Raw genomic sequence first — 288,358 nt, 5'->3', positions numbered from 1 at the left:
AATCACTAATGAGAATAGTTTCTACCTCATATGAGCTAAAGAAATGACTGAATGAGACAGTGAATGTAGCATCTTAAGCAGAGTGCCCAACCCATATTAAATTTACAGTAATAGTTATTGATATTTTATTCTTATATTTTATATTGTTATTCTCAAAGAGAACCTTTGAAAGTTTCACATTATCCCAAGATATCAAATGTTCATTTTGATAAAGTACATAGCATTTGCAGATTACTCAGAAGAAATGGAAAGGTAATTTTTCTGTGATAAATAAGCTTAGCATAAGGTGCTTATGAGCTGAAAATGTTTAATAAAGAGGTAATAGGCAAAAATCACCAAATCAGTTGTTACCTGGGGAAATAAAAAATTAAAGGAATTGGGCTTCCCTGGTGGTGCAGTGGTTGAGAGTCCGCCTGCCAATGCAGGGGACATGGGTTCGTGCCCCGGTCCGGGAAGATCCCACATGCCGCGGAGCGGCTGGGCCCGTGAGCCATGGCCGCTGAGCCTGCGCGTCCGGAGCCTGTGCTCCGCAATGGGAGAGGCCACAACAGTGAGAGGCCCATGTACCACAAAAAAAAAAAAAAAAAAAAAAAAAAAAAATTAAAGGAATATCTTTAATTACATCTGTAAGCTTCTAAATTCCAAAGGTTTCTGGGGTCTAGCCTTCTTTGCATCCCTTAAAAATTAATTAATTAAAAATTAATACATTCCAAACAGTGATGGTTTGATCATTTTCCTCTGCTTTCATGAAATTTTCTACTCTGCTCTAATGCATGGAACATTTTTACTTTAAAATTTGGCATCACCCAGCTTCAGGGGAGGCCTAAGGAGGTTTCTAGAAAAATAAAGACCAAAATACTTATCCTTCAGATTTAGATCATGCTTCAGTTAGCTTTCACTGCACAATCAACCACCCCCAAAATCAGAGGCTTAGAAACATCAACATTTATCTAACTCATGATCCTCCTAGGCGGTTCTTTTAGCCTGGGCTGGGGTAGGTTCAGTGAATCTGAGCTATATGATTGCCACATTATACTCAAGTGAATGATCTGTTACCCTGCCTCACCTCTCACAATGCCTGAGGGATATAAATTGAAAGCTGGTAGATGTTTTTTGAGTTAATAAATTAATGAGTTAATGAATTAATGGATGAATAAGTAAAGTTATCTGCACTTGGCTCTTCTTGGACACTGTGTGGTATAGGGCTCTCTCTTGGAGAATGCAAAGAATTTATTTTCCCCAGCAACTTCCCAATGTTCTTTATCTCCCAGGTTGATCCAGTAAATTCTGTCTCCCACTTCGACACACCTAGACCTGCCCTCCCTGAGTGCTGTGCCAAGTAAATCACAAACTTCTCTCAATCATGACTTCTCCCAAGTATTCCCTTCCTTCTTTCCCTTTAAAATTCCCATTCTTTCAATGCCGTGAGAAAAAGTCTTCCCTGCTTGATGGGAGGAACCACTAGGTCACATTGCAAGGAAATGGATACTAAGAGGATACTGTGGCCATTTCTGTAATCCACCACAGGTCACAATTTATGGATTCCAAAGTGCACCATGCCATCCCAGATCACCAGGTAGCATAGAAATGTTGCTGTGTGAAGGAGAGCAGGCATCTCTTTCTGATACTCTTCTTTCTATTTAAAAAAATAATAATAAAGCTCTCCTGGATGTCAGCAATTCTCAACCTAAAATAGATGCCTCAGCCCCAGTCAAACAGCCTTTAAGCTCTTTAAAAGGCATTCATCACAGACTGGAGAAGTGACAGACACACTCCGGAAAGGAAATCTCAAGACCAAAAGAGTTATCTGTCACTTCTGACAGAGCATGGCATGATGCTGGGAGGGAGAGCATACGTTGAAGAGGATGACCCTATGGAGAAGTCTGTTCCAGGTCACCTCCCACTACTCTATGGGGGAAGCAGGGTGGCAAACCTGTGGCCTTGCAGAGAATGTGAGAAATTGGAGACCCTGTTCTTTGAAGGTCTGCTTTAAATGAGCTCAGTTTCTTAGAGTAAATAATGGGCTGGGCATGATTGATGGTGAGGTTGGTCCTTTATTTAACTGACTGGAACTGGAAATAATGCTTTGTCACCCTCCCAGAACCTGAAAGTAGGTAGACCATCAGCAGCTACCTATACTAGGAAGGTTTTAATAGAAGGAATCAAGTGACCAAGCTCAAATGATCTGTACTTTTCAGCTTCTGAGAGGCATTCTCAGAAGTATGTCACACATACGCTTCTATATTCAGTCATAAAGGTCCATACTATCAACTTTTGCAGACTGTTAGCTCTGCTCCCTTCTCTGCATCCTCATTGCTAGCCCACTGCCTTACTTCATGCCCTCATAGCTGCTGTTCACACTTCTGAGCTTCCTGCCTCCAGACCTCTTTCCTATCAATTCAGCACTCTTTCTAAATTGTAGTTCTGACCATGTCACTGTCACCCTGTTTTCGGGTCCCACATAGCTCTCAGGATCAAGTTCAGATATTTTGGCTATGCCTTCCCCAGTTTCTCTCTACCCCCCCTCCACACACACCTCTCTTCCTTCCACCCACCCTTCACCACACATTTTCAAAACAGTCATTTGAAACTACTTGTGATTCCTTAAAATACAACAGGCTGCTTCAGGCGTCCGAGTCTTTGCACATATTGTTCCCTCTTCCAGGAAAACACTCTCTCTGCCCCCACGTCATCTAAGACTAACTCATTCTTCTAAATTCAGCTCAGGCATCACCTCTTCCAAGAAATCTTTCTCGAGATTCCTAATCCGATATAGATACTCCTCCTCTGTGCTCCTTTCATAGGCTTGCTACCTCTGTCACGGCTTTAACACCTTATACTGAAATGGATGTTCTGTTGGCCTGTCTCTGCCACCATTCTGGGTGATTTTGCCTTATTCAAGTTTCCTGGGGTGGAGCACAAAGTGAAAGTTAGCTAAATGTTTTTTGAATGAATGAGTGAAGTCACTAGCACTTGGATCTTTTAGACACTGTATGTATGGTCTACGGATCTCTCTTGGAGAACTGCAAGGTAATTAATTTACTGTTTCCAGATTCTCCACCACCAATGCACTATCTTTCAAATTTATCCAGTATAATCCTGCTCCCAGTTAGGCACATGTTCAAACTCACCCTTGATGCTAAATCATGTAATTACTCCCAAATTATTCTTTCCTTTCTTTCCTTTAAAACTTTCATTCTTTCAGTGTCCCGAAATAAAGAAAGAAAATTGACAGGTAATATCATTAACAATATTTACAATGAGGTGGGAAAAGCTGAAAATAATAACACTTACAATTATATAGCATTTTATAGTTTATGAAATTTTCACATTCATTGCCTTTATCTTTATTATTTTTATTTAACATCTTCATTGGAGTATAATTGCTTTACAATGTTGTGTTAGTTTCTGCTGTATAACAAAGTGAATCAGCTATATGAATACATATATCCCCATATACACTCCCTCTTGCGTCTCCCTCCCACCCCTCTAGGTGGTCACAAAGCACTGAACTGATCTCCCTGTGCCATGCAGCTGCTTCCCACTGTCTATTTTACATTTGGTAGTGTGTTTATGTCACTGTTACTCTCTCACTTCGTCCAAACTTATCCTTCCCCCTCCCCATGTCCTCAAGTCCATTCTCTACGTCTGTGACTTTATTCCTGTCCTGCCCCTAGGTTCTTCACAACCAGTTTTTTTATTGCATATATATGTGTTAGCGTACGGCATTTGTTTTTCTCTTTCTGATTTACTTCACTCTGTATGACAGACTCTACATCCACCCACCTCACTACAAATAACTCAGTTTTGTTTCTTTGTATGGCTGAGTAATATTCCATTGTATATATGTGCCACATTTTCTTTATCCATTCATCTGTCGATGGACACTTAGGTTGCTTCCATGTCCTGACTATTGTAAATAGTGCTGCAGTGAACATTGTGGTACATGACTCTTTTTGAATTATGGTTTTCTCAGGGTATATGCCCAGTAGTGGGATTGCTGGGTGATACAGAAGTTCTGTTTTTAGTTTTTTAGTTTGGTTTTTTTTTTTTTTTTTTTTTTTTTGTGGTACACAGGCTCTCACTGCCGTGACCTCTCCCGTTGCGGAGCACAGTCTCTGGATGCGCAGGCTCAGCGGCCATGGCTCACGGGCCCAGCCGCTCTGCGGCATGTGGGATCCTCCTGGACCGGGGCACGAACCCGTGTCCCCTGCATTGGCAGGTGGACTCTCAACCTGCGCCACCAGGGAAGCCCTGTTTTTAGTTTTTTAAGGAACCTCCATACAGTACTCCAAAATGGCCATATCAGTTTACATTCCCACCAACAGTGCAAGAGGTTTCCCTTTTCTCCACACCCTCTCCAGCATTTATTGTTTGTAGATTTTTTGGTGATGGCCATTCTGACGGGTGTGAGGTGATACCTCACTGCAGTTTTGATTTGCATTTCTCTAATGATTAGTGATGTTGAGCATCCTTTCATGTGTTTGTTGGCAATCTGTATATCTTTGGAGAAATATGTATTTCTATCTTCTGCCCATTTTTTGGATTGGGTTGGTTTTATTTTCATATTGAGCTGCATGAGCTACTTGTAAATTTTGCATATTAATCCTTTGTCTGTTGCTTTGTTTGCAAATATTTTCTCCAATTCTGAGGGTTGTCTTTTCATCTTGTTTATGGTTTCCTTTGCTGTGCAAAAGCTTCTAAGTTTCATTAGGTCCCATTTGTTTATTTTTGTGTTTTTATATCCATTTCTCTAGGAGGTGGGTCAGAAAGGATCTTGCTTTGATTTATGTCATAGAGTGCTCTGCCTATGTTTTCTTCTAAAAGTTTTATAGTGTCCAGCCTTACAATTAGGTCTCTAATCAGTGTTGAGTTTACTTTTGTGTACGCTGTTAGGAAGTGTTCTAATTTCATTCTTTTATATGTAGCTGCCCAATTTTCGAAGCACCACTTATTGAGGAGGCTGTCTTTTCTCCATTGTATCTTCTTGCCTCCTTTATCAAAGATAAGGTGACCATATGTGCGTGGGTGATCTCTGGGCTTTCTATCCTCTTCCACTAATGCATATTTCTGTTTTTGTGTCAGTAATGTACTGTCTTGATTACTGTAGCTTTGTAGTATGGTCTGAAGTCAGGGAGCCTGATTCCTCCAGCTCCATTTTTCGTTCTCAAGATTGCTTTGGCTATTCGGGGTCTTTTGTGTTTCCATACAAATTGTGCAATGTTTTGTTCCAGTTCTGTGAAAAATGCCATTGGTAGTTTGATAGGGGTTGCATTGAATCTGTAGATTGTTTTGGGTAGTATAGTCATTTTCACAATGTTGATTCTTCCAATCCAAGAACATGGTATATCTCTCCATCTGTTTCTATCATCTTTAATTTATTTCAGCAGTGTTTAATAGTTTTCTGTATACAGGTCTTTTGTCTCCTTAGGTAGGTTTATTCCTAGGTATTTTATTCTTTTTGCTGCAGTGGTAAGTGGGAGTGTTTCCTTAATTTCTCTTTCAGATTTTTCATCATTATTGTATAGGAATGCAAGAGATTTCTGTGCATTAATTTTGTATCCTGCTATTTTACCAGATTCATTGATTAGCTCTAGTAGTTTTCTGATAGCATCTTTAGGATTCCTTATGTATAGTATCATGTCATCTGCAAACAGTGACAGTTTTATTTCTTCCTTTCAGATTTGGATTTCTTTTATTATGTTTTCTTCTCTGAGTGCTATGGCTAAAACTCCAAACTATGCTGAATAATAAGTGGTAAGAGTGGGCAACCTTGTCTTGTTCCTGATCTTAGTGGAAGTGGTTTCAGTTTTTCACCACTGAGAATGATGTTGGCTCTGGGTTTGTCATATATGCCCTTTATTATGTTGAGGTAAGTTTCCTCTGTGCCTACTTTCTGGAGGGTTTTTATCATAAATGGGTATTGAATTTTGTCAAAGCTTTTTCTGCATCTATTGAGAGGATCATATGGTTTTCATCCTTCAATTTGTTAATATGGTGTATCACATTGATTTGCATATATTGAAGAATCCTTGCATTCCTGGGATAAACCCCACTTGATGATGGTTTATGATCCTTTTGATGTGCTGTTGAATTCTGTATGCTAGTTTTTTGTTGAGGATTTTTGCATCTATGTTCATCAGTGATATTGGCCTGTAGTTTTCTGGGGTTTTTGGACATCTTTCTGGTTTTGGTACCAGGGTGATGGTGGCCCCTTAGAATGAGTTTGGGAGTGTTCCTCCCTCTCCTATATTTTGGAAGAGTTTGAGGATAGCTGTTGGCTCTTCACTGTTTGATAGAACTTGCCTGTGAAGCCATCCGGTCCTGGGCTTTTGTTTGTTGGAAGATTTTTTTTTTTTTTAACATCTTTATTTGAGTATAACTGTTTTACAATAGTGTGTTAGTTTCTCCTTTACAACAAAGTGAATCCGTTATACATATACATATGTTCCCATAACTCTTCCCTCTTGTGTTACCCTCCCTCCCACCCTCCCTATCCCACCCCTCTAGGTGGTCACAAAGCACAGAGGTGAACTCCCTGTGCTATGCTGCAGCTTCCCACTAGCTATCTAATTTACATTTGGTAGTGTGTATATGTCCTTGCCACTCTCTCACATCGTCACAGCTTACCCTTCCCCCTCCCCATATCCTCAAGTCCATGCTCTAATAGGTCTGTGTTTTATTCCCATTCTACTACTAATCTCTTCATGACTTTTTTTTTTTTTAGATTCCATATATATGTGTTAGCATACGGTATTTGTTTTTATCCTTCTGACTTACTTCACTCTGTATGACAGATTCCAGGTCTATCCACCTCATTACAAATAACTCAGTTTCATTTCTTTTTATGGCTGAGTAATATTCCATTGTATATATGTGCCATATCTTCTTTATCCATTCATCTGTTGATGGACACTTAGGTTGCTTCCATGTCCTGGCTATCGTAAATAGAGCTGCAATGAACATTTTGGTACATGAGTCTTTCTGAATTATGGTTTTCTCAGGGTATATGCCCAGTAGTGGGATTGCTGGGTCGTATGGTAGTTCTATTTGTAGTTTTTTAAGGAACCTCCATACTGTGCTCCATAGTGGCTGTATCAACTTACATTCCCACCAGCAGTGCAAGAGGGTTCCCTTTTCTCCACACCCTCTCCAGCATTTATTGTCTAGAGTTTTTAATGATGGCCAATCTGACCGGTGTGAGATGATATCTCATTGTAGTTTTGATTTGCATTTCTCTAATGATTAATGATGTTGAGCATTCTTTCATGTGTTTGTTGGCAATCTGTATATCTTCTTTGGAGAAATGTCTATTTAGTTCTTCTGCCCATTTTTGGATTGGGTTGTTTGTTTTTTTGTTATTGAGCTGCATGGGTTGCTTATAAATTTTGGATATTAATCCTTTGTCAGTTGCTTCATTTGCAAATATTTTCTCCCATTCTGAGGGTTGTCTTTTGGTCTTGTTTATGGTATCCTTTACTGTGAAAAAGCTTTTAAGTTTCATTAGATCCCATTTGTTTATTTTTGTTTTTAATTCCATTTCTCTAGGAGATGGGTCAGAAAGGATCTTGCTGTGATGTATGTCATAGAGTGTTCTGCCTATGTTTTCCTCTAAGAGTTTGATAGTGTCTGGCCTTACATTTAGGCCTTTAACCCATTTTGAGTTTATTTTTGTGTATGGTGTTAGGGAGTGTTCTAATTTCATACTTCTACAGGTAGCTGTCCAGTTTTCCCAGCACCACTTATTGAAGAGGCTGTCTTTTCTCCACTGTGTTTCCTTCCCTCCTTTATCAAAGATAAGGTGACCATATGTGTGTGGGTTTATCTCTGGGCTTTCTATCCTGTTCCATTGATCTATATTTCTGTTTTTGTGCCAGTACCATACTGTCTTGATTACTGTGGCCTTGTAGTATAGTCAGAAGTCAGGGAGCCTGATTCCTCCAGCTCCATTTTTCGTTCTCAAGATTGCTTTGGCTATTCGGGGTCTTTTGTGTTTCCATACAAATTGTAAAATTCTTTGTTCTAGTTCTGTAAAAAATGCCAGTGGTAATTTGATAGGGATTGCATTGAATCTGTAGATTGCTTTGGGTAATAGAGTCATTTTCACAATGTTGATTCTTCCAATCCAAGAACATGGTATATTTCCCCACCTATTTGTATCATCTTTAATTTCTTTCAGCAGTGTCTTATAGTTTTCTGCATACAAGTCTTTTGTCTCCTTAGGTAGGTTTATTCCTAGATATTTTATTCTTTTTGTTGCAATGGTAAATGGGAGTGTTTTCTTAATTTCATTCTCAGATTTTTCATCATTAGTGCATAAGAATGCCAGAGATTTCTGTGCATTAATTTTGTATCCTGCTACTTTACCAAATTCATTGATTAGTTCTAGTAGTTTTCTGGTAGCATCCTTAGGATTCTCTATGTATAGTATCATGTCATCTGCAAACAGTGACTGCTTTACTTCTTCTCCTATTTGGATTCCTTTTATTTCTTTATTTTCTCTGATTGCTGTGGCTAGAACTTCCAAAACTATGTTGAATAAGAGTGGTGAGAGTGGGCAACCTTGTCTTGTTCCTGATCTTAGTGGAAATGGTTTCAGTTTTTCACCATTGAGAACAATGCTGGCTGTGGGTTTGTCATATATTGCCTTTATTATATTGAGGAAAGTTCCCTCTATGCCTACTATCTGCAGGGTTTTTATCATAAATGGGTGTTGAATTTTGTCAAAAGCTTTCTCTGCATCTATTGAGATGATCATATGGTTTTTCTCCTTCAGTTTGTTGATATGGTGTATCACGTTGATTGATTTGCGTATATTGAAGAATCCTTGCATTCCTGGAATAAACCCCACTTGTTCATGGTGTATGATCCTTTTAATGTGCTGTTGGATTCTGTTTGCTAGTATTTTGTTGAGGATTTTTGCATCTATGTTCATCAGTGATATTGGCCTGTAGTTTTCTTTCTTTGTGACGTCTTTGTCTGGTTTTGGTATCAGCGTGATGGTGGCCCCATAGAATGAGTTTGGGAGTGTTCCTCCCTCTGCTATCTTTTGGAAGAGTTTGAGAAGGATAGGTGTTAGCTCTTCTCTAAATGTTTGATAGAATTCGCCTGTGAAGCCATCTGGTCCTGGGTTTTTGTTTGTTGGAAGATTTTTAATCACAGTTTCAATTTCAGTGCTTGTGATTGGTCTGTTCATATTTTCTCTTTCTTCCTGGTTCAGTCTCGGCAGGTTGTGCATTTCTAAGAATTTGTCCATTTCTTCCAGGTTGTCCGTTTTATTGGCATAGAGTTGCTTGTAGTAATCTCTAATAATCTTTTGTATTTCTGCAGAGTCAGTTGTTACATCTCCTTTTTCATTTCTAATTCTATTGATTTGAGTCTTCTCCCTTTTATTCTTGATGAGTCTGGCTAATGGTTTATCAATTTTATTTATCTTCTCAAAGAACGAGCTTTTACTTTTATTGATCTTTGCTATTGTTTCCTTCATTTCTTTTTCATTTATTTCTGATCTGATCTTTATGGTTTCTTTCCTTCTGCTAAATTTGGGGGTTTTCTTGTTCTTCTTTCTCTAATTGCATTAGGTGCAAAGTTAAGTTGTTTATTCGAGGTGCTTCCTGTTTCTTAAGGTTTGATTGTATTGCTATAAACTTCCCTCTTAGAACTGCTTTTACTGTATCCCATAGGTTTTGGGTCGTCGTGTCTCCATTGTCATTTGTTTCTAAGTACTTTTTGATTTCCTCTTTGATTTCTTCAGTGATCACTTCGTTATTAAGTGGTGTATTGTTTAGCCTCCATGTTTGTATTTTTTACAGATCTTTTCCTGTAGTTGATATCTAGTCTCATAGCGTTGTGGTCAGAAAAGATACTTGATACGAGTTCAATTTTCTTAAATTTGCCAAGGCTAGATTTGTGACCCAAGATATGATCTATCCTGGAGAATGTTCCATGGGCACTTGAGAAAAATGTGTATTCTGTTGTTTTTGGATGGAATGTCCTATAAATATCAAGTAAATCCATCTTGTATAATGTATCATTTAAAGCTTGTGTTTCCTTATTTATTTTCATTTTGGATGATCTGTCCATTGGTGACAGTGGGGTGTTAAAGTCCCCTACTAGGATTGTGTTACTGTCAATTTCCCCTTTTATGGCTGTTAGTATTTGCCTTATGTATTGAGGTGCGCCTATGTTGGGTGCAGAAATACTTACAATTGTTATATCTTCTTCATGGATTGATCCCTTGATCGTTATGTAGTGTCCTTCTTTGTCTCTTGTAATAGTTTTTATTTTAAAGTCTATTTTGTCTGATATAAGAATTTCTACTCCAGCTTTCTTCTGATTTCCATTTGCATGGAATATCTTTTTCCATCCCCTCACTTTCAGCCTGTAAGTGTCCCTAGGTCTGAAGTGGGTCTCTTGTAGACAGCATATATATGGGTCCTGTTTTTGTATCCATTCAGCCAGTCTGTGTCTTTTGGTGGGAGCATTTAATCCATTTACATTTAAGGTAATTATTGATATGTGCATTCCTATTACCATTTATTAATTGTTTCGGGTTGTTCTTGTAGGTCTTTTCCTTCTCTTATGTTTCTTGCTTAGAGAAGTTCCTTTAGGATTTGTTGTAAAGCTGGTTTGGTGGTGCTGAACTCTCTCAGCTTTTGCTTGTCTGTAAAGGTTTTAATTTCTCCATCAAATCTGAATGAGATCCTTGCTGGGTAGAGTAATCTTCGTTGTAGGTTCTTTTCCTTCATCACTTTAAATATGTCCTGCCACTCCCTTCTGGCTTGTAGAGTTTCTGCTGAAAGATCAGATGTTAGCCTTATGGGGATTCCCTTGTGTGTTATTTGTTGTTTTTCCCTTGCTGCTTTTAATATGTTTTCTTTGTATTTAATTTTTGACAGTTTGATTATTATGTGTCTCGGCCTGTTTATCCTTGGGTTTATCCTGTATGGGACTCTCTGTGCTTCCTGGACTTGATTGACTATTTCCTTTCCTATATTAGGGAAGTTTTCAACTATAATCTCTTCAAGTATTTTCTCAGTCCCTTTCTTTTTCTCTTCTTCTTCTGGGACCCCTATGATTCGAATGTTGGTGCGTTTAATGTTGTCCCAGAGATCTCTGAGACTGTCCTCAGTTCTTTTCATTCTTTTTTCTTTCTTCTGCTCTGCAGTAGTTATTTCCACTATTTTATCTTCCAGGTCACTTATCCGTCCTTCTGCCTCCGTTATTCTGCTATTGATCCCATCTAGAGTATTTTTCATTTCATTTATTGTGTTGCTCATTGTTACTTGCTTTCTCTTTATTTCTTTTAGGTCCTTGTTAACTGTTTCTTGCCATTTGTCTATTCTATTTCCAAGATTTTGAATCATCTTCACCATCATTATTCTGAATTCTCTTTCAGGTAGACTGGCTATTACCTCTTCATTTGTTAGGTCTGGTGTGTTTTTATCTTGTTCCTTCATCTGCTGTGTGTTTTTCTGTCTTCTCATTTTGCTTATCTTACTGTGTTTGGGGTCTCCCTTTTGCAGGCTGCAGGTTCGTAGTTCTATCTATTTTTGGTGGCTGTCCCCAGTGGCTGAGGTTGGTTCAGTGGGTTGAGCAGGTTTCCTGGTTGGGGGGACCAGTGCCCCTGTTCTGGTGGATGAGGCTGGATCCTGTCTCCCTGGTGGGCAGGTCCAGGTCTGGTGGCGTGTATGGGGATGTCGGTAGCCTTACTGTGATTCTAGGCAGCCTCTCTGCTAATGGATGGGTCTGTAGACCTGTCTCGCTCTTTGTTGGGTATAGGGTGTCCAGCCCTGTAGGTTGCTGGTCCTTGAGTGAAGCTGGGTCTTGGTGTTGAGATGGAGATCTCTGGGAGATTTTCGCCATTTGATATTACGTGGAGCTGAGAGGTCTCTTGTGGACCAGTGTCCTGAGGTTAGTTCTCCCACCTCAGTGACAGAGCCTTGACACCTGGTTGGAGTGCCAGGAGCCTTTAATCCACACGGCTGCTGGTCTTGGAGGGTCTCCTGGTGAGGCAGGGGGCAGCTTTTTTCTTTCCTCAGTGCTTCGTCTAGTTTCACTTGCTCATAGGGTGCCTCGTGCAGAGGCTTTGCCTCCAGCGCTTCAAGCAAGAGATCCTCTTGCGAAGCGGCTGCAACCGACACTCTACTTTAGGTTATTTCTAGTTGGCCAGAGACTTTTCTGGGGTCCAATTATTTGACCTCTCTGTGGTTCAGTCTCCTCATCCCTGGGCTCTGGCCGTCTCACCTAAAGGCTGTGGAAGCTCCACCCGCCTGGCTGTGCTGGACCATCAGCGCTCAGCCGCAAGGCTCATTTGGTTACCCCAGGAAATGAGCTGCGCCAACGGAGGGAGGCTGGCCATCACGCCACCCTGCTCCCAGTGCTGACTCCTGTCTCTGTTGGAAGATTTTTAATCACAGTTTCAATTTCAGTGCTTGTGATTGGTCTGTTTATATTTTCTATTTCTTCCTGGCTCAGTCTCGGAAGGTTGAGCTTTTCTATGAATTTGTCCATTTCTTCCAGGTTGTCCATTTTTTTGGCATATAGTTGCTTGTAGTAATCTCATGATACTTTGTATTTCTGCAGTGTCAGTGGTTACTTCTTTTTCATTTCTAATTCCATTGATTTGATTTTTCTCCCTTTTTTTCCTGGTGAGTCTGGCTAATGGTTTATCAATTTTGTTTATCTTCTCAAAGAACCAGCGTTTAGTTTTATTGATCATTGCTATTGTTTACCTCATTTCTTTTTCATTTATTTCTTATATGATTTTTATGATTCCTTTCCTTCTGCTAACTTTGGGGGGTTTTTTGTTCTTCTTTCTCTAATTGTTTAAGGTGTAAGTTTAGGTTGTTTGTTTGAGATTTTTCTTCTCTTTGAGGTAGGATTGTATTGGCTATAAACTTCCCTCTTAGAACTGCTTTTGCTGCATCCCATAGGTTTTGGGTTGTCGTGTTTTCACTGTCATTTGTTTCTAGGTATTTTTTGATTTCCTCTTTGATTTCTTCAGTGATCTCTTGATTATTTAGTAGTGTATTGTTTAGCCTCCATGTGTTTGTATTTTTTACAGTTTTTTTCCTGCAATTCATATCTAGTCTCATAACGTTGTGGTTGGAAAAGATATGTGATATGATTTCAATTTTCTTAAATTTACCAAAGCTTGATTTGTGATCAAGATATGATCTATCTTGGAGAATGTTCCATGAGCACTTGAGAAGAAAGTGTATTCTGTTGTTTTTGAATGGAATGTCCTATAAATATCAGTTAAGTCCATCTTGCCTAATGTGTCATTTAAAGTTCGTGTTCCCTTATTTATTTTCATTTTGGATGATCTGTCCATTGGTGAAAGTGGGGTGTTAAAATTCCCTACTATTATTGTGTTACTGTTGATTTCCCATTTTATGGCTGTTAACATTTGCCTTACATATTGAGGTGCTCCTACGTTGGGTGCAGAAATACTTACAATTGTTATATCTTCTTCTTGGATTGATCCTTTGACCATTATGTAGTGTCCTTCTTTGTCTCTTGTAATAGTCTTTATTTTAAAGGCTGTTTTATCTGTTATGAGAATTGCTACTCCAGCTTTCTTTTGATTTCCATTTGCATGGAATATCTTTTTCCATCCCCTCACTGTCAGTCTGTATGTGTCTATAAATCTGAAGTGGGTCTCTTGCAGACAGCATGTATACAGGTCTTGTTTTTGTATCCATTCAAACAGCCAGTGTGTTTTGCTTGGAGCATTAATCCATTCACATTGAAGGTAATTATTGATAAGTATGTTCCTATGGCCATTTTCTTAATTGTTTTTGGTTTGTTTTTGTAGGTCTTTTCCTTCTCTTGTGTTTCCTGCCTACGGAAGATCCTTTAGCATTTGCTGTACAGCTGGTTTGGTGGTGCTGAATTCTCTTATCTTTTGCTTTTTTGTAAAGGTCTTAATTTCTCCCTCGAATCTGAATGAGATCCTTGCTGGGTAGAGTAATCTTGCTTGTAGGTTTTTCCCTTTTATCACCTTTAATATGTCCTGCCACTCCCTTCTGGCTTGCAGAGTTTTTGCTGAAAAATCAGCTGTTAACCTTATGGGGATTCCCTTGTATATTATTTGTTGCTTTTTCCTTGCTGCTTTAATATTTTTTCTTCATATTTAATTTTTTATAGTTGTATTAATATGTGCCTTGACATATCCTTCGATTTATCCTGTATGGGACTCTCTGTGCTTCCTGGACTTGACTATTTCCTTTCCCAGGTTAGGGAAGTTTTCAACTATAATCTCTTCAAATATTTTCTCAGTCCCTTTCTTTTTCTCCTCTTCTTTTGGGACCCCTATAATTCAAATGGTGGTGTTTAATATGTCCCAGAGATCTTTGAGACTGTCCTCAATTCTTTTCTTTCTTTTTCTTTATTCTGCTCTGTGGTAGTTATTTCCACTGTTTTATCTTCCAGGTCACTTATCCCTTCTTCCGCCTCAGTTATTCTGCTATTGATTCCTTCTAGAGAATTTTTAATTTCATTTATTGTGCTGTTCATCATTGTTTGTTTGCTCTTCAGTTCTTCTAGTTTATTCTTAAACGTTTCTTGTATTTTCTCCATTCCATTTCCAAGATTTTGGATCATCTTTACTATCATTACTCTGACTTCTTTTTCAGGTAGACTGCCTATTTCCTCTTCATTTGTTTGGCCTGGTGGGGTTTTTACCTTGCTCCTTCATCTGCTGCATATTTCTCTGTCTTCTTATTTTGCTTAACTTACTGTGTTTGGGGTCTCCTTTTCGCAGGCTGCAGGTTCGTAGTTCCTGTTGTTTTTGGTGTCTGCCCCCAGTGGGTATGGTTGGTTCAGTGGGTTGTGTAGGCTTCCTGGTGGAGGGGACTGGTGCCTGTGTTCTGGTGGGTGGGGCTGGATGTTGTATTTCTGGTGGGCAGGGCTGCATCCGGCAGTGTGTTTGGGGTGTCTGTGAACTTGGTATGATTTTAGACAGCCTCTCTACTAATGGATGAGGTTGTGTTTCTGAGTTGCCAGTTATTTGGCATGGAACATGCAGCACTGGAGCTTGCTGGCCATTGGGTGTAGCTGGGTCTTAGCCTTGAGATGGATCTCTGGGTGAGCTCTTGCTGGTTGATATTATGTGGGGACAGGAGGTGTCTGGTGGTCCAATGTCCTCTACTTGGCTCTCCCACCTCAGAGGCTCAGGCTTGACACCAGGCCAGAGCACCAAGACCCTGTCAGCCACATGGTTCACATGAAAAGGGAGAAAAAAAGGAAGAAAAATAAATAAATAAATTTTTAAAAAGTTTTAATTAAATTATTAAAATAAAAATAAAGCATTAAAATTAAAAAGTAATAATTTTGAAAAGACGAGAGCATCCATAGTGTTAAACAAATCCACTAATGATAACAGCACTAAAAACTATACTAAGATTAAACATAAAAATCAGAAACAAATCACTTGCAGACAGCACACCCCAAGTCTGCAGTTGTTCCCAAGTCTACTGCCTTAATTTTTTTTTTTTTTTTTTTAACATCTTTATTTGAGTATAACTGTTTTACAATAGTGGGTTAGTTTCTCCTTTACAACAAAGTGAATCAGTTATACATATACCTATGTTCCCATAACTCTTCCCTCTTTTGTCACCCTCCCTCCCACCCTCCCTATCCCACCCCTCTAGGTGGTCACTAAGTACAGAGGTGAACTCCCTGTGCTATGCTGTAGCTTCCCACTAGCTATCTAATTTACATTTGGTAGTGTGTATATGTCCCTGCCACTCTCTCACATCGTCACAGCTTACCCTTCCCCCTCCCCATATCCTAAAGTCCATGCTCTAGTAGGTCTGTGTTTTATTCCCTCCTACCACTAATCTCTTCATGACATTTTTTTTTAGATTCCATATATATGTGTTAGCATACGGTATTTGTTTTTATCCTTCTGACTTACTTCACTCTGTATGACAGATTCCAGGTCTATCCACCTCATTACAAATAACTCAGTTTCATTTCTTTTTATGGCTGAGTAATATTCCATTGTATATATGTGCCACATCTTCCTTATCCATTCATCTGTTGATGGACACTTAGGTTGCTTCCATGTCCTGGCTATCGTAAATAGAGCTGCAATAAACATTTTGGTACATGACTCTTTTTGAATTATGGTTTTCTCAGGGTATATGCCCAGTAGTGGGATTGCTGGGTCATATGGTAGTTCTATTTGTAGTTTTTTAAGGAACCTCCATACTGTTCTCCATAGTGGCTGTATCATTTTACATTCCCACCAGCAGTGCAAGAGTGTTCCCTTTTCTCCACACCCTCTCCAGCATTTATTGTTTCTAGAGTTTTTGATGATGGCCAATCTGGCCAGTGTGAGATGATATCTCATTGTAGTTTTGATTTGCATTTCTCTAATGATTAATGATGTTGAGCATTCTTTCATGTGTTTGTTGGCTATCTGTATATCTTCTTTGGAGAAATGTCTATTTAGTTCTTCTGCCCATTTTTGGATTGGGCTGTTTGTTTTTTTGTTATTGAGCTGCATGAGTTGCTTATAAATTTTGGATATTAATCCTTTGTCAGTTGCTTCATTTGCAAATATTTTCTCCCATTCTGAGGGTTGTCTTTTGGTCTTGTTTATGGTATCCTTTGCTGTGCAGAAGCTTTTAAGTTTCATTTGATCCCATTTGTTTAATTTTGATTTTATTTCCATTTCTCTAGGAGATGGGTCAAAAAGGATCTTGCTGTGATTGATGTCATAGAGTGTTCTGCCTATGTTTTCCTCTAAGAGTTTGATAGTGTCTGGCCTTACATTTAGGTCTTTAACCCATTTTGAGTTTATTTTTGTGTATGGTGTTAGGGAGTGTTCTAATTTCATACTTCTACAGGTAGCTGTCCAGTTTTCCCAACACCACTCATTGAAGAGGCTGTCTTTTCTCCAATGTATATTCTTGCCTCCTTTATCAAAGATAAGGTGACCATATGTGTGTGGGTTTATCTCTGGGCTTTCTATCCTGTTCCATTGATCTATATTTCTGTTTTTGTGCCAGTACCATACTGTCTTGATTACTGTGGCCTTGTAGTATAGTCTGAAGTCAGGGAGCCTGATTCCTCCAGCTCCATTTTTCGTTCTCAAGATTGCTTTGGCTATTCGGGGTCTTTTGTGTTTCCATACAAATTGTGAAATTCTTTTTTCTAGTTCTGTAAAAAATGCCAGTGGCAATTTGATAGGGATTGCATTGAATCTGTAGATTGCTTTGGGTAATACAGTCATTTTCACTATGTTGATTCTTCCAATCCAAGAACATGGTATATTTCTCCACCTATTTGTATCATATTTAATTTCTTTCATCAGTGTCTTATAGTTTTCTGCATACAAGTCTTTTGTCTCCTTAGGTAGGTTTATTCCTAGATAGTTTATTCTTTTTGTTGCAATGGTAAATGGGAGTGTTTTCTTAATTTCATTCTCAGATTTTTCATCGTTAGTGTATAAGAATGGCAGAGATTTCCGTGCATTAACTTTGTATCCTGCTACTTTACCAAATTCATTGATTAGTTCTAGTAGTTTTCTGGAAGCTTCCTTAGTATTCTCTATATATAGTATCATGTCATCTGCAAACAGTGACAGCTTTACTTCTTCTTTTCCTATTTGGATTCCTTTTATTTCTTTATTTTCTCTAATTGCTGTGGCTAGAACTTCCAAAACTATGTTGAATAAGAGTGGTGAGAGTGGGCAACCTTGTCTTGTTCCTGATCTTAGTGGAAATGGTTTCAGTTTTTCACCATTGAGAACAATACTGGCTGTGGGTTTGTCATATATTGCCTTTATTATATTGAGGAAAGTTCCCTCTATGCCTACTATCTGCAGGGTTTTTATCATAAATGGGTGTTGAATTTTGTCAAAAGCTTTCTCTGCATCTATTGAGATGATCATATGGCTTTTCTCCTTCAGTTTGTTGATATGGTGTATCACGTTGATTGATTTGCGTATATTGAAGAATCCTTGCATTCCTGGAATAAACCCCACTTGTTCATGGTGTATGATCCTTTTAATGTGCTGTTGGATTCTGTTTGCTAGTATTTTGTTGAGGATTTTTGCATCTATGTTCATCAGTGTTATTGGCCTATAGTTTTCTTTCTTTGTGACGTCTTTGTCTGGTTTTGGTATCAGGGTGATGGTGGCCTCGTAGAATGAGTTTGGGAGTGTTCCTACCTCTGCTATCTTTTGGAAGAGTTTGAGAAGGATAGGTGTTAGCTCTTCTCTAAATGTTTGATAGAATTCGCCTGTGAAGCCATCTGGTCCTGGGCTTTTGTTTGTTGGAAGATTTTTAATCACAGTTTCAATTTCAGTGCTTGTGATTGGTCTGTTCATGTTTTCTATTTCTTCCTGGTTCAGTCTTGGCAGGTTGTGCATTTCTAAGAATTTGTCCATTTCTTCCAGGTTGTCCATTTTATTGCCATAGAGTTGCTTGTAGTAATCTCTAATAATCTTTTGTATTTCTGCAGAGTCAGTTGTTACATCTCCTTTTTCATTTCTAATTCTATTGATTTGAGTCTTCTCCCTTTTTTTCTTGATGAGTCTGGCTAATGGTTTATCAATTTTATTTATCTTCTCAAAGAACCAGCTTTTACTTTTATTGATCTTTGCTATTGTTTCCTTCATTTCTTTTTCATTTATTTCTGATCTGATCTTTATGATTTCTTTCCTTCTGCTAAATTTGGGGTTTTTTTGTTCTTCCTTCTCTAATTGCTTTAGGTGCAAAGTTAAGTTGTTTATTCGAGTTGCTTCCTGTTTCTTAAGGTATGATTGTATTGCTATAAACTTCCCTCTTAGAACTGCTTTTGCTGTATCCCATAGGTTTTGGGTCATCGTGTCTCCATTGTCATTTGTTTCTAAGTACTTTTTGATTTCCTCTTTGATTTCTTCAGTGATCACTTCGTTATTAAGTAGTGTATTGTTTAGCCTCCATGTGCTTGTATTTTTTACAGATCTTTTCCTGTAATTGATATCTAGTCTCATAGCGTTGTGGTCAGAAAAGATACTTGATACGATTTCAATTTTCTTAAATTTGCCAAGGCTAGATTTGTGACCCAAGATATGATCTATCCTGGAGAATGTTCCATGGGCACTTGAGAAAAATGTGTATTCTGTTGTTTTTGGATGGAATGTCCTATAAATATCAAGTAAATCCATCTTGTATAATGTATCATTTAAAGCTTGTGTTTCTTTATTTATTTTCATTTTGGATGATCTGTCCATTGGTGAAAGTGGGGTGTTAAAGTCCCCTACTATGATTGTGTTACTGTCGATTTCCCCTTTTATGGCTGTTAGTATTTGCCTTATGTATCCTGGTGCGCCTATGTTGGGTGCATAAATATTTACAATTGTTATATCTTCTTCATGGATCGATCCCTTGATCATTATATAGTGTCCTTCTTTGTCTCTTGTAATAGTTTTTATTTTAAAGTCTATTTTGTCTGATATGAGAATTGCTACTCCAGCTTTCTTCTGATTTCCATTTGCATGGAATATCTTTTTCCATCCCCTCACCTTCAGCCTGTAAGTGTCCCTAGGTCTGAAGTGGGTCTCTTGTAGACAGCATATATATGGGTCCTGTTTTTGTATCCATTCAGCCAGTCTGTGTCTTTTGGTGGGAGCATTTAATCCATTTACATTTAAGGTAATTATTGATATGTGCGTTCCTATTACCATTTACTTAATTGTTTCAGGTTGTTCTTGTAGGTCTTTTCCTTCTCTTATGTTTCTTGCTTAGAGAAGTTCCTTTAGCATTTGTTGTAAAGCTGGTTTGGTGGTGCTGTACTCTCTCAGCTTTTGCTTGTCTGTAAAGGTTTTAATTTCTCCATCAAATCTGAATGAGATCCTTGCTGGGTAGAGTAGTCTTGGTTGTAGGTTTTTTTCCTTCATCACTTTATTTTTTTTTATTTTTATTTTTTTTTTATTTTTAACATCTTTATTGGAGTATAATTGTTTTACAATAGTGTGTTAGTTTTCCCTCTACAACAAACTAAATCAGTTATACATACACACATGCTCCCACATCTCCTCCCTCTTGCATCACCCTCTCTCCCACCCTCCCTATCCCACCCCCCCCAGGCGGTCACACAGCACAGAGGTGATCTCCCTGTGCTATGCAGCAGCTTCCCACCAGCTATCTAATTTACATTTGATAGTGTATATATGTCCCTGCCACTCCCCCACTTCGTCACAGCCCACCCCTCCCCCTCCCCATATCCTCAAGTCCATGCTCGAGTAAGTCTGTGTTTTATTCCCGTCCTACCACTAACCTCTTCATGACATTTTTTTCCCTTAGAGTCCATATATATGTGTTAGCATACGGTATTTGTTTTTCTCCTTCTGACTTACTTCACTCTGTATGACAGACTCCAGGTCCATCCACCTCATTATAAATAACTCAGTTTCATTTCTTTTTATGGCTGAGTAATATTCCATTGTATATATGTGCCACATCTTCTTTATCCATTCATCTGTTGATGGACACTTAGGTTGCTTCCATGTCCTGGCTATTGTAAATAGAGCTGCAATGAACATTTTGGTACATGAGTCTTTCTGAATTATAGTTTTCTCAGGGTATATTCCCAGTAGTGGGATTGTTGGGTCGTATGGTAGTTCTATTTGTAGTTTTTTAAGGAACCTCCATACTGTTCTCCATAGCGGCTGTATCAATTTACATTCCCACCAGCAGTGCAAGAGGGTTCCCTTTTCTCCACACCCTCTCCAGCATTTATTGTTTCTAGAGTTTTTTATGATGGCCAATCTGACCGGTGTGAGATGATATCTCATTGTAGTTTTGATTTGCATTTCTCTAATGATTAATGAGGTTGAGCATTCTTTCATGTGTTTGTTAGCAATCTGTATATCTTCTTTGGAGAAATGTCTATTTAGTTCTTCTGCCCATTTTTGGATTGGGTTGTTTGTTTTTTTGTTATTGAGCTGCATGAGTTGCTTATAAATTTTGGAAATTAATCCTTTGTCAGTTGCTTCATTTGCAAATATTTTCTCCCATTCTGAGGGTTGTCTTTTGGTCTTGTTTATGGTATCCTTTGCTGTGCAAAAGCTTTTAAGTTTCATTAGGTCCCATTTGTTTATTTGTGTTTTTATTTCCATTTCTCTAGGAGATGGGTCAAAAAGGATCTTGCTGTGATTTATGTCGTATAGTGTTCTGCCTATGTTTTCCTCTAAGAGTTTGATAGTGTCTGGCCTTACATTTAGGTCTTTAACCCATTTTGAGTTTATTTTTGTGTGTGGTGTTAGGGATTGTTCTAATTTCATACTTTTACATGTAGCTGTCCAGTTTTCCCAGCACCACTTATTGAAGAGGCTGTCTTTTCTCCACTGTATATCCTTCCCTCCTTTATCAAAGATAAGGTGACCATATGTGTGTGGGTTTATCTCTGGGCTCTCTATCCTGTTCCATTGATCTATATTTCTGTTTTTGTGCCAGTACCATATTGTCTTGATTACTGTAGCCTTGTAGTAGAGTCTGAAGTCAGGGAGCCTAATTCCTCCAGCTCCATTTCTCGTTCTCAAGATTGCTTTGGCTATTCGGGGTCTTTTGTGTTTCCATACAAATTGTGAAATTTTTTGTTCTAGTTCTGTAAAAAATGCCAGTGGTAATTTGATAGGGATTGCATTGAATCGGTAGATTGCTTTGGGTAGTATAGTCATTTTCACAATGTTGATTCTTCCAATCCAAGAACATGGTATATTTCTCCACCTATTTGTATCATCTTTAATTTCTTTCATCAGTGTCTTATAGTTTTCTGCATACAAGTCTTTTGTCTCCTTAGGTAGGTTTATTCCTAGATATTTTATTCTTTTTGTTGCAATGGTAAATGGGAGCGTTTTCTTAATTTCACTCTCAGATTTTTCATCATTAGTGTATAAGAATGCCAGAGATTTCTGTGCATTAATTTTGTATCCTGCTACTTTACCAAATTCATTGATTAGCTCTAGTAGTTTTCTGGTAGCATCCTTAGGATTCTCTATGTATAGTATCATGTCATCTGCAAACAGTGACAGCTTTACTTCTTCTTTTCCTATTTGGATTCCTTTTATTTCTTTTTCTTCTCTGATTGCTGTGGCTAGAACTTCCAAAACTATGTTGAATAAGAGTGGTGAGAGTGGGCAACCTTGTCTTGTTCCTGATCTTAGTGGAAATGGTTTCAGTTTTTCACCATTGAGAACGATGCTAGCTGTGGGTTTGTCATATATGGCCTTTATTATGTTGAGGAAAGTTCCCTCTATGCCCACTTTCTGCAAGGTTTTTATCATAAATGAGTGTTGAATTTTGTCAAAAGCTTTCTCTGCATCTATTGAGATGATCATATGGTTTTTCTCCTTCAGTTTGTTGATATGGTGTATCACATTGATTGATTTGCGTATATTGAAGAATCCTTGCATTCCTGGGATAAACCCCACTTGATCATGGTGTATGATCCTTTTAATGTGCTGTTGGATTCTGTTTGCTAATATTTTGTTGAGGATTTTTGCATCTATGTTCATCAGTGATATTGGCCTGTAGTTTTCTTTCTTTGTGACGTCTTTGCCTGGTTTTGGTATCAGGGTGATGTTGGCCTCATAGAATGAGTTTGGGAGTGTTCCTCCCTCTGCTATCTGTTGGAAGAGTTTGAGAAGGATAGGTGTTAGCTCTTCTCTAAATGTTTGATAGAATTCGCCTGTGAAGCCATCTGGTCCTGGACTTTTGTTTGCTGGAAGATTTTTAATCACAGTTTCAATTTCAGTGCTTGTGATTGGTCTGTTCATATTTTCTATTTCTTCCTGGTTCAGTCTCGGCAGGTTGTGCATTTCTAAGAATTTGTCCATTTCTTCCAGGTTGTGCATTTTATTGGCATACAGTTGCTTGTAGTAATCTCTAATAATCTTTTGTATTTCTGTAGTGTCAGTTGTTATATCTCCTTTTTCATTTCTAATTCTATTGATTTGAGTCTTTTCCCTTTTATTCTTGATGAGTCTGGCTAATGGTTTATCAATTTTATTTATCTTCTCAAAGAACCAGCTTTTAGTTTTATTGATCTTTGCTATTGTTTCCTTCACTTCTTTTTCATTTATTTCTGATCTGATCTTTATGATTTCTTTCCTTCTGCTAAATTTGGGGGTTTTTTGTTCTTCTTTCTCTAATTGCTTTAAGTGCAAAGTTAGGTTGTTTATTCGAGATGTTTCCTGTTTCTTAAGGTATGATTGTATTGCTATAAACTTGCCTCTTAGAACTGCTTTTGCTGTATCCCATAGGTTTTGGGTCGTTGTGTCTCCATTGTCATTTGTTTCTAAGTATTTTTTGATTTCCTCTTTGATTTCTTCAGTGATCACTTCGTTATTAAGTAGTGTATTGTTTAGCCTCCATGTGTTTGTATTTTTTACAGATCTTTTCCTATAATTGATATTTAGTCTCATAGCGTTGTGGTCGGAAAAGATACTTGATACGATTTCAATTTTCTTAAACTTGCCAAGGCTAGATTTGTGACCCAATATATGATCAATCCTGGAGAATGTTCCATGAGCACTTGAGAAAAATGTGTATTCTGTTGTTTTGGGATGGAATGTCCTATAAATATCAATTAAGTCCATCTTGTGTAATGTATCATTTAAAGCTTGTGTTTCCTTATTTATTTTCATTTTGGATGATCTGTCCATTGGTGAAAGTGGGGTGTTAAAGTCCCCCATTATAATTGTGTTGCTGTCGATTTCCCCTTTTAAGGCTGTTAGTATTTGCCTTATGTATTGAGGTGCTCCTATGTTGGGTGCATAAATATTTACAATTGTTATATCTTCTTCATGGATCGATCCCTTGATCATTATGTAGTGTCCTTCTTTGTCTCTTGTAATAGTCTTTATTTTAAAGTCTATTTTGTCTGATATGAGAATTGCTACTCCAGCTTTCTTCTGATTTCCATTTGCATGGAATATCTTTTTCCATCCCCTTACTTTCAGTCTGTATGTGTCCCTAGGTCTGAAGTGGGTCTCTTGTAGACAGCATATATATGGGTCTTGTTTTTGTATCCATTCAGCCAGTCTGTGTCTTTTGGTGGGAGCATTTAATCCATTTACATTTAAGGTAATTATCGATATGTATGTTCCTATTACCATTTACTTGTTTCGGGTTGTTCTTGTAGGTCTTTTCCTTCTCTTGTGTTTCTTGCCTAGAGAAGTTCCTTTAGGATTTGTTGTAGAGCTGGTTTGGTGGTGCTGAACTCTCTCAGTTTTTGCTTGTCTGTAAAGGTTTTAATTTCTCCATCAAATCTGAATGAGATCCTTGCTGGGTAGAGTAATCTTGGTTGTAGGTTTTTTTCCTTCATCACTTTAAATATGTCCTGCCACTCCCTTCTGGCTTGTAGAGTTTCTGCTGAAAGATCAGATGTTAATCTTATGGGGATTCCCTTGTGTGTTATTTGTTGTTTTTCCCTTGCTGCTTTTAATATGTTTTCTTTGTATTTAATTTTTGACAGTTTGATTATTATGTGTCGTGGTGTGTTTCTCTTTGGGTTTATCCTGTATGGAACTCTCTGTGCTTCCTGGACTTGATTGACTATTTCCTTTCCTATATTAGGGAAGTTTTCAACTATAATCTCTTCAAATATTTTCTCAGTCCCTTTCTTTTTCTCTTCTTCTTCTGGGACCCCTATAATTCGAATGTTGGTGCGTTTAATGTTGTCCCAGAGGTCTCTGAGACTGTCCTCAGTTCTTTTCATTCTTTTTTCTTTCTTCTGCTCTGCAGTAGTTATTTCCACTATTTTATCTTCCAGGTCACTTATCCGTCCTTCTGCCTCAATTATTCTGCTATTGATCCCATCTAGAGTATTTTTAATTTCATTTATTGTGTTGCTCATCGTTGCTTGCTTCCTCTTTATTTCTTCTAGGTCCCTGTTAACTGTTTCTTGCAAATTGTCTATTCTATTTCCAAGATTTTGCATCATCTTCACCATCATTATTCTAAATTCTCTTTCAGGTAGATTGGCTATTACCTCTTCATCTGTTAGGTCTGGTGTGTTTTTATCTTGCTCCTTCATCTGTTGTGTGTTTTTCTGTCTTCTCATTTCGCTTATCTTACTGTGTTTGAGGTCTCCTTTTTGCACGCTGCAGGTTTGTAGTTCCTGTTGTTTTTGGTGGCTGTCCCCAGTGGCTAAGGTTGGTTCAGTGGGTTGAGTAGATTCCCTGGTTGGGGGGACTAGTGCCTCTGTTCTGGTGGATGAGGCTGGATCTTGTCCTTCTGGTGGGCAGGTCCTCGTCTGGTGGTGTGTTTGGGGATGTTGGTAACCTTATTATGATTTTAGGCAGTCTCTCTGCTAATGGATGGGGCTGTAGACCTGTCTTGCTCTTTGTTGGGGATAGGGTGTCCAGCACTGTTCTTTGCTGGTCCTTGAGTGAAGCTGGGTCTTGGTGTTGAGATGGAGGTCTCTGGGAGATTTTCGCCGTCTGATATTACGTGGAGCTCGGAGGTCTCTTGTGGACTAGTGTCTTGAGGTTGGTTCTCCCACCTTAGGGACACCGCCCTGGTGCCTGGCTGGGGCGCCAAGAACCTTTAATCCACACGGCTCAAAATAAAAGGTAGAATAAATAGAGAGGAAAGAAAAGGAAGGAAGGAGGGAGGGAGGGAAGGAAGGAAGAAAGGAAGGAAGAAATGAAGGAAGGAAGCAAGAAAGCAAGGACGGAAGGTGCAGAGGAAGAAAGGGAGGAAGGAAGAGAGGAAGGGAGGAAAGAAGGGGGAAGGAAGGAAGAAAGGAGGGAAGGAGGGAAGAAAGGAAGAAAGAAAGGGAGAAGACAGAGTAGTATAAAGTATAGTTATTAAAATAAAAAATAATTATTAAGAAGAAAAATTTCCTTTTAAAAAACAAAAAACAAAAAAAACCAAAAAAACAAACAAACAAAAAAAACACAGAAAAATGGGTCGGTCTAACCCTAGGACAAATGGTGCAAGCAAAGCTATACAGACAAAATCTCACACAGCAGCATACACATACACACCCACAAAAAGAAAAAAAGGGGGAAAATAATAGTATATCTTGCTCCCAAAGTCCACCTCCTCAACTTGGGATGATTCGTTGTCTATTCAGGTTTTCAACAGATGCAGGGCACTTCAAGTTGATTGTGGAGCTTTAATCCGCCGCTTCTGAGGCTGTTGGGAGAGATCTCCCCCTCTCCTCTCTGTTCGCACAGCTCCTGGGGTTCAGCTTTGGACTTGGTCCCGCCTCTGCGTGTAGGTTGTCCGAGGGCGACTGCCCTTCGCTCAGACAGGACGATGTTAAAGGAGCAGTTGATTCGGGGGCTCCAGCTCACTCAGGCTGGGGGGAGGGAGTGGCACGGGGGCGGGGCGAGTCCGCGGCGGCAGAGGCCGACGTGACGCTGCACAGGCCCAAGGTGCGCCGTGCGTTCTCCCGGGGAAGCTGTCCCTGGATCCCGGGACCCCGGCAGTGGCGGACTGCACGGGCTCCTGGGAGGGCCGGTGTGGAGAGTGACCTGTGCTCACACACAGGCCTCTTGGTGGTGGCAGCAGCAACCTTAGCGTCCGACACCCGTCTCTACTGTCCGTGCCGACAGCCGCGGCTCGCGCCCGTTTCTGGAGCTCCTCTACGCGGTGCTCTTAATCCCCTCACCTCACACCCGAGGAAGCAAAGAGGCAAGAAAAAGTCTCTTGTCTCTTCGGCAGCTCTGCGCCCAGTTCTAGGGCTCCTTTAAGCGGCGCACTTAATCCCCTCTCCTCGCGCCCAGGCAGCAAAGAGGGAGGAAAAGGTCTCTTGCCTCTTCGGCAGCTCCAGACTTCTCCCGAACTCCCTCCCGGCCAGCCGTGGCGCACTAGCCCCCTTCAAGCTGTCTTCACTCTGCCAACTCCAGCCCTTTCCCCGGGATCCGACTGAAGCCCGAGCCTCAGCTCCCGGCCCCGCCCGCCCTGGCGGGCGAGCAGACAAGCCTCTCGGGCTGGTGAGCGCCGGTCGGCACCGATCCTCTGCGGGAATCTCTCCGCTTTGCCCTCCGCACCCCTGTGGCTGAGCTGACCTCCGCGGCTCCGGAACTTCCCCCTCCGGCGCCCGCAGTCTCCGCCCGCGAAGGGGCCTCTAGTGTGTGGGAGTCTTTCCTCCTTCTCGGCTCCCTCCCACTGGCGTAGGTCCCGTCCCTATTCTTTTGTCCCTGTTTATTCTTTTTTCTTTTGCCCTACCCAGATATGTGGGGAGTTTCTTGCCTTTTTGGAGGTCCGAGGTCCGAGGTCCTCTGCCAGCGTTCGGTGGGTGCTCTACAGGAGAAGCTCCACGTGTAGATGTATTTCTGATGTCTCTGTGAGGAGGAAGGAGATCTCCGCGTCTTACTCTTCCGCCATCTTTAAGCCGTCTCCTCCTTCATCACTTTAAATATGTCCTGCCACTCCCTTCTGGCTTGTAGAGTTTCTGCTGAAAGATCAGATGTTAGCCTTATGGGGATTCCCTTGTGTGTTATTTGTTGTTTTTCCCTTGCTGCTTTTAATATGTTTTCTTTGTATTTAATTTTTGACAGTTTGATTATTATGTGTCTCGGCGTGTTTATCCTTGGGTTTATCCTGTATGGGACTCTCTGTGCTTCCTGGACTTGGTTGACTATTTCCTTTCCTATATTAGGGAAGTTTTCAACTATAATCTCTTCAAATATTTTCTCAGTCCCTTTCTTTTTCTCTTCTTCTTCTGGGACCCCTATGATTCGAATGTTGGTGCGTTTAATGTTGTCCCAGAGATCTCTGAGACTGTCCTCAGTTCTTTTCATTCTTTTTTCTTTCTTCTGCTCTGCAGTAGTTATTTCCACTATTTTATCTTCCAGGTCACTTATCCGTCCTTCTGCCTCCGTTATTCTGCTACTGATCCCGTCTAGAGTATTTTTCATTTCATTTATTGTGTTGCTCATCGTTACTTGCTTCCTCTTTATTTCTTCTAGGTCCTTGTTAACTGATTCTTGCAATTTGTCTATTCTATTTCCAAGATTTTGCATCATCTTCACCATCATTATTCTAAATTCTCTTTCAGGTAGATTGGCTATTACCTCTTCATCTGTTAGGTCTGGTGTGTTTTTATCTTGTTCCTTCATCTGCTGTGTGTTTTTCTGTCTTCTCATTTTGCTTATCTTACTGTGTTTGGGGTCTCCCTTTTGCAGGCTGCAGGTTCGAATTTCTATCTATTTTTGGTGGCTGTCCCCAGTGGCTGAGGTTGGTTCAGTGGGTTGAGTAGGTTTCCTGGTTGGGGGGACCAGTTCCCCTGTTCTGGTGGATGAGGCTGGATCCCGTCTCCCTGGTGGGTAGGTCCACGTCTGGGGGCGTGTATGGGGATGTCGGTAGCCTTACTGTGATTCTAGGCCGCCTCTCTGCTAATGGATGGGGCTGTAGACCTGTCTCGCTCTTTGTTGGGGATAGGTTGTCCAGCACTGTTTGTTGCTGCTCCTTGAGTGAATCTGGGTCTTGGTGTTGAGATGGAGATCTCTGGGAGATTTTCGCCATTTGATATTACGTGGAGCTGAGAGGTCTCTTGTGGACCATTGTCCTGCGGTTAGTTCTCCCACCTCAGAGACACAGCCTTGACACCTGGCTGGAGTGCCAAGAGCCTTTAATCCACACGGCTCAAAACAAAAGGGAGAAAAAAGTAGAAAGTCAAGAAAGGAAGGAAGAACGGAGGAAGGGAGGGAAGGAAGGAAGAAAGGAAGGGAGGGAGGAAGAAAGGAAGGGAGGAAGGAAGGAGGGAATAAAGAAAGGAAGGGAGGGAGGAAGAAAGGAAGGGAGGAAGGAAGGAGGGAATAAAAGGAAGGGAGGGAGGAAGAAAGGAAGGGAGGAAGGAAGGAGGGAATAAAGAAAGGAAGGGAGGGAGGAAGGAAGGAGGGAATAAAGAAAGGAAGGGAGGGAGGAAGAAAGGAAGGGAGGGAGGAAGGAAGGAGGGAATAAAGGAAGGAAGGGAGGGAGGAAGAAAGGAAGGGAGGAAGGAAGGAGGGAATAGAGAAAGGAAGGGAGGGAGGAAGAAAGGAAGGGAAGAAGGAAGGAGGGAATAAAGAAGGGAGGGAGGAATAAAGGAAGAGAGGGAGGAAGAAAGGAAGGGAGAGAGGAAGAAAGGAAAGGAGGAAGGAAGGAGGGAATAAAGGAAGGAAGGGAGGGAGGAAGAAAGGAAGGGAGGAAGGAAGGAGGGAATAAAGGAAGGAAGGGAGGGAGGAAGAAAGGAAAGGAGGAAGGAAGGAGGGAATAAAGAAAGGAAGGAAGGAAGGAGGGAATAAAGGAAGGAAGGGAGGAAGGAAGGAAGGGAGGAAGGAAGGAAGGAGGGAAATAGGAAAAGGAGGGAAGAAAGGAAGAAAGAAAGGGGAGAAGACAAAATAAAGTAGGGTAAAATACTGTTATTAAAATAACAAAATAATTATTAAGAAGAAAAATTTCTATTAAAGAAAAAAAAAAAAAAAAAAAAGTCGGTCTAACCCCAGGACAAATGGTGAAAACAAAGCTACACAGACACAATCTCACACAGCAGCACCCAAATACACACTCACAAAAAGAAAAAAGGGGAAAATAATAGTATATCTTGCTCCCAAAGTCCACTTCCTCAACCTGGGATATTTCGCTGTCTATTCAGGTTTTCCACAGATGCAGGGCACTTCAAGCTGACTGTGGAGCTTTAACCTGCTGTTTCTGAGGCTGCTGGGAGGGACCACCCCCTCTGTTCGCACAGCTCCTGGGGCTCAGCCCTGGACTTGGCCCCGCCTCTGTGCGCAGGTCGTCCGAGGGCGTGTGCCCTTCGCTCAGAGAGGGCGGGGTCAAAGGAGCAGCGTTAACGGAGCAGTTGATTCGGGGGCTCTGGCTCACTCAGGCGGTGGGTGGGGGGGCACGGATGTGGGGCGAGTCCGCGGCGGCAGAGGCCGGCGTGACGCTGCACCGGCCCGAGGCACGCCGCGCGTTTTCCCGGGGAAGCTGTCCCAGGATCCCGGGACCCCGGCGCTGGCGGGCTGCACAGGCTCCCGGGAGGGGCGGTGTGGAGAGTGACCTGCGCTCGCACACAGGCCTCTTGGTGGCTTCAGCAGCAACCGTAGCGCCCCACACCCGTCTCTGTTGTCCGCGCCGACAGCCGCAGCTCGCGCCCGTTTCTGGGGCTCCTTTATGTGGTGCCCTTAATTCCCTTTCCTCGCGCCCCAGGAAGCGAAGAGGCAAGAAAAAGTCTCTTGTCTCTTCGGCAGCTCCGCGCCCGTTTCTGGAGCTCCTTTAAGCGGTGCGCTTAAACCCCTCTCCTCGCGCAGCAGGAGGTAAAGAGGGAAGAAAAGGTCTCTTGCCTCTTCGGCAGCTCCAGACTTCTCCCGAACTCCCTCCCGGCCCGCCGTGGTGCGCTAACCCCTTCAGGCTGTTTTCGCTACTCCAGACCTTTCCCTGGGAACCGCCCGAGGCTCAGTTCCCAGCCCCGCCCGCCGCGGCGGATGAGCAGACAAGCCTCTCGGGCTGGTGAGTGCTGATCGGCACCGATCCTCCGTGCGGGAATCTCTCCGCTTTGCCCTCCGCACCCTGTTGGCTGTGGTCTCCTCCGCGGCTCTGAAGCTTCCCACTCCGCCACCCGCAGTCTCCGCCCACGAAGGGGCTTCTAGTGTGCGGGAACCTTTCCTCCCTCTCGGCTCCCTCCCACTGGTGCAGGTCCCGTCCCTATTCTTTTGTCTCTGTTTATTCTTTTTTCTTTTGCCCTAACAAGGTACGTGGGGGGGTTTCTTGCCTGAGGTCTGAGGTCTGAGGTCTTCTGCCAGCGTTCGGTGGGTGTTCTATAGGAGAAGTTCCACGTGTAGATGTATTTCTGATGTATCTGTGAGGAGGAAGAGTGATCCCCGCGTCCTACTCTTCCGCCATCTTCTCGCTCCCCCCTACTGCCTTAATTTTGGTATGATTTATTGTCTATTCAGGTATTCCACAGATGCAGAGTACATCAAGTAGATTATGGGGATTTAATCCACTGCTCCTGAGACTGTATGGAGAAACTTCCCTTTCTCTTTTTTGTTTGCACAGCTCCTGGGGTTCAGCTTTGGTTTGGGCTCCACCTTTGCATGTATGTCACCCTCAGGCATCTGTTTCCTGCCCAGACAGGATGAGGTTAATGCAGCGACTGATTAGGGAGCTCTTGCTCACTCAGGCCTGGGGGAAGGAGCGGTACAGTAGTTATAATTGGAATGCAGGGCGAGCCTGTGGCGGCAGAAGCCGCTGTGACCTTGCAACAACCTGACGCACTCCATGTGTTCTCTTGGGGAAGTTGTCTCTGTATTATGGGACCCTGGCAGTGGTGGGTTGCACAGGCTCCTGGGGTGGGGTGGTGTGGCTAGTGACCTGTGCTTGCACACAGGATTCTTGGTGGCTGCAGCAGCAGCATTAGCATTTCATGCCCATCTCTGTGGTCTGAGCTGATGGCCGCAGCTCACACCCATCACTGGAGCTCATTTAGGCAGTGTTCTGCCTTCTGTGGGCAGACAGGGAAGGAATCCCCTCTCCTCGCACACCTGAAGTAATGGTCTCTTGCCTCTGAGGCAGGTCCAGACTTTTTCCTGGACTCCCTCTCGGCTAGCTGTGATGCATTATCCCCCTTCAGCCTGTGTTCAAGCAGCCAAATCCAGTCCTCTCCCTGAGATCTGACCTCCAAAACCCGAGCCTCAGCTCCCAGCCCTGCCCTGCCCTGGTGGGTGAGCAGACAAGCATCTCAGGTTGGTGAGTGCTGATCGGCACCAATCCTCTGTGCAGGAATCTCTCCACTTTGCCCTCTGCGCCCCTGTTGCTGCACTCTCCTCCGTGACTCCGAACCTTCCCCCCCACCCACCTGCCATCTCTGCCAGTGAAGGGGCTTCCTACTGTGTGGAAACCTTTCCTCCTTCACAGCTCCCTCCCAGAGGTGCAGGATCCACCCATATCCTTTGTCTCTGTTTTTTTCTTTTTTCTTCTAACCTACCCAGGTACGTGGGGAGCTTCTTGCCTTTTGGGAAGTCTGAGGTCTTTTGCCAGCGTTCAGTAGGTGTTCTGTAGGAGTTGTTCCACATGTAGGTGTATTTTTGATGTATTTTGGGGGAGGAAGGTGATCTCCATGTCTTACTCCTCCACCATCTTGAAGGTACCCCCTCCATTGACTTTATCTTTACAAGAGTCTTTGTAAGGGGGGCCATTCAAGTACTCTCATTTCATTTTTTTAAACATCTTTATTGGAGTATAACTGTTTTACAATGGTGTGTTAGTTTCAGCTTTACAACAAAGTGAATCAGTTATACATATACCTATATTCCCATATCTCTTCCCTCTTACATCTCCCTCCCTCCAACCCTCCCTATCCCACCGCTCTAGGTGGTCACAAAGCACTGAGCTGATCTTCCTGTGCTATGCGGCTGCTTCCCACTAGCTATCTATTTTACATTTGGTAGTGTATATATGTCCATGACACTCTCGCACTTCGTAACAGCTTACCCTTCCCCCTCCCCATATCCTCAAGTCCATGCTCTAGTAGATGTGTGTTTTATTCCTGTCTTACCCCTAGTCTCTTCATGACATATTTTTTTCTTAGATTCCATATATATGTGTTAGCATACAGTATTTGTTTTTCTCCTTCTGACTTACTTCACCCTGTATGACAGACTCTAGGTCCATCCACCTTACCACAAATCACTAATTTCATTTCTTTCTATGGCTGAGTAATATTCCATTATATATATGTGCCACATCTTCTTTATCCATTCATCTGTTGATGGACACTTAGGTTGCTTCCATGTCCTGGCTATTGTAAATAGAGCTGCAATGAACATTGTGGTACATGACTCTTTTTGAATTATGGTTTTCTCAAGGTATATGCCCAGTAGTGGGATTGTGGGGTCGTATGGTAGTTCCATTTGTAGTTTTTTAAGGAACCTCCATACTGTGCTCCATAGTGGCTGTATCAATTTACATTCCCACCAGCAGCGCAAGAGTGTTCCCTTTTCTCCACACCCTCTCCAGCATTTATTGTTTCTAGATTTTTTGATGTTGGCCAATCTGACCGTTGTGAGATGATATCTCATTGTAGTTTTCATTTGCATTTCTCTAATGATTAATGATGTTGAGCATTCTTTCATATATTTGTTGGCAATCTGTATATCTTCTTTGGAGAAATGTCTATTGAGGTCTTCTCCCCATTTTTTGCTTGGGTTGTTTGTTTTTTTGTTATTGAGCTGCATGTATTGCTTATAAATTTTGGATGTTAATCCTTTGTCAGTTGCTTCATTTGCAAATATTTTCTCCCATTCTGAGGGTTGTCTTTTGGTCTTGTTTATGGTAGCCTTTGCTGTGCAAAAGCTTTTAAGTTTCATTGGGTCCCATTTCTTTATTTTTGTTTTTATTTCCATTTCTCTAGGAGGTGGGTCAAAAAGGATCTTGCTGTGATTTATGTCATAGAGTGTTCTGCCTATGTTTTCCTCTAAGAGTTTGATAGTGTCTGGCCTTACATTTAGGTCTTTAACCCATTTTGAGTTTATTTTTGTGTATGGTGTTAGGGAATGTTCTAATTTCATACTTCTACAGGTAGCTGTCCAGTTTTCCCAGCACCACTGATTGAAGAGGTTGTCTTTTCTCCACTGTACATTCCTGCCTCCTTTATCAAAGATACGGTGCCCATATGTGTGTGGGTTTAACTCTGGGCTTTCTATCCTGTTCCATTGATCTATATTTCTGTTTTTGTGCCAGTACCATACTGTATTGATTACTGTGGCCTTATAGTATAGTTTGAAGTCAGGGAGCCTGATTCCTCCAACTCCATTTTTTGTTCTCAAGATTGCTTTGGCTATTCGGGGAGGTTTATGTTTCCATACAAATTGTGAAATTCTTTGTTCTAGTTCTGTAAAAAATGCCAGTGGTAATTTGATAAGGATTGCATTGAATCTGTAGATTGCTTTGGGTAGTAGAGTCATTTTCACAATGTTGATTCTTCCAATCCAAGAACATGGTATATTTCCCCATCTATTTGTATCATCTTTAATTTCTTTCATCAGTGTCTTGTATGTATGCATACTTGTATGCAGTGTCTGCATACAAGTCTTTTGTCTCCTTAGGTAGGTTTATTCCTAGATATTTTATTCTTTTTGTTGCAATGGTAAATGGGAGTGTTTTCTTAATTTCATTCTCAGATTTTTCATCATTAGTGTATAAGAATGCCAGAGATTTCTCTGCATTGATTTTGTATCCTGCAACTTTACCAAATTCATTGATTAGCTCTAGTAGTTTTCTGGTAGCATCCTTAGTATTCTCTATGTATAGTATCATGTCATCTGCAAACAGTGACAGCTTTACTTTTTGTTTTCTGATTTGGATTCCTTTTATTTGATTTTCTTCTGTGATTGCTGTGGCTAGAACTTCCAAAACTATGTTGAATAAGAGTGGTGAGAGTGGGCAACCTTGTCTTGTTCCTGATCTTAGTGGAAATGGTTTCAGTTTGTCACCATTGAGAATGATGCTGGCTGTGGGTTTGTCATATATGTCCTTTATTATGTTGAGGAAAGTTCCCTCTATGCCTACTTTCTTCAGGGTTTTTTTTTTTTTAATTTTTTTATTTTTTTAAACATCTTTATTGGAGTATAACTGTTTTACAATAGTGTGTTAGTTTTTCTTTTACAAAAAAGTGAATCAGTTATACATATACATATGGTCCCATATCTCTTCCCTCTTGCATCACCCTCTCTCCCACCCTCCCTATCCCACCCCTCTAGGTGGTCACAAAGCACAGAGGTGATCTCCTTGTGCTGTGTGGCAGCTTCCCACTAGCTATCTAATTTACATTTGGTAGTGAATATATGTCCCTGCCACTCTCCCACTTCATCACAGCCCACCCTTCCCCCTCCCCATATCCTAAAGTCCATGCTCTAGTAGGTCTGTGTTTTATTCCCATCCTACCACTAATCTCTTCATGACATTTTTTTTTCTTAGATTCCATATATATGTGTTAGCATACGGTATTTGTTTTTCTCCTTCTGACTTACTTCACTCTGTATGATAGACTCCAGATCCATCCACCTCATTATAAATAACTCAGTTTCATTTCTTTTTATGGCTGAGTAATATTCCATTGTATATATGTGCCACATCTTCTTTATCCATTCATCTGATGATGGACACTTAGGTTGCTTCCATGTCCTGGCTATCGTAAATAGAGCTGCAATGAACATTTTGGTACATGAGTCTTTTTGAATTATGGTTTTCTCAGGGTATATGCCCAGTAGTGGGATTGCGGGGTCGTATGGTAGTTCTATTTGTAGTTTTTTAAGGAACCTCCATACTGTGCTCCATAGTGGCTATATCAACTTACATTCCCACCAGCAGTGCAAGAGGGTTCTCTTTTCTCCACACCCTCTCCAGCATTTATTGTTTCTAGAGTTTTTGATGATGGCCAATCTGACCAGTGTGAGATGATATCTCATTGTAGTTTTTTTTTTTTTTTTTTCATTGTAGTTTTGATTTGCATTTCTCTAATGATTAATGATGTTGAGCATTCTTTCATGTGTTTGTTAGCAATCTGTATATCTTCTTTGGAGAAATGTCTATTTAGTTCTTCTGCCCATTTTTGGATTGGGTTGTTTGTTTTTTTGTTATTGAGCTGCCTGAGTTGCTTATAAATTTTGGATATTAATCCTTTGTCAGTTGCTTCACTTGCAAATATTTTCTCCCATTCTGAGGGTTGTCTTTTGGTCTTGTTTATAGTATCTTTTGCTGTGCAAAAGCTTTTAAGTTTTATTAGGTCCCATTTGTTTATTTTTGTTCTTATTTCCATTTCTCTAGGAGATGGGTCAAAAAGGATCTTGCTGTGATTTATGTCGTAGAGTGTTCTGCCTATGTTTTCCTCTAAGAGTTTGATAGAGTCTGGCCTTACATTTAGGTCTTTAACCCATTTTGAGTTTATTTTTGTGTGTGGTGTTAGGGATTGTTCTAATTTCATACTCTTACATGTAGCTGTCCAGTTTTCCCAGCACCACTTATTGAAGAGGCTGTCTTTTCTCCACTGTATATCCTTCCCTCCTTTATCAAAGATAAGGTGACCATATGTGTGTGGATTTATCTCTGGGCTTTCTATCCTGTTGCATTGATCTATATTTCTGCTTTTGTGCCAGTACCATACTGTCTTGAATACTGTAGCCTTTTAGTAGAGTCTGAAATCAGGGAGCCTGATTCCTCCAGCTCCATTTTTCGTTCTCAAGATTGCTTTGGCTATTCGGGGTCTTTTGTGTTTCCATACAAATTGTGAATTTCTTTGTTCTAGTTCTGTAAAAAATGCCAGTGGTAATTTGATAGGGATAGCATTGAATCTGTAGACTGCTTTGGGTAGTAGAGTCATTTTCACAATGTTGATTCTTCCAATCCAAGAACATGGTATATTTCTCCACCTATTTGTATCATCTTTAATTTCTTTCATCAGTGTCTTATAGTTTTCTGCATACAAGTCTTTTGTCTCCTTAGGTAGGTTTATTCCTAGATAGTTTATTCTTTTTGTTGCAGTGGTAAATGGGAGTGTTTTCTTAATTTCACTCTCACATTTTTCATCAATAGTGTATAAGAATGCCAGAGATTTCTGTGCATTAATTTTGTATCCTGCTACTTTACCAAATTCATTGATTAGCTCTAGTAGTTTTCTGGTAGCATCCTTAGGATTCTCTATGTATAGTATCATGTCATCTGCAAACAGTGACAGCTTTACTTCTTCTTTTCCTATTTGGATTCCTTTTATTTCTTTATTTTCTCTGATTGCTGTGGCTAGAACTTCCAAAACTATGTTGAATAAGAGTGGTGAGAGTGGGCAACCTTGTCTTGTTCCTGATCTTAGTGGAAATGGTTTCAGTTTTTCACCTTTGAGAACGATGCTAGCTGTGGGTTTGTCATATATGGCCTTTATTATGTTGAGGAAAGTTCCCAGTATGCCTACTTTCTGCAGGGTTTTTATCATAGATGAGTGTTGAATTTTGTCAAAAGCTTTCTCTGCATCTATTGAGATGATCATATGGTTTTTCTCCTTCAGTTTATTGATATGGTGTATCACGTTGATTGATTTGCGTATATTGAAGAATCCTTGCATTCCTGGAATAAACCCCACTTGATCATGGTGTATGATCCTTTTAATGTGCTGCTGGATTCTGTTTGCTAGTATTTTGTTGAGGATTTTTGCATCTATGTTCATCAGTGATATTGGCCTATAGTTTTCTTTCTTTGTGACGTCTTTGTCTGGTTTTGGTATCAGGGTGATGGTGGCCTCATAGAATGGGTTTGGGAGTGTTCCTCCCTCTGCTATATTTTGGAAGAGTTTGAGAAGGATAGGTGTTAGCTCTTCTCTAAATGTTTGATAGAATTCGCCTGTGAAGCCATCTGGTCCTGGGCTTTTGTTTGTTGGAAGATTTTTAATCACAGTTTCAATTTCAGTGCTTGTGATTGGTCTGTTCATATTTTCTATTTCTTCCTGGTTCAGTCTTGGCAGGTTGTGCATTTCTAAGAATTTGTCCATTTCTTCCAGGTTGTCCATTTTATTGCCATACAGTTGCTTGTAGTAATCTCTAATAATCTTTTGTATTTCTGCAGTGTCAGTTGTTACTTCTCCTTTTTCATTTCTAATTCTATTGATTTGAGTCTTCTCCTTTTTATTCTTGATGAGTCTGGCTAATGGTTTATCAATTTTATTTATCTTCTCAAATAACCAGCTTTTAGTTTTATTGATCTTTGCTATTGTTTCCTTCACTTCTTTTTCATTTATTTCTGATCTGATCTTTATGATTTCTTTCCTTGTGCTAAATTTGGGGTTTTTTTTTTTTGTTCTTCTTTCTCTAATTGCTTTAAGTGCATAGTTAGGTTGTTTATTCGAGATGTTTCCTGTTTTTTAACGTATGATTGTATTGCTATAAACTTCCCCCTTAGAACTGCTTTTGCTGTATCCCATAGGTTTTGGGTCGTCGTGTCTCCATTGTCATTTGTTTCTAAGTATTTTTTGATTTCCTCTTTGATTTCTTCAGTGATCACTTCGTTATTAAGTAGTGTATTGTTTAGGCTCCATGTGTTTGTATTTTTTACAGATCTTTTCCTGTAATTGATATCTAGTCTCATAGCATTGTGGTCGGAAAAGATACTTGATACGATTTCAATTTTCTTAAATTTGCCAAGGCTAGATTTGTGACCCAATATATGATCGATCCTGGAGAATGTTCCATGAGCACTTGAGAAAAATGTGTATTCTGTTGGTTTTGGATGGAATATCCTATAAATATCAATTAAGTCCATCTTGTGTAATGTATCATTTAAAGCTTGTGTTTCCTTATTTATTTTCATTTTGGATGATCTGTCCATTGGTGAAAGTGGGGTGTTAAAGTCCCCTACAATAATTGTGTTACTGTCGATTTCCCCTTTTAAGGCTGTTAGTATTTGCCTTATGTATTGAGGTGCTCCTATGTTGGGTGCATAAATATTTACAATTGTTATATCTTCTTCTTGGATTGATCCCTTGATCATTATGTAGTGTCCTTCTTTGTCTCTTGTCATAGTCTTTATTTTAAAGTCTATTTTGTCTGATATTACAATTGCTATTCCAGCTTTCTTCTGATTTCCATTTGCATGGAATATCTTTTTCCATCCCCTTACTTTCAGTCTGTATGTGTCCCTAGGTTTGAAGTGGGTCTCTTGTAGACAGCATATATATGGGTCTTGTTTTTGTATCCATTCAGCCAGTCTGTGTCTTTTGGTGGGAGCATTTAATCCATTTACATTTAAGGTAATTATCGATATGTATGTTCCTATTACCATTTACTTAATTGTTTCGGGTTTTTCTTGTAGGTCTTTTCCTTCTCTTGTGTTTCTTGCCTAGAGAAGTTCCTTTAGGATTTGTTGTAGAGCTGGTTTGGTGGTGCTGAACTCTCTCAGCTTTTGCTTGTCTGTAAAGGTTTTAATTTCTCCATCAAATCTGAATGAGATCCTTGCTGGGTAGAGTAATCTTGGTTGTAGGTTGTTTTCCTTCATCACTTTAAATATGTCCTGCCACTCCCTTCTGGCTTGTAGAGTTTCTGCTGAAAGATTAGCTGTTAGCCTTATGGGGATTCCCTTGTGTGTTATTTGTTGTTTTTCCCTTGCTGCTTTTAATATGTTTTCTTTGTATTTAATTTTTGACAGTTTGATTATTATGTGTCTTGGCGTGTTTCTCTTTGGGTTTATCCTGTATGGGACTCTCTGTGCTTCCTGGACTTGATTGACTATTTCCTTTCCTATATTAAGGAAGTTTTCAACTATAATCTCTTCAAATATTTTCTCAGTCCCTTTCTTTTTCTCTTCTTCTTCTGGGACCCCTATAATTCGAATGTTGGTGCGTTTATTGTTGTCCCAGAGGTCTCCGAGACTGTCCTCAGTTCTTTTCATTCTTTTTCCTTTTTTCTGCTCTGCATTAGTCATTTCCACTATTTTATCTTCCAGGTCACTTATCCGTCCTTCTGCCTCAGTTATTCTGCTATTGTTCCCATCTAGAGTATTTTTCATTTCATTTATTGTGTTGCTCATCATTGCTTTCTTCCTCTTTATTTCTTCTAGGTCCTTGTTAACTGTTTCTTGCAATTTGTGTATTCTACTTCCAAGATTTTGAATCATCTTTACTATCATTATTCTGAATTATTTTTCAGGTAGACTGCCTATTTCCTCTTCATTTGTTATGTTTGTTGTCTTTTCATCTTGCTCCTTCATCTGCTGTGTGTTTTTCTGTCTTCTCATTTCGCTTATCTTACTGTGTTTGGGGTCTCCTTTTTGCACGCTGCAGGTTCGTAATTCCCGTTGTTTTTGGTGGCTGTCCCCAGTGGCTAAGTTTGGTTCAGTGGGTTGAGTAGGTTCCCTGGTTGGGGGTCTAGTGCCTCTGTTCTGGTGGATGAGGCTGGATCTTGTCTTTCTGGTGGGCAGGTCCTCGTCTGGTGGTGTGTTTGGGGATGTTGGTAGGCTTATTATGATTTTAGGCAGCCTCTCTGCTAATGGATGGGGCTGTAGACCTGTCTTGCTCTTTGTTGGGAATAGGGTGTCCAGCACTGTTCGTTGCTGGTCCTTGAGTGAAGCTGGGTCTTGGTGTTGAGATGGAGATCTCTGGGAGATTTTCACCGTCCGATATTACATGGAGCTGGGAGGTCTCTTGTGGACTAGTGTCTTGAGGTTGGTTCTCCCACCTCAGAGACACAGGCCTGGTACCTGACTGGGGCGCCAAGAGCCTTTAATCCACAACGGCTCAAAATAAAAGGGAGAAAAAATAGAAAGGAAAGAAAAGGAAGGAAGGAAGGAAAGAGGGAGGGAGGGATGGAAGGAAGAAATGAAGGAAGGAAGAAAGCAAGAAAGGAAGGAAGGTGGAGAGGAGGAAAGGGAGGAAGGAAGAGAGGAGGTGAGGAAGGAAGGGAGGAAAGAAGGGGGGAAGGAAGGAAGAAGGGAGGGAAGAAAGGAAGGAAGAAAGGAAGAAAGAAAGGGAGAAGACAGTAGAATAAAGTATAGTTATTAAAATAAAAAATAATTATTAAGAAGAAAAATTTATATTAAAAAAAACCCAGAAAAACGGGTCGGTCTAACCCTAGGACAAATGGTGAAAGCAAAGCTATACAGAGAAAATCTCACACAGCAGCACACACATACACACTCACAAAAAGAAAAAAAGGGGAAAATAATAGTATATCTTGCTCCCAAAGTCCACCTCCTCAACTTGGGATGATTAGTTGTCTATTCAGGTTTTCCACAGATGCAGGGCACTTCAAGTTAATTGTGGAGCTTTAATCCGCCACTTCTGAGGCTGCTGGGAGAGACCTCCCCCTCTCCTCTCTGTTCGCACAGCTCCTGGGGTTCAGCTTTGGACTTGGTCCCGCCTCTGCGTGTAGGTCGTCTGAGGGCCTCTGCCCTTTGCTCAGACAGGACGGGGTTAAAGGAGCAGCTGATTGGGGGGCTCCGGCTTACTCAGGCTGGGGGGAGGGAGTGGCACAGGGGCAGGGCAAGTCCGCGGCGGCAGAGGGCAGCGTGATGCTGCACAGGCCCGAGGCGCGCCGTGCGTTCTCTCGGGGAAGCTGTCCCTGGATCCCGGGACCTCGGCAGTGGTCGGCTGCACGGGCTCCCGGGAGGGCTGGTGTGGAGAGTGACCTGTGCTCACACACAGGCCTCTTGGTGGTGGCAGCAGCAACCTTAGCGTCCCACACCCTTCTCTACTGTCTGTGCCGACAGCCGCGGCTCGCGCCCATTTCTGGAGCTCCTTTACGCGGTGCTCTTAATCCCCTCTCCTCGCGCCCGAGGAAGCAAAGAGGCAAGAAAAAGTCTCTTGTCTCTTCGGCAGCTCCGCGCCCGTTTCTGGGGCTCCTTTAAGCGGCGCGCTTAATCCCCTCTCCTCGCGCCCAGGAAGCAAAGAGGGAAGAAAACGTCTCTTGCCTCTTCGGCAGCTCCGGACTTCAACAGGACTCCCTCCCGGCCAGCCTTGGCGCACTAACACCTTCAGGCTGTTTTCACTCTGCCAACTCCAGACCTTTCCCTGCGATCCGACTGAAGCCGGAGCCTCAGCTCCCGGCCCCGCCCACCCCGGCGGGGGAGCAGACAAGCCTCTCGGCCTGGTGAGTGCCGGTCGGTACAGATCCTCTGCAGGAATCTCTCCGCTTTGCCCTCCGCGCCCTGTGGCCGAGCTGTCCTCCACGGCTCCGGAGCTTCCCCCTCCACCACCCGCAGTCTCCACCCACGAAGGGGCTTCTAGTGTGGGGGAGTCTTTCCTCCTTCACGGCTCCCTCCCACTGTTGCAGGTCCCATCCCTATTCTTTGTCTCTGTTTATTCTTTTCTCTTTTGCCCTACCCAGGTACGTGGGGAGTTTCTTGCCTTTTGGGAGGTCTGCGGTCTTCTGCCAGCGTTCGGTCGGTGTTCTATAGGAAAAGTTCCACGTGTAGATGTATTTCTGATGTCTCTGTGAGGAGGAAGGTGATCTCCGCGTCTTACTCTTCCGCCATCTTTAAGCCATCCTCTCTTCAGGGTTTTTATCATAAATGGGTGTTGAATTTTGTGAAAAGCTTTCTCTGCATCTATTGAGATGATCATATGGTTTTTCTCCTTCAGTTTGTTGATATGGTGTATCACGTTGATTGATTTGCGTATGTTGAAGAATCCTTGCATTCCTGGAATAAACCCCACTTGATCATGGTGTATGATCCTTTTAATGTGCTGTTGGATTCTGTTTGCTAGTATTTTGTTGAGGATTTTTGCTTCTATGTTTATCAGTGATATTGGCCTGTAGTTTTCTTTCTTTGTGACGTCTTTGTCTGGTTTTGGTATCAGGGTGATGGTGCCTCATAGAATGAGTTTGGGAGTGTTCCTCCCTCTGCTATATTTTGGAAGAGTTTGAGAAGGATAGGTGTTAGCTCTTCTCTAAATGTTTGATAGAATTCGCCTGTGAAGCCATCTAGTTCTGGGCTTTTGTTTGTTGGAAGATTTTTAATCACAGTTTCAATTTCAGTGCTTGTGATTGGCATTCATATTTTCTATTTCTTCCTGGTTCAGGTCTCGGCAGCTGGTACATTTCTAAGAATTTGTCCATTTCTTCCAGGTTGTCCATTTTATTGGCCTACAGTTGCTTGTAGTAATCTCTAATAATCTTTTGTATTTCTGCAGTATCAGTTGTTACATCTCCTTTTTCATTTCTAATTCTATTGATTTGAGTCTTCTACCTTTTTTCTTGATGAGTCCGGCTAATGGTTTATCAATTTTATTTATCTTCTCAAAAAACCAGCTTTTAGTTTTATTGATGTGTGCTATTGTTTCCTTCATTTCTTTTTATTTCTGATCTGATCTTTATGATTTCTTTCCTTCTGCTAAATTTGGGGGGTTTTTGTTCTTCCTTCTCTAATTGCTTTAGGTGCAAAGTTAGGTTGTTTATTCGAGATGCTTCCTGTTTCTTAAGGTATGATTGTATTGCTGTAAACTTCCCTCTTAGAACTGCTTTTGCTGTATCCCATAGGTTTTGGGTTGTCGTGTCTCCACTGTCATTTGTTTCTAAGTACTTTTTGATTTCCTCTTTGATTTCTTCAGTGATCACTTCGTTATTATGTAGTGTATTGTTTAGGCTCCATGTGTTTGTATTTTTTACAGATCTTTTCCTGTAATTGATATCTAGTCTCATAGTGTTGTGGTCGGAAAAGATACTTGATACGATTTCAATTTTCTTAAATTTGCCAAGGCTAGGTTTGTGACCCAATATATGATCCTGGAGAATGTTCCATGAGCACTTGAGAAAAATGTGTATTCTGTTGTTTTTGGATGGAATGTCCTATAAATATTAATTAAGTCCATCTTGTGTACTGTATCATTTAAGGCTTGTGTTTCCTTATTTATTTTCATTTTGGATGATCTGTCCATTGGTGAAAGTGGGGTGTTAAAGTCCCCTACTATGATTGTGTTACTATCGCTTTCCCCTTTTATGGCTGTTACTGTTTGCCTTACGTATTGAGGTGCTCCTATGTTGGGTGCATAAATATTTACAATTGTTATATCTTCTTCATGGATCAATCTCTTGAGCGTTACGTAGTGTCCTTCTCTGTCTCTTGTAATAGTTTTTATTTTAAAGTCTATTTTGTCTGATATGAGAATTGCTACTCCAGCTTTCTTTTGGTTTCCATTTGCATGGAATATCTTTTCCACACCCTCACTTTCAGTCTGTATGTGTCCCTAGGTCTGATGTGGCTCTCTTGTAGACAGCATATATATGCATCTTGTTTTTGTATCCATTCAGCCAGTCTGTGTCTTTTGGTGGGAACATTTAATCCATTTACATTTAAGGTAATTATCGATATGTATGTTTCTATTAGCATTTACTTAATTTTTTCAGGTTTATACTTGTAGGTCTTTTCCTTCTCTTGTGTTTCTTGCCTAGAGAAGTTCCTTTAGCATTTCTTGTAGAGCTGGTTTGGTGGTGCTGAACTCTCTCAGCTTTTGCTTGTCTATAAAGGTTTTAATTTCTCCATCAAATCGGATGAGATCTTTGCTGGGTAGAATAATCTTGGTTGTAGGTTTTTCTCCTTCATCTCTTTAAATATGTCATACTGCTCCTTTCTGGCTTGCAGAGTTTCTGCTGAAAGATCAGATGTTAACCTTATGGGGATTCCCTTGTGTGTTATTTGTTGTTTTTTCCTTGCTGCTTTTAATATGTTTTCTTTGTATTTAATTTTTGACAGTTTGATTATTATGTGTCTTGGCGTGTTTCTCCTTGGATCTATCCTGTCTGGGACCCTGTGCTTCCTGGCCTTTATTGACTATTTCCTTTCCCATATTAGGGAATTTTTCAACTATAATCTCTTCAAATGTTTTCTCAGTCCGTTTCTTTTTCTCTTCTTCTTCTGGGACCCCTATAATTCGAATGTTGGTACATTTAATGTTGTCATAGAGGTCTCTGAGACTGTCCTCAATTCTTTTCATTCTTTTTTATTTATTTTGCTCTTTGGTAGTTATTGCCACTATTTTTTCTTCCAGGTCACTTATCCGTTCTTCTGCCTCAGTTATTCTGCTATTGATCCCATCTAGAGTATTTTTCATTTTGTTTATTGTGTTGCTCATCGTTGCTTTCTTCCTCTTTAGTTCTTCTAGGTCCTTGTTAAATGTTTCTTGCATTTTGTCTATTCTATTTCCAAGATTTTGGATCATCTTTACTATCGTTATTCTGAATTCTTTTTCAGGTAGACTACATATTTCCTTTTCATTTGTTAGTGGGTGGGTTTTTACCTTGCTCCTTCATCGGCTGTTTGTTTTTCTGTCTTTTCATTTTGCTTACTGTGTTTGGGGTCTCCTTTTTGCAGGCTGCAGGTTCGTAGTTTCTGTTGTTTTTGGTGTCTGTCCCCAGTGGCTAAGGTTGGTTCAGTGGGTTGAGTAGGTTTCCTGGTTGTGGGGACTAGTGCCTATTTTCTAGTGGATGAGGCTGGATCTTGTCTTTCTGGTCGGTAGGTCTACGTCTGGTTGCATTTTTTGGGATGTTGGTAGCCTTATTATGATTTTAGGCAGCCTCTCTGCTAATGGATGGGGCTGTAGTCCTGTCTTGCTATTTGTTGGGCATAGGGTGGCCAGCCCTGTAGGTTGCTGGTCATTGAGTGAAGCTGGGTCTTGGTGTTGAGATGGAGATCTCTGGGAGATTTTTGCCATTTGATATTACGTGGAGCTGGAAGGTCTGTTGTGGACCAATGTCCTGAATTTGGTTCTCCCACCTCAGAGACACAGCCCTGATGCCTGGCTGGGGCACCGAGAGCCTTTAATACACATGGCTCAGAATAAAAGGGAGAAAAAATAGAATGGAAAGAAAGGAAGGAAGAAAGGGAGGAAGGAAGACAGGAAGAAAGGAAGAAAGAAGATAAAATAAAGTAGGATAAAATAAAGTTATTAAAATAAAAAATAATTATTAAGAAGAAAAATTTTATTTAAAAAAACAAAAACAGTTTGGTCAGAACCCTAGGACAAGTGGTGAAAGCAAAGCTATACAGATAAAATCTCACACAGCAGCACACATATACACACCCACAAAAAGAAAAATGGTAAAATAATAATATATCTTGCTCCCAAAGTCCACCTCCTCAACTTGGGATGATCCGCTGTCTATTCAGGTATTCCACACATGCAGGGCACTTCAAGCTGACTGTGGAGATTTAATCCACTGCTTCTGAGGCTGCAGGGAGAGAACTACCCCTCTCCTCTTTTTTCGCACAGCTCCTGGGATTCAGCTTTGGACTTGGCCCCGCCTCTGTGTGTAGGTCGTCTGAGGGTGTCTGTCCTTCGCTCAGACAGGACGGGGTTAAAGGAGCAGCTGATTCGGGGGCTCTGGCTCACTCAGGCCAGGGGGAGGGAGGGGCAGGGATGCGGGGCGAGCCCGCAGCAGCAGAGGCCGGCATGTCGCTGCACCAGCCTGAAGTGCACCGCGTGTTCTCCTGGGGAAGCTATCCCTGGATCCCGGGACCCCGGCAGTGGCAGGCTGCACAGGCTCCCGGGAGGGGAGGTGTGGAGAGTGACCTGTGCTCACACAAAGGCTTCTTGGAGGAGGCATCAGCAGCCCTAGTGTCCCATGCCTGTCTCTGGTGTCCGTGCCGACAGCCATGGCTCGCACCCGTTTCTGGAGCTCCTTTACGCGGTGCGCTTAATCCCCTCTCCTCACGCACCAGGAAGCAAAGAGGGAAGAAAAAGTCTCTTGCCTCTTCGGCAGCTCCAGACTTCTCCCAGACTCCCTCCCAGCTAGCCGTGGTGCACTAACCCCTTCAGTCTGTGTTCACGCCGCCAACCCCAGTCCTCTCCCTGGGATCCGAACTCTGAAGCCCGAGCCTCAACTCCCAGCCCCCGCCCACCCCAGCAGGTGAGCAGACAAGCCTCTCAGGCTGGTGAGTGCTGGTCGGCACTGGTTTTCTGCAGGAATCTCTCCGCTTTGCCCTCCACACCCCTATTGCTGCGCTCTCCTCCGTAGCTCTGAAGCTTCCCCCCACCACCCTCAGTCTCCGTCCGCGAAGGGGCTTCTAGTGTGTGGAAATCTTTCCTCCTTCACAGCTCCCTCCCACTGGTGCAGGTCCCGTCCCTACTCTTTTGTCTCTGTTTATTCTTTTTTCTTTTGCCCTACCCAGGTACGTGGGGGTGTTTCTTGCCTTTTGGGAGGTCTGAGGTCTTCTGCCAGCGTTCAGTGGATGTTCTATAGGAGCAGTTCCACGTGTAGATATATTTCTGATGTATTTGTGGGGAGGAAGGTGATCTCCACGTCTTACTCTTCCGCCATTTTCTCTCCACCTCCTCATTTCATTTTATACCTAAGAAAATTTCAGCTCACAGTTGTTTTGTGACTTTGTCAGAACCATATAGGTAATAAGCAGTAGAACTTCAATTCATACTCTATTTTTCTATTTCATTTTTCAGAAAATATATATAGTGAGAGTCTTTAAGCAGTGTTCATGGAATAAGAGATGTCGGAAACGCTTTACAAAACCACATTAATATGTTGATTAAGCATCTTGGCTGATGCTCCGAGGTTCACGGCCTGCTCATCATAAACCCACAACTTCTCATCATGCATAGATTTCTCCCAGAGCCTGCATCCAAGTCCATGACACAGTGGTCTGCCCTACAGATATGCTGGGAGGCCACCCTAACCCTCAGGCCAGGTGTATGTGCAGTAAGAACCAGGGGGTCTAGAGTAAGTCAGTGGTAGAAAAGGATGGAAGGAGAGAAGAAACAGGAATGCGTAGCTGAAAAACTCTAAGAAAAGGAATTCCAAACCCTAATCATTAACCCTACACCAAAGGTATATGATTATAGAGATTATCACCCACATCTATCAAAAGACTGTAAGCCAAGGGGGTGTGTCCTTTCTCAGCCACCTACACCACATCCCTCCCACCATGCTTCACCACCCCTGTCAGCATCTGAGGCTGCACTCAACACCTATAATCATTTACTTATTGAGTCCATCTTCCCCCCCCCCATTTCATTCTGAAAAAGAATTTAGGTCATTTCTATGAATGATTGTCAAAACCCTGAGCTGAGATGATTCTCTAACTCTGGGGTGTCGTACCTTTATAAGCGGGTATCACCATTCCTGAAGAGAAAGATACTGGTTAACTGTAATGGATTCTGTGTGTTTGTTGTTCATCTGTTTGTTTGCTTATAACTTCTGTAGACCCTGTCAAAGATTAGGTAGTCAGGAAAGCAAACTTTGAGATGGAGTTTAGCAGGCAGAATGTTTATTAGGAGGTGCCTTTGGGATAGCAACAGTGGAAAGAAGAGAAGCAAGTTGGATGGGGAGAGGGGGAAATTGGGCTCTAATGGTGGCCTGAACAATCGCCTCAGCCTACTCTACAGGGTGGCTGTGCAGCTAAAGTGACCCATCAGATTTATTGGCCTAAAATGGCTGAGCCTTTATATCATTTCTGCTATCAGTCATTGAGTGTGGAATGCCTCAGAAAGAGCATTACCTTCAGCAAAGTGGATTTCTGCAGCTCAGGCCGTCTCTGAAGAGGCTGGCAGCTGAAGACTGCTCACAGCACTCTCTGCTACTAGTGCAGCAAGAAACTCTTTACAAGAAATCTGGAGGGTACATGTCCATGTCCACTATAGTCCACCCCATGTATCCCTTGAACCAACTTTTATATATCCTTTTGTGGAATAGCTTCTCTAGCATTTCAGTGGGCCTTTCTTCCTGTGGGAGATTTAGTATGTAAATTTAGTAGCAGATACAAGAATAGGGTGGGGTAAGAAAGATAACTAGGGCACAAAATTTAAGGGGTTAAAAAAAAGTGCCTCCTTGGGGGGAGCAAGAAGATGGTGGAAGAGTAAGACGCGGGGATCACCTTCCTTCTCACAGAGACATCAGAAATACATCTACACGTGGAACTTCTCCTATAGAACACCCACTGAACGCTGGCAGAAGACCTCAGACCTCCCAAAAGGCAAGAAACTCCCCACGTACCTGGGTAGGGCAAAAGAAAAAAGAATAAACAGAGACAAAAGAATAGGGACGGGACCTGCACCAGTGGGAGGGAGCTGTGAAGGAGGAAAGGTTCCCACACACTAGAAGCCCCTTCGCGGGTGGAGACTGCAGGTGGCGGAGGGGGAAGCTTCAGAGCCGTGGAGGAGAGCGCAGCAACAGGGTGCGGAGGGCAAAGCAGAGAGATTCCGCAGAGGATCGGTGCCGATCAGCACTCACCAGCCCGAGAGGCTTGTCGGCTCACCCGCCACGGCCGGAGGCCGGGGCTTGGAACTGAGCCTCGGGTGGATCCCAGGGAAAGGTCTGGAGTTGGCAGAGTGAAAACAGCCTGAAGGGGTTAGTGTACCACGGCTAGCTGGGAGGAAGTCCAGTTGAAGTCTGGAGCTGCCGAAGAGGCAAGGGACCTTTTCTTCCCTCTTTACCTCCTGCTGCGCGAGGAGAGGGGTTTAAGCGCGCCGCTTAAAGGAGCTCCAGAAACGGGCGTGGAGCTGCCGCAGAGACAAGAGACTTTTTCTTGCCTCTTTGCTTCCTGGGGGCGCGAGGAAAGGGAATTAAGGGCACCATATAAAGGAGCTCCAGAAACGGGCGTGAGCTGTGGCTGTCGGCACGGACAACAGAGACGGGTGTGGGACGCTAAGGTTGCTACTGCCACCACCAAGAGGCCTGTGTGCGAGCACAGGTCACTCTCCACATCGGCCCTCCCAGGAGCCTGTGCAGCCCGCCACCGCTAGGGTCCTGGGATCCAGGGACTGCTTCCCTTGGAAAATGCACGGTGTGCTTCGGGCCGGTGCAGGGTCACGCCGGCCTCTGCCGCCGCAGACTCGCCCCACATCTGTGCCCCCCACTGCCTGAGTGAGCCAGAGACCACAAATCAGCTGCTCCGTTAACGCTGCTCCTTTGACCCCGCCCTCTCTGAGTGAAGGGCAGACGCCCTCGGACGACCTGCACGCAGAGGCGGGGCCAGGTCCAGGGCTGAGCCCCAGGAGCTGTGCGAACAAAGAGAGGGGGAGGTCCCTCCCAGCAGCCTCAGAAACAGCGGGTTAAAGCTCCACAGTCAGCTTGAAGTGCCCTGAATCTGTGGAAAACCTGAATAGACAGCGAAATATCCCAGGTTGAGGAGGTGGACTTTGGGAGCAAGATACACTATTATTTTCCCCTTTTTTCTTTTTGTGAGTGTGTATGTGGGTGCTGCTGTGTGAGATTTTGTCTGTGTAGCTTTGTTTTCACCATTTGTCCTGGGGTTAGACCGACCCCCCCCTTTTTTTTTTCTTTAATAGAAATTTTTCTTCTTAATAATTATTTTTTAATTTTAATAACTGTATTTTACCCTACTTTATTTTGTCTTCTCTCCGTTCTTTCTTCCCTTCCTTTCTTTATTCCCTCTTTCCTTCCTCCCTTCCTTTCTTCCTCCCTCCCTTCCTTTCTTTATTCCCTCCTTCCTTTCTCCCTTCATTTCTTCCTCTCTCCCTTCCTTTCTTTATTCCCCCCTTCCCTCCCTTCCTCCTTCCTTCCTTCCCTTCTTGCCTTTCTATTTTTTTTCTCCCTTTTATTTTGAGCCATGTGGATTAAAGGCTCTTTGCACTCCAGCCAGGTGTCAAGGCTGTCTCTCTGAGGTGGGAGAACTAACCTCAGGACACTGGTCCACAAGAGACCTCTCAGCTCCACATAATATCAAACGGCAAAAATCTTCCAGAGATCTCCATCTCAACACCAAGGCCCAGCTTCACTCAAGGACCAGCAACCTACAGGGCTGGACACCCTATACCCAACAAAGAGCGAGACAGGTCTACAGCCCTATCCATTAGCAGAGAGGCTGCCTAGAATCATAGTAAGGCTACCAAAATCCCCATACACGCCACCAGACGTGAACCTGCCCGCCAGGGAGACGGGATCCAGCCTCATCCACCAGAACAGGGGCACTGGTCCCCATAACCAGGAAACTTGCTCAACCCACTGAACCAACCTCAGCCACTGGGGACAGCCACCAAAAATAGATAGAACTACGAACCTGCAGCCTGCAAAAGGGAGACCCCAAACACAGTAAGATAAGCAAAATGAGAAGACAGAAAAACACACAGCAGATGAAGGAACAAGATAAAAACACACCAGACCTAACAAATGAAGAGGTAATAGCCATCTACCTGAAAGAGAATTCAGAATAATGATGGTGAAGATGATTCAAAATCTTGGAAATAGAATAGGAAAATGGCAAGAAACAGTTAACAAGGACCTAGAAGAAATAAAGAGGAAGAAAGTAACGATGAGCAACACAATAAATGAAATGAAAAATACTCTAGATGGGATCAGTAGCAGAATAACTGAGGCAGAAGGAGGAATAAGTGACCTGGAAGATAAAATAGTGGAAATAACTACTGCAGAGCAGAAGAAAGAAAAAAGAATGAAAAGAACTGAGGACAGTCTCAGAGATCTCTGGGACAACATTAAACGCACCAACATTCGAATCATAGGGGTCCCAGAAGAAGAAGAGAAAAAAAAGGGGACTGAGAAAATATTTGAAGAGATTATAGTTGAAAACTTCCCTAATATAGGAAAGGAAATAGTCAATCAAGTCAAGGAAGCACAGAGAGTCCCATACAGGATAAACCCAAAGAGAAACACGCCAAGACACATAATAATCAAACTGTCAAAAATTAAATACAAAGAAAACATATTAAAAGCAGCAAGGGAAAAACAACAAATAACACACAAGGGAATCCCCATAAGGTTAACATCTCATCTTTCAGCAGAAACTCTACAAGCCAGAAGGGAGTGGCAGGACATATTTAAAGTGATGAAGGAAAACAACCTACAACCAAGATTACTCTACCCAGCAAGGATCTCATTCAGATTTGATGGAGAAATTAAAACCTTTACAGACAAGCAAAAGCTGAGAGAGTCCAGCACCACGAAACCAGCTTTACAACAAATGCTAAAGGAACTTCTCTAAGCAAGAAACATAAGAGAAGGAAAAGACCTACAAGAACAACCCGAAACAATTAATAAATGGTAATAGGAACGCACATATCAATAATTACCTTAAATGTAAATGGATTAAATGCTCCCACCAAAAGACACAGACTGGCTGAATGGATACAAAAACAGGACCCATATATATGCTGTCTACAAGAGACCCACTTCAGACCTAGGGACACTTACAGGCTGAAAGTGAGGGGATGGAAAAAGATATTCCATGCAAATGGAAATCAGAAGAAAGCTGGAGTAGCAATTCTCATATCAGACAAAATAGACTTTAAAATAAAAACTATTACAAGAGACAAAGAAGGACACTACATAATGATCAAGGGATCGATCCATGAAGAAGATATAACAATTGTAAGTATTTCTGCACCCAACATAGGCGCACCTCAATACATAAGGCAAATACTAACAGCCATAAAAGGGGAAATTGACAGTAACACAATCCTAGTAGGGGACTTTAACACCCCACTGTCACCAATGGACAGATCATCCAAAATGAAAATAAATAAGGAAACACAAGCTTTAAATGATACATTATACAAGATGGATTTACTTGATATTTATAGGACATTCCATCCAAAAACAACAGAATACACATTTTTCTCAAGTGCCCATGGAACATTCTCCAGGATAGATCATATCTTGGGTCACAAATCTAGCCTTGGCAAATTTAAGAAAATTGAACTCGTATCAAGTATCTTTTCTGACCACAACGCTATGAGACTAGATATCAACTACAGGAAAAGATCTGTAAAAAATACAAACATGGAGGCTAAACAATACACTACTTAATAACGAAGTGATCACTGAAGAAATCAAAGAGGAAATCAAAAAGTACTTAGAAACAAATGACAATGGAGACACGACGACCCAAAACCTATGGGATACAGTAAAAGCAGTTCTAAGAGGGAAGTTTACAGCAATACAATCATACCTTAAGAAACAGGAAGCATCTCAAATAAACAACCTAACTTTGCACCTAAAGCAATTAGAGAAGGAAGAACAAAAAACCCCAAAATTTAGCAGAAGGAAAGAAATCATAAAGATCAGATCAGAAATAAATGAAAAAGAAATGAAGGAAACAATAGCAAAGATCAATAAAAGTAAAAGCTCGTTCTTTGAGAAGATAAATAAAATTGATAAACCATTAGCCAGACTCATCAAGAAAAAAAGGGAGAAGACTCAAATCAATAGAATTAGAAATGAAAAAGGAGATGTAACAACTGACTCTGCAGAAATACAAAAGATTATTAGAGATTACTACAAGCAACTCTATGCCAATAAAACGGACAACCTGGAAGAAATGGACAAATTCTTAGAAATGCACAACCTGCCAAGACTGAACCAGGAAGAAAGAGAAAATATGAACAGACCAATCACAAGCACTGAAATTGAAACTGTGATTAAAAATCTTCCAACAAACAAAAGCCCAGTACCAGATGGCTTCACAGGCGAATTCTATCAAACATTTAGAGAAGAGCTAACACCTATCCTTCTCAAACTCTTCCAAAAGATAGCAGAGGGAGGAACACTCCCAAACTCATTCTATGGGGCCACCATCACGCTGATACCAAAACCAGACAAAGACGTCACAAAGAAAGAAAACTACAGGCCAATATCACTGATGAACATAGATGCAAAAATCCTCAACAAAATACTAGCAAACAGAATCCAACAGCACATTAAAAGGATCATACACCATGATCAAGTGGGGTTTATTCCAGGAATGCAAGGATTCTTCAATATATGCAAATCCATCAACGTCATACACCATATCAACAAACTGAAGGAGAAAAACCATATGATCACCTCAATAGATGCAGAGAAAGCTTTTGACAAAATTCAACACTCATCTATGATAAAAACCCTGCAGAAAGTAGGCATACAGGGAACTTTCCTCAATATAATAAAGGCCATATATGACAAACCCATAGCTAGCATCATTCTCAATGGTGAAAAAGTGAAACCATTTCCACTAAGATCAGGAACAAGACAAGATTGCCCACTCTCACCACTCTTATTCAACCTAGTTTTGGAAGTTCTAGCCACAGCAATCAGAGAAAATAAAGAAATAAAAGGAATCCAAATAGGAAAAGAAGAAGTAAAGCTGTCACTGTTTGCAGATGACATGATACTATACATAAAGAATACTAAGGATGCTACCAGAAAACTACTAGAACTAATTAATGAATTTGGTAAAGTAGCAGGATACAAAATTAATGCACAGAAATCTCTGGCATTCTTATACACTAATGATGAAAAATGTGAAAGAGAAATTAAGAAAACACTCCCATTTACCATTGCAACAAAAAGAATAAACTATCTAGGAATAAACCTACCTAAGGAGACAAAAGACTTGTATGCAGAAATCTATAAGACACTGATGAAAGAAATTAAAGATGATACAAATAGGTGGGGAAATGTACCATGTTCTTGGATTGGAAGAATCAACATTGTGAAAATGACTCTATTACCCAAAGCAATCTACAGATTCAATGCAATCCCTATCAAATTGCCACTGGCATTTTTTACAGAACTAGAACAAAGAATTTCACAATTTGTATGGAAACACAAAAGACCCCGAATAGCCAAAGCAATCTTGAGAACGAAAAATGGAGCTGGAGGAATCAGGCTCCCTGACTTCTGACTATACTACAAGGCCACAGTAATCAAGGCAGTATGGTACTGGCACAAAAACAGAAATATAGATCAATGGAACAGGATAGAAAGCCCAGAGATAAACCCACACACATATGGTCACCTTATCTTTGATAAAGGAGGGAAGGAAACACAGTGGAGAAGAGACAGCCTCTTCAATAAGTGGTGCTGGGAAAACTGGACAGCTACCTGTAGAAGTATGAAATTAGAACACTCCCTAACACCATACACAAAAATAAACTCAAAATGGGTTAAAGACCTAAATGTAAGGCCAGACACTATCAAACTCTTAGAGGAAAACATAGGCAGAACACTCTATGACATAAATCACAGCAAGATCCTTTTTGACCCATCTCCTAGAGAAATGGAAATAAAAACAAAAATAAACAAATGGGATCTAATGAAACTTAAAAGCTTTTGCACAGCAAAGGATACCATAAACAAGACCAAAAGACAACCCTCAGAATAGGAGAAAATATTTGCAAGTGAAGCAACTGACAAAGGATTAATATCCAAAATTTATAAGCAACTCAGGCAGCTCAATAACAAAAAAACAAACAACCCAATCCAAAAATGGGCAGAACTAAATAGACATTTCTCCAAAGAAGATATACAGATTGCCAACAAACACATGAAAGAATGCTCAACATCATTAATCATTAGAGAAATGCAAATCAAAACTACAATGAGATATCATCTCACACCAGTCAGATTGGCCATCATCAAAAACTCTAGAAACAATAAATGCTGGAGAGGGTGTGGAGAAAAGGGAACCCTCTTGCACTGCTGGTGGGAATGTAAAATGATACAGCCACTATGGAGAACAGTATGGAGGTTCCTTTAAAAACTACAAATAGAACTACCATATGACCCAGCAATCCCACTACTGGGCATATACCCTGAGAAAACCATAATTCAAAAAGACTCATGTACCAAAATGTTCATTGCAGCTCTATTTACGATAGCCAGGACATGGAAGCAACCTAAGTGTCCATCAACAGATGAATGGATAAGGAAGATGTGGCACATATATACAATGTCATATTACTCAGCCATAAAAAGAAATGAAACTGAGTTATTTGTAATGAGGTGGATAGACCTGGAGTCTGTCATACAGAGTGAACTAAGTCAGAAGGATAAAAACAAATACCGTATGCTAACACATATATATGGAATCTAAAAAAAAAAAAAAAGTCATGAAGAGATTAGTGTTAGGATGGGAATAAAACACAGACCTACTAGAGCATGGACTTGAGGATATGGGGAGGGGGAAGGGTAAGCTGTGACGATGTGAGAGTGGCAAGGACATATACACACTACCAAATGTAAATTAGATAGCTAGTGGGAAGCTGCCGCATAGCACAGGGAGTTCACCTCTGTGCTTTGTGACCACCTAGAGGGGTGTGATAGGGAGGGTGGGAGGGAGGGTGACACAAGAGGGAAGAGTTATGGGAACATATGTATATGTATAACTGATTCACTTTGTTGTAAAGGAGAAACTAACACACTATTGTAAAACAGTTATACTCAAATAAAGATGTTTTAAAAAAAAAGTGCCTCCTTCACTTCTTCACCCTAGGTGCCTCACTCTTTTATGTTTGGACAGTTTTATTTATTTATAATTCACACACCACAAAATTCAACCTTTTAAATAGTGCATCTCAATAGTTTTTAGTTTTGGTGTTTAGTTTTTAGTTTTTGTGTGGACATGTTTTATTTTTTCTTGGATGCATGAGTAGAATTTCTAGACCATATGGTAACTCTAAATTTAGCTTTTTGAGGAACTGTAAAACTATATTTTAAAGTGGTTGAACCATTTTACATCCCCAAAGGTAATGTACAGGATTCCAATTTTTCTACATTCTCACCAAAACTTGTTAATATCCATCTTTTTTTATTATAGCTATCTTAGTGTGTGTGTATAGTGATCTCTCACTATGGTTTTGATTTGCATTTCCTTAATGACTAATGATGTTGAGCATTATTTCATGTACTTATTGGCCATTTGTTCATCTTTGTTGGTGAAATATCTACCCAAATCCTTGGCCCATTTTAAAATTGCATTGTCTTTTTATTGTTGAATTGTAAAAGTCCTTTGTATATTCTGGAGACTAGATCCATATCAGATATATAATTTGCAAATATTTTCTCCCATTATATGGATTGTCTCTTCACTTTATTGATGATGTCCTTTAAAGCACAAAAGGGTTTTGTTGTTGTTGTTGTTATCATTTTAATGATACCCAATTTATCTATTTTTTCCTTTGTAGATTTTGTTTTGGTATCATGTCTTAGAAACCTTGCCTAATCCAAGGTCATGATTATTTACCGTATGTTTTCTTCTAAGTGTTTTGTAGTTTTAGCTTTTACATTTAGGCATCACCTCCATCTTCAGACAATTTATGTATTGAGTTAATGCTGGCCTCAATGCTGGGTTGAGATGGATACTCTCTCCACTTCTAATTTTTGGAAAGATTTTGTGAAGTTTTGGTGTTAATTCTTCTTTAAACATTTTTCAGAATTCACCAGTGAAGACACCAGGGCCTGGGGCTTTTTTTAAACTAATTTAATCTCACTACTTGTTTTACATATATTTGTATTTTTATTTCTTCTTGAGTTAGTTTCAGTAATTTTTATAGGAATTTACCCATTTAATCTAGGTTATTTAATTTAATTTATTGGCATATAATTATTTGTACTATTTTCTTATAATCCTTTTCACTTCTCTGAGATTGTAGTGTTGTCACCTATGCCATTGATTTTAGTAAATGAGCGTTCTTTTTTCACTTGGTCAGTCTGACTAAAGATTTGTCAATTTTCCCTACAAGGGCTTAATTTCCAAAATATACAGACAGGTCATACCACTCAATAACAGCAACAACAACAACAAAACCAAAATGACCCACTCAAGAAATGGGCAGAAAACCTAAATAGGCATTTCTCCAGAGAAGACATACAGATGGCCAATAGGCATGTGAAAAGATGCTCAACTTTGCCTATTATTAGAGAAATGCAAATCAGAACTACAATGCGGTATCACCTCACACTGGTCAGAATGGTCATCTTTAAAAAAATCTACAAATAAGAAATGCTGAAGAGGATGTGGAGAAGAGGGAGCCCTTCTGCACTGTTGGTAGAAATGTAAATTAGTGTAGCCACTGTGGAGTATAGTATGGAGGTTTTTTTTTTTTTAAAGTATGCATTCAGATGTAACGTACAACATGGTAACTGTAGTTAATACTGTATTGCATATTTGAAAGCTGCTAAGAGAATAGATCTTTTTTTTAACATCTTTATTGGGGTATAATTGCTTTACAATGCTGTGTTAGTTTCTGCTGTATAACAAAGTGAATCAGCTATATGTACACATATATCCCCATATGCCCTTCCTCTATTTATTTATTTATTTATTTATTCATTCATTCATTCATTCATTCACTCCTGGCTGTGTTGGGTCTTTGTTTCTGCATGTGGGCCCTCTCCAGCTGCAGCGAGCGGGCGCCACTCTTCATCGCGGTACGTGGGCCTCTCACTGTCACGGCCTCTTTGGTTGCAGAGCACAAGCTCCAGACACGCAGGCTTAGTAGTTGTGGCTCATGGGCCTAGTTGCTCCGTGGCATGTGGGATCTTCCCAGACCAGGGCTTGAACCCGTGTCCCCTGCATTGGCAGGCAGATTCTCAACCGCTGTGCCACCAGGGAAGCCCCCCGCTCCCTCTTGTGTCTCCCTCCCACCCTCCCTATCCCACCCCTCTAGGTGATCACAAAGCACCAAGCTGATCTCCCTGTGCTATGCGGCCGCTTCCCACTACCTATTTTACATCTGGTAGTGTATATATGTCAATGCCACTCTCTCACTTAGTCCCAACTTACCCTTCCCCTCCCCATGTTCTCAAGTCCATTCTAAGAGAATAGATCTTTTTTATTCATTTATTTTAAATGTTTTGGTTGCACTGCACAGCATGTGGGATCTTAGTTCCTCAACCAAGGATCGAACCCACACCCCCTGCATTGGAAGCATAGAGTCTTAACCACTGGATTGCCAGGGAAATCCCATTATGGAGGTTTCTTAAAAAATAAAAATAGAGCTACCATATGATCCAGCAGTGCCACTCCTGGGCATATATCCAGACAAAACTATAATTTGAAAAGATACATGCACCCCGGTGTTCATAGCACTATTTACAATAGCCAAGATACAGAAGCAACCTAAGTATCAATCAACAGATGAATGGATAAAGATGTGGTATATATATATACAGTGGAATACTACTCAGCCAAAAAACAGAATGAAATAATGCCATTTGCAGCAACATGGATGAACCTAGAGATTATCATACTAAGTGAAGTACATCAGACAGAAAAAGACAAATATCATATGATATCACTTATATGTAGAATCTCAAAAAATGATACAAATGAACTTATTTACAAAACAGAAAGAGACTCACAGACATAGAAAACAAACTAATGGTTACCAAAGGGGAAAGGAGGAGGAGGGATAAATTAGGAGTTTGGAATTCGGATATACACACAGCTACATATAAAATAGATAACCAACAAGAACCTACTGTATAGCACAGGGAACTATACTCAATGTCTTGTAATAACCTATAACTGAATCTAAAAAAGAAAATATATGTACAACTGAGTCACTTTGCTGTACACCTGAAACATACAACACTAAATCAGGTATATAGTTGAATAAAAATTTTTTAAAATAAAGAGAAAAAACTAAAAATAGGTTGCCATATGATCCAGCAATCCTACTTATGGGCATATATCCAGAGAAAACTCTAATTTGAAAATATACATGAACCCCAGTGTTCATAGCAGCACTATTTACAGTAGCCAAGACATGGAAGCAACCGAAGTGTCCATCACCAGATGAATGAATAAAGAAGATGTGGTATATAAACACAATGGAATATTACCCAGCCATAAAAAAGGATGAAATAATGCCATTTGCATCAACATGGATGAACCCAGAGACTATCATACTGAGTGAAGCAAGTCAGGCAGAGAAAAGCAAATATTATATGATATTGCTTATATGTGGAATGTAAAATATGATACAAATGAACTTATTTACAAAACAGAAACAGACTTAAAGACATAGAAAACAAACTTATGGGGAAGTGGTGGGGAGGGAAAAATTAGGAGTTTGGAATAGGAGATACAGACTACTGTATATAAAATAGAAAAACAAGGTCCTACTATATAGCACAGAGAATTATGTTCAATATCCTGTAATAAACCATACTGGAAAAGACTATGGAAAAGAATACATGTATATATAACTGAATTACTTTGCTCTACACTAGAAACTAACACATTGTAAATCAACTATATTTCAATTAACAGTAATTTTTAAAAAGAACATAGAATGGTACCTGCACATAGTGAGTATTATAATAATGTCAACTATTTTTATTATTGTAAAAGTAATGTAGAGATGATCAGTCATGATGGTGGAAGAGTAAGACGCAGAGATCACCTTCCTCCCCACAGATACATCAGAAATACATGTAAATGTGGAACAACTCCTACACCTACTGAACACTGGCAGAAGACCTCAGACCTCCCAAAAGGCAAGAAACTACCCATGAACCTGGGTAGGGCAAAGAAGAAAGAAAAAAAACAGACAAAAGAGTACGGATGGGATGTGCACCAGTGGGAGGGAGCTGTGAAGGAGGAAAGGTTTCTGTACACTAGGAAGCCCCTTTGTGGGCGGAGACTGTGGGTGGCAAAGGGGGGAAGCTTCAGAGCCACAGAGGAGAGCGCAGCAACAGGGGTGCAGAGGGCAAAACGGAGAGATTCCTGCACAGAGAATCGGTGCTGACCAGCACTCACCAGCCCGAGAGGCTTGTCTGCCCACCTGCTGGGGTGGGCGGGGGCTGGGAGCTGAGGCTCGGGCTTCGGAGGTCAGATCCCAGGGAGAGGACTGGGGTTGGCTGCCTGAACACAGCCTGAAGGGGGCTAGTGCACCATAGCTATCCTGGAGGGAGTCCAGGAAAGTGTCTGGAGCTGCTGAAGAGGCAAGATACTTTTTCTTGCTTCTTTGTTTCCTGGTGCGCGAGGAGAGGGGATTAAGAATGCCTCTTAAAGGAGTTCCAGAGACGGGAGTGAGCCGTGGCTATCTGCCTGGACCCCAGAGACGGGCATGAGACACTAAGGCTGCTGTTGCAGCCACCAAGAAGCCTGTGTGCAAGCACAGGTCACTCTCCACAATTCCCCTCCCAGGAGCCTGTGCAGCCTGCCACTGCCAGGGTTCCGTGATCCAGGGACAACTTTCCTGGGAGAACACATGGCATGCCTCAGGCTGGTGCAACGTTATGCTGGCCTCTGCCGCCGCAGGCTCACCCCGCATCTGTACCCCTTCATCCCCCTGGCCTGAGTGAGCCAGAGCCCCTGAATCAGCTGCTACTTTAACCGTGTCCTGTCTGAGCAAAGAACAGGCACTCTCAGGCGACCTCCATGCAGAGGCAGGGCCAAATCCAAAGATGAATGCTGGGAGCTGTGTAAACAAGAGAAACGGATTCTCTCCCAGCAGCTTCAGGATCAGCGGCTTAAATCTCCACAATCAACTGGATGTACCCTGCATTTGTGGAATGCCTGAATAGACAACGAATCATCCCAAATTGAGGACATGGACTTTGGGAGCAAGTATATATATATATATATATATATATATATATATATATATATATATATATATATATATATATATATATATATATATTTCTTTCCCTTTTTCTCTTTTGTGAGTGTGTATGTGTATGCTTCTGTGTGTGATTTTGTCTGTATAGCTTTGCTTTTACCATTTGTCCTATGGTTATGTTTTTTTTTCTTAATAATTTTTTTCTTTTAATAACTTTTATTTTATCTTCTTTCTTTCTTCCCTCCTTCCTTCCTTTCTCCCTTCTTCCCTCTATCTCTTTCTTTCTCTTTCTTCCTTCTCTCTCTCTCTTTCTCTCTTTCTTCTGTCCTTCCTTTCTTTCTTTCTTTCTTTTTCTTTCTTTCTTTTATCCTCCCTTTTATTCTGAGCCGTGTGGAGGACAGGCTCTTGGTGCTCCAGCCAGGCATCAGGGCTGTGCCACTGAGGTGGGAGAGCCAAGTTCAGGACATTGGTCCACAAGAGACCTCTCAGCTCCACGTAGTATCTAACAGCGAAAATCTTCCAGAGATCTCCATCTGAACGCCAAGACCCAGCTCCACTCAATAACCAGCAAGCTACAGTGCTGGACACCCTATGCCAAACAACAAGCAAGACAGGAACAAAACCCCATCCATTAGCACAGAGGCTGCCTAAAATCATAATAAGGCCACAGACACCCCCAAACACACCACCAGACGTGGACCTGCCCAACAGAAAAGACAAGCTCCAACCTCATCCACCAGAATGCAGGCACTAGCCCCCTCTACCAGGAAGCCTGCACAACCCATTGAACCAACCTTAGCCACTGGGGACAGACACCAAAAACAACGGGAATTATGAACCTGCAGCCTGTGCAAAGGAGACCCCAAACACAGTAAGTTAAGCAAAATGAGAAGACAGGGAAACACACAGCAGATGAAGGAGCAAGATAAAAACACACCAGACCTAACAAATGAAGAGGTAATAGCCAGTGTACCTGAAAAAGAATTCAGAATAATGATAGTAAAGATGATTCAAAATCTTGGAAATAGAATGGAGAAAATATAAGAAACGTTTAAAAATGAACTAGAAGAACTAAAGAGGAAACAAACAGTGATGAACAACACAATAAATGAAATTAAAATTTCTCTGGAAGGGATCATTAGCAGAATAACTGAAGCAGACGAACAGATAAGTGACCTGGAAGATAAAATAGTGGAAATAACTACCAAAGAGCAAAATAAATAAAAAGGAATGAAAAGAATTGAGGACAGTCTCAGAGACCTCTGTGATATCAAACACACCAACTTTCAAATTATAGGGGTCCCAGAAGAAGAAGAGAAAAAGAGAGGGACTGAGAAAATATTTGAAGAGATTATAGTTGAAAACTTCCCTAATATGGGAAAGGAAACAGTTAATTAACTCCAGGAAGCACAGAGAGTCCCATACAGGAAAATTCCAAGGAGAAACACACCAAGACAAATATTAATCAAACTATCAAAAATTAAACACAAAGAACAAATATTAAAAGCAGTAATGGAACAACAACAAATAACACATAAGGGAATCCCCATAAGGTTAACAGCTGATCTTTCAGCAGAAACTGCAAGCCAGAAGGGAGTGGTATGACATATTTAAAGTGTTAAAGGAGAAGAACCTACAGCCAAGATTACCCAGCAAGGATCTCATTCAGATTTGATGGAGAAATTAAAACCTCTAAAGACAAGCAAAATCTAAGAGAATTCAGCACCACCAAACCAGCTTTACAACAAATTCTAAAGGAACTTCTCTAGGCAGGAAACACAAGACAAGAAAAAGACCTACAATTATAAACCCAAAACAATTAAGAAAATGGGGATAGGAACATACATATCGATAATTATCTTAAATGTAAATGGATTAAATGCTCCCACCAAAAGACACAGATTGGCTGAATGGATACAAAAACATGACCTGTACATATGGTGTCTACAGGAGACCCACTTCAGACCTAGGGACACATACAGACTGAAAGTAAGGGGATGGAAAAAGATATTCCATGCAAATTGAAATCAAAACAAAGCTGGAATAGCAATTGTAATATCAGACAAAATAGACTTTAAAATAAAGACTATTACGAGAAACAAAGAGGAACACTACATAATGATCAAGGGATCCATCCAAGAAGAAGATATGACAATTGTAATTATTTATGCATCCAACATAGGAGCACCTCAATACATAAGGCAAATACTAACAGCCATAAAAGGGGAAATCGACAGTAACACAATCCTAGTAGGGGACATTAACACCCCACTTTCACCAATGGACAGATCATCCAAAATGAAAATAAATAAGGAAACACAGCTTTAAATGTTACATTAAATAAGATGGACATAATTGATATTTATAGGACATTCCATCCAAAAACAACAGAATACACCTTCTCAAGTGCTCATGGAACATTCTCCAGGATAGATCATATCTTGGGTCACAAATGAAGCCTTGGTAAATTTAACATAATTGAAATCATATCAAGTATCTTTTCTGACTACAACGCTATGAGACTAGATATCAATTACAGGAAAAAATCTGTAAGAAATACAAACACATGGAGGCTAAACAACACACTGCTTAGTAACCAAGAGATAACTGAAGAAATCAAAGAGGAAATCAAAAAATACTTAGAAACAAATGTCAATGAAAACACAATGACCCAAAACCTATGGGATGCAGCAAAAGCAGTTCTAAGAGGGAAGTTTATAGCAATAAAATCCTAACTTAAGAAACCTCTCAAATAAACAACCTAACCTTACACCTGAAGCAATTAGAGAAAGAAGAAGAAAAAAACCCCCAAATTTAGCAGAAGGAAAGAAATCATAAAGATCAGATCAGAAATAAATGAAGGAAATGATAGCAAAGATCAATAAAACTAAAAGCTGGTTCTTTGAGAAGATAAAAAAAATTGATAAACCATTAGCCAGATTCATCAAGAAGGGAGAAGACTCAAATCAATAGAATTAGAAATGAAAAAGGAGACGTAACAACAGACACTGCAGAAATACAAAAGATTATTAGAGATTACTACAAGCAACTCTATGCCAATAAAATGGACAACCTGGAAGAAATGGACAAATTCTTAGAAATGCACAATCTGCCAAGACTGAACCAGGAAGAAATGGAAAATATGAACAGACCAATCACAAGCACTGAAATTGAAACTGTGATTAAAAATCTTCCAAGAAACAGAAGTCCAGGACCAGATGGCTTCAGAGGCTAATTCTACCAGACATTTACAGAAGAGCTAACACCTATCCTTCTCAAACTCTTCCAAAATATAGCAGAGTGAGGAACACTCCCAAACTCATTCTATGAGGCCACCATCACTCTGATAACAAAACCAAAGATGTCACAATGAAAGAAAACTACAGGCCAATATCACTGACGAACATAGATGTAAAAATTCTCAACAAAATACTAGCAAACAGAATCCAACAGCACAATAAAAGGATCATACACTATGATCAAATGGGGTTTATCCCAGGATATACGCAAATCAATCAACGTGATACACCATATTAACAAATTGAAGGAGAAAAACCATATGCTCATCTCAATAGATGCAGAGAAAGCTTTTGACAAAATTCAACACCCATTTATGATAAAAACCCTGCAGAAGGTAGGCATAGAGGGAACTTTCCTCAACATAATAAAGGCCATATATGACAAACCCACAGCCAACATCATCCTCAATGGTGAAAAACTGAAAGCATTTCCACTAAGATCAGGAACAAGACAAGGTTGCCCACTCTCACCACTGTTATTCAACATAGTTTTGGAAGTTCTAGCCACAGCAATCACAGAAGAAAATGAAATAAAAGGAATCCAAATCAGAAAAGAAAAAGTAAAGCTGTCACTGTTTGCAGATGACATGATACTATACATAAAGAATCCTAAACATGCTACCAGAAATCTAGAGCTAATCAATAAATTTGGTAAAGTAGCAAGGTACAAAATTAATGCACAGATATCTCTGGCATTACTATACACTAATGATGAAAAATCTGAAAGAGAAATTAAGAAAACACTCTCATTTACCATTGCAACAAAAAGAATAAAATATCTAAGTATAAACCTACCTAGGGAAAAAAAAAGACCTGTATGCAGAAAACTGTAAGACACTGATGAAAGAAATTAAAGATGATACAAACAGATGGAGAGATATGCCATGTTCTTGGATTCGAAGAATCATCATTTTGAAAATGACTCTACTACCACAAGCAATCTATAGATTCCATGCAATCCCTATCAAATTACCACTGGTATTTTTCACAGAAGTAGAAAATTTTTTTTGACAATTTGTATGGAAACACAAAAGACCCCGAATAGCTAAAGCTATTTTCTTTCTTGAGAAAGAAAAACGGAGCTGGAGGAATCAGGCTCCCTGACTTCAGACTATACCACAAAGCTACAGTAATCAAGACAGTATGGTACTGGCACAAAAACAGAAATATAGATCAATGGAACAGGATAGAAAGCCCAGAGATAAACCCACACACATATGGTCACCTTATCTTTGATAAAGGAGGCAAGAATATACAGTGGAGAAAAGACAGCCTCTTCAATCAGTGGTGCTGGGAAAACTGGACAGCTACATGTAAAAGTATGAAATTAGAACACTCCCTAACACCATACACAAAAATAAACTAAAAATGGATTAAAGATCTAAATGTAAGGCCAGACATCATCAAACTCTTAGAGGTAAACATAGGCAGAACACTCTATAACATAAATCACAGCAAGATCCTTATTGACCCACCTCCTAGAGAAATGGAAATAAAAACAAAAATAAACAAATGGGACCTAATGAAACTTAAAAGCTTTTGCATAGCAAAGGAAACCATAAACAAGATGAAAAGACAGCCCTCAGAATGGGAGAAAATATTTGCAAATGAAGCAATGGACAAAGGATTAATCTGCAAAATTTACAAGCAACTCATGCAGCTCAACATTAAAAAAACAAACAACCCAATTGAAAAATGGGCAGAAGACCTAAATAGACAGTTCTCCAAAGAAAATATACAGATTGCCAACAGACACATGAAAGACTGTTCAACATCATTAATCATTAGAGAAATGCAAATCAAAACTACAATGAGATATCATCTCACACCAGTCAGAATGGCCATCATCAAAAAATCTAGAAACAATAAATGCTGGATAGGGTGTGGAGAAAAAGGAACCTTCTTGCACTGTTGGTGAGAATTTCAATTGATTCAGCCACTATGGAGAACAGTATCGAGCTTCCTTAGAAAACTACAAATAGAACTATCATACGACCCAGCAATCCCACTACTGGGCATACACCCTGAGAAAACCATAATTTAAAAAGAGTCATGTACCAAAATGTTCATTGCAGCTATATTTACAATAGCCAGGACTTGGAAGCAACCTAAGTGCCCATCAACAGATGAATGGGTAAAGAAGATGTGGCACATGTATACAATGGAATATTAGCCATAAAAAGAAACGAAATTGAGTTATTTGTAGTGATGTGGATGGACCTAGAGTTTGTCATACAGAGTGAAGTAAGAAAGAGAAAAACAAATACCATATGCTAACACATAGAGATGGAATCTAAGGAAAGAAAAAAAGGTCATGAAGAACCTAGGGGTAAGACGGGAGTAAAGACACAGACCTACTAGAGCCTGGATTTGAGGATATGGGGAGGGGGAAGCATAAGCTGTGACAAAGTGAGAGATTGGCATGGACATGCATACACTACCAGACGTAAAATAGATAGTTAGTGGGAAGCAGCCGCATAGCACAGGGAGATTAGCTCCGTGCTTTGTGACCACCTAGAGGGGTGAGATAGGGAGGGTCAGAGGGAGGGAGATGCAAGAGGGAAGAGATATGGAGACATATGTATATATATATCTGATTCACTTTGTTATAGAGCAGAAACTAACACACCATTGCAAGCAATTATAGTCCATAAAGATGTTTAAAAAAGGTAATATAAAAGATCTTTGGCATTACTGCATAAAAGAAGAGCTAAAAATTTAAAGATTAAAATATACTATTAATAAAAGCACAGAAATTAAAAGATATATAGGAATGTCTCTAACAAAACTTGTCCAACATTTAATGAGATAATTACTGTACAAAATGTTATTAGAAGATAATCAAGACATTAAATGTAAAGATAAACCATGCTCATGGACTGGAAGACCATTAAGAGATCAGATTTGCCCAAAATAAACAAAATTTAACTGGCTTATAAAATATTTGTCAATTTTCTGGATCTTTTCAACTTTCTTTTTTATTAATTTTTTCTATTGTTTTTCTATTCTCTATTTATTTCCACTCTATTCTTTATTATTTTTTTCCTTCTGTTTGCTTTGAATTTAGTTTGCTCTTCTTTTCCTAGCTTTTTAAGGTGGAAAGTTAGATTATTGGTTTGAGATCTTTCTTCCTTTTTGATGTAAGTATTTGTAGCTATAAATTTCTTTCTAAGCCCTGTTTTAGCTGCATGCCATAGGTTTTGGTGTGTTGTTTTCATTCATCATAAAATATTTTCTAATTTCTCAATGATTTCCTCTTTGACCCGTTGATTGTTTGTGCTGTTTAATTTCCATATATTCATGAATTTCCCCAGTTTTCTTCTGTTACTTATTTCTAACCTCATTCCATTGTAGTTGAAGAACATACTTTTTAAAATTTCAGTCTTTTAAAATTATTGAGACTTGTTTTATGGCCTCACTTATGATCTATCCTGGAGAATGTTCAGTGTGCAGGTAAGAAGAATGTGTATTATGCTGTTGTTGAATGGAGTGTCTATTGATGTCTAAGTGTTCTATTAGGTCTAGTTGGAGTATAGTGTTGTTTAAGTCTGTGTCCTTGTTAAGCTTGTGCCTAGTCCTCTACTATTAAAAATGAGGTTTTAAAGTTTCCAACTATTATAGTGGAATTGTACATTTCTCCCTTTAATTCTGTCAGTTGTTACTTCATGTATTTGGGTGCTCTTTTGTTAGGTTTATATATGTTTATAACTGTTACATCTTCATGATGGATTGTAGGTTCTTCCTTCTTAACTACATACTCATTTCCAGAGTCATGAATATACACAGTCAGCACTTTCATGACCTTGAGATAGAGTATCTCCCTAAATTTTCCACCCTAGACACCTTGCTGGCTCACTCTAGTCCTGGCTCTGGTTAGTGGAATAAACTGCAGTTGGTCTCAGAGCCACAACTGATACTAATCATCTCCCTGCTATACTATTCATTCTAGATTCCCTTCACCCTTAACTAGTTCTTCCCAGTGGCTTACCTGATGATGTACCAGATTCTCATCCCTGAGTGGTTTGAGTTCCTGATTACTATACCTTTCTTGAGATAAGTTTTCTTCACTTGTCCATTTACCATCATAACTGACAACAAAGAACAAAGTACCACCTAAAGAGATCACCTGTATGCCAAGTATCAGTAGATTCCATAGATTAGGTTCCATAACAGAAACTATACTTCCTCTTGGATCAGGGTCAATTACTCTTGCCAAGATTATGCCTCTTCTTGCTTGCTGATAGTTAGACACAGAGAATTATAAGTTTCCAAGTGGTAGCCATAATTTACAGTTCAATGGGACCCTTGCTATATCACCTGATGAAAGTATTTCCTATTTTGGGAAAAAGACCCCTAAGTCTGGAGATCCCAGAAGCACAAATTCCCCAAGTGGGTTATTGGAAGTGATGGTAACCAGAGCCACTCTTACTTTGACCCTCTGGTTCCCAGACTCATGCATTCCTGCTAATAGAGACAGAACAGCATGTGAAGGTCTTGACTACTGTAAGTTGGCCCCTGGATCTGATGTGATATTATACAGGATCCTTTGTGAGTGAATCAAACACTGTAAGCCCTCAGACAGTGATGTTGGCTGAGCCCCTGCAGGCAGGAAAGGAATATCTATTCCTAGAATATGTGTCTATTCCTGTCTGAATGAATAATTCTTCCAGGATGGAAGGGGCCCCCGGTGCAGTCAGTTTTCCACTGCATTATGTATCCAGTTAACCTCCTCAAATGATGGTGCCATAGTGGAGGCTATGCATTGATTTTCTTTGTGGGGAGTTTGGATATTTGGTAGTGGCAGTAGCTAGATCAGCCCTGAAAAGCAGGAGCCTAGGCTATTGATCCCATGCATAGCTTTCATCTTTGCAATCATGATCACTTCATTCATGTGACTTGGATTAGCACTGAGTTAACCAATGGCAGAGGCTGGTTGACATCAATTGGACAATTTATTTTGTCTAGTTTTTAAAGTGTCTTCCATGATGGATGCTCTGTCATGGGTATTAACATGTAATCTTCATGTTTTGTGTCCACTCCCATATATTTACCCACATGCCTCAATCCCACACTTCCTTGATCTCAGGCTTCACATTTGTTAATCTTTCAGGCTCCTCATCATCCATCCAAGTCATTTTCCACTGCCCATGAATCCATATAAATTCTAACTTTGGGCCACTTTTCCCTTGGCACAAAATGTATGTGCTCATACTGAAGTTCTGCCTATTGAGAAGATTTTTCTTTTTTCTTTTTCTTTCTTCCATTTTCATGGAGATATAATTGACATACAGCACTGTGTAAGTTTAAAGTGTACAACATAAGGATTTGATTTACACTCATTATGAAATGATTACCAAAATGGGTTTAGTGAACATCCATCATGCATATAGGTACAATATTAAAGAAATAAAAAGATTTTTTTTTCTTGTGATGAGTAGGATTTACTCTCAGCAACTTCTATATATAATATACAGTAGTATTAATTATCTTTATCATGTACATTATATCCCTAGTACTTATTTATCTTATAACTATATTTCCCACGCTGTACCTTTTTGACTTCCTTCATCCCATTCTTCTCCCCCCACCCCCTGCCTCTGATAACCATAAATCTGATCTTTTTCTATAAGTTTGTTTGTTTTTTGAAGTATAATTGACCTACAACATTATGTTAGTTCCTGGTACACAACAGTGATTTGATATTTCTGTACATTTCAAAATGATCATCATCATAAATCTAGTGGTCGTCTGTCACCAAAGATATTACATAATTATTGACTGTATTTCCCACACTGTATATTTCACACCTGTAACTCACTTATTTTATAACTGAAAGTTTGTACCTTTTAATCTCCCTCACCTGTTTCCTCCTCCTATCCCACTCCCCTCTGGCAACCACCTATTTATTCTCTGTATCTATGCTCTGTTTCTGTTTAATTTTGTTTATTTGTTTTTCTTTTTGGTTTCCACATATAAGTGAAATCATATTGTATTTACCTTTCTCTGTCTGACTTAGTTCACTTAGCATAATACCCTCTGAGTCCATTTGTATTGTCACAAATAACAAGATCTCATTCTTTTTTTATGGCTGAACCATAAAGCCATATGAAAGAACCATAAAACCATCTTATATATATATATATATATCATATCTTCTTTATTGATTCATCTAACGATAGACACTTAGGTTGCTTTCATGTCTTGGCTATTATAAATAATACTTCAATGAACATAGGGGTGCATATATTTTTTTGGATTAGTATTTTCATTTTCTTCTGATAAATACCCAGAAGTAGGATTGCTGGATCATACAGTAGTTCTATTTTTAATTTTTTGAGGAATCTCCATATTATTTTCCACAGTGACCATACCAATTTACATTCCCACCAGCAGTGCACAAGTGTTTGGGGAAGACTTTAACAGGGATAGGAAACCAAACGTTGGCCAAATCCACAACCATATTCATGTATCTAAGCCATGTTAACTTTTTTCAGCAAGAGATACCTCATTTGACATGCAGTTGCAATAGGGATTACAATTTGGTTGAATTTGTGGTAGGATCAGTCTGGTTTTGTTATGAATACCAGATTAGTGACTTAAATAGAGATTTGATGAGGCTTACCACTCCTGATTCCTTTAGATCCTTAATGGTAGCACTAAATTCTGTTCTCTCCATCCCTGGAACACAATATTTTTTTTTAAATTTAATATCTTGCCCAGGGGTAGGGAGCTTAGGCACTTGGACTTGACTTTCCCCATTGTTATAGAAAGCTCTTACCCCATTGGCCAAGGACCCAATGTGGAGGTTGCACCAATTAGCAATTATACTTCTGGAGACTGGGGAAATTACCACAGGGTGATTCACAAACCCAAGGAACCAACAACAAGCTAGACGTTTATCAAAGTCCATGTTTTACCTGACCCCTCAGTCTCTATCTTAACAGAGGGACCATAAAAATATTTCATGTCTCCAGGTGTCAATGTTAACTCCAACATGGTATCCAACAGTCTTTGAATTAGTTGGGTATTCTCTTTTCACAATGTCCCTGACTAAATTGCTATATATCCCTTTGGGGAAGACCTGGAGACATCATTACTGCATACCTTGCTATGGTGTTGCAGTCTTTCATTCAAGAGGCCCTATTTCCTCTTCAATCAACAAGTTCAGGATCCAAAAACTGGTTCAGGTCCAGAAAATGGACAAAGAATCATGACTTTTTATTTGGGTCATGCCCTCAGCCTCTTGATTTCCTCTGATGGTACAAGTTGAGTAATACCTTTGTTGAATGTACATCTCTTCTGCCCCCAGAGATGCCACAGTCTGTTGACAGTTCATAACTCTGCAGATCCCATCTTTTGGCTGCCATTCCAACCTTGCCATTCTTTATGAAAATTACATCCACCTGGCTTCTGACTGTTAAATGCTGCCAACTGGCTTCAATTGTTTTAGGGATCCAATCATCCCATTGCTATCAATGAGCTTTGTTCTGTGATAGTTTCTCCTATCATTATCCATGACCTGTATATGAGAGGCATCACTGAAATTCTTGATGCTGGTGACCTTCTCATCACAGCTTTCCTTGTGACCTTGGTAAATTGTATATTCTCTGGGTCTTCCCAAAGAACATAATCATCTGGTGGGTGATGTGGCTTTACACAGTATATCCATTTCAGCATGCCTACTTCCCAAGTCTTTTAATAATTGCCTCCCTCTTCTTCCATGGAAATTCTGGCATTTCAGCCTCATTCAATGTGGGCTATTGATTTTTCATGCTTCTAGGCTTTGTAACAAGTCTGCCACATCACTGAGGTTCTTGACACAGTATTAAATCCTGTATCTCAGAGGAATTGTCCTAATGCAATAAAATCTCCCTATCCAGCCATATATTTTAATCCCCTTGATCAAGCACCCTCAGAATCCAGTCCCACACATACTCCCCCTAGCTCCTGTCAGTACACTCTGGCAAAGTCCTGCATCTCCTTTAAAGTATAGTCTCTTTTCTTCCTTTGCAGACTCTGTACTTCTGGCTGCCAGTTACAGAGGTCTAGTGGCCAGGAGGGGAGGTGGGGCAGGTCCTGAGGACAGCACATATTTCTCAGGGGAGAGGCTGCTGCATTTTCTTCAAGCAAGAAAGGGAATATGTTAGCTCTTAATAGGGATGGGTGGGCTACTTCTATAGGCTCAAAAAGTTGAGGATAATATAGAAATTTAAGATTATTAGAGGAATAAATCTGTATGTCCCTACGCTACATGTCAGTGCCCCCTTCTTTCCTAACCAAAGTCCTGACCTTAGCATAATAGACCTTCCTTGGTTGGGGGTTTAACCTTCTTTGGAGCTCAGTCACTCCACTGATTAAGTCCTGGTTTAGCTCCAGAGCTTTTCTGTCCTCCCACTATGTGAGATGAGAGTAGTCTATCAAAAGGTCTTCTGGGTTTCACATTTGGTTTTGAAATTGCTTCTTAATTATTCTAACTCTTCCTCTTTTTTCTTATGCAGGGGTCCTCAAAATTTTTCTTTATAGGGCTATATAATGAACATTTTAAGCTTTGAAGCCATAAAGTCTCTATCACAGTTATTCGACTTGCCTTTGTAGTGTAAAAATAGATATAAACAATACGTAAATGATAGGTAGGGCTTTGCTCCAATCAACCTTTATTTATAAAAACAGCAGTGGGTGGAACTTCACCCATGGGCCATGGTTTGCTGTCTCCTAACCCATTGTATCAATCAAGCTTAGCAATAGCCACTCAATTATGCTGTTCTTCTGTTTACAATTTTTCCCATATTTCTCACACTTGATGTATAGCATTGCCTTCCACTGGTATGCCATCCAACCCTGGTGAAAGTCTTAATAACTGAACATTCTCCTGTGCCAGGGGCTCTCTGTGCTCTGCTAGTGATGGAGTCATCATTGCCAGATGGGTAGTAAATCATCTAGCTCCAAAATTCCATCTTAATACCTGCTTTCTTGGGCCATCCGGGCACCAACTGTCACTGGTTGAGTTCTTTGGGAAGCAGACTAAGATGGAGGTTAGTGTGGAGGATGCTCATTAGGGAAGCAACTGTGGGAGGGAAAAGAAAGAAGATTGGGTAGAGGGAGAAGCTGAGCTGCAGTATAAACCCAACTGACAGCCTTGGCCAATCCCGTGTGGAGTTCTGGGGCTAAAATGTCGCAGTGGAGCTGTCCTGCATTGGCCTGAAGTGGCTAAGCATTTTTCCTCCCACCTCCATCAGTAATTAGATGTATGTCATTTCAGGAAGGTATGGCCTTTGATGGGGTGCTCTCTGCAGCTGATCCAATATTAAATGGACTGAGAACTGAAGGCTCTCTGCAGATAGCACTCCTGCATGTGGGGCACCAACTGCAGCTGACCCTTAAACTGTGGAACTTAGAGGCACAGAGCCTCAGTCCAGTTGAAAATCTGCATGTAGTTATAGTTGGGCCTCCATATTCACAGTTCCTCATTATATATGTGGTTCCTCCGTATCCGTGGTTCTGCATCTGCAGATTCAACCAACCTTGGAGCGTGCGGTACTGCACTGCATTGAAAAAATCCACATGTAAGTAAGTGGACCCACACAGTTCAAACCCTTGTTGTTCAAGGGTCAACTGTGTTTCTTTGAAGGACTGAGTAGTGCATTTCTAAGTACATCACAGCCCTCAACTTAGCGTTTTTACCCGCTGACTTTCCCCTTTTCCTGCTTTACCCATCTGTTGGTCCTTTACCACCCATACTGGCCTTGCTTTTGCCTCTTTACTGACACTGGCTACAGTAACTTACATGGCACCTTTCACAAGGTCTGCACCCTATGTTCCTTTTTCCTTTTGCTGACTGATAGACAGATATTTCATCTGGCTCTCACACTGATTTTCTGCTTCTCTCAGAGTCAAATCCCTCATTAGTAATGATTTGCAGTGTTATCTCTGCTGTACTACCATTATGTTACTGAGCATGGTGAGTGGGTAAGCACCTATGGGAGGCTTTTAACATTATTTATATTTGTCTTCAAAAGCAAATAATTAGTACCAAAATGTTCATTGCAGCTCTATTTACAATAGCCAGGACATGGAAGCAACCTAAGTGTCCCTCAACAGATGAATGGATACAGAAGATGTGGCACATATATACAATGGAATATTACTCAGCCATAAAAAGAAATGAAACTGAGTTATTTGTAGTGAGGTGGATGGACCTGGAGTCTGTCATACAGAGTGAAGTAAGTCAGAAGAAGAAAAACAAATACTGTATGCTAACACATATATATGGAATCTAAGGAAAAAAAAATGTCTTGAAGAGCCTAGGGATAGGATGGGAATAAAGATGCAGACCTACTAGAGCATGGCCTTGAGGATATAGGGAGGGGGAAGGGTAAGCTGTGACAAAGTGAGAGATTGGCATGGACAGATATACACTACCAAACGTAGGTGGCTAGCTAGTGGGAAGCAGCAGCATGGCACAGGGAGATCAGCTACGTGGTTTGTGACCACCTAGAGGGGTGGGATAGGGAGGATGGGAGGGAGGGAGACGCAAGAGGGAAGAGATATGGGAACATATGTATATGTATAACTGATTCACTTTGTTGTAAAGCAGAAACTATTGTAAAGCAATTATACTCCGATAAAGATGTTAAAAAAAAACACAAATAATTACAGACTTGTTGGGGTTGGGAACAAAAACCAACAGATAAGTAAATTTAAAGCTTTGGTATAAATGGTCAGGTGGTTGACAAAATGGTCTCCTCTTTAGTGGGACCAAGAGAGCCATCCAGAGATAAGTAGGCAGCACACAACCCAAGCTAATTTGTCTGGTGCCCTGGGTAAGTCTTCATGCTCTAACCCCACCTCCCAACCCCCCATCAGCCCATCTGAATATTGAGGAACAGAGCTTATCACCTCCACTTTTGTCCCTTGGGGGTTTCATGACCATTAAAGATGCATGTTCCTTTGAAAAGGTGATACACAAGTAATATTATTTTGAAGAAATAGAAAATATTGTAGAAGGGAAGGAAGAGATATTCAGGACAAAACTACAGAAGATGAGTTAGGTTTGAAATATGGAGGAAGGAAAACAAAGTAAATGAAAGATGAAGCGGAGGAAATAGAATGGACAAAAAATAAAGTATGGACAAGGACACTGAAGAAAGAGGAGAAGGAGAAAGAAGAAAAGAAGGAGAAGCACAACTACAAAGAGGAGGGAGAAGAGGAGAAGGAGAAAAAGGAGGTCAGGGAAGACCAGCATGAGCTCTAAACTTCAAGCAGAGCAACACACTCCCTCTAACAAACCATGGCACATGCAAATTGAGCCCGAATCTCATCATGGAAATGAAATTGGCAATATAGAAAATGAAGGTAGATGAGGAAGCCAAGATCTTAGAATTTCCTCAACTACAACTCTGTCTTGCTCCTTGTTTATTTTTCTAATATAGCTTGTTGGTGGGGATGTAAGTCTCCCCAGAATTCAGAAGGATAACTTGAAATAGGTTCCTAGAAAAATGAGAGAAAAAAAAACCCTCAAAACTAAAAATAGAACTCCAGCTTTGAACAAAGAATAGAACTCACAGAGGCAGGAAATTACGCATGTAGACTCAGATCTACATGGTTCTCTGGTTTCCCATCCCACTCACTCCATCATCTGAGCTTACACTGGGAAGCTCAACCATTATCAGAAATTATTTTTAAGGTGAGGAGAGAGTTGCACATTACCTTCATCTGCAGATTTAATACTCAATGCCATATGAAATTTAAGATAACTGGAATTATTTTTAAAATATAGCTTTATTGTGCTCCACTCTCCTGCCAGCAGTAAAGTGGACTCCTTAAATAGGCCTTGTAAAAGCAGACTATAAAATCAAAGATCCGAGAGAAACAGACACTTAAGCACCCCACTTGCTGTACCCAGGGCCGCCAAGGACCTCTGAATGTGCACCTTAAGAGCAAGCACAGGTTTTTATATTCACCTTGCCTCCATTATACAGGTATCACAGTCCCAGTCAATCTCCTTCACCTTTGGCAGTAATTATTCCCCATCTCAGCATTTACCCTCTTCTTCCCTTTCTTCTTGTCTAATACTTTTAGCCCTCCAGGGTCTAATCATTTCTTTGATCCAGAGGACAGAATCAAATTTGGTTTTATAAAGAATCTCTCATGGCTGGAGCTCAGAACACTTGAAAAGGCAATGCTGATGCACAATGATGAGTGGGAGAAAGGTTCTAACACTCACTTCTCTGTATTTACTTGGGTAGAGAAGATTACCTGACCCATTTTTACCCAGATGCTGGGGGTCTGAGCACAGCACTGTAAGATACAGATTAACCCCTGGATGATCCTACACCAAGGAAATGGACTCTCCTTCCCTGGCATTGACTAGAAGGGAGCCAGTTGTATTGACTGTTTTCTCACTTCATTTACAAGGTCTTTGAAGTTCATGAGTTTGTGTAAGGAAATGTGATGGTGTGGAAAGGGGGAGGGGGGTGTCTTGAAAGCTCTCTTAAAAGGAGAGAAATAGGATGAGGAAGTCTGGAGGGCAGTATATATTGGAAAGTAATCTTAACATTTCCAATTATTAAATGCCTGTCATGTGCCAGGCACTTTATGTAAATGATCTCTACTCAAGGTACAAGATTCAAGCCAAACATGGGTTTTAATTTTAGCTCCAACTGTTATTAGCTGTATGATCTTGACAGATTAGTTTGGCTCTCTGCACCTTGGTTATCTCATCTGTTTATAGGGATAATCACGCCTACTTCACAAAATAATTGAGGAGGATTAGTGCTGCTTAATGGAAAATGATGGTAACTATCATTATTATCATCTTCAATCCAACTCTTCTATCTATGCACTTTAAAAATGAGAAACCTGAGGCTCAAGAGAGTTTAAGTAACTTGTTCAAGGACGTAGAGCCAGTGAAGAGCAGACCTGGGATTTGAGCTCAACTCTACATGACTCTTTCCACTCTGTAATAACACCTCAGAGCACCCAAGATAGTATCCATGGCAACTGCAGAGCGACTTTGGTGGAGGTTTTTCTAGTTATCAGCATCATACCAGTTCAACTTCTAGGTGTAAACATCTCCATCCCCTATTCCTGTTTAGAGCTTGACTTAGTTCATTTCACTGACTTCCAGAGGTTTCTTTTGGTCTAGTCAGAAAAATACACCAGTGAAAAATGAGTGATGGATAATTTTCTAATTTTCTTCCTTAAACATGGAAGGAAGATGGATGAAATATATGCCCAGTCACTGTGCTTGCTCATTTTCCTCTACCAAGTCTCCTTTCTATTCATTTATTCGACTAATATTTACTGATCACTTACCACATGTCAGTCACTATTCTAATGCTGGGAATATGGCAGTAAACAAGAAGACAGTGTGCTTGCCCTCAAAACTAACAGGCATCATTGTAAAGACATACTAATTGAATATCAAGACAGGAGGGAGCCTTAGAGATGTTGAAAAAGAAAAAAGTAAGAGAAAGACTAAAAAAACCACCAAAAAACAGATATTGTTGCAAAAGATGTGACTTACAAATTATGGAATTCTCACCAACATCATACCATCTGACAATGTCTTCAATAAAAAATATGTAATTATAATAATTGAAGAAATGCATAATTGAAGTAATTACAGGAGTTAAATGAGAAAGAAAGAAGGGTCAGAGATTGTAATAGCAGCATGATGGATGGATTCAGTTAATTAGATAAGGCATTCTCTTTACACTAATCCTTCCTAAAATGGGCTTGTCAGTCATGTAGCTTGCTACATTCACCATCCCTTCTAAGGAAAATAGTCTACCCACAGCCTTCTCCTGAGGGAAATTGTGCTGGGGTGTTTTATAAACAAAGATTGGCCACTGATTGAACAACATAGAAATCTGACCCAAGTGTGGTCAGTCTATATACACCGGTCACCAATCATCCAATACTCTTGTAAGAAAAGCTCTACTATGATATGATTACCAGGGGGGAAGGGTGGGAGGGAGGGATAGATTGGGAGTTTGGGATTGACATGTACACACTGCTATATTTAAAATAGATAACCAACAAGGACCTACTATATAGCACAGAGAACGCTGCTCAATATTCTGTAATAACCTAAATGGGAAAAGAATCTGAAAAAGAATGGATATATGTATAACCGATTCACTTTGCTGTACACCTGAAATTAACACAACATTGTAAATCAGCTATGTTCCAATAAATTTTTTTAAATGAAAAAAACAAAAAGAAAAGCTCTACACAATAGAGGTTAATATAATTTTAGAAAACATTCAATATTTTTCTCCAGATTTCGAATGGGGGAAACTGATAAAATATATTAGTAATACGGGCTTTAAATATATGAACTCATTACTTATCAAAACAACCAATGAGGAAAGTACTATTATTATTCCCATTTTACAGATGAGGAGATTGAGGTAAAGTAACAAGCACAGTTAGTAAGGAATAGAGTTGGTGTTTGAAATCAGGTATTTTAATTCCAGAATCCATGCTCTTAGTCACTTTGAATCTCCAAAGAGTGGGAAGAGGAATGATAAAAGACACAAAAAGAAGAAGAAACAGAGAATAACAGAGCCTTGTTAATGGTGTCAGAGTGTAGATCTAAAAATTCTTGCTCCTAAGCGGACAACAAAGATGACACTAGTGCTCAGGACTATCTGGGAAAATGAGTAGTGGTTGTTCCTTGATTCCTGTGAGAATACTGTGTTCTCTATTGCCTCGTGTGCCCTTTCCAGAAACTTCCACTACTAAGATAACTTAAGCAAGTTTCTTGCAGCCCAAAGTGCCTAACACTCTTTTCAACTATGAGTTCCCCATGCATAAAATTCTAGATTCCAGAATTTGTAAGTTATATCTTTTGCAACAATATGTTTTTGTTTTTTTTATTTTTTTAGACTTTCTCTTATTTTTTTCTTTGTAGCAACTACAAATTGTGAATCATTCCTGATGAGGAGATCTAGGAAAAGAGTAAACTGGAGGGTAGCTGACTGCCTGGGGTTCTAGGTTTTATGTATTCAGCACATAGAGACCTGGCTGCTGACTACAAATCTGCCTAAGCATACTGGGCATCATTCTGTAGGAAACCTCAGCCAGCCAAACCAGCCATGCGGGCTCACCCGTTTGTTACTCTTGGACACAGACTAAGATGTAAATCCTCTGGGCATCTTTCTGTTTTTCATTTCACATTCCCATGTTACTTTGCTTTGCTATCCCATACTCTTGACCCAGACTCTTACTACTCTTCTTTTTCCTATATTTTTGAGAGTGCCCTCTGAAGTTCTCATTCCTTATAAGTGAATTGCAGTTAAGTATATCCCTTTCTTCATGTATAAAATAGATCAATTAAACAGCAGTTGCTTCATCTCCTTTGTTCTATCTTTGAGTCTATTTTGTTTGCTAACCTTGCATACACAGTCTATACATACCACCTCCTCCAACTTTCTTCAAAAACTCTTTTCAGATTCTTTATTCATTCTGAGAAGTCCATAGGTAATAACTACCATTTGTCTTTTCACAAAAGTATAGCTATTTAGATAAAGGAAGATCTGAAGTTATAATTTCATTTGTTCATAGAAGTGGGGGAGGATTTTAGGGTGGGGAGGTAGCTTGAAAACAATCACTTCTTTTACTTATCATAATTGACTTCAATATTAGACCTGGGTACAAATTAATAGAAGCGTTTATTGTTTGCAGGATGAGAACAAGCTTTACACATGATCCCTGATTACAATAGGAATATGTCTTTATCAGCAGGATGGTGATATTGAAATTTCCTTAGGCAATACTTGATGTTACTAGCAAGGAGAATGAAAACATGTAAATAACAACTCGTTATTTTTCAAAATTAACTAAAAAACTACAGTGAAAGGTTTATCCTTCAAATTTTCCTTGATTTTTTCTTCTTAGGGAAGACGACAACACTGCCAAGTTTGAAGCTTACAGCTTTAGACCTTTCTGAGTTACACAATCACAAGGAGGAGATTGAAGTATTTTCTGTTAGAGGGGGACTTGAAGGGGAAAAAAGCCTGTGTGGTCTGACTTAGAGGCAGAGAAATTGGTGGAACTGTATCAGTTCAAACTTTCAAAAGAGAAAAGAAACTCACTTCAGGATAAGCCATGAAGTATGGCCATTTCCAGACCAAGTCTTTTTGTGATGAGGAGGATGAATATCCTGAAATGTGAGAAGAGAAACGGCACATGGTTCATAATTATACAGAGTTTCTCTATTGTTCAAGATCCAAGTCCGCAGTTAACTCTAGCTGACTCTAGCTAAAATCAGTCACATAAAAAACACTGATTTCTAGGGAATCATTGTCTACAAGGTCTCCAATATGATCCTCAAATCAACACTTGGATATAGGTATTATTAAAGCCATTTTATGAATAAGGAAGCAGAAGCTCACCAAGATTAAATGATTTGCCTCGGGACACAGAGGTGTTAACTGGCACAGCCAAGAGTGGAAATCCAAACTTTCTGACTTCAAATTCTAGGCTCATTTCATTAGGGCATAAAAGAATGAGTATACTAACCAACTAAGCCAAGTCATTGGATCACCAAAGCAAGCTACTCTGCATCTGTGTACCATCATAACCTAGGTTGTAAAACTCAAAGTAGATTTTTGGCCCATTAGAGAAGGACAAGAAAACTAAAGGATTCATCTCAATGGTAGCATAACTACCTTTAGTTTGCTCTACTCCAGATCAGACAAAGGGAGCAATAGTTTTCAAATGGAATACTGCAGCCAATGACTTTAGATTTCCATGACACTTCTTAATTTTTTATGTAAAATTTATAAATCCTAGAAAATAATTTTGAATTCTATCATTAATCAAATGTTGGGAAGTTCCAGCTATGCAACAGGCATTGTCATAAATCCTAGGAATATAAAGAAGAATAAAAGGTATCCTGGTCTAAGAATACTTCCTAGTATTGTAGAAGAATGAAATCACTGAAACTAGTATTACACAATACAAGTGTAATTAAACAGAATGAATAAAGTACAGAGGAAAGACTCTGCCAGGGGAGTCAGAGAAGTCTTTGCAGAGGTGATATTTGACCTTAAACTTGAAAGATGACTAGGAGAAAAGAGGTAAAGGTACATTATAGAAATTAGCTCTTTTATTTTATTTTGAATTACATTCAGGGCCAAGTATGAGAAGTGGGGAGGGGTTAATTTCCTGGGTTACGTAGCATGTTCATAGGTTTCCAATGGGTATTCCCTGTGTCATGATGTCAGGTTGGCTTCAGATTTATTAATTATATAAGATTTGATGATGGTTTCATGTTTTAAAGACCCACAGTGAATTTTATTTTATTTTCCAGCTTTAGTGATACATAACTGATATAACATTGTGTAAGTTTAAGGTATAAAATGTTTTGATTTGGTATACTTACATACTACAAAATGATTACCACCGAAGCACTAGCTAACACCTTCCTCAGTGTCACATAATTATCATTTTTGTGGTGAGAACATTTAAGATCTAATACTCTCTTACCAATTTGCAAGAAAATGATACAGTATTATTAACTATAGTTATCATGCTGTACATTAGATCCTCAGAGGGTAGATTTTATTAATGGACATTTTTTAGGAATGGGAGCCCTTATTTTATAAAAGGTACAGTATCTTTTTGGATTAAGGAATTGAAAAAAATAACAGTGATTTTTGAGTTTCAAAGGCTAAAAAGACCTATGTCTGGAAGAGTTTCAAGGAATCAAGTTTGCTCAGGAAAGAAACAATTTGCTTTAAAAATATGCATCACCTTATTATCATATCTGGAGCTCTGGGAGAAATAAAGAAAGCTTTCCTTAGGAGATCTTATAGGACTGCCTAGACCCATGTGAATGTGAAAATACAATCTTGGGGGCCAACAGACAGATATAACAGGAAAAAAGAGATGTTCCTGGATTAGAAAAGGAGAGGAGAAGTTTTATGTGTTCTAGATGCAAAACAGTTGCTACAGTCCAAAGAAATCCCACAGAACAAAGCCCAGCCTTACCTGTCATTTTTCTCCAAAAGGAGCTTGGATCCAGGAACTGCTCATTTTAAAGCCAAAGATAGTCTTTACTTGTAAAGGGAATTGGGGAAACACTCTTGTAAGTTGGGATAGCTATAAAAAGGATTTCAGAAGAAAAAAAAAATTAGATAACTTTAAAAAGACCAGCATAGGGCTTCCCTGGTGGCGCAGTGGTTGAGAATCCGCCTGCCGATGCAGGGGACACGGGTTCGTGCCCCGGTCTGGGAAGATCCCACATGCCGCGGAGCGGCTGGGCCCGTGAGCCATGGCCGCTGAGCCTGCGCGTCCAGAGCCTGTGCTCCGCAACGGGAGAGTTCACAACAGTGAGAGGCCTGCGTACCACACACACAAAAAAAAGACCAGCATAAATATTCATAGCATTACTGGGGTGAGTTTCAAGGCAACACATTTACTGTAGGTGGGGATGCAGTATTGTGATGGTTAATATTTAACAACCCACTCTCTGGAAAAAATAATAAACATTTGTAGTGTTTGCAAATTTCTGTGATATGAATACTGCCTCCATAGCTGATTTCAAGCTTGCAATACAGTATCACTGCACATGGATATGGGAATAGATGAACACAATCAGCTTTTGTGAGTCTGTGTGAGCCCACTCTGGCACCCCATTGGGGGCATGAGGTTATTGGAGTATGCTCAAAATTGTGTGAAATTTGGCCTCCAAGGGAATGTGAGGAACAAATAAAACATACTAACAGGGACCTGAGGAAGACAACAAAAAGTGAGTCCTCGACTGCTTTAGATGCTGATCTTCTGCAACAATACTTCGTGGGTGAGGTTGACCAACTCGGGGTTAGGACGTCAAAGAGGATTTGCTTGAACGACAGATGATGTTATTGATCAGATTGCACTGACTTTTCATGTCTCACTGTAAGGGTTACCATAAGAAAAATATACACAAGCATAAATTTTTTAAAAGCCAATGTCTGGGGCTGGACTGGTATTCAGCTAGAATGCACTGGTACGTAACAATACGCCCACATGCCTTATTTACAGTCAGCATCTCTTTTGATTGGTTGCTGCCTGTGTTATACTGAAGGTTAAATATTCGAGTATCATTCCCGTCTAGGCCAGAAGTCAAAGGAGAGAAGAAAGAGAGCACTTAGTCTAGTAAATACTGCCAGCCTTCCACGTGGTAGAGAAGGAAAGGAACTAACTACAGGAGGTTAAACTGTCAGAACCTCAGCTGAGCCTTTCTAAAAGGCACAGGGGAACTAGCAAGAAAAACGAAGCACTAGAGGCCTATCCCATTATTGCAGGAAAAAATTATGGGAAAAAGAAATGTTACTTAAGCCCCGTAACATGCAAATGCAGAGGAAAAATAAGAATCACATGGCAGATGTGCTCAGAGGCACGGACTTCAGAAATGTCAACTGCAACTTCTATTTAGGCATTTTCCCAGGATAATGGTCTCGCTAAAAGGGATGTGAGGGCAAGGGTCAAAACCGTCTTCAAAGACGGATTTCTTAGGATAAACAATGCCAAAGGAAAAGGCAATGGTGGGGCCACGAAGGCACAGGACTGACAAATATCTGCACCTGAAGCTCCAAGAAGGTAATAGCTTTAAAAAGAGCCCACACCCAATGTGGCTCTCAGGTGGCAGGTATAAGGACTCCAATGGAAAAGAGCAAAGTAAGAGATTTTATATATGCAGGATGGGTAAAAAAGGAGGTCTCAAGCAAGAGTGATGCTTGTGACTGCCACCATTGCATGTCTAAATTTAGAAGAAGAAACCTGTCTTTTCTGAGTAAGGGGACTGCATGTATATTTGAGGTTCTTCTCAGCTCTGATGAATTCAAGGCCATGATAGACTCCTTCAAGGGACTTTTCTTCCCCTGCTGGGTTTAAATTCATAGGCCATGGCATAAACTGACTGGCATGCTGGCAGAGTTGCAACCGTGATATTTCCCTTTTTAGTCTAGATTCTTTCAGATATGACTAAGTCTCAACTATAATCGTTAGCAGAAGCCAGCATCATCTGTACAGTTAATCCGTACTCCCTGGTAGTGTGTATCTGAAAGTTTGGCACTCTTGGTAAGGACACATTCCTGGCTCAGTTCTAAGCTGGTTGTTTAATCTAAGGTGCTACTAGATGTACTAGGTCAGACTTTCACAACCGGGATTCCCTAAAGATACTAAGACCTAATGAAGACCTACTGCCCTAAAGCAGGCAAACTTTATTAAAGGCTCAGAAAGAACATATTAATTTTTTCCATATTATATTGTTTTGACACCTTAAAAAATCTTTCTGGCTGGGGAGAGACTGCCTCTCCCAGGACTAGCCAGTTCTTAGAGAAAGTAAAGGGCCCAACCAGGAGCAGACCTTCCATATGCAAACTAAGCACTCCAGAACCTGGCTTCCGTGCACCCCAGGAGGCAATATGCGTCTGCCCTAACCAGACCCAGGTATCAGACAGAGACTACCTCAATAGCCCAAAGCCTGCTGAAATTATGCAGATTCATCAATGCTAAACTGTTCATTCTTCCCTGCTTTGCCTTTCCAGCAGAAATCCTAATAAAGGTGGCAAGTGACCTAAGCAATTCCAAACCCCCCACCCCTGCCCCCACTCCTGTCTTCTGCTTCCTGAATACCCTGGTGTCTTTCCCATGTGGCCCTGTGGGAGTGTTGTGCCTCTTATTTTTAGGACTTGTAAGTATTCTAAAATTTGTTTCCCTGAACCTCTCCTCTGTCTCCTCTTGTGGCAGCACCTGACTGACCATCTCATAAAAGAATACAAAACATTCTCTGTTCCAGGTACTCAGCTCTACCATTGCAGCATGAATGTCGCCATGTGTAATATACAAACAAATGGGAGTAGCCATGTTGCAATAAAACTTTATTTACAAAAACAGGCAGTGGCCTGCCTCCAGTAATAGTTTGTCAACTCTTGCACTGAAGCATCCAATGTATATAAGAACTTAGCTCCTCTTCAGAATAACTAGAATACTAGTTATATGAGGAAACTGAGAAAATAATTCCTCAAATTATTTTCAGTGCTCTATGCTTCAGACAAGGGTGGGAAAGGCTATACTTGATAGTGTAGATACCTTAATTCAAATAATCCCACACAAACTCTAAAATGTCTCTCTCAAAACATTTGAGCTGCACCCCCCCACAAACCTGCCGTTCCTACAGCTCCCTCTATTTTTGCCTTATCCTGGATGTAGATCTTGGCATCTCTTCAAATTCCACCAGAGGAATTCAATCACCCCAAAATAAGGGCTGGCATCAACAAGTGATGCAGTAGGAGTTTTACATATGATATCTCACCACAAACTTCTTAAATGTTCCCATTAGAATATGTCTATACCTCAAATTCTTCTCAGCCACGTTAATCCTGGGGGTTTTGCTGCCTGTAATTACACAACTGCCCTTTTGCCTGTTACTTAATCTTTCCTGGACCACCGAACTTCAACTTTCTTTCTCCTTTATTATGGAAAGCGATTATGCTTGGCTCCAAGACTGTACCTTCAACATTGCATAACCAAGTCTATCCTAGACTTCAGAGAAACCAAGGCCTTGCTGTTGATACTATTAACCCTGCTTCGAAGCAGGCTAAGTTACAGATGGAAAATAAACCTTCTCCTTATACAGATATAGTTTGTCAAGCGTTCTAAAATTGTGTGTGTGTGAAGGAAAAAAGCATGTATATTTTTACTACTCATGTTATCTACAGGCCATGCTGTTTGACCTTGGGACTCCAGCTGTATACACCACTCATAGTGTAGGATGTCCTGACTCCTGGACAGATCTTCCAGGCTGGTGAAGGCCTGATGCACAAGATGTATGACTAGGATGCTGAGGTTGCTAGAGGGAGAGGTGAACAGGAGATTCTGGTGTGATCTAGAAATGAGAAAGTGAATCCTGGGTGAGTAACTAAACACACAATGATGTGAAGGAGCATGGGCAAACTATGTGAGAAGAAACATGTAATCAGGTACAAATGATTCAGGTGCGTGATTATACATCATGTTTAAATTAACCTGAAAGATTGAGTTTGGAGAGAAATCTAATTGTTATACCCTTCTGGGATAGTTCCAAAGTTAATGAATCTCTTATCAGAAGGAACCCAAAATTGGCTGAATTGAAAACAAGATTATTTTGTTCTGTGCCACTTGTTTGTGACTTCAGTGCCTCCTGTTGACACCTGCCTAACTCCTCCATGTCAATGGGACTTCATACTTTTGGTCTCTGTGTTAACATCACCCCCTTCATTAGAGCTGCTTCCCTGGTAGAGTGGGTTAGGGTTTTGACTTTTATGGTCAAGGAATAAAGTCTGTACTTGGAGGATTTGGAGATAACGTTAGAGAAAGGGATGGCAAAGAACTTGCATCATAACACTAATTGGTTAGTAGTGGCTATGTAAATGCTGTGTTGAGAGGGATTCTGAAGTCACATCAAGGGTAAACAGGCAAAAGTTTTTTCCCCTTTGATGTTCTAAAGTGCGGTTGGCCTGCCCACACTATCAAGGATTTTCAAGGAAGAGTTTGGTAGACTAAAGAAAAAGTGACTGCTTTGGAGAAAGACAAGCCTCGGTTTGAATGCTGACTCTTCCACTCAGTATCTGTGTTTCAGGCAAAGAGCTTAAAAGCCTCTCTGAGTTCAGACACCTTTATTTGTGAAATGGGGACAATAGCACCCACCCGTAGAGTTGCTGAAAATGATTTATCATATGTTAAAATCTAGCACAGACCCTGGCACATGGCTAGTAACTCAAAGTATGCTAGTCCCCCTTCCTGACTACAAAGAACCATGCTCTCTCATCCAAAAATCTCAGATTTATCAACTGATATAAAAATCATCTGATGGAAGCCTTGATTCAAGACTGTAGATCTTTCCAAGATATATACACCTCTGTGTTCACTGAAGCATTATTTACAAGAGCCAAGAATGGAAGCAACTGAGGTCTCCATTGACAGATAAATGGATAAAGAAGATGTGGTGTATATATATAAACAGGAAAATTACTCATCCATCAGCAAGATTGAAATATTGCCATTTGCGACAATATGGATGGATCTAGAGGGTATTGTGTTAAGTGAAATAAGTCAGGCAGACAAAGACAAATACCATATGATTTCCCTTATATGTGGAATCTAAAAAACAAAACAAATGAACAAACATAACAAAGCAGAAACAGACTCATAGATACAGGGAACAAACAGTGCTTGCAAGAGGTTGGAGTAGTGGTGGTGGCGATGAGTGAAATAGGTGAGGGAGATTAAGAGGCACAAATTTCCAGTTATAAAATAAACAAGTCAAGGGGATGTAATACACCATAGGGAATACAGTCAGTAATATTATAATAACTTTGTATGGTGACAGATGGTAACTAGACTTATCATGGTGATCATTTTTTAATGTATGAAAATATCAAATCATGTTGCACACCTGAAACATAATATTGTAAGTCACTTATACTTCAATAAAAAATAAAATTAAAGATTGAAAAAAGACTAGATCTTTTCAGTCTGGGACAAAATGTTACAGAGACCAATGTGACTGTCAACAAGTTTGTCTCTCTTTGAGGGATACAAAATTGAGAAGCAAGAACTTGAAGTGAATGAAAATGTAATTTAATTCACAATCAAAGAAAAATTCTACAACCTGAGAATCAGAGAATATCCTTGGAATGGACTCTTTTCAGTACCATAAATTTAACCAACTGAATTCTTTAAGTATCCACCTTGTCAACCTTTTGAAATGAAGGTTGATTAGGTTCAATGGGAAATCTGCATTTCATCATGAAAATGGAACACAATGTCCTTGGCTTAGTCTCCCAAGGAATAGCAATTTGGGGCGCTATGTGCAAAGCATGATGTAAAAACACAGGTAGCAGATTTATTTCAGGCATGCCAAACGGAGGCATGCATATGCATAGTCCAAGAAGAATGAAAAGCCATAGCTTCCACTCTCACTGTACAGATGTCTGTAAAAGGAAAACTCCCTTAAGGGGCTTCTCTAGCCTTTCACATTACAAATAATAGTTTACGAAAATGGAGACATTACAAGGAAGGGAGACACTTTAGGTTGAGTTGATTTCTTTAAATATTGGGGGAAGAAGAACACAATTATCAAGGGGTAAATGCAGCGGTAAGTCTTGTCAAAAGAAACCAAGCCCCATTGGGTGTTTCTCAAATCTTCACTTCTTTGAAATGGTTTAATGCACAGCCCAAGACAATTTATCTAATAACCTGAACAAAGTTAAAAAGAGGTATAGTGGAAGAAAAAGTGTGCATATTATGCATCTCATTTCTAAAACAACAATGAAGTGTGTGCTAGATTTATCAGGTTAATTAAGGAGTCTGTTAGCAATGAAGTAAAAGCTGGCACGGTCCCAATTCTGGCTGATACTAACCCAGACATAGACATAACTGATGTTTCTCCCTTACAACCAACATGCTTCACCTAATCCAGAGACAACGCATTATCTATAACAGGCTTAAAGTCAGATTGGAAGCCAAAATGTTGTCAGTGTTTTTAGATCAAGTAATATGCCTCTGAAAAGCTGAGTAAGCTGTTTGGCTGATGGAACAGTAAAAAAATGAAAGGATAGGAGGACCTTCAGGATGGCAGAGGAGTAAGATATAGAGATCACCTTCCCCCCACAAATACATCAGAAATACATCTACATGTGGAACAACTCCTACAGTACACCTAATGAATGCTGACAGAAGACCTCAGACTTGCGAAAAGGCAAGAAATTCCCCACGTACCTGGGTAGGGCAAAAGAAAATAGAAAAAACAAAGACAAAAGAATAGGGATGGGACCTGCACCTTGGGAGGGAGCTGTGAAGGAGGAAAAGTTTCCAAACACTAGGAAGCCCCTTCACTGGTGGAGATGGGGTGGCGGGGGTGAAGCTTCAGAGCCACGGAGGAGAACTCAGCAATAGGGATGCAGAGGGCAAAGTGGAGAGATTCCCACACAGAGGATCAGTGCCAACAAGAACTCACCAGCTTGAGAGGCTTGTCTGCTCACACGCCAGGGAGGTTGGGGGTTGGGAGCTGAGGCTCTGTCTTTGGAGGTCGGATCCCAGGGAGAGGACTTGGGTTGGCTGCGTGAACACAGCCTAAGAGGGCTAGTGTGCCACAGCTAGCTGGGAGGGAGTCCGGGAAAAAGTCTGGAACTGTGTAAGAGGCAAGAGACCATTGTTTTGGGGTGTGCGAGGAGAGGAGACTCAGAGCACTGCCTAAATGAGCTCCAGAGACTGGCACAAGCTGTGGCTGTTAGCGCAGACACCAGAGATGGGCATGAGACACTAAGGCTGCTGCTGTACCACCAAGAGTCTGTGTACAAGCACAGGTCACTATCCACATCTCCCCTCCTGGGAGTCTGTGCAGCCCGCCACTGCCAAGGTCCCATGATCCAGGGACAACATCCTCGGGAGAACACATGGCATGCCTCAGGCTGTTGCAATGTTACACCAGCCTCTGCCACTGCAGGCTCACCCCACATTCCATACCCTTCCCTCTCCCCAGCCTGAGTGAGCCAGAGCCCCCTAATCAGCTTCTACTTTAACCCCGTCCTGTATGAGCAAAGAACAGATGCCATCAGGCGACCTAAATGCGGAGGCGGGGCCAAATCCAAAGCGGAACCCTAGAAGCTGTGCAAACAAAGAAGAGAAAAGGAAATTTCTCCCAGCAGCCTCAGGAGCAGTGGATTAAATCTCCAAAATCAACTTGGTGTACCCTGCATCTCTGGAATACCTGAATAGACAACGAATCATCCCAAAATTGAGGTGGTAGACTATGTGTGATTTTTGTCTATATAGCTTTGCTTTTACCATTTATCCTAGGGCTCTGTCTGTCCATTTTATTTGGGTTTTTTTTTTGTTTGTTTATTTCATTTTTAGCGCTAGTTATCATTGGTGGATTTGTTTTTTGCTTCGGTTGCTCTTTTTTTACATTGCTTTTTAATTTTTAATAACTTTATTTTAATTTTTTTCTCCCTTTTCTTCAGAGCTGTGTGGCTGACAGGGTCTTGGTGCTCCAGCTGGGTGTCAGGCCTGTGCCTATGAGGTGGGAGACCAGAGTTCGGGACATTGGTCCAACAGAGACCTCCCAGATCCAAGTAATATCAAATGGTGAACGCTCTCCCAGAAAGCTCCATCTCAATGCTAAGACCCAGCTCCACTCAATGACCAACAAGCTACAGTCCTGGCCACCCTTTGCCCAACAGCTAGCAAGACAGGAACACAGCCCTACCCATTAGCAGAGAGACTGCCTAAAATCATAATAAGGTCACAGACACCACAAAACACACCACTGGACATGGTCCTGCCCACCGGAAAGAAAAGATCCAGCCTCATCCACCAGAACACAGGCACCAGTCCCCTCCACCAGGAAGCCTACACAACCCACTGAAGTGATATTAGCCATTGGGAGCAGACACCAAAAACAATGGGAACTACGAACCTGCAGCCTGCAAAAAGGAGACCCCAAACACACTAAGGTAAGCAAAATGAGAAGACAGAGAAATACACAGCAGATAAAGGAGCAAGGTAAAAACCCATGAGACTAAACAAATGAAGAGGAAATAGGCAGTCTACCTGAAAAAGAATTCAGAGTAATGATATTAAAGATGATATAAAACCTTGGAAATAGAATGCAGAAAATACAAGAAACATTTAACAAGGAACTAGAAGAACTAAAGAGCAAACAAACAATGCTGAACAACACAATAAATGAAATTAAGAATTCTCTAGAAGGAATCAATAGCAGAAAGAAGTAGAAGAATGGATAAGTAGCTTGGAAGATAAAATGGTGCAAATAACTACTGCAAAGCAGAATAAAGAAAAAAGAATGAAAAGAATTGAGGAGGGACTCACAGACATCTGGGACAACATTACATGCACCAACATTCAAATTTTAGGGGTCCTAGAAGAGGAGAAAGAGAAAGGGAATGAGAAAATATTTGAAGAGATTATAGTTGAAAACTTCCCTAATATGGGAAAGGAAATAATCAAGTCCAGGAAGCACAGAGAGTCCCATACAGGATAAATCCAAGGAGAAACACGCCAAGACATATATAAATCAAACTGTCAAAAATTAAATACAAGGAAAAAATATTAAAAGCAGCAAGGGAAAAACAGTACATAACATACAAGGGAATCCCCATAAGGTTAACAGCTGATTTTTCAGCAAAAACTCTGCAAGCCAGAAGGTAATGGCAGGACATACTTAAAGTGAGGAAAGGGAAAATGCTACAAGCAAGATTACTCTACCCAGCAAGGATATCATTCAGATTCTATGGAGAAATTTAAACCTTTACAGACAAGCAAAAGCTGAGAGAATTCAGCACCAGCAAACCAGCTTTACAACAAATGCTAAAGGACCTTCTCTAGGTAGGAAACACAGGAGAAGGAAAAGACCTACAAAACAAACCCAAACAATTAAGAAAATGGTCATAAGAACATACATATCGATAATAACCTTAAATGTAAATGGATTAAATGCGCCAACCAAAAGACATAGACTGGCTGAATGGATACAAAAATAAGACCCATATATATGCTGTCTACAAGAGACCCACTTCAGACCTAGGGACACATGCAGACAAGGTGAGGGGATGGAAAAAGATATTCCATGCAAGTGGAAATCAAAAGAAAGCTGGTGTAGCAATTCTCATATCGGACAAAGTAGACTTTAAAATAAAGACTACTACAAGGAACAAAGAAGGATGCTACATATTGATCAAGGGATCAATTCAAGAAGAAGATATAACAATTGTAAATATTTATGCACCCAACATAGGCACACCTCAATAAATAAGGCAAAGGCTAACAGCCACAAAAGGGGTAATCGACAATAACACAATCATATTAGGGGACTTTAACACCCGCTTTCACCAAAGGACAGATCATCCAAAACGAAAATAAATAAGGAAACAAAAGCTTTAAATGATACATTACACAAGATAGACTTAATTGATATTTATAGGACATTCCATCCAAAAACAACATAATACACTTTTTTCAAGTGCTCATGGAACATTCTCCAGGATATATCATATCTTGGGTCACAAATCAAGCCATGATAAATTTACGAAAATTAAAACTGTATCAAGCATCTTTTCTGACCACAGTGCTATGAGACTAGATATCAATTACAGGAGAATATCTGTAAAAAATACAAATACATGGAAGCTAAACAATACACTACTAAATAACCAAAAGATCACTGAAGAAATCAAAGAGGAAATTAAAAAAAATACCTAGAAACAAATGACAATGAAAACACGACTCCTCAAAACCTATGGGGTGCAGCAAAAGCAGTTCTAAGAGGGAAGTTTATAGCAATACAATCTTACCTCAAGAAACAAGAAACATGTCAAATAAACAACCTAACCTTACACCTAAATCAGTTAGAGAAGGAAGAACAAAAAACCCCAAAGTTAGCAGAAGGAAAGAAATCATAAAAATAAGATTAGAAATAAATGAAAAAGAAATGAAGGAAATGATAGCAAAGATTAATAAAACTAAAAGCTGGTTCTTTGAGAAGATAAAATTGATAAACCATTAGCCAGACTCATCACGAAAAAAAGGAAGAAGACTCAAATCAATAGAATTAGAAATGAAAAAGGAGAAGTAACAACGGACACTGCAGAAATACAAAGGATCATGAGCAATTACTACAAGGAGCTATATGCCAATAAAATGGACAATCTGGAAGAAATGGATGAATTCTTAGATAAGCATAACCTTCCGAGAGAGAACCAGGAAGAAATAGAAAATATGAACAGACCCATCACAAGCACTGAAATTGAGACTGTGATTAAAAGCTTCCAACAGACAAAAGCCCAGGACCAGATGGCTTCACAGGTGAATTCTATCAAACATTTAGAGAAGCGCTAACACCTATCCTTCTCAAACTATTCCAATATATAGCAGAGGGAGGAACACTCCCAAACTCATTCTACAATGCCAGGATCACCCTGATATCAAAACCAGACAAAGATGTCACAAAGAAAGACAACTACAGGCCAATATCACTGATGAACATGGATGCAAAAATTCTCAAGAAAATAGTAGCAAACAGAATCCAACAGCACATTAGAAGGATCATACACCATGATCAAGTGGGGTTTATCTGAGGAATGCAAAGATTCTTCAATATATGCAAATCAATGTGATAAACCATATAAACAAATTGAGGGATAAAAACCATATGATCATCTCAGTAGATGCAGAAAAAGCTTTCGACAAAATTCAACATTTTGATTAAAATGACAAAAACCCTCCAGAGAGTAGGCACAGAGGGAACTTACCTCTACATAATAAAGGGCATATGTGACAAACCCACAACCAATATCATTCTCAATGGTGAAAGACTGATACCATTTTCTCTAAGATCAGGAACAAGACAAGGTTGTCCACTCCTACCACTATTATTCAACTAAGTTTTGGAAGTTTTAGCCACAGCAATCAGAGAAGAAAAAGAAATAAAAGGAATCCAAATTGGAAGAGAAGAAGTAAAGCTGTCACTGTTTGCAGATGACGTGATACTATACATAGAGAATCCTAAAGAGGCTACCAGAAAACTACTAGAGCTAATCAATGAATTTAGTAAAGTAGTAAGATACAAAATTAATGCACAGAAATCTCTTGCATTCCTATACAATAATGATGAAAAATCTGAAAGAGAAATTAAGGAAGCACTCCCATTTCCCATTGCAACAAAAAATAAAATACCTAGGAATAAACCTACCTAAGGAGACAAAAGACCTGTGTGCAAAAAACTATAAGACACTGATGAAATAAATTAAAGATGATAGAAACAGATGGAGAGTTATACCATGTTCTTGGATTGGAAGAATCAACATTGTGAAAATGACTATACTACCCAAAGCAATCTACAGATTTAATGCAATCACTGTCAAACTACCAATCATATTTTTCACAGAACTAGAACAAAAAATTTCACAATTTGTATGGAAACACAAAGACCCCGAATTGCCAAAACAATATTGAGAAAGAAAAACGGAGGTGGAGGAATCAGGCTCCTGCACTTCAGACTATACTACAAAGCTACAGTAATCAAGACAGTATGGTACTGGCACAAAAACAGAAATATAGATAAACGGAACAGGAGAGAAAGCCCAGAGAGAAAGCTACGCACATATGGTCACCTTATTTTTGATAAAGGGGGCAAGAATATACAATGGAGAAAAGACAGCCTCTTCAATAAGTGGTGCTGGGAAACCCGGGCAGCTACATATAAAAGAATGAAGTTAGAACACTCCCTAACACCATGCACAGAAATATACTCAAAATGGATTAAAGACCTAAATGTAAGGCCATACAATATAAAACTCTTAGAAGAATACATAGGCAGAACACTCTGACACAAATCACAGCAAGATCCTTTTTGACCCACTTCCTAGAGAAATGGAAACAAAAACAAAAATAAACATACGGGACCTAATGAAACTTAAAAGCTTTTGCACAGCAAAGGAAACCATAACCAAGAAGCTTTTGCACAGCAAAGGAAAGCATAACCAAGACAAAAAGACTACCCTCAGAATGGGAGAAAATATTTGCAAATGAATCAAATGACAAAGGATTAATCTCAAAAATTTACAAGTAGCTCGTGCAGTTCAATATGAAAAAAAAAAAAAAAAAAAAAACCAATCCAATCCCAAAATGGGCAGAAGATCTAAATAGACAGTTCTCCAAAGAAGACACATAGGTTGCCAACAAACACATGAAAGGATGCTCAACATCACTAATCATTAGAGAAATGCAAATCAAAACTACATTTAGGTATCACCTCACACCCGTCAGAATGGTCATCATCAAAAAATCTACAAATAATAAATTCTGGAGAGGTTGTGGAGAAAAGGGAACCGTCTTGCACTGTTGGTGGGAATGAAAATTGATACAGCCGCTATGGAGAACAGTATGGAGGTTCCTTAAAAATCTAAAAATAGAAGTACCATGTGACCCAGCAATCCCATTACTGGGCATATAGCCTGAGAAAACCATAATTCAAAAAGAGTCATGTACCACAATGTTCATTGTAGCACTATTTACAATAGCCAGGACATGGAAGCAACCTAAGTGTCCATTGACAGATGAATGGATAAAGAAGATGTGACACATATATACAATGGAATATTGCTCAGTCATGAAAAGAAACAAAATTGAGTTATTTGTAGTGAGGTGGATGGACCTAGAGTCTGTCATACAGAGTGAAGTACATCAGAAAGAGAAAAACAAATACCGTATGCTGACACATATATATTGAATCTAACAACAACAACAACAACAACAAATGTTTCTGAAGAACCTAGGGGCAGGACAGGAATAAAGACGCAGGCGTAGAGAATGGACTTGGGGACACGCGGAGGGGTTTGGGTAAGCTGGGACGAAGTGAGAGAGTGGCATTGACATGTACACTACTAAATGTAAAATAGATAGCTAATGGGAAGTAGCTGCATAGCACAGGGTGATTAGCTCTGTTTTGTGACCACCTAGAGGGGTGGGATACGGAGGGTGGGAGGGAGATGCAAGAGGGAGGGTATATGGGGATATATGTATACGTTTAGCTGATTCGCTTTGTTATACAGGAGAAACTAACAGACCATTGTAAAGCAATTATACTCCAACAAAGGTGTTAAAAATAAATAAAATCCATAGTTTTAGATGTAAAAAAATATTGAAAGGATAATTCAGTGTGCTTATACAGTTAGAGAATCATTTATTCCAGTTCATGACACATTCTCCCTCAGTCCTGCACCTTTAAATCAAGTTGACCCTCCCTTGGATGAGGTAGCTAAGGCCAGTTAAGATGAGAGGTGCAGATAACGCATTCCCTGCAGTGGTTTTGGCCCTCAGCACCTCTGCAGGACTACTAAGCTTTTGGAACACTAGAGAAGAGTACAACAAGCTGGACACCCAATTTGTACTGTAGCCCACGTGTATTAATGAGCGCCCAGTATGCATCTGGCTCTATGCTTGGTATTGTGGATACATAGGTAAATGAAACATGACTCTTCCTGCAAAGAGCTTGTTGGTAAGTGGGGACAACAGATGGGAAACAAACAGTTATATTGCAAAATGGTAACGTTGGATATAAACAACTACAGAAACTGAAATGTGAAAGGATAGCTATTTCTGAATCAAGAGGGCAACGTGAGGCTCAGGGAAAACGATCAAGAAGTGGTGATCTTTGAACAATGACTGAGTTGTCCTGTGGACAAAAAGGAGGGTGCATTTTAGGCAATGCAGACAAGAGCCAATGTGTGGAGGCATGGCTAAGGAATAACAGTAAAGAGTTTTTGGCGTGGCCAGAGTGGAGAAGCTGTATCCTAAGTCTGAGATTTTGACCTTTGGGACAGGGACATCTTGATCCTTTACACAGTGCTGTGTAAAATCCCCACCCCCAGCACCTCACCCAGTTGAGACTCCAGTCCTAAGGAGATGAAGTCACTCCTGACAGCATCCTGTGTTCTTCACTCCCTCCTCTGATGAGATCTAATTTTTATTTTTTTTCCCTTGAGTATATATTTCCTTTCAGCAAATATGCATTGAGCATACTGGTATGCTAGTATTATGAAAGGCACAGAGAAAGAAGTATTGTCATTAAATGGAATTAGCATAGGTTAAAAGTGAATGTCTGAAATCAGACTGTCTGTGTTCAAAGTTTGGTTTAACACTCACTAGCTGTGTCATTTTAGATAAAGGACTTCATTTCTGTAAATGAGATAATACTGATATTTCACTCTAGCATGGCTACAAGGATTAAATGAAACATAGTATGTATAATACTTAAAACACTGCCTGATACAAAATAAGAGGTAAACGTTGGCTGTATCTGTCATCTTTGGGTGCTAGAATGAGTACTGCACAAAGTAACTCGCGACATAACTGTTACCCTGTGTGCCCATCAGCCTCCTCTGTTCCATCGATGTTTCATTCCCTGCAATAGAAGTAACACCCCTTTCTACACAGCTCCAGAGAGTTTTCTCTGGACTTTTGAAGAGCTCATTTTGTTGGCTGTTTCTCCTAGGAAATCACATTCCTTCCTCACAGAGCATCAAGGGCCCACCCCCCCAAATCAAAACAAGTCCTTCTCAACTTCATCCCACACTCATGTTCCCACTGACAGACAACAAATGCTATCTGCAACCCCTGCAAAACTCATTTATTTCAACATGAAATCAGCTTGTTCCTGATGAACTGCAATAAGAAAGGTAAGGACCACGGGACTGTTTAGAGGTTGGTGGTTCCCTGAGGGTTATGAAGGACTAGAAAGTTAGGAGAGAGGGGGGAGGGGACAGGAGCTTGGGGACAGAATGAGAAAGGAGTCAGTGAGACCCACAGGGTCAGGCTGCTCAAGGCAGAATCTGAGTCCAAAGAAACCTAGAAATCCTAGGATTAGCCTTCAAGGAAGTGCTTCTTTCTCTGATTCCTGAACCTGAGTGATTCAGAAGGAGCCCAATGCATGGGGAAGGAAAGGAGGAGGAGAGAGAAGGAAGATCTGACAACTATCCTTGGCAATAAATAAGGGAAAAATCAGTACAAGCAGCATAACAGTTGAAAATCTGTGCCAGCCTCTGTAGTAGGATGCCACCTGCAAGCTGGTCACTGTGACATTCTGAGAACAAAACCACAAGGAAGCGTTCATGGCAACCAGCAGCTGCAGGGCTCTGGGATATGGCAACCTGGGCAGAAAGGAACCCGTGTCACCAAACAGCTCTCGGGCACAGCGGTATGTCTGTGGGTGGCCAGTGTCCCGCGGACAATAGATGATTTAGCTACAGCCTTCTGATTAACCTGCCAGAAACCAAAATATAAGATCAAGGAGACAGACAGGGATGTACTAATGAAGCAATGATTTAAAAAGAAAACCCCCAGTCAGTCTGTCTTAGACGAGTAATGTGCTTTCCCTGCCACAGTGCAGCCTCAGTGTTCCCTCACTCCTCCCCTAGGGAGTGGGCAGAGGTCACCTTACTGAAAGAAGGGAACCCGTATCTTTCCCCTCCTGCCACTATCAGAAATGACGGCATAATCCCGCTTGCATATATCGTCCCACCAAAGATCACCCCTGGAAATCTCTCTCCTCTCAGACTAATGTAACTTCCCACCTATAACGTAAGTCCACAAAGTCTTTGAACATGCAGATATCCCCAAGAAGAGGTGGCATTTCAAGCAAGTGGCCATTTAGACCTTGGTGAGAAGGATTTACAAGCAGGTTTTAATATGGCAATAGAGTCCTTGCTCAGTAAATGCTTGTGAAGTGAGTCTGCAAGAATTCTATGTGTTAAAATTCGAGAGAAAGAAGTAGTCATCCCCAGATGAGCTACGACATAGGAGTGGTTTAAAGAAAATGACACAGACCTACTAGAGCAGGGACTTGAGAATATGGGGAGGGGGAAGGGTAAGCTGTGACGAAGTGAGAGAGTGGCATGGACATATATACACTACCAAACGTAGGGTGGATAGCTAGTGGGAAGCAGCCGCATGGCACAGGGAGATCAGCTCGGTGGTTTGTGACCACCTAGAGGGGTGGGATAGGGAGGGTGGGAGGGAGACGCAAGAGGGAAGAGATATGGGAACATATGTACATGTATAACTGATGCACTTTGTTGTAAAGCATAAACTAACACACCATTGTAAAGCAATTATACTCCAATAAAGATGTTTTAAAAATAAATAACCTAGCATCCAAGAAGCAGGTCAAATTTCTAGTCACACATAATACAGCTGTTTTTCAAAGCAGGAGGAGGCTGGGAGGGAGGAAGCAAGAAGGAGTAGCAGAGAAGGGTGGCATTCTGAGGTAGTTTTGACTATGATTGATGGCCCTGTGCTGTATCCTCACTCGTGTAGAAAATTAGAGCGAGATCGCTCCAGATACTGGCCCATCTGAGTTCCTTTTTGGGTCCATCCTCTGCACCCAGTTACTCTCCTGGGAGCCCTCCGTTCCTGCCTGAGGGCCTCATTATTCAAAATTCCTAGCAGAAGAAAGCAAAACCACTTCTTTCTTTCCTATTCTCTCTCTTTTACTGTGCGGAATAAAATCATCATTTTGAGGAGTTCTTCACTTAGTGAATTAAGGGAAAAGTCATTTCTCTTGGAGCTTCAGGTTATTTTTCTAGGAGGTTCAAAAGCGACAGTGACAATTATTTTCGAGGGTGTCTTCATCAAATTTGCCGTGGCGCCATCTCTGCTAAATTGGCCTGTCTCTCCACCCCCTCTGCTGGACTCCCCCGTGCCCTCCTACACATAGCCTGCTTTGTACCAGGCAGGATTTATTGTATAACTCTGCCTCTCCATTTAATTAGTCTGCTACAATTTTAGGCAGATCTTACAAGGTTTCAGTTTCTCTTCTAAGGGGTGGACCAACTGAACATCCATATTTTTCACAGGGTCTATACTGTGACCAAATATGCCCTCAATCCGTCCAGGGGCAGGCATCTACAAGCTGCTTTCATAAGATGCCTCCAGGAAGAAGTAAGGTAGAATGTTGTAGCATCATTCAGTTTTAAAAGGATGTCATTCTATGAATGACATTCAGTTCACTCACATTTATTTTTACAATCTCTGTTAATATATCACCTTTTATAAAAACCCAAAGTCCACTGCAAAATTTGGAAAGTACGTATATTTAAAGTTATAATTGGCTACCACTTTGTTTCAGCATGGAAGGCTGAAACACCTCGCCAACCCAGTCAAAAGGGGATTATATTTACCAAAAGTTACATTCGTGCCAACAAGCAGATAAATGAAAAATGCACATCCAATCAGCTACATATTAGTCTGATTTGAGAAAACCAAACCATATTTTCACTCTGTTCAGGAGGTTTTCTTTTTAAAGGAACCTCGTCATGAATTCTGTAGTGAAGCAGGTAAGTTGAGATATCAATCTTCTGACCTCACTGCCTAAAAACAAGCAATGTGTTTGCAGCACTGCTGGGATTTGAGCCCATGGGAAAGAAAAGGGGGGATGAGAGTTACCTCTTTACCCCCGCCCCCTCCCCAGCGTCCTTTTACCCCACATCAAAAACACTCCAGCTCTGTTCTTTTCAAATTCAAATCAGCAGCAGGAATATGGTTCCATCCAGCTGGGATGCGCAGCGTCAGGGTGACCTTGGAAAAAACTAGGCTCCACACTGTTACAACTTTATAGATTAAACCCAGCAACTTGAACTGCATGAGGGAGAGAGGTGAGGCAGTGATGGACAGTGGAGCTAAGACCACCCTGGACTGGACAGGCAGAAATGCCACTGGAAATACCAAGTGTGTGTCTAGTCAACCTTACTTTTAACAAAAAGACCTTTCTCTGTGGGAGGACACTTGCCGAAACGTGATCTAACCTCATATCCAGAAGAAAAGTGCATTCCTAGAATTGAAATTGAGATCTTTCTCTCCCCTCTGGAGGCCCCTGGTCCTCATGGCAGGTGATTACTTTGAGCTTTGTTGGAGGCCGGCCTTCCAGCCTTAGACAGACCAGCACGGGAGGTGATACCTCCCCTAGTTCCTGGCTAATTCTCCTTTCTACCCTTTCTCCCAGCCCAGACTTTCCCTGCTGTTCACTTCAGTACCTGCAGCCCGACATGGCTTTGGTCTAACTTCTGGTGATTGTAGCAAGCTTTAGTTTCTCTTACCAAATGGGCCCTGCTATTGTCAAGCCTGGAGTCTTCTGTGGGTTTTTTCCCAAAGATCTGGCAGTAGTGTGGGAGTTAGTCTGTTGAGCTCCCTCCTCTTCCTTGTTTTCTCCAAGGTAACTATAAAGGTCCTTTGGGTTTTAAGGGTTTGCTTTTAATATCTACAGGGAAAAAAAGCAGCCAAAAAACTAATAGTGATAATAAATACAGTGAAGTTACAAATATTAAGAAATCCTTCAAAGTCTCCACAGCATTGGTCTCCAGGCTATAGTTATGGCTCCCCTTAAGATGGTAACTGAAAACTACACTTGATTTCCCCATTTAAAAAGTTGGAGCCTACTAACCTTCACCATCCGCATCCCATCTCACACATTGATGACTATTTGGTGAAAGCATGGACCACGTTAGTCCCCAAGGACCTTCCACACTGAGGGGCCTTCATGTCTCTCAGCCTCCATCTCATGTAGTCCTTTGGTCACAGATATTTAACCAAACCTTTAATCTCTACCTAAGTTCCCATCTTAAACATCCCAATTTAATTTGGTACTTAAGCTTATTTACACCAAGGGGCTAATAACTATGTACTATGTTACCTATGTAGGGGTATTTACATTTAAAAAATACAACATTCCAGAGAGAAAGAGAAATAAAAGGAATGACACTCTAGTGGGGGAACTTCAGGCATATATCGTCGAAAGCCAGAGGGAAAACTGACTAATACACTTGAACTGTCCCAGTACCTGGGATGGAAGACCCTGGTTCAGCTCTGTCTCTGCCCACTGTTAGAAGGGGTTTTTTATAATATTAATGTGGATTGTAGTCAAGAGCTGTTCCAGCACATTCTTCACACCAAGATCAGAAGACTGGGGGTTATAAAATGGGATCTAAATTCCAGTGGATTTGAATTGTGGTTAAATAAACCCGAGAGGAGCCAAATCAAAGAGCTGCCATCTGGGCTCAGTCTGGCTTCCAGTTAGTGTGGGGGGGGCACACCCAGTCTGCTCAGCACCATTCTAGGCACTGAACAGATCACGCAGAGCCTCTGCTCTTTCTGGACTTAATTGAGGACGCACAATGGACAAATATAGAGTCAACGCTTGATTATACATGCTAACGTTGGGAAGCAATGGTGCAGATAATCAAAAGCAGCAGGTCATCAGAAAATTATACATGCCCTGCTCCCTACCAGGGTTGTGCGAAGCAAAAGGAAAGAGAAAAGGTAGCACCAGGCAACACAAGCAGAATAAGCTTCTGGAAGGAAACAGATAGGGGATGTGTTGGGCAATAATTTGCATCACAGCAACTGTCTTGGCAAACTGGTGTGAGGGGATGTTTTGTATGTTTAATTATGTGTGTTGGTTAAAAGATATAACTGTTTAATATATATCAGTTGTACTGGGGTTTTTAAAAACTCAGGTGGTAGAGTCGCTTGTTCAGTGAAACCCTGAGGGAGACAATGATGATAAGAATTACAGCAACAACAAAACAACAGATAAAAGCCAAGGCTTGGAATATGGGCTACGATGATTTTACTCAAATACTCTCTCCACTTGGTATTTTACGGTTTACAGACTTATTAAAGGAATTGGTTAAAGAATTGTCACCTTGATTTCTCAGTCCATTTCAAACTGAGGGAGTGGACTCAGGCCAAGACCAAGAATTCCCTCGGCTGAAAATGCACTAGTGTCAGCACTAGTGGCCTGGGGCTAAAGAGGGTCTTACTGTGTCCTCTTCCCTCTGTGTCAGAGCAACTTAATGAAAGTAGTAAAAGAAGAGTCGTGGCCTCCAGACCTTAGTCTCCCTTTACCAAGGCCCCGGCCCACGTCCATACCACCCACATCTCTGCCTTTCCCCGCTCAAAGCCTTCCTCCATTCGCTCAAAGCCTTCCTCCATTCGTTTCTACTGAGGGTGCCTGGACCTCCTTCCCCAGATGAAAGGAGCTGTTTGCACCCAGGGGAATGGCTCCTGCATCTTGGTTCAGTTGCCAAATGTTTGCAACTCCATTGACCTCTGAGCTGGGCCAGTTAGAGAAGAATTGGTGAAATCCAGAACTCTTGCTTATCTACTCCTCACCCTGGGATGTGAGGTCCAGCACAGTCATCCAACTTTTTCCACATCAGGATAAATTTTCTGACTTCCTGGGATACCTTCCCAAGGGACTGGAGGGCAGACTTTGTCTTCACCTGCCTTCCCATGGTTCTCCAAAGTTCCCATCACTGTGCCTCCCGAGAGACTTGGGAGACTTCAAGAAAACAGAACCCCACATAACCTGCTATGGCATCACAGAATTCCTGAGGTAACTATTCAGGTTAGACCACTCTATGATCCTGGGTGACTTTCATTTAAGGCAACATGCTGATTCAATGCTAAAATGAGTGGTACAGGCAGCAAGTGCCAAGGGAGTTCAGAGTAGGGAGAAAGTTCACATCCCTCTCTGTTCAATTTATAAAGAAGGCCAAGGAATTTTCTCCTCTTTGCCTTTGAATTGTCTCCTTATTCCCTTCTTAAACACAACCTCCCACACACAAACAAGCGCACACACACACACACACACACACACACACACACACACACACACACACACACCACAATATCTTGCAATAATATGTGACTATAAGCCCCAGGAAGTCCAAGAGAATATTCTCAATCTAAGCCTTGATACTGGGTAGCCAAAGTAAAATCTAGTCGTTTGGAAAATATGCAATGAACACCTACTATGTGTCAAAGCAGTGTGCTTGACTCAGGGAATTCAAAAATTAATAAGATGAACCTGTTGTTTTTATGAAGGCTGTAGGTGGGGAAGGGGGTGGTTAAGAATGTCAGCAGGCCACGAGGTTCAGGTTGAGAAGTGCTTCAGTTGTGGCACATACAGGCTGCTGGTGAAGGAGAGGAGAAAAGGAGGGACCAGGAAGGCTGCAGGGGGTAACACTGAACACTTTAGGTGCAGATGAACAATACTCTTCCCCAACATTTAAACTCCTGAACCCAGAACACCCTCTGGAAACTCAAAACAGAATGAAAGCACAGGTGGGGAAATACACATACCTAGATTTGATGTAAAGGTGGGGGCCAAAAGATCTCAGACTTTTAAAAAGATCAGCTAAAATGGAATTTGTGTGGAGTGATAAAACAAAATACTTTTCCAACATTTTGTGGCCAGTAAAAGATATTTTGGTGAGCATTTGTACTGAAAAAAGTATGGTAAACTCTAATAGCACACACTTCTCATAAGATTTGTATCCTTCCATTGTGATTTGAGGTAGAAACTTCACATCATGATGATTTAGAGAAGTAGGATTTTTAGGACACAATAGCAACAAGTAAATAAATGCCATAATTAAAAGTAACGGTGACTCAAAACCTAAAGATGAAGAATATGCCACAAAATTATTGTGAACAGTTGCCAACATGAGAGCCAATATCTAAATTCCAGACTGAGACCCTTCTGTGACTCTGGAAACATGACCACAAAGGCCAGCATCTTCTGTATATGGCTGGAATAAATTATTTGGTTAATTGGGAATAAAAAGGAAACTACCCAAAAATGCTGGCATCACAAATATCTTAATGATTTGATCAAGTTATAAACACACACACACACACTTCCTATCAGGACTTAGTTAACAATTAAATCAAGATATATGGGTGACAAAAACACCTATGTCAGGGACATATAGGAAGGTCCCAGCAATGGGGCAGTGGTCTCTGAAGAACTCACAAAAGCAGCCATTTGAGAAAACCAAAGGCAAAATCAGAGAGAACCACTTGGGTTTGAACTGGCTACTTTTTCATCATGTTTCTATGTACCCTCAAAATTCTCTTCTCAAGGTATATTGCTTGACAAAATTATAATAAAGAACATATTTTGGAAAATAATGATTTACACTCATCATCCCCTTTACTGCCCTTTGTTTCTCAACAATTTTATTCCTGACATCATCATTCTATTGACACCACCTATTCTATTGACACAATAATTATATCTGCAGTTCTCTTGCCTGACTTGTCCAACATATTTGACACTGTTGGCTACTTCCTCCTTCTTGAAATTTGTCCTTTGACATTTGTGGCAGATCTTCTGTCCAGGCTCTCTTCCTCCACTTCTGGATCCCCCTCATGGACACTTCTGGATATTCCCTTAGTTTAAATATTGTTGGCACTGGAGTTCTATCCTTGGTTCTACTTTATTCTATTCTGCATACTCTCTAGTGGTCATCTGTTCCAATCACTACCTTCCTTCTCATTACTTCCTGGCACAGGAGGCAAAATAAATGCATATGTGAAATGGCTTTTCTCAATTTTCCCTAGTGAATCAATCTCTTTTAATCTCTTTTAGTGTAAAGTTCTATTTATTAGGATGAAGTGAAAACAGAAGTATTGGCCTAAACACCCATCCCAATGATAGGTTCCAGAGCATGGCCTGGTGAAGCTCTAGTGATAGGTGGGGTTTGCAATGGTTCTTCTGAAGGTATGCTTTGGCTTCTTCTGGTGCCTTCTTTGAGAGCAATTTAGGGGACCAATGCAATGTGAAACTCATCTAAACAAGCAGTACTCACTCCCATAGCTTGAAACAGGGACTCAGTCTACTTGTAAGGGACCCAATCCTCCATGATTTACACCCCCATGATTGCTACAACACTATAAAATGCTTGCTAGATCACCTCAGAAGTGGAATCTGGTGATTGTCCTGGCATCTATCATAAAGACAGAGAAAGGACTTAAGACAAGTGTGGCAAGATAACAATGTGGGATATTAATTGTGGTTCCCCCCACCACTTCCAATAATCTTATCGCCATTCCCTCCTCCATTTAGTAGAAATACCCATTTACCTCAAGGAAAAATTGTTACAACAGAAACACTAAAGGCCAGGATAGCTGTTGAGTCTCAAAAGAGTGTTCTGAAATGATTGCCAGAGACAACTGTTTCAGTAAAAAGGGCTTTTATGTTCCAAAATCTTGGCTTTTGAGTATCAAAAACAACGTTTTGAAAGGCTCTGAGGCTAAAGTTTGTTCCATATAAATACAGGCTTGGGGAGAACAGATGAAGGATCAGATCCCCCCTACCCTGGCAAGGTGAGGAATCCTTCAGTGCAGATGAGGGAAGGTAATCAAAAAGGAGAAGAAACAAGCTTAGATGCCCAAGTTCTCTAAGAAAAGCCACATCCTGTGCCCTATGCCAACTTTCAGGAAAGGGGAGGTTAGAAATTTCAGGAAAGTTTAAGAATCTGATATCAGTGAGGACCTGTGCTTTACAGGCCAGATAGAGCCCATGAAAATGCCCAGATACCAAAGACCCACCCTGAAGTGCCTGTGGAGAAGCACATGAAATTTTTTCATGTACTCAAGAGACCCAAGGAGGTGGCCAGGGAAGACCAGTGGGTCTGAAGCAGCCTCCCAGTTCCCTGAGAAGGGGCAAAATAATTAGAGTGGAACTCTCATTCCAGACCACATGAAAATGCAAACTTCTCACTGGATGTGCAAAGAGGAAATGTGGCCAAGACCGAAGACTGGAAACCACCCCAACCACAAGGTCCTAATGTTACATAAGCCCCTGGGAAATTAGAATCTCCCAAGGAGAGAGGGAGGAGGAGGAAACTGAATTGACTGGGTTCATTCTGAATTGCCCAATATTAAATTTCCTCATTAGTGGAAAGATGATATAATTAATTTAAGTTATAAAAATAGGCTAATTTATATTTTGGCATGCTTGAATTTGTAGACTTAGATTTTGTAACTCTTATATGCTTTCTGCTTAAGTGAATTAAAAAAAAATACAATAGGATCCTAGAAGTTGTGAGTGCTCTTATATGATGACCAAGTCCCTCAGGCAAGTCCAACATACCAATTTTTAAATCACCAAGCTTTAGACACCCTACCATCAGTATAATTTCCAACATCTACTCTCTTTTCCTGCCCTCTTTCCCCAAAAGGCAATCCAGATGACTTGAAGTATGTGAGAAATGAGAGTAAATGCTGCATAGGTGGGCAGAGTCTGTCCCCCACACCCCCAAATGCCCCCAGAGTCATGGTCTGAATGTGGTAGCTTCTATACTTATTTAATAAAAATCTACTGGGCAAAATGGAAAAACACTGCACAAAATGAGCAATCACACAGATCCCTTTCGAGACACTTGTTCTGCTGCTTTCTGCCTCAGAGCTACTGCTGAGTTGGGAGAAGAGGGCATTGTTAGTTCTGAGCTGCTAGCAATGGCCCTCCCCTGTCAGTCCTGCTGCTATAGCTGCTGTTGTTGGCAGCTCTGCCTGTGGCAACTTCTCCCTTCTCCCACTGTGTGCCCACACTTGCAACTTATCCTCCAGCCTTCTCAGAAAAAGCTGCAGAATCAGGAACTCTGGCCTTCCACCAGATCAGACCCCTGCTCTTCCGCATCCCCGCATCCTAGGACTTCTAATTGCTCTCTGCTGGGCCATAGGAAGCTCAGCCTCAATCTCATGAATTAGACTCTTCTTGCGGGTGAATTCTTCCAACTTTGAAACAGTTTTAACTTTCTCAAAGCACTTGCGAAGACTGAGAAGTCAAAAAGAGTGAAAGAACCCTAAGATGCAGGGTTTAGCATTTGGGGCCAGCTGTAAGCTAAATTCAATTTGAATTTTAAAATCTCAGTCTCTCAGAGCTAAGCAGGAGTTTCATATCCTTAAAAAAAAAAAAAAAAAAAAAAAAAAAAAAAAAAAAAAAAAAAGGATATTCTTGGCCAGCTGCATTCCCTTGTGATACGGTGAGGATTAAGTTAAAATTGATTAATGGAGAAAACAAAAATCTGATGGTTATAAAGTGATGTTTAAATAGAAGTTATTTCATATTTCAGCATTAAATCTGAAAGTTGTCCTCTGTTGCTTAAAATGAGTAAGAAATATGTGATGTAGTTGGATTAAAGATATACTAATCTTTTCTAAAATAATCACAGCTGGGACAGGTAAAGGGTTTAGGGAAAACAAAGACTGCCTTGAATATTTTCCCTCTATCCGAATTTAAATGGAATGTTTGCAAACTCATTAACTTTAATATTAGCAACTTGCTTGCTTCTGAATTTCTTTCTTCCATCCTGAATAGGAAAAGAAAATGTTGATGAATTTTGTGGACTGGGAATCCACTTCACTGATGGTTAGGGACATTCTCCAGGGCCCAGGCAATGCTAGGGATACAAAGAGGTTTAAAACACAGGCTGAGTCTTTAGAGGACTCAAAACTATAGAAAGGTACACCCCACAAATGTATATAGTATAATGGAAAGGATGTAGCTGTTATAAGAGTACTTTATAATTGGAATCTGGGGAAAGTTGCAATTAATCCACCCAGGGGTGGGTCAAGGAAGGATAGAGAAAAATATGTGACATTACAAGTGAAGCCTCCCAGGGTATGCAGGGGTTTCTCCAGAAGACAAGCAGAGAAAAGCATACCTGGCAGAAAGAACCACAAGCAAACTTATGATATGAGACATCCTTGGTATGCTCCATCTCTTCAATTCTTGGGGAGTCATGGCTAAAGCCAAAGGTAAATGGGACAGAGTGATAGTATAAGAGGCTGAAGAAGTAGACTGGAGCCTCCATAAAGAAGAGACCTGTATGCCAGGACTAAATAGTTTAGTTTTTATCCAGAGACGTCCTTGATGCTTTTAATGAGGGCAGTGACTTGATTAAAGGGAGGACAGGGGATCAGATAGAGGCAAAGAAATCATATAGGAAGCTATTACAATAGTAGAAGCAATATGAGAAAAGGGGTGATTTTTTTCTGGCTTAATCTAGACGCAGTGGAAGAATGCTTCGCCAAATAACTGATTAACAATATTTATTAGTGGGCTAACATAAAATAGTTTGAACCATATGTAATTGCCATTTTTGTAGGTCAACAATGGTTGAGCATCAGCAATTTCATATGATTCAGTCTAATATAAAATGACTGCCCATAGCTCCTCTTAATTTAGGAGAGTTACAAGGAGCGCATACCTTAGCAGAATTAAATTGCTAGTACTGGGGATCAACTTGCTTTGTACATACCTACAACAGTATTGCCTATAATTAGATTCATAATGCTCTGATAAGGGGAAAACATCTGTCAAAAATATTGCATAATATGTTGCTATTTCTCCTATCTCCCCATTGTTGTTTATTTAGGAGTATGCCATACAAGAAAGAAAAATATCACAATATACGTATAATGAGAAAGATAAAGGAAAGAGATTCAAGGTAGTAGGAACAAGGGCAAAATCAAGAAATTGAGGGCAGAGTTTGCCAACTGCATCTAGAGAAAATGAGAGTTACATTGTGCGGGTAGATTTGCCCGAGGAAATTCAAAGAAGATCTCTCTGGATTTCAGCTAGAGAGAGGAAAGAAATCTGAGGCCAGTGATGCGCAAAGGAGGATGACATTCTGAAGGAACTCATGGTGTAGGAAGAGGACTTGGGAAGATTTGGGGTGAATATTTCTTCTACCAGAGATGCAACATGATTTAGTCTGAATCCAGTCTCAGTAACAGCAACCCCCGCCCTGACAAACATTTGTGCACATGCACGCATACAGACACACAAACACACACACACACATCCATACACAGTTCCTCTGGCTGAAGATTAACATTAAACCGTTCTATTCAAGGAACCAAGGTTTTTCTATCACACCCGAAGAAGTGACAAGTTGCAATTTCCCACCATGTGGTGCTACCCGGAGGGGGGAAGGAGGGACAGCAATCTGAGGAGGCAGAATGCAAGTGGGCCTGGAGACACTGAGGTTATGTTCTCACTTCCCCCCCACCGCCCCTCACCCATGCCATACGGCGGGCTACACCTGTTCAGAGAACAAACTTCCATACAGAACACACCCCCTTGGCTCTCCCCTGAAATTGCAAACATTACAGCCGACAGAGGGAGTAAGTGGTCCCACATCAAAGAGCATTTCCGGATGAAGAGAAAACGTTGAAAAGCCAGCAGGGCTGTTAGCTTTCACAGTGAGGTCCAGTGGTCTGAACTCCTCCACTGACTCACCTGGATCTACCACCAGAGTTAACCGCAAACCTCCACCATGACCTAGTGTTTAGAAAATTGGGAGTGCAGTGGCAGAAAACATGCAATAGGGTCCTGATGGAGAGCCCATGATAGACTGCACAGCCTGCGGTTACGTTGGAGGCTCATCTGCTCTGCTACACCAAAGAGGCACTGCTAGGTTGCAAAATTGGCAGTGACACTTTGCAGGTCCTCCCAGAAAGAGAGGTCTATTTCCCTAACCCTTGAATCTGCTGGCATTGAGAGTTGCTCTGACTAAAAGTGATGTTGTGTGTTCTCTGAGACTCAGCTTCAAAGGCCCTTGGGAACCAGAAACCATCACCCCATGAACCAGGTCAGCTAACCTGCTGGATGACAAGTGGACAAATGCCTACCTCAGCCAATAGCCAGGTGACCGCCAGACAATGCAAGTGAGGCAATCCCTCCTGCTGAATCTTGGTGCAGGAGTGAGGTCAGCTGAGACCAGCAGAAATTCCCAGCTGATCCTAGCCCAAGGTGTGAATTAAAAAACAGTTGCTGTTTGAAGCCACTAAATTTAAGGTGACTATTATTATGCAAAACCTAATGATAGAAAGGTGGTTGGAAAATGTGCATAATAAAATCATTATTTAGAATTCCTACAGAAGATCATTTTGAGTTCTTATTATGAGTTTTTTGGTTGTTTTTCCTGTTTTTTGTTTTCTCTTACTGTCTAGGTTTAGCTCCTATACCTCATTTCTCTCTGCTAGCTGCTTCTAGAAATCCTTTTTCTCCCCTTATTAATGCATTAAATCAGCTGCTGTTTAAGAAATCATATAATTAATCATAAAATAAAGGGAAATGAGTCCAGAATAAGGGTCTAAGGACTCTTATCAGTAAATAAAATGCAATGATTGTACTCATATTATGGTGGACTAGCTACTCTGAAGGCCTTTCCAATATGAGAGAACTATACCATATATAAACTGAAACAAACATTACTTTAAAGGCATTGCTGGAAGAAGTAGCTGAGGAGCAGAGAGGGAGCGATGAAGCTCAAATGGTGAATGGAAGCCAATAGCAAATTAAATAGCAATTTAAATGTACCCTGGGGACAAATGGCAATAAGAGCACTAGAAGTAAGAGACCACAGCTGGGCTGCGCTGCAAAGTGCAGAGCTCATCTAGAGATGGCAGCATGAGGACAGGATGCTCTAAGGGGGCTAAGGAAGCCCCAGGACATAGGGTCCTACAGCATCTGAAGAACTTAAGAAAAGTCCTGCCTGTAAGAAAGCAAATCAAAGTTAGGCCCTCTGGGTCAGAGACCTTCAAGATGGCGGAAGAGTAAGATGCGGAGATCACCTTCCTCCCCACAAATACATCAGAAATACATCTACACGTGGAACTGCTCCTACAGAACACCTACTGAACGCTGGCAGAAGACCTCAGACTTCTCAAAAGGCAAGAAACTCTCCACGTACCTGGGTAGGGCAAAAGAAAAAATAAACAGAGACAAAAGAATAGGGACGGGATCTGCACCAGTGGGAGGGAGCCGTGAAGGAGGAAAGGTTTCCACACACTAGAAGTCCCTTCACAGGTGGAGACTGCGGGTGGCGGAGGGGGGAAGCTTCAGAGCCACGGAGGACAGCACAGTAACGGGTGCGGAGGGCACAGCGGAGAGATTCCCACACAGAGGATCGGTGTCGACCAGCACTCACCAGCCCGAGAGGCTTGTCCGCTCCCCCGCCCGGGCGGGCGGGCCTGGGAGCTGAGGCTTGGGCTTCAGGCGGATCCCAGGGAAAGGACTGGGGTTGGCGGCTGAACACAGCCTGAAGGGACTAGTGCACCACGGCTAGCCGGGAGGGAGTGCGGGAAAAGGTCTGGAGCTGCTGAAGAGGCAAGAGACCATTGTTTCTGGGAGTGCGAGGAGAGGGGATTCAGGTCACCGCCTAAATGAGCTCCAGAGACAGGCGCGAACCACAGCTATCAGCACGGACGCAGGAGACTGGCATGAAACGCTAACGCTGCTGCTGCAGCCACCGAAAATCCGGTGTGCAAGCACAGGTCACTATCCACCCCACCCCACCCTGGGAGCCTGTGCAGCCCACCACTGCCAGAGTCCCATAATGCAGAGACAATTTCCCGAAGAGAACACTTGGCGTGCCTCAGGCTGTTGCAACGTCACACCGGCCTCTGCAGAAACAGGCTCATCCTACATGCCTTACCCCTCGCTCCTCCTCGCCTGAGTGAGGCAAAGCCCCCTAATCAGCTGCTATTTTAACCTCATCCTGACGGAATGGGGAACAAAGGCCCTCATGCGACCTACACTCAGAGGCAGGGCCAAATCCAAAGCTGAACCCCAGGAGCTGTGCGAACGAAGAAGAGAAAGGGAAATTTCTCCCAGCAGCCTCAGGAACAGTGGATTATATCTCCACAAGCCGTTTAATGTAACCCGTATCTTCGGAATACCTGAATAGACAACAAATCATCCCAAAATTGAGGCAGTGGACTTTGAGAGCAACTGTAGACTTGGGGTTTGCTTTCTTTCTTTTTTTTTAAACATCTTTATTGGAGTATAATTGCTTAACAATGGTGTGTTAGTTTCTGCTCTATAACAAAGTGAATCAGCTATACACATACACACATGGCCATATCTCTTCCCTCTTGCGTCTCCCTCCATCCCACCCTCCCTATCCCACCCTTCTAGGTGGTCACAAACCACCGAGCTGATATCCCTGTGCTATGTGGCTGTTTCCCACTAGCTATCTATTTTATGTTTGGTAGTGTATATATGTCCATGCCACTCTCTCACTTTGTCACAGCTTCCCTTCCCCCTCCCCATATCCTCAAGTCCATACTCTAGTAGGTCTGTGTCTTTATTCTCGTCTTACCCCTAGGTTCTTCATGACATTTTTTTTCTTAGATTTCATATATATGTGTTAGCATATGATATTTGTCTTTCTCTTTCTAACTTACTTCACTCTGTATGACAGACCTAGGTCCATCCACCTCACTACAAATAACTCAATTACGTTTCTTTTTATGGCTGAGTAATATTCCATTGTATATATGGGCCACATCTTCTTTATCCATTCATCTGATGATGGACACTTAGGTTGCTTCCGTCTCCTGGCTATTGTAAACAGAGCTGCAATGAACATTTTGATACATGACTCTTTTTGAATTATGGTTTTCTCAGGGTATATGCCCAGTAGTGGGATTGCTTGGTTATATGGTAGTTATATTTGTAGTTTTTTAAGGAACCTCCATACTGTTTTCCATAGTGGCTGTATCAATTTACATTCCCACCAGCAGTGCAAGAGTGTTCCCATTTCTCCACACCCTCTCCAGCATTTATTGTTTCTAGATTTTTTGATGATGGCCATTCTGACCGGTGTGAGCTGATATCTCATTGTAGGTTTGATTTGCATTTCTCTAATGATTAATGATGTTGAGCATTCTTTCATGAGTTTGTTGACAATCTGTATATCTTCTTTGGAGAAATGTCTATTTAGGTCTTCTGCCCAATTTTGGACTGGGTTGTTTGTTTTTCTGTTATTGAGTTGCATGACTTGCTTGTAAATCTTGGAGATTAATCCTTTGTCAGTTGCTTCATTTGCAACTATTTTCTCCCATTCTGAGGGTTGTCTTTTGGTCTTGTTTATGGTTTCCTTAGCTGTGCAAAACCTTTTATGTTTCATTAGGTCCCATTTGTTTATTCTTGTTTTTATTTCCATTTTTCTAGGAGGTGGGTCAAAAAGGATCTTGCTGTGATTTATGTCATTTATGTTCTGCCTATGTTTTCCTCTACTAGTTTGATAGTTTCTGGCCTTACATGTAGGTCTTTAATCCATTTTGAGCTTATTTTTGTGTATGGTGTTAGGGAGTGTTCTAATCTCATACTTTTACATGTACCTGTCCAGTTTTCACAGCACCACTTACTGAAGAGGCTCTTTTCTCCACTGTACATTCCTGCCTCCATTATCAAAGATAAGGTGACCACATGTGCATGGGTTTATCTCTGGGCTTTCTATCCTGTTCCATTGATCTATATTTCTCTTTTTGTGCCAGTACCATACTGTCTTCATTACTGTAGCTTTGTAGTACAGTCTGAAGTCAGGGAGCCTGATTCCTCCAGCTCCGTTTTTTGTTCTCAAGATTGCTTTGGCTATTCGGGGTCTTTTGTGTTTCCATACAAATTGTGAGATTTTTTGTTCTAGTTCTGTGAAAAATGCCAATGGTATAGATTGCTTTGGGTAGTAGAGTCATTTTCACAATGTTGATTCTTCCAATCCAAGAACATGGTATATCTCTCCGTCTATTTGTATCATCTTAGTTTCTTTCATCAGTGTCTTATAGTTTTCTGCATACAGGTCTTTTGTCTCCTTAGGTAGGTTTATACTTAGATATTTTATTCTTTTTGTTGCAATGGTAAATGAGAGTGTTTTTTAAATTTCTCTTTCAGATTTTTCATCATTAGTGTATAGTAATGCCAGAGATTTCTGTGCATTAATTTTGTATCCTGCTACATTACCAAATTTATTGATTACCTCTAGAAGTTTTCTGGTAGCATCTTTTGGATTCCTTATGTATAGTATCATGTCATCTGCAAACAGTGAGAGCTTTACTTCTACTTTTCTGATTTGATTCCTTTTATTTCCTTATCTTCTCTGCTGTGGCTAAAACTTCCAAAACTATGTTGAATAATAGTGGTGAGAGTGGGCAACCTTGTCTTGTTCCTGATCTTAGTGGAAATGGTTTCAGTTTTTCACCATTTAGAACGATGTTGGCTGTGGCTTTGTCATACATGGCCTTTATTATGTTGAGGAAAGTTCCCTCTCTGCCTACTTTCTGCAGGGTTTTTATCATAAATGGGTGTTGAATTTTGTTGAAAGCTTTCTCTGCATCTATTGAGATGATCATATGGTTTTTCTCCTTCAATTTGTTAATATAGTGTATCATATTGATTGATTTGCGTATATTGAAGATTCCTTGCATTCCTGGAATAAATCCCACTTGATCACGGTGTATGATCCATTTAATGTGCTGTTGGATTCTGTTTGCTAGTATTTTGTTGAGGATTTTTGCATCTATATTCATTAGTGATATTGACCTGTAGTTTTCTTTCTTTGTGACATTCTTGTCTGGTTTTGGTATCAGGGTGATGGTGGCCTCATAGAATGAGTTTGGGAGTGTTCCTCCCTCTGCTATATTTTGGAAGAGTTTGAGAAGGATAGGTGTTAGCTCTTCTCTAAATGTTTGATAGAATTCGCCTGTGACGCCATCTGGTCCTGGGCTTTTGTTTGTTGGAAGATTTTTAATCACAGTTTCAATTTCAGTGCTTGTGATTGGTCTGTTCATATTTTCTATTTCTTCCTGGTTCAGTCTTGGCAGGTTGTGCATTTCTAAGAATTTGTTCATTTCTTCCAGGTTGTCCATTTTATTGGCCTAGAGTTGCTTGTAGTAATCTCTCATGATCTTTTGTATTTCTGCAGTGTCAGTTGTTACTTCTCCTTTTTCATTTCTGATTCTATTGAGTTGAGTCTTCTCCCTTTTTTTCTTGATGAGTCTGGCTAATGGTTTATCAATTTTGTTAATCTTCTCAAAGAACCAGCTTTTAGTTTTACTGAACTTTGCACTTGTTTCCTTCATTTCTTTTTCATTTATTTTGATGTGATCTTTATGATTTCTTTCCTTCTGCTAAATTTGAGGGTTTTTTGTTCTTCTTTCTCTAATTGCTTTAGGTGCAAGGTTAGGTTGTTTATTCAAGATGTTTCCTGTTTCTTAAGGTAGGATTGTATTGCTATAAACTCCCCTCTTAGAACTGCTTTTGCTGCATCCCATAGGTTTTAGGTTGTCGTGTCTCCACTGTCATTTGTTTCTAGGTATATTTTGATTTCCTCTTTGATTTCTTTAGTGATCACTTAGTTATAAAGTAGTGTATTGTTAAGCCTCCATGTGTTTGTATTTTTTACAGATCTTTTCCTGTAATTGATATCTAGTCTCATAGTGTTGTGGTCGGAAAAGATACTTGATATGATTTCAATTTTCTTAAATTTACCAAGGCTTCATTTGTGACCCAAGATATGATCTATCCTGGAGAATGTTCCATGAGCAGTTGAGAAAGATGTGTATTCTGTTGTTTTTGGATAGAATGTCCTATAAATATCAATTAAGTCCATCTTGTTTAATGTATCATTTAAAGCTTGTGTTTCCTTATTTATTTTCATTTTGGATGATCTGTCCATTGGTGAAAGTGGGGTGTTAAAGTCCGCTACTATGATTGTGTTACTATCGATTTCCCCTTTTATGGCTGTTAGTGTTCGCCTTACGTATTGAGGTGCTCCTATGTTGGGTGCATAAATATTTACAATTGATATATCTTCTTCATGGATCGATCCCTTGATCATTATGTAGTATCCTTCTTTGTCTCTTATAATAGTGTTTATTTTAACGTCTATTTTGTCTGATATGAACATTGCTACTCCAGCTTTCTTTTGGTTTCCATTTGCATGGAATATCTCTTTCATTCCCTCACTTTCAGACTGTATGTGTCCCTAGGTCTGAAGTGGGTTTCTTGTAGACAGCATATATATGGGTCTTGTTTTTGTATCCATTCAGCCAGTCTATGTCTTTTGGTGGGAGCATTTAATACATTTATATTTAAGGTAATTATCGATATGTATGTTCCTATGACCATTTTCTTAATTGTTTGGGGTTTGTTATTGTAGGTCTTTTCCTTCTCTTCTGTTTCTTGCCTAGAGAAGTTCCTTTAGCATTTGTTGTAAAGCTGGTTTCATGGTGCTGATCTCTCTCAACTTTTGCTTGTCTGTAAAGGTTTTAATTTCTCTTTCAAATCTGAATGTGATCCTTGCTGGGTAGAGTAATATTGGTTGTAGGTTTTTCTCCATCACTTTAAATGTATACTGCCACTCCCTTCTGCCTTGAAGAGTTTCTGCTGAAAGATCAGCTGTTAACCTTATGGGGATTCCCTTGTGTGTTATTTGTTGTTTTTCCCTTGCTGCTTTTAATATGTTTTCTTTGTATTTAATTTTTGACAGTTTGATTTATATGTGTCTTGGTGTGTTTCTCCTTGGATTTATCCTGTATGGAACTCTCTGTGCTTCCTGGACTTGATTAACTATTTCCTTTCTCATATTAGGGAAGTTTTCAACTATAATCTCTTCAAACATTTTCTCAGTCCCTTTCTTTTTCTCTTCTTCTTCTGGGATCCCTATAATTCGAATGTTGGTGCTTTTACTGTTGTCCCAGAGGTCTGTGAGACTGTCCTCAGTTCTTTTCATTCTTTTTTATTTATTCTGCTCTGCAGTACTTATTGCCAGTATTTTATCTTCCAGGTCACTTATCCATTCTTCTTCCTCAGTTATTCTGCTATTGATCCCTCTAGAGTAATTTTAACTTCATTTATTGTGTTGTCCATCATTGCTTGTTTCCTCTTTAGTTCTTCTAGGTCCTTGTAAAATGTTTCTTGCATTTTCTCTATTCTATTTCCAAGATCTTGGATCATCTTTACTATCATTATTCTGAATTCTTTTTCAGGTAGACTGCCTATTTCCTCTGCATTTGTTAGGTCTGGTGGGTTTTTATCTTGCTCCTTCATCTGCTGTGCGTCTCCCTGTCTTCTCATTTTGCTTATCTTACTGTGTTTGGGGTCTCCTTTTTGCAGGCTGCAGGTTCGTAGTTCCCGTTGTTTTTGGTGTCTCTCCCCAGTGGCTAACATTGTTTCAGCTGGTTGTGTAGGCTTCCTGGTGGAGGGGACTAGTGCCTGTGTTCTGGTAGATGAGGCTAGATCTTGTCTTTCTGGTGGGCAGGTCCATGTCTTGTGGTGTGTTTTGGGGTGTCTGTGGCCTTATTATGATTTTAGGTAGCCTCTCTGCTAATGGGTGGGTTTGTGTTCCTGTCTTGCTAGTTGTTTGTCATAGGGTGTCCAGCACTGTAGCTTGCTGGTCGTTGAGTGAAGCTCAGTGTTGATGTTGAGATGCAGATCTCTGGGAGATTTTCACCATTTGATATTATGTGGAGATGAGAGGTCTCTTGTGGACCAGTGTCCTGAACTTGGCTCTCCCACCTCAGAGGCACAGCACTGACTCCTGGCTGCAGCACCGAAAAACTTTCATCCACATGGCTCAGAATAAAAGTAAGAAAAAGTAGAAAGAAAGAAGGAAGGAAGGAAGGAAGGAAGGAAGGAAGGAAGGAAGGAAGGAAGGAAGGAGGGAAGGAAGGAAGGAGGGAAGGAAGGAAGGAAAGAAAGAGAAAATAAAGGTATTAAAATAAAAAATAATTATTAAAAAAAATTTCTTAAGTAAAAAAACAAAACGGACAGACAGATCCCTAGGACAAATGGTGAAAGCAAAGCTATACAGACAAAATCTCACACAGAAGCATACACATACATGCTCACAAAAAGAGGAAAAGTGGAAAAAATAATAAATATTGCTCTTAAAGTCCAACTCCTCAATTGGGATTATTCGTTGTCTATTTCAGGTATTCCACCGATACAGCATACACCAAGTTGATTGTGGAGATTGAATCTGCTGCTCCTGATGCTGCTGGGAGAGATTTCCCTTTCTTTTCTGTTTTCACACAGCTCCTGGGGTTCAGCTTTGTATTTGGCCCTGCCTCTGTGTGTAGGTCACCGGAGGGCGTCTGTTCTTCGCTCAGACAGGATGGGATTAAAGGAGCAGCTGATTCGGGGGCTCTGGCTCACTGAGGTCAGGGGGGAGGGAGGGACACGGAGTGCAGGACGAGCCTGCAGCCACAGAAGCTGGCAGGACATTGTACCAGCCTGAGGCAAGCCATGAGTTCTCCCGGGGATGTTGTCCCTGGATCCCGGGACCCTGGCCGTGGCGGGCTGCACAGGCTCTCAGAAGGGGAGGTGTGGATAGTAACCTGTGCTCGCACACAGGCTTCTTGGTGGCGACAGCAGCAGCCTTAGCATCTCATGCCCATCTCTGGGGTCCACGCTGATAGCCGTGGTTCGTGCCCATCTCTAGAGCTCCTTTAAGTGGCGCTCTTAATCCCCTCTCCTCATACACCAGGAAACAAAGAGGCAAGAAAATGTCTCTTGCCTCTTTGGAAGCTCCAGATTTTTCCCGCACTCCCTCCCGGCTAGCCGTGGTGCACTAACCCCTTCAGGCTGTGTTCACGCCACCAGTCCTCTCCCTGGGATCCGACTGAAGCCCTGGAGCCTCAGCTCCCAGCTCCCACCCACACCGGCGTGTGAGCAGAAAAGCCTCTCAGGCTGATGAGTGCCAGTCGGCACAGATACTCTGTGAGGGAATCTCTCCGCTTTGCCCTCTGCAACCCTGTTGCTCTGCTCTCCTCCATGGCTCTGAAGCTTCCCCCCTCTGCCACCCGCAGTCTCCACCTGTGAAGGGACTTCTAGTGTTTGGAAACCTTTCCTCCTTCACAGCTCCCCCCCACTGGTGCATGTCCCGACCCTATTCTTTTGTCTCTGTTTATTCTTTTTTCTTTTGCCCTACCCAGGTACGTGGGGAGTTTCTTGCCTTTTAGGAGGTCTGAGGTCTTCTGCCAGCATTCAGTGGGTGTTCTGTAGGAGTCGTTCCACGTGTATTTCTGACGTATCTGTGGGGAGGAAGGTGATCTCCGCGTCTTACTCTTCCGCCATCTTCCCCCTCCCCTCCTGGGGTTTGCTTTCTACATCTAATTTGTGTCTGGTCTTATGTGTATCTTACTTTAGTACTTAGAGTTTATTATCAATGGTAGGTTTGTTTATTGATTTGGATGCTCTCTTTTTTGTTGTTTTATATATAGATATATATATATTTTTCCATTTTCTCCTTTTGTGAGTGCGTATGTGTTTGCTTCTTTGTGTGATATTGTCTGTATAGCTTTGCTTTTACCATTTGTCCTAGGGTTCTGAATGTCCGTAGTTTTTTTCTTTTTCGTATAGTTTTAGCACTTGCTATTCTTGGCGGTTTTGGTTTTTGGATTGGTTGCTCTCTTCTTTCTTCTCTTTTGTTTTCTTTTTTATTACTTTAATTTTTTAATTTTTAATAATTTTATTTTATTTTAATAACTTAATTTTATTTTATTATACATTTTTCTTTCTGTCTGTCTCTCTTTCTTCTCCCTTTTCTTCTGAGCTATGTAGCTAACAGGTTCTTAGTGCTCTAGCCAGTGTCAAGCCTGTGCCTCTGAGGTGAGAAAGCTGAGTTCAGGACACTGGTCCACCAGAGACCTCCTGGCTCCACATAATATTGAATGGCAAAAGCTCTCCCAGAGATCTCCATCTCAATGTGAAGACCCAGCTCCACTCAATGACCAACAAGTTACAGTGCTGGACACCCTATGCCAAACAACTAGCAACACAGGAACAAAACCCCACCCATTAGCAGAGAGGCTGCCTAAAATAATAATAAGGTCACAGACACCCCTAAACAAACCACTGGACACGGTCCTGCCCACCAGAAAGACAAGATCCAGCCTCATCCACCAGAACACAGGCACCAGTCCCCTAAACCAGGAAGCCTAACAACTCACTAAACCAAACAGCCACTGGGTGCAGACACCAAAAACAACAAAAATTATGAAACTGCAGTCTGAAAAAAAGAGACCCCAAATACAATAAGTTAAGCATAATGAGAAGACAGAGAAACACACAGCATATTAAGGAGCAAGGTAAAAACCCATGAGACTAAACAAATGAAGAGGAAATAGGCAGTCTACCTGAAAAAGAATTCAGAGTAAGGAGAGAAAAGATGATCCAAAACCTTGGAAATAGAATGCAGAAAATACAAGAAACATTTAACAAGGAACTAGAAGAACTAAAGAGCAAACAAATAATGCTGAACAACACAATAAATGAAATTAAGAATTCTCTAGAAGGAATCAATAGCAGAATGAAGTAGAAGAATGGATAAGTAACTTGGAAGATAAGAAACAATATTGTGAGAATGACTGTACTATCCAAAGCAATCTACAGATTCAATGCAATCCCTATCAAACTACCAATGGCATTTTTTCACAGAACGTGAAAAAAAAACTTCACAATTTGTATGGAAACAAAAAAGACCTCTAATAGCCAAAGCAATCTTGAGAATGAAAAACAGAGCTGGAGGAATCAGGCTTCTGGACTTCAGACAATACTACAGTGCTACAGTAATAAAGACAGTATGGTACTGCATAATAACAGAAATATAGATCAATGGAACAGGATAGAAAGCCCAGAGATAAACCCTCGCCCATAAGGTCACCTTACCTTTGATAAAGGAGGCAAGAATATAAAATGAAGAAAAGAAAGCCTTGAAGAGGAACCAAGATGGCCGAGTAGAAGGACGTGCTCTCACTCCCTCTTGTGAGAACAACAGAATCACAATTAGCTGCTGGACAGCCATTGACAGGAAGACACTGGAACTCACCAAAAAAGATACCCCCCATCCAAAGACAAAGGAGAAGGCACAGTAAGACAGTAGGAGGGGAGCAATCACAGTAAAATCAAATCCCATACCTGCTGGTTGGGTGACTCACAGACTGGAGAACACTTATACCACAGAAGTCCACCAACTAGAGTGAAGGTTCTGGTCCCCACATCAGGCTTCCCAACCTGGGGGTCCAGCAATGGGAGGAGGAATTCCTAGAGAATCAGACTTTGAAGCTTAGTGTGATTTGATTGCAGGACTTCGACAGGACTGGGAAAACAGAGACTCTACTCTTGGAGGGCACACAGAAAGTAGTGTGTGCATTGAGATGCAGCAGAAGGAGCAGTAACCCCAGGGTATACTGAACCAGACCTACCTGCTAGTTTTGGAGGGTCTGCTGCAGATGTGGGGGGTGGCTGTGGCTCAACGTGGGGACAAGGACACTGGCAGCAGAAGTTTTGGGAAGTACTCCTTGGCGTGAGCACTCTCAGAGTCTGTCATTAGCCCCACCACAGAGCCCAGGTAGGCTCTAGTGTTGGGTCGCCTCAGGCGAAACAACCAACAGGGAGGGAACCCAGCCCCACCCATCAACAGTCAAGTGGATTAAAGTTTTACTCAGCTCTGCCCACCACAGCAACAGGCAGCTCTACCCACCACCAGTCCCTCCCATCAGGAAACTTGCACAACCTCTTAGATAGCCTCATCCAGCAGAGGGCAGACAGCAGAAGCAAGAAAAACTACAATCCTGCAGCCTGTGGAACAAAAACCACATTCACAGAAAGATAGATAAGACGAAAAGGCAGCGGGCTATGTACCAGATGAAGGAACAAGTTAAAACCCCAACAAAACAACTAAATGAAGTGGAGATAAGCAACCTTCCAGAAAAATAATTCCGAATAATGATAGTGAAGATTATCCAGGGCCTCGGAAAAAGAATGGAGGCAAAGATCGAGAAGACGCAAGAAATGTTTAACAAAGACCTAGAAGAATTAAAGAACAAACAAACAGAGATGAACAATACAATAACTGAAATGAAAACTAAACTAGAAGGAATCAATAGCATAACAACGGAGGCAGAAGAACGGATAAGTGACCTGGAAGACAGAATGGTGGAATTCACTGCCACAGAACAGAATAAAGAAAAAAGAATGAAAAAGAATGAAGACAGCATAAGAGACTTCTGGTACAATATTAAACGCAACAACATTCTCATTATAGGGGTCCCAGATGGAGAAGAGAGAGAGAAAGGACCAGAGAAAATATTTGAAGGGATTATAGTCAAAAACTTCCCTAACATGGGAAAGGAAATAGCCACCCAAGTCCAGGAAGTGCAGAGAGTCCCATACGGGATAAACCCAAGGAGAAACATGCCAAGACACATAGTAATCAAATTGGCAAAAATTAAAGACAAAGAAAAATTATTGAAATCATCAAGGAAAAAATGACATATAACATATTAGTGAACTCCTATAAGGTTAACAGCTAATATCTCAGCAGAAACTCTACAAGCCAGAAGGAGTGGCATGATATACTTAAAGTGATGAAGGGGAAGAACCTACAACCAAGTTTACTCTACTCAACAAGGATCTCATTCAGATTCGAAGGAGAAATCAGAAACTTTACAGACAAGCAAAAGCTAAGAGAATTCAGCACCACCAGGCCAGCTCTACAACAAATGCTAAAGGAACTTCTCTAAGTGGGAAACACAAGAGAAGAAAAGGACCTACAAAAACAAACCCAAAACAATTAAGAAAATGGTCATAGGAACATACATATCGATAAGTACCTTAAACGTGAATGGATTAAATGATCCAACCAAAAGACACAGGCTTGCTGAATGGATACAAAAATAAGACCCATATATATGCTTTCTATGAGACCCACTTCAGACCTAGGGACACATACAGACTGAAAGTGAGGGGATGGAAAAAGATATTCCATGCAAATGGAAATTAAAAGAAAGCTGCAGTAGCAATACTTATATCAGATAAAATAAATGTTAAAATAAAGAATATTACAAGAGACAAGGAAGACACTACATAATGATCAAGGGATCAATCCAAGAAGAAGTTATATAACAATTATAAATATATATGCACCCAACACAGGAGCACCTCAATACATAAGGCAACTGCTAACAGCTATAAAAGAGGAAATTGACAGTAACACAATAATAGTGGAGGACTTTAACACCTTACCTACACCAATGGACAGATCATCCAGAATGAAAATAAATAAGGAAGCACAAGCTTTAAAGGATACATTAAACAAGATGAACTTAATTGATACTTATAGGACATTCCATCCAAAAACAGCAGACTACACTTTCTTCTCAAGTCACACAGAACATTCTCCAGGATAGATCACATCTTGGGTCACAAATCAACCCTCAGTACATTTAAGAAAACTGAAATCATATCAAGCATATTTTCTGAGCACAATGCTATGATATTAGAAATGAATTACAGGGAAAAAAACGTAAAAAAACACAAACACATGGAGGCTAAACAATACGTTACTAAATAACCAACAGATCACTGAAGAAATTAAAGAGATATCAAAAAATACCTAGGGACAAAGGACAATGAAAACACTACGATCCAAAACCTATGGGATGCAGCAAAAGCAGTTCTAAGAGGTAAGTTTATAACTATACAAGCCTACCGCAAGAAACAAGAAAAATCTCAAATAAATAATCTAACTTTACACCTAAAGGAATTAGAGAAAGAAGAACAAACAAAACCAAAAGTTAACAGAAGGAAAGAAATCACACAGATCAAAGCAGAAATAAATGAAATAGAAACAAAGAAAACAGTAGCAAAGATCAATAAAACTAAAAGCTGGTTCTTTGAGAAGATAAACAAAATTGATATACCATTAGCCAGACTCATCAAGAAAAAGAGGGAGAGGACTCAAATCAATAAAATGAAAAATGAAAAAGGAGAAGTTACAACAGACACCGCAGAAATACAAAGCATCCTAAGAGACTACCACAAGAAACTCTATGCCAACAAAATGCACAACCTGGAAGAAATGGACAAATCCTTAGAAAGGTAAGACTTCCAAGACTGAAGCAGGAAGAAATAGAAAATATGAACAGACCAATCACAAGTAATGAAATTGGAACTGTGATTTAAAATCTTCCAACAAACAAAAGTCCAGGCCCAGATGGCTTCACAGGTGAATTCTATCAAACATTTAGAGAAGGGCTAACACCCATCCTTCTCAAACTCATCCAAAAAATTGCAGAGGAAGGAACACTCACAAACTCATTCTATGAGGCCAACATCACCCTGATACCAAAACCAGACAAAGACGTCACAAAGAAAGAAAACTACAGGCCAATATCACTGATGAACATAGATGCAAAAATCCTCAACAAAATACTAGCAAACAGTATCCAACAACACATTAGAATGATCATACACCATGATCAAGTGGGATTTATCTCAGGGATGCAAGGTTTCTTCAATATACACAAATCAATCAATGTGATACACCATATTAACAAATGGAAAAAGAAAAACCATATGATCATCTCAATAGATGCAGAAAAAGCTTTTGACAAAATTCAACAAAAATTCAACACCCAGTTATGATAAAAACTCTCCAGAAAGTGGGCATAGAGGGAACCTACCTCAACATAATAAAGGCCATATACGACAAACCACAGCAAACATCATTCTCAATGGTGAAAAACTGAAAGCCTTTCCCCTACGATCAGGAACAAGACAAGGATGTCCACTCTCACCACTCTTATACAACATCATTTTGGAAGTCCTAGCCATGGCAATCAGAGAAGAAAAAGAAGTAAAAGGAATACAAATTGGAAAAGAAGAAGTAAAACGGTCACTGTTTGCAGATGACATGATACTATACATAGAGAATCCTAAAAATGCCACCAGAAAACTACTAGAGCTAATCAATGAATTTGGTAAAGTAGCAGGATACAAAATTAATGCACAGAAATCTCTGGCATTCCTATACACTAATGATGAAAAATTTGAAAGAGAAATTAAGGAAACAATCCCATTTACTATTGCAACAAAAGAATAAAATACCTAGGAATAAACCTACCTAGGGAGACAAAAGACCTGTAGGCAGAAAACTATAAGACACTGCTGAAAGAAATCAAAGATGATACCAACAGATGGAGAGATATGCCATGTTCTTGGATTGGAACAATCAATATTGTGAAAATGACTATACTACCCAAAGCAATCTACAGATTCACTGCAATCCCTATTAAATTACCAATGGCATTTTTTACAGAACTAGAACAAAAAGTCATAAAATTTGTATGGAGGCACTAATGACCCGAAATAGGCAAAGCAGTCTTGAGGGAAAAAAACAGAGCTGGAGGAATCAGACATCCTGACTTCAGACTATACTACAAAGCTACAATAATCAAGACAATATGGTACTGGCACAAAAACAGAAACATAGATGAATAGAACAAGACAGAAAGCCCAGAGTTAAACCCATGAACCTATGGTCAAGTAGTCTATGACAAAGGAGGCAAGGATATACAATGGAGAAAAGACAATCTCTTCAATAAGTGGTGCTGGGAAAACTGGAAAGCTACATGTAAAAGAATAAAATTAGAACACTCCCTAACACCATACACTAAAACTCAAAATGGATTGGACACCTAAATTTAAGACTGAATACTATAAAACTCTTAGAGGAAAATATAGGAAAAACTCTCTTTGACATAATTCACAGCAAGATTTCTTTTTGATCCACCTCCTAGAGTAATGAAAATAAAAACAAAAATAAACAAATGGGACCTAATGAAACTTGAAAGCTTTTGCACAGCAAAGGAAACCATAAACAAGACAAAAAGACACCCCTCAGAATGGGAGAAAATATTTGCAAATGAAGCCACAAAGGATTAATTTCCAAAATATATAAATAGCTCATGCAGCTCAATATTAAAGAAACAACCCAATCCAAAAATGGGCTGAAGACCTAAATAGACATTTCTCCAAAGAAGACATACAGATGGCCAGGAAGCACATGAAAAGCTGCTCAACATCACTAATTATTAGAGAAATGCAAATCAAAATTACAATGAGGTATCACCACACACCAGTTAGAATGGGCATCATCAGAAAATCTACAAACAACAAATGCTGGAGAGGGTGTGGAGAAAAGGGTACCCTCTTGCACTGTTGGTGGGAATGTAAATTGATACAGCCACTATGGAGAACAGTATGGAGGTTCCTTAAAAAACTAAAAATAGAATTACCATGTGATCCAGCATTCCCATGTCTGGGCATATACCCAGAGAAAGCCATAATTCAAAAAGACCCATGCACCCCAATGTTCATTGCAGCACTATTTACAATAGCCAGGTCATGGAAGCAACCTAAATTCCCATCAACAGATGAATGGATAAAGAAGATGTGGTACATATATACAATGGAATATTACTCAGCCCTAAAATGGAATGAAGTTGAGTCATTTGTTGAGACATGGATGGATGTAGAGACTGTCATAAAGAGTGATGTAAGTCAGAAAGACAAAAACAAATATTGTATAGTAACACATATATGTGGAACCTAGAAAAATGGTACAGATGAACTGGTTTGCAGGGCAGAAGTTGAGACACAGATTTAGAGAACAAATATATGGACACCAAGCAGGGGAAGCCGTGAGGAAGTGGGGATAATGGTGTGCTGAATTGGGTGATTGGGATTGACATATATACACTGATGTGTATAAAAGTGATGACTAATAAGAACCTGCTGTGTAAAAAATAAATAAAATAATATTCAAAAAACCCCACTAATACTAAACTTTCTTTGGGTAATTTGTATGGAAATATGTTAATATAAATGTTTCAGACATTACATGAAATTCCTAAGAATCTTATATGTTCTGGTATAATGTTAGAAGTCATAATTCTAGTTATTACTTTAAAATGTATATCTCAGAAGTAACTAAATTTCCTTGTCAATTGCATTATTATGAACTTTCATCAAATCTTTAACTGTGGTCATTTTTAAGTCTTTTGTCATTTGCAGACAGTTCTGGGTATACCCTGATGTTTTTGCAAAAATGTTCCTATAAAACTGTTTCATCTTCAAGGAATTCATGGAAAAGATTCTGACAAGTACAGGTTTCTGGTAAGTGACTACACTGCTGAACTGAATGAATAAGCATTTTCAGAACTCTAATGGAAAACTGATGAATTCATAAAATTGCTAACAAAAGATCAAGATGAAAATAAAATTAATTACATGGGACTGAGTCAACTTATGAGGATGTTTATAATTTTTGTGACTTTCTGTTTGAATAAAAAATGTGATATAAATTTATGTAAAAAGAACTTAATGTAAAACAATGCCACTCTTCTCACATAATTTCCTTGTTTTGGAAAATATAGATATTTTCTGTTAAAAAAAAAAGACAGCCTCTTCAATAAGTGGTGCTGGGAAAATTGGACAGCTACAGGTATAAGAATGAAATTACAACACTCCCTAACACCATACACAAAAATAAATTCAAAATGGATTAAAGACCTAAATGTAAGGCCAAACATTTTTAAATTCATAGAGGCAAACATAGGCAGAACACTCTATGACATAAACCACAGCAAGATCCTTTTTGACACAATTCCTAGAGAAATGGAAATTTAAAAAAATAAATGGGACCTAATGAAACTTACAAGCTTTTGCACAGCAAAGGAAAACATAAACAAGACGAAAAGGCAGCCCTCAGAATGGGAGAAAATATTTGCAAATGAAGCAACTGACAAAGGATTGATTTCCAAAATATACAAACAGCTCATGCAGCTCAATATGAAAATAAACAACCAACCCAATCCAAAAATAGGCAGAAGATCTAAATAGACATTTCTCCAAAGAAGATATACAGATTGCCAACAAACACATGAAAGAATGCTCAACATCACTAATCATTAGAGAAATGCAAATTAAAACTACAATGTGGTATCACCTCACACCAGTCAGAATGGCCATCATCAAAAAATCTACAAACAATAAATGCTGGAGAGGGTGTGGAGAAAAGGAAACCCTCTTACACTGTTGGTGGGAATGTAAATTGATACAGCCACTATGGAGAACAGTATGGAAATTCCTTAAACAACTAAAAATAGAACTACCATACGACCCAGCAATCCCACTACTGGGCATATACCCTGAGAAAACTGTAATTCAAAAAGAGTCATGTACCACAATGTTCATTGAAGCTCTATTTACAATACCCAGGACATGGAAGCAACCTAAGTGTCCATCGACAGATGAATGGATAAAGAAAATGTGGCACATATATACGATGGAATATTACTCAGCAATAGAAAGAAACGAAATTGAGTTATTTGTAATGAGGTGGATAGACCTAGAGTCTGTCATACAGAGTGAAGGATGTCAGAAAGAGAAAAACAAATACCATATACTAACATATATATGGAATCTAAAAAATAATAATAAAGGTTCTAAAGAACCTAGGGGCAGGACAAGAATAAAGACACAGACATTGAGATTGGGCTTGAGGACACGGTGAGGGAGAAGGGTAAGCTGGGATGAAGAGAGAGAGTGACATGGACATATATTCTCTACTAAATATAAAATAGATAGCTAGTGCGAGGCAGCCACATAGCACAGGGAGATCAGCTCAGTGCTTTCTGACCACCTGAGAGGTGTGATAGGGAGGGTGGGAGGGAGAAACAAGAGGGAGGAGATATTGGGATATACGTATATGTATAGCTGATTTGCTTTGTTATAAAGCAGAAACTGACACACCATTGTAAAGCAATTATACTCCAATTAAGACATTAAAAATAAATAAATAAAATAAGCCATTTACATTTAACATTAAAAATAAAAAAAACTTAGGCCCTTGGAATAAAACAAATTAAACTAAGTCAAGTATGTGTTCAAAGTTTTTATAAAGTCACCAAACACACATGGAAACAAGTTGCTAGGATTATAAAACAATCTAGAGAGGGAAGAAAACAAAGAATTTAAAACCTCAAGAACTTCAGGTACTAGAATTATCTGATTAGAAATATAAAATAAGTACAAATGAGATTTTTTTTAAAAGATAGAATAAAAATAAACATGGAACAAAATCCAATCAAAATTACAGGAAAATGTACAAAATGAAATAAATCGAATTTTTAGAAGTGAAACAAAAAAATCATATAATCATTGAAGTTGAAAACACACTGGGTAGACTGATTATAGATGAGAGACTTACTGAAAAGTCAGCAGAAAGACAAGAACAAAGAAATTTGTGAAGGAGAAAATAAAAAGCAAGGAGAATACAATAAAAAAGTGTAACCTGTCATGAAAATCTCAGTGAATATAGTAGGAGGAAATATCTGAAAAAATGGTGACTGATACTTTTCTAAAAATTATGAACAGAGAGAATCCAGAGATAAAGGAAGAAAAGCATATACAAGCAAGATAAATATGAAGAATACCTCATGTAAATATTGAGTTAGCCAAAAAGTTTGTATGGGTTTTTCCATAACATCTTTTGGAAAAACCCAAACGAACTTTTTGGCCAACCAAAGATATGGTAGTAAAATAGATTAACACCAAACACAAAAGTAGGTCCTAAAAGAATCAAGGGAGAAAAGACAGATCACTTACAAAAGAATGAAAGTTATACTGAAAGCAGAGCTATACTTGAAGCTAGAAGACATGGAATATCTGAATTTCTGAGAAAAAATGTAGACACTCTCAGGTAAACAAAACCTAAGAAAGCTTACCACTAGAAAGCTTTCCTTAAAGAGACTTCCAAAGTATATACATTAAGAGTAAGGAAATGGGGGAGTTCCTTGGTGGCCCAGTGGTTAGGTAGGATTCCAGGTTTTCACTGCCACAGACCAGGTTCAATCCCTGGTTGGGGAACTGAGACCCCACAAGCCATGCAGCACAGCCCCCACCCCCCAAAAAAAGAATAAGAAAATGGTCTCAGTGAGAAGGTCTAAGACATAAGAAGTAGTGGTGAGTTTTTGTCATAAATGGATGTTGAATTTTCACTAAATTTTTTTCTGCATCTACTGAGATGATGATATGAGCCAACAATTCGACTCCTAGGTATACATTAAAAAAACAATTTCTAAAACATGGAAGCAAACCACGTGTCCAGCAAGAGCTGAATGGATACAGAAGATGTGGTGCATGTATGTATATATCTATCTCTCTATATATATATACAGTTGAATATTACTCAGCCATAAAAAAGAATAAAACATAATAAAGGCCATATCTGGCAAACCTACAGCTAACATCATACTCAATGGTGAAAAACTGAAAGAATTTCATTTAAGATCAGGAACAAGACAAGTATGTCCATTCTTGCCACTTTCATTCAGCATAGTTTTGGAAGTCCTAGCCATGGCAATAAGAGAAGAAAAAGAAATAAAAAAGAATCCAAATTGGAAAAGAAGTAAAACTGTCACTGTTTGCAGATGACATGATACTATACACAGCAAATCCTAAAGAAAACTATTAGAGCTCATCCATGAATTTGGTAAAGTGACAGGATACAAAATTAATACACAGAAATCTGTTGCATATCTGTACACTAACAATAAAAGATCAGAAAGAGAAATTAAAGAAACAATTCCATTTACCATAACATCAAAAAGAATAGAATACCTAGGAATAAATCTACTTAAGGAAACAAAAGACCTGTACTCCAACAACTATAAGATACTGATAAAAGAAATTGAAGATGACACAAACAGACAGAAAGGTATACCATGTTCTTGTGTAGGCAGAATCAATTTTGTCAAAAGGACTATAGTACCCAAAGCAATCTACAGATTCAATGCCATCCCTATCAAATTACCAATAGAATTTTTCACAGAACTACAACAAAAACATTTTTAATTCGCATGGAGACACAAAAGACCCAAATAGCCAAAGCAATATTGAGAAAGAAAAACAAAGCTGGAGGAACCAGGCTCCCTGGCTTCAAACTACATGACAAAGCTACAGTCATCCAAACAGTGTGGTTCTGGCACAAAAACAAAAATACAGATCAGTGGAACAGGATAGAAAGCCCAGAAATGAACACACTTACCTATGGTCAATTAATCTATGACAAAAGAGGGAAGGCTATACGTTGGAGGAAAGATAGTCTCTTCAATAAATGGTGGTGGGAAAATTGGACAGCTACATGTAAAAAAATGAAATGAGATCACTCTTTAACACAACACACAAAAATAAACTCAGAATGGATTAAAGACCTACATATAAGACCAAACACTATAAAAGCTTAGAAGAAAACATAGGCAGAACACTCTCTGACATAAATTGCAGCAATATATTTTTTGACCCATCTCCCAGAGTAATGGAAACAAAAATAAACAAATGAGACCTAATTAAACTCAAAAGCTTCTGTACAGCAAAGGAAACTATAAACAAAACGAAAAGACAACCCACTGAATGGGAGAAAATATTTACAAATGATGCAACTGACAAAGGTTTAGTCTCCAAAATGTACAAACAGCTCATGTGGCTCAATACCATAAAAACAAACAACCCAATCAAAAATGAGCAGGAGACCTAAATAGACATTTCTCCAAAGAAGACATCCAGATAGCCAAAAGGCACAGGAAAAAATGTGCAACATCACTAGTTATTAGAGAAATGCAAATCAAAACTACAATGAGATATTGCCTCACACCAGAATGGCCATAATAAAAAAATTTTTTAAACCTGCAAACAATACATCCTGGAGAGGGTGAACAGAAAAGGGAACTCTCCTACACTGCTGGTGGGAATGTAAATTGGTACAGCCACTATGGTGAACAGTATGGAGGTTCCTCAAAAAATCTAAAAACAGAACTACCATATGACCCAGCAATCCCACTCCTGGGGATACATCTGGAGAAAAACTTTGTTTGAAGTATACATGCACTGCAATGTTCATTGCATCATAATAGCCAAGATATGGAAGCAACCTAAATGTCCTTTGACAGATGAATGAATAAAGAAGATGTGGTACATATTTACAATGGAATATTTCACAGCCATTAAAAGCAATGAAATAATGCCGTTCACGGCAACATGGATGGACCTGGAGATTATGATACTAAGTGAAGTATGTCAGACAGAGAAAGACAAATATCATATGATATCGCTTATATTCAGAATCTAAAAAAATATGCAAATGAACTTATTTACAAAACAGAAACAGACCCACAGACTTGGAGAACAAAATTACTGGTACAAGGAGGGAAGGGTAGAGGAAGGGATAAACTGGGAGTTTGGGATTGACGTGTACACAGTGCTATATTTTAAATAGATAATCAATAAGGACCTACCACATAGCACAGGGAACTCTGCTCAGTATTCTGTAATAACCTAAATGGGAAAAGAATTTGAAAAAGAATAGATACATGTATATGTATAACTGAATCACTTTGCTGTACACCTGAAACTAACACAATATTTTTTTTAACAATTTAATTTTGTATTTATATTTTGAGATGATCTGCCATGAGTATGGGTTTCTTTTTTTTTTAGAAGGTGTTGGGGGTAGGAGTTTATTAATTAATTTATTTATTTTTGCTATGTTGGGTCTTCATTTCTGTATGAGGGCTTTCTCTAGTTGTGGCAAGCGGAGGCCACTCTTCATTGCGGTGCATGGGCCTCTCACTATCGTGGCCTCTCCTGTTGTGGAGCACAGGCTCCAGATGCGCAGGCTCAGTAGTTGTGGCTCACAGACCTAGTTGTTCCATGGCATGTGGGATCCTCCCAGACCAGGGCTCGAACCCATGTCCCCTGCATTAGCAGGCAGATTCTCAACAACTGCACCACCAGGGAAGCCCTCCTAACACAATATTGTTAATCAACTATGTTCCAGTATAAAATTAAAAAACTTTTAAGAAAAGAAAACAAAAGAATAAAATTTTTCCATTTGTGGCAACATGGATGGAATTGGAGTGTATTATGCTAGGTGAAATATGTCAGAGGAAGGCAAATACTGTATGAGATCACTTATATGTGAATCTAAAAAATTAACAAACTAGTGAATATAACAAAAAAGAAGCAGACTCACAGATACAGAAAACAAACTAGTGGTTACCACTGGGGAGAGGGTAGTGGGAGGGACAATACATGGGTAGGGGATTAATAGGTACAAAACATTATGTATAAAATAAGCAACAAGGATATATTGTACAATGTGGGGGATATAGCCAATATTTTATAATAGCTATAAATGGAGTATAATCTTAAAAATTGTGAATCATTATATTGTACACATGTAACTTATATGATATTTTACATCAACTATAGTTCAATAAAAAGAAAAGAAGTAGTGGTGAGAAAAGAAATAAATACAAATTTAGGTAAATCAAAATAAATATTTTCTGTCAAAAATAATAGTAATAACAGGAAAAACATTACAGAATACTTAGAAGAAAGGAGAAAAAGATAGAAACAAATATTAATTATCAGAAAACAAGAATAAATGGAAATGATGGTTCTTTGAAAAGACTATTAAAAAGACAAACTTCTGGTGAGATTGATAAAGAAAAATAATATTAGGATGGAAGGTGGAGGATAACTATAGAAAAAGCAGACATTAAAAGCAATAAGAAAGTGGTATGAGAAGGGATCAAGAAGGCAGAGTAGAGGGATGTGGAGCTCACCTCACACAAATACATAAAAAATACATCTACATGTAGAACAGTTCTCACAGAATACCTACTGAAAGCTTGCAGAAGACTTTATATAAACAGAGCAGGAAAAATCCCCACATAACTGGATAGGAGGAAAGGAAAAAGGAGAAAAAGAGGAATTGGGATGGGACCTGTGCCCCTGGGAGGGATCTGTGAAAGAGGAAATGTTCCCTCACCCTGGGCACCCCCTTCCCTGGCTGGAAGGTCCACAGGCACAGACAGGGAGCTTCAGAGGCTCGAGAGCAGAGTGAAGGAGCTGGTCTGTAGCCCTACAGGGTAAAGAGAGACCAGCATAGATGATCCTTGCCATGTTACCTCCCTGCCCAGCCTGAAATGCACACCTACTGGTGTGCACAGTGACTGGGTGCTGACCTTCTGGCTTCAGTGGGCAGACCCAGGGAGAGGACTCAGTTTGGCTGTGCAGAGACAGCCCCAAGGGCCTGAAGTATGGCCTGGGCTGCAAATGGAGGTGTGTGCAGGACAGAGTATGGGTCTGCCATAGGAGCCCCATTTTCAAGACAGGAAGTGAGGGGCATGGGTCCACCAGAACAGCCTCATTATCAGAGTGCTCACAGTAGGCAAGGCTCCAGCCACCATAGGTTCTGCAAATTTTGTGGATGCACTCATATGGAAGTGGGGTGACTTTCTGGCTCCCAATGAAGATTCAGGGACACAGCTTCAGTGGGTTTTCACATCACTGGTTGTGTGAGTGCACATGCATGCCTAAGGGTCCTCTGAGCTGATTACCAGTGCTCCCATGATGGAGGCAGCCCCCAAGGGCAGTGCCAGCAACAGTGATCTTTGTGGATGCATACCAGGTGGCAGGCAGCATCCCAGAGTCACACATCCTGGCAGACAGTTCCTGTGGAAGAACATACAGTGACCCCTTCCCCAGAGGGAGCACTCCAGTCCTGCCTACATCACACCACAGCTCAGAACCAGATCTGGGGGCTCCTACTCCAACAACAGGGGAGCAGGATCTGCCCTCAAAAGGGTTGCAACAACCACAGAGCAAAGAGGAGACCCTGCCCAACACTCAGTCCAGGCTCTGGTCACCACAACACCAAACACACCCCCTATCAATGGGACAAGAGCCAACACATACTGAGAAAATATATGGCAAGCATCTATACTAAATAACAGCCCTCACAACAAGAATATTGGACTCATACAGTGTACACAGGGTTGCTTCCACATAAAAACAGCCCTTCAAGACCACAATAGATAACTGTTTCTCCTAAATTCATAGAGTCAGAGAAATATAAATAAAATGAAAAAGGAGAGGAACTACTCCCAATTAAAAGAACAAGAAAAATCCCCTGAAAGAACAAACAGTGAAACAGACCTCTCAAGTCTACCAGATGCAGAGTTCTACCATATGACCCAGCAAGCCCACTCCCGGGCATATGCCTAGAGAAAAACATAATTCAAAAAGATATATGCATCCCAATTTTCATTGCAGTACTATTTACAATAGCCAGGACAGGGAAGCAACCTAAATGTCCATCAACAGAAGAATGGATAAAGGAGATGTGGTACATATGTACAATGGAATATTACTCAGCCATAAAAAGAAACGAAATTGAGTTATTTGTAGTGAGGTGGATGGACCTACTACCTACTACAATGAGAACCTACTGAGAACTTACTGCACAATACAAGGAACTCTACTCAGTGCTCTGTGGTGTCCTAAATGGGAAGGAAATCCAAAAAACAGGAGTTATATGTATATGTATAGCTGATTCACTTTGTTGTACAGCAAAAACTAACACAACATTGTAAAATAACTATACTCCAATAAAAATTAATTAAAATGGGGGAGTTAAAAATATGCTGAAGGAATTAAGAGAGACCCTCCATAGAAATGCAGGTCACTGCAATGAAGAACTAGAAACCATAAACAGGAACCAAAAAAAATTAGGCAACTCAATTGCCAACATGAAAACCAAGCTAAACAAATAAGTGGCAAACTAAATAATGTAAGACTGAATAAGTGATCTGGAAGATAGAATAACAGAACTCACCCAATAAGAACAGCAGAAAGCAGACAAATGAAAAAAAAAAGAGAAAAAGAAAAGAAAGCAACATATGAGATCTATGGGATAATATAAAGCATGCTAATCTACACATAATAGGAATTCCAGAAGGAGAAGAAAGTGAAAGAAGGGTTGAAAATGTATTTGAAGAAATTATGTCTGAAATCTCCCCAAACCTAAAGAAGGAAACACACATATAAGTACAGGAAGCACAGGGAATCCCAAACAAGATGAACCTAAACAGATCTACTCCAAGACATATCATAATCAAAATGGCAAAATTTAAAGATAGAGGACTCTAAAAGCAGCATGAGAGAAGAGTCAGTTACAAGGAAACCTCTATTAGGCTATCAGCTGATTTCTCTACACAAACTTTGCAGGCCAGAAGAGAGTGACAAGATATATTCAAAGACCTGAAAGGGAAAAACCTGCAACCTAAGATAGTCTATCCAGCACGATTACCACTTACAATGGAAGGAGACAAAAAGAATTCCTCAGACAAGCAAAAAGTAAAGGAATACAGCAATACCAAACCTATCCTGAAGAAGTATTGAAAGGTCTTCTCCAAATAGAAAAGAATCTATAGGATATGGAAAACCACAATATGTTGCTTTCTTTTTTTTTTTTTTTTATTTGTCTGCTTTTTGCTGTTCTTATTGGGTGAGTTCTGTTATTCTATCTTCCAGATCACTTATTCGATCTTCTACATTATTTAGTTTGCCACTTATTTCTTGTCCTCAGACAAGCAAAAAGTAAAAGAATACAGCAATACCAAACCTATCCTAAAAGAAGTATTGAAAGGTCTTCTCCAAATAGAAAAGAATCTATAGGATATGGAAAACCACAATAGGAAAGGTAACTATATAAAGGGATTGAAGATCACTTAAATAAGTCATTACATAGATTAAAAAACAATTTTAAAAAACTCTGTGAAAGCAATTATAACTAAAATGAATAGAGAAAGGATAAACATAAAAGATATAAAATGGGACATCAAAATCACAAAATGTGGAGGAGGGGAGTAAGAAAATTTATATCTTTTAGAATGTGTTTGAGCTTATATGACTACCAGTCTAAAGCAAGTGGATATAGTAATGGGATAACATACTTGAAAACTAGGGTAACAGCAAATCAAAAACATACAACAGATCACAAAAACCAAAGAGAAAAAAGAGAAACAAGTATAATACAACAGAAAGCCATCAAACCACAAAAGGAAAAACAAAAAGAAAAAAGAATTACAAAATCAACTGGAAAACAAGGTTTAAAAATGGCAATAAATAATACTATCAATAATTACTTTAAATATCAATAGACTAGTGCTCTGATCAAAAGACAGAGATTGGCAAATTGGATAACAAAACAAGAACAAACAATATGCTGCCTGCAAGCAACCCACATTAGGGCAAAGGACACACATAGATTGAAAGCGAGGGGATGGAAAAAGATGTTTCATACAAGTGGAAATGATAAGAAAGTGGGGTTGCAATACTCATAAAAATAGACATTAAAACAAAGACCATAAAGAAAGACAAAGAAGGACACTACATAATGATAAAAGAATCAATACAAGAAGAGAGTATCACACTCTTAACATATATGCACCCCATACAGGAGCATCTAAATACATAAAATAAATACTAACAGACGTAAAGGGAGAAATTGACAGGAATACAAAAATATTAGGAGACTTTAACACCCCACTGGCATCAATGGACAGATGTTCCAGACAGAAAATCAGTGAGGCAGCAGAGGTCCTAAATGAAACAATAGAACATTTAGATCTAATTGATATTTACAGGACACCACAGTCAAAACAAAACCAAAAAGAATACACTTTCTTTTCTAGTACACATGGAACATTTGCTGTAATAGACCGCATACTAGGACACAAAACAAGTCTCAACAAATTCAATATGATAGAAATTATATTAAGTATCTTTTCTGACCACAACGGCATGAAACTAGAAATCAAGCACAGAAAGAGAAAAGAGGTAAAATGATTACATGGAGACTAAACACATGCTACTAAAAAACCAATGGGTCAACAATGAAATTGAACAGAAAATTTAAAAATAACCTCAAGACAAATGACAATGAAAACACAACCTTACAAAATCTATGGGATGCAGCAAAAGCAATTCTAACAGGTAAGTTCATAGTGATACAGGCCTTGATCAAAAAATAAGAAAAATTCCAAATAAACAACCTAACCTACCACCTAGAAGAATTAGAAGAAGAAGAACAAACAAAACCTAAAGGCAGTAGAAGGGAGGAAGTAATAAGGTCAGAAAATTTTTTTTAATAGAGATTAAAAAACAATAGAAAAAAATAAAAACCAAGAGCTGGTTTTCAGAAAGGATAAAGAAAACTGAGAAACCTCTGGCCAGGCTCACTGAGAAGAGAGAGGACCCAAACAAACAAAATAAGAAATGAAAGAGGAGAAATAAAAACCAATACCACAGAAATATGAAATACCATAAGAAAATATGATGAACAGTTATATGCCACCAAATGGACAACCTAGAAGAAATGAACAAGTTTATAGAAACACACAGCCTGCCAAAATTAGGATGAATTAGGATGAAGCAGATAATTTGAACAGATGTATCACTAGATGTGAAACAGAATCTGTAGTTAAAAAAAAACACACAACTCCCTGCAAACAAAAGTCCAGGACTGAATGGCTTCACTGCGGAATACTACCAAACATACAAAGAAGAACTTATACCCATCCATTCAAACTCTTCCAAAAGACTGAAGAGGAGCAAACACTCCCAAAGTCATTCTAGGAAGCCACCATCACCCTGATACCAAAACCAAACAAAGACACTGCCAAAAAAGAAAATTACAGGCCAATATTTTTTATTAATATCAATGCAAAAATACTCAACAAAATATTAGCAAACCAAATCCAACAACACATAAGAAGGATCATGCACCATGATCAAGTTGGAGTCATTCCAGGATCACAAGAATGGTTCAACATACACAAATCAATCAATGTGATACACCATGTCAACAATGGCAAAAATGACACGATCCTCTCAACAGATGCAGAAAAAGCATTTGATAAAATTCAATATCTATTCATGATAAAACTTCTCACCAGAGTGTGTATAGAAGGAACATATCTCAAAATAATAAAAAGCCATTTCTGACAAACCCGTGGGAATACTCAATGGTGAAAAGCTAAAATCTGGAAAAAGACAAGGATGCTCACTCTCAGCACTTCTATTCAACATAGTACTGGAAGTCCTAGCCACAGCAATCAGACAAGAACGTATCCAAATCAGAAGGGAAGACATAAAATTTTCATTATATTCAGATGACCTGATACTATATATAGAAAACCCTAAAGTCTCCACACAAAAACTATTAGAACTGCTGCATTTCTTTACACTAACAATGAAATATCAGAAAGAGAAAGTAAAAAAAAATCAATCCCATTTAAAATTGCACCAGGGCTTCCCTGGTGGTGCAGTGGTTGGGAGTCTGCCTTCCGATGCAGGGGACGCAGGTTCATGCCCCAGTCTGGGAGGATCCCACATGCCGCGGAGCGGCTGGACCCGTGAACCATGGCTGCTGAGCCTGCACGTCCAGAGCCTGTGCTCCGCAACACAGGAGGCCACAACAGTGAGAAGCCCGTGTACCGCAAAATAAATAAATAAATAAATAAATTAAATTGCACCCCAAAAATGTCTAGGAATAAATCTAACCAAGGAGGTGAAACACTTCTATGCTAAGGACTATAAAACATTGTAAAGAAAACCAAAGATGATTCAAGGAAATGAAAAGATATCCATGCTTCTGGATTGGAAGTATTAATATAGTTAAAATGGCCATACCACCCAAAGCAATCTACAGATTTAATGTGATCCCTATCAAATTACTCATGACATTTTTTATAGAACTAGAACAAACAATTTTAAAAGTTTATATGGAACCACAAAAGACCCAGAATTGCCAAAGCAATCCTGAGGGAAAAAGAACAAAGCTGGAGGCATAACCCTCCAGACTTCAGAAAACACTACAAAGCTATAGTCATCAAAACAGCATGGTATTGGCACAAAAACAGACATATAGATCAATGGAACAAAATAGAGAGCCCAGAAAAAAACCTACACAGCCATGGTCAATTAACCTTTAACAAGGGAGGCAAGAATATACAATGGAGAAGAAATGATCTCTTTTTTAAAGACAATCTCTTCAGCAAGTGGTGTTGGGAAAGCTGGACAGCTGCATGTAAATCAATAAAGTTAGAAAACTCCCTCACACCATACACAAAAATAAACTCAAAGTGGCTTAAAAACTTAACTGTAAGACATGACACCATAAAACTCCTAGAAGAGAACAGAGACAGAACATTCTCTGACATAAATCACAGCAATATTTTCTTAGGTGAGTCTCCCAAGGCAAAAGAAATAAAAGCAGAAATAAACAAATGGGACCTAATCAAACTTATAAGCTTTTGCACAGCAAAGGAAACCATAAAAAAAACCCTAAAAGGACAGCCTATAGACTGGCAGAAAATATTTGCAAATGTAGCAACCAATAAGGGCTTAATTTTCAAAATATACAAACAAGCCAATATCAAAAAACAAGCAACCCAATCAAAAAATGGGCAGAAGATCTAAATATGTATTTCTCCAAAGAAGACGTGCAGATGGTCAACAGGCACATGAAAGATGTTTAACGTCACTGATTATTAGAGAAATGCAAATTAAAACTATAATGAGATGTCACTTCACACCAGTCAGAATGGCCTTCATCAAAATTCAGGAGAGGGTGAAGAGAAAAGGGAACCCTCCTACACAGTTGGTGGGGATGTAAATTGGTGCATCTACTATGGAGAACAGTATGGAGGTTCCTTAAAAAATTAAAAATAGAGTTACCATATGATTTAGCAATCTCACTTCTGGGTATATATCCAGAAAAGACAAAAACTCTAAGTCTAAAAGATACATGTACCCACATGTTCATAGCAGCACTATCTACAATAACCAAGATATGGAAGCAACCTAAGTGTCCATCAACAAATGAAAGGATAAGGAAGAAGTGGTATATATATACAATGGAATATTATTCAGCCATAAAAAAGAATTTGCAGCAACATGAATGAATCTAGAGATTATCATACTAAGTAAGTCAGAGAAAGACAAATATTTTATGATATCACTTATATGTGGAATCTAAAATATGGTAGAAATGAACTTATTTACAAAACGGAAAATAGGCTCAGACATAGAAAACAGAGTTACGGTTATCAAAAGGGAAGGGGAGAGGGTAAATTAGGAGTACTGGATTAACAGATACTACTATATATAAAATAAACAACAAGGATTTACTGTAAGGAACAGGGAACTATATTTGATATCTTGTAAAAACCTATAATAAAAAAGAATTTAATAAAAAGAATATATATATATATAACCAAATCACTGCTGGACACCTGAAAGTTATACAATATTGTATTGGGCTGGCCAAAAAGTTCATTCGGGTTTTTCAGTAACATCTTACAGAAAAACCCAAACGAATATTTGGTCAACCCAATAAATCAACTATACTTGAATTTTAAAAAAGAAAGTTGAATGAGTAACTTAATAACAAAAAAATAGAATTAAAATTTGAAAAATTAGCTGAATTGAGCAAAATCATGGAAAATATAACATGAAAATCTACCCTACAAGGTTTATATCCTTTAAGGAAATTAAATCAGTAGTTAAAATATTTCCACAAAATATTGGAAAAAATTAACCCAGAAGTGCATAAAATATGATGTCATAAACAGGTTGGAAGAATTTTATTATAAACCAGGAAAAAGATGCAACTATACCTGACTGTTTAATATTCTACTGAATGTTCGAGCCAGTGCAATAAAATGAGGGTAAAAATATAAAGATTGGAAAAGGAGCAAAACAAACATTTCACAGATAATATGGCTATCTACAAAGAAATCCATGATAAGTTATAGACAAATGGTTAGAGTGTTTTGAAAAGTTTAACAAATCTGCCAAATGTCTCATTAATATCTAAAAAATTGATTTCTATACAGCAGCAACAATTGTGTTTTTTAAATCTTTTAAAGATACTCAACACTAGCAAAAAAAGTGCCTATCAAGGATTTGTGAAATATTTATGGAAAAAAATTTTTAAACTTTATTGAAAGATATTTTAAAAGACCTAAATAAATGTGTGTATATATATGTGTGTGTGTGTATGCATGCTCATAAATAGGAGTCTCAATATAATAAGACATCAATTCTCCCCAAATTAATCTTTATATTCAATATAATTCCAATAAAATATTCAAGTTCTTAGAAAGTCTATTCTAAAATGGTTCAAAAGGATATATGCACCCAGTGTTCTTGGCAGCACTGTTTACAATAGCCAACACATGGAAGCAACTTAAATGTTTATCGACAAATGAATGGATAAAGATGATGTGGTAAATGCATATAGTGGGATATTACTCAGCCATTAAAAAGAATGAAATAGTGTCATTTGCAGCAATGTGGATGGACCTGGAGATTATCCTACTAAGTAGAAGAGAAAGGCAAATATCATATGATAACGTTTATATGTGGAATCTTAAAAAAAGGTATAAATGAACTTATTTACAAAACAGATACAGACTTACAGACTTAGAGAATGAACTTATGGTTATCAGGAGGAAAAGTTGAGGGGGAGAGATAAATTGGGAGTTTGGGATTGACATATACACACTGCTATATTTAAAATAGACAACCAACAAGAACCTACTGTAAAATAAATGAATGAATAAATAAAATTAAAAAAACAAAATCTATATGGATGACCAAAGACTGAAGAATAGCTAGGACATGCCTGTAGAAGAGAAAAATATAAATATCAAGATGTGTTTAAAAGCTGTGTAATTAAATCGGTGTGGTATTTGTGTTGAAATTGATAGTTTAACTAAAGGAACAGAATACAGAACTCACAAATAGACCCATGCAAATATGAAAGCTTTATGTATGACTTAGGTGTCACTGCAAATCAGTGTGTAAAGACTGAATGAGTCAATCAATACAGGGATTCAAGGATATTAGGATACATGCATATTCACCTAGGAAAAAATATGATCCATACTTCATACCATATATAAGATGACTTACAAAGACTTCAATGTGAAACCCAAAACTTTAAACATTTTAGAACATAGGAGAATAAATTTGTAATTTGGGCTAAAAAGAGTTTCCCAAACAAGACACAAAGAGCAGTAAGCCTATGAAAAATACTGACTTGATCACTTTACAATTAATACCTTCTATTTAAAAAAAAATCACAAAGTAAGCATAAAGGCAAATCATAGAACATGAGCTTATTACAACATATTTAACTGACAAAAGATTAGTATGAAAACATACAAAGTACAACAATATCTTGCAGTATCCTGCATATATATATGTATGTATATATCCTGCATATATATAATATATATGATACATATATATAATATATATGTATATACTAATGTAAAGAGTTATTTTATAGTGGAAGACACCTGAACATTAAACATTTGAAAAATGTTCAATGTTATTAGAAATTCTGGAAATGTACACAAATAAACCATATTTTACCCCATCTAGAGTGCAAAAGTCTACAAGTTTGACAATACCAAGTGATAGCAAGGATGTGAACAGCAAGACCTCTTATTTTCCACTAATAGAGGTGTAAATGTGTGCAACCATGTTGTGAAGCTGAATGTGCTCAAGCTCTATGATATGGCATTTCTACTGGTGGCATAATCTCTAGAGAAACTCACACAGGTATAAGACAGCACATGAATAAAAATGTTCAAATCAGTATTATTTGTAACAACAGAAACCTGAATATCAACCCAATGCCAATCAACAGAGAATGGATTAATAAATTATACAGTTGTCTACACTTATCTGCAGGGGATATGTTCCAAGACCTTGGTGGATGCCTGAGGCCACAGATATACTGAACCCTATATAAACTATGTTCTTTCTATACATATATACTTATGATAAAGTTTAATTTATAAGTTAGGCACAGTAGGGGATTAACAGTAACTAATATTTAAATAGAACAATTAATATACTGTAATAAAAGTAATGTGAATATGGTCTCTCTCTCAATATATCTTAATATATTGTTCTCATCCTTCTTAGGATGATGATGATGATGATGTGAGATCATAAAATGCTTATGTGATGAGACAAAGTGAGGTGAATGACATATGCAACGTAATGTAGCATTTGGCTACTACTGACCTTCTGATGACACCTCAAAAGGAGAAGCATCCTCTTCATGCGATCCTGGATCACTGAGACCTGATGATCTCGATGGTTGGGTGTCAGGAGCAGACAATGTCAATGATTGAATATCCTTGGTGGGATGAAGCAAGACTGCAAAAGATTTCATCACACTCCTCAGGATGGCGAACAATTTAAAACATGAATTGTATATTTCTGGAATTTTCCATTAAATATTTTCAGACTGTGGTTGACCACAGGTAACTGAAACTGTGGAAATCAAAACTATGCATAAGGGGAAACACCTGTATGTAAAATATATATAGCAGTAAAAATGGATGAATATATATTTTCTTTAACAAATATATAAAGCATGATCTATATGCCAGGAACTGTTCTAAGTTATTTCCAAATATTAACTTGTTTATTTGTTATAAAAATACAGTAAAATAGTGAAGTATTATTACTTCCATTTTGCAGAGAAGGACACTAGACACAGAGAGTATGTATAACAAACTAAATTTTAAAAAAAGCAAGTCCAGAAGACTACATACAGAATGATAGTTTATTTTACTAAAACTAAAAACCAAACAATGCTCAAGATTATGTTGTTTAGGGATATATATGTAAGAAAAAATTTTCAAAGAAAAGTATATATATGTCCAAAAATTTGGAGAGTAATTAACTCCAGAAGATTAGCAGGCCTGCAGATGGGAGATAGCTTTGAAAGTATTAGCAATTATCTAGCTTTTATGACAGGTGGTGGATTCATAGTTGATGATTAAATCATTGTGCTTCATAGTGATGCATTACGTATAGTTTTGCTTATAATAAAGTTATACTTTAAGAAGTTTAGCACCTGCATTTTGCGACATTTAGGTTCACTGTTCAGAAGACTATTTTGCTTATTTGCTGGTTTCCAGCTACACTCTTAAGAGATGGGATTGCTAAATAGTTGACTTCCAAAGAAGCAAAGCAAAACCATATATTTTTTTCTTTCTGTGTGTGTAGTCATTCTTAAGATAAATCAGGTTCAAATTAATGCTTATAGGAGAATAAATGGTCAAGACCTGATCTTTTCTTTTTATCACACTAAATGCAAAAAACAATTTGACCATTGAGAAATATAAATAAGCAGCTTTGACATCATCTCTCTTAAACCAATATGCCCACATTATTGTAAAAGTTGGAATAATAATAGTAATAAAAATAACACTTCCAGTTTGAGCTCCAACATGTAAAAAGTTGAGAATTTATCACACTTGTCCTTAAGACAAGAAAACACTTGATAAACTGAAAATCAGTGACTTTTGTTGAATGCATCAAAAGAGAGCTGAGTGTGTAGGGCTAACTGCCACTCCACAACCTGGACATGCAGGCTCATTCAGAGAGACATCCAAGATCTACTTACCTAGAGCAGAAGCTGCTGGAGCAATTGATGGGAACACTTAAATAGTAATTTTGATGAATGTTTGAGAGTGTGGACTAGCATGAGAGTGAGGAAATTCTGGAGATCACAGTCTAAGGGGTTCACCACATGTTCATACATCCCACCATGTTCTCAAAGTAAAGATTCAAGAATACATTTGTGGTTCTGGCAGGGTTGTGGATGGGAGAAAAATCATTGTAAAATGCACTCAGAGCATTCTCCATTAGGAAGACCTACCCTCCAGGGAAAAAGACTTTACCAAATCCTTATCCCAGCTGAGGAAGAACATTTCTCCCACTCTCACCCCCTCTACACTTCCTGTCTCATTTTAAGGGTAAAAGAAACTATACCATTGGGAAAACATTTGTAAAAGCCACAGATCAGAGCCACAAGCTTAGTAAAAAAACTGAGATTTAGTCACAGGATCATAGAATTCTTCTTCTCCCCCACATCTGACCACCGTCCCAGTGGAGATTCAGAGTACAGTGGCTTATAGCTTAAACAGTTGCAAGATATAGACTCTCTCCACAGAAGAATAAGAAGGGCATCCAAAAATCAAGAGGAGAGATAATAAGGACAGCAGAGGAATTTGAAGTCTCTGGCAACTACAGCTCCAGCTAACATTGAACACAAACTTATAGCCAGATTAACATAGATTCTCACATCAGTGTCCTCTATACTTCAACACTGGTTACTTGATACATGTACATCTTTCAACAAAAGATTACAAGGCATGAGGAAGGAAGGAAGGAAGGAAGGAAGGAAGGAAGGGAGGGAGGGAAGAAGAAAACTTTAAAGAGGTAAAGAAAGCATCAGAATTAGACTCAGTTATGACACTGATATCAGAATTACCAGATAGGAAATTTAAAATAACTATGACTACTATGTTAAGGGCTCAAATGTGAAAATAAACTGTAGGCAAGAACAGATGGGTAATGTAAGTAGAGTGATGGAAACACTAGGAAAGAATCAAAAGGAAAATGTGAGAAATCAAAACACTGTAACATAAATAAATAATGCCTTTGATGGGTTTATTAGTAGACTGTACATTGCCAAAGAAAGAATCAGTAAGGTTGAAGATAGGTCAATAGAAACTTCCCAAACTGAAATACAAAGAAAAAAGAACAACAATAAAAATCTTTCTAAGAAATGTGGGACAACTGCAAAAGATGTAGCATATGTGTAATGAGAATACAAGGTGAAGAAAGAGAGATGAGAGCAGAAGAAATGTTTGGAGAAATAATGAACTTTCCAAATAAAGACACCAAACCACAGATCAAACCATCTCAGAAGATGCCAAACAGGATAAATAACTACAACAGTAACAAAACCCACTACACCTAAGCCTGTTATATTCAAACTTCTGTAAACCAAAGACAAAGAGGAAATCTTGAAAGAATCCAAAAATATCACCTTACCTAAGAATTACAGTGGGCTTCTCATCACAAACCATGAAAGAAGAAGAAAGTGTTGAAAGAAAAAGATACCAACCTAAAATTAAATAGCCAGTGAAACTGTCCGGTAAAAGTGAAGGAGAAATAAAAGCTTTTTAAAAAAAAATTTTTTTAAAACCAGAGGAAGTTCACCTTCAGTACATCTACCCTGCAAGAAATTTTAAAAGTTCTTCAGAGAGAAGAAAAATTATATATATCAAAACCAGAAATCTACATAAAGCAATGAAGCACATCAGAAAGGGAATAAATGAAGATAAAACAAAGTCTTTCTTTGTTCTTAATCGATCTGAAAGTTAACTGCTCAAAGTAATAATACTAACAATAAATTGGGTAATTGCAGCATATGGGTAAGTGAAATGAATGGCAACAATCATAACAGATGGGAGGGAGGAATTGCGAATACTCTGTCACAAGGTATCTACACTACATGTGAAATAGCATGGTGCCACTTGAAAGTGGATTTAGATTGGTTAAAAAATGTATATTGCACAGTCTAAGCAAACATTAATTTTTTTAAAAAGTATAATTAATATGCTAAGAGATTAAATGTTATCATTTTAAATGCTCAATTAAAACTGAGATAGCAGATAAAAAGAAAAAGAGAACAAATGCAACTTACAGAAAATAGTTACAAATATGGTAGATATTAATTCAACTATATCAATAATGACTTTAAATGTGAATGGAGCAAATAAATCAATTAAAAGACAGAGATTGTCAGGAGGAATTTTTAAAAGATATAGAGACCTTGTAGACAACTGTATGTTATATACAAGAAACCCATTTTGAATATAAACACTCAAAATGATATAAAGAAGTGGAAATAAATATATACCACGCTAACAATAATCAAAAGAAAGCAGGAGTAGCTATTTTAATATCAGTCAAACCAATCATCAAAATAAGGAAAATTATCACTGGTAAAGAGGAGCATCTCATGATGAAAAAAATATCAATTCTCCATAAGACAGGGAAATGTTAAATGCGCATGCACATAACAACAGTGTCAGAAACTGATATAACTCAAAGGAGAAGTAGGCAAAGCCACTACTACAGTTAGAGACTTTAACACCCCTCTCTCAGCAATTGAGAGATCAATAAGCAGGTAATCAGTAGAGATATAGTTAACCTAAACACCATAAATCAACTTTATAATTGGCATTTACATAATATGTCATCAAACAACAGCAGAATATACATTTTACAGACACACATATGGAACATTCACTAAGATAGACACTTTTCTGGCCATAAAACATATCTTAACAAATTTTCAAAAATAGAAATTATACAAAGTATAGTCTTAGATTATAATAAAATTTAACTAGAAATCCATAACAAAAGTATAGCTGGATAATCTCAAAATATTTTGGAAACTTAGCCACATACTCCTACATAACACATGGGTCAAAGAAGAAATCTCAAGATAAATTATAAATATATTTTACTAAATGAAAATCAAAATATAACATCAAAATTTGTGAGGTGCAGAGGGAGCAGTGCTTAGAGGGATATTTGTATCATTAAGTTTATATATTATAAAGGAAGAGAGATCTAAAATAAATAACCTGAACTTCCACCTTAGGAAAATAAAGAAGAGCAATTCAAGACTAAAGCAAGAAGAAAAATAATAAAAATTAGAGCATAAACCAATGAAATTGAAAACAAGGGGGAAAAAATAAAAGAAACTAAAAGTTGATCCTAATTCATCTAAGTCAGGAATGGGTAACCTATCCTTCTCAAACTAGTCAAAAAATTGAAGAGGAAGGAACACTTCCAAACTCATTCTATGAGGTCAGTATTATACTAATACCCAAACCCCAAAAAAACACTACAAAAAGGAGCAAATTACAGAACAATATCCCTGATGAACATAGATGCAAAAATCCCCAACAAAATATTAGCAAACTGAATTCAACAATGCATTAAAAGGATCATACACCAAGATCCAGTGAGATTTATTCCAGGGATACAAGGATGATTCAATAACCACAAATCAATCAATGTGATACACCATGTTAACAAAATGAAAAATTAAAAATTATATGATCATCTCAGTAGATGCAAAAAAAGCTTCTGACAAAATTTAACATCAATTTATGATAAAAACTCTCAAAAAAGTGGGTATAGAGGGAACATACCTCAACATAATACGGGACATATATGATAAATCCACAAATAACATCATATTCAACAGTAAACATCTAAAAGCTTTTCCTCTAAGATCAGAATGAAGACATGGATGCCCACATTTACCACTTTTATTCAACATAGCACTGGAAGTCCTCATGATAGCAATCAGAAAAAAAGAAAAAGAAAACGTATTCAAAGTAGAAAAAATGAAGTAAAACTGTAACTATTTGCAACTATTTGTTACTATTTATAACTATTTTCTATATATAGAAAATAATCCTAAAGACTCTGCCAAAAAACACCTTAGAACTAATAAATGAATTCAGTAAAGTTGCAGGATACAAAATTAATATATAGAAATCTGTTATATTTCTATATACTAATAAGCTATAAGAAAGATAAATTAAGAAAACAATCCCATTTCTAATTTCATTAAAAATATCTAGGAATAAATTTAACCAAGGAGTTGAAAGACCTGTACTGTGTAAACGATAAGATGTTAATGATAGAAATTGAAGAAGACACAAATACATGGAAAGATACACAGTGCTCATGGATTGGCAGAATAAATATTGTTAAAATGTCCATATTACCCAAAGCAATCTATAGACTCAATGCAATCCCTATCAAAATAAATATGACATTTTTCTTTAAAGAACTAGAACAAATAATCCCCAAATTTCTATGGAACTATGAAGACCTCAAATAGCCAAAGCAATCTTGAGAAAGAAAAACAAACTTGGAGCTATGAAGCATCCTGATTTCAAACTATGCTATAATACTATAGTCATCAAAACAGTATGGTGCTGGCACAAAAACAGACACATAGATCAAAAGAACAAAATAGAGATCCCAGAAAGAAACCCACACCTATATGGTCAATTAATCTATGACAAAGGAGGCAGAAATAGACCATGGGGAAAAGACAGCCTCTTCAATAAATGGTGTTTGGAAAACTGGCCAACTATCTGCAAAAGAATGAAACAAGACAACTTTCTTATAACATATATAAAAATAAACTAAAAATGGATTGAAGACAAATGTGAGACTGAAAACATAAAACTCCTAGAAGAAAACAGAGCCAGAAAGCTCTTTGACATTGGTCCTAAAATATTTTTTTGGATCTATCTGCTCAGGCAAAGGCAACAAAGCAAAAACTTGTTGTCCCAACAAATGGGACAACATCAAACTAAACAGCCTTTCCACACCAAAGGAAACCATCAACAAAATGAAAAGGCAACCTAGTAAATGGGACAAGATACTTGCAAATGCTATGTCTCATAAAGGGTTAATGCCCAAAACACCCAACGAACTCATGCAACTCAATATCAAAAAACCCACAATAATCTAATTAAAAAATGGACAAAGGATCTGAATAGATAGTTTTCCAAGGAAGACATACAGATGGCAAAAAGTACATGAAAAGATGCTCAACATCATCAGTCATCAGGGAAATGCAAATCAAAACTACAGTGAGATATAACCTCACACCTATCAGAATGGCTATTATGAAGAAGACAAGATATAACAAGCATTGGGGAACATGTGGAGAAAAAGGAATCCTCAAGCACTGTTGGTGAGAATGTAAATTGGTACAGCCACTATGGAAAACAGTATAGATGATCCCTCAAAAGTTAAAACTAGAACAGCCATACATTTCAGCAATTCCACTTCTGGGTATTTATCTGAATAAAAATGAAAATGTTAATTCAAAGAGCTATATGCACCCCAATGTTCATTGCAGCATTATTCACAATTGCCAAGATATGGAAACAACTGAAGTGTCCATCGATAGATGAATGAATAAAGAAGATGTGGTATATATACACAATTAAGTATTACTCACCACAAAAAAGAATGAAATCCTGCCATTTGTGACAACATGGATGGACCTAGAGAGTATTATTCTGAAATACATCAGACAGAGAAACATAAATACCATATGATTTCACTTATATGTGGAATCTGAAAAAACAATGAACAAACAAAACAGAAACAGACTCATAGAAAGAGAGAACAAACTGATGATTGCCAGAAGGGAGAGATGTGAGGGGATGGGTAGAATTAGGGGAAGGGGATTAAGAGGTACACACTTCCAGTTATAAGACAAGTCATAGAGATGTGATGTACAGCATAGGGAATATAGTCAATAATGTAATAACTTTTTATGATGACAGATGGTAACTAGACTTATCATAGTGATCATTTCATAATGTATAAAAATATCAAATCACTATGTTGTACACTTTAAACTAATACTGTATATAATATATATAATGATATATATAATATATATTTAATATGGCATATTATACTTCATTTAAAAATATTCCATTACCCCATCAAAGAAAACTCTGTTTCCCCATCACCAATGCCAGCCAGCATACCGCACCACCACTAAATTTTAGTGGTTATGATTTTGTTTAATTTTAATTCAAAAACAAAGACTGTGGATCTACCACCTTGCACTTGCCTGGCAAGTAGGAGGTGCTGAAAGAGAGAAAAATAGAGACTCCCGTCACTCAAAGGGAAACAAGTGTATTAAAGCTCAATAGACCCCATGTTGTGCTTAGCTTTGTTCCATGATTTGCTTTCATGCTACACTTTGTCCTATCCTTCTAGCCAACATCTCCACATATTGCAGGACCTATTCCCACTGAGACCCTTTCTCACATCCTTCTTTTTCTTCCAGTCCCTTGTGCATGGTAGCCTTCCAACGGCAGCCAGTTACTTAAGAAGTGAGAGCTCACTGATTTATATTCCAGCTACCTTCTGGAAGGGGCTGTGGTCCAATGGCACATTTGTGTATTCATTGAGCCATACTCCCTACTCCACAGCCTCCTGACAGCTGCAGATGGCAAAGACATGTTTCATAAGACGTGTGAGAGGAGGAGAGGGACAGGCTTAAACATCACCTGGAGGAGATAGCAGCTTGGCACAACCAAGAGAGCAGTACTGATAGAGAATTAGAAACTGAATAGGGAGCAGATAGTATCTTCTCATATTATTGATATCCATTTAAAACTACTATACAGTTTCACCATTATCAATTACTATCACACACTGTTTAGAACAGAATATTCTAAATACCCTGGAACTGTATTCGGGAGCTTACATGCAAAGGCATTGAACTTTAGCTCTCTCTTTCTTTCTCTTATCCTTTCTTTGATATGATCTTGCTGATCATAAGCCCTGGAGTAAACAGTTCAAAAACAAAAAGAACAAGAAGTTGAAATGGCTGCAGATATATAGGAAGCAGGTTAGTAAAAAAGAAAAGTGTCAGAAATCTAGTATTCTTGTTAAGAGTGGAGTTTACAAAGGAGGAGTTACCCATGGGACTTGGCTACCATCTCGGTAACAGCAACAGCAGTTGACACATCAAAAACAGAACAACTAGACCACAGGAGAAGGAATCAATGAACACACAGCTGAATCAAGAGGGATGTATTTCTCTGATGAATGATCCTGCATCTTAAGAAAAGAACACAATGGGCCACCTCTACCTGAGTTGCTCTCTCCTGTCATCCCACAGTTTATACTCCATATTTTGGCCCCTGATAACATAAAGCCTAATATGATCCACTTGTGCTGCTTTCTGTATGTCTTCTTAATAAATCTAGTTTCTAGAACTACATTTCTTTTTTTTTTTTTTTTTTTTTATTGTGGTACGCAGGCCTCTCACTGCTATGGCCTCTCCCATTACGGAGCACAGGCTCCGGACGCGCAGGCTCAATGGCCATGGCTCACGGGCCCAGCCGCTCCGCGGCATGTGGGATCCTCCCGGACCGGGGCATGAACCCGTGTCCCCTGCATCGGCAGGCGGACTCTCAACCACTGCGCCACCAGGGAAGCCCCTAGAACTACATTTCTTTAGGGCCATAACTGAGTTACCCATTTTATTTTTCAAGCCTGATGTTAATATATATAACATGTCTGTGGGTAGGGACTTGTCCCTCCTCAAATACCTGTCTTTCTCATAAAATGTTCAGGTCATAATAACACATATTGTTTTCTCTATGATGAGGCATATTATCTTTGTATTTTGAAGTAAATTTTCTTTCAGTTCAAAACTGGCTTGCATTTCCTTCAATCTGAATGCAATTCCTAGAGAGTAATGCAATTCCTAGTGAGAAATTAACTCAAATCCTGAGGTCTTTAATTTTCTTTCCTTTTCCCTCCCTGCTTTCTTCTCTTCTTATCTCTTCCATCTATCCATTAGATTACTCCAACAGATTAAAGGAGAGTATTCCAGACACTACTGAACATAGAGCACTTTTACCCTATTTAACCACAAGAGGAACAGAGACATAACATGAGAAAGTACATCATCTAGAGTAGTGTTGGAGGATCAGGCTTTTTCAGAACTAACTAGCCATGGCTTCATTCAGTGCCACAGAGGCCATTCTATCTTTTGTGCTACAGAGCCACATGATGGGGTCCCACACAGGAAGACTCACCTGTTGGGGGCAGTTAGAGATATCTGATGATAATACATACATACATCTGATATTCCAAAAGAATGAATCTTAATGTGGAAGAATCTTTCTTTTTTTATCAGAAGAAATTTGGGGATCAAAAAGAATCTACCTGGAGTGGCATTTTCATCACATAAGACTCAGATGCTATTTTCTGCCAGTGTGATGGCTCTTTGTAATAAAAATAGGCTCAAAAAGGAATCAAATATTCCTTACACAATACTATCAGGGTTTTTATTTTTCAAGATATAGGTTTAAAGTCATGTCAACAGGAAGAACATGCTTTCCTCTTTCAGGGAATAAACTGATTTTCTTCAACTCACTATATCAAGAAATGTTTGCATTTGGGAAACTCAGAAAGAAACTGATCCCAGTCTTCAGTAGTGGAGAGTTGGAACTGGAAGCAAATCATCTTTTTTGCTGTCACTCTGCTCAGTCTGTCCCTATTTAGAGTCAGCAAACCCCAGGGTGATGGAAATAATCTACTTATCCACCTGAAATCTGAAATACTGATGTTTCCAAAACTCAAGTAGACATAGAGGCTCTAGATTCCTTTCTCATGGGTTTTCTGAAACAGCAGATTGTCTTCCCCACATCTGGGGAGAAAGCCTTGACGAGTGACACATAAAGAGGACAAGAGTAAATTGGGGAAATAGAGAGGTGTCAAGAGAGGGTGTATTCATGTGGATCTCTCTAAACATCCAAACTATGAGGCAGAGACTATCCATCCCTTATGTTATGAGAATGAGTTAGTGATGTAAGTTTCCCAATTCTTGATCCACTCACTTTGCATTATCTCACGATACCTCCCCACTCTTCATAAAAAGAGTTGCCTAAACTTCCATCGGGGCTCTAATATGTGTAGTGTGGAAAAGGCAGAAATGGTACTGTTCAGGAATCGGGCAGGACCCTGATCACCATGTGGGCTCTGGCAGGTATGGGGCTGGTGGGGGAGCATGGAGATCATCAGTGGCCTCACCCTGTGAACCACTGCATGGTTAGGTCTATCAACTACTTGCCCAAGACTCTCAAAGTTCCACCATGAGGTCAGTGGGGCATTGAGGGCCATTTCTTCTAGCTGGTGGTAGAGAAAGCAGGGGTCCTTTCCACACTCACAGTACAGTAGACATCTTGGTTAATGGCCCTAAATAAGAATCTAATTTGAGTCTGAAAGCACACATAGAAAGCTAGAGTGTAAAAATCAAGACATATTTATCATGGAGAAGAAGACAAAAAAAACTGATTTGGATGTAAAATATGTGACTCCAAAAGATTCCCAATAATTGAGGCCAAGAATAAAACTGTAAACTCAAAAACAACTCAGGTTAGAACACAGCTAGAAGAATTCAAATTTTCTGGATTGAGAATTACTTGATCCAGTTTCAAGAGATACCTTATATTTATGTCCCACTTGTGTAAAACTTCTCTCACGTGATTCTCATAACAATCCTAGACAGAGAAGACTGATAAATTCATCCTAGGATTTAGAGGTAACAGAATAGATACATTCTCTGACTTTACCTCTTGTCTTGCTTTTTCCTATGTCCTCACTGTCCCAGGATCTATTCTTTTAGACTTTGTCTGTGTTGCAGGAACTTCTTAGATGCATGTCTATCCCATGCTTTCTTCTCTGAGAGCTAGCCACCACCCATGGCCCCTGCTGAAGTGTGGACCAAGTACCAACCTTCCATGTTGGGACCATGTGACCCTCTCTCTCCCAGGACACAGCTGACTGAATCTTGAATAGATTATTGACCCAAAGTGAGCCAGTTGTATTATCTCTCCTGGGAATTTTAGGTTTGGACATAGAGAATCTAGTTAAAGGATGTTGGGCATTGGATCTGAGAAGTCAAGTACGAGCTATAAAAAGAAAGAGCTATAGAAGCCACTTCTTACCTCATTCATGCCAAGGCAGATAAAACTTGTCTGCACAGAGAAAAGAATGAAGCAGATGTGCTGACCAAAGTGTGAGTGGGTATATGTGTTTTAGAGAGAGATGGACAGAGTAGTCTAGGCTTTAGTTTTTCCAGTTCCTGAGACAAAACTTTCCTTTTTGTGCCTGGTTTTATAAGTTTTCTCTGATCCCTTTCTTTAGCTTGAGAGGGTTTCTATTTCTTACAACCAAGATATCCCTGACAAAGATCATATAGATCCCCCTTTCAGTGGAGACACATTGATGCCCTACAAACATCCCCTTGTTTGCTGGAGTCAAGCTGGACCAGCCTTGACCCTCCCAACCTGTGGTAAAAGCTAAAAACTTGCTGTTTCTATTCCACCTCCTGCTTTTTTTTTTTTTTTTTTTTTAATCACTGACATGTACTCTCTCCACTCCTCACCTTCCTCTTTTCACTGTGCACACTGGATCCCATATTTCATGGGAAATGAAAATCTCTACCTTTTTAGCCTTTCAATTTCTTGCTAAATGGAAAAAAGGCTGTCTTCAAAAGCCATGTTTTCACTTTCAGTTCAAAACAGAAAGTACTTACTCTCTCACACCATATGTGCCATGGGGCCCTGAGAAGGAATCTTTGTTGTCCTAGCTTCAGTGTTATACCATAGAATTTTCTTTGACATATAAATCACCATCTGCATCAGTTTCCTTGGTGCTGTATATTAGGGGGCATATGCTCATGTGCCGAATTGATCTATAGTATCTCACCATCGTTGCTCCTTTCTACAAGGCAAATGAGAAGTTTGCTACTACATTTCCTAGAATCCTATTCTGCACGTTTACTGTATGTAACTGTATGCCTCAGTTTAAAGAAAAAGTCTTTCTACTTAGAACACCTAGAATGATGTGTTTTTCTGACTTAAGATTTTAGAGGGAGAAAATATTTGTTTCTAATACTTATACTTCCTTTCATGTGGAAGAAGTATCACTAGCTTTATACTCCTAGACCCTTTCTTCTCCCTTCAGGGGGTGGGATGACCTAAATGATTCATGAGACTGGCTAAGGATGCAGACATGCATGGGTCTGTCTCTTTCTGTCTCCCTCCTTTTAGAAGCTCATCTTGCTTCAAAGAGCTTATCTTCTTTCCTGGTTTCTGACAATATGAAAGGGGTCTGCCTCTCACTCCCTAGAAGATGCCCGTAGAGGTTCAGAGCTTCCTAAGCCTGGGTGGCTAAGCCTAGGGTTCAATATCAGACAGTAGATTTATGTGCAGATATAAGCTACATTGTCCAAAATTAATTTTATCAGTAATAAAGATTGCCTTTTTGATCCCCACCTGTTTTAATTCTTGTCTCTTTCTTAATTGGTTTCAAACTCAGAACAAAGGATGCTATTTATGGGGTCCCATAAAACTCTAATATTATAATTTAGTTATTTGCAGGTAATACCCCCATCACCATGTAACATTTCAGCAATCTTTCTCTTCACCCATGCCCCTCCATGATCCTATATTCCTTCATTTGTGGACAATCAGTTCAATAATCTCACTCCAGATGTCCTTGATCCCTCTAACTCCAAGAGCCCTCTTTTTCACTTAGCAACCCATTCCTACTACCTTGCCCTGACACAACCCAGCTCTACTCCATGCCAAATTTTAAATTCCATTTTTTAACCTCAACCTTGCAAATATCTAGCTCTCTTATGTCCTCACTTTTCTCCAGGTCTACCAGGCCTGTGGACTTTCATCATTTTATATAGAGCCTCTATTCTATGGTTCATCAATCAACATCTCCCTGGCTTGCAATTTGAACCCCTTCCACCTTGGTTCCTTAGCTATCTACCTTAAAGCAAATCCCTAACATAGATCAATCTAAACATTCACATTCTGCATTCTTACACTTTAGTAGCTGTGTACTAATGGAGAAAATTCACTATTCTCTGGATTGATGCCACCCCTAAAATAAGGTCTTCAACTTCAGCTGGATCTTCATTGATGTTCTTTAATCTTTATATATTTCCCTGGTCTGGGTCTGTTTAAGTCATACCACATTCCTTGAACTCCTGATTGTCCCTTTTCTCCCATACTCTCTGAATCTGACTTTATGTCCCACATCACAAGGAAAATAATGGTCGCTGAATGAGAATTTCCATGAGTTCTTACCCACCCTATTATAAATAATCAAACACAACTATTTTTATCTCCCTCCTATTGGTCTCACAGGAAGAAAAGGACCTGTCAAAAGTTTAGCCTTCCTCCCTAAACAAGGTTGTAGCCACTCAACCTCTAAGACTCTGACCCCATCGATAGGCTCCTCTATCCACCTTATCTTTCATTCTGGCCATTTCTTCCTAGCTTGTGAGGAAATATACAGGCTCAAGTCTCTTCTATACGAAAAAAAAAAAAATCCCTTATCCCTCCATTTATTATCTATAATCTTTTTTTTTCTCTTCACAGAGAACTTATATCTCCACATATGTTTTATTTCATCTTTTCAACCCATCTAAGGCAACCATTTTTGAGTTCCTATCATACCTGAGTTCTCTAGTGATTTTGACACTGTTGGCCATGCTCTTCTTGAAGCTCTTTCCTGTCTGGGATCCCTATGACCTCTTTCTTCTGATTCTCCTTTACTTGCTTTGATAGCTACTTATTGTACCGCATAGCTCTTCTTCCACCATCTGCCCCTTACATGCTTAATGTTCCCACTGTTCTCAGTCCCCTTCTCTTTTCATTCTGAATGCTCTCTCTGCATGATTTTATCTGTGTTCACAACTTCATCTACTATGTATAAATATTTGGCTTCAAAATTCTTACCTCTTACTCGGACTCTCTCCTGCTTTGTATTAGAGCTGTTCACAATACATTTCCATCTAGAATTCTCTCTATAAACCTCAAACTGAGCATTCTCCAAAAGAAATTCATTGTCATCAAGCATAAAACCTGGCATTTTTCCTTTGCTTATTGACTCAGTGAAGGCAGCTTAATCTATTGAGTAGCCCATACCAGAAACCTGTAAGTCATTCTCTATTCCTCCCTTAAGCTCATATTCAACTTTCACTATGTCTTTCTTTTTCTACTTTCTTATTATGTCCCATATCTGTCACCTTTTTTCCATGTTTGTTATCATTTCCCTAATTTTTGCACTCATATATCTTGCTTAGACAATTGCATGAGTTTCCTGATTGGTTTTCTGTATCTATCCTCATCTTTACCTAAGCCACCTGACACCAGGAAGATCTTTCTAATATACTCACCTAATAATGTTACTTTCCAGCTCAAGATTATCCCCTGGCTCACCACTGCCCTTAGAAAAAATACAAATTCTTTGACATAGCCTAGAAGACTTATTATTGGGCTGTGGTCAATCTCACTAGTCACACTCAATCCATGTTTGGTTAACTAAATTAAATGACTTAGCCAAGGTCACACACCTGACAAATGGTGGGACAAGGACTGAAATTCAAGATCCTTGGAATCCACGCCCAGTGCTTTCTTCATTGCTCCACCCTGCCCACGCCATCATATTAGAGAAACAGAGATGTCACAAGAATCTAAAAGCTATGAACAGCCCAATGCTCCTTGTTACTTCCGTGTTTTAAGGTCTACAATTTAATGCTTTTGTGGTAAGCCAATGAGAGTCACCATTACCAGATGAAAATTAATCAGTTTAGGTAGAGGCAGCTTCTGGTTCCCAATGAGCTCTTGGAGGAAGAAGACGGTTCCATGGTGATTAAATATTAATTAACATTTCTGCAAAACAAGGAATATGAAGTGGCTATCCCAGAGGGGAAGGCTGCATCTGCAATTAATTTCTGTGCAGCCCCAAATTTTGCCTAACTTGAACTCTTTTCAAAGGTTCCATTTCCAGGTAAGACATTTTAAAACCATGTTTGTTGCTTATTTGTTTAAGTGGGTAGGTAGGTGAGAATAAATTGTTTGGGTTTGCCTGGCATTTAGATTATTAAACCACTTTCATGCCCTTAAAAAATTAAAGTGAAATTGTTAGTCCTCCTGGCCTGTGAGTCTATGGAGCCATGTCATTTAAGCTCCTCATTTTGGTTTTCCTTTTATTGTTGTTTCCAAGTCAGAATCTCCTCTTGACCTCTAATTATAAAGGGAGAGAAATCTGAAGGAACCTACAAGATGCAACCCATGTCACCCAGTCATCTCAGGACAGAATTGACCTAGAAAGCTCTTCCCCAAATTTTCTAAGTTCCAGTTTATTTCATAGGACTCTTGGACTTATTCCCATGTCATCCACTGTCAAGGGAACCTGCACAAAATATACCCAGTAGAAGCTCAGCACCTCATTTCCAGAACTTGGTGGCACACATTTCTCAGCTTTTTGATCTGAGGCAAGGAGAGAGGAGTGTCAGCATGTTCCATGGAAGTGTGAGAGTGCAGTTAGTAACTCAGTAGGAGCCAGCTGCAGAATTCCATAATCGCAGGTTTTGTGAAATGGCCTGGAGGTGTTTGCTGAACCTCACACTAACTATTTCTCTCATAAAGAAGTTGGTATAAAGTCATTTAATGACTGAGTGTTAAGTGAATACCTAATTACGTCAGGTTGGTGAACTCTAGGCTCCCAGGGGCTGGTAGAGTTTGTTTTTTACCCTTCTTTATAGCACCCACTTTGCCTTTCTTTCCTTACCCTCAGTTGTATGGAACTTTTAGGCCATGTTTCTTAAAAAAGCTGTATTGAAGAAAATAGAGTTATTCAATGTTAAATGAAATAATGGCAATATTCCTCAAAGTTTTCAAAGAATAATTGTTTAAAAATTGAAAAATGTGATACGTTAGGTGAGTAAGAATTCTGAAATATATAAAATACATGTTCAAATTTCACTTTTGCGGGCATGGGCAGGGGCGAGGATGGCGTCTGCCAGTCTCCCTCCCAAAGATTGCCTCAACAGTACCCATATGTGAGTCAAAGCAGTTGGCTGTGTCTCAGGCTGATGCACCAAGACAAGCAAATGAACCTCTTCCACACACAGTCTGGGAGCCCCTTGCTGGGCCACTTCCCACCTGGTCCCTGAGGCATATTCAATGAAGACATCCAGACAGCTCCTTATGGTGTTTAGAGAGCAGCCCCTGTTGAAGCTCTTCTCAAGAGTAATCAAGTCATCAACCAAGATGTTGACCTGACCAGCTCTCATTTTGAACAACCATGTGGCTGACAGGGTCTTGGTGCTCCAGCCAGGTGTAAGGCCTGAGCAACTGAAGCGAGAGAGACAAGTTCAGGACATTGGTACACCAGAGACCTCTCAGCCACATATAATATCAAAAAGCAAAAGCCCTTGTAGAGATCTCCATCTCAACGTGAAGACCCAGCTCCACTCAACGACCAGCAAGTTACAGTGCTGGACAACCTATGCCAAATAACTAGCAACACAGGAACACAACCCCACCCATTAACAGAGAGGTTGCCTAAAATCATAATAAGATCACAGACACTCCAAAACACAACATCAGACATGGTCCGGCCCAAAAGAAAGACAAGATCCAGTCTCATATACCAGAACACAGGTACCAGTACCCTCAACCAGGAGCCTACACAACCTACTGAGCCAAACTTACCCACTGAGGGCAGACACCAAAAACAATGGGAACTATGAACCTGCATCCTGTGAAAAGGAGATACCAAACTAAGTAAGTTAAGCAAAATGAGAAGACAGAAATAAAAAGCAGGTGAAGGAGAAAGGTAGAAACTCACTAGACCGAACAAATGAAAAGGAAATAGGCAGTCTACCTGAAAAAGAATTCAGAGTAATGATAAAAGATGATCCAAAATCTTGGAAATAGAATGGAGAAAACACAAGAAACGTTTAACAAGGACCTAGAAGAACTAAAGAGCAAACAATGATGAACAACACAATAAATGAAATTAAAAATTCTCTAGAAGGAATCAATAGCAGAATAACTGAGGCAGAAGAACGGATAAGTGAGTTGGAAGGTAAAATCGTGGAAATAACTACTGCAGAGCAGATTAAAGAAAAAGGAATGAAAAGAATTGAGGACAGTCTCAGAGACATCTGGGACAACATTAAACATACCAGCATTTGAATTATAGGGGTCCCAGAAGAAGAAGAGAAAAAGAAAAGGACTGAGAAAATATTTGAAGAGATTATAGTTGAAAACTTCCCTAATATGGGAAAGGAAATAATCAATCAAGTCCAGGAAGTGCAGAGAGTCCCATATAGGATAAATCCAAGGAGAAACATGCCAAGACACATATTAATCAAACTATCAAAAATTAAATACAAATAAAAAATATTAAAAGCACCAAGGGAAAAGCAACAAATGACATACAAGGGAATCCCCATAAGGTTAACAGCTGATCTTTCAGCAGAAACTCTGCATGCCAGAAGGGTGTGGCAGGACATATTTAAAGTGATGAAAGAGAAAAACCTACAACCAAGAGACCTCTACCCAGAAAGGACCTCATTCTTGCTGGAGATATTAAAATATAACGATGGAGATACTAAAAACCTTACAGACAAGCAAAAGCTAAGAGATTTCACCACCACCAAACCAGTTTTACAACAAATGCTAAAGGAAGTTCTCTAGGCATGAAACACAAGGAAAAGAAAACAGCTACAATACCCAATATAAAATAGATAGCTAGTGGGAAGCAGCCGCATAGCACAGGGAGATCAGCTCTGTACTTTGTGACCACCTAGAGGGGTGGGATAGGGAGGGTGGGAGGGACGGAGATGCAAGTGGGAAGAGATATGGGAACATATGTATATGTATAACTGATTCACTTTGTTGTAAAGCAGAAACTAACACACCATTGTAAAACAGTTATACTCCAATAAAGATGTTAAAAAAAATAACCCAGAACAATTAAGAAAATGGTAATAGGAACACACATATCAATAACTCTCTTAAATGTAAATGGATTAAATGCTACAACCAAAAGACATAGACTGGCTGAATGGATACAAAAACAAGACCTGTACATATACTGTCTACAAGAGACCTACTTCAGACCTAGGGACACATACAGACTGAATGTGAGGGGATAGAAAAAGATATTCTATGCAAATGGAAATCAAAACAAAGCTGGAGTACCAAGTCTCATATCAGACAAAATAGACTTAAAAAAAAAACACTATTACAAGAGACAAAGAAGGACACTACATAATGATCAAGGGATCAATCCAGGAAGAAGATATAACAATTGTAAATATTTATGCACCTAACGTAGGAGCACCTCAATACATAAGGCAAATGCTAACACCCCATGAAAGGACAAATTGACAGTAACACAATAATAGTATGGGACTTTAACACTCCACTTTCACTAATGGACAGATCATCCAAAATGAAAATAAATAAGGAAACACAGCTTTAAAGGATATATTAAACAAGATGGACTTAATTGATACTTATAGGACATTCCATCCAAAACCAACAGAATATACTTTCTTCTCAAGTGCTCATGGAACATTCTCCAAGATAGATCATATCTTGGGTCACATATCAAGCCTTGGTAAATTTAAGAAAACTGAAATAATATCAAGTATCTTTTCTGACCACAACACTATGAGACTAGATATCAATTACAGGAAAAAAATCTGTGAAAAAAAAAAACACATGGAGGCTAAACAATACACTACTAAATAACTGAGAGATCACTGAAGAAATCAAAGAGGAAATCAAAAAATACCTAGAAACAAATGACAATGAAAACACAACAACCCAAAACCTGTGGGATGCAGCAAAAACGGTTCTAAGAGGGAAGATTATATCAATACAATCCTACTTCAAGAAAAAGAAACATCTCAAATAAACAACCTAAGCTTATACCTAAATCAATTAGAGAAAGAAGAACAAAAATACCCCAACGTTAGCAGAAGGAAAGAAATCATAAAGATCAGATCAGAAATAAATGAAAAAGAAATGAAGGAAATGAAAGCAAAGATCAATAAAATTAAAAGCTGTTTCTTTGAGAAGATAAACAAAATTGATAAACCACTAGCCAGACTCCTCAAGAAAACAAGGGAGAAGACTCAACTCAATAGAATTAGAAATGAAAAAGGAGAAGTAACAACTGACACTGCAGAAATACAAAAGATCATGAGAGATTACTACAAGCAACTCTAGGCCAATAAAATGGACAACCTGGAAGAAATGAACAAATTCTTAGAAATGCACAACCTGCCGAGACTGAACCAGGAAGAAACAGAAAATATGAACAGACCAATCACAAGCACTGAAATTGAAACTGTGATTAAAAATCTTCCAACAAACAAAAGCCCAGGACCAGATGGCGTCACAGGCGAATTCTATCAAACATTTAGAGAACAGCTAACACCTATCCTTCTCAAACTCTTCCAAAATATAGCAGAGGGAGGAACACTCCGAAACTCATTCTATGAGGCCACCATCACCCTGATACCAAAACCAGACAAGGATGTCACAAAGAAAGAAAACTACAGGTCAATATCACTAATGAATATAGATGCAAAACTCCTCAACAAAGTACTAGCAAACAGAATCCAGCAGCAGATTAAAAGGATCATACACCATGATCAAGTGGGGTTTATCCCAGGAATGCAAGGATTCTTCAATATATGCAAATCAAACAATGTGATAAGCCATATCAACAAACTGAAGGATAAAGACCATATGATTATCTCAATAGATGCAGAAAAAGCTTTTGACATAATTCAATACCACTTTATGATAAAAACCCTCCAGTAAGTAGGCATAGAGGGAACTTTCCTCAACATAATGAAGGACATATATGAAACAAAAAACACAGCCAACATCATTTTCAATGGTGAAATACTGAAAATATTTCCACTAAGATCAGGAACAAGATAAAGTTGTCCTCTCTCACCACTATTATTCAACACAGTATTGGAAGTTTTAGCCACAGCCATCAGAGACCAAAAAGAAATAAAAGGAATCCAAATTGAAAAAGAAGAAGCAAAGCTGTCACTGTTTGCAGATGACATGATACTAAACATAGATAATCCCAAAGATGCTACCAGAAAACTACTAGAGGTAATCAACGAGTTTGGTAAAGTAGCAGGATACAAAATTAATGCACAGAAATCTCTTGCATTCCTATACACTAATGATGAAAATCTGAAAGAGAAATTAAGGAAACACTCCAATATAACATTGCAACAAAAAGAATAAAATACCTAGGAATAAACCTACCTAAGGAAACAAAAGACCTGTATTCTGAAAACTATAAGACACTGATGAAAGTAATTAAAGATGATACAAACAGATGGAGAGATATACCATGTTCTTGAATTCGAAGAATCAACATTGTGAAAATGACTATAGTACCGAAAGCAATCTACAGATTCAATGAAATCCTTAGCAAACTACCAATGGCATTTTTCACAGAAGTAGAACAAAAAATTTCACAATTTGTATAGAAACAAAAAAGACCCAAAATATCCAAAGCAATCTTGAGAAAGAAAAATGGAGCTGGTGGAAGCAGGTCCCCTGATGTCAGACTATACTACAAAGCTACAGTAATCAAGACCATATGGTACTGGCACAAAAACAGAAATATAGATCAATGGAACAGGATAGAAAGCCCAGAGATAAAGCCACACACATATGGTCAACTTATCTTTGATAAAGGCGGCAAGAATATAGAATGGAGAAAATAAGTGGTGCTAGGAAAACTGGACAGCTACATGTAAAAGAATGAAATTAGAACACTCCTGAACACCATGCACAAAAATAAACTCAAAATGGAGTAAAGACCTAAATGTAAGGCCAGACACTATAAACCTCTCAGAGGAAAACGTAGACAGAACACACTATGGCATACATCACAGCAAGATCCTTTTTGACCCAATTCCTAGAGAAATGGAAATAAAACCAGAAACAAACAAATGGGACCTAATGAAACTTAGAAGCTTTTGCACAGCAAAGGAAACCATAAACAAGATGAAAAGACAGTCTTTGGAATGGGAGAAAATATTTGCAAATGAAGCAACTGACAAAGTATTAATCTCCAAATACACAATCAGCTCATGCAGCTCAATATCAAAAAAAACCAAACAACCCAATCCAAAATGGGTAGAAGTCCTAAATAGACATTTCTCCAAAGAAGATATAGATTGCCAACAAACACATGAAAGGATGCTCAACATCACTAATCATTCGAGAAATGCAAATCAAAACTACAATGTGGTATCACCTCACACCAGTCAGAATGGCCATCATCAAAAAATCTACAAACAATAAATGCTGGAGAGGGTGTGGAGAAAAGGAAACCCTCTTCCACTGCTGCTGGGAATGTAAATTGATACAGCCACTATGGAGAACAGTATGGAGGTTCCTTTAAGAACTAAAAATAGAACTATTATATGACTCAGTAATCCCAGTACTGGGTGTATACCTTGTGAAAACCATAATTCAAAAGAGTCATGTGGCACAATGTTCATTGCAGCTGTATTTACAATAGCCAGGACATGAAAGCAACCTAAATGTCCATCGACAGATGAATGGAAAAGGAAGATGTGGCACATATATACAATGGAATATTGCTCAGTCATAAAAAGAAATGAAACTGAGTTATTTGCAGTGAGGTGGATGGACCTAGAGACGGTCAAACAGAGTGAAGTAAGTCAGAAAGAGAAAAACAAATGCCGTATGCTAACACATATATATTGAATCTAAAAAAAAAGTTTCTGAAGAATCTAGGGGCAGGACAGGAATAAAAACATATATGTAGAGAATGGAATTGAGGACACGGGAAAGGGGAAGTTGGGACAAATTGAGAGAGTGACATGGACATATATACACTACCAAATATATAATAAATAGCTAGTGGGAAGCAGCCACATGGTACAGGGAGATCAGCTCAGTGCTTTGTGTCCACCTAGCAGGGTGGGATAGGGAGGTTGGGAGGGAGACACAGGGGATATGAGATATGGAGATATATGTTTATGTATAGCTGATTCACTTTGTTATATAGCAGAAACTAACACACTGTTGTAAAGCAATTATACTCCAATAAAGTTGTTTAAAAAGTATATATATATATGTATACGGGTACTCAATTGTATATAGCAGTACTATTTACAATAGCTAAGACATGGAAGCAATCTAACCATCATCAGATGAATGTATAAAGAAGATGTGAGATATATGTATATATATATTACACATATATGCATGCACACAATATACACACATACAGTATTACTCAGACTCAAAAAAAGAATGAAATAATGCCATTTGCAGCAACATGGATGGACCTAGAAATTGTCCTACCAAGTGAAACAAGTCAGAAAGAGAAAAACAAATATCATATGATATCACTTAAATGTGGAATCTAAAAAAATGGTACAAATGAACTTATTTACAAAACAGAAATAGACTCACAGACATAGAAAACAAATTTGTGGTTACCAAAGGGCAAATGGGGGAAGGGATAAATTAGGAGTTTGGGATTAACGGGTACACACTACCATATATAAAATAGATAATCAAGAAGGACCTACTATATAACACAGAGAACTATATTCAATATCTTGTTATAACCTATAATGGAAAAGAATCTGAAAAGAATATATATATGTATATATATAAAAACTGAATCACTTTGCTGTATACCTGAAACTAACACAACATTGTAAATCAACTATACTTCAATTTAAAAAAAAATTCCACTTTTACCATTTGCTAGCTACTTACCTTGGGCAAATTACTCAAATCTTTGGAACATTGGTCTGGAAAATGAATATAAGAAGAACTGTTATCTTCCTCCACCTGGCCAGCAAATTTGGAATTCCTAAGTCTCATTCCTAAGCCTTCTTGTCTTATTTATGTTTTATTCTTTGGTGATTTCAATCACGCCTATGGCTTTGATTGATACTTTTGTAAAGGCACCTCAGAAATGTCTGCCTTTGACACAGTTCTCTCCTCTGATTTGCTGATATGTCTTACTGCTTACCTGATAACTCCACTTGGATGCCACAAATAAAACCACAACTTGGCCTCTCCCCTGCCCAACATGTGCTTCTTCCAGCATTCTCTATCTCAGGATATGACTTCACCATCCATGCCATTCCATAAGCCAGCAACTTTTTCAATATCTGTGACTGCTTCCTCTCCTTGTCCCCAACATTCAATCCATCAGCAACTCTATCAAGTTTACCGCCTAATATTTATCGAATATGTACCATTTCCCCATCTCCTTGGATGCCACACTATTACAAACTATCACCATTTCTCACCTTCAACAACTTCCTAACTGGTTGCCCTGTATTCACCATTGCCATCTTTCTCCAATCCATTTTCCTCCTAACATCCAAAGTAATCCTGACAAACAGAAATTTAATTCTATTACTGCACACATAATTCTCTTTGTCTGGAGCACTACCCCAACTCTCATCTCTACCAAATACAAACACGCATCTTCTCATATTTACAGTTAGTTTCTACCCATCTCAGATAACAAGCGTTCCAACATTATTTCCTCCAGAAAGCCCCTTGAACCAGGCTTTCCTGTACATTTGTGCAGGTTGCACCCTACACAAGAGCATCTGGCTGAGAGGAACGTGATGAGTGGAAGTGAGCCACACTCCACTCACCAATCCCTATATTCTGGCACAGAACTACCTGTTCTAGGACATCATTATTTAATCCTCTCAAAGGTGTGGTGAGTGCTAGTTATCAGCCTCTGTCCTATGTTCCTAGACTAGGTCAAAGCTCTGTATTTCTTGCTGCCATAATACCATTCATAGTACTTCCACAATTGTAATTTTTTATTTACCTGTATAAGGCTATGTTTTTAATGTCTGCCTTAGTTCCCATGAACTATATTTGACTTGGCCACCATTTTATCCATTGAAGAACATAATCCTTGACATCAAATAGATGCTCAATAAATATGTGTGGAATGATTTAAAGATGAATGACATTATTATGAGGATAAATTTTTGTTGGTGAAAACAGCATGTCATTGTCTAAAACCTAGCAAATACTCAAATTTGTTTGAAAATGCAAATGAATTATCTGGCACCCAAATATTAAATGACTCAACTTGGGTCACAGCAATATTAAGCAGGCAGTGTGAGGAGAAGACTTCAAGGTGATCAGTCAGTATATGGAGAGGCTCCAGGAACAGGTTTCTCAGTACAGAGATCTTTGGAGCATGAACACATCTATCTGGGACATGAGACCACTGTCATTCTTGTCCAGTGTCATATGCAAGACAACATACTGAGAAGAGTGGGCTTCAGTGGCTGCCTGCTTGCTCTTTACCTTTAGGCAATGGTCAGATAAATCTAGGCATTTTGTTGGTGCCACTTAGAAAAATTGAACTGAGGGCAGAAGCCCAGTAAGACCTCAGTTACCATCTCAGATAAAAAATCATTAGGATCATCACAGCTTGCATGTATTGAGTACTCTTGTGACAGGCATTATGATAAGTGCTCTACATGCATTATTCATTTCACCTACAATAATCCTATGATGTATTAAGTTGAGTTATATGAAGTTGTCAATATTTGACCCTTGTGACCTACCAAAATGGCAGTGTTATATGTTTCAAACTAACAGATACTATTACCCCCACTTTAAACATGAATATTTGAAGTTCCAAGAGCTGGGATTAGAACCCAGGCAGCCTTAGGACCAGATGGTGAATAGCCCTGCCTGGTCTCCTGAGGGGCCTGTTATGGACAGAAACTAGACACCAAGAATAGTGTCTCTGACAATTAACAAAGATTATTTTAAGCCTTATAACTTCTCCATATTTACTGTTTCTGGTCCCCCAACTGTGGCTTTGTGTTGATTCATGGTAAAACTCTATACAATAAAATGGGTTGTATGCATCTCTCTGCAGGAAGACTATACCCCACTTCTGATCCATGTCTGGGGAGAGAAGGAGTTCCCAGGGAGGAGTGAGTGCCATTAGTGCTAAAGAAGAAAGGGTTGCAGGCTTTTTCCAGGCCCTGCTGGAAGGAAGGAATGAGAGGATGAGAAGCCCCAGCTGGCTCCTGCTTAGAAATGGAAAGACGTAGGTAGAATGTCTGACAAGAACTAAAATCCACAGCATCTGCAGTCATGCTCTTCCCACATCAGCTGCCGGGAAACACAAAGTTCTTCTCAGGTCTCTGACTATGCCAGGGCAGAACCTTATCACCAGAAACACAGAACTGGCAGGAACTTTACAGGTCCCATTCTCCAGACATCTCCTTTTAAAGATGAGAAAGCTAATTAAACAAGCTTTTACTGAGCACCTACTTCAAGCCAGGGACTGTACGCGTTCTTGGTCCTAAAGGTGGGAACTGGAGAGATATGGACCCTTGTAGAGTTTACAAATGGAGCAGGGGAAGAGTGATAAAAGGCAAAAGCCCAGGGTGCAATTATAACAGTGTACGTAGCCAGGTATGGAAATTTCCTGAGGAAATAACTTAAACTGAGACTTGAAGGATCTGAACAAACAAGGCAAGTAGGGAGTAGCTGGTTACTTAAATGAAGTGGTCTGCTCAGGGTCACTAATTAGTTCTATAATGCAGGACAACTTATAAGCCTCTCTGTGCCTCAGCAGTAAACAGGAGAATGTTTGTTAATTCATAGGCTTGTGAGTGTTAAATGGGCAGGTATATGTAAAACATTTAGTGCATAATAGCTGCTTAATAAGTGTCTGTTCCCTTCTCGCATTTTTCCTGGTCCAGAATATTTTCTGCTATATGATATTGCCTTTATTTTTAGGACATAGAGCCCTTCAGGGTCAATAATTTCAGTCTGTTTTGATATCTGTTTAACTTGTGATGTTGCAGATTGCACAACATGATTGGAAAATTATGGCCGTTCACATTACTGCGCCAGGAGTTTTATGCTGCAGCCAGGGGCTGAATGCATTCTGTTTTTCATCTCAAACTGTTGTTCATGTTTTCCCATGACCAAAACTATTTATGACTAACTTACAAAGTAGAGAAACTCATATTATTTCTGGCAAGTCCACTTTGTGAGAGCATTTTAAAATTGCATAATGATCAGCTAGGTAGAGAGGCACTGCTTAGGGGGGTCCTTTTCATCAATAATATGCTAATTATTATAATAAATAATTTTATCATAATGAAAGAATGATCAATAATGTTAATTATATAATTATTACATTATAATACTTTTGTTATTATTATTACAGTTATTAATGAATATGTCTTCCATGCACCAGTCACTGTTCTAGGTTCATCACAGGGACAGCCCTGCCTGATCCCCTGTGGAACCAAACAATATACTATAAGTGACAGGAATCCTTTGACGTTTATGGCAAAGGAGTGACATGATCACATTGCAGGATAGGTAGATCCCTGAGAGATAGAAGAGAATGGATGAGAGGCATGGAGATCAGGTAAGAGTCCAGGAAAGAGACAATGAGAATCTAGCTGGGGCAGTGCCAGCAGGGATGGAGGGGAAAGGAGGGATTAAAATATATTTAGAAGGCAAAATCACCAAGATTGGATGAATGACTGATAGGGGAAGGGGTAGGGTAGAAAGAAGGAGGAATGCAGGATGGCTCCACAAACCAAGAAGCAGAATAAAGAAAGAAAAGCAGATTGATCCCAGAGAAGGTTGAGACTTGCAAACTTGGCTTTGAAACTACTCAGTTTAAGGTGACTGTGGGACAACAGGTAGCGATGCCCAGTGGGCAGCTGGTACAGGAGTCTGAGGCTCAAGTCAGAAGTTAGAGCTACAGATAAGTAGTGGGGAGGGGGACATCTGCATAAACACAATAGTTTAAGCCCCAGACCTGGATGAGAGCCCCACGAACAGTGGAAAGAGTGAGAAAGTAAGAGAGCAGAGAATAAAATCCTGGGGAACAGCAATATTTGAAGAGCTACCAGAGGAAGAACTTGTAAAGGAGAGGGAGAAGGACTGTCAGAAGAGCGGAAGGCAGAACAGTAGAGTGTGGTGCTCTGGAAACCAAGAGAGGACATGGTGCCCAGTGCTGCAGAGTCGAGGAAGGCCATAACTGAAATGCAGAGTTGAATGTCCTTCTAGATGTCACTGACCACATAGGCAAAGTAGGCTTCTAATGGAGGGGTGGACATGGAAGCCGATGGGCTGAGAAGGAAATGGGATGTGAGCGCAGAGCCTTCAGCATCCATTTTGGATTGTCCTCAGGTCTGACTAGGGCACTGTCAGAGATCCCTGTGACACCAAAAACCATATCCGATACTCTTCTTGCTCCACCTTTTGCTTCTCCACCAACTTCTCTTACTCTGACTTCCTTTGTACTCCTAGGTTCCAGATCCAACTCTGATCAGTGTCTAACGCCCTAGAATAACAAGATAATAATTTCAAAATCAAGATCAGGGATGCTCTAATTTCAATACATATTGTAGGCCAGGCACTCAGACTTGTAAAATAGAGTATCACCTTTCTACTCTGACAGTGACTGGGGAGAAGGCCACCTCCACCACTACACTTTATTCTAAGCCACCATCATTCTTCTCTGGACAAAGCAAGAGACTCTTTGCACCCCTGTCCTTTTACATTTGTGCTCCATGCTGCAGCCAGAACAATCCCTGTGAGAAGGAAATCAGATCAGGTCTCCCCTTTGCTCAAAACGATTCAATGTCTTCCCATTTCACCTGGAGTAAATCCTAGTTCTTACCACTGCCTAAAACTGCTAAGTAATCTGGCCCCAGTCTAAATATTTGACCTCATTTCCTATATCTCTTTCCCGTGCTACTGCATTTTGCATACACTGGCCTCCTTGTTGCCCCTCCAAAACAGCAAGAACATCATACCTGCCTCTGGGATTAGGCAATTATTTTTCCTGGAATGATCTCCCTCTATAAATTTGCATGGCTTCCTCACTCAATTCATTCAGGACTCTTCTTAAATTTTAAATATATAAATATAATTATATATATATATGATTTAATATATATAAAAGCACATATATATGTATCATATATATACTCACATGCACTCTTTCTCTTCCCACAAGAATGTAAGCTCTGTAAGGGTATGAACTTTGTCTATATCTCTAGCACTTAGAATAGTATTGGGCATTTAATACATAATTATTGAGTGAATAAGGGGATGAAGGTACGTCCCACAATCTGAAACAAAAGAGAATGAACCAAACAGAAACTAAGGCCAGATAGCAATCCTCTAGTAGGTGTGTACCAAACATTTCCTCTGTCCCCTGATGAACACAATTGTCAACATAAAACAAGTCTGGTCCTTGCCCATAGTAAGCAGGCACTTAAGATGAGTAGACATATTAAATACCTAGTGAATGAGACAGTTGATAGAAAAGTACTGGTGGTCTTTAAATTAAAACTCTAATTAGTTAATAAATTTGTATTACCTTGCCTGGAGCCACTGATGTTTCCTACCTCCCCCCCACCCCCCATGGCTCCTTTCCTCTGCCATACATGTCTCTTTCCCCCACTACTCTCCCTGACAGGACCAGCCACTGAAGGCCTGGCTTAGCTGCTTGGTCACTTTCTCACTGAAAGAAACTTCTCATTTTGCTACTTAGGAATTTCACAGTCACTGGCCTTCTCCCTTCCATACAACATCTGCTCCCTTCAGGGTTAAAAGAAACTCAGGGATCTAAGCAAAGGACAGAGACCTGTTATTAGGGTTACAGCTGATACATCCAAGTAACTGAGACTAGTTAGAGACTTAAGCAGATTCTAACAGATTCAAACAGATTCTAACACCAATGTAGTATGGGAATTTTTGCCTATTATCTGTCCATTAGTCAGAAATTACCTATATGGTTATTAATACTGCCTTATTGACTCGAATAAGACACCAAAAAGGACGTGACAAATATATCGACCCATTTTCCTGTGCAGAAAGAAGGGGGTTGCTGAGGATCAAGCTGTTAGAATACGAGGTCAGGCCTCCTGACACTTGACCTGTGAGTCTCCTCTTTATGGCCACTAATGACTGGGGTCTCAAGTCCCAGTGGGGAAGAAAGAAGAGCAAAGCCAACGACTTTGATTTCTTGGCAAGGCCTTTGCCTCAGTAGGCTTTCCCCCAAACAAATCCCTGCAGGCAAAATCTCACTGGATTACCCCACCAGTTTGAAAAATACCATATGCATGAGGATACATTAACTCAAAGATGAAATCAGCAAAAGCGATGATCACACTATAGTCACAGACTGAAGTATCTTTTCCTTTGTCAGACAAAAAGTCAACAGAGTAATGATTGACCTCATTCATGACAGTCAGCCAGCCCTATGTGATTACTCCCATGACAACAAAGAAAATAAAGGAATAAGATACAATGTTTTGATATCTCCAAAAGCAGGAGGATTAAGATGCTTTACCTGTATTTTTTCCTGAATTCAGAGAAAAGAATTAGATTCATTTACTCAACAAGCATTATTAAACACAAATAAATAAGTGGTGCTAAAGTAAATAGTGTGAAAGAGAAGGAATACGGGGAAGGTATAATTTTCTTCCCACAGCATTTCCAACTGAGAAGCAGGCACAGAAACAAGAAATGACATCAAAATCATCTGTGGAAGGAGCAAGACATTACAGTGTAAGATGTATCAATAAGAAAGGATGAGATGTAAAAAAAAGGGACTGTGTAAAATAGGTCAATTCACTCATTTTATAATTATTTCCTGGGCACCTACAACATCCCTAATACTGTGAAGCATAAGACCTTGAAAGATCTTAAAAATTTCCAGAGAAGATAGAATATGCACATTAAAGCTAAATAAAAATATGTGCAGTATCATATTATTTGTTGAGTGAGTGGAAAAGCAGTATGTGTGATTTTCAAGAAATTGAGAAGGAAGAAGTCACTCTGGATTGGTGAAATTGTGGAAAGCTTCATGGAGGGGGTAGGAATGGCCTAGGTATCAGACGAAGCACAAAATTTTTAAATGTGAAGAGAAAACTCATTCCAGGCAATGGGAACCATGCACATGAATTCATGTAGATAAGAAAGTATATGGCAGGTGTGTTAGTAATGTTTGCTACTATAACAAAAATGCAACAATCTCAATGGCTAAACAAAATTAAAATTTATTCCTTGTTCATATAGGCTCAAATTTAGATGTTCCCAGTGAGTTGAAGGAGCGTCTGCCCAGTTATTTTGAGGACCTGACTCTTTTAATCTTGTTGTTCTGTCCTCTAGGTGTGTTGAGTTCTCTTCCCTTTAGCTGATGAGTGGGAAAGAGAAGGAGTAAGGAAGACTGATTGAATATGGAAAATTTTCACAGGGCAGGTGTAGATGTGATGGATACACCTCAATTTAACCCTCATTCTGTTGGCTAGAACTAAGTCCCAACACCACACCTAACTGCAAGGGAGGCCACATAATGAGTCCAGGAGGACATGGCAGTGGGCTGGGGTGAGCACGTAGCAATCTCTGCCACAGCATGTTTGGGAGAAAGAAAGTACACCTAATTGGCTGGTGCAGAAGAGGCTAGAGAAATAGATAAAATCAAAGATGGGAAAGTGTAAGGCACAAGACTCATCTCAAGGAGATAAGAGAAGAGGATAGGCACATATTAAAGTTTTAAAAACAAAAGAATGTGCTTAATACTCCTAGGGATGAGGCATAAAATAGATGAGAAAGGGATTTATGGTGTTGAGAGGTTGCTCAGTGTGGCATGATTGGGAAAAGTTTCAAGGAAGATGTAGAAATAATGTTGAGCCTTTAAGGATAGAATCAGAGAGGATTCAGAGAGATAGAAGTACCGGAGCGGATATCTCAGGTGGGATAGGTATAAAGAGAGGGTAAACATTAATATAAATGAGGAAGGTGGAAAAAGAATATGATCAAGGGCAGAGAGATAATTATAAGGAGGCTGGAGGGAGATAGTCATCAAACAAATGGCATTTATCAATGAGAGTCCTTTTGGCATATTGGGAGCAGAGGAACAGTTCTTTATTTATAGGACTGCCACACATCACAGGACTTTTATCATCTCTCAACTGCACCCATCAAATGCTGGTACTACCCCCAAGTAATAGTGACTATTAAATTCCTCCATACTTCCAAATCTCCCTCCTGGGGAAAGGGATAGAGCAGTAGTGCCTCTACTAAGGGCGCTGACCAGAGAATAAAGAGAGATGAGGTCAGAAAAGTGGTCAGGAAACCTTTGATGTAGGGCCTGATGTGAGGCTAGGGAGGGTAAGGGAGAGAAAATAGGAAATAGGAAACTACTGAAGGCCTTAAATGGAGACTGTGCTGAAAATAGTGTTCAAATCTGTTACCTCTAGGCTGGATGTCCAAGACGGTGGCACCACAAATTGGAAACTGTTTTAAATTCAACTTGAGGCATAACTCACAAAAGACTTATACTCAAATCAAGTCGATTAATCCAAATGTCACATATGGGCATTCAAATATTAAACAATAAATTCCTGAAAATTCAGGATGCTCTTAAATTAAGACCACTAAATCAGTCTCTTACCTCCTGAGGCTAGAATGGTATGTAGATGGAACTTCCCCTAATGAAAGAAATCAATCTGGCAGGAAACCAGAGAAGTTAAAGTAATTTGAAAGTGTCTATATTTTCTATCCACCTGGCCTTATTTTGTGAATGTTTCCTCTATTTAGAGAGCTACTGCATTACTTCAGACATGTCAGGTCCTTCAGGACAGATATATCTTGCCCTGATTCCAAAAGCCCTGAAAATGGTTGTCTCCCAAATAATAGGATTTCCAATTTGCCAAGCTACACGTTTGTATCTATGTCTTTTGCCCCTTGACTGGTCCTTAAAATAAGTTTTTAGCTGAAGAGCATACTAAGTGAAATAGAGCTAATCCCATTGGCCAGGATTGTCTGTTACCCAACAATCACAGAGCCTGGTCTGACCCTCAGCACTGATGTGGGACAATCAGGGAGGTCGGTCAGATGTACCTGCAGTCCTGATGGGAAATGTCACTCAGAAATGCCTCAGCTGCAAGAGAAGCATCTCAAAGTGGATGTTTGAAAATAACCATGATGATACGCAGAAACAGCACACTTAAAAGGTTTAAAAGGGGCAAAAGACAGGTTCACAAAAAAACAATTCTAAGGGATATCTCTCATAAAGGGAAGCAGACAATATTTTCCCCAAAATACCCAACTTCTTTTAAAATCACTGGCAGTTTTTTTCCCATGGTATTCCTGAGACCAAATATGTAGATGTACAGGTTTCCTCTAATGAACATTCAGACACCCCAACAATGGCTCTGATGTAATTATTGGGACATCAAAGTAAATTACTTCAATAGATTATTCTCCTCTTTTTTTCTCAGTGAAATGCCCTCCATTGAAGGAATGGGGTTTTGACTGAGGAAGAGAAAAGATGGGTAACTGACACATGTGCATCTTTGAGGTTTAGGGCAATAGGAAGGTTTGCTTTTTAGGAAAAGAGAAAAGTAGGTGTTAGGAGAGAGATGGAGAAAGGAAAAGGAGCTCCTCATCCACAAATAATTAAATAATTAAAGGGAATTATTTTCACTTTAAGACAAGGGAAAACTACCATTCTTTCCACTCACAAATATTTCTGAAATGTTTACTTGGTACAAGAAAGTGCCAGGTTCCAAGTATCCAATAGTGAGCAACATAAAGAAACAAACAAAAACCTGCTATCATTTGAAAGCAGAAGAAGGGATTTCATCAAATGGGAAAATCTGCAGATCTTTTGGAGAATAGGGGAAGTTTGAAAGCAAAAAAAAGAAGGCTGGTGGGGGGAAATCGTACAGAGTGGTCATGAAAGAAGGAAGAAGTGCCTTTGGGAACAGATATAGTGGAGGTGAAAGTAAGGAAGCTAAGGTCAGATGACTCTGACCCTCTCAATAAGCTTGGAGGTATTGGCTGAAAGTAGTTTGAAAAAGAAGAGAACAGAGAAGGTATGGAATATAGGAAATGTATTCTTGACCTTGATAAGTCTAGTAGTTTGCCTGCTTTTCACCCACTAGAGGTATGTGGTATTACATGCAGCTTGGTTTCCATGAGTTGGTGTGCAGACATTTGATAAAATGCTGTTGATCAGCCTGACATGTTCACTTGCTTAAACTTTCTATGATAATTACGACACTCTGCCAAGTGCTCCTTTTGGTTCTAGCAGCCTGGGTACTTTCGGACCTTGTAAGAGATCATCTAGGAATTTATTTGGAATCAATTAATCAGTCATTAGTATCAAGAAATGATTATTGGACATCTGAGAAATTACAATTTGAATTTCAATAGCAACTTTACTGGAAAATTCAGACTTATTCACTCCATTCTAACTATATGGCCTTCTTTGCTCTTCATCAAATATTTTGAGTACTCCCATCTCAGGGAGTTTGCAAGTGTTTCCTCTGCAAATCCTCCCAGAGAGACATAAAACTTACTCTTTCACCTCCTCTTCCATCAAGTTTTGTTCAAATGTTACCATTTCAGCAAGACCAGCCCTAAAACCCCTTTTAAAATTGCAACCTTACAGCATTCAAATCCTTCTTTCCCTCCTCTATTTTTCCACAGCGCTTACCAGCTACAACATACTGTATAATTTACTTTTAAAATTATATGTCTTTCCATCTCCTGCCAAGAATGAAAGCTCTGTGAATGTGTATATGTTTCCCTTTCCTTTTATTTTTACTTCTCTATTTCAGAACCTAGGACAGTGCGTAATATGAAGAAAATTACTTGATGAATGAGTGAATGATAATTATGGCTCATTCTATCTCTGAAAAAGAGAGCCTAATAAAGCACCTTCTTGCAGAATTTCCAGCCTCTGAGATTTTTGGTAATTGGTTCTAGAGTAAGATTGTAAGCAACATAGTTAAAAAATATCTAATGTCATTTATTGAGAGATCTCATCAAAAGGACCAAAGGTAGCCTAGAAAAAAAGGAGAGAGGGGAGGAGGAGAGAAGGTAAAAGAGAAATGAAGAGACAAAACCACTGAGGAGTCAATGTGCAATGAAAAACACAGCACATGATTAAAAGCAAGAGAAGACTCAGCATGTGAGGAAGTGGCAAATGGGCTGTCTGATGCCACTTTCTCACCTTTCATGCCACTGGGGAAGTGGGAGAAGAGGGCAAGCCACCTCTGGGCTGGAAGCTTCCACTTAGCAGTCCCATTTGCCATCTCCACTGTGGGAGGCAATGTCTGTGTTCTTGTAGCTGTGCTTTCTTTAATTGAACTGGCCAAGATCAGATGGACTGATTACCTATTGAGCCAACTGCTCACAGGAGATTCCCAGAGAGTTAAATTCATTCGAGACTGCATATTTATGGACAACAGGCTCCTCTGAAGGGAATGTTAGGACGCTTAAGAGGTGGATAAGCTAGATGGTTTGTGACCATTTAGAGGGGTGGGATAGGGAGGGTGGGAGGGAGGGAGACGCAAGAGGGAAGAGATATGGGAACATATGTATATGTATAACTGATTCACTTTGTTGTAAAGCAGAAATGAATAGACCATTGTAAAGCAATTATACTCTAATAAAGATGTTAAAAAAAAGAGATTTCATATACAAATATTAGCTTTTTATCCAATGTAATGCATTTAGTGCATAAAGCAAGGTTAACTTTTACTTTCCTGGGACTTTTAAAACTCCCTCAGCCCTCATTACCTTCCAACAAGATGTAAATTGGAAAGTCTACAGATGTTTTACTGTATACAACCCTTCTGCATCCCCTTCAAAAAAGAAATCTTTGAGTTTCTGTAGAGTTTTTCCCCACTTTGCATCATGGTAGATTTTAAAGCCAGGGGTTTCAGACAAGCAATAACAAGTTTGCTTAATCACTACTCCAGTTGATACCACTATTTGATGCTACACCAATGCTTGAAGCAGTGTATGGCTCTCTACTTTGGACGGCTATGTGTAAGTTTTATGCGGTGTTAAGAAATAGGTTTTGGGATTTTACAGTCCTAAATTTGAATCCCATCTTATAATTCACTGTAAACTTGGATATACTCATTCCTAAAATGGATAATCTACATCACATAATATTAGGAGCATTAGAGATAAAGTACATAAAGTGCTTAGCATGGGCCTGTCACACAGGTGGGTTTCAATGGGAAGTAATTCCATCACACCTCCCCCTTCTCATCCTCTATAACATGTTTGTGTAACTCAAAGCTGCCACAGTTACTGGGTTCTACAAACCCCTACCTCTTTTCTAACCCAAACTGATCTCATTCAAAGTACATGAATGGAACTTGAATGCTGAAATGGTGCAGTTCTATGAAAATATTCTCATCAGACAGTGAGCCACTGAAGCTATAGTTTAGGAGAAAACTATCTCACTCAGTTAGAGACAATCCCTGTTTTGTTTTCATTTTGAAGGGAATACAGCCTTATAAATGTTAGTGATTTTATTCAATAAGGACCTTAAAATATTAAGCTATTGATCTCCGTTTGGTTAAAATTTCTCCTGTAAAAATACAGAACCAAAGTACTTAATATTAATTATTATGAACTAGAAATTTATAGAGAAACCTCACAGGAAGTACCAGGGTAGTCTCTATGATAATTAGAATGAATACCACTTTTATAGTATTATGCGTGAGAAAACATTTTCTCATTTAACTCATAATTCTGAGTTATATTTATTTCTATGTTTACAACAGTACAGTTAGAGAAATTTGGCCATAAGGTTAAGATGGAGTGAAATAATAAAAAAGAGAACTGAAAATAGAAAATAACTTATAGGAAAAGAACAGTAAGGCTAAAAGTAAGTGTTAGATAAGACCAGCAAAACTGATAAAAATCCTGGACAAGGAAAAAAAAAAGAGAGATAACACAAATTACCAATATCAGGAATAAGAAGAACATTCTTACTAAGACTGTACACACATCAATAATAGTGGACTATTATCAAACAACTTTATGCTAACAAATTCAACAGCTTAAATTAAATGGACAAATTCCTCAAAAAATACACTTTACCAAACTGACATAAGATGAACAGAAATTTGGAAGAGCCATATATCTGCTAAAAAAATTCAACTTAATATCAAAAACTTTTCCACAAAATAATTCCAGGCTCAGTTGGTTTTATTGGTGAATTCTACCAGACATATAAGAAAAAAAATAATACCAAACTTACACAACCTTTTTGAGAAAAAAGAGACCACTTCCTAAGTAATTCTGTGAGGCCAGAATAACACTAATACAAGAATCTGAAAAAGATGTTACAGAATGAGACACAGAGAGAGAGAGAGAGAATTACTCACCAATATCAGTCATGAATAGAATGCAGTAATACTTTTCAAAATGTTAACTAACTTGGATCTAGTAATATATAAATAGGAAAATGATGCAGAATAAAAGCATTTGACAAACTGCAATGCCAATTCATATTTTTTTAAAAGTTCTCATTAAACCAGGAATAGAAGAGAAATTAATTAATTTAGTTCATTAATTGATCCAATTCAATTAATCTATGAAAAACAAGAAATATCATCATATTTAAAGATTAAAGGCTAAACATTTTTCTTCATAAGATTATATAGAAGGCAGAGATTCCCCATTCCCACCATTTCTATTCAATATTTTCCTGGAGGTGAGGGCCAGGGCAGTAAGTGAAGAAAAAAATAAAATTCATGAAAATCAGAACAGAAGAAGTAAAAATGTATATTTGCAGATGATATGGTTGTTAACACAGAAAATTCTGAGGAATTTGAAAAACATCTAATAGAATAAGTGTATTTAGCAAAATTGTAGAATAAAAAGTTAATAAAAATCAACTATATTTTACATAGTAACAGCAATTATAAAATTAATTAAAAAACAACTCTGCTTCTAAAATCATCAAAAACCATAAAACACTTAACAAATTTAAGAATATCTGTAAAGGGAAAACTACAAAACATCACAGAGAAATTAAAGATCTAAATAAGCAGACATGTTCATGGATTGCAAGATTAAATATCATTAAGATGTCAATTCCTCACAAACTGGTTTCCACAACTCTCCACAAAATTGTTCTAAAGCAATTTTTGTCATAATCCCAGCATGTATTTAAGAAATTGATCATCTGACCCTAAAGTATCTACGGAAATGCAAAAGACTTAAACATCAAACTTTATTTTCAAAGAATAATGACAAACTTTATTTAAAAAGTATAATGTTACACAACTTTCACCAGGTGATTTTAGACTTAAAGACAATATAATCAAGAATGATTAGTCAGTCAAACGTAAGAGTCAATAAACTGATGCAGTGGAAGAGAGATCAGAAATATACTCACACATATAGTCATTTAATTTTTGGCAAAATGTCAAAGCAATCCAATGTGGTAAAGAAGGTCTTCTTAACAAATGAACAACTGGGTATGCATATATGAAAATAATGAACCTTGACCCCTACTTCATATAATATATAAACATTGCTTTACAATGACTCCTAATTCCATAGGTAAAAGCTGAAACTATTAAGATAATATCATTGTAACTTAGAGGTAAGCAATGGTTTCTTTCTTTCTTTTTTTTTTTTTTTTTGTGGTACGCGAGCCTCTCACTGTTGTGGACTTTCCCGTTGTGGAGCATAGGCTCCGGACACACAGGCTCAGTGGCCATGGCTCACGGGCCTAGCTGCTCCACGGCATGTGGGATCTTCCTGGACTGGGGCACGAACCTGTGTCTCCTGCATCGGCAGGCAGACTCTCAACCACTGCACCACCAGGGAAGCCCCATTACAATATTGTGTTACATACTTGAAAGCTGCTAAAGAGAGTACATCTGGTTTTTTTTTTTAATGGTTTCTTAAACTGAACATAGAAATCAATAACCATAAAAGAAAGGATTAATAAATCAGTCTTCATCAAAATTAAAAAGTTTTATTCATCCAAAGAAACCATTTAAAAAATAGATAAGCCACAGCCTGGGAAAAAATATTTGTAAAACTTATATTTGACAAAGGAATAGTATTTAGTTAATGCAAAATTTTTTCTACAACTCACTGAGAAAAATAAAGCAACCCAGTAAGAAATGGGCAAAAGATTTGAACAGACACGTCACAAAGGAAGATGTACAAAAGGGCCATAAACCCCCGAAACAGCGCTCAGTATTATTAGTTCTCAAGGAAATGCAACTGAAACCACCATGAAATAAAAGCATACAACCAAAAGAATTGTTAAAAATTAAAAAGACAGTCAACACTCAATGTTGGCAACCCTAAATTCTTATATACTGTGATGGGAATACTGACTGGTACAACCACTTAAGGAAAAGATCTGACAGTGTTTTATAAATGTTAACATACATCCATCTTATAATCCAAAAATTCCACTCTGAGGAAGACCAAAAGAACAGAAGATAAAAACATATGTCCCCAAATAAGAATTCTACAACATGTTCCACAGCAGTTTTATTCATAAAACTGATTTACCTTTTCCTTCTGCTTACCAAGACTCAACTTATATTCATCATCTGAGTAAAACCATAGTAAGTTGCCCAAATGTCTCATCCCTAGGAACACTCTGATCTACTAGCCATCATCACTCAAGAAGAGGAAGAAAATGCCAGAGACTTTGTGGAGAGCCTCTCTGAGCCTGACTGTATTGGAAATAAGTGTTGGAGTTACTGACAACTGCCATGCAGAAAGATGTGTTAAAGCTCGACCCTCACTTCAGGAGAAGCTGAAACAACTGAGGGTATTAGGAGATGATACACAGGGCATACATGCAGGACCTTTCAGTGACCAAACAGCTGAGGGCCAGAGGGCATATGGACTAGGAACATCAACTGTATTTCCACAGAGTATATGAACCCAACAGCTGGACCCAAGAGTCCAGACTTTCCATATTACAATCTCTTCCTGGTTTCAGTCCGACATCCACTCAGCCTTCAGACATACCTTATACCTCCAATGCCAAACATGTTCCAAGATCCTGTGGTGTCAATAGTCTTCCTCCTCTTTGACTTACTCCAATTGCATTAGTTACACACTGCCTTTATTGCTATATTTCTTTTTACCATTCACCTCTTCCATAAGTATATTTGTTGTTTTAGATTTGCCATTTTAAAAAAATTTAACTTACAGGAATTTTATTTACTTTTAGGAGTGTTGGACCTACAATTTTTAACAGAATATATTCTCTCTATATCTCTTGACCTCTTTTTCATATTTTTCAAATTTTTCAGTCCCCTGAAAACCTTTTGTGCATTTCAATAATTATCTATTTGGACCTCTGGGATAACATCAAGTGCATTAGCATTATAGGGGTCCCAGAAAGAGAAGAGAAAGATCCCAAGAAAATATTTGAAGATACAATAGCTGAAAACTTCCCTACCCAGGAAAAAGAAACAAGGATGCAAGTCCGGGAAGCACAGAGTCCCATACAGGATTAACCAAAAAAGGAACACACCAAGACACGTAATCAAAATGAGAAAATGAAAGATAAAGAGAGAATACTAAAAGCAGCAAGGGAAAAGCAACAAATAACATAAAAGGGAACTCCCTTTCTCAGCAGAAACTACAGGCCAGAAGGGAGTGGGAAGATATATTTAAAGTAATGAAAGAGAAAACCCTATAACCAAGAATGCTCTACCCAGCAAGGCTCTCATTCAGATTTGATGGAGAAATCAAAAGCTTTACAGACCAGCAAAAACTAAAGGAATTCAGCACCACCAAACCTGATTTACGACAAATGTTAAAGGAACATTTCTAGGCAAATAGGAAAAGGCCACAATTAGAAATGAGAAAATTACAAAATGTAAAAGCTCACTGGTAAAGGCAAAATATAGTACATGTAGGAAATCATCCACACACAAAACTAGTAGGGTGGTTAAAAGACAAAAGTAGCAAAAACAGTTGCTTCCACAATAAGGAGTTAAGGGATACACAAAACAGTTAGATTTAATATATGATATAATAAACAGTAATAATGAGAGGAAGCAAGTACAAATGCATGGTTTTTTAAATGCCTTTGAAATTAAGTGATTAGCAACTTAAAACAATCACATTTATTTATAGACTGCTATACAAAAACCTCATGGTAACAACCAACCAAAAATTTATAATAGATATAAACACAAAAAAAGAAAAAGGAATCCAAACATAACACTAAAAATAGTCATCAAATCACAAAAGAAGGGGAAAAAAAAGACTTACAAAAACAAATCTAAAACAATTAAGAAAATGGCAATAAGAACACTCATATCAATAATTACCTTAAATGTAAATGGACTAAATAGTCCTATCAAAAGGTAGACTGGCTGAATGTATACAAAAACAAGACCTGTACATATGCTGCTTACAAGAGACTCACTTCAGGTCTAGAGACACATACAGGCTAAAAGTGAGGGGATGGAAAAATGTTTTCCAAGCAAACAGAAATCAAAAGAAAGCTGGAGTAACAATAGTTATATGAGAAAAATAGACTTTAAAATAAATATTATTGCAAGAGACAAAGAAGGACACTACATGATGATCAAGAGATCAATCCAAGAAGAAGACATAACAATTATAGATATTTATGCAACCAACATAGGAACACTTCAATACATAAGGCAAATATTAACAGACATAAAAAGTGAAATCAAGGGTAACAATAATAGTAGGGAATTTTAACACCACACTTATATCAATGAACAGATAATCCAGACAGAAAGTCAAGGAAACAAAGGCCTTAAATAACACATTAGACAAAACGGATTTAATTGATAAGTATAGAGCATTCTATCTGAAAGGATCAGAATACACATTCTTTTCAAGTACACATGGAACATTCCCCAGGATAGATAACATGCTACACCACAAAAAAAAGCCTCGGTAAATTCAAGAAAGTTGAAATCATATCAAGCATCTTTTCTGACCACAATGCTTTGAGATTAGAGTCAATTACAAGAAAAAAACAGCAAAAAACACAAACATGTGGAGACTAAACAATATGCTACTAAACAACCAATAGGTCACTGATGAAATGAAAGAGGAAATCAAAGAATACCTAGAGACAAATGAAAACAAAAGCACAAAAATCCAAAATATATGGCAGGCAGCAAAAGCAGTTCTTAGAAAGTTTATAGCAATACAATCTTACCACAGGAAACAAGAAAAATCTCAAATAAACAACTTAATCTTACACCTAAAGCCACTAGAGAAAGACTAAACAAAACCCAAAGTTAATAGAAGGAAAGAAATCATAAACATCAGAGAAGAAATTTTAAAAAATAGAGACTAAAAAATATAGAAAAGATCAATGAAACTAAAAGATGATTCTTTGAAAAGATAAAATTGGTAAACTTTTACCCAGACTCATCAAGAAAAAAAGGGAGGGGGCCCAAATCAATGAAATCAGAAATGAAATAGGAGAATTTTATAACCAATACTAGAGAAATACAAAGGATCAAAAGAGACATCTAAGAGCAACAATATGCCAATAAAATGGACAACCTAGAAGAAATGAATCTTAGAAAGGCACAATCTCCCATGGCTGAGTCAGAAAAGAGAAAATATGAGCAGATCAATTACCAGTAATGAAATTGAAACAGTAATTTTAAAACACCCAAAAAACGAAAGTCCAGGACCATGACTTCACAGGTGAATTCTACCAAACATTTAGTGAATATTTAGCATTCATCCTTCTCAAACTACTCCAAAATTTGCAGAGAAAGGAACAGTTCTGAATTAATTCTATGAGGGCATCATCACCCTGATACCAATACCAGACAAAGATATCACAAAAAAATTACAGACCAATATCACTAATGAACATAGATGCAAATATCCTCAAGAAAATACTAGCAAACAATGCAAAAATACATTAAAAGGATCATACATCATGATCAAGTAGGATTCATCCCAGGAATGCAAGGATTTTTCAATGTCTGCAAATCAATCAATGTGATACACCACATTAACAAACTGAAGTATAAAAACCATATGATCATCCCAATAGATGCAGAAAAAGCTTTGGATAAAATTCAACATCAACTATGATAAAAACTCTTCAGAAAGTGGGTATAGAGGGAACATACCTCAACATAATAAAGGCCATAAATACAAACCCACAGCTAATATCATACTCAATGGTGAGAAGCTGAAAGCACTTCCTCTAAGATCAAGAACAAGACAAGGATGATCATTCTAATCACTTTTATTCAACACAGTTTTGAAATTCCTAGCCACAGCAAAGAAAAGTAAAAAGAATCCAAATTGAAAGGAAGAAGTAAAACTGTCACTGTTTGCAGATGACATGATACTATACATAGAAAATCCTAAAGACACTACCAGAAAACTACTGGAGCTCATCAACAAATTTGGTAAAGTTGCAGGATACAAGATTAATATACAGAAATCTATTGCATTTCTATATACTAACAATGAGCTATCAGAAAGAGAAATTAAGAAAACAATCCTATTTACCGTTGTATTGAAAAGAATAAAATACCTAGGAATAAACCTACCTAAGAAGGTAAAAGACATGTATTCTGAAAACTACAAGATGCTGAAGAAAGAAACTGAAGGTGTCACCAAAAAATGGAAAGATACACCATGTTCTTGGATTGGAAGAATCGATATTGTCAAAAAGACCATACTGAAGGGGTACCCAACACCTGGGCCATGGATAGATACTGGTCCGTGGCCTGTTAGGAACTGGGCCACAAAGCAAGAGGTGAGTGGTGGGCAAGCAAGCGAAGTTTCATCTGTATTTACAGCCACTCCCCATTGCTCACATTACCTCCTGAGCTCCACCTCCTGTCAGATCAGTGGCAGCACTAGATTCTCATAGGAGTGCGAACCCTACTGTGAACTGTGCATGTGAGGGATCTAGGTTGCACCCTCCTTATGAGAATCTAATGCCTGATGATCTGAGGTGGAGCTGAGTTGGTGATGCTAGTACTGGGGAGTGGCTGCGAATACAGATTATCATTAGCAGAGAGGTTTGACTGCATAGAGACCATAATAAATCAATTGCTTGCAGACTCATACCAAAACCCTGTCAGTAAGTGGCAAGTGACAATTAAGCTGCATCTGGTGGCAGGCTTTATAGTGGCAAGTGACTTGATGTACTTCAGTTGAACAACTGCATCTAGTGGCAGGATTTAAGTCAGAATCCGACACTTATTTTAGTCTGTGCATGACCTGTCCATTATTTTATCACTTCCATCCATGCCTCTTTCCCACACTGCACATTTGTCTCAGTCACAGGTTTGTTAAGTCCATAAGCTAACCCTAGCCAAAATGAGTAAAAAACAAATGTTGCTGGAGAGCTTTTTTAAAGAGGGAGAAAGACCCAATGATGAGACAGCAGAAGACTCTAAGACTTCCAACTAAAAAGAAAGCTGCATTTAAAAGAAAATACTAAGAGTCCTACTACATTGCAACAGGTGATTCACGTTCTCCAAGCCCGCTCTGTACAATATGTGGTGACCGCCGCCAATCCAAGGAAGACATGAAACCTTCAAAACTGCTTTGCCACATGGAGACAAAGTACCCTGCATTAAAAACCATGCCTTTGGAGTTTTTCAAAAGAAAAAAAAAATGTGAAATGAAGAACAGAAGCAATTATTGAAGGCCACCACTTCATCAAATGTGTTGGTACTGAGAGCTTCATTCTTAGTGGCTAACCACATTGTTAAATCTAAGAAGCCCTTTACTATTTGTGAAGAGTTGATCCTGCCTGCTGCTAAGGACATTTGTCATGAACTTTCAGGAGAGGCTGCAGTTCAAAAGGTGGCACGTGTTCCTCTTTTGGCTAGCACCATAACTATACTAATTGATGAAATAGCAGAGGATACTGAGGCACAATTGTTAGAGACGATTAATGAGTCACTGTTGTACACAACCCAGGTTGATGAGTCTACCGATGTTGACAACAAGACAACAATGTTTGTTTTTGTGTGATATATTTTTCAGGAGGATGTGCATAAGGATATGTTATTTGCACTTTTGTTGCCACCCAACACCACAGCTGCAGAACTATTGAAGTCTTTGAATGATTACATATCAGGAAAACAGAATTGGTCATTTTGTGTCAGTATATGCATGGACAGAGCAGCTGTCATGATTGGACAGCTTTCTGGTTTCACTACTCGGGTCAAAGAGGTCACTTCTGAATGTGAGTCTATGCACTGTGTCATCCATAGAGAAATGCTGGCTAGTTGAAAAATGTCACCTGAACTTAACATTTTTCAGGATGTGATTAATATTATCAACCATATTAAAGTACATATCCTTAACTCACGACTGTTCACACAGCTCTGTGAGGAGATGGACATAGAGCACACACGTCTTCTCTTATACACAGAAGTGAGATGGTTTTCTAAAGGTAGATCACTGGTCAGAGTTTTTGAGTTACAAGAGCTGCTCAAGAGATTTCTTCTAGAAAAACAGTCACCACAGGCAGCATATTTCAGTGACATAGATTGGGTTACAAAACTTGCTTACTTGTGTGACATATTCAACCTGCTCAGCGAACTCAATCTGTCACTTCAGGGAAGAATGACAGTGGTGTTCAAGTTGGCAGATAAAGTGGCTGCATTCAAAGCCAAACTGGAATTATGGGGGCGATGAGTGAACATTGGGATTTCTGACATGTTTCAAACATTAGCAGAGATTTTGAAAGAGACTGAGTCAGGGCCTTCTTCCTTCCAGCTGATGCATGATCACCTATCTCAGCTTTCAGAAGAGTTTGAGCATTACTTCCCAACCACAAAAGACCACCGAACTGGGAAGGAATGGATCCGTGACCCTTTTGTGAATAAGCCAGGTGAATCAACTTTGTCTGTTCTAGAAGAGGATCAACTGCTTTTAAATTTTAAGGCAGTGGCCTTAAAAGTATGTTTGAGACAACTTCAGATCTCAATATGTTCTGGATTAAAGTCAAGGCAGAATATCCTGAGACTGCCACAAAAGCACTGAAAAGTCTGCTTCCATTTCCAACATCCTATCTTTGTGAAGCAGGGTTTTCTGCAGTGACAGCCACCAAAACGAGATTACAGAATAGACTGGACATAAGCAACACAATTCAGGTGTCACTGTCTCCCATCACCCCCAGATGGGACCATCTAGTTCTAGGAAAACAAGCTCAGGGCTCCCACTAATTCTGCATTATGGTGAGTTGTATAATTATTTCATTATATATTACACTGTAATAATAATAGAAATAAAGTACACAATAAATGTAATGTGCTTGAATCATCCCGAAACCATCTGCCCCATGCCAGTCAGTGGAAAAACTGTCTTCCACAAAACTGGTGCTTGGTGTCAAAAAGGTTGGGGACCACTGCATACTTCCCAAGGCAATCTACAGATTCAATGCAATCCCTATCAAATTACCAATGGCATGTTTCACAGAACTGGAACAAAAAATTTTAAAATTTATAGGGAAACACAGAAGATCCCAAACAGTCAAAAGAATCTTGAGAAAGAAGAACAGAGCTGGAAGAATCATGCTCCCTGACTTCAGACTATACTACAAAGCTACAGTCATCAAGACAGTGTGATCCTGGCATAAAAACAGACATATAGATCAATGCAACAGGATACAAAGCCCAGAAATAATCCCACACACTTATGGTCAATTAACATATAATAAGGTAGGCAAGAATATACAATGGAGAAAAGACAATCTCTTTAATAAGTGGTGCTAGGAAAACTGGAGAGCTGCATGTAAAAGAATGAAATTAGAACATCTTTAAGACCATATATAAACCAAAATAAACTCAAAATGGATTAGGGACCTAAATGTAAGATTGGATACTATAAAACTAGAGGAAAATATAGGCAGAACACTCTTTGACATAAACTGCAGCAATAGTTTTTTAGATCCATCTCCTAAAGTAATGTAACCAAAAGCAAAATAAACAAATGGGACTTAATTAAATTTAAAAGGTTTTGTACAACAAAGGAAACCATAAACAAAATGAAAACATAACCTACTTACTGGGAGAAAATATTTGCAAATGATGTGACTGACAAGTGCTTAATTTCCAAGATATACAAATAACTCACACAGCTCAATGTCACAGAAAATCAACCAAATCAAAAAATGGGTAGAAGATCTAGATAGATATTTCTCCGAAAAAGACATACACATGGCCAAAAGACACATGAAAAGATGTTCAACATCACTAATTACTAGAGAAATGAAAATCAAAACTACAACAAGGTATCACCTTGCCCCAGTCAGAATGGCCATCATCAAAAAGTCTACAAGTAATAAATGCTGGAGATAGTGTGGAGAAAAGGAACCCTCCTACACTGTTGGGGGGAATGTAAATTGGTACAGTCAGTATGGAAAACAGTATGGAGGTTCCTTTAAAAACTAAAAACAGAGTTAACAATATGATCCAGCAACTCCACTCCTTGGCATATATCGATAAAAGACGAAAATTCTAATTCAGAAAGATACATGAACCCCAATGTTTAGAGCAGCACTATTTACAATAGCCAAGACATGGAAGCAACATAAATTCACCTCAACAGATGAATGAATAAAGAAAATGTGGTATCTACACAATGGAATATAACTCAGCCATAAAAAAAAGAAATAATGTCTTTTGCAGCAACATGGATGGACTTAGAGATTATCATACTAAATGAAGCCAGACAAAGAAAGATAAATATTATACGATATCACTTACATGTCGAATCAAAAAAATGATACAAATAAACTTATTTACAAAACAGAAATAGACTCACAGACACAGAAATTAAACTTATGGTTACCAAAGGGGAAAGGGGATGTGGGAGGGATAAATTAGGAGTTTGGGATTAAGAGACACACACTACTATATATAAAACATATAAACAACAAGGACCTACTGTATAGCAACAGGGAACTATATTCAATATCTTGTAATAACCTATAATGGAAAAGAATCTGAAAAAGGATAGATAGATAGATAGATAGATAGACAGATAGATAGTTGATAGATAGATATAGACAGATCTAAATCACTTTGCTGTACCCCTGAACCTAACACAACATTGTAAATCAACTATACTTCAATTAAAAAAAATAATAATTATTATTTCTTTGGCTGAACATGATATGCTGTTTTAACCAAACTATGAAGTTTTATCTTATATAATTAGTTTTATTTGTAAGTTTTAACTAATGCCTTTTAGAAACTGCTTAGCCTTTTTGTAGCATCTTGCTCTTCTTTATTTTTAATTTCTTTTTTCTTTCATGTATTTAATCATTTCAGACATACCTCTCACATTGTTCAATAATCTGAAATTCTTAACAACCCAATTCCCTGATGTTTGTTGTATCTGCTGACTCCTGCATATCACAGAATGTTTCCCTGTATTATTTAACTTTTAATTTAATCTTTAATACACTTTTATCTGTGGAAACTCAGTGCAGCCAAGGTTGAGGCTTTATTTCTCAAGAATGGTTTTATATTTGTATCTGTCAGTCAAAATATCAGCAGCATGGGACTGAATTTTACGTTAATTTCTAAATTTTGCATCTCTCAGGACAAGAATCTAGTGTAAATTCAAAACACTACCCCTGTGATTCATAGACCTAGGCTTGAAATAAATCAGGAAAGCCTTTTTTCCACCCAGAAGCCAGTCTGAGACATACAGATGTCCTTGTAATCTCCCTGTGATCCTAGGGAGGTTGTTTTTAAAATGTACATTTTCATTGAGGTTATAGTATTTTAAGGCTTCCAACTTATATGTGTACATGTGTGTTGGGGAAGTGTTGCTGTTAGTTCTAGGTGTTTATCTCTCTTAGGTCCAAGGCTTCATCTTTTTAACTGGCATGAATATTAACAGTAAAAACACGGGCTTTCACATTAGGTCAAGTTAGAGTAACTAGGATTGACCTAACCATCCCAACCCAAATAACTATGAAACTCAACAAAATACATGAGACAACTGTTTATAGGTACAAATAATAGAGCAGAACTGTGAAAGAAGGGAAATGCTTTAATTGAGCCTGTGTTCACAACAGCTCTGCAGGGGAACCATGACGCAGAGTGGTGCAGTTGAAGCAGAGCAAAAGTCTTACTGCTGAGGAGGCTGAGATCAGAATTTATGGCAGTTTAGGTAGTTGGAATTTGTAGACCATGTTATAAAAGAGGAAAACTTTCACAGATATTAGGATCCCAAGATCTGCAGGGAGGTTCCCCTTCAGTTCCTGGTCAAGGGCTGGACTGAGTTTGCACAAGTTAAAACTCCCTGAAGCCTATCAGAGAGTGGCTGCAACAGGGGGAAAAGTTGAATGAAGAAACCAAAAGTCATGCAGTGCTGGGAAATGTTGAAGTGCCAGCCCAGCTGGGGTGGAGAGATCTCACTCAGCACCTCTTTATTCATTTGTGACTCTAAAAAGAGTACACTTTAGAAGCAAGGACCAAGCCCCAGAGCAGGGGTCACAAATATTTTCTGTAAAGAATCAGGTAGTAAATATTTTAGAGATTGCAGGCCACATATAGTCATATTTCTCCCTCCTCTCCCTCCTCCTCTTCTTATTCTTTAAGAAAAGTCATTTTAAACTTTGGGCTATACAAAAACAGTTTGCAAGTCAGGTTAAGCCCATGAGTCATAGTTTGCAGACTCTTGGCCTAGATTTAGGCCCATGACCCAAACTATGGGCAAATTAGACAGAGTCCTGCCCCAGAAATGTATAAAACAATGTTTGAAAATTTCAGGAAGGAGATCCAGCAGTTAACTGTCTGCCAGGACAAAATTAACACTGTATAAAGGAAGACAAAGTAAAGCAGACTATCCTCTACATATTACCTAAAATGCCTACCAACCATCAAAAATTTTCATTCAATTCCTACTTCCAATAATGGCAGAATATCCACAAATAAAAATTATAAAACCTGGACAAGATATTTTAAAATCAATATTCGAAGGCAATGGAGAGTTATTGCTATATGCTGAATTGATCAAAAAAGATCATTTGATGTGCTCACCTCCAGTATCCCAGGATGTAACTTTATGTGAAAAGAAGGTGTTTACAGAGGTAATCACGTTAAAATGAGGTTATTAGAGTGGCCTTAATCTAACAGGACAGGTGTCCTTATAAAAACAGGAAACTTGGACACAAACACCAAGGGAGAACACCATGTGAAGACAAAGACAGAATTTGGGTGATACACCTATAAGTAAAGCAATGCCAAAGATTGCCAGCAAACCATAATGAGACAGATTTTCCCTCACAGCCCTCAGAAGGAACCAACTCTTCCAACACATTGACCTTAAACTTCTAGTCTCCAGGACTGTGAGACAGTAAATTTCTATTTTTAAAGTCACCCAGTTTGTGGTTCTTTCTTACAACTGCTCTAGAAAACTGATATAGTCACCAAGAGCAGGCAGAAAATTTAGAGGAAAGGACTCTTGAAAGAGCAAAGTCCACTATGTTAGATTTATATAAAGGTGGCTTTTCACCCAAGGCCACTTTCTAGTATGTATGGTGAGGAGTAGAAGAAAGTTGTAGTCTTACTGGCCTGAGGAAGAAAATAGGACTAGCAAAGCACCTTGGGGGTTAGAAGAAAAACAGTGTGAAGAATGAGGCCTTGGGGCAGGGTGGGTGATAGGTTAAGCCCCTATATCTGAAAATAAATTTTGCCCAGTTCTTGGCTGTTTACTGAAATACACATTCTTGGGGAAAACTTCAGGGGGCCTGGTGAAAACAGAAGTTGAAAGGTATGAGAGAATATTTCAGCTGCTGACCACCACAGGAAAGATACTGTTTAGAGTTTAAATCCAGCCAAATTAACTTCTGGCTAGAAAGAAAATCAACACTCAAGAGAAGAAAATGGCAGAATTCAATTCTCTACAACTTATCATGGAAACAGTGTCCAGTTTAGAAAAAAAATTACTAGACTTAAAAAAAAATCAGGGAAATATGCCCAAAGTCAAGAGAGGAAGAATTCAATGGAAACTGATACCAAAAATAATCAAATGGTAGAAATAGCAATAAGAATTTTAAATCAGCTACTTTAAATGTGTTCAGGACTAAAAAGAATTTGTGATAATTATCAATGATCATATGAGGAATATAAGCAAAAAAAGTGGAAACTGTAAAAAAATTTAAAATACCAGAATTAAAATGTTCAATCACTACAATGAAAATTTCATGGAAATTCTTACCAGAATATTTGAGAGAAAAGAAAAATAGGCAGTTAATTTGAAGATATATCAATACAAATAATCTAGTAAGAAGAACAGAAAGAAAAAATTGACATAAATAGAGACAATGTGACATGTAGGGAAATATTAATCTGCTAATACTCTTGTCATTGGAATCTCAGAAAGAAAAGATATATAAAATGTAAAGAAGATGTACTTGAAAAATAATAGCTGAACATTTCTCAAGTTTAAGGAAAAATATCAAGTGACAGAATCAAGAATCTCCACAAATGCCAATATAGAATCTCACAAACAGAATCTCATCTAGGCATATCATAATTGTACTAGTGAAGACAAAAGACAGAGACATAATCTTAAAATCAGACTAAGGGGAAAAAGACACATAATATGCAGGAATACAATAAAATAAACTACATCTAGTTTCACAATAGAAAGACTAAAGCTCAGACAAAATCTTAAAGTGCTGAAAAAAATTGTCATCCAAGAATCTTAAATCCAAAGTAAATGTCTTTCAAATATGTGACAAAATATTCAAAAAGAAAAAAATTTTGAGATAAATCATATCTAGCAGAACTATAATAGAGAAAATGATAAAAGAAGTTCCTCAGAATGAAGGGAAATGACAGTAGATGGAAAAACAGATCTACACAAAGAAATGAGGACCATCAAAAATGTAAATAGAGGGAATTCCCTGGTGGTCCAGTAGTTAGGGCTCCACACTGCCAAGGGCCTGGATTTGATCCTTGGTCAGTGAACTAAGATCCCATAAGCCACACAGTGTGGGCCCCCCAAAAAAACCCACAAAACTGTAAACAGAAAAGATTTTATTTTTCCTTTACTCAATATTTTATTTTTTATTGAAATAAATTTTACAGAATATAATATTCACAATTTAGGCATTTTAGAGTGTAAACTTTGGTGGTTTTTAGTATATTCACAATGTTATTCAACTGTCACCATTGTATATTTGCAGAATATTTTCATCACACCAAAAAGAAATCCTGTACCTATTACGTAGCCATCCCCATTTTATCCTTACACTAGCCTGTAGCAGCCACTAATCTCCCGTCTCTATGTATTTGCCTATTCAGGACATTTCATATAAATGGAATCATATAATATATAGACTTTTGTGTCTGGATTATTTCACTCAATATAACGTTTTCAAGATTCATCCATGTTACTGCATGTATTAGTACTTCATGCTAAAGTACTACTATTTGATTTTCCATTGATCATTGATGGATATATTTGGGTAGTTCCATACTTTGGCTATTGTAAATATTACTGCTATGGCTATTCATGTACAATATTTTATGTAAACATATGTTTTCAATTCTCTTGGTTGTATACAAAGTTCCACGTGCACTTGAGAAGAATGTGTATTCTACTTTTGCTGGGTGAAATGTTGTTCTATAGATGAATGTTAGGTCTAGTTGGTTTATAGTACAGTTTGATTTCCTTGCTGACTCTTTGCTTTCTGACTTTCTGTTAATTTGTCCTACCCATTATTGAAAGTGGAGTATTGAAGCCTCCAACCATTATCTTTAAACTATGTCTCCCTTCAATTCTGTTTGCTTTTGCTTCATATATTTGTAGCTCTGTTGTTAGGTGTATTTATGTTTATAATTGCTATGTCTTCTTGATGAATTGACCCTTTACCATTATATAATGTGCTTCTTTGTCTCTCAACTTTTCCATAAGGCTATTTTGTATAATATTAATATACACACTCCAGCTTTCTTTTGTATACTGTTTTATGAATATCACTATCCATCCTTTTATTTTCAACATAATCTGAAGTGAGTCTCTTGCAGACAGTATATAGTTGTACCATGCTTTTTTTAAAAATTCATTTTACTTATCTTTGCTTTTTAATTGGAGAGTAAAATTCATTTACATTTCACATAATTTCTAATAAAAGGGGACTTTCTTCTGTCATTTTGCTATTTGTTTCCTATATACCATATTAGTTATGCTCCTCAATTTTTTTCAGTACTGTCTTCTTTAATGTTAAATAGTATTTTCTAGTGTATCATTTTATTCCCTTTCCATTTCTTTTACTATACAGTACTGAGTTATTATCTTAGTAGCTGTCTTGATTATAATATCTTAATTTACAACAATCTTAATTTGTAACAACTTACTTTATTGTAATCTTGATTCCTAATTTAATACCTATTCACTTCAATAGTACACACTTTCCTCCTATATGGTCTGCCCCCCCTTATGTTATTATTGTCAAAAATTATATCTTTATACGTTGTGCAATTATCAACATAGACTTTTAATTATTATATTATTCAGCTGTCTTTTAAATAAGTTTGTGAAAAAGAGGAAACATAAAAAAATACATTAAACAACTTTTACATTTTCAGATGTAGTTACCATTACTGGTGGTCTTTATTTTTGTGTGTGTATTCAAGTTACTATATGTTAGTGATGAACTCTCCTGTTGTTTGTTTATCCTAGGTATCTTAACACCTCTTTTATTTTTGAAATATAGTCTTACCAGATAAACTTCTTGGCTGTCAGGTTTTTATTTTCTTTAAGCACTTTGAACACATCATACCACTGCCTTCTAGCTTCCATGATTTCTGGTGAGAAATCAACTGGTAATCTTATTGAGAACTCTTTGTTTATGATCAGTTGCTTCTTTCTTGCTGCTTTCAACATTTTCTCTTTGTCTTTCAACAGGCTGATTATAGTGTGTATCAGTATGGATCTATTTTATTTTATTTGGAGTTCACTGAGTATCTTGGATGTAAAGTTTGGACTTTTCATCAAGGTTAGGATGATTTCAGCCATTTTTTTCAAATGTCCTTTCTTCCTCTTTTCTCTCTCTCCTCTCCTTCTAGTCCTCCCATTATGCACAAATTAGTATGCTAGATAATATCCCATAAGTCTCTGAGGCTTTGGTCATTTTTCTTCATTATTTTTTTCTATTCCTCAGACTGGATAATCTCAATGAACCTATCTTCAAGTACACTGATTCTTTTTTTATGCTACTAAAATGTGCTGTTGAGTCTCTCCAGTGAATTTTTCATTTCAGTTGTACTTTTCAATACCAGAATCTTCATTTGGTTCTTTTTTTTACGTTTCTGTATCTTTACTTATGTACTCTATTTGATATATCATTCTCATGGTTCCCTTTAATTCTTTACATATTGGTTCCCCTTAGCATTTTGAACCTATTTAAAATAGCTAATTTAAAGTCTTTGTCTAGTATGGTCAATGTCTGTACTTCCTCAGAGACAGTTCTCAGTGATTGCTTTTCTTTTCTTGTGCATGGGTCAGACTTTCTCTTTGCATACCCTGTAATTGTTGAAAACTGGACATTTTTAATATGATATAGCAACAATGAAAATCAGATTCTCCCCCTTCTTGCCATTGCTGTTTGCTGTATTTGTTCTTGGTCACTTGTTTAGTGACTGTTCTGAACTTATTTTTTAAAGTCTGTATTCTTCATGTGTGGCCACTGAAGTCTCTGTTCCATTAGCATAGTGGACATACAGTAATTAGACAGAGTTCTCCTCAAATGTGTGTAACCTGAAAAAACCTCCCAGGCTTACAGATGGGCTCTTTGAAAGTGTTAGGACATGCTTTTGACACTCAACCACATAGTTTACATCTCTGCTTTAACCTTCACTTTCTGCTTATAAAGTATCCAAAAGACCAGAGCTAAATAAAGGCTTAGGACCTTCTCAGGTTTTTCTGGAGTGCATGCACAATCCCAGTCTATGTTTACCTAGAGTGCCTAGACGTGATGACACATCAATAACAATAAGCACACACTGTGCCCAATTTTTGCTTCTAAATATTATTATCCTCACTATAAACCAAAACCTCTTAGAGAAATGATGATTCCAGGGTTAATGTAGGGAATGTACAAACAAACCCCAGAGTATCTCATTGTACAAGAAACTAAGAAAATACTCAAAGAAACATGAAGACATATCAAAAGATCACAGGAGCAGATAGAGGGATTCTCCAATGGTCAAATCTGGGACAATTTTTATGATCAAAGAAGGAATGCTACATGGGTAAGATGGAGCCTGAGCTATGCATCTTCAATTATGGATGAAGTTTGAGTAGAAACAGGGAGGTGGAGAGAATTTTTGAGGAGAGGAAGACAAAACAAGAAGATAAAGCTAATCAAATGATGACATTAATAAATAATTCTATGGTTTTTAATTTTTTTTAAAGCTAGGACAATTTTATTATCAAAATAAATAATGATAATGTATTGTAATCCATTAATAAAACCAAAAAAGTGTGTCTACCATCATAATTACTATTTTTTTTTTACCATCAAAAAAAATGTTTTTCCTTATGGTAAAATGCAATTTAAAAATATAGGAAGACTGATGGAGTTAGGAAATTATCATTATATGCTAAAACTGGCAGGTAAAAGTTTGAAGATAGCTGTATATTCATATATTTTTAAAATATTTCAGTAAAGTTATTTATTAATTACAAAGAGAAAGTTTTTTAAGTAGAGAAACTTAGAAAACACCATTTTATTCAAGTCATCAAAGCTAACACAGCCAATTTGGGAGCATACTGACATTATGTGCCTCCTAATAAGATTCACTGAGGAGAATACACTATCACTTCAGTAGTTTTCTTGCCAAAAATGCATATCCTGAATCTAATCATGAGGAAACATCAGACAAATCAAAATTGAGGAACATTCTACAAAGCAGATGGCTTAAAGTCTTCAAAAATATCAAGGTCAAAAAGCACAAATAACGGCTGAAGAACGATTCCAAATTAGGCACTAAAGAGATGTGACAACTAAATGTAATGCAGGACCCTGGATTTAATCCTGGACTAGAAGCAATCAATTGCTATTCAGGACATTATTAAGACTATTGATAAAAAGGATAAGATGACAGTATTGTATTAATATCAAATTTCCTGGGTTTTATAACTCTAATCTGTTTATGCAAGACAATGCCATTTTTCTTAGTATATGCACACTGACATATTTCAGTATAAAAGAACATGATGTTTTGATCTTGTTCAAATATTTTTTCCAGGAACAAACATATACAGGGAGAGAGAGAGCAAGAAAGTGGATAAGATACAAATATTTGGTAGAAATGAGTAAAAGGTATCTGAGACTACCTGACAATATTTTAAAAACTTTTCTGTACGTTTGAAATTACATCAAAATATACTTCCATATGAGTCAATATGAAGTAATAGAAGATGAATTCACCCTCTTACCTGAAACAACTAAAAAATGCACAAAATATATAAAACAATGGCTTTCAAGCTATAGGATATCAGGCAGTAGAAGATAATGATCATGAGAAAAGGGAAAAAAAATGAGGGGAGAACTACAGTTGTTCTACCTTATTGCCTGGAGAGAGCTTCCAAGATGCAGGGCAAGGGAGGGGAAACCAAGCCCAAGCCCAGGAATTTCCCTGAGTTGAGAGGAGATTCAGATGGGATACTGGGAAGGCCAATGTGACCAGAGTTCAAAAGGCAATGTACTGAATAGAAGAAATCTTCACCGAAAGAGAACTACAAAGGATCTGCCTCAAGTGTTTAGCTGAATACCAATCAAAGTATGCATGTAAAGAAATTACCCAAGGCTGGGGAAAGACACACTCAAAAGGAATAGAGGGGAAAATTCTGAGAGCTCACACATGGCCACAAGTAATTCACATCCCCACCACTATAGTAGAAAAACCTTTTAATTCACATGGGTATTGCTATAGTAATGGAGGAAAAGTCATCCCTAGATAACAGCTTCTTTGGTGTCACTTAACAGAGCTTAAAAATATAACTCAAAAATATCAAATGGTTTTCAAGTAACTTAACTATGTCCCAGAATACAGCTCAAGAATATTTATAGAAATATGAAAATATACAGAATTCCAAAAAGGTAAAATGCAAAATTGTTATCTAACCAACAATTCTGAGACTTGTAAAGAAGATAAAAAATAAAGCCCATACTGATGAGAAAAATCAGTCAATGAAAATAGATGCTTAAATGACATGAATGATGGAATTAGTAGACAAGGATATTAACAGTTATTATGACTATTTTCTTTTTTTTTAAAACATCTTTATTGGAGTATAATTGCTTTACAATGGTGTGTTAGTTTCTGCTTTATAACAAAGTGAATCAGTTATACATATACACATGTTCCCATATCTCTTCCCTCTTGCGTCTCCCTCCCTCCCACCCTCCCTATCCCACCCTTCCAGGTGGTCACAAAGCACCGAGCTGATCTCCCTGTGCTATGCAACTGCTTCCCACTAGCTATCTATTCTACGTTTGGTAGTGTATATATGTCCACACCACTCTCTCACTTTGTCACAGCCCACCCTTCTCCCTCCCCACATCCTCAAGTCCATTCTCTAGTAGGTCTACGTCTCCATTCCCATCTTACCCCTAGATTCTTATGATTATTTTCTAGTTGTTCAAGTAGGTAGAAGAGATCATGAAAGTTAAACAAAAACAAGGAAGATATTAAAAGACCCAAACTGTACCTCTAGAGATAAAACTACAATGTGAGAGATGAAAAGTACACTGGATAAGATTAAAAGCAGATTAGACTCTACAAAAGAAAAGATTAGTGAACTTGAAAATATAGCAACAGAGAAAAAGACAGAAAAAAGAAAAGAAAAGAAAAAACCAAGCATCAGTGACCTTCAAACTTCTGATTTACCTGTAATTTCAGTCCCTGAACAAGAAGTGACACAGCATACAGAAGAAAATATTTGAAGAAATAGCCAAATTTTTTTTCAATTTAAAAAAAAATTTGAGAAAAAAAAGATCATTATAAATAACATAAATTCATACTTATTATACCTCTGATATTTTTGTTTGCCTAGGGAAAAGCATAGCCAAATAAAAACAATTAGAGTTATAATAATTCAGTGGCAGCTGATATTAAATAACAAAACTGAAAGTTTCTAATACCAGCAGCAACCTATTAGGAAAAAAAGAGTTAATTTGTTGCATCATGGTTGCAGTATAAAATACTTAAAGAAAAACTTAATAAGAAACTAACAAAACTCTATTAAGAAAACAAACTACATTGTTTTTAAAAGAAACCTTTATAAAGACTTGGGAATTATATTCAGTATCTTGTAATAACCTATAATGAAATATAATCTTCAAAAAATAAAAATTAACTGAATCACTATTCTGTACACCTGAAATTAATGCAGTATTGTAAATCAACTACACTTCAGTAAGAGAGATAGAGAGAGGAAAAAAGAGGGAAAAGAAAGAAAGAAGGAAGGGAGGGAGGGAGGGAAGGGGGGAGGAAGGGAGGGAAGGAGGGAGGGAGGAAGGAAGGGAGGGAGGGAGAGAGGGAGGGAGGCTCCAATTTGAGTGTCTACACACAACTTCAGGGAAACTGTTCCCATTAATCCATATCTTTTTAAAAGTTTATTTCATTTTTGAAAATCACTATAAACTAGCAGGTCCAAAAAGTATAATAAACCCCAAGCTTGATGGCATACAAAATGCTACATAAAGGCACACTGTACTAAAATTGTTTAAAATCAGTAATAAACCAAAAATGTTTTTTAAAAATTTAGAATAAAAAAGAAACATACACAAGAATGACAACAGACTTCTTGTCAGAAACAGTACAAGAAAGAAGAGTAGTGTAGCATCTTTAAAATACTGAAAGAAAAATCTTTCAACAGGGAATTCTATACCCAATGAAAATTTCTGTCAAACTGAAGGTAAAATGATGACTTTTTAAGACGTACAAAAGCTGAAGAATTCATTGCAAGCAGACCTGAACTATAGGAACTGTTGTTAGTCCACCAGTCAGAGAGAAAACAATATTCAGTCCCTTCAGTCAGAAGTAAAATAATATTACTTAAAGGTAGGATACGGTTATTTTAAAAGGAATACTGTAAATCCTAAAACAACTATTATAAAAGAAAAAGATTATAGTTTACAAACCAAAAAGAAGGTAAAATAGAATTATAAATATTACTGAATTAATCTAAAAGAAAGAAAAAGAAGAAAAAAGGAACAAAGGGTAGATGGAACAAACTAACAAGTGGCAATACAGTAGATTTAAACCCAATCATATCAATTTCCATTAAATATAAATGGTCTAAATACTATAATTGTCAAATTAGATAAAAAGCAAGATGAATTATATGTTATCTATAAGAATTCCACTATAAATCTAAGGATGCAACTAGGTTAATTGTAAAAGGATGGTAAATTTATACCATGATAACACAAATCAAAATTATATCAAATAAAAAATTAGTAGACATGCAAATAAACAGGAAAATGTGACTCTAATCTAGAGCCAAAGCTGTCAATAGAAACAGATGCTGGAATTTTTATAGAGACCTTAAAATAGCTGTTAACATTTTGCTCAATGACATTAAGAAAAAGGTGGAGTTAATGTGTGAACCAATGGAGAAATCTTAGCAAAGAAATAAAAACTAAAATAACAACCAAAAGAAAGTCTAGATACTATACTGGAGCAGTACAATATCTGAAATTTTAAAATTTTACTGGGTGGGCTGCTTCTGCTACAAAATGTAAAAAATTTAAATTGAACTCACAAAAAATAAAATACAATAAACTCTAAAATGTTACAAGTCACTCATAAGAGAGAAGGGACCCAGTGTTGCTTGCATTCTTGTTGAAGCAGTAGCTGGAAGAGAAATCTGCTGTAGAAAACATAAGATGAAAACAGCTGGAAACTTCCATTATTAAAGCTCAATTGAGGGTTGGTATGACAATTGATCTCTAGAAACCTCAGACTCAAGGGGAATCTGCACCCATCCTCAATTCCTTTCTATGAGCCTTTCCTGAGTACTTTTGAGAAAGACTCGGGTCAGAGCAGGAGAGAAAATGTCACCCCCTGAGGTGCAGATGAGAAGGTCCTGTTGAAGTCTCAAATGGAGCTGAAGAACTGAGGGAAACTTCATGATAGTTCAAAACCTTTCACTAAATTCCAGGCAGTGACTGTCTACAACAGGGATGCAGAAGGAAAACTGAGGGAGGACACCTGAGGTACAGGTTCAGGGGGCCAGCTGAAGTCTGAAAGAATTGCGAAGAATGGAAAGAAATCCAATTAGCATTTTAGGCCTTTCTCTGAGTATAGGATGTGGTCTTTCGTTGCTAGGGCAAGGGCACAACCATCAAGTGAGAATGCCCTGAGCAACAGCAGCATGGGTCCTGCAGAAGTCTAAAGATAGAGCATGAAAACTATGAGCAAAAATACATGCACTCCAAGCCTTACACTGAGTACAAGGCAGTAGCCTCTGCACACAAAGAGGGGGCAATAGACCTAGAAATGAGCCATGAACATGACCCACTGAAGCACATGAACGTGGCCTACTAAAGTCTATTGGCACACAACAGGATAATCTCAAACCCTCAGATCCAAAAATTTGCAAAAGAAAAGGTTCAGTGCCTGCCCTCATATAATCTAAAGGCTTGATGAACTGAATCTAACAGAAGCAAAAAACAAACAAACAAATGAACAAACAAAGGCCTACACCAAGACCACTCAAAAACAGAATGAGTGCAACCCCTAAAAGTTCCTTGACAGAAAAAGCAGTACTCATTTTTCAGTATCAATACTACTTACCTCAGGCTTTACTGTTATTTTAGACATGTAATCCAAACACACGAAATAAAAATTTGTGGCCCACCATGAAGAGAAGAAATGGTCAATACAGACACAGAGAAGACTTAGGTGGAAAAATATATGTACATATTTCTAATGCAGAAGGTAAAAATAAAATTAACTGATGGAGAATTTCATCAAAGAGATGAGAACTATAAAAAGAAAGAACTGGGGAGTTAAATTAAATCTCTCTCCCCTACTAAAAATGAAGCCTCATTGTAGTAGCCCCTTAAATAAAGTCTAATTACCACTGTCTTTTAACAAAAAAATAACCATACGGAGGCAATATGTGAAAAACTTTTTTCAGTGGGACCATCAAGTTAAACTGAGTGAACTGTATTTAAGATGAAATAAAACTAAAACATCAGTAAGTGCTAACACAGGTTAATATATTATACAAATTGAAATAAAAATATAAAAAAATTTAAATGCTACAAAGCATTTACAATAAGGGAAGGAAGGAATAGTAAATGACCTAACATATATGTTATTGGAGTCCTAGATGGGAAAGAGAAAGAGAGAAGACACAGAACAAATAATCTAACATAAAATGGCCAAGAATTTTCCAAAACTGAACAGACATCAAACTCAGCAAAACCCACCCTAGATAGATATCAAGAAAATTACACTTAGGCACATTATAGTCAACTTCTAAAAACCAAAGATAAAAAGATCTTAAAAGAAGACAAAGAAAAAATTACATAAAGTGGTATAACAATACTAATATTTGCTAACTTCTCATTAAAAACAATAGGGACAGGAGACAACAGAACAACATCTTTAAAGTGTTGAAAGAAAAACTCTTTCAATCTATAATTCTACCTCCAGAGAAAATATCTTTCAAAAATAAAGAAAATAGATATTTTCAGACATTCAAAGGCTGAAAAAATTGTCTTCTAACAGAACTTTACTTTTTAAAAAGCCAAAAATTTTACTCAGAGGAAAATGATACCATAAAGAAACGTGACTTTGAACAAAAAGTGAAGGACACCAAAAAGAGTAAGCAGTAAATACCAAAAATTATACATACAACAAGACACATACAGGCAAAGAGTAGGAGGGTGGTAAATAGAAGTATATTGTTGTTAAGATTTTCAAATTGATCATACCATGATAGAAAATAATAGAATATACTTTAAAGTAGAATATAAGTCAAAATGCATAGAGCAACAACTTACAAAAACACAAAAATAACTAAAATGTCAATAGAGAAGAAAAAATAGAATACTGAAAAACACATGAATCACCAAAAAAAAAGTAAAGAAAGATCAAAGGAACAATATATGAGATACATATAAAACAAACACCATAGTGGCATACTTAAATCCAATTGAGAAATAAAAATATTAATTGTAAGTGGACTCAACATGCCAATTAAAAAGCAAAACTTTTCATACCTGATAAGTAACATTTTCAATATGAAGAAACACATGGTATAAAGTAAAAGAATAAAAAGAAAATCAAGTAGTACAAGTACATAGCATAAGAAAGCCATGCAGGTTTTTAGTATCATACGAATTAAACCCAAACACTGAGTATTACAAACAATTAAGAGGGAAATTTGAGAATGAGGAAATGGACAATTCACCAAGAAGACAAAACAATCTTTAAAATATAGGTAACTAATAACAAAGCTCCCAAATACATGAGGCAAAACTAAAAAAAAAACTAAAGAAACAAATCCACAATCAAAGTTGGAAATTTTAACACCTTTCTCTAGGCAACAGAACAAGAAGACAGCAATCAATAAGGATATTTGAATAACACTGTCACAACTTGGATAAAATAACATTTAGATAACCCTACACCCAATGCAGCAGAATTTTTTTTTTAACATCTTTACTGGAGTATAATTGTTATACAATGTTGTGTTAGTTTCTGCTGTATAACAAAGTGAATCAGCTATATGTATACATATATCCCCATAACCCCTCCTTTTGCGTTTCCCTACCACCATCCCTATTCCAACCCCCTAGGTGGTCACAAAGCACCCAGCTGACCTCCATGTGCTATGCAGCTGCTTCCCACTATCTATCAATTTTACATTTGGTAGTGTATGTATGTCAACACTACTCTCTCACTTCATTCCAGCTTACACTTCCCCCTCCCAGTATCCTCAAATCCATTCTCTATGTCTGCATCTTTATTACTGTCCTAGTCCTAGGTTAATCAAAACCATTTTTTTTCAGATTCCGTATATATGTGTTAGCATATGGTATTTGTTTTCCTCTTTCTGACTTACTTCACTCTGTAGGACAGATTCTAGGTTCACGCACCTCAGTATAAATAACTCAATTTCATTTCTTTTTATGGCTGAGTAATATTCCACTGTATATATGTGTCACATCTTCTTTATTCATTCATCTGTCAGTGGATACTTAGGTTGTTTTCATGTCCTGACTATTATAAATAGTGCTGCAATGAATATTGTGGTACATGACTCTTTCTGAATTCTGGTTTTCTCAGGGTGTATGCCCAGTAGTGGGATTGATGGGACATATGGTAGTTCTATTTGTAGTTTTTTAAGGAACCTCCATACTGTTCTCCATAGTGGTTGTATCAATTTACATTCCAACCAACAGCGCAAGAGGGGTCAATTTTATCCACACAGTTTCTAACCTTTATTGTTTGTAGATTTTTGATGATGGCCATTCTGATAGGTGTGAATTGATACCTCATTGTAGTTTGTGTGTGTGTGTGTGTGTGTGTGTGTGTGTGGTACACGGGCCTCTCACTGTTGTGGCCTCTCCCATTGTGGAGCACAGGCTCCGGACGTACAGGTTCAGTGGCCATGGCTCACGGGCCCAGCCGCTCTGTGGCATGTGGGATCTTCCCAGACCAGGGCATGAACTCATGTCCCCTGCATTGGCAGGTGGATTCTCAACCACTGTGACACCAGGGAAGCCCCTCATTGTAGTTTTGATTTGCATTTCTCTAATGATTAGTGATGTTGAGCATTCTTTAATGTGTTTGTTGGCAATCTGTATAACTTCTTTGGAGAAATGTCTGTTTAGGTCTTCTGCCCATTTTTGGATTGGGTTGTTGTTTTCTGGATATTGAGCTGCATGAGCTGCTTGCATAGTTTGAAGATTAATCCTTTGTCAGTTGCTTCATTTGCATATACTTTCTCCCAATCTGAGGGTTGCCTTTTCATCTTGTTTATGGTTGTCTTTGCTGTGCAAAACCTTTTAAGTTTCATTAGGTCTCATTTGTTTGTTTTTCTTTTTATTTCCATTTCTCTAGAAATTGGGTCAAAAGGATCTTACTTTCATTTATGTCAGAGTGTTCTGCCTATGTTTTCCTCTAAGAGTTTTATAGTGTCTGGCTTTACATTTAGGTGTTTAATCCATTTTGAGGTTACTTTTGTGTATGGTGTTAGGAAGTTTTCTACATTGATTCTTTTACATGTAGCTGTCCAGCTGTCCCAGCATCACCTATTGAAGAGGCTGTCTTTTCTCCATTGTATATTTTTGCCTCCTTTCAAAGATGAGGTGACCATATGTGTGTGGATTTATCTCTGAGCTTTCTATCCTGTTCCATTGATCTACATTTCTATTTCTGTGCCAGTACCATACTGTCTTGATTACTGTAGATTTGTAGAATAGTCTGAAGTCCAGGAGCCTGATTCCTCAAGCTCTATTTTTCTTTCTCAGGATTGCTTTGGCTATTGGGGTCTTTGGTGTTTCCACAAAAATTGTGAAATTTCTTGTTCTACTTCTCTGAAAAAAGCCATTGGTAGTTTGATAGGGATTGCACTGAATCTGTAGACTGCTTAGGGTAGTACAGTCATTTTCAAAATGTTGATTCGTCCAATCTAAGAACATGGTATATGTCTCCATCTGTTTGTATCATCTTTAATTTTTTTCACTCGTGTCTTATAGTTTTCTGCATATAGGTCTTTTGTCTCCATTGGTAGGTTTATTCCTAGGTATTTTATTCTTTTGGTTGCAATGGTAAATGGGAATATATCCTTAATTTCTCTTTCAGATTTTTCATCATTAGTATATAGGAATGCAAGAGATTTTTGTGCATTAACTTTGTATCCTGTTACTCTACCAAATTCATTGATTAGTTCTAGTAGTTTTCTGGTAGCCTCTTTAGGATCCTCTATGTATAGTATCATGTGACCTGCAAACAGTGACAGCTTTATTTCTTCTTTTCAGATTTGGATTCCTTTTATTTCTTTTTCTCCTCTGATTGCTGTGGCTAAAACTTCCAAAACTATGTTGAATAAGAGTGGTGAGAGTGTGCAACCTTGTCTTGTTCCTGATCTTAGAGGAACTGGTTTCAGTTTTTCAAATTAAGAACAATGTTGGCTGTGGGTTTGTCATATATGGTCTTTATATGTTGAGGTAGGTTCCCTCCATGCCTACTTTCTGGAGAGTTTTTATCATAAATGGGTGTTGAATTTTGTCAAAAGCTTTTTCTGCATCCATTGACATTATCATATGGTTTTTATCCTTCAGTTTTTCAGTGTGGTGTATCACATTGATTGATTTGCATATATTGAAGAATACTTGCATTCCTGTGACAAACCCCACTTGATCATGGTGTATGATCCTTTTAATGTGCTGTTGGATTCTGTTTGCTAGTATTTTGTTGAGGATTTTTGCATCTATGTTCATCAGTGATATTGGCCTGTAGTTATCTTTTTTTTGACATCTTTGTGTGGTTTTGGTATCAGGGTGATGGTGGCCTCATAGAATGAGTTTGGGAGTGTTCCTCCCTCTGCTATATTTTGGAAGAGTTTGAGAAGGATAGGTGTTAGCTCTTCTCTAAATGTTTGATAGAATTCGTCTGTGAAGCCATCTGGTCCTGGGCTTTTGTTTGTTGGAAGATTTTTAATCACAGTTTCAATTTCGTGCTTGTGATTGGTCTGTTCATATTTTCTATTTCTTCCTGGTTCAGTCTTGGCAGGTTGTGCATTTCTAAGAATTTGTCCATTTCTTTCAGGTTGTCCATTTTATTGGCATAGAGTTGCTTGTAGTAATCTCTCATGACCTTTTGTATTTCTGCAGTGTCAGTTGTTACCCCTTTTTCCATTTCTAATTCTGTGGATTTGAGACTTCCCCCTTTTTTTCTTGATTAATCTGGCTAATGGTTTATCAATTTTGTTTATCTTCTCAAGAACCAGCTTTTAGTTTTATTGATCTTTGCTACTGTTTTCTTCATTTCTTCTTCATTTATATCTAATCTGATCTTTATGATTTCTTTCCTTTGCTAACATTAGGGGTTTTTTGTTCTTCTTTCTTTAATGGTTAGGTTTTTTACTTGAGATGTTTCTTGTTTCTTGAGGTACGATTTTACTGCTATATACTTCCCTCTTAGAACTGCTTTTGCTGCATCCGATAGTTTTTGGATCCTCATGTTTTCATTGTCCTTTGTCTCTATGTACTTTTTGATTTCTTCTGATTTCTTCAGTGACATCTTGGTTATTTGGTAGTGTATTTTTTAGCCTCCATGTGTTTGTATTTTTTACAGTTATTTTCCTGTAATTGATATGTAGTCTCATAGCATTTTGGTCAGAAAAGATACTTGATACAATTTCAATTTTCTTAAAATTACCAAGGCTTGATTTGTGACCCATGATATGGTTTATCCTGGAAAATGTTCCAAGAGCACTTGAGAAGAAAGTGTATTCTGTTTTGGGGGTTGGAATGTCCTATAAATATCAATTAATTCCATCTTTTTTAATGTGTCATTTAAAGCTTGTGTTTATTTATTTTCATTTTGGATGATGTGTCCATTGGTGAAAGTGGGTGTTTAAGTCCCCTACTTTTATTGTGTCACTGTCAATTTCCCATTTCATGGGCTGTTACAATTTCCCTTATGTATTGAGGTGCTCCTATGTTGGGTGCATAAATATTTACAATTGTTACATCTTCTTCTTGGATTGATCCCTTGATCATAATGTAGTGTCCTTCTTTGTCTCTTGTAATAGTCTTTATTTTTAAGTCTATTTTGTCTCATATGAGACTTGCTACTCCAGCTTTCTTTGAGTCCCATTTTCATGGAATATCTTTTTCCATCCCCTCACTTTCAGTCTGTATGTGTCCCTAGGTCTGAAGTGGGTCTCCTGTAGACAGCATATATATGGGTCTTGTTTTTGTATCCATTCAGCCAGTCTGTCTTTTGGTTGGAGCATTTAATCCATTTACATTTAAGGTAGTTATTGTTATGTATGTTTCTATTACCGTTTTATTAATTGTTTTGGGTTTGTTATTGTAAGTCTTTCCCTTCTCTTGTGTTTCCTGCTTAGAGAAGTTCCTTTGACATTTGTTGTAAAGCTGGTTTGGTGGTGCTGAATTCTCTTAACTTTTGCTTGTTTGTACAGTTTTAAATTTCTCTGTCAAATCTGAATGAGATTCTTGCTGGGTAGAGTTATCTTGGTTGTAGGTTTTTCTCCTTCATCACTTTAAAGATGTTCTGCCACTCTCTTCTGGCTTTCAGAGTCTCTGCTGAAAGATCAGCTGTTAACTTTATGGGGATTACCTTGTATGTTATTTGTTGCTTCACCCTTGCTGCTTTTCATATTTTTCTTTGTATTTAATTTTTGATAGTATGATTAACATGTGTCTCATCATGTTTCTCTTTGCATTTATCCTGAATCATACTCTCTGTGCTTCCTGGACTTTATTGATTATTTCCTTTCCCAGGTTAGGGACATTTTTGACTATAATCTCTTCAAATATTTTCTTAGTCCCTTTCTTTTTCTCTTCTTCTTCTAGGATCCCTATAATTCAAATGTTGCTGTGTTTAATGATGTCCCAGAAGTCTCTGAGACTGTCCACAATTCTTTTCTCTTTATTTTGCTCTGCAGTAGTTATTTCCACCATTTTATCTTCCAGCTCACTTTTCCATTCTTCTGCCTCAGTTATTCTGCTATTGATTCCTTCTAGAGAATTTTAAATTTCACTTATTGTGTTTTTCATCATTGTTTTTATGCTCTTTAGTTTTTCTAGGTCCTTGTTAAACATTTCTTGTATTTTGTCCATTCTATTTCCAAGACTCTGGATCATCTTTACTATCATTACTCTTTTTTTTTTTTTTTTCTGGTATACTGCCTCTTTCCTCTTCATTTCCTTGTTCTTGTGGGGTTTTACCTTGCTGTTTCATTTGCTGTGTGTTTCTCTGTTTAACTTACTGTGTTTGGGTTCTCCTTTTTGCAGGCTGATGGTCATTGTTCCTTTTGTTTTTGGTGTCTGCCCCCAGTGGGTAAGGTTGGTTCAGTGGCTTGCATAGGCTTTCTTGTGGAGGGCACTGGTTCCTGTGTTCTGGTGGATGAGGCTGGATCTTGTTTTTCTGGTGGGCAGGGCTCCATCCAGTGTTGTGTTTTGGAATGTCTGTGAGCTTAGTGTGATTTTAGGCAGCCTCTCTTCTAATGGGTGGGGTTTTGTTCCTGTCTTCCTAATTGTTTGGCATGGGGCATCCAGCACTCAAGCTTGCTAGCTGTTGGGTGGAGATGGGTCTTTGTTTTGAGATGGACATCTCTGGGATAGCTCTCACTGATTGATATTTACTGGGGCCGGGAGGCCTCTGGTGCACCAATGTTCTGAACTTGGCTCTCCTACCTCAGAGGCTCAGGCCTGACACCCAGCTGGAGCACAAAGGCCTTGTCAGCCTCACAGCTCAGAAGAAAAGTTTGAAAAAAGAAAGAAAAATAATTTTTTTAATAATTAGTAAAAAATATTATTAAAATAAAATAATAAAAAGAAGAGAGCAACTAAACCAATAAAGAAATCCACCAATGATAACAAGCTCTAAAAACTATACTCTTATAAACATAAAAATCAGAAACAAATCAGTTGCAGACAGCGAACCCCAAGTCTACAGTTGTTCTCAAAGTCCACCACCTCAATTTAGGGATGATTATTTGTCTATTCAGGTATTCCACAGATGCAGGCTATATCAAGTTGATTGTGAGAATTTAATCTGCTGCTCCTGAGACTTCAGGGAGAAATTTCCCTTTTCTTCTTTGTTTGCACAGCTCCTGGTGTTCAGCTTTGGTTTTGGCCCCACTTCTGCATGTAAGTCGCCCTCAGGCATCTTTTCCTACCTAGATAGGATGGATTTAAAGCAGAGGCTAATTAGGGGGTTCTGGCTCACTCAGCCTGGAGGGAGGGAGCGGTTCAGTAGTTATTATTGGAATACAGGGTGAGCCTGTGGTGGCAGAGGCCAGCATGACATTGCAACAGCCTGAGGTACACCATGTGTTCTCCCAGGGAACTTGTCACTGGATCATGGGACCCTGGCAGGGGCATGCTGCACAGCCTGCCAGGGTGTGTGGATAGTGACCTGTGCTTCCACACAGGATTCTTGGTGGCTACAGCAGCAGCGTTAACGTTTCATGACTGTCACTGGGGTCCAAGCTGATAGCCACAGCTCATGCCCATCTCTGGAGGTCGTTTAGGCAATTCTCTGCCTTCTGTTGGCAGACAGGGAAGAAATCCCCTCTCCTTGCGCACTCCAAATCAATGGTGTCTTCCCTCTTAGGCAGGTCCAGATTTTTTCCTGGACTCTTTCCATGCTAGCTGTGGTGCACTAGCTCCCTTCAGGCTGTGTTCATGCAGCCAACCCCAGTCTTCTCCCTGGGATCTGACCTCCAAAGGCCGAGCCTCAGCTCCCTGACCCCTCCCCTTCCATCTTCAAAGTCAGCATTATAGCATCTCTCTGACCCTTTTTCCATCATCACATCTCTTTCTCTGACCATGGCCAGAAAAAATTCTCTGCTTTTAAAGACATGTGTGATTAGAATCGGCCCTACTTCATAATCTAGGATAATCTCCCCATCTCTAGGTCTATAACCTTAATCTCTTCTGCAAAATCCCTTTTCACAGGTAAAGTAACATATTCTTGGATTCTGGGAATTAGGATGTGGACATCTCTGAAGGGCCACAACCAATATTATATTTCATCGTGAAAGATTGAATAATTTCCCCTAAAGTCATGAGTGAGACAGGGGTGTCTGCTTTGATACTTATATTCAACATTGTAGTGGAGATTCTAGCCAGAGTAATCACACAACTAAGAGGACTAAAAGGTATCCAAAAGGGAAAGAAAGAATTAAATCTCTTTATTGTCAGATAATATGATCCTATATGTATAATATTCAAGGATTCCCTGTCCCAACATACAGACAAACATATGCTAACTGCTAGAATTAATAAAAAAATTTAGTAAGGTTGCAAGATACAATACTGATCAACATAGAAAAATCAATTATTTTTCTATATAATAAGCAATCAACAGGTGGAAATTGAAATTTTAAAAAAAATTCCATTATTGACAAGAGTAAAATATTTAAGAGTAAAATTATCAAAAGTAATGTAAGTCCTATACACTGAAAACTATAAAATATTGCTGGGAAAAATTAAAGATCTAAATGAATGGAAAAATATTTCTTGTTCATAGATTGGAAGACTCAAAATCTAAAAGACAACAGTTTTCCTCAAACTGATCTATAAATTTAATCTCAGCAGTTTTTTGTAGTAATAAGCAAGCTGATGCTAAAAATTTATATGAACCTAAACTTCAAAGGACCTAGAATAGCCAAAAACAATTTTGGGAAACAAAGAAAAGATAGAGGACTTAACACTACCTGATTTCAAAACTTACTATAAAGTCAAAATAATAATGGCCCAAGAATAAGCATATAGATCAGTGAAATAAGATTGAAAGTCCAGAAATAATTTCTTATATTTGTGGTCATTTGATTTTCAACAAAATTGCCAAAGCAAAACCATAAGGAAAGAACAGTTTTTTTTTTTTTTTTACTAAAATGATGTTGAGACTATTGGAAATCTAATTGCATTATACAATGAACATGGACCCTTCACAAAATACAAAGAAAATTAACTCAAAATGGATCATGGACATATATGTAAAAATTAAAACTATCAAACTTCTAGAAGAAAACAAAGAAGAAAATTTTCTAACCAAGGGTTGGACAAAGAGTTGATAGATGTGACACTACAGGAACAAGCCATAAAAGAAACAACTGATAAATTAAACATCATCATAATTTAAAACTCTAACCCTTCAAAAGACATCATTAAGAAAGTCAAAAGTCAAGCTACAGACTGGGAGAAAATATTTACAAATCATCTATCTGATAAAGGCCTTGTATTCAGAATGTATAAAGACGACTTCTAACTCAATAATAAGAAGACAAACAGCCCAATTTTTAAATATGTGCAAAATATTTGAATAGACATTTCACCAAAGAAGATACAGGAATCATTAAAGAACACATGAAAACATGCTCAGCATCATTATTCATTAGGTAAATACAAACAGAAACCACAATGAAATGTCACTATACACCTAGTATAGTGGCTATAGTAATCAAGGACAGATAGTAGCAAGTTTTGGCAAGTATTTGAAGCAACCAGAACCTTGTGTATTGCTGATGAAAATAGAAGAGTTCAACCACTTTGGAGAACAGACTGGCAATTCCTTAAGAAGTTAAAAACAATAAGTCTAGTTAACATATGATGATCATTTCATCATATATACAAGTATTGAATCATGATGTTGTACACTTGAAGCTAATAATGTTGTAAGTTAATTATAATTCAACTGGGGGAATAAAAGCTAAACACAAAGTTACCATAGAACCCAGCAATCCAGTTGCTAGGAATCTACCCCAAAATAATGAAAATATATGTCCACACAAAACTTGTACAGGAATGTTCATGGCAGCTTTATTCATAAAAACCAAAAACTGGGGGGAAAAACTCAAATGCTCATCAACTGGTAAATGCATGAACAAATTGTGGTATATCCATATGATGGAATATTACTCACCAGTCCAAAGGAACAAACTACTGATGTATGCCACAATAAGAATGAACCTCAATAACATTATAATGAGAGAAGCCAGCTGCAAAAAAAAATGTGTTACATGATTCATTTATATTAAATGTTTATAAAGACATTTATAAAGATATAAATTTGATCAATAGTAGCCAAGGGCTATGAGGGTGAATGGGGATTAACTAAATAAATATGAGGAAACTTTTCTGGGTGATTGAAATATTCTAAAACTGGACTGAAATGATGTTTGCATCATCTATAAATTTAACAAAAGCACTGAACTGTACACTTGCAAAGGATGGTTTTCATAGCATGTAAGTTACACCTCCCTAGCTATTAAAAGTATCTTTGGGAATAAATTTAATGAAGGTGGGCTAGACCTTCATACTGAAATCTATGTAACATTGCTCAGAGAAATTAAATTTTGGAGGATCCAATATTGTTAAGATGTCAGATTCAGCATCATCCCAAACAGTATTTCAAAGTCTTTCTTTGTAGAAAACAATAAAATAATTCCAAATTTTTAAAATAAATGCAAAGTCACCAGAATATACCAAGTAATCTTGAAAAAGTAAAACAAAGTTAAAGATTTACACTGAGTTTATGACAATCTAAAAAGCTTTGTTGTATTGGGTTTAGACCTGAAAAAGATTTCAGAAATATACCCACACATATAGGATCAATTGATTTTCACAAAGATACCAAGATAATTCAATCGGGGAAACGAAAGTCTTTTCAGCAAACATGGCTGAACCAACTAAATAACATATAAGAAAAACTAGGGAATTCCCTGGCGGATCAATGGTTAGGACTTGACACTTTCATCTCCAGAACCCAGGTTCAGTCCCTGGTTGGGGAACAAAGATCCTGCAAACTGTGTGGCATGGTCAGGAAAAAGAAAGAAAGAAAGAAAGAAAGAAAACCCAAAATTTCAACACTTACCTACACTATAACTCAACAAGGATTTTATAAATATATATATGCTAAAATACTTCTAGAAGCAAACATAGGACAATGTCTTTACAAATTGGGATTGTCAAAGATTTCTCAGACAGGACAAAATAAAGCCATAGTACTGTTAAGAATTATATATAAGAACTATTTAGAAAATAAAAAGGTATGTCACAATCTGAGAGAAAATATTTGCAATACATATATCTGACAAAAAATTTGTATCCAGAATAAAGAATTCTTACTAACTAATAAAGGACAAACAATCAAATTACCAAGTAGACTGCAGACTTGAACAGACATTTCACAAAAACAAGACATGAGCACATACTATAACACAAAGGAGCACATAAGTAGGTATTCAAAATCATTATTTAGCAAAGAATTCCAAGTTTAAAAGGACAATTAAATATCACTTACTATTTCAAAGCAACTAGAAGAACTGAAATATAAAAGATAGACAACACCAAATGTTGCTGAGAATATGGAAAAAGAACTCAGACAGAAAAGAGTGCCCTAGAGTAGGATTCCATTTACATGATATTTAAGAACAGGGAAGACTAATTAATCTACGGTGATAGAAATCAAACCAATGGTTGCCAGTTAGATGTGGGAATTGACTACAATTGGCATGAGAGAACTTTCTGGGTGATGAAAATGTTCTACATCTTGATTGTGGTGTTGTGTATATATGTCAAAATTCAGTAAAATGAATACCTGAAATTTCTAAATCTCATATTATGTCAATTTTGCCCTCCCCCAAAGAGAGTGAAGCTATAGCTAGAAAAAGTTTACATAGCAAATAATTCTTCAAAATTAACATTTTTGGGGACAAGTTTTCATTCTAATATTTGTGTGTCTGTGAATCATCTGAAAACTCATCATCATGTACTTTAAATGAAATAAACTCAGTCTTCAAAAAAGCCCTATAGTACTGAAACCATAGTGTACGGACAAGCCCTCCATCCAAAAGCAGCTACACCATCACATTATGCAGAAGGGCAGTGTCTTTCTATTTCCATCACTCTTCTATTTCTACTTCTACCACTTAATTGCTACCACACAGATATTTTCATTGCAGGCTAACAGGTCATGTGACCTTGCCTGTATAATTCATCAAATGCCTACTCCTGCTCCATGAGAGTAGTTTTGTTATGTGTTGCTTTGTTCAAGTCTTGCATAATTTTCGATGAGAAATAAATATTTTCTGGACTGCCTGGAAGACCTTTTCTCATTATTATAATGCCTGATTGTGGCTATTCCTGCCTCACATAGTGAACGTCCTCAGATAAAGATAGAAGTTAAAAGCTGTTCTGTGTGATAACTAGGGATTTGCTCTTTAGCTCTTTAATGCCTATATACATGGGTCACACTTGAGCCTAATAAATATCACCTCTCTTGGCAGAAAACCCAGGAAGAGTAGCAATTAGAAGTGTGAGGATCATCCCATTTATTTGCATTTCTCTGACCTTATACCACAAACAGTGAGCCCCAACTTTCAACTGATGAAGCAGATAGAATTGGCACCACTCATTCTTTATTCAGTAGGTTTTAAAATTCCTCTTAAGAGTTTAATAAGTTAACCACTAAGACACCTCCATCAGAAGTTGTTTTCAGCCTATAATCTGCCTAGATTTAAAATCGAGCAATCATGCTTTCCCAACTAGAGTTACTGCACTTTTGAATATAGTGTTCATCACTGTGTTTTTACAAATTCTGTGTGTCACAGTACAGCATTAATCTCACACAGCTCTCATATCCTACATCTAAGAGGTGGTCACACAGTCGGGGGGAAAACACAGGTGCAAGAGCTTGAACCTGTGATGTACATGGGTGGCTATTTGGAATGACATACAGCCTAGAAAAAAAACTCAACATTAAGAAAGGATAAAGAGGAGAACAAGATTTAATGAATAACGAGTAGAAAGATAGGAAGAGACTTAAGAAAATCTAGGCAGGGTTTATGAACAGGAAGGTGAATGAAAGAAACTCTCCCGTAGGTCCAAGCAGAAAACCAGAAATATGCTGATGTCAGTGCATAAGGCAAGAAAGGTCTCAAAAAAAAAAAAAATAAATAAAGCAACATTACTAATGGACTTTCAAAAGGAGCTAAAAATACTGAGGGTTACTGACTTCTGGCAAAAGAAAGTGACATGCAGATTAAATGTCCTTCCTCCATTCAGGGAGGATGGGGGTGACTGAACAGCATGTTTTTTTCTGAACCAGATGAAGCAAAATGTCATTCATTATCATTTTACCTACCCATATGGTAGTAAATCCCATTGAGGAAATGTTCACCTGAAAAAGAAAGGAAGTCCTGAATTATGTTAATTTTACAAATCCAAATGGAAAGTACTTGGGAAAGTTTAGAAAATCTAATAATATTCTCATTTATTTCTTGATTCTACGACACAAGTTTAGAGAAAAACTTTTAAGAATATGCCATCACCATTGCCCACAGTTCTGACCTTATAATATTCATCACAAGCTATGGAAACATGCCATGTTCTGACACAGGGAGATGTGGCCCTTTTTCAAACTCAATGTGTAGCATTATTTCAGAATGGTTGATATTCTTGACCTTGACAACTAAAGAAAGAAAACAGCATATGCTAGATAAATGAGAGTTAAAAGGAGGTATTTCATTATTATTACAGAATTCATAAATTTCCTTAGTCACCAAGTCTTCTAGAATTTATTCCCCACATATGGTGAGAATCTTTCATATTCATGTTTTCTTTATTCAAACACCAGAAGTTTTGCTCTCCTTCTCCATGTAACACCCTGTATGGATAAAAACAATGATGCCACTGACCCCCTCTATCAATAGGGGGGGTCAAACAACATTGAGAGAAGATTCACAAACAAACACCATTTGTAATTGTCTCTCTACTTCCAACCTTGCCTATCTACCCTTCACATTCCTAAATTCATCCACATTCCAAAAATGCAAACCTGTTTATGTCACTCTCCTGTTTAAAAACCTTCAAAACCTCTTAATATCTTCAAAATAAATTCAAACTTCATACCACGGTCCAGAAGGACACTCATGGTCTGCTTCTTGCCTCTTGTTCCAGCCTTCTCTGATGACTCTCCCCACAGTCACCCAAGGTTTCGCCATTCTTTACCATTCATGGTAAATTTTGCTGTTCCCTGCACACATTATGCTGTCACATACTGCTACACTCTTCCTGTGTGATCCCTCTACCTGGAGTACCAAGCCCAGCCCCATCTCCAATGACCCAATCAGGCTGATGTCTCCTTTGCTTTAAGACTCTGATCAAACATATCTTCTCCTTCAGACGATTTCCTAATGTTCTCTCTTCAATAATATTCCACTGGGAGACCTTCAAAATGACAGAGGAGTAAGACGTGGAGATCACCTTCCTCGCCCAAAATACATCAAAAATACATCTACACGTGGAACAACTCCTACAGAACACCTACTGAATGCTGGTAGAAGACCTCAGACTTCCCCAAAGGCAAGAAACTCTCCACATACCTGAGTAGGGCAAAAGGAAAAAGAAAAAAAAAGGATGAAAGAATACGGACATGACCTGCACCTCTGGGAGGGAGCTGTGAAGGAGGAAAAGTTTCCACACACTAGGAAGCACTTTCACTGGCAGAGATGGGGAAAGGGGTGAAGCTTCGGAGCCACAGAGGAGAGTGCAGGAACAGAGGTGCAGAGGGCGAAGTAGAGAGATTCCCACACAGAGGATTGGTGCTGACCAGCACTCACCAGCCTGGGAGGTCTTCCTGCTCACCCGCTGGCCAGGACGGGTGGGGGCTGGGAGCTGAGGCTTGGGTGTTGGAGGTCAGACCCCAGGAAGAGGACTGGGGTTGGCTGTGTGAACACAGCTTGAAGGGGGCTAGCGCACCACAGCTAGCCAGGAGGGAGTCCAGGAAAAAGTCTGGACCTGCCTAAGAGGCAAGAGATCATTGTTTCAGGGTACGTGAGGAGAGGAGATTCAGAGAACTGCCTAAATGAGATCCAGAGATGGGTGTGAGCCACGGCTATCAGCACAGACACCAGAGATGGGCATGAAACACTAAGGCTGCTACTGCAGCCACCAAGAAGCCTGTGTGCAAGCACAGGTCACTATCCACACCTCCTCTCCCAGGAACCGGTGCAGCCTGCCACTGCCAGGGTCCCATGATTCAGGGACAACTTCCCCGGGAGACCACACGGTGTGCCTCAGGCTGATGCAATGTCATGCCGGTCTCTGTTGCTGCAGGCTTGCCCCACATTCTGTAACCCTCCCTCCCCCCGGGCCTGAGTGAGCCAGAGCCCCCTGATCAGCTGCTACTTTAACACCATCCTGTCTAGGCGGTGAACAGACATCCTCAAGTGACCTACACACAGAGGCAGGGCCAAACCCAAAGTTGAAACCCAGGAGCTCTGTGAACAACTAAGAGAAAGGGAAATTTCTCCCAGCAGCTTCAGGAGCAGCAGATTAAATCTCTACAATCAACTTGATGTACCCTGCATCTGTGGAACACATGAATAGACAACATATCATCCCAAAATTGAGGTGGTGGACTTTGGGAACAACTGTAGACTTGGGGTTTCCTTTCTGCATCTAATTTGTTTCTGGTTTTATGTTGAGCTTGGTTTAGTATTTAGAGCTTATTATCATTGGTAGATTTGTTTATTGATTTGGGTGCTCTCATCCTTTTCTTATATATATATATATTTTCCATTTTCTCTTCTTGTGACAGTGTATGTGTATGCTTCTTTGTGTGACTTTGTATAGCTTTGCTTTTAGCATTTGCCCTACAGTTCTGTCTGTCCATTTTTTTATAGTTTATTTTTTTGTATATTTTTTAGTGCTTGTTATCATTGGTGGATTTGTTTTTTGGGCTTGGTTGCTCTCTTCATTCTTTCTTTTATTACTTTTAAATTTTATTTGAATATTTAAAAAATTTTAATTTTAATTATTTTATTTTATTCCTCCTTCCTTCCTTCCTTTCTTCCTTTCTTCCTTTCTTCCTTCCTTCCTCCCTCCCTCCCTCCCTTCCTTCCTTCCTTTCTTTCTCTCCTTTTTTTCTGAGCCGTGTGGCTGACAATGTCTTGGTCCTCTGGCCAGGTGTCAGACCTAAGCTTCTGAGGTGGGAGAGCCAAGTTCAGAACACTGGTCTGCCAGAGACCCCCAGGCTCCACATAATACCAAATGGCAAAAGATCTCCAAGAGATCTCCATCTCAACACTAAGACCCACCTCCACTCAATGACCAGCAGGCTACAGTGCTGGACACCCTATGCCAAACAACTAGCAAAACAGGAACACAAACCCACCCATTAGCAGAGAGGCTGCCTAAAATCACAATAAGGTCACAGACACCCCAAAACACACCACTGGACGCAGTCCTGCTCACCAGAAAGACAAGATCCAGTCTCATCCACCAGAACACAGGCACCAGTGTTCCCCTCAATGAGGAAGCCTAAACAACCCACTGAAGAAACCTTAACCACTGGGGAAAGACATCAAAAACAATGGGAACTACGAACCTGCAGTCTGTGAAAAGAAGACCCCAAACACAGTAAATAAAGCAAAATGAGAAGACAGAGAAATATGTGGCAGATGAAGGAGCAAGGTAAAAACCCACCAGATGAAACAAATGAAGAGGAAATAGGCAGTATACCTGAAAAATAATTCAGAGTAATGATAGGATGATCAAAAATCTTGAAAATAGAAAGGAGAAAATAAAAGAAACATTTAACAAGGACCTAGAGGAACTAAAGAACAAACAAACAATGATGAACAAGACAACAAATGAAATTAAAAATTCTCTAGAAGGAATCAATAGCAGAATAACTGAGTCAGAAGAATGGATAAGTGAGCTGGAAGATAAAATGGTGGAAATAATTACTGCAGAGCAGAATAAAGAAAAAAGAATTGAGGACAGTCTCAGAGACATCTAGGACAACATTAAATGCATCAAGTACTCATGGAACATTCTCCAGGATAGACCATATCTTGAGTCACAAATCAAGCCTTGGTAAATTTAAGAAAATGGAAATTGTATCAAGTACCTTTTCCAACTACAACGCTATGAGACTGGATATCAATTACGGAAAAAATCTGAAAAAAATACAAACACATGGAAGCTAAACAATACACTACTAAATAACCAAGAGATCACTGAAGAAATCAAAGAGGAAATCAAAAAAATACCTAGATACAAATGACAATGAAAACACGATGATCCAAAACATATGGGATGCAGGAAAAGCACTTTTAAGAAGGCAGTTTATAGGTATACAATCCTACCTCAACAAACAAGAAACATCTCAAATAAACAACCTAACCTTACACCTAAAGCAATTACAGAAAGAAGAACAAAAATACCCCAAACTTAGAAGGAAAGAAATCATAAAGATCAGATCAGAAATCAATGAAAAAGAAATGAAAGAAATGATAGCAAAGATCAATAAAACTAAAAGCTTATTCTTTGAGAAAAAAAGCAAAATTGATAAGCCATTAGCCAGACTCATCAAGAAAAAAAAGGGAGAAGATGCAAATCAATAGAAACAGAAATGAAAAAGGAGAAGTAACAGCTGACACTGGAGAAATACAAAGGATAATGAGAGATTACTACAGGCAACTATATGCCAATAAAATGGAGAATCTGGAAGAACTGGACAAATTCTTACAAAAGCACAACCTTCCAAGACTGAACCAGGGAGAAATAGAAAATATAAAAAGACCAAACACAAGCACTAAAATTTAAACTGTGATTTAATATCTTCCAAAAAACAAAAGACCAGGACCAATGGCTTCACAGGTGAATTCTATCAAACATTTAGAGAACAGCTGACACCGATCCTTCTCAAACTCTTCCAAAATATAGCAGAGGAAGGAACACTCCCAAACTCATTCTATGAGGCCACCATCACCCTGATACCAAAACAAGACAAAGATGTCACAAAACAAGAAAACTATAGGACAATATCTCTGATGAACATAGATGCAAAAAGCCTCAACAGAATTCTAGGAAACAGAATCCAACAGCACATTAAAAGGATCATACACCATGATCAAATGGGGTTTATCCCAGGAATGTAAGGACTCTTCAACATACATAAATCAATCAACGTAATACACCATACTAACAAATTGAAGGATGAAAACCATATGATCACCTCAATTGATGTAGAAAAAGCTTTAGACAAAATTCAACACCCATTTATGATAAAACCCCTCTAGAATGTAGGCATAGAGGAAACTTACCTCAACATAATAAAGTCCATAAATGACAAACCCACAGCCAACATTGTTCTCAATGGTGAAAAACTGAAAACATTTCCTCTAAGATCAGGAAAAAGACAAGGTTGCCCACTCTCACCACTGTTATTCAAAACAGTTTTGGAAGATTTAGCCACAGCAATCAGAGAAGAAAAAGAAATAAAAGGAATCTAATTCATAAAAGAAGAAGTAAATCTGTCACTGTTTGCAGATGACATGATTGTATACGTAGAGAATCGTAAACATGCTACCAGAAAACTACTAGAGCTAATCAATGAATTTGGTAAAGTAGTGGGATACAAAATTAATGCACAGAAATCTCTAGCATTCCTGTACACTAATGATGAAAAAATCTGAAAGAGAAATTAAGGAAACACTCCCATTTACCACTGCAACAAAAAGAATAAAATATCTAGGTATAAACTTACCTAGGGAGAAAAAAGACCTGTAGGCAGAAAACTATAAGACATTGATGAAAGAAATTAAAGATGATACACATAGATGGAGAGATATACCATGTTCTTGGCTTGGAATAATCAACATTGTGAAGATGACTATACTACCCAAAGCAATCTACAGATTGAATGAAATCGCTATCAAACTACCAACGGCTTTTTTCACCAAACTAGAACAAAAAATTTCAGAGTTTGCATGGAAACACAAAAGAACCCAAATAGCCACAGCAATCTTGAGAAAGAAAAATGGAGCTGGAGGAATCTGGCCCCAACTTCAGACTATACTACAATGCTACAGTAATTAAGACTGTATGGTATTGGCATGAAAACAGAAATATAGATCAATGGAACAGGATAGAAAGCCCAGAGATACACACACACACATATGGTCACCTTCTTTTTGATAACGGAGGCAAGAAAATACTATGGAGATGAGACAGCCTCTTCAATAAGTGGTGCTGGGAAAATTGAACAGCCACATGTAAAAGAATGAAATTAAAACACTCCTTAACACCATACACAAAAATAAATGCAAAATGGATTAACGACCTAAATGTAAGGCCAGACACTATAAAACCTTAGAGGAAAACATAGGCAGAACACTCTATGACATAAATCACAGCAATATCCTTTTGACTCACTCCCTAGAGAAATGGAAATTAAAAAAAAATAAATAAACAAATGGGACCTAATGAAACTGTACAGCTTTTGCACAGTAAAGGAAACCATAAACAAGATGAAAAGACAACCCTCAGAATGGGAGAAATATTTGCAAATGAAGCAACTGATCAAGGATTAATCTGCAAAATTTACAAGCAGCTCACTCAGCTCAATATCAAAGAAACAAACATCCTAATCCAAAATGGGCAGAAGACCTAAACTGACATTTCTCCAAAGAAGATATACAGATTGCAGACAAACACATGAAAGGATGCTCAACTAATCAGTAGAGAAATGCAAATCAAAAGTATAATAAGGTATCACCTCACACCGGTCAGAATGGCTATCATCAAAAAATCCACAAACAATAAATGCTGGAGAGGGTGTGGAGAAAAGGTAACCCTCTTGCACTGTTGGTGGGAATGTAAATTGATACAGCCACTATGGAGAATGTATGGAGGTTCCTTAAAAAACTAAAAATAGAACTACCATACGACCCAGGAATCCCACTAATGGGCATATAGCCTGAGAAAACCAGAATTCAAAAAGAGTCATGTAGCACAATGTTCATTGCAGCTCTATTTACAATAGCCAGGACATGAAAGCAACCTAAGTGTCCATCGACAGATGAATGGATAAGGAAGATGTGGCACATATATACAATGGAATATTACTCAGCCATAAAAAGAAACAAAACTGAGTTATTTGTAGTGAGGTGGATGGACCTAGAGACTGTCATACAGAGTGAAGTAAGTCAGAAAGAGAAAAACATATACCATATGCTAACACATATATATGGAATCTTTAAAAAAAAAAAAAAAGGTTCTGAAGAACCTAGGGTCAGGATAGGAATAAAGACCATGTAGAGAATAGACTTGAGGATATGGTTAGGCAGAAGGATAAGCTGGGAGTATGTGAGAGATTGGCATGGACTTATATATACTACCAAATGTAAAATAGATAGCCAGTGGGAAGCAGCTGCATAGCACAGGGAGATCAGTTCGGTGCTTTGTGTCTACCTAGGAGGGTAGGATAGGGAGGGTGCGAGGGAGACACAAGAGGGAGGAGATATGGGGATATATGTATATGTATAGCTGATTCACATTGTTATACAACAGAAACTAACACACCATTGTAAAGCAATTATACTTCAATAAAGATGTTACAAAATAATAATAATATTCCACTGCTGACTCCTTCCCCTCCTCTTTCCCTCTGCCCCACAACATGAAGGTTACATTTATGAAGGTTTATATTTCTCCTGTGTACTTTCATAGCATTTCATGCCTAAATCTCTTATGGCACTCTCACACCACAGTGTCATCTTTTATTTTCTCACTTTTCTTTCTCCACTAGACCTCTTTGAAACAAGGCCTATGTTTGTTTATTTTTGTACCAACAGTGGCCAATAATATAGCTAATGCATAGAAGATATTCAATAAATGCAGTTTCAATGAAACAAAAAAAATGATTGAAGGAAGAAAGGAAGGAAATCAAAAGAGAAGTGTTATTCATTGAATATTCATATCCTCCAAAATTCATATGTTGAAGCCCTAACTGTGATGTGATGGTATTTGTATGCAGCCTTTGGGTGATAAATAGAGTTAGATGAAGTCATAATGGTGGGAACCTCATGATGGAATTAGTGCCCTTATAAGAAGAGACATCAGAAGCTTTCTCACTCTTTCTCCACATGTACTGAGGAAAGGCCATGTGAGCACACAGCAAGAAGTCAACTGTCTGCAAGCCAGAAAGAGATTCCTCACCAGAAACTGAACTGGCTTGCACCCTGATCTTGGATTTCTGGCCTCCAGAAATGTAAGAAAATTAATGTCTGTTGTTTAATCCACCCAAAAATCTAGCATATTTTGTTATGAAAGCCCGAGCTGAATAAGATAGGAAGGAATAAACAAATACATGAATTAATAACTTTTTTAAAAAAGATGAGTAAGTGGACTAGTAGATTTGCCCCTTGTACACTTTGTAACCAGTGGCTCAAGGCTGCAGATGACAAGTCACATATAGATATTCAGTATGTGGTTCTTCTCTCTGCAGGGGTAATTGGTTCCCCTGGGGTGTCACATTATTGACCTTGCATTCGTCAGTACCCCCATGATCTAATCAGAACTAACAGGACAAACAAAAGACAGCCATTATGCAGATGGTGGTCTGGGTTGAAGACCACAAAGGGCCTTTCCATCCTTTATTTGAAAATGTTAACCTCTCCTTGAGGAGACATATGTGGGGACATTAGGGACATATGTGGGTTTGTAATATTCTTAAAATCCTAAATTATGAAGAATATTTACCTAAGAAAAACTCCAAATTTGAATTAAACAAATAAAATACCACATTACATGGTCATATCTCAGCTTCCTTACTTCTTCCCATCCTGTATCCCTACCCCACAAAATTCCATTCATTCTATCATTATTGAAGAGATCTTTCTAAAACTACCCTTCTGAAACATTTCAGTCATTCCTCATGGCCTTCACAGTTTAGTTCAAGGAACCCATGCTCCATAAATGGGCCTTTACCATTCTACCCAGAAAAATAACACCAAGCCCTCTCTTACCACCTCACCTTTGTATATGTTTCTCCTTCTACTTATCACATCTCTCCACCCCCAACCACCTATCCCTAAATCATCCTCCAGCTCTTAGCTTATGTATCATTTTGCCCAGGAAGCTTTGTCTGACCCCCCAAACCCAGGTTCTTACAACACACACTCTATTTCCCTCTAGAAAATAGTAATCACATGTAATTTATATGCTCATTTTCCCTCTAGACAAGAAGCTCTTGCAAAGCAGGAACTACTGTATTATCTCTGCCAGCTGCAGGACTGGCAAATAGTAGGTGCTCATTAAATAATTTTTGTTAAATGAGTGAATAAATAGTAAATTTCCTGTGAATTGTCTTGAGTCTAATGACAACGCTACATTTTTATGTTATTTTACAGTTGACTGAGCACATTTACACCTCATTATCTCACTTAACTCTTTTAACAACCCTGGGAAGCAAGGCAGGTAATAATCAAACACTGCTGATCACCCTCTCTCTAGCTATGTCATTTCTCTTCCATGTCGGCAGAGCTCTAGTTTTCTTCTGAAGTCTACTCCTCCCCCAAGTAACTAGAACTAATCTTGATTAGTTTGAGGTCATTGTGGTGGTTGTATCAGCATGTTCCCCTAGAAAACAAGGTCTGAGGCAAGGTTTAAGTGGGAATATGTTATTGGAAGGTATGATGCCAGGGTATCAAGTGTGAAGGAAGGAGGAAATGCTGTGAGGGAGAATGGGAAGTAAATAAAGTTGATGCTTTTCCAGGTTGGCCACCATTTCACAAAGAGACACAAAGTTACTGAGCCACTAGAGATTATCTCCAGAGAAGCTACATCAAAAACCCATGCTTTGGGAACTTCCCTGGTGGTCCAGTGGTAAAGAATCCACCTTCCAATGCAGGGAATGCAGGTTCGATCCCTGGTCCGGGAACTAAGATCCCACATGCCACGGGGCAACTAAGTCTGTGAGACACAACTATTGAGCTCACGTGCCCCAGTGAGAGAGCCTGTATGCCACAAACTACAGAGCACACCTGGTCTGGACCCGTGCAACACAACTGGAGAGAAGCCCCAGTGCTTCAACGAAGAGACCACTTGCAGCAACTAAGACCTGGCACAGCCAAAAAATAAAGAAAATAAATAAATAAATAAATAAAATATTTTAAAAATTAAAAAAACCAAAAACACACATACTTTGGAACAGGCCATCACAGGGGGGAATAGAGAAGCAAGTTGTCTGCAAGCCCCTTCCCACTCTCTGTCTTCCATTGGTAAGAGTTGGTCCCATAAGGAGTAACTGCCGGCATGGTGTTTACTGAAGTGCAGAAGTGGTGGGAGAAGCCAGAGACTTAGTAAAATGGTGCGGGCTTGCATAGAACTGGCCCAGGGTGCTGCAGCAGAAGCTACAAACTTCCAACGGCCCAGGAGAGAAGAGAATAGGAGGACATACACAAGATACAGGGATACTACTAGGGACTGGCTTAAGGACTGGTGTGGGGGAAGTCTGCTGACAGAGGGGAAATGGTATGGTAAAGGGTTTTAGAGACATTCTTACATAAGAAAATATATTGTACATTGCGTTTCATCAATTGGATAATTCAGGATGCATCTGATGAAAAACAGTTTTTCATAATCTAATTGGCAGTGTTGTTTCTTTTGCAGTGACATATAATAATAGTGTACCTTCTATCCAATGACATCTTAGATTCTGTAAAATACAGTAGGCCCTCTGTTTATATTCAGACATTGATGCATAAATACATGACACTAGGAACTGCAGCAGTCCTTTTGCAAGCATGAGAGGAGCTAATCTGATGGCCTGAGGATAGCAGAGCAGGAATATGGAAAGAATCTGGGTCTTTTCAGTGAAGTCTTCTCCCCATCTGACAGATTAAGAATTGGAGGATAGAGAGCTCATAGGACTTTACCAGATTCATGTGGGTGGTAAAACAATGGAGCTGAGACTTTTTTTTTAACATCTTTATTGGAGTATAATTGCTTTACAATGGTGTGTTAGTTTCTGCTTTATAACAAACTGAATCAGTTATACATATACATATGTCCCCATATCTCGTCCCTCTTGCATCTCCCTCCCTCCCACCCTCCCTATCCCACCCCTCTAAGTGGTCACAAAGCACCGAGCTGATCTCCCTGTGTGGAGCTGAGACTTTAACCAATGTTCTTGTTGTTCTTTCCTATACAGCTATATTCAATGCCCTTTACAACTGGCCCATTTTCAGCCTTACCTGCTAATCTCTTCCCACCTGTCTTTCTAGGTGTCTGAAACTTGGAGTTTCCTAAAAGCAGCCTGTTTCCTCATGCATCTCTAACTTCTAACATTTTAGAAAATTTGGCAAAAAAAAAAAAAAAAGTGAAGAATGTTAACCTATTAAAGACTTATTACATAGAAAATGAAGAGATCTGGATCTTTATCTCCAGCACTTTCAAAAAAATAAAGATAAAAATTGTATATATTTAAAGGATGTATCTCTAGTCTAAGTTTCAGTATGTGGAAAGCCACACCATCTTTCTTTCAAAACACCTTGGTGCCACTGTTAAAAGCAGAGGATTGGGCTGCATGCAGATGTGATATTCAAGCAATGGAACAGCTGGTCCATCAGGTACCCACTCATCAGACGAGGTTCAGTATGGTCACGCCAGGCAGTATGTGCCAGCTCAACACCATTTCTCATCCCCAGCTGCCTATCCCCAGTCAACCCCAAAGCTCATATTCACAGCTACCCAGTGACTTTTCCCTAAGTATCTTTAAGATGTGTACACTGTCTGGCTTTGGCTCAAATTACTTGTACTTGCAAGTATTTCAACTCAGGTAAATTACTATGTGTCAGAGGAAGTTTGAAAAATCAGAAAACAATGCCTCTCTAATAAGCCAGTCCCTGATTATTCTGAGATCAGGAAAATAATTTATACCCAAGTTTTACAATATGGCCAAGCATCAGAATAAAATTCCAAATGATCTAGAGAAATCTACTAATGAAGCAACTTAATGACATGGTAGATTACTGCCCAAGTGAAAGAAAGGATTTAAAGAAAAAGCCCACTAGGGCAGTAAAAACACTCTGTAGAAACAAACCAGCTGGTTTCTGCATGTGGGTGCCTCCAGCATTCGTGAATCTGCAGCTGGCTGTGAATAATCTGTGTACCATTTTCCATCCTTACCAGAGGAGCTGCATGGTTTGATGTTCCCAAGTCACGGTAGTGTCCTGTAGCAGCAAGTGCAATAAGACAACATCCCAATGTGTCAATCATCCCTATATCAAGTTAGCAATTGCTGTCTTTGTTCTTACAACTACCATCATGAGACACTCCTCTGGTACCTCCCCTTGATGAGAAGAGGAAAATTACATATATTTAAGGAATCTCCTTTCAATAAATGGCTCAGGATGGAAATTAAGCCAATGACTTTGCCTGAATACTCCAAGGAAGCCTGATGTGGAGAACCTAGACCATTCATCAGTTGTTTTCTTTTCCCATTTTTCCTCTCTCTGATTTGGGGACCTGGAGTTAGAATGTGGCATAGGCACCCCCCCTTATTTTATCTTTCTCCTAGTTCTCCAGGGGCATGGAAGTAAGTAACTATTTGTGCATGTGCACAAGGGGTGCTGTAAGCAAGCTGTGGAAAGTTCATGAAATCTGGTCTTCTCAGGAGACAAATAGCAGGTGTTTAGTTTATTATGTTCTAGGCAGAACCAAGAGGGTAAACATGAGAATATGATAGTGATTGTAAGTGCACTTAGAGTCCTTTGCTATGTGGGAGCTGCCAAGTGAAGAAATATGTTAGTCTTGCTTTTCTACTAGCCTCCTCATGAAGTAAGCACTTTAATGGGTTCTCAGAGTTCAGGGGAATTGGAAGACCAGCAGTAATAAGAGAGATACCTTGATTTTTTTCCCCAAGGCACTCCAAGGACTTCGCAGACATTATTACGCTTACCAGCCCTCCCAGGTCCACCCAAAAAAGATGTCAGCCTCATGAAGAAGGAAATTTTCCCTTACAAATTAGGGGGGGGGGAGGGGAAGGAAAGCAGAGGATTTGAAACTCGTCACGTGTGGTTCCTGCAACTTCCAGAGGCCAGGGTTCTGAAATCCCAGTCCATCAGTGACTAGTCCAGTATTTTAGAGTACTCCTTTTAGGAATATGAAAGGGTGAGGGCAGTGGTGACTCCCTCTCTGAAAGGAAAACATTTGGAGGTCAACCTAAATGCCAGCCTCTTCTTTTCCCAGGCCTGCTCCCCACAGATCTGTACACATACACCCTTGGGTATCTCTGAGTTATTTTGGGCTTCAACCTCATCTGCCTTTCACATTAGGCTCTGCGTTAATTATGACGCTTCAGTGAAAATGAGCCTTCTGACAGCCTCTGCTTGGAGAATGGAAGAAGGGATAAAGGCAACTCCAATTACAGGCCATTAGCCCTAATTAATGCCCACCTCCTGTGTCTGGTATTCTAGACACAATCACCCCAGTACTGGGGGGAAGAACTCAGTTCGCTCAGTGGCACAAGGACCAACCATATTAAGCCAGGCACTTGCTGGTCCCTATGGAACGATCTTTCAGGCAAAGAAGCAATTTATATGCAGTAACCAGGAGGAACACATAATCTTGTGTTTCTCCTTTTAAACTGTCTTTTGACATTCTTATGGCTCATCTTCTTTTAGGGGACAGAGACTACAGAGTATTAGAAACCAAAAATCTTTTTCCTTCTTTGGTTCTAGACCTCAAGTCAGTCAAACAACCAAATACATACACATATGTACATACACACACACACACACACACACACACACACACACACACAGTACTCTAACAGGCTGTGCAAGAAATATGGAGGATATAAAATTTGGTTCTTTTTAGAAATATGTCATAAGCACAAACTTCACTAAATCAAAATGTCTTCTGGGCAAGTAATACTGCTGCTTTCTGAAGGATTTTAGCAGTTAATTCTGCAGGGAGTAAATTCAAATGAAGACTGAGGCAGCCATATAGGCCCTGACCAGAGCCCTACTTAAGGCATTCAGCTGCTCTAGTTCGCAGTGACTTCTGCCTCTCCGTCTGTCCTCAGGCTTTCTCTTTCCCACCTGTGGCTTCCAATCTCTCCATTCCCTTTTTTTTTTTTTTTTAACATTTTTATTGGAGTATAATTGCTTTACAATGGTGTGTTAGTTTCTGCTGTATAACAAAGTGAATCAGTTATACATATACATATATCCCCATATCCCCTCCCTCTTGCATCTCCCTCCCACCCTCCCTATCCCACCGCTCTAGGTGGTCACAAAGCACTGAGCTGATCTCCCTGTGCTATGTGGCCACTTCCCACTAGCTATCTATTTTACATTTGGTAGTGTATATATGTCCATGCCACTCGCTCACTTTGTCCCAGCTTACACTTCCCCCTGCCCGTGTCCTCAAGTCCATTCTCTATGTCTGTGCCCCTTCAATGCAGTTTCCCAGATGGTCACTGAGGGCCGACCACAAAGCAGCCCTGGGCCAGGAGCTGAGTGAGCATATACAGGGCCTATATGGCTGCCTCATTCTTCATTTGAATTTACTCCCTGCAGAATTAATTGTTAAAATCCTTCAGAAAGCATCATATACAAAGTGAGCCATAATCCAGATTCCTTCATTCTGTGGCTCATAGGAATCCACTGTCATCTTATGTCTCCAGGTTACTCTCCACCACTAAATTCCTCAAGGGCAGGGTTATGCTATCTATCACTATCTCTGGATCCTCAGGACCAGGTTCAGAACCCCAAACTCATGGGCATAACAAATGATAAAGGAATTATTAAATGACTGAATAAATAAATTAGATAAAGAATACTTAATAGGCTAAATGATTTCAACCTCAGAAGCATCCTCCCAGAACTTCTGTGGATAATGCCTGGCCAGGCCTTCCCCCTGTTGGGGAGATTTTCCCTGATGACTCTCTTCGAAGTTGTTTCCTTCCCCCCACTCACCTTTTATCCATAATTTACCTACCAGCACTCACTGTGGCTAGAAGTTATCCTGTTTATTTATATGCTTATTTGATTATTGTCTGTCTTAAGAGAATGAGTTCCAAGAGAGCACAGACTTGTCTGGTTTGCTTCTGTACCCTTGGCACTTAGCATAGTGCCTAGAATAATGCAAAAACCTATATTTGATGGATGAATGAATGAATGAGTGAATGAGTGAGTGTATGGACAATCATGTCTAATTAGTGTGTAAGAATATCAGAGCTATGAGAAAAGTTAACATAGCTTAATATTTAACCAATTAATATTTGTTAATAGGGAGAACAGGGCTCTGCTAACAACAGCGGATAATAAGATATGTTAAGACGTTGTCTTGAATGTCAGAGTTTACAATTTAGTAAGGGCCAAAAGACTTGCGAGTGCACACATGCACGCACGCACACACACACAATTCCATTTTAAGAGCTCTTACGATAATGCAAATTAAGACATTAACAGTGTAACAGTCACTGGGAGATATAAAATGGTCTAAATCTCAAGGGACAGGGACTTAGTAGAGGGGACAGATAGCATACAGCAAAATATAACTAATAACATCAAATGTTAGTTAATGCTAGTCATGTGAATCATAACCTCGTGGACCACAGAAGAGAATGGTTATCATCACCCCTTGAAATGGTTCAAAGACATCCTTCTTCCTCTCCCATTGTTAAAGAGGCAGCCTTGGCCTATAACCAGGAAGAAGGTGTTCCTAATGACAGCTCTGTAAGTAAGCATTAACGTGCAGGTAACCTCAGGTGCAGGGAAATCATTCATCCCACTTACCTATTCAAAGAAGGCTGTTTTTTTACCTTTATGTTCTTCAGAGCACTTAACACACTACCAGCTTGCAATAAATTACAATTAGTAATAACAGCATCATTATTCTGGGTTTTATTATTAGAGGCATTAATTTTTAATGTTTACTGTACTCAGATATGTGTGGAAGACTTGAAATGTATTTAATAATGATAACTTCCACCTTCCAAGTTCTAGTCATGGTCTTCTGGGATATAAACAAACTGCTCCACATTTAATGCTCTGAGCAAAATAGGCAGTGAGAAAGAACAGGAAAGTGAGGGGGCAGCTTTGAGCTGAGGAAGAATGTATGCTCTGTAGGATCCGAAGCCCATCAGGCCTTCACCTGCAGTTAGTAGTATGGTCTGCGGTCTAGAGGGTCTCTCTGAACCAGCCTGGCAGGGCAGACCCTAAGGACACCCCAGGGAAACAGGCTAATTTGGAGTTGAACATTCTTAAATGCAGCCTAGGAAGAAACTTTCTGGAGTGAGGAGGTAGGAGATAAAAGGAAAGAAGGCCCCTCTTCCTCCCCCCCACATCTCTAAGTGGGGAACTCTGAAGCTGGGGCTCTGAAGGCTGGTGATTCCCACCACTTCCAGCACAGGCTGACACATCAGCCTCCTCTGCTTCCTTTCCAGGTCAGACTAGGCTGGATGAAGAGGCTTTCCCTTGTCAACATCGCAACATATTGGTGGTAGGGAGCAGCATATGTCCAGGTTCTACCTTGACTTCTTTTACGATCCTGGATATCATTTCCCTCCATTTAAATTATGCCTTCTTGGGCTTCCCTGGTGGCGCAGTGGTTGAGAATCCGCCTGCCGATGCAGGGGTCACGGGTTCGTGCCCTGGTCCGGGAAGATCCCACATGCCGCGGAGCAACTAAGCCCGTGAGCCATGGCCGCTAGGCCTGCGCGTCTGGAGCCTGTGCTCCGCAACGGGAGAGGCCACAGCAGTGAGAGGCCCGCATACCGCAAAAAAAAATAAAAATAAAAAAAAAATAAATTATGCCTTCTCAACTCTGCCCCCAAAGACACCAGCCCCAAAATCTTGATGATGGTAATTCACCCTATACAGAAGCTGCCATTTCATTTTAACAAATGAGATTGGAATGTACCAAATTCAGCCTTCAAACTTGGTGCTTGGCCAAAATCTCCTATTATTATTATATAATTAATATATATATATATAATATAATTAATTAAATAATTAATATCCTATTAGTATTAAAATCTCCTATTATTATTATATCTCCTATTATTATTATTATTACTATGGTTATTTAGCCATCAAAAGGCTAAATAACCAAAGGGCCACTTCAACATCATTTCCAGGAGTGCTGAATGTATGTGTGGTCAATGATTGTGTAATCATCTAGGTCACTAGCCTTTCAAGTCAAGATAGTCCAATCAGTTTTTTAAAAAGCCATGTCATTTGAATTTACTGTCATCTGAATATTTACTTTCAAATATGGGAAAGCATTACACAAAGACCTTGGAATGAAAGTCTCCTTATGTGCTTTATGTGTTGAAATTCTACCACTTATGGTTTAAATATACATTTATTACTGCAAAAATAAAACACTACAAAAATTAATGATGATTGTGCAAGCTGTTAATTTTAAGAACAAAAGTAATTATTCAGAACTTTCAAACTGCTAAGCAAATGGGTAAATGGGAAAATTAATGGGGAGTTAACATGTGTGTGTTATCAAGACTTCAGGAAGAGCACTGTTTCCTTTTGCAAGCACAAATGTTTATTACAATGTAAATAACCACCCCAGGCAGAGTAATAGAGATTAGATAAAATCATATTTCTAATCTTTGTTTTTTTTTAAAATCTGGCATTAATAACTTTAAACAGAATAATCTTGAAAAAATGAATTGGCTATTAGTTATTCACTTTCTTTTAGGCCATGCCTCGTACTGAGCATGAACATGGCTTTAGGATCATAGTTGTATAACCTGGGGTCCTCACAGCCTAACCAGCGGCTGGCAGAGCCGAGAGACTGTTGTTCCTGCATTATAATGTCAAACTTAAAACATGACTCCTAAAATTTTCCATAATGAACTTTTTGGAATAATTAAATTTTTATAATAAAATGTGTTATTTAGATTTATAACCCAGAAGTTCATTCTCTAGGGGTCATATTTGGCTTTAGCCATATGTTGATTTTAACAGGTGACTCTTCATCATTTGGAATATAAATATGTATTCCACGCACCTCCTGGGTTATTCTCCCTGACGTCCCCTCTCGGCAAGAACAAGTAACTACTTCCCAAGGAAGTGTACACAAAGAGCCTAAAATAATTATTAAATGATCTCTCCAGGTTCCAGTCCCCTAAGCTGCTTTTCTCCCTCAATAGTAAGTTTGTTATCTTTTTAAGTTACACAGAGAGCTGTTTGCCCCTAACACATTCTGCACACTCAGCCTATCTTGATGCCTTTCTAGCACGGGGGCCACACCCCGTGACGTAGGGAACAGAATGGACAGTGCCTTCCCCCTCAGGCTTCTGTCTAGAGTCTCCCAGGCCCTCTCTCCTTGCTCCTGCCCGGCTCAGATGTCCAGGCTTTGCCCCTCTGTTCTCTCCTCTTCCCTAATAGAAGTCTCCCTCACACACAACAGACTCATCCTTGTGGGGTGGCCCGAAGGGAAGACCCGCAAGCCTGCCTTCTCCTAGGCCATGACATGGTTTACATTTTTACTGACCTCTAGGACTGAAAAAAGCTTTGAACTTGGAGACCTCAGTGCTTTATTTCATTGACTCTACATTAAAATTTTAAAAATTATTCTTCTACATCCTGAGCCCACACACGACCTAGAAGAAAAGCAGCAGACCTTGACACCAGCCCCCTCAGACAGGGCTGCAGGGCTCCACAGACTCATTTCTGTGACCCACCCACCTGTGCTTCCCATCACGGCTACCTCCTTAGATATGTTCTGACTTGCCATGGCGAGGCCTTGCCTGTGCAACTGAGAGCAGTAAACATGCCAGTGTAATTAATGTCTTCACAACTTATTACAATCCTCAGATAATTAATCACAAAAGCTAAACATGTTGTCTCACCCTCCTAATGTGCTAATGCTCTAATTATTATGCCTCAATTAAGAGGAAGTCAATGCTCCTTGCTTAGAAGTGCATGCTTAATAAACGCTCACACACTTGGCTCCAGCACACAGTAGTATGTGGCAGGGAGTGGAGGAGGAGAGACCTTTCTAGTGAAGCTTTATAAGCAGCTTCGGGCAAGAAAGTGAAAACCCCCTTTTTCTTGAGTTTTACCCTTGGATGAACGCTGAGTTCTGAGAATCTGTTGGGGCTTAGGGCTGTTTCCCAGAAAGGGGGAAGCTGCTCCAAGTGAAGGTGTGCATATGTGCTAGCACCTGTGTGTGTATATCTGAGACTATAAACTGGAGTGCATCATTCCCTTTACTAGATTCATGTGTAAATGTGGCGTGTGGGGCTGGCCACCTCCTGGAAAACACAGGACCCAGCGTGCTTGGCATTTGGGGAAGTGGCGCAAGGAGTGGAGGGTCTCTCTCTAAATTAGATCTTCCACCTGTCTCCAAATTGTTTTGAACAGTGTTTTTTCTTTCTTGAAATAGATTTTAAACTTATTCGAAATAGAATTTACGTTGTTACCTAGGACATACCCATACACATCCATCCATACACAACACCGAAACAAAGTTTTCCAAAATAAACCCACCACTCATGAAGGCATTTTTTTATACTGTATGCTCTATCTTAGTCCATTTTTTAAAAAAATGTGGGTTGCAACCCTCTAGATTCAAGGTAGGAGATAGATGGGCCCCTGGGCTGGACAGCTGGTGTTTGTCACGTGGAGTAAAATGGAAGCTTTGTTCTCACGCAGACACTCCAAGGACAAAGCTGGTAGCAGAAGCTGAGCTCTACTGAAGTAAAGAGATCAGATGACCACTCCTGAGGTCAAGGAAAACTTCCTTGCCTGCACATGCTCAGGAAAGCTCCTTGGGGGTCAAAAAGGGAGGGGGTGTCACCCCATAATAAGTGTGGACATAGCCCCACAGGCCTCTGTGGTGGAATCCATCTTAGCAAAAAGTTGTACACACATGTTGGGGTGAGTCTTAGGACAGGTCAGGTGTGGAAAAAGAAACAAGACAATTGGCCAAAGGTTAACAAAGATCTGGAAGAACTGTCCTATATAAGTGATTTAAATCACCTCTTCACTGTGCTCCTCCTCATTCGGAAGGACACCCACACCCCTTCTCTCCCGTGTGTATTTCTCCCTAGATTCTGACTTACTGCATGCCTCATTCAGGAGCACTCCTCTCTGGGTGTGTATTTCTGCCTTGCTTCTGACGTAAACTGTTCTGTGTGCTCTCCCATATGTTGTGCTGTGTCTCTAATAATAAACTCTGTACTTGTTTTTGTAGTTTTTGCCTCCTTGAAACATTTTTGCTTTCAAATGGAGCAAGAGGCAAGGAAACTTTGCTTCTAGCCTCTTGTCGTTTGTGGTCTAGCGGCTAGGATTCATGGTTTCTATCCAGGCTACCCAGGTTCAATTCCTGGGCAGGGAATAAGTTCTCTCTTCAGGACCTCTCACTGCTGTCTCTCTGAGATCAGATTGATCTCATAACCCACCAATATATCTCAATCCAGAGGTTGAAAAACACTGGTCTAGAAGCTGAATAGCCCATAAGGAGTTCCCCCTCTGACTAAGTCTCTCAACTGAGACTAGGATCTGACTTCCTAGTCCTGAGGTTCATTCTACAACTGGGGCAGGTCAAGAATGATCCAATAGTCTTGAAACCTAGCTACTCACACACACACACACACACACACACACACACACACACACACACACACACCACACACACAAGTTCAGAATAAATCATAACCATATCAAAAAACAATGGTTTGGGACCCAAAGTTTAGGGAAGCTTTTTAAGGAAAACAGAACTTTTGAAACACGCTGAGCATAAAAACTAAGAGAAGCTAATAATCAGTCCAGCCATTGCTTGGAGCCATTTGGTTTGGTTTTGTTCTTATATTTTTCTCCTCATTTATCACAGTTGGAACACTCTCTCTTATTGACATACACAGACTATTGTATTTAAATATTTAATAGATAACCAACAAGGACTTACTGTATAGCACAGGGAACTTTGAAAAGTATTCTTTAAAAACCTAAATGGGGAAAGAATTTGAAAACGAATAGATGTATACCTGTAACTGAAACAATTTGCTGTACACCTGAAAGTAACACAACATTGTTATCAATTATACTCCAATATAAAATAAAAATTTTTTAAAATGCTCATGGTTTCTTTATGTATCTTCAAATTAAAAAACTTTTTTTAAAAAAAGAAAAAGAAATAACATGTGTGCCACACCTGAGTGCATGCCATGGGGAAGGGGCCGAGCCTCTCTGGATGCAGAACTTCCCGTGAGAGATTGGTCTGGCCATCGCCCCTGCTCTACCCTAAGTCCAATCCTTTAGTGGCTAGGCGCTGGACACACACACACACACACACACACACACACACACACACACTCCCGTCCCTGTGGCTGGGACAAGCTTCTGAGGTAGGAATGCTAAGACTCCATAATCCTATATTAATTTATCATCAGTCGACCATTTTTTTTTTCTTTTCAGTCGACCATTTTGATCCTTTGTGTACTAGACACTATTTCTTGAACTTTGGGAGATGCTGAGAAGCAGCAGACACAGCTTCAGCTCTTGAACAGTTTACCGACTTCTTGGGAAGATGAGACAGAGAAGCATTGAAAGGAAAGGCTCTCAGTTCAGGGTCATATATGATAAGTGGCCAATAAATGGTATTGTTTAAAAGAGACATAGAGGGATTTTGGGAGTGCTCAGTGACAACTTCCTCGAGGAGTAGATGCTGGAGCTGGCCCTTGAAAGAGGACAAATATCACTTTGTGAGTCTATAAATCTTGGAGTCAACCCTGACTCTATGTTTTTTATACTCCCATCCAAACTCTGTCCATATTCTGTTGGCTCTACCTTCAAATTTTATAGAGACTGTGACTACTTCTCCCTACCTCCATCACTGCTCACTTGTCCAAATCCCCATCATCCTCCCACCTAGATCACTGTAATTGTCTCTTAACCGGTCTCTTTACTTTGGGGCTTGCCTCCCTACAGACTATTGTCCATACCATAGTCAGGAAAGTCCACTTAAAACTTAAGTCAGATCATGTCATTCCTCTGGCTTCTCATCTCACTCCTTACAGTGCCCTACAAGGCTCACAAAATCTGGCCCTTCATTAACTCTCTGCTTTCATCTACTAATACTATCCTCCAACCCCTCATTCACTCTGTTTTGATCACACTGAGCTTCTTAATATCCTCCAAACATACCTCGCCTGCTCTTAGAGTCTCCCCCAGATATCTGCCTGGCTCACCTTTACCTCCTTCAGGCCACTACTCAAATGATGCCATTGATACATGACTTGTTTACAGTCATGTGTCACTTAAACACAAGCTGCATATCAGGAAGGGTTTTATCAGTTAATTCTAATTTTGCACAGCACCTAGAACAGTGCCTGCTATATATTAGGTGCTCATTAATTTGAGTGGCTGAGAAAGGACACTGAGGCCAAAGAATGGTGTGAACAAAATCACAAAGGTGGGAAGTTCCAGGTGTGGTGGGAGCGGAGGCAGTGAGGAGGCTCACCTGGCAGGACTGGGAGTTTTGCCTTGGAGGAAAGTGGGAATTGAGACTGAAAAGGTGAGGATGAGGGTGCTTTGCCTTCCAGGCTATGGAGATGCCCCCATCCCAGTCCCGCCCCATCGAGCACCCTCTGCCACAGCCAGAGAGAGCTGATATCCTACTCTTAACATCTATTTAAAATGCAGGCACTTTTTGTCAGGAGGAACTGTTTTTCATTTTGTCTGAGGTCTTGGACAGGTCATATTCTGTGAACACAAAAATGAAGGCTTCCCTGGACAACATGTAAGCCACTTCTTCCCTGGCAGGAAATTCAACAATGGCTTTAATTGTCAGAGATGATGGATCACAAAGTGGACAAACCAATGTGACTTTCACACAGGTTTCTTCCCAGAATTGAGCATGCTCCCAAGGAGAGGTGCTTTGGGAAACAGAGGTGTCTTTGGACTTTGATAGGAAGTCTGTGGGATGGGTAGGAGCAGAGGCCATGAAAGCTGAGAAACAGCTTTCAATCATGGGGTTTCAAGAATGGGGTGGACTCTTCCTTGAGGTTAGGGCCAAGATGCCATCCCCAACCTGTTGTTATCCTGACAGATTCACCTAAGGCATAAAAGCAGAGCAGGATTTAGATCATCCAGTGAGTGTGAATGTATGTGTGCCCATGCGTGTGTGTGCATGTGTGAATTTATCAAGAGCCAATCAATTACATCCATAATTAACTATGTGAATCAAAGTTCTATACTGACAAGGAAGATGCTGTTTCCAGGATCTCATGAGAATAAACTGTCTTCACAAATGGCAACTAAATGGTGAAGAAGGCAAAGTACTAGACTCAAGAGGACAAGAGACTTCATCAGAAACTGATCCTTGCTTGCATTCCTGCTCTCCTATTTACTAGCTACATACCTTAGGGCAAGTCAGGAGACATCTCTGAGCCTCAGTTTCCTTCAGAGGTATAAAAGGGGTAATAAATTCTACCTCACAAAATTACTATGAGGGCTACATGGGGCAATGTCCATTAAGGTGTTTTGTAAGGTGCTGTATCAGTTAGCTTTGCCAAAAAGTATGCTGCATAACAAACCACCCCAAAACTCTGGAGCTTAAAGCATTAGTTTATTCTCACTGATGTATGAATTGGCTGATCTAGGCTGGGCTCAGCAGGGCTCAACTGAACAACTTTCCTGATCTCAGCTGGCTTCACTCACATGTCTGGTGGTCAGACTGGAATCAACTTATCTAGGCAGGGCTCAGTGACACTGATCAGCTCTGTTCCACATGTTTCTTTGCCTCTTGAAATAGGCAGGCTACCCCAGGTGTGTTCTTCTCATGGCAATGGAATAAGAAGAAGAGAGCAAGCCCAGTCACACAAGAGCTTCTCAAGACTTTGCTCATGTAATACTCTCTAGCATTGGCCAAAACAATTCACATTGGTGAACCTGAAGTAATGGGGTGGAGGATATGACCTGCCTGTGTAGTGGGTAAAACCGGAAGGTTCCATTGCAAAGGGCATAGATGCAGGGATTGGTGAAGAGTTAGAGAGATTAATACAACCTACTGTAAGTATTTTTTAAATGTAAGAGATTATTTCCAATATGTTCCACAGAACTGGGGAGACAGCAGGAGTCTCTTTGGTTTCTTGTCGTTGGATTCTTCCAGATTCCAATAGATCATTCTTTTCTGCTATCAGTCCCCAACCCCCTTTCTGGTCAAGTCCAGGAAAACTATTAAGTATCAAACATCAAAGAAGGAAGGACCCTATACTCATGAAGGGCATGGTTTGGTGGTCAGATGGACCAGGATTTGAGTCCCTGATGTGCCATTTCTATATAATCTTAAGTTATTTAACTGTCCTAAGTTTTATTTTTCTTATTTTTATTTAGTATTATTTCCTTGGTTATCTTATCTAGGCTTATGGCTTTAAATACCATCCATAAACTGATAATGCTAAAATTTATATTTCTAACAAAAAGTTCTTCCCTGGACTCTATGTTTGTACATCTCCTACTCCACATCTATGCTTGGATATGTCACTAGCATCTAAAACTGAACTTATCTAGAGTGGAGCTCCTAATATTTTCCCCTAAATCTGCTCCTCCCATCTTCTTTCTGAGCTCATTAATTAGAATCTTCATTCTTCTAACTGATCAGAACTAAAGCCTTATTATCATCTTTCTTTTATACCACAAATCCAACATGCAGGAAAATCCTGTTGGCTCAACCTTTAAAATATACCTTAAACCCAACCTCTCTTCACGAAGTCCACTATATAACCATTGTCCAAGCCACTATCATTTCTTATATGGACTATTGCATTGGTTTCTTAACACTCTCTCTGCCCAGGACACTTTCAGTAAAGCCATTAACCAGTGAGTCAGATTGCATGTCTTTTCTGCTGAAACCCTCCAACGGTTTCCCATCTCACTCACTGTAAATGCCAGATTCCTTATGTAGCCTAACAAGGCCTCATGATCTTGCCTCTCAGTACTCTGCTCATTCCACTATAGCCACAAGAGTCTCCTTGCCATTCTCTAGAGCTTTGTACTTCTAATTTCCTCTCTCTGTAATATTCCTTTCCTCAAATACTTGCATGACCCACACCCTTCCCTCCTCCAGGTCTTTACTCAAAGTTCACCTTCTCTCTGAGGCCTCCCTGGCTATCCTATCATCATTCCCTGCCTGATTTTTTCCTTAAACTTTATCACCATCTAACACACTGATTATTTTACATATTTATTTTGCTCATTATCTGTGTCAGTTACCAAAATGTAAGATCCATATGAGGTGGAATTTTTGTCCATCCTATACACTGTTGTACCCCCTGGGTCTAGAATATTGCCAGGAATATAATAGGTGCTCAGTACAATTGTTGAATGAATGAGAAAAAGAATATCGCACTGATTAAATGAGATAATACATATAAAACAGAGGCAGAGTATCTGGTGCATAGTAATTGCTCAAGAAATGATAGCTCAATATAAACAGAAAATAGAACCCAAAGCCTTGGGATTCTGAGGCTAAACTAACTGCAGACTCACAGTGAGCCAAAGCCACCCCCTGCCTCTGCACGAGACCCTCCAACACTAGCAGCTTCCATGGACCCCTGATTGCTGCTTGAGGAGAATTGCCCTGTGGATTTGACTGACCAATGATTGTGATATAAGCAGCCGTGTGGATGAAAGGCTCTTGGTGCTCTAGCCAGGAGTCAGGGCTGTGCCTCTGAAGTGGGAGAGCCAACTTCAGGACACTGGTCCACAAGAGACCTCCCAGCTCCACGTAATATCAAATGGCGAAAATCTCCCAGAGATCTCCATCTCAACACCAAGACCCAGCTTCACTCAACGACCAGTAAGCTACAGTGCTGCACACCCTATGCCAAACAACTAGCAAGACAGGAACACAGCCCCATCCATTAGCAGAGAGGCTGCCTAAAATCATAATGAGGCTACAACAACTCCAAACACACCACCAGATGTGGATCTGCCCACCAGAAAGACAAGATCCAGCCTCATCCACCAGAACACAGACACTAGTCCCCTCCACCAGGAACCCTACACAACCCACTAAACCAACCTTAGCCACTGGAGACAGACACCAAAAACAACGGGAACTACGAACCTGCAGCCTTCGAAAAGGAGACCCCAAACACAGTAAGATAAGCAAAATGAAAAGACAGAAAAACACACAGCAGATGAAGGACCAAGGTAAAAACCCACCAGACCTAACAAATGAAGAGGAAATAGGCAGTCTACCTGAAAAAGAATTCACAATAATGATAGTAAAGATGATCCATAATCTTGGAAATAGAATAGAGAAAATGTAAGAAACAATTAACAAGGACCTAGAAGAACTAAAGAGGAAACAAGCAATGATGAACATCACAATAAATGAAATTAAAAATACCCTAGCAGGGATCAATAGCAGAATAACTGAGGCAGAAGAATGGATAAGTGAGCTGGAAGATAAAATAGTGGAAATAACAACTGCAGAGCAGAATAAAGAAGAAAGAATGAAAAGAACTGAGGACAGTCACAGAGACCTCTGGGACAACATTAAATGAGCCAACATTCAAACTATAGGGGTCCCAAAAGAAGAAGAGAAAAAGGGATTGAGAAAATATTTGAAGAGATTATAGTTGAAAACTTCCCTAATATGGGAAAGGAAATAGTTAATCAAGTCCAGGAAGCACAGACAGTTCCATACAGGATAAATCCAAGGAGAAACATGCCATGACACATATTAATCAAACTATCAAAAATTAAATACAAAGAAAAAATATTTAAAAACAGTAATGGAAAAACAACAAATAGCACACAAGGGAATCCCCGTAAGGTTAACAGCTGATTGTTCAGCAGAAACTCTGCAAGCCAGAAGGGAGTGGCAGGACTTATTTAAAGTGATGAAGGAGAAAAACCTACAACCAAGATTACTCTACCCAGCAAGGATCTCATTCAGATTTCATGGAGAAATTAAAACCTTTACAAACAAGCAAAAGCTGAGAGAGTTCAGCACCACTAAACCAGCTTTACAACAAATGCTAAAGGACCTTCTCTAGGAAAGAAACACAAGAGAAGGAAAAGACCTACAACAACAAACCCCAAACAATTAAGCATATGGTAATAGGAACATACATATCAATAATTACCTTAAATGTAAATGGATTAAATGTTCCCACCAAAAGACACAGACTGGCTGAATAGATGCAAAAACAAGACCGTATATATGCTGTCTACAAGAGACCCACTTCAGACCTAGGGACACATACAGACTGAAAGTGAGGGGATGGAAAAAGATATTACATGCAAATGGAAATTTAAAAAAGCTGGAGTAGCAATTCTCATATCAGACAAAATTACTTTAAAATAAACACTATTACAAGAGACAAAGAAGGACACTATATAATGATCAAGGGATCGATCCAAGAAAAAGATATAACAATTGTAAATATTTATGTACCCAACACAGGAGCACCTCAATACATAAGGCAAATACTAACAGCCATAAAAGGGGAAATCGACGGTAACACAATCATAGTAGGGGACTTTAATAACCCACTTTCACCAATGGACAGATCATCCGAAATGAAAATAAATAAGGAAACACAAGCTTTAAATGATACATTACACAAGGTGGACTTAATTGATATTTATAGGATATTCCATCCAAAAACAACAGAATATATATTTTTCTCAAGTGCTCATGGAACATTCTCCAGGATAGATCATATCTTGGGTCTCAAATCAAGCCTTGGTAAAGTTAAGAAATTTGAAATAGTATCAAGTATCTTTTCCAACCACAACGCTATGAGACTAGATATCAATTTCAGGAGAAGATCTGTAAAAAATACAAACACATGGAGGCTAAATAATACACTACTTAAAAACCAAGAGATCACTGAATAAATCAAAGAGGAAATCAAAAAATACCTAGAAACAAATGACAATGAAAACATGGCAACCCCAAACCTATGGGATGCAGAAAAAGCACTTGTAAGAGGGAAGTTTATAGCAATGCAATTCTACCTTAAGAAACAGGAAACATCTCAAATAAACAACCTAACCTTGCACCTAAAGCAATTAGAGAAAGAAGAACAAAGAAACCCCAAAGTTAGCAGAAGGAAAGAAATCATAAAGATCAGATCAGAAGTAAATGAGAAAGAAATGAAGAAAACAATAGCAAAGATCAATAAAACTAAAAGCTGTTTCTTGAGAAGATAAACAAAATTGATAAACCATTAGCCAGACTCATCAAGAAGAAAAAGAGAGAAAACTTAAATCAATGGAATTAGAAATGAGAAAGGAGAAGTAATAATGACACTGCAGAAATACAAAGGATCATGAGAGATTACTACAAGCAACTCTATGCCAATAAAATGGGCAACCTGGAAGAAATGGACAAATTCTCAGAAATGAACAACCTGCTGAGACTGAACCAGGAAGAAAGAGAAAATATGAACAGGCCAATCACAAGCACTGAAATTGAAACTGTGATTAAAAATCTTCCAGCAAACAAAAGTCCTGGACCAGATGGCTTCACAGGCGAATTCTATCAAACATTTAGAGAAGAGCTTACACCTACCTTTCTCAAACTCTTCCTCAATATAGCAGAGGGAGGAACACTCCCAAACTCATTCTATGAGGCCACCATCACCCTGATACCAATACCAGAGAAAGATGTCACAAAGAAAGAAAACTACAGGCCAATATCACTGATGAACATAGATGTAAAAATCCTCAACAAAATACAAGCAAACAGAATCTAGCAGCACATTAAAAGGATCATAGACCATGATCAAGTGGGGTTTATTCCAGGAATGCAAGGATTCTTCAATATATGCAAATGAATCAACGTGATACACCATATTAACAAATTGAAGGAGAAAAACTATATGATCATCTCAATAGATGCAGAGAAAGCTTTTGACAAAATTCAACACCATTTGTGATAAAAACCCTGCAGAAAGTAGGCATAGAGGGAACTTTCCTCAAAAAATAAAGGCCATATATGACAAACCCACAGCCAACATCGTTCTCAATGGTGAAAAACTGAAACTATTTCCACTAAGATCCGGAAGAAGACAAGGTTGCCCACAGTCACCACTATTATTCAACATAGTTTTGGAAGTTTTAGCCACAGCAATCAGAGAAGAAAAAGAAATAAAAGGAATCCAAACCAGAAAAGAAGAAGTAAAGCTGTCACTGTTTGCAGATGACATGATTCTCTACATAGAGAATCCTCAAGATAGTACCAGAAAACTACTAGAGCTAATCAATGAATTTGGTAAAGTAGCAGGATACAAATTTAATGCACAGATAGCTCTGGCATTCCTGTACACTAATGATGAAAAATCTGAAAGTGAAATTAAAAAAACACTCCCATTTACCATTGCAACAACAAGAATAAAATATCTAGGAATAAACCTACCTAAGGAGACAAAAGACCTGTATGCAGAAAACTATAAGACACTGATGAAATAAATTAAAGATGATAGAAACAGATGGAGAGATATACCATGTTCTTGGATTGGAAGAACCAACATTGTGAAAATGACTATACTACCCAAAGCAATCTACAGATTTAATGCAATCACTGTCAAACTACCAATCATATTTTTCACAGAACTAGAACAAAAAATTTCACAATTTGTATGGAAACACAAAGACCCCGAATTGCCAAAACAATATTGAGAAAGAAAAACGGAGGTGGAGGAACCAGTCTCCTGCACTTCAGACTATACTACAAAGCTACAGTAATCAAGACAGTATGGTACTGTCACAAAAACAGAAATATAGATAAACGGAACAGGATAGAAAGCCCAGAGATAAACCCACGCACAAATGGTTACCTTATCTTTGATAAAGGAGGCAAGAATATACAGTGGAGAAAAGACAGCCTCTTCAATAAGTGGTGCTGGGAAAACTGGACTGGTACATGTAAAAGTATGAAATTAGAATACTCCCTAACACCATACACAAAAATAAACTCAAAATGGATTAAAGACCTAAATGTAAGGCCAGACACTATCAAATTCTTAGAGGAAAACATAGGCAGAACACTTTATGACATAAATCACAACAAGATCCTTATTGACCCACCTCCTAGAGAAATGGAAATAAAAACAAAAATAAACAAATGGGACGTAATGAAACTTGAAAGCTTTTGCACAGCAAAGGAAACCATAAATAAGACCAAAAGACAACCCTCAGAATGGGAGAAAATATTTGCCAATGAAGCAACTGACAAAGGATTAATCTCTAAGATTTATAAGCAGCTCATGCAGCTCAATAACAAAAAACCAAACAACCCAATTCAAAAATGGGCAGAAGACCTAAATAGACATTTCTGCAAAGAAGATATACAGATTGCCAACAAACACATGAAAGAATGCTCAACATCACTAATCAGTAGAGAAATGCAAATCAAAACTACAATGAGATATCATCTCACACCGGTCAGAATGGCCATCATCAAAAAATCTAGAAACAATAAATGCTGGAGAAGGTGTGGAGAAAAGGGAACACTCTTGCACTGTTGATGGGAATGTAAATTGATACAGTCACTATGGAGAACAGTATGGAGGTTCCTTAAAAAACTACAAATAGAACTACCTTACGACCCCACAATCCCACTATGGGGCATATACCCTGAGAAAACCATAATTCAAAAAGAGTCATGTACCAAAATGTTCATTCCAGCTCTATTTACAATAGCCAGCACATGGAAGCAACCTATGTGTCCATCATCAGATGAATGGATAAAGAAGATGTGGCCCATATATACGATGGAATATTACTCAGCCATAAAAAGAAATGAAATTGAGATATTTGTAGTGAGGTGGATGGACTTAGAATCTTTCATACAGAGTGAAGTAAGTCAGAAAGAGAAAGACAAATACCGTATGCTAACACATATATATGGAATCTAAGAAAAAAATATGTCATGAAGAACCTAGGGGTAGGATGGGAATAATGACACAGACCTGCTAGAGAATGGACTTGAGGACACAGGGAGGGAGAAGGGTAAGCTGAGATGAAGTGAGAGTGGCATGGACATATATACACTACCAAATGTAAAATAGATAGCTATTGGGAAGCAGCTGCATAGCACAGGGAGATCAACTTGGTGCTTTGTGACCACCTAGAGGGGTGGGATAGGGAGGGTAGGACGGAGGAAGATGCAAGAGGGAAGAGATATGGGAACATATGTATATGTATAACTGATTCACTTTGTTATAAAGCAGAAACTACACACCATTGTAAAGCAATTATACTCCAATAAAGATGTTAAAAATTTTTTTAAAAAAATAAACTGACTGCACACTGTGATATTATTAATGTTTCCTTATGTCTTTTCACTGGGGCCCAAATCAGCTCTCTTTCCCCAGTACCTCATGTGCAGTAGATGCTCAATATATTTTTATTCAATCAAAGTAAAAGCAGATGAGTCCAGGTTGCAGGTGACTGGTCAGATTGTTCCCTCTGATGTTGATTAGAATCTAAAGGGTGCTGCTCCTCTGAGGATGAAGTGTCAGCACTGGGTCCTGACAGAGCCAGCTGCATGATTTAAAGTCCAGTGGACACTGGAGTCACTGGTCTCTTAGGTACGTAGACAGATGCCTGCCTATCCTCTAGGCTCTTTCTCCAATCTCCAGGTGCCCCCAGAAAATTCTATTCCCATCAGAGTACAGATTCATTTACCTTTATAGTTATCCCAAGAACAATAATAACAACCACCACAGACAAAATTGTACATGCCTATAGAGTTCATTTCCTCTTAAACTCACAAAGTGCTCACAGAGTACAAGAGCATGACTCATTCTCCCAATAAGAGATTGACAACTGTGTGTTTCTAGTTGAGGTTGATGAGGTTTCAGCTTAATTTCCTGCCACTTTACTTAACAAAAGTAAAAAGAATGATGTGTCTGTGGACAGCATATCTTTCCTTTCAGTAATGCAGAAAATTACCCAAAGAGATAAATCCAATACCACATCTCCAAGTCTGAACTCTTACAGAAGCAACTGTGTCTGGGGACATGTTTTCATTTCGTGCTACATAATTCAGCCTCTACTCCTCACCTGTCTGGCTATGGCACACATTCATCAAAACAATATATATTTATAGAGCATCTACTGTATACTGTGCGCTGGGTCTCAGGCTGTAAAGCCCAGATATGATCACAATAGAAGCTCAATAACAGTTCTGGAATTAAGCAATATGAAACAAACCAAGAAACATTACAATGTGGTGAGTGATTAAATGTCCTAAATATCTGGTAATGGCACGTGGACATTAGTTCATTAGCTATAGACCATGTAGGCAGAAATCCCAGGGAAGGCTTAATGGAAAAGGTAGTACTTGAGTTAGAGACTTAAGAAAGAATTTGAACAGACAGAGTCTAAGAAAGAGAATCCACATAAACACATAGATAGGGGTGAGCAAGGCTTATGAGTTTGAGGCCCAAGGAGTCCATGAATTTATACAAAAAAATTATATTAATAAAATGTCAAATGTAAAGTCCAGGTTTCTCTACCAGTAATATCTCAAATGTAAATATTATTGGTAGTAAAAACAATTGTAAAAGATTATTGATCCAGCATAATTTTTTAAAAGGAACAGAACAATTAAAACTTTTTTCTAAGCTAAAGGTTCCTTCTAGGCTTTATAATAACTATTTCCTGAGATTTTACTCCTACTCATGACTCTGATGCACCTTGCCATTACAGCCCCACCCCCAGCAAGGTGAGCTGACAGTTTTCCTTCCTTTAACTGCCGTAATAACCCCAGATCATTGAGACTGTTTTTTTTCCTTCTTAATCTCTAAGGATCTTCTGGGACTCTTGCTTCATCTGCTAAAGCCCAAAGCAGCTTTACATCACTGCTCTTCTTGGCACATCCCTGAAGCCAAACAACTGCTCACCACATGTTTCCCATTCTCCAGTTAGATAACCTTCACTCCTTCTTCTACTGCAGCTTGCCCAGGGCAGGGGCCGGAAAAGGCTCAAGCCTCAGCTCCTCTTAAGCTGTACTTTTCATGGCAGACTAGAACATGCTCAGTCCTTTCGAAGGGCTGGGGTGTTTACAAACCAAGATCTTGACATATTATAATATAAAAAATTAGGAAAACTATAAAATATACCAAAGAAGAATTTTCTCAATCCATTTTCTTAGGATCACTGAGTCTTACACCTGCTATGTGTAGTAGATATATCATTTTTATTTTCTTGAAGATATATGAACATTAAAATTTCCAGCCTCTCTTGCCATTTGATTAGAGGCCATGCAACTAGGTTTTGACCAATGAATGGTAGATGAAAGACATGTAAGTTCTGGCCCTAAAAGACATCATGCCAACATCTCCCATCTTTTGCTTTTCTTTCCATTGAAACCATGAGTCCCAGTTGGCGTAACTGCATGATGGATGAATCCCAGATTTCTGAGTCACCTCCTGAAGGAGAGCAACCTAATCCACATCAGAAACTGACTTGGGCAATAAATAAACCTTTCTCATGTTAAGCCACAGATATTTCAAAGTTTATCTATTACTTTAACATAGTGTAGCCTATACTGATTAATTCATACTGGGGAAAAGATAGCAAATTGAAGTCAGATTATTGTTTTCATTAATAATAACTGCTATTAAGAACCTTCTCAAACAGAAATAGAGTTACAGATGTAGAAAAAAATCTTATGGTTACCGGAGGAAAGTGAGGGGAAGGATAAATGGGTGATTGGGATGGACATATACACACTACAGTATATAAAATAGATGATGAATAAGAACCTACTGTATAGCACAGGGAACGCTACTCAATACTCTGTAATGATCTGTATGGGAAACGAAACTTAAAAAGAGTGGATATATGTATATATATATAACTGAATCACTTTGCTGTACAGCAGAAAGTAATACAACATTGTAAATCAACTATATGCCAATAAAAAAAATTTTTTAAAAGAACCTTCTCTATGCTGGGCACTGCTCGGCACTATATGTATGATGTATGAAAGCACGTGTGTGTGTGTGTGTGTGTATAAACAACTTTGACATTTCATACCCATTTTACAAATGGGACAATTGAGACTCAGAGAGGTTTACAAAAACCTGCTCCAAGGTCAAGCAGTCAGTGATGAAGATTTTCTGATGCCAGTGTTTATGCTACTTCAGTGACTTTATAATGTCTTTCTCATGGTAAAGATTCTCCCTTTCCATTTTTTGTAGGAAGCGATTACCTCAATTACATTCACTTTTCTTTACTGAAAGCTGACTATTCTCTCTACCAAATTCAGAATTTTTTCCATATTGCCTCATTACTTGCTCTACAGAGTGACTGAACATAATAGAGCTTCTAGCACATTCTGTATTGTTAATCATTATGGAAGCCTAGTGGGAATTGTCAACCACTCTTACTCCTTAGCTCTAAAAATGACCTATCCACTAATTTAGCTGTGATCCAGTCAAAAGTAAGGTGTTAACAGGAAAAGTCACCTAATGTTTTTGTCTATACCATTGCAGTCATTAAAATGTTAATTATACCCAAACCAATCTAGATAAAATAAATCTAGTCTACAAATATGTATTGAGTCTCCTGTGTGTACAGGGCACCATAGAGGCAAAATGGTTTTGTGGTTTACATCTGAGCTCTGAGTCCTGGCGAGCCCCATCAGATATAGCCTCAGGCAGCAAGTTTGGCTTCCAAATCATGTATATTTTTTCACATTAAAGGAAAAAAAATTCACCTTAGTTTCTACTAATAAGATAAATAAAGATCTTATTATGGTAGTAGATAACATATATGTATACCCCAGTGCTTTCATATCTATAATTAAATTTTATCATCATAGCAATCCTATGAAATAGCTAAATTGGTTATAATTATTTCCATTTACCCATGGTAAATTGAGGCTCACTGGCTTGGTGAAGTTCTCACAGTGGTAGAACTGAGTGAGAATGGATCAAGATCTCCAGAAATCTCAAGCTGAGCAGCTGTGCATTTCTTACAAAAGAGCCATTGGTATTGCATGTAGTTTTGATGACTTCCATCCTATCTTAATCATGCAGATCAGTTGTAGCAACTCTTTATCAGGAATCAGTATATGTAGGAAAATCCTTTAGTATTTTTCAATGTTCCATCTACCTCACCTTTTCTTTCTCACTTAAAAATATAAGTCTGCTGAATCACACGGAGCTGATCCACTGCGGCTCTTCCTCTGATCTTTCTTTCATCAGTGAACACATTATTCATATCAAAACTTTATCATCTTATGTGCTCCCATAATCTATGCATATAAAATCTACAATATATTGTGTCTTCATTCCAAGTAGAATATTCTGGCCCCATTTTTTTTCAGAAGTGAGCTTCAGTGTTCTATAATTGATTACTTCTGGTGATACTTCCACAGTGGGCCCCTTGATGGCCATGAAAGAAAGACCCAGGCAGATTATAGGCAAGGTGAACAAATAGCTCATTTGCCAAATAATTTATTTGGAAACTGCAATATCTGGTGTTTTCAACATAATTCCAACAGGAAATGCAGTACACCCACAAATGAATCAAATGAAGACACCTACATGAAGGGGTTACCCACAGAGCAATGGGTCAGGATACTGAGGCACCCAGGGACTGGCTACTGATGAAAGCTGTTACACTTCCAAAGAAGAACAGGCAAGGGGAAGAAGTGGCGTAACCAGAAGCCAGTGAGCAGCAGTCACGACAGGGAATATCTATTGCCAAAAACACCACAATAAAGCTGGGAGAGAGCAAGAGAGAAATACCATATTACTCTCCTCCCGTCCTCTGGTCTCTTGCTGATGCCTCCTACTATCCAAACCCAATCAGGAGCCAGTGGGCAAAGGGGCCCTGAAGATACAGTCTGAAATAGACAGACTCTCAAGTACAGAGCAAGGCAGGGAAGGACAGAAAATGAATCTGGGACTGGGGTGGAGGTCAGTGTGGGATGATACAGAGAATAACCAGTACATCTGGTGATTCACAGGCTTTCAGTTGTACATTTTGTCTGCAAGGGTGCGAGGTAGTTTTTATAAGAATGAAGCCCCTTTTCAACATTCCACCATCTGACGCACACATAACATACTGATGTAAAAATGACTCTGACCTGAATACAGATCGATGTTTTTTAATGTGTTAGTAAATACAGTCGTCGGCTGTTGCAGGAGAATTATGTATCATCAACTGACATAAAAGGGAGAGTAATGTCATCTTCAATTGCAGTTAGAAGAAATAGGATGAAATTATGAGCAATTAGGAAAAGAAATATTATATCCCTATGGAAGCTCAGGTTTTACTGAAAATCCTGTTAGATTGGTTATATGAGCCACCACATAAATAACTGAGGCCCATGTCCAGGCACAAGAAAGAGTTATGACCTGAAAGTATGTTTCCATGGTAAAGCTTCAGGGAATTTAATGCCCCATAGTAGATTGGAACACATCAATTGCACGAGGTCAATGAAGAAACCTGCTCTAAACATGAGGAGTGTTTACAAGCATTCTGTAAAAGTGATTTGGAAAACTCTTATCTCATAGATGCCAATATTTAAGATAACAAATGACTCACAAGAAAAACAAGAGCAGTCCCCTCAAGGGAATCGTGAGCTGAGAAAAATACAGATCTGTATCTAAGGAAATGGGAATTGGGGCTGTGGCTTCAGTCGAAACAACGAGTATCTGTCTTCAGAAGTGGATTTCCAATTTTGGCTTGTCCGTATATGATGACTCTGTAATACCAATCAGTTAACTTTCTTCCTGAATAAGGATCACAGTTCTTCTAATACCCATTTATTCTGAAATTAAGAAAGCCCTAGCATTGACCTCTGAAATATTGTTGAAAGAGAGCTGAAGCACTATGAATTATGAAATCAAATAGAATCTTTTCACCCTGGCATTCAAGGCCTTACTCCATCTTCTCAGGCTTACCTCCAAATGTTCCTTTACAAGTCAGCCAAATATAATACACTGTCACTTTCATTTTACTGTTTCTTCTATCAATAATTTCTGTCTTTGCTGATCATTAATCTGTTCATCCCTCAAGACCACCTTCTCTATAGAACATTTCTGGATCTCTACAAATATACGAATTCCTCCATCTTTTGAAGACGTATAGCATTCAATTTATTAATGAAAATGGTACTTACTTTCTTCCACCTTGTATTTTAGTCACTTATACCATTGCTTACTATTCTCTAAGATGTTGGAAGTTCCTTGAAGGCTCACTCCTTTCATAAACCCTTCGGAACCTAATATAGTGAATTTCATACACTAGGGGCTCTGTCAGGGTGTTGAACTGAATTGACCTGAATGGTATTAGTGAGGATGAAGGAATGAATGAGAGAGTCTCTTTAAAGTTCACAAAAATACTCTCAAGATTTTCTGTCTCACTGAGTCAGAGATAAAATTTATCTTTTCAACATTATCAGAAAAGATGCTCTACACAAAGGGGACTCAATACTCTAGACTGCCTTATCAGTCTAAGAGATGGTTAACTCCAAGAAGGCATTTTCCAAGCCCTCATAATACTCTCCAAAAGTGACTTTATTCATACCAATATTACATAATTCCTATACACTGATAATTTCTAAATATAAATTCCTAGATCCCAGTTCTCTCCAAAAATCCAGTCTTATGTCATAATTTATCTCCTGAATACATCCCCTTGGATTGCCCAAAGGCATCTCAAATTCAGCATGATACATTTGAAGTTCATGATCTCTATCCTACCTTTCCCTTGCTCCCAACCTCACAATTTCCCTTCATTCCAAATTTCCCATCTCAGTTAATAGCATCTTCATCAATCATGTTTGTCTATCTAGATGTCATCCTGTGCTGCCCTCTGCAAACACATGCAAGTCTGCAGTGGAGAAACAGACCTGGCACATGCCTTCACAGAGCTCTGCCTCCAGTTTCTCACCTCCTCTAAATGCAGACCTAATTGATTGGCCAAGATGGTGGAGTAGGAAGACCTTGAGCTCACCTCCTCCCACAGACACACCATAATTACAGATATTTACAGAGCAACTATCGATGAGAGCAACCCGAAGACTAGCAGAAAAGATCTTATGCAACTAAAGGGACCACAATGAGATAGATAGGGGGGACAGAGAGGCAATATTGTCAAGACCCACTAACAGGAGGACAATTACTGCAGAGGTCCTCCCCAAGGAGCAAGGGGTCCAAACCCCACATCAGCTCCCCAGCCTGGGGGTACTGTACCAGGAAGATGTGCCCCCAGAATATTTGGCTGTAAAGGCCAGTGGGGCTTACTTTAGGGAGAGCCAAAGGGCTGTGGAAAATAAACTCCACTCTTAAGGGTGCACACAAAATCTCAAGTGTTCTGGGACCCAGGGCAGAAGCAGTAATTTGAAGGGAGCCAGTGTCAGACTCATTTGCTGATCTTGAAGAGCCTCCAGAGAAGCAGGAAGCAATTGGGACTCAATCTAGGGACATAGATGCTGGCAGTAGTCATTTTGGGAATCTCATCCTATCACAAGGACACTGGTGCTGGCAAGCACCATTTTGGAACCCTCTCGCTAGCCTACAGGTGCAAAGACTTGGCATAGCCTGCCAGCTGGTAGGTACCAGCCCTGGGATGTCCCTGGTCCAGAACCTAGCTGGGAGAGGCACAGCCCCACCCATCAGTAGGCCAGCTGCCCAAGGACTCCCTGAGCCCCCAGCAACCCAGGACCTGACTCTAATCACCAGAGGGCCCAAGACAAAGTCTCAAGCACCAGGAAGCAGGGACAAGCACAGGACCCCTTGGACCCTGGCCCCACCCACCAGTGGGACAACACCAGCTCTGGGACCCCTAGACCCTGTAGCCAGAGATCCCAGGGCATGGCTTCACCAACCAGTGGGTGGACACCAACTCCAAGATGCCTTGGGCCACAGCCATGCCCACCAGCCAGCAGACACTAGCCCTGGGACTACCAAGGTCCTGAAAACCACAAATCAAAAATTCATAATAGATACACACAAGAGAAAGAAAAAGGAACCCTAACATAATACTAAAGAGTGTCCTCAGATCTCAAGGGAAGAGATCAAAAGAGGATAAAAGGAAGAAAAAAGAAGTACCAAAAAAAAAAAAAAAAACCCAGAAAACAATTAACAAAATGGCAATGAGTACATACCTATCAATAATTACTTAAATATAAATGGACTAAATGCTTCAATCAAAAGACATAGGACAGCTGAATGGATACTAAAACAAGATATGCATATGGTTTCTACAAGAAACTCACTTCAGATCTAAAGACAAACACACACTGAAAGTGAGAGATTGGAAAAAGCTATTCCATGCAAAAGGAAATCAAAAGAAAGCTAGAGCAGCAATACTTATGTCAGACAAAATAGACTTTAAAACAAAGACTGTAATAAGAGACAAAGAAAGACATTACATAATGATCAAGGGATCAATCCAAGAAGATATAACATTGTAAATACGTATGTTTACGACATAGGAGCACCCATACATAAAGCAAATATTAACAGACATAAAGGGAGAAATAAAGAGTAATGCAGTAATCATAGAGACCTTTAACACCCCACTTATCAGCACATCAATGGACAGATCATCAGACAGAAAATCAATAAGGAAGTCACTGGTCTTAAATGACACATTAGACCAGTTGGATTTAATTGACCTATAGATAGATATAGATATAGATAGATAACATTCTATCCAAAAGCAGCAGAATAGACGTTCTTTTCAAGTGCACATGAAATATTTTCCAGGATGGATCATGTCCTAGGCCACAAAACAAATCTCAGTAAATTTAAGAAAACTGAAATCATATCAAGCATTTTTTCTGACCATAACACTAAGAGAATAGAAATTAACTACAAGTAAAAATATGCAAAAAAATGAACATATGGGGGTTAAATAATATGCTACTAAACAATTGATGGATCACTGAAGAAATCAAAGAGGAAATTTAAAAATACCTAGACACAAATGAAAACAAAAACATGATGATCCAAAATCTATGGGACACAACAAAAGCAGTACTAAGAGGAAAATTTATAGTGATACAAGCCTACCTCAAGAAACAAGAAAAATCTCAAAGAAACAACCTAACCTTACACCTAAAGAAATTAGAAAAAGAACAAACAAAACCCAAAGTTACTAGAAGGAAAGAAGTCATAAAGTTAAGATCAGAAATAAATGATATAGAAACTAAAATAACAATAGAAAAAAAATCAATGAAACTAAGAGCTGGTTCTTTGCAAAGATAAATGAAATTGATAAACCTTTAGCCAGACACATCAAGAAAAAGAGAGGACCCAAATCAATAAAATCACAAATGAAAAATGAGATGTCACAATCAATACCACAGAAATACAAAAGATCATAAGAGATTACTATAAACAATTATATGCCAATAAAATGGACAACCTAGAAGAAATGGACAAATTCTTAGAAAGGTACAATCTCCTAAGACTGAACCAGGAAGAAATAGAAAATATAAACAGACCAATTACCAGTAATAAAATTGAATCAGTAATTTAAAAACTCCCAACAAACAAAACTCTAGGACCAGATGACTACACAGGTGAATTCTACCAAACATTTTACCAAACATCTACCAAACCTATCCTTCTCAAACTATTCCAAAAATTGCAGAGGAAGGAATACTTCCAAATTCACTGTGCAAGACCAGCATTACCCTGATACCAAAACCAGATAAAGATACCACAAAAAAAGAAAAGTACAGGCCAATATTACTGATGAACATAGATGCAAATATCTTCAACAAAAAATTAGCAAATCAAATTCAACCAATACATTAAAAAGGATCATACACCATGATCAAGTGGGATTTATCCCAAGCATGAAAGGATTTTTCAATATCTGCAAATCAATAAATGTAATATACCCCATAAACAAATTGAAGAATAAAAATTATATGATCATCTGATTAGATAAAGAAAAAGCTTTCGACAAAATTCAACATCCATTCATGATAAAAACTCTCAACAAAGTGGGTATAGAGGGAACACACCTCAATATGATAAAGGCCATGTATGACAAGCCTACAGCTAACATCACACTCAACAGTGAAAAGCCGAAAGCAGTTCCTCTAAGATCAGGAGCAAAACAGGATGCCCACCCATCACTTTTATTCAAGATAGTATTGGAAGTCCTAACCACAGCAATCATAGAATAAAAGGAAATAAAAGGAATCCAAATTGGAAAGGGAAAAATGAAACTGTCACTGTTTGTAGATGACATGATACTACACATAGAAGAATCCTAAAGACACCACCAGAAAACTACTAGAATTCATCAACTAATTCAGTAAAGTGGCAGGATATAAAATTAATATACAGAAATCTGTTGCATTTATATACACTAACAATGAACTATCAAAAAGAAAAATTAAGAAAACAATCTTATTTACAATCACATCAAAAAGTATGAGATATCTAGGACTAAATCTAATTAAGCAGGTAAAAGACCTGTATTCAGAAAACTGTAAGACACTAATTAAAGAAACTGAAGGTGACACAGATGGAAAATTATACCATGTTCATGGATTGGAAGAATTAATATTGTTAAAAATGACCATACTCTCCAAGGCAATGTACAGATTCAATGCAATCTCTATCAAAATACCAATGGCATTTTTCACAGAACTAGAACAAATAATTTTAAAGTTTGTATGGAAACACAAGAGACCTCAAATAGCCAAAACAATCTTGAGAAAGAAGAACAAAGCTGGAGGTACCATGAGCCCTGATTTCAAACTATACTACAAAGCTACAGTCAGCAAAACACTATGGTACTGGTACAAAAAAACAGAACACTGGATTAACGGAACAGAATAGACAGCCCAGAAATGAACCCACGCTCAGATGGGCAATTAATCTAGACAAAGGAGGCAAGAATATACAATGCAGGAAAGAGATCCTCTTCAATAAATGGTATTGGGAAAACTGGACAGCTACACACAAAGAATCAAAGTGGACTACTCTCTCACACCATGTACAAAAATAAATTCAAAATGGATTAAAGACTTAAATGTAAGTCCTGAAACAATAAAAATTCTGGAAGAAAACATAGGCAGTATGCTCTTAGACATCAGTTTCAGTAATATTTTTTGGATATGTCTCCCCAGGCAAGGGAAACAAAAGCAAAAATAAACAAATAGGACTACATCAAACTAAAAGGCTTTTTCTCAGTTAAGGAAAAATGAAAAGGTCAAGCACTGAATGGGAGAAGATATTTGCAAACCATATATCCAATAAGGGGTTTATATCCAAAGTATACATAGAAATCATACAACTCAACATCTTAAAAGCAAAGAACCCAATTAAAAAATGAGCAGAGGATCTAAATAGACATTTATCCAAAGAAGACATACAGATGACTAACAGGCATATGAAAAGATGCTCAATATACTCATCATTAGGGAAATGCAAATCAAAACAACAATGAGGTATCACCTCACACCTGTCAGAATGGCTATTATTAAAAGACAACAAATAACAAGTGTTGGCAACAATGTGGCAAAAAGGGAACTTTTGTGCACTGTTGGTGGGAATGTAAATTGGTATAGCCACTATGGAAAACAGTGTGGAGATTCCTTAAAAACTTAAAAATAGTACTACCATATGATCCAGCAATTCCACTCCTGAGTATTTATTCGAAGATAGCAAAAACATTAATTAGAAAAGATATTTGTATCTTTGAACATGAAATGTTCATGAACATGCTGTTCATTGCAGCATTGTATACAATGCCCAAGATATGGACACAACCTAAGTGCGTATCAAGAGATGAATAGCTAAAGAAAATGGAGCATGCATATATATGTATAATGCATATATATTTATATAATGATATATTACTCAGCCATAAAATAAGTATGAAATCTTGCCATCTGGCACAACATGGATGGACCTAGAGGGTATTATTCTAAGTGAAGTAAGTCAGACACAGAAGGACAAATACTGTATGATTTCACTTATATGTGAAATCTAAAAGACAAAACAAGTAAACAAACATAACAAAACAGAAAGAGTTACAGATACACAGAACTAACAGCTGGTTGCCAGAGGGAAAGGGGGCTGGGGATGAAGGAAATAAGTGAGAGAGATGAAAAGGCACAAACTTCCACTTTCAAAATAAGTGAGTCATGTGTATGAAATGTATGGTGTGGGTAATACTGTCACTTACTATGTGATTTCTTGTTATGGTAACAGATTGTAACTAGACTTATCAAGGTGATCATTTTGAAATGTATTGAATTATCAAATCATTATGCTGTATAACAGAACTAACATAGTATGTTCAGTCAATTATACTTCAAAAACAAGCAAACAAAGTTTAGAAATATACTAAACAAAGTTTAGTATAGAAAAAGAGATCAGATTTGTTGTTACCAAAGACCAGAGGTGGGAGATGGGGAATTGGATGAAAGTAATCAAAAGTACAAACTTCCAGTTATAAGGTAAATAAGTACTAGGGATGTGATGTACAACACGATAAATATAATTAACACTATTGTATGTTATATATGAAAGTTGTTTAGAGAGCAAATCCTAAGAGTTCTCATCACAGGGAAAAATTTTTTTCTATTTCATTTTTATCTATATGAGATGATGGATGTTCACTAAACTTACTGTGATGATTGTTTCATGATGTATGTAAGTCAAATCATTATGCTCTATACCTTAAACTTATACAGTGCTGTATGTCAATTATAGCTCAATGAAACTGGAAGATAATTAATTAATTAAAAGTACAAACTTCCAGTTATAAGATAAATAAGTACTAGGGATGGGATGTACAACATGATTAAACACTGCTGTGTGTTCTATATGAAAGTTGTTAAGAGAGTAAATCCTAGGAGTTCTCATCACCAAAAAAAATTTTTTTCCTCTTATTTTGTATCTAGATGAGAAGATAGATGTTCCCTAAACTTCCTGTGGCAATCATTTCATGATTTAGATAATTCAGATTATTATGCTGTACACATTAAAGTTATATGGCACTGTATGTCAATTATATCTCAACAGAACTGGAAAAAAATAATATAAAAAAATCAAATTAATAAAGTACAATGGGAATAAGGGTGTGACATGATAAAAATGAGATGACGTATACAAAGTATTCAGCACAGCACCTGATAAAAGTAAATACACAATGAATGATAATGATTTTACAATTATTAGTAAAATGTAAAATATCATACAAATGCATGGAATATGTCTTTGGGACTGATGGAGGGATAGATATCACGACCCAGATACTCTGACCACAGAGTATACCATTATTAAGGGAGAAATATAAGGATCATATCCAGAAAACAAAGCAAAAATCTACAATTGAAATTTGGAAGTAGATGATGAGTATTTTTAAGAGGTATTTATAAAAGGCAGGATTAAAGAATGAGTGAACTATGAAAAAGAAGGGGCCAAGCAGCTACATAAAGTACAAGCAAGTGAAATGGAAGGGACCATGTATTAAATCCATGAACAATGAGAACAAACTGTGCCAGGTTTATATTCAGCCAAGGTCATTGCTATCCCAGGAGAGGACCCTTAAAAGAACTAAGCTGGGCTCCTGGAAGAAGGACACGGAAGCAGAAGTAACAACAGAAAACTGGCACAGCATAAAAGCACTACACATGGACAAAGGGAAAACAGAAAATCCCTTTCCCAGGGGTGAGCCTGAATTAGATGTTTCCCTGGCCTAGTGTGCTCAGAATTAGAGTCCAGAGAGACTCAGCAAGCTGTGCTCTGATTTTCAGTCTTCCTTGAGCACAGAGTAAAAGAGGAACTGAAAACTTATATGCGCTTTTTATCCTCAAATCCCCGTGCAGAACAGAGGTCGTAGTAGGATTTTATGAGCCACCTCTCTGCTACTGATAAAAGTGAGGCAAGCCACAAAGCAAATTCTAGCTTACTACAGAGCCTTGGGGTGCGAAGGGCCACCTGGAATGCACTTTGGACCAGCATAAGATGTCCCTCTTGATAGCAAAGCCATCTGCAGAGGCCTGCCATTTGCCGATCCACTATCTCAGGTACCCAGCAATTACAGCTTCAGGGTGCCCAAGCTTCTCACAGTGGAGTGTACCCTGTGCTCATGGCAGCTCTGTCTAAAGTCTTTCTCAGAAAGGAAGGCTGAGGAAACCTCCCACCTGCTAGCTGGGCTGTATCTAAGGTATTAAAAGAGAAAGCTCTTTAGAAAAGTTTGGGTTGGAAGTCTCTTCTCTGCATTTTCTAACAGGCAAAGAGGTAGAGGCCATCATTTTTTTCATTTGGCTTCAAGGGAGCAACAACTTTTTTCACATCCCCTTGGCCTCCACCTCTGAGAAAACATGCCTAGTAGCTGCCATGCACAGAGCCCTAACACTGGGGATAGAACTTCGTCCCTACCTGTTAAATCTTGGGCCTAATGAATTTCCCATTGATCTTCCTTCAGCCCAGGCATAAAACCCATGGATCCGTGCAGTGCGGTTACCTCTTATAATATCCTTATAAATCTTGGCCACCATATTCATTAATTACAGACCAACCAGGACTCTGGCTGTTAGTTCTGGGTGGCAACTTCATTTATTCCCATATTAAATGCTTTATTTCTGTGGAGCTATTTCAGTCTCACTCCATTACTTAGCTTACCCACCATGTCATCAAGCAATTTTTTTTTAAAAAGAGACCCGTCCCTTCTTCTTCAAGAATGAGATAAAGTAGCCAAGTTATTCTAAAACTAGATGATAACAGCTAAACATTTATTGAGTCTTACTATGATGCAAACACTGTACAAAGTGCTTCAAATACATTAGTCCATTTAATCCACAAAAATTCTGTAAAATAAATACTATTATTATTGTCCTGGTTTCATAAATTGAAGATTAGAAAGATTAAGTAACTGGCCCACAGTTAAGTGGGTAGGGTCTCCATTGGAATTCAGGTTTGTCTGATTCCAAAACTCAAACTCTTATCGACAGAACCATAATAAGTAATTACAAAATTGTAACTGCATGCCTTACTAAGTCATAGTATGGAGCTCTGCACTGAAGAACAAACACAGAATTTTGGACTTAAAAAGACCATTAAAATGCTTTAGTTCAATCTCCACACTTAGCAGATGGGCCCTGGGTCCCCTCAGGGTGAGGCACTGTGCCCAGGGTCACACAGCTAGTAGAGTAGAGCTGAGACTGGGACCCAAGGCTCCACATTTTCAGCTACATGCTTTCCCTGCTGAAGTCTGCTGCTGTCCAAATGCTCTATTACACTGGAATGTTTTTTCCCCTGGGTACAGATGAGAGTAGAAGGATCTGTGGAGTGGTGTTAAGTGAACTGAATGTTCCTTCAGCAAATGAAAATAAGAGGTTAATTAGATTCCATAATCACTCTCTCTGATTAACGTTGTCCTCCCTCCTACCCCAACTTCTACACCTCTGATGTCCCTCAGTTGTGATTTGCAGTAACCCCTGCTCAGTCTAAATTTGTCTCCTCATGCATATGTCCCAATCATAAAGCTTGACTTATTAAATCCTTTAATAGCCAGAGACTGTACCCAGCTGGATGGGGTTGAGGGCCTGAAATCATGCTTGTTCTTACTGTTGAAAGTCAAAAAGTTCTTACTCTATGATGCTAGAGTTGTGGCTTGGAGGGTTTAAACTTAAAATCTCACAGAGGCCAGGCAGGAAACTGAAACAAGAGAAGTTGCTAGATATTAGGACATATCAATATCTCAAGTGAATGTGGGGAACTACAGTAGACCACAGGGGCCACATGTCACCCTAAAAGGAGCAGCTGTTCCTCATCTACAGCCAGTGGATGTTGTGGATTCTGTCTCTCTGAAAATAAAATAAGTTCCACGAGTGTGGGGACTTTGTCATATGCCCTGTTGCATTTCCTATGCATGAAGGGGGCATGACACATAGTAGGCACTCAATGAATATTTTCTGAATGAATGAAGCTTCCAGTTTGGAAGCTCTACAGTGTATTCTATATTCAGTGTAAAAGATAGTCCTTGATCTATTAAAGGAATACAGTACATCTGATTGATCTGGAATAAGGGGAACCGTGTATAGATATTCATTTCAACCACAGGGCACTTCATTTCATAGTTGAGGGCCACTTCCAGAGTGAAGAGAGTGACGGAGAGTGGTGCACACTCATCACCTTTGTCACCAGTATCAGTGTTGCCAGCTGGGTACCCTACAAGCCTAGAAAGTGCCATTCAATGATAGGAAGAGCTTTTAGTAGGAAGGTCTGGCTTCAGGCACTAAAAGGTTATGGGACCTTATACAGATCTGGCTCCTCTCTGACCCAGTTTCCCTCTCTTTAAAAGGAGGGGATTAGGTACCTTTGGCTTTAATAGGTTTTGCCACCTGTTTTGGGAGAGGAACACACGTAGAAGTCCCAAGGGTCATTAGTAAAGAGTCAACTGATGCCATAGAAATACACAAGGAACTACTATGAAAAGTTATGCAACGAATTGGACAACCTAGAAGAAATGGATCAATGTCTAGAAACATACAACCTACCAAGTCTGAATCATGAAGAAATAGAAAATCTAAACAGACCAATTATTAGTAAAGCGATTGAATCAGTAATCAAAAACTTCCCAGCAAAGTCCAGGACCAGATAGCTTCATTGGTGAATTCCACTGAACATTCAAAGAATTAATGCCAGTCCTTCTCAAACTCTTCCCAAAAATTCAAGAGGAGGGAACACTTCCAAACTCATTTTAAGAGGCCAGCTTTACCTTCATACCAAAGCCAGATAAGGACACTACAAGAAAAGAAAATTATAAGTCAATAGACCTGATGAATGTAGATGCAAAAATCCTCAACAAAATACTAGAGAACTGGATTCAACAGCACACTGAAAGGATCATACACCATGATCAAGTGGGATTTATCCCTTCCATGCAAGGATGGTTAAACACACACAGATTAATAAATGTGATACACCATATTAACAGCATGAAAGATAAAAATTATATAATTGCCTCAATAGATGCAGAAAAGGCACCTGACAAAATTCAACATCTTTTCATGATAAAAACTCTCAAGAAATTAGGTATAGAAGAAGTGTACCCCAACATAATACAGGCTATATAGAAAAAGCCAACAGCTAACATACTCAATGGTGAAAAGTTGAAGGCTTTTCCTCTAAGATCAGGAACAAAATAAGGATGCCCACTTTTGCCACTTCTATTCAACATAGTACTAGAAATCCTAGCCCCAGCAATTAGGTAAAAAAATAAATAAATAAAAGGCATCCAAATCAGAAAGGAAGAAGTAAAATTGTCTGTTTGCAGATGACATGATCTTATTTTAATATAGAAAACCCTAAAGACTCCACCAAAAACCTCTTAGAACTAATAAATTCAATAAAGTTGCAGGATACAAAATCAACATATGGAAATAACTTGCATTTCCATACATGAACAACAAATTGTCCCCCAAGATTAAGAAAATAACCCAATTTATGATGTCATTGAAAAGAATAAAATGCATAGGAATAAATTTAACCAAGGAGGTGAAAGATCTGTGCACTGAAAAATATAAGCATTGATGAAAGAAATTTTAAAAGACACAAACATATGGAAAGATATCCCATGCTCATGGATTGGAAGAATTAATATTATTAAAATGTCCATATTACCCAATGCAATCTAGAGATTCAATATAATCCTTGTCAAAATTCCAATAGCATTTTTCACAGAAATACAAAAAAATTCCCAATATTTGTAAGGAACCAAAAAAATCCCAAATCACCAATGCAATTTGAGAAAGAACAAAGCTAGAGATATCATACTTCCTGATTTCAAACTATATTGAAAAGCTATAGTAATCAAAATAGTGTGGTACTGACATAAAAACAAACACATAAACGAATGGAACAGAATAGAGACCCCAGAAATAAACCCACATGTATATGATCAACTAATCTTTGATGAGGGTGCCAAGAATACAGAATGGGGAAAGGATAGTCTCTTCAATAAATGGTGTTAGGGAAACTGGATATCCACATGCAAAAGAATAGCATTGGAACCTTATCTTACACCACACACAAATATTAATCAGAAATAGATTAAAGATGTAAGTGTAATACCTGAAACCATAAAACTCCTAGAAAAAAACAGAGAAAAATCTCCTTGACATTAGTTTTGGCAATGATTTTTTGGAAATAAAACCCAAAGCAAAGGCAACAAAAGGGAAAATAAAAAAGTGTGAATACATCAAACTAAAATGCTTCTACATGACAAAGGAAACAATCAATAAAGTGAAAAGGCAATGTATGAATGGCAGAAAGTATTTTCAACACATGTATCTGCTAAGAGGTTAATATCCAAAATATAAAAAGAATTCATACAACTCAATAGCAAACAGTAATAACAACCAAAGACCTCTATTTTAAAATGGGCAAAGAACCTTGAATAGACATTTTTCCAAAGAAAACAAACAAAAGGTCAATAAGTATACAAAGAGGTACTCAATATCACTAATCATCAGGGAAATGCAAATAAAAACTACAGTGATATACCACTTCACACCTGTCAGAATGGTTATTATCAAAAAGTCAAAAGATAACAAGTGTTGACAAGGGTATGGAAAAAACTATACCCTTGCACATTTTTGGTGAGAATGTAAATTTGTATAGCTGTTATGGAAAATATTATGGATGTTCCTCAAAAAATTAAAAATAGGACTCTTGTATGATCAATAAATTCTACTTCTGGATATATATACAAAGGAGATGAAATCAGTATCTGGAAGAGATATCTGCACTCCCATGTTCATTGCAGCATTATTCACAACAGCCAAGATATGGAAACAACCTAAGTGTCCATTAACAGATGAATGGATAAATATATATATATATATATATATATATATATATATATATATATATATCCATCTTTTATAATATATACACACACAATGGCATATATATTCAATGGAACATTATTCAGCTATAAAAAAAAGAAGGAAATCCTACACAGAAATACAGGCACTATATGATCTCACTTATATGTGGAAAATAAAAAGTCAGACTCACAGAAGCAGAACAGAATGGTGATTGTCATGGGCTGGGGAGTGGGGTAAATGGGGAAATGTTGGCCAAAGTACAAACTTTCAGTTATAAGTTGAGTGAGTTGTGGGGATCTAATGTAAAGTATGCTTACTCCAGTCAATACTGTATAATGTACTTGAAATTTGCAAAGAGAATAGATCTTAAGTAATCTCATCAAAAAAATAATACATAACCGATAGCTAGTGGGAAGCAGCCGCATGGCACAGGGAGATCAGCTCGGTGGTTTGTGACCACCTAGAGGGGTGGGATAAGGAGGGTGGGAGGGAGGGAGACGCAAGAGGGAAGAGATATGGGGACATATGTATATGTATAGCTGATTCACTTTGTTATAAAGCAGAAACTAACACACCATTGTAAAGCAATTATACTCCAATAAAGATGTTAAAAACATTTTATAGAAAAAAAAGATAACTGTGAGGTGATAGATGTGTTGATTAGCTTGATTGTGGTAATCATTTCATAATATATACATATATCGAATCATCACATCATACACCTTAAATATATACAAATTTTCTGTCAAATATACCTCAATAGCGCTGGAAAAAATAAAACAAATAATAATAAATAAAGAGTCAAATCCACCACTCATCTCTCCTAGCTGCTATGTGACACACCATAAGATCAACAGCCAATTGAAAGCATAAATATCTGGAGCTCCAACATGTAATGCTACATTGGGCATTATTCCCATAGACAATCCCAAAGGCTGATTCCTTCAACCTTTAAGTTCAGAGCAGCAGTAGCAATCTAGACCCATTAAGGAGCTGTAAAAAACCATAAATGCATATGACTGTGTGAATGGAGTGATTTAACTTATGTGTATGCATATAAGCCTCACCCAGCTAATGCTCATCATTCATGGATTTAATTCCTTACCTCTCCATTTCCTGCTTGTACTTTTCTTATCCTATCTTACCAAGACAGGCACTATTTACAGTAGATTCTGCCCCTGAGGATAATACCTAGTTCTGTCCTCTTCTCTCATTCTATTCCACATGGAGTATATATTCACGTGTGTATCTGTGTGCGTGTGTGCATGTGTGTATGCACCCTCTCACACAGATGTGATTGCAAGTCACTTTGTAAAATGTCAGGTGTGATCTAGCCACTCATTAATAACACCCAAGTCTGCATTTCTGGGTAAATAACTAAATTACCACTTTTCTCATGTCATCTCTTCCTATGTTGTCACTTTGGTACTTCAAAGGATCAAAATGTGGGAACTCTTTTAGTTCTTAAAAATGTTACCTTCAAAGGAAAATTCTCTGACTTGAGTTGACACAAATGGCTCCATATCACTACTCTTCCACAGAGATTTCCAATCTTAAACTGCAATTTGTTGTTTTTTCTGATATCACACATAATAATTGGTTATAATTAGGAATAAGTTGCTTCTGGTGATGAGTAAAATATCTAATTGTGTTTAAAATAAAGTGTTCCTTTAACGTTGAGGCAACTTATTTACCTTGTCCAGAGACACAAGTAAGAAACCTGGAAGTTTCCTTAGGTGACAGGTAAGACCCGTGTACACTGGGGCTTCAAGGGAAAACAGAGGCCAAGGAAACTAAGGGCTCGGGTTCTAGGATTCGTGGCACAGCACGAGACCTGGATAAATGAAATCCAATGTCCAGTTTTCTTCTCTTAAAAAGTAGATTGAAACCAGAAGTAGTATAACAGGAGGTGATTTACAACACAGAAATTGTTCAAATCAAATATTTGACAGAGCCCAGAACACCTTGTGCCTAGAAAGTAGGAATATTATAGCCATAGGTGTGAAAGAGATGCAAAATGAATAGAAGCACAAGTGAGTGAGACTGTTTACCATCATGCACACTTTAGGAACAAAACATTCTGGGAGTTGAGCCTGAGGCTATGGGGCCTACGAATGAGGATATAAGAGAAGAGATAGGGCTGAGAGACAGACAACCCAGATATCCACGGGTGATGCTGTGAGTGAAATATCAGTATTTCCTGCTGTGGTTCTGTGCTCCATAAATCCCTAGCTAATAAGGTACCTATGACAGAGGTTCTCTTTAATAACTTTGAGGGTGTAATTAATGGCATAGACAGCTGATTGCTGTGATCAGATATAAATTAAATCATCTTTATTGTTTTATGTTTCCTCTAACCCTAACCCCCACACAGTCCAACAACCTTTTCAGCCTCTCTTAACCAATCCTGAGAAAAGAATTTGTCTGCATCATTTACCAGATGACAAGAGCCAGAGGGAAAGAGAGAGAGAAGAGGATGAGAAACAAGTTCTAAATGATTCTCAGTTCCTTGGGCCAGAGATTACAGTCTTAATTTTGTGTTGTGTTTTGTTCTGCTTTGTTTTTTCAAATACTTGAAAATTACTTCCTTCCTGTACTTTCTTCGCCCACCTGGACCAGGTCTAGCAATGGCTAAGCATCCTTTCATTAAGAAGCATGGCCTGGGGGACTCTGGTAGGTCAGGCCCTCTTCTAGACACTGGGAACAAGATGATGCAGACAAGGTCATTCCCTCAAGTTGTTCACTGTCTGGGTTGCAGTGAGGGAGGGGAGACAGATACATGTAGACTGTCTGATGAGGTGTGACTGGTACCACAATGGAGATCTAGCTGAGAGGACAAAGGAGGGTGAGATAAATGCAACCTAAGTGGGGAAAATTCAGGGTAGGTGCATAGAAACTAATAGAAGAGAGGAGAAAAGGGATGGAGTCAGAGAAGATCCAGGTCAAACAAGGCTTGTTCTACAATACCTCTCCTGCTTCTCTCACTTTCTCTTTGTCCTGGTAGCAATTAGATGTCTTAAAGCAAAGACAAACCTGGGTGGTTTGACCTGGTTGCCTCTTAGTCTGTCCCAGTGGTCACCCTTCTCTCGCTCACTTGCTTGACAAGTAATTCTTGAGTGCCTGCTAGGTGACAGGCAATGAGCACAGGGCTGAGGACAAAGAGATACAAAAGATGCACTGGGCCTTTGAGGTCACAGCCTTATTAGAACACAGCTATGTGAGCAAGTAAAGCCCACCACTGAAAGGGGATGTGACTAAGGCCTAGGTGCTAGCTCCAAACTGTCTAGGTCCATCATCCTAGCTCTGCCACTAGCCTGATGACCCTGACAAGTTACTGTGCCTTGGTTCCTCATCTGTATCATGGGGATAGTACCCACCATGCAGGGTTCTTGTGAAGATTAGATGGGTCAATAAATGTTGAAGTCTTAGAACAAAGCCTGGTACTTGTAAAGAAGGGCCGTGTGAGCATTGCATAGGACATACTATTAATAATATGAAATGTATTACTAATTGAACTAGGAGCAGTGTGCTTTGTAAGCACAGAGGAAGGAGCTCTGTGCCTTAGTGATAGGAAGCCTTCACAGAGGAGGTGGTATTTGACTCACTGATAAAGAAGTCCTTGCATCCTTGGTTTGTAGGCACCTACCCAGGAGCCAACCAACTGTCACTGTTGGGATACAGAAGACAGAGAAAGGGAACCAACAAAGAGAGACGAGAGGTCAGGCCAAGGGTGATGTAGAAATGGCTTATATGCAGTTGCAAACTATTATATATAGGATGGATAAATAGCAAGGTCCTACTGTATAGCACAGGGAAATATATTCAATATCCTGTGATAAACCATAATGGAAAAGGATTTGAAAAATAATATACACTGTACAGCAGAAATTAACACAGCATTTTAAATCAATTATACTTTGATAAACTTATGAAAAAATAAATGGTTTATATGAGCAGGAGATGTGATACTGAGCAGTCAACATGTGACAGAGTCCCATCTTAAGTCACCAGGAAAGATTCCTAGGTAAAAAAGCTCTTTAGAATCTTGCAAAGGTAAATTACTACCTTAATATCTATCTTTATTTATACAAACACATTTTAACTATTTATCTTCATTTGATTATAGAGACTTTTGCCTATTTGGTTGGCTTAGACCTGGGACAAGTTACTAACCATCTCATAACCTCAGTTTTTTTAATCTGTAATATGGGGATTTTTAAGGTGACTTTTTAAGGTGGTTGAGATAACAATCTATTCTCATAAAATACTTGCCAAAGTGACAAAATAATACATATTCAATAATTTATGGTTATCGTGTTAACTTGATGATGATACCACTGATATGATGATGGTATTGGTGATGGCAATGACATGAACAAAGGGACACAAGATCAGAAATGGGTCTTAATGTGTCCTCTTTTTTTTAGCTCTTCCAAGGGTTTTGTGGCTCTAACATTTGTCATTCCTCCATTCAGTTTCATGTTGTCTGTAGGCTGGCAGTGCCTCTTTACAAAGAAATGTGGATTAGACTTTTGTTGGTTGAATAGAAAAAAATCTGAAGTGGTGAAAATTGGAGGAGAAGGGTGAGGCTGACACGTTTATTCATTCTGAGTCCTTAAAATGTCTGGCCCTGGCTCCCCACTCAGACCACAGCCCAGCAGACAAGGGCAAACTGCAAAGTGATCTGGCTGTGACCAGGTGGGGTGGGACTATCAATCATGATGAGAATTGAAATTGAATCAAATGGGGACACCTGTGCACGCTATTTCACAATGCAAACAACATGGAAAACAGAGTCTTGTAAAATAAACCTAATTGCTTGCCATTGGGCAACAATTCCTCCTTATGGCTTGAATTGCTTCCTGGCTCCTAAGAGCAATTCAGAGGCTCACACAAACATTTCACTATACAGGCACACCTGGGAGATATTATAGGTTTGATTCTAGACCACCACCAAAAGCAGGTCAAATTGTTTGGTATCCCACTGCATATAAAAGGTATGTTTATATTATACTGTAATCTATTAAGTGTTCAATAGCATTATGTCTAAAACACAATGTACACACCTTTATTAAAAATACTTTTTTGCTAAAAAATGCTAATCATCACCTGTGACTTCAATAAGTGCTAATGTTTTTGCAAGAGTAACATCAAAGATCATTGATCACAGATCACCATAACAAATATAATAATAATGAAAAGTTTGAAATATTATGAGAATTATCAATATGTGACACAGAGACATGAAGTGAGCAAATGCTATCGAAATAATGGTGCCGATAGACTCGCTTGATACAGGGTTGCCACAAACCTTCAATTTGTAAAAAAAAATGCAGTATCTGCGAAGCGCAATAAAATGAGGTATGCCTGTATATCTTACTATCTACAGAAGGTTTCCTAGCCCCCCACCCCCCCAAAAAAAAATGTCAGCAAAGTTCTGTGCAGAAAAATGATTTAGGGAAAACAGGCAGAGCTGAGCTAGGGGTAAGTGGGAAGCAGAAACCTAAGTTGGAGTAGGTGACTGCCTACCATTTGGTAATAATTTTCAGGGTTCTGGGATGTTGAGAAGCCTCCCCAACACCCGCAAACCCTCTCCATTCTAGTTGATGATAGATGAAATGGCATAATAAAAGAGAAATTCTGTTATTCTCTGTCAAAAAGGAGAATCCTGCCCCCCAAGTGGTAACCCCCAGGCTTATGTTAATTTGAGCAAATGTATCAGTTCCTCATTGAGAGTCAGTGTTGGTGGTTGATGAGGGAGGCAGGTTCACTGTACTGTACTGGGTACTGAGCAGTCAGGAATGTTGGGAGTGAGGCACAGTAGGGACAAGAAATGAGGCAGACACAAAAGAGGGCAACATGGCTACTGAGAACACTCACCTATTACCTAGCAATATAGACCATTGGCTTTGGCCCAGGCCCTGCAAAAGGCATAGGACTGGGGAAGAAGTAAGGGTGAGAAGAGACATGCAGACTTCCAACTTGGAATCTGTCCAGAGGTATCCTGCCCACCCCATCCCCATCAAACATATGCAAATGGCAATGGTATTAAACTCAGATAATGACAGAGTCAGCATGTAAACTCACCATAGAATGCATAAATTACAGGGGAGGCTGTTACAGATGCAAAGCCTGGATGCTTTATTGCTGGGAGAGGAAATCCTGATTTGCAGGCGCTAACTGGGTGTCTCAGGCCAGGCACGGAGTCTCATCACTCTGGGACTCCTACAGGGCTTCCTACAAGGAAAAGAAGACTGAGGTCAGACCATGCTGCTATTAGGCATGAAAGTTGCTCTCGTAGGTTCAATGTCTTTCTTCCAGACAGACAAAACAGCCCAGACCCCAACTTTATAACACACCTGCCTACTCACACCACTCCAGCTTCACAGCCTGCCTTGCTATTCCTGGAACCTGCCAGACACACTCTTGTCTCTGCCATGTTTCCTCTGCCTGCATCCTTCTTCCTCCAAATAGGCATGTGTTTCACTCCTTTACCTCCTTCAGGTATTAACTCAAAGGTTCCTTTCTCAATGAGGTTAACCCTAACTACCCTATTTATAATTACAACCCTTCATGCCCCCTTACGCTTGTCCATAGAATCATCATCTTTTCACATACTATATAATTTACTTTTTGCTATATACTTCACTTATTTATTGGGTGTACTGTTTATTGTCTGTCTCCTTCTACTAAAATATAAACTCCTTGAGGGTAGGAAATTTTGTCTTTTTTGTCTCCCCTACACATTCACACACACACACACACACACACACACACACACACACACACACACACAGTAACCCAAATGCCTAGAACAGAGCCTGGTACTTAATAGGTATTTAATAATTAAACACATTATTAAAAACTGTCTCCTTTTAGAAGTCAGAAGGAGGAGAACTTTTCTTCTCAATAACAGTAACTGAAATTTGTAAGATGCTTGTAACATTTGATTCAGGCATTCTCTACATTCCCAAACTTGTGGTTTGTTACTGACTCAAGACTGAATGTTCTTACCAATTAGTGCAACACATATGGTTCAGAAGCATATCATCTCCTAAGAATAAAAGGAGACTAGAGAAGCCCAGAGACCTGGGGCCAAATATGCATCAGTTTGATTTCTCCCGTGCTCATATGAAGACCAACTTGAAGAGTTATTATATATTATAACTTTTAGAACTGGGAATGAACTCGCATCCTGTCCAATCATCTTATTTGAGAATAAGGCATGGGAGATTAAATGGCTTGCCCAGGCTCACATGTCCAATTAGTTGGAGAGTGAAATCAAATCTATCTCTGTTATTTTCCTACCCAGTATGTGCATTTTTTCCCAATTCTGTCTCTGTGAAGTTTTACTACACAGGTTTTGTACCTAGGTGTTCCATGTAGCACCAAAAATTCACTCTCTAAACAGTTCCTTTTTAAGGGCTCTTCAGTGATCCATTTTTCACAGTGTATTCCTGTTTCAGCACCTCTGCACTTGGACAGCAGTCAATCCAGTTTATTCTAGCTAGTCTATGCATTAGTGAACATTTGATTCCTTTCAATTCTATTTACATGATTAGCCAGTGCTCATCCTTTACCTTCAAAAGTAAGCCTTTTTGGAGGGTTTTATGATCCATGGCCATGTCTCAGTAACTTGAATGTCTAGTGGTCTAGACAGAATTTTTAGCCTGTGGACTTTATAGTAGCAACGCCTAAAACAAATTCTGAAAACTAGTAATTCTTCGGAGGCTAATAGACACTTTGATATTAAATAAATAAGTATGCATATATTTACATAAACAAATGTAAATAACTTTCCTTCTGTGTCTTTTAAAAAGTTCATTACACATTTCCAAGAGAGGTGTATAGTATGCATCATTTCTCAATCTAAATTGACCATAAAACCTTTTACTGTGAAGCATCTCATAGATCTGACCAGGATATCTTTGGGAAATACTTCTCTACAGGGCCAAAATATCTAAGGGTAGGAGGGAAAGAGCTATGCATAGCTTTGGAGAGAAAAAGTAGGAGTTAAGATAAATACCCAAAAAAAAGGAAAAAAAAGGAGTCACAGAAGTCCAAGAACAGTGGAGCTATGGAATAGTAAAAATATAAGGATGAATCAAAGATTCACCAGATCTTTCAAGACAAGAGGCCTCTCTCCTAGATCTGGAAAGTGGAACTTCCCCCATAAGATGCCTAGTTGCTCATTAGCAGGGCCGAATTCTCTGAAGTTCTAAATACAAATCACCAAGGAGCAGAAATCCACCCCTAAGCCTCTGATTTTAGCGGCTTATGCCTTTCCAGAAGAATTAACTTGCCTACTGAAATGGCTCCTGCCCAGGGCTGGAGAAGTTTGAATAAAATGCATTTAGCTACTATATAAAGATCTTAAGTCATTCAGCTAAATGCAAGAGCCTTTTGTTAAGAATCAGACTCAACTAGATATTGAGGTTTATTACATACTTTCACCAATTTTCCTTCTCCTATTATGTAATCTCAGCTGGGCTGATTTGCCTGCATTCTTTCCAGTGGAATCTTCTTATTACTCCCAAGACACAACAGAGACTCTCCAACCCTATACAGAGGGGCACATGGCTGCATCTGGATTAGAAAAAGGGGTCTATTTATACTCAAATCAATAGGCATATTTTAGCATAACATTGCAGGCTTTCTGCAAAGAGAATGAAAGAAAGGAAAATGCAGCTCCTTTTACATCATTCTTCTTTACTGTATTATTTGTCTCATAGTATGCTTGTCACATGGCCCAGAGCAGTATGATCTAGTAATGATAGGCCTGCTTGGCACAAGGGAGGGGAAAATCCAGCTGCACTGGGGGTTTCAGGGGATGTCTCAGACAGCTGGCCCAACCCTCACCCCCTGTGTGTTTCAGGGTAAACAACCAGTATGTTGCTCATCTCACTTGCATGTAATTCCTCCCAGTGCTAAAACTGACTCTGGGTCAGAGCCATTCAGAGCCTCTTGTCTCTCAAACAACCAGACGGCCAGAAAACCTTGGATAATACCAAAAGTAAACAAACCTGAGGCCACAGAAGTCTTTGATTCCATTCCAGTTGGGAGGCTCTCCAAGTTTGTGCTCAAACTGGCCAGACTGCGTGCAGCCTCCCAGCCCAGCTGAGGAACAACCAAAAAGCCGGCCCCTTTCTGCAGCTTTAATTAACCCCTGTGCCTTGTCAATCCAGGGGGAAGTGCTTCAAGATGAGAGATACATGAGTCGAACAGTTGAAACTTTAAAATGAAGGAATGGGTAGCCCCTCCACAAACCGGAAGGAGGCAGGAAGGAGCATAGACTTCCTTCACACCAGTTCGAGGGAGCACTCATGTCATTTTAGCTGCTCCAAGGAGAGCCATCAAGACAAACTACCAGGGCACAGCAGAACCACTAGCCTTCTAAGTCTGTCTGTGCCAAGCACTGCCAGTCCCCTCTGTCATTCTCAGGACAAATTCCCCAGTTTCATCTATTTGCACCTGCTAAGTCTTTGTGCCAAGAACAGTAAACCACGCTTACTTAGTCACTTCATAAAGGCATATAAGAAAATTCTTGGCTGCTGTCACACAGTTCATCCTGTGCTTCGCTTTCTAGGACACAGAGTTTTATGTGAGTAGTGACTGCAGGAAGAGTCTGGAATGTCAGAGTCCAAAGGCCCTCCCACCTCCAACAGCTAGTGAGGTTTCTAGCTCCTCTTCCTACCTGCACTAATTTGTGAGCCTGGGATCTGACCAGTTCTATGAAACCATTTATTTATATCCAATTACAGCAAAAGTCCACAACTGACTAATAGTCAGATTATCCTCTCCTAAAATTGTCATGATAAGCTATTATTATATGGGTAGAAAGATCTTTGTCAGGGGTACACCATGCACTCACTTCAGAACTGGGATGAAAGTAAGAAAAACATCATGTTTCAGCAAAACCCTTGGAAGAGAACACTGCAGGATTCAAGATCATAGCTCTAGACCATGGATCAAGTCTCAGGAAGAAATGAAAGAAAAAGAAATTTTGGTACAAATAAAGATAGCAGACATAAAATATCTAGGAGTTCTGGGATTTTAAAAGTGTATTTTGTAAAATGTTTCAAGCAGAAGATAAGCTGCATTCCTGCACTTACATAGGAATATTTTGGACTGCATAGGAATGTACTTCCTTAACTACTATATTGGGAAAACATCTCCCAGGCAATATAAAATAAATAAAATTAAATTAAACAAAATTAAACCTTAAAGGGGTACATGTCATTATATAAAGCCATGTGTCAGAGGAAAACTTCATTCAAGGACTCAATATTGGATGAGCATTAAAGGTGATGGAAGGCCTTGATATACTTAGAAACATGCAGCATGAAATATCTAGTGTGATTTCCTAGTGTTTTTGACTCTCCAAGAAAGGGAATAGGTCTTTTCAAATGAATACCTAGATTATATAAGTTAGGGTAATGCAAGCAGCTTTAACAAACCAATTCCAAAATTTCAGTACCCTTAAAAAATAAAAGTAGGTATATTTCTCACTTTAATAGCATTCCAATGTGGGTGTTCCTGGTAGATAAGCTGCTTTTCTCCATTTGGTGATTGAAAGACCCATCTTACGGCTTTTTATTCCTTTGGAACCTTGAAGCCATATGTTCTACTCTGGCAGATGGGAAAAATACGAGGCACAAAAGCCACACTTCTTCTTAATATCCTTGGCCTTGAAGTGGCATCATTATTTCTGTTTATACTCCAGCTGGAGAGCACTCACCACATGGCCTCCCTAGGTGCAGAAGAACTGGGAACTAGAATTTCTAGATATGAAACTGCTTTACAGGGACAACTCAATAATATGGAAGGACAGGGATGAATTTTGGTTTAAAGTTTGCCTTCTCTGCCTCAGAGATATATACCAAAGCAAACCAGGATGATCTGACTTGGCCAGTCTACACATAGGGTGGTCAACATGTTATCAATTATTTTTTGTTAGTTAAGAGGAGATGAGTGACTTCAGGGAAGAGGTAAGACAGCTACTAAAATAATCCAACGAACTTTAATCCTTTGGCTTTTCCCATGATTCTTGTTCCCAAACTGGTTACTTCATTTTGATTAATTTTTGAGCTGGTAAACATTATAAGGGGATCTCCATGTAAAGCTGGCAGAGTAAGGGCATTTATACACCACAAGGCTCTTTCTAAAGTCACAACAACAACAAAAAGAGAATTTTTAAAAATTTTATCTATAAGCAAATAGCTATAAACAATGAGGCATATTGCCTAATATTGAGAAATCTAGACTAAGATGAAGGAAGATTCTAGGAGCTGACAGCTCCTCAGTTCTTCAATAAGATCCTTAAAAGCAAGTATCTCAGAAAGGCTGTTAATAAACCACTGCGCAACAATTTTGGGGAGAAGCAGATGAATGTTAAAGTACTCAGGGGAGGAAAAATTTAAGAAGAAACAATGCTGACATCTCTGACCTTAACTCCTAGCCAAGGGAGATCACTGGGGTGAAACAAGGTGAAGATGACGTGATCACCAGAACTTACTGAGAACTTATTCTAAGCCAAACCAACGTCTTAAAAGCTGAAAACTGTAGGCAGCTATGATTCCCAGAGCAAAACAAAGAATTAAGTAAAGGAGTATGAACAAAAACATGTGGAAGATTATATTATGCATTCAAAGAGGAGTCACCAAAAGAAAGGAAATGTTATTTAAAATACGTAATTCTTCTACTTATCTTCAAAAACTTATACACAACTAATCTGTCTTTTGCTAAATAATAATTAAATTTTTGATACATATGTTCAAAGGAGAAAAGAGTTCAAATAAAATACTATAAAACAATAAAAGCAAACAAAATGTTCTGGGGAAAAGAGGTCATTCAATTCAGGCCTCATAAATCTCCCATAGAGTGTGTCCCAATAAATATGAGCTCACAATAAAGGTCACAAAACTCAGAGTTAAGGTTTTTGTGAAAATCAGCTAGAAACGATAGTGACAACAATAAAACAGACTCCATATATTGGAATTATCAGACAGAGGATTATGAAATAACTATTTTTAGTATGTTTAGAGAAAATAATTTATAAAATAAGGGGCAATAGACTATCAAACATGAACAGGTGGATTTGAAGAACAACCAAATACAATTTATTGAAATAAACAATGAAATAACTGAAAAGCTCAATGTGAGTGACTAGAAAGAGGCACCAGGAAACTTCCTGGGGTAATGGCAATGTTTTCTAGTTTATTACGATTGGCTGTTAGATGGCTGTATTGCCTAAACTCATAAACTAAATACATAAGAATTGTGCACTTTACTGTATGTTAATTATATCTCAATTAAAAGAAAAATCAATGAAAGAATTGAAATATATCCAAGAGAGAATTGGAGAATAAGAAAAATGGAGAATTCTGCTCAGAGATGTTTAAAAAATATTAAGGAAAACTAATAAATTCAAGAGTATAGAGTCAGAGGGTCAAATATATATTTAATCAAAGTTTCAGAAGGACACTGAAACTAGAAGGTAAAAGAGACAATATTTAAAAGCCAATGGATGAGAATTCTCCAGAATGGCTGAAAGACAAGAAACCTCATTTTAGGAATCTCAACAATTCCAAGATTCACCATAGTAAAACTGCAGGACACCAAAGATAAATTATAGACCTCAAAAGCAATCAGAAACAAGAGTAATTACTTGCATAGTCATAATAATTAAATTGACAGCTAACATCTCAACAGCAGCAGTGAAGCCGGAAGACAGTATAGTATTTCAGTTTCCCTTAAGTAAAGACAAAAAATAAGTACAGTAAAATCTCATGCAATAATGCATTTCTTCATATAGTGTAATACATATGTAATACAATGGAAGATAGGCTTCTTCTCTGGCTCAGTTTCTTACCTTATATAGATTAAAGGTTAAAGAGGTGGGGAGAGTGGAAAAAAGATGAATCCCAATCTCCCCAACTAACTAGGAGATCGTTAGAAACACTGTTGCTCTCTTGGAAATCTCAGCCAGACATTGAACCCAGAACTGTCTCCATCAATATTTAAGCTGAAATACACATAAAGGCCACAAGACTGTGCCTAACTAATGTTGAAATACAGATCGATTTGGGTCATATGGATAAAACTTGGGAACTGCCAGCCAGCTAGGTTCAACCAAGTCATTTCAACCCTAAAATAATGTGAACTTGCATTTTATAAATATGAATATTTGGTCTCAGGATTATTGTATTATGTTAGGGTTTTACCATATTAACCTAAATTTGTACATTAATATTAAGCTATATCTGAGGAACAAAGATGAGATAAAGATATTTTCAGCTATAAAAATCTGAGTTTACCACTATTAGACCTGTAATAAAGAAAATTTTAAAATATGTATCTCAAGAAGAAAGAAGAGGGCTTCCCTGGTGGCGCAGTGGTTGAGAATCCGCCTGCCGATGCAGGGGACGCGGGTTTGTGCCCCGGCCCGGGAAGATCCCACATGCTGCGGAGCGGCTGGGCCCGTGAGCCATGGCCACTGAGCCTGTGCGTCCGGAGCCTGTGCTCCACAACGGGAGAGGCCACAACAGTGAGAGGCCCGCATATCACCAAAAAAAAAAAAAAAAAAAAAAAAAAGAAGAAGAAGAAAGAAAAAAGCAGAAAGGAGCTCTGACCCTTCAGGAAGGAATAGGAGTGAAATAAAAAGTAAATATAGGAACTACCCTGGTGGTCCAGTGGTTAAGAATCTGCGTTCCAATGCAGGGGATGTGGATTTGATCCCTGGTCATGGAACAAAGATCCCACATGCCACAGGGCAACTAAGCACACATGCCACAACAACTGAGGCTGTGCACTACAACTACTGAGCCCGCCCACTCTAGAGCTTGTGTGCCACAACTAGACAGCCAGCATGTCACAACTACTGAGCCTGTGCACTCTGGAGCCTGTGTACCAAAACTAGAGAGCCCGTGCACCACAACTAGAGAGAAGACTCTGCACCGCAACGAAGAGCCCACATGCTGCAATGAGATCCCACACACTGCAACTGAGAACCAATGCAGCCAAATAAGTAAATAAATAAAAATTTTAAAGAAGCCAAATATAGATAACTTTAAATAAAAGCTGAATCTATAAAACAATATTAAAGTATCTAACTTATGATCTAATAGACACTAAAATGATGGTCATGTAGACACTTGTTAGTAGTGGTTAGAATTCAAAAATTCTGAGGTCTTATATTTGGAGGGAAGAAAAGTACAACTATTAATTAACTTTATATTGTGTTATGAATACATTTTAAAAATTTCAAAGATAATCACTGAAAAACTGGAATAAAATTAATATCTTTTAAACCAGTAAAAAGAAAAAATAACTTGAATCAATTCAAATAAAGGAAAGAAAAGAGGGGGAAAGGACACAACACCTTCCCCCTAAAAAACAGGAAGCATAAAATAAAACAGAATAAAGCTAAATATAACAGTAATAACAATAAATAAAATTAACCTATCTGGTTAAAAGGCATAGATTGTTAGACAGGATTTTTAAGCTCTGTGGTGTTTATAAGAGATATACAAAAAAATAAAGACACAAAAAAAGTTAAAAGTAAAACACAGAAAAGTTATATATAAGATACAAGCATTAAGGAAAAGAAAACTAGCATAACTATGTTCATATCAGACAAAAATAAACTTTAAAGCAAAGGCATTACCAGTGAAAAAGAGAATCATTTCATAATGGTAAAACTGTTCACCTCTCCAGAAAGATATAATTTTACATGTGAAAATATGCAATAAATAGTTTAAAATTCATAAAGCAAAAAAAAGAACCACAAGGAAAAAAAAATCTACAATGTTACTGGGAAATTTTAACCACCTCTCTCAGAAACTGATAGAAAAGGTATGAAATATTTGGACACAAAAGAAGGTAGACTTTATTACCTAGATTCTATCATATTTTTCCTGGGGACACCATGGGCTTTGCCAGTGACAGCATGGATGCTATGGATTTTCCTCTTTCTCATTGCCCTTGACTCAGAGGAGGGGATCTGGAACACCATAATGACATCTACTGTCACACCATTTTCCTCTGGACTATGACACACAAGAGAAAGCCATGTGTCTGACAGAGTAGTGGTGCTCCGGCCAGGTGTCAGGCCTGTGCTGCTGAGGTGGGAGAGCCGAGTTCAGGACACTAGTCCACCTGAGACCTCCAAGTTCCACATAATATCAAACAGTGAAAGGTCTCCTAGAGATCTCCATCTCAATGCTAGGACCGAGCTCCACTCAACAACCAGCAAGCTACAGTGCTAGACACCCTATGTGAAATAACTAGCAGACAGGAACACACAACAGAATGGATAAGTGACCTGGAAGGTAAAATGCTGGAAATAACTACTGCAGAGCAGAATAAAGAAAAAAGAATGAAAAGAATTGGGGAAAGCCTTAGAGACTTCTGGGAAAACATTAAATGCACCAACATTTGAATTATAGGGGTCTCAGAAGAAGAAGAGAAAAAGAAAGAGACTGAGAAAATATTTGAAGAGATTATAGTTGAAAACTTCCTTAATATGGGAAAAGAAATAGTCAGTCAAGTTCAGGTAGCACAGAGAGTCCCATTCAGGATAAATCCAAACAGAAACATGCCAAGACACATATTAATCAAACTATCAAAAATTAAATACACAGAAAACATATTAAAAGCAGCAAGGGAGAAAAAAAAAAAAAACGTAGAAGGGAATCCCCATAAGGTTAACAGCTGATCTTTCAGCAGAAACTCCACAAGCCAGAAGGGAGTGGTATGACATATTTAAAGTGATGAAAGGGAAAAACCTACAACCAAGATTACTCTAGCCAGCAAGGATCTCATTCAGATTCAATGCAAAAATTAAAACCTTTACAGACAAGCAAAAGCTAAGAGAATTCAGCACCACCACACCAGCTTTACAACAAATGCTAAAGGAACTTCTCTAGGCAGGAAACACAAGAGGACGAAAAGACCTACAATAACAAACCCCAAACAATTAAGCAAATGGTAATAGGAACATACATATCAATAATTACCTTAAATGTAAATGGATTTAATGCTCCCACCAAAAGACATAGACTGGCTGAATGGATACAAAAACAAGACCCATATATATGCAGCCTACAAGAGACCCACATCAGACCTAGGGACACATACAGACTGAAGGTGAGGGGATGGAAAAAGAGGTTCCATGAAAATGGAAATCAAAAGAAAGCTGGAGTAGCAATTCTCATATCAGACAAAATAGACTTTAAAACAAAGACTATTACAAGAGACAAAGAAGGACACTACATAATCATCAAGGGATCAATCCAAGAAGACATAACAATTGTAAATATCTATGCACCCAACATAAGAGTACCTCAATACATAATGCAAATGATAACAATCATAAAAGGGGAAATCGAAAGTAACACAATCATAGTAGGGGACTTTAACACCCTACTTTCACCAATGGACAGATGATCCAAAATGAAAATAAATAAGGAAACACAAGCATTAAAGGATACATTAAACAAGATGGGCTTAATTGATATTTATAGGATATTCCATCCTAAAACAACAGTTAAACTTTCTTCTCAAGTGCTCATGGAACATTCTCCAGGATAGATCATATCCTGGGTCACAAATCAAGCCTTGGTAAATTTAAGAAAATTGAAATCACATCAAGTATCTTTTCTGACCACAATGCTATGAGACTAGATATCAATTACCGGAAAAAAAATCTGTAAAAAATACAAACACACGGAGGCTAAACAATGCACAACTTAATAACCAAGAGATCACTGAAGAAATCAAAGAGGAAATCAAAAAATACCTAGAAACAAATGACAATGAAAACACGACAACCCAAAACCTGTGGGATGCAGCAAAAACAGCTCTAAGACGGAAGTTTATATCAATACAATCCTACTTCAAGAAACAAGAAACATCTCAAATAAACAACCTAACCTTACACCTAAAGCAATTAGAGAAAGAAGAACAAAGAAATCCTAAAGTTAGCAGAAGGAAAAAAATCATAAAGATCAGATCAGAAGTAAATGAGAATGAAATGAAGGAAACGATAGCAAAGACGAATAAAGCTAAAAGCCGGATCTTAGGGAAGATACACACAATGTATAAACCATTAGCCAGACTCATCAAGAAGAAAAAGAGAGAAAACTTAAATCAATGGAATTAGAAATGAGAAAGGAGAAGTAATAATGACACTGCAGAAATACAAAAGATCATGAGAGATTACTGCAAGCAACTCTATGCCAATAAAATGGGCAACCTGGAAGAAATGGACAAATTCTCAGAAATGAACAACGTGCTGAGACTGAACCAGGAAGAAGTAGAAAATATGAACAGACCAATCACAAGCACTGAAATTGAAACTGTGATTAAAAATCTTCCAACAAACAAAAGTCCAGGACCACATGGCTTCACAGGCGAATTCTATCAAACATTTAGAGAAGAGCTAACACCTTTCCTTCTCAAACTCTTCCAAAATATAGCAGAGAAAGGAACACACCCAAACTCATTCTACAAGGCCACCATCACTCTGATACCAAAAACAGACAAAGATGTCACACACAAAAAAAAGATGTCACAAAAAAAGCCAATATCACTGATAAACATAGATGCAAAAAGCCTCAACAAAATAGTAGCAAACAGAATCCAACGGCACATTAAAAGGATCACAGACCATGATCAAGTGAGGTTTATTCCAGGAATGCAAGAATTCTTCAATATATGCAAATCATTCAGTGTGATACACCATAGTAAAAAATTGAAGGAGAAAAACCATATGATCATCTTAATAGATGCAAAAAATCTTTTGACAAAATTCAACACCCGTTTATGATAAAAACCCTCCAGAATGTAGGCATAGAGGGAACTTACCTAAACACAATAAATGCCAGATATGACAAACCAAGAGTCAACATTGTTCTCAATGGTGAAAAACTGAAAACATTTCCACTAAGATCAGGAAGAAGACAAGGTTGTCCACTCTCACCACTATTATTCAACATAGTTTTGGAATGTTTTAGCCAGAGCAATCAGAGAAGAAAAAGAAATAAAAGGAATCCAAATTGGAAAAGAAGAAGTATAGCTGTCACTGTTTGCAGATGACACGATACTATACATAGAGAATCCTAAAAATGTTCCCAGAAAACTACTAGAGCTAACCAGTGAATTTGGTAAATTAGCAGGATACAAAATTAATGCACAGAAATCTCTAGCATATTTATACACAAATGATGAAAAACTTGAAAGGGAATTAATGGAAACACTTGCATTTAACATTGCAAATAAAGAATAAAATACCTAGGAATAAACCTACCTAAGGAGACAAAAGACCTGTATGCAGAAAACTATGACAGTGATGAAAGAAATTAAAGATGATACAAACAGATGGAGAGATGTACCATTTTCCTGGACTGGAAGAATCAACACTAAAAAAGTGACTATACTACCCAAAGCAATCTACAGATTCGATGCAATCTCTATGAAACTACAAATGGCTTTTTTCACAGAACTAGAAGAAAAAATTTCACAATTTGTATGGAAACACAAAAGACCCCAAATAGCTAAAGCAATCTTGAGAAAGCAAAATGCAGCTGGAGGAATCAGGCTCCCAGACTTCAGACTATACTACAAAGATACTGTAATCAAGACAGTATGGTACTGGCATAAAAACAGAAATATGGATCAATGGAACAGGATAGAAAGCCCAGAGATAAACCCACGAACATATAGTCACCTTATCTTTGATAAAGAAGGCAAGAATATACAATGGAGAAAAGACAGCCTCTTCAATCAGTAGTGCTGGGAAAACTGGACAGCTACATGTAAAAGAATGAAACTAGAACACTCCCTAACACCATACACAAAAAGAAACTCAAAATGGATTAAAGATCTAAATGTAAGGCAGGCCAGACACTATAAAACTCTTACAGGAAAACATAGGCAGAACTCTTTATGATATACATCACAGCAAGATCCTTTTTGACCCACCTCCTAGAGAAATAGAAATAAAAACACAAATAAACAAATGGGACCTAATGAAACTTTAAAACTATTGCTTAGCAAAGGAAACCATAAAAAAGACGAAAAGACAACCCTCAGAATGGGAGAAAATATTTGCAAAAGAAGCAACTGACAAAGGATTAATCTCCAAAATGTACAAGTGGCTCATGTAGCATAATATCAAAAAAACAACTCAATCCAAAAATTGGCAGAAGACCTAAATAGACATTTCTTCAAAGAAGATATACAGATTGCCAACACATGAAAGGATGCTCAACATCACTAATCATTAAAGAAATGCAAATCAAATCTACAATGAGGTATCACCTCACAGCAGTCAGAATGGCCATCATCAAAAAATCTACAAACAATAAATATGGAGAAAAGGGGACCTTATTGAACTGTTGGTCGGAATGTAAATTGATACAGCCACTATGAAGAACAGTATGGAGGTTCCTCAAAAAATTAAAAATAGAATTACCATATGACCCAGCAATCCCACTACTGGGCATATACCCTGAGAAAACCATAATTCAAAAAGAGTCATGTACCACAATGTTCATTGCAGCTCTATTTACAATAGCCAGGACATGGAAGCAACCTAAGTGTCCTTCAACAGATGAATGGATAAAGAAGATGTGGCACATATATACAATGGAATATTACTCAGCCATAAAAAGAAATGAAATTGAGTTATTTGTAGTGAGGTGGATGTATCTAGAGATTGTCATACAGAGTGAAGTAAGTCAGAAAGAGAAAAATAAATACCATATGCTAACACATATATATGGAACCTAAGGGGAAAAAAAAAGGTTCTGAAGAACCTAAGGGCAGGACAGGAATAAAGATGCAGATGTAGAGAATGGACTTGAGGACACAGGGAGGGGGAAGAGTAAGCTGGGACTAAATGAGAGAGTGGCATGCACTTATATATAATACCAAATGTAAAATAGATAGCTTGGGAAGCAGCCGTATAGCACAGAGATATCATCTCATGCTTTGTGACCACTTAGAGGGGTGGGATAGGGACGGTGGGCGGGAGATGCAAGAGGGAGGAGATATGGAGATATATGTATATGTATAGTTGATTCACTTTGTTATAAAGCAGAAACTAACACACCATTGTAAAGTAATTATACTCAAATAAATTTGTTAAAAAAATATTTGCACAACATAGTGAACAAACTTGGGTTCTTTAAGATATATGTAGAATATGCAACCAACAATTTGGTAACATATTTTTTAACAAACACACGGGGAACATTTATGAAAATGGATCACTTATTAAGCCATAACGCAAATTCCAACTACTTTCAGGAATTACTTTCATAAAGACCAAATTTTTCTGACCACAATGCAATTTTTAAAATTGCATATGAATGGAAAACAAGGGTGTGCACATGCATATGCACACATATATACATTTCTAAATAATTCATGTGTAAAGAAGGAAGAACCCCTAATAGAAATTATAGAATACTTAGAACTGAATAGCAATGAGACTTACAAGCATTAAATCTTGTTGGACATAGGCAAGGTGATGCTTAAAGAAAATATTATAGATTTAAATACTTAGGATAGGAAAGTGGAAAGGGTGAAAGTTAATAAGAAAACGATTTAACAAGCCAGAAATAAAAAGAAGAAATACACCCATATAAGGTATAAGGAAGTAATTGTTTTTTTTTTTTTTTTTTAAAAGAGGAGTTAGTGAAAATAGAAACAAAGTTATTAACAAGAGTTTCACACATAGACAGTTTGGCCCACAGAGATGCTCTAAACTGACAATCCCACCTATGCGTTCAGAGCTTCCAAATAAAAGTTTAGGTTCTATCTCTCAGTCATTAACATACAACCAAGGATT

At 38.7% G+C, this 288,358-nt stretch overlaps 1 long non-coding RNA gene across 1 annotated transcript; it reads right to left on the bottom strand.

The window, feature by feature from the left end:
- Nucleotides 1-46,708: 46,708 nt before the first annotated feature.
- On the bottom strand, nt 46,709-273,619 carry LOC136793320 (uncharacterized). Its single transcript, XR_010838531.1, has 3 exons — nt 273,592-273,619; nt 144,019-144,153; nt 46,709-46,760 (listed from the first exon to the last, which is right to left on the bottom strand). It is a non-coding gene; the product is annotated as an uncharacterized lncRNA (long non-coding RNA).
- Nucleotides 273,620-288,358: the final 14,739 nt, after the last annotated feature.

This window comes from Kogia breviceps, chromosome 1 (assembly GCF_026419965.1).
Source record: "Kogia breviceps isolate mKogBre1 chromosome 1, mKogBre1 haplotype 1, whole genome shotgun sequence".
Lineage (NCBI taxonomy): Eukaryota > Metazoa > Chordata > Mammalia > Artiodactyla > Physeteridae > Kogia > Kogia breviceps.
Note: the sequence above shows the minus strand (reverse complement) of the source record. Positions and strands in the feature narration are given on the sequence as shown.